The sequence below is a fragment of the Monodelphis domestica genome, chromosome 3 (genome assembly GCF_027887165.1).
Source record: "Monodelphis domestica isolate mMonDom1 chromosome 3, mMonDom1.pri, whole genome shotgun sequence".
In the NCBI taxonomy this organism is placed as follows: domain Eukaryota; kingdom Metazoa; phylum Chordata; class Mammalia; order Didelphimorphia; family Didelphidae; genus Monodelphis; species Monodelphis domestica.
In genome coordinates, this window is record NC_077229.1 from 274,493,203 (window position 1) to 274,740,873 (window position 247,671).

Sequence of the window (247,671 nt, forward strand, 5' to 3'; positions counted from 1 at the left end):
TCTATAGACCCATTCCTTCCACTACCTCACCATCCACTCTCTCCTCAGCCCCTTATCATTTAGCTTATGTAGCTACCACTCTACTGTAACTTGTTAAAGCTTCGTTATTTCTCCCTAGCATCAATCCCCTGCCTTTCTCTTCATTTTCATCTTCCCTAAACTTTATGCCTCATTTTGACGCAACCATCCCCTGCTCCCAGATACACCCTCTCTCTTGAGCTCTATGACACTACTCTTCTTGGTTCTCTTACTGATAGATTATTCCTTCTTAGTCCCTTTTGGTGAACTAGCATCCATCTCTCATTCCTCAATAATGGATACCTACCACGTCTCTGCCCTTGACCCTGTGCTCTTCTCAGCCTACATTCTTTGATGATGATCTTTTCTATTTAATTATCACTTATAGGTCTGATTCTATAATCTACATATCCAGCCTTAATCTCTCTCTGATTTCCACCAACCTGTTGGACATTTCTATCTGGATGTCCCATTGGCACCACAAATACCACTCATAAAAAAAATATATAGCATCAGGGACAACTATCTAGCGCAGTAGATGTACCTGGTCTGGATTCAGGAGAACTTAGGTTCTATTTTAGCCTCAGACACTTCCTTGTCATGTGACAAGTTACTTAATCCCAATTACCTAACCCTTACCACCCTTCTGTATCAATTCTAAGAAGGTAAAGTTTTGTTTTGTTTTTAAAGAGAGGAACAGAGAGACAGAGAGACAAAGACAGACAGACACAGAGGCAGAGACAGAGAGACAAAGACAGACAGGCAGACAGACACAGAGACAGCCAGAGAGAGGGAGACAAAGAGAGACACAGAGAGTCCGAGAGAAGCAGAGACAAAGACAGAGAGACAGACAGACACAGGGGCAGAGACAGAGACAGACAGAGAGAGGCAGACAGAGACACAGAGAGAACTCCTAATCAAGTCTAACCTGTATAACTTCTTTGATTTCTGTTTACTATTTCATTTTACTCCTTATTAGCTATTCGTACTTGTGTTGTGTATAAGCAGCTACAGAGGGAGCTAAGCTGGTGAGAGTAATTTTGTTGTCCTGCTCGTGAGAGCAATCAAGGAAAAGGCCTTTTATTATAAGCCTAATATAGCCCTAGACTGCCGATACCGGATGTGTGCTAAGCTGACGTAGCTTCTGGCCTAATACTTTCTTGGAGATTGAAGGAGCGATTGTCCAGCTCTTTCTACTGTTCCAGACCCTGCCTGCCCCTCCTTATCTAGGCTGCTGGCTGTGCCAACACTGCCTTCTTCCTAGTCTCCACACAGAAGGGCATTGCAAACTCCCTCGAACCAGATCCTGGATCCAATATCTATCCCTGCCAAACAGGGCCAGCAGGACCTTTACATATCTATTTCTTCATATATATATAAATAGTACACTTACATGGCATATACTGTCTCCCAAAGTAATATAAACTACTTATGTGTAGGAATTGTTTCATTCTTTTGATTTATAAACCAAAGGCTCTACATAGTGCTTAGTCCCTAATACACACTTAGTAATTGGTTTTTTTTTGTTTGTTTTTTCATTTAATTAATTAACATAGAATATTTGATTCATGTTCTTTCCCTCCCCTCCAGTAACTGATTTTTTTGAAACTTAAATTTAACTTTTTAGATCCTTGCTTTCCTTCTTAGAATTAATACTGTGTATTAGTTTCAAAGTAGAAGAGAGGTAAGGGCTAGGCAGTGGAAATTAAGTGACTTGCCCAAGGTCACACAGCTAGGAAATGTCTGAGATCAGATTTGAACCCAAGACCTCCTGCTTCTAGGCCTGGCTTTCAATCCATTGAGCCCCCTTAGTAATTAATTATTGATTGACCCCCCCCAAAGCATTCTCTCCCACCTCAAATCCCCTTAAATTACCTGTCTGAGCAGCATCTTTGCTTCCTTTTCTACTTCCCCCTGAATTATACTTCCTTGTATAATGTCAGACTCCAGTTTATTTGATTATAAGCTCTTTAAGGGCAGAGGAATGTATTCTTTTTCATCTTTTTCCACCAGCAACTCATAGCACAGTGTGCTGCATACTTGATTGGAGATAGCCTATATTATTTATCTTTTTCCAAATAGGGAAAGAAGCATCCTTGGTCTGGCTACTGCTTCTAGAAACTCCATTTAGGAGTTTTTATCATTGTCATAACATGACAAAAGATTTGAACCCAAGTCCTTCCAACTCCAGGTCTGACTCTCTCCACCGAGTCATCCCCTAGCTGCTCTCTCTGTTTGACTTTTAAAGCACTTCATAACCTAGACTCTTCCTGTCTTTTTAGTCTTTCTCTATTTCAGCTTCCCCCAAGAACTCTATCATCCAGTGACACTGTTTGTTGTTCAATCATTCAGCCTTGTCTGACTCTTCATGACTCCATGAATCCTAGCTCTCCCTGGGGTTTTCTTATTGAGGATACAGGATCATTTTGTCATTTCCTTCTCCAGTTGGTCATTTTGTCAATCAGAGGTTAAGTGACTCACCCAGGGTCACACAGCTAGGAAGACTCTAAAGTCATATTTACACTCAGTTCTTCCTGACTTCACTGAGTTACACACCTTTCTCTTCCAGTGATGATAATTTCTTTGCTATTCCTCACACAATCTCCATCTCACTCTTCACTGGCCATCTTCCCAGGCCTAAAATGTTCTCCCTCCCTACTTCTCTGGTTTCCTTCAAGTCTTAGCTAAAATTCTACCTTTGCAAGAAGCCTTTCCAAGTCCCTTTTAATGCTGGTGACTTCTTTCCAATTTAGCCTCTACATATCTTTTTTCCCCTTCTTCCCCCCAAACCCTTACCTTTCATCTTAGATTCAATACTGCATATGGGTTCCAAGGCAGAAGAGCAGTAAGGGTGAGGCAATTGGTGGTTAAGTGAGTTGCCCCTGAGTCACACTCAGCTGGGAAGTATCTGGGGCCAGATTTTTTTCCCTATTTCCATATTATTCATTTTTGTAATAGAGCAATTTTTAATGACAAAACCCCACATCCTCTACCCATATAAACAAGTGATGAATCATGTTTTCTTCTGTGTTTCTACTCCCACAGTTCTTTCTCTTGATGTGGATAGCATTCTTTCTCATAAGTCCTTCAGAGTTGTCCTAGAGCATTGTGTTGCTATTAGTAGCAAAGTCTATCACATTTGATTGTCCCACAATGTTTCAGGTTCTGTGTATAATGCTCTCCTGGTTCTGCTTATTTCACTCTGCATCAGTTCATGGAGGTCTTTCCAGTTCTTATAGAAATCAAACAGTTCATCATTTCTTTCTAGTACTTTATTATTCCATCACCAGCATATATCATAATTTATTCAGCCGTTCTCCAATCAAGGGACACTCCCTCGTTTTCCAATTTTTAACACCACAATAAGCACAGCTATAAATATTTTTGTACAAACAGGTATTTTCCTTTTTTTTTTTCATCTCTTTGGGATACAAACCCAGTAGTGGTATTGCTAAATCAAAGGACATGCATTCTTTTAAAGCCCTTTGAGTATAATTCCAAATTGCCTTCCAGAATGGTTGGAATTCACAACTCCACCAGCAATGTATATGTCTCAATTTTGTGGAGCCATATTTGAACCCAGGACCTGATTCTAGGCTTGGCTCTCAATCTTGCTGAGTGATTACCTGCTCCCAACCTATACATATCTTGTTTGTACATAGTTCTTTGCATATTGTTTCCCCCACTGGACAGTGAGGTCTTTGAGGGCTGGGAATATTTTTGCTTTTCTTTGAAACCTTTGTACCCTTAGTGCTTAGTTCAGTGCCTGGTATTTAGAAGGTGCTTAACAAATGCTTAATACATGGTTGAAAACTTCCCACTAAACCATATTATTTCTCACCTAGTTGCAAAATTCACAATTCCTTCTTGCAACTATCACTTGCTGGGTAATATAAAATCCCCCTCCCTCCTACAAAGATTTGGTATAGACATGATCTCAGATGGTGCCTTCTTGTTAGATGATATGTTTATGTCAGAAACCACTGTGTTCTCTATGAAATGAAGTTTCATGATCCCTCACATGCCTGCTCTATTTATAGAAGTTTTATAAAATGTCTGGTCCAGTAGTTGAAAAAGGATTAGAGGCTAGGCTTGGTCTGAAGTGTTGGAGAATCTTTTACGTCACCCACAGTCCTTATGGGGCTTTATAAACATTTCTAGAAGGGACATTGAAAGCCTTGCCTTCTCAGGGTCCCCTGATTCCAAACTGCCTCAAGAAGAAGGAATGGCTTCAGATATGTCAGCTCAGGAAGAGTGAAACTAAGTCTGTGTCAAGTGCCTGGCATGGATCTATTCAGTTCCCTTGTCCCTAGATGACCAGCAGCCTTGAAAGGCAGAGCTATAGGCACATCAGAGAATGCACACCCTGCTTGCTTTATCATTCTGCAGAAAAGAATTTCCTGCAGGGATTCTTAATGATTGCAGATGAACATCCTACTGAGATCTCCTCCCTCTCATTCTCTGATACTCTGTGGCTACAGTAACTTAAGGAAGGGTTGAAACTTTAACATCAGCCCCGCTTCCTCTGTGCTTGAACATGCTAGCTGGAAATGACCTCTGAGGGGCAAAGACGTCATTGCTTTCTCCCAGACAAAACAGCCACATTTACTCCTTTTCCATGCTGGGGAAATGGATGCTTTCCTCCTTTGGGGAATAAACTACTTCAAGAAAAAAAATTTGTTTTTATTTTTTCCACTTAAAAATGTTTTTGAACCTAACAAACATCATCTAAGATGAGCAATTTTGTAATTCAAGAGAACAGAGAGTTGTGCATGAGGCTGCATTTAAGGGATTTTAAAATGAATATTTCATGGCAGTTGTTTTTTTAACATTGCTGTCACCCCCCAGTAATAGCTGGCATTTATGTAGTAGTTTAAGACTTGCAACATATTTTAAAGTTTGCAAAGCCTTTTAAAAACATCGCCTCATTTTATCTTCACAACAACCCTGCTGCTGCCTGTACAGTATAAAATTGGTTTCTGCTCTCCCCTGCTGAGACGAGACTGATCTGGGCTGCACTCCCCACCACCACCACCACTTGTGCTGGATTGCACCCAGCATGCTGAACCATGTTCTCCCCTCCTATCGGAGCCTCCTTGCTGTCCATATGTTCTGGGTGGAGCACTGGCTCCCCTTGTCTTCTGTCAGTTCTACTGCTCCAGGATTCTGGAGTAGAATATAAACTCATGTCTTTCTGATCCCAAGTCTAACACTCTAACCACTACACTATCTAGATGTCAGAAATAACACCACCCCAAAAGGAAAAAAAAAACTTTTAACCCTCCTTCTTAATAAAGAAATGAATAAGCAAAACAAACTTTACATCCTCCACTACACACACCTGGATTCCACTAATACTGTGTGGAGAGGAGAGTGGTGTGGCTCATTATTAGTCCTCTGAAGTCAAGCTCAGACATTGCTTATTTCAGAATTCTGATGGCCTTCTGCTTTGTTTTCCCTTACGTTATCGTAGTCATTGTGTCAATTATTCTCTTGGTTCTGCTGATTACCATTTTGTTTAAATCTTTCTAAGTTTCTCTGGATTTTTTTGAGAGAAAAAGAAACTCAAGCAAACAAATCTACCATTAATTCAAAATTCTTTCCAAGAGAAGAAAATTAAAACTGGAAGTTTTCCTTTGGGTTTTTTTTTCTTCTTAAAGGATTGGCTCAGATTATGAAAATGTTTTCAAATGTGCCAAAAGGCAAAATAGCTTCCAACTTGGAAGCCTTGGCTTTGGGATTAGTAGAAAAGTTCATTTTCAAAAGTGACACGATTGGAGGAGACACCCACCCTCTCTGTAAGAGAATAACCTTATTGAACATCTAGGCACTGAGATTTAACTCAAACTCAAAATGAAATTTTAACATCTAAATTTAGTAAAAAATGTTAAAGTCAATATTTCAAATTGCTAGAATATTTTTGAAAATTATGGCTGTGTTTACATAACACTCCAGCAGTTTGGCAGAGTCATTAGGGAAACTCTGGGTTCCAATTCCATCTCTGCCACTTACTGACTGTTTGAATACAGGCAAGTCTCAGCTTTCTGAGACTTTCTGAGTCTCAGGCAATTCTGGAAAACTATAAGTTATGAGTAAAAGAGTTCCTACACAATGAGACCATAGGTTTTTGATATGCTGGCATTATATGACACCAGGATGAAGGAAAGAGATGAAGGTGATAAAGAAACTACATCTGTGGTTTTAACCACATGAACTCGAGAGACAACCCAAATAGGGGCAAGTAGGTAACACAATGGACAATGTAACACTAGGCTTAGAGTTGGGAGGACCTGGGTTCAAATTTGGCTGCAAACACTTCCTGGGTTTATGACCCTGGCAAGTCATTTAACCCTGATTGCCTAGCCTTTGCTGCTCTTCTGTCTCAGAATTGACACTGATAGAAAGTAAGAATTTTGTTTGTTTGTTTTTTTAAAGTCCAACAGAGGATTTCTATTTGACCCTGAAAGGAATAAAGACCCACCAGAATTTATTGAATAGATTCAGATATTGAATAGGCTCATATCTTGGTCCTTGCCACTCTTCTATCTTAGAATGAATACTATGAAGGTTAAAAAAAGAAAAAAAAGACAATCCAAATAAATGATTGAAAAATTAGTAAATTAAATCACAAAACTGGGTTTTGTCTATGCAGAGTCAAGTAACTAGATTGATTTTTTTCCCATTAAATTGACTCATTTTGGAGTTGTGCAGACATGGCACATATTTGAGAAAACATCTTGGCTTGTTCAAGATTTATCTTGGCAGATGTAGGATTTCATTGACTTTGGTACAGACTGAACTGTACCACGATTCAACAAGTTAGGCTAGCAGGTGATGGAGCAAGAACAGATTTGCTTGTCCTGGTGGGTCATACAGAGCACATATAGATCTTCTTTTCCTGCTCACAGTGAACAGGGAAAAACTTTGGGGGTCCTGTTTCCATGTATTTTTTCTTCTTTTTTAACCTCACCTTCTTTCTTTTTTTAATTTGTAATTTTAACTATAATTTTAATTTATATTAATTTTTTAAACCCTTACCTTCCATCTTGGAATCAATACTGTGTATTGGTTCTAAGGTAGAAGAATGGTAAGAACTAGGCAATGGGGGTTAAGTGACTTGCCCAGGGTCATACAGCTGGAAGTATGTGAGGCCATATTTGAACCTAGGACTTCCCCTCTCTAAACCCACTCTCAATCCACTGAAGCACTCAGAAGCCACCCCCACCCTTGCCTTCTTTCTTAAAATCAATACTGTGCTTTGGTTCCAAGGTAGAAGAGTGGTGAGGTAGGCAGTCCCAGGACCTCCCATCTCAAGACCTGCCTCTCAATCTACTAAAGCCACTTAAAGACCCCCATTCATATATTTCTATCTATCACTGAGGCACAGGTAAAGGATGATGATGAAGAATTCCATTATTGGCTCCTGAGTCAAAACTCAGTGAATATACAAAAAGGGCGACCTACCCCTCTGCCTCTCTCTTTCTTTCTACCTTTGAAATGAAAAACTACTCCGAGCTATATCTGCAGAGATGTATGGGAAAAGGGTGGCTGCCTTATCTTTCAGCCACTCTCATATGGCCATTGAACACATCCTATCTTGGCAAACCTATTCTGGATGAGACCAATTAGATTAATCACTAATTATTGGTTTAAAAGGTCTGCTCAGTAAATTGTGGGCCAGGAGATCCTGGGTTCAACTCTAGCCTCAGACACTTCCTAGCTGTGTGACCCTGGGCAAGTCACTTAACTCCCATTGCCTAGCCCTTACTGCTCTTCTGCCTTAGAACCAGGACTGATTCCAAGATGGAAGGTGAGGGCTTAAAAAAAAGATCTGGAATTCAGCATGTCATTTTTCATTTTATTTTTCTTTATGAGTTCTTGTTGTATATATGATAATAAGTCTTCTTTCCTAGCATAAGAAGTATGGAAATACATATTGCACAACAGTACTAGTAGAACCTATATCAGACCATTTCCCTCCTCAGGGAAGGAGTGGGAGAGGGAGACAAGAGGGACTCTGAATTGTAAGATGTCAGATAACAATTGTTTAAAATTATCTCTATGTATAATTGAAAATGATTTTTTAAAGTAAAAAAACAGTTTTGAAGTCCGTACTTACAATGGTAGCATTGATGTCCACTGGGGTAGCAACAGGTGAAGGCAGCATGAAGGTCTGCATCAAAGAGAAAGTCATTGGAAAGGAAGGACTGGCCAAATGTGACCTCTTTGTCAGCAGGCTTTCACGTAAGCAATGCAGCGAAGACGTGAAATGTGAAAAATACCTAATTAGCAGCCTTGCAAACTTTATTATGTCTCAACGGGGCTTTAAAATCAGCTTCCTAGCCAATTAATTTTCTGAACCCTGCTTAATCAATCATTCTACTGATATAAACTATTAATGATTCTTTCTATGGTTATCACTGATTTCTATGGAGGAATGAATAACCTGCCCTCTATTTGATTCATATTTCACTTTGAAGTATCTTTTTTCCTACATTCTTTTTTAGGGGAGATGCTCGACTTGACCTCAGACTCTTACTAGCCATGTGACCCTAGCCAAGTCACTTAATTTTCTGTTTACTTCAGTTTCTTCATCTGTAAAATGAGCTGGAGAAGGAAATGGCCAAAAACAACCCAAATGGCGTCACAAAGTGTCAGACACAACCTAAGAGGACTAAACGGTAACATAGACTTGAGTCAAAAAGTCTTTGGGATATCAGGGTAGGTTTTCATGAACTAGTGATTATGAGATCAGAGAACCTCATCCCTCTAATTAGAGGAAAGCTACTCTAGCAACGTACTGAATGCATAATCATGAGCTAGACACAGAGAAGGAAAGAGGAACCACTCCATCCCCCTGTTGTACCCAAACAATCTCTACGTTAGATTTGTATGTTAAAGAAAACTACCAAATCCTTCTAAAATATACAATTACAATGGCAAGGGCATTGGATTTAGAGTGGAGAGCTGTGTTCAAATCTTATCCACAAGCCACAAACAGTTTGCCGTTTGCTTGAGCTTTGATATGACAAATGTGTGACCTTGGGACAGTAGCTAGTTTCTATGTTATCTCTCTAAAATAAGAAGATCAGAATGGATTAGATTTAAATCACTCAAATCCTATGATGTGTCTATATATGAACATTCAAGATCAGACTGGTTGAAGCTAAAGAATCTAAGGGAAAGGTGGCAGCCACAGACCAAATGCCCAACCCTACTTGTAAATGTAAAGAATGATCTCAGTCACCCTTGAAAAGAACTGCTTGCAGACTTTGTGAGGATATGAGTTGTTTGTTATTTGCAAAACCTAACCCTCTATTTGCAGCCTAAGATGTAACCTCAAGTTGTCTCGTCAGCATTCATGAAATCCACTATCCACTACCCAGAGGAGATCAAAGGAAGAGGACATAATAAGCGAGAATACCTGATTTTTCTAGAATGAACTGAGGTGGGCATTAAAGGAGGCTGAGGTTCACTTTATACAAAGAATATGATTGGAGTCTCAGCTACAGAATGACTCCGAGAATCAGAATCTTTTCCCTATTATCATGGTCATTCTTTCTTAAATCTTAGGAAATCTGTAATCATGAACTCCTTGAGATTTCCCTTAATTTTATTAATCTATTCAATTTGATTCAATAAATATTTTTTCTCTCACAGATCCATTCTTCACCTCAGATCGTCCTCAACCCAAGTCCTGTATAACAGGAGATGGAGCCTGGGAATATGACCTTTGTCTCCACAGAGAATGTAAACTACCTTGAGTAGATGTAAACAGCAAAAGTATTTCCCACTATCTCATGGGAGAGAGCCATCTCTAGTTCTATGCCCTTTTTGTTCTGTTTCTATATCATACCTGGACTGATCTGGGGTTGGTGTAGGAATACACCATTTTCTCCTGCTGCCAGGATGACTGGTTTCTTATAAGTAAATTCCCTCAAATTAACCTAATTATCCTTAATAAAGCCTATTAATAACCAAGCTGGCATGGACTCTTCTTTCTTCAGTACCTCAGTATCCTCTCAGAGGGTAGACTACCATACAACTGGCATAATCAGTGCAGAACAGATCTGCTCCCCTGGCAGATCTTGTGTCATCAGAGGACCATCTCCAGTTCCCCAACATCCTCTGGGGACAAGACCTAGTCTTCCAGCAAATCACCCTGTCCTCCTGACCAGGCTCTCTACCTGCTCCTGCCTAGGACCTCACAGGATAAAGCATCACCACCTAAAACCATGTAGAACTTCAAAGGAGAAGCTGTGCAATCTAATTTCATGGCTCCTTCAATGGATCTCTCTTCAACTACTGATACTTTGCCTCAACTTACTTCTCACTGGTTAGCACATTCCCATCCCTTTATACATGCCCCACCCCACTTAACAACTACACACTCTATTACCAATACCAGTCAATTACCACCTCAACCTTATTTCCATGCCCCAAAGTCCCACTGGAGATCTATCCTCCTCTTCCTCTGTCTCCATTGAAATACTCTATCCACAATGAATACAGTTCTGTTACTCTTAAAATTCTTCCTTTCTTATTCTTCCTGTCTTTTGGCCTTCACTGAGACCCGACCCCTTCTTCATGTCACTGCTTCTCTTGACCTCCTTTCCAGTATTGGCTATTTTTCCTCTCATATCCCCTGAGCTGTTGTCCCTTTAACACTTTCTCTACTGCTTTCACTACGTAACCACTCCTACTTTGAAGTTCATTCCATGCAAATTTGCCACACAATCCAGATCCTGGAGGTGGTTATCTATATATCCCACCCTGCCAAGATGTTCTCCCTTTTTCTTCAGTGAATTAAATCCCTGAATTTCATTCATTTATAGTGTTTGTTTATAGTTTTTATAAATATATTTTATTTACATTTAATACAGCTAATATATGATAAATAATAATATTACTATATAATAATTGATAGAATAAAATTAAAAGTTTATCTTTATGAATGTATATTTATAAATATATATTAATAGTTTTTCTCTCCTCCTATTAACTGCTCTCATACTAGAGGACTTCAAAAGACATATCAATGCTCCTTCAAATACCCAAATTTTCTGATTCCTCAATCTACTCAGTTCCTATGAACTGTTCCTCTAATCTAATCAGCTTCACACAGATGACCATATCCTGATCTTGCCATCACTTAAAAGTGTTATTCCTGGTTCATATGATCATATAATTTTATCATTCCATCTTTCCTAATATCTTAAAACCCCCACCGACATGTATCCTCACCATAACATCCATTTCCTCCATTCCTCATTTCTTTTACAAATCATCATTGGTACACACTCTTCCTCTCTTCCAATATCAAAACTGGGTGAACCAACTCAATTCTACACTCTATTCTATTCTCTTGATTCCCTCCCTACCTTTTCCTATTTCTGATCATACATTGCTTACCAATTGCTCCAACTTTGGATTATTATTAATTCAGATTAAATTTCTAAGTCTGTGGGTTCATTTCCATCACTCATCCTCTTTATTTCAATTCACATATTTCTATACAGAGCCAGAAAAAAATCACACACACACACACAACTTGGTCCACTACAAATTTCTTATCTAATCTCAATTGGCTTGTTGTGGTTTTTGACCACAGCCCAGCCCACTGCACTTATATTACAAAGAGTCATTATAGCTAAAACCTGCTACATAGGTATAATACAAACTGGAGTGGAAAGATGCCATATTTCCTTTAACTATTTATAACTTACCTATTGTTTATCTGCTTATATTCATGGTCTTTAAGTGAGTTCTCTACCTTCTGAGATTTTTAATAGTTAAGGGTCTTTTTTTATAGTTTAATAGTTTAAGAGTCTTTTTTCCCCCTTACTTCCTCCTATTGCTCACTTTCTGACTCCTTCCCCTTGATGTGAGTTTCACTGGAAGCTAAATATGAAAGCTTTTCAGCCTCCTCCCATGACAGTCAGTTCAGTCCACTAACTTTGGTCTGCGCCCCAAGTGCCTTCTGGGGGATTAGAATTGGCCCCAGATAGATGCTAAGTGTTTTCCTTCAAGTGTGGTAGAGTATGATATAGCCACATGTATGTTCTATCGTCTTTCCTTCTGTTCTTCCATTCTCTGCTCAAGTTTTTTTGTGACACACAGCATTACCTATTATCTCAGCCTTCACAAATGTCTGCCATTTGTACTCTTCTAGGATCACCTCTGACCCTCAGAGGAGGGTGGGGTTGGAGTAGAAGGTATGTCACAGTCAACTCATATAGATTTGCAAGAGCCAATTGTTAAATTTTCAGTGTGATCATTTACACCTCATACATACTACCAATATATACTAATACATGATTTAGTTATGAGCCCCTATCCCAAATACTCCCAATTAGAACTTGGTTTATCATTTTCCTGATTGTCTAGACTTAAGAAAGTAATAGGAAAATGTTATTTATTCAGATTAAATTTCTAAGTCTGTGGGTTCATTTTTAAAAACAAATGTTAAACACATACAAGTATATTAAAAGAGTTGAATAGTTGAATATTGTTAGAAACTCATGAGTCTATTTGTACAGCATGGCCCTGGAAAACACAGTGGGCCATGAAGTAAGGAGTGTTGAGTGTGTTAGGAGTTAGGGCTTCTTTGTTGACAGTTTATAGAGGGTTTTTTCCTTATTTGGATTCTTGGTGTCCCAAATTATGGAGACAGCTGAAATTACCTTATCTCTCACATATAATTCCTATTTTGGAAAAGACTCAGAGGTCATAAGGAAGGGACAAAATGTCTAGTCCTCCAAGTAGAGAGTAGAAAGTGATTTGAGAATTCAGAACATGGAGGCATCTCCATGGGCTTGCAGAGGGAGATCAGGGAAGGCTTCATGGAAGAGATAGTATTTGGGAATAATAATGTGAATTAAAATTAAGTGAAGATAACAACCACTCATTCCAATTCAATTATTCAGGCCAAGATATTTGGGTTCTCTTGAGAAATTCTCATTATTTGATAAATATGCAACTTTCTCACAACTTGTTTCCATTATAGAATCAGATATGGACAAACCCAGCTGTGCTTTTTGGGTTCATTGAACTTTTTTGAACTGTCTTATACTGGCTGGCTATTTATTGAACCCCTAGAGTAGTGTGGGAATACTTTGGTGTTCCAGAAGTTTCCACAACATTTTTCTTAAGATTTTTCTAACCTCATCTTCTTTAGCAGCAGGAAACTGAGCTTTGTTGACACTAAGGTCAAAAGAGTAGAACATTTGCATCAGTTTTAAAATTTGAAATTTTAGGTGTTCAAATGGGTTCTAAAGGTAACAAAAGTCCATAAGATGATGAGGATTTTTAAAAATCATATTTGTTTGCATTGAGTCTTTGAGACTTTAATATCTCAGACTCACTTTGACTAGTTTTGTTTTGTTTTATTTTCCTGAGAACTTTCATGCTCATCTATACTTGTGGAATATGATAATATCATATCTGCAAAATTGGCTTATTTCTACACCTTGAAGAGATTATGTTTCAGCAAAATCAAATTAAGTTGATAATAAAAGTGTCCCTAGAAACAAAAACCATTTCCAATTCTCCCTGAATCATTCTGTTCCCTTTTCTGACAGACTTAAGTCCTTGCTATTCATTGTCTCCAGATTCCATATCAACCAAAACAATATTGTGCAGTTTTAGATATGACACTTCTCTATGTGATTCCATTTCATCAGTTGTAATTTTTTTCAGCCTAAATTTATTTTTGTCCCGTCCCCTTACTAGAGAAGGCATTGTTTCACCAAAAAAGAAATGTATGCGTCTCTCTGTATATATATCATTATATACATATATACATTTTTTGGTCTGTGCATTTTTTATTTTAATAAAGAATATTTAAATGGCTTGGATTTTGGAATCACAGACATAACTGAGTGACATCTCTAAGTCCAAACTGGACTAATACTATTAATGGTGGCATGAATTCATGCTCCTTGTGCACATTAAAATAACCTACAAAACTCAAATACAAAGAGGCTGTAATATATCTCACAGTTAAAGACAGATTACAGAATTAGGATTCTTAGTGAAAACTATGCAACGTATAAGTATTCCCTTATCCCTAGAACGTAGAAGAGATCAGAACTTAGTCATATCTGGGTAAACTAGGTTACCTCTTGATAGTTTAAGTCCATAAGTTAACATTAAGTCCTAAAGTTAGCATTTAGGCTGATGGCATTCTACACAAAGTTTATTCTATTGAAGAACATAGAATGGTGTCAGAACATCAAAAAGGAGGAACACTGATAGCTGTTATTTCAATTTTAGACATTTTAATAGCTCAAAACAGCAGATGGAATGGATCTAACCTCCTTAGAGTCTTAGTCCAAAAATTTTCTGTTGGCATTAGTACCAAACAAAACTCTGTGTGTTTGCATGATGTGTACACATACATAAATATATATTATATATAATACATACATAAACACATACACATATACATATATATCTACAAAATGTCATACATACATATTTATAAATTTCAGTTTTCTCTGAATGTAGCCATTCCCAGTTGTACAAGAGAGTTGAATTAAATGACCTCTGAGGTCAATTCCAGCTCTATCATTTTATGACCTTGTAAAACTTCAGCCAGAGATGCTCCATGATACAAGGGACCTATCATACTTTATTCAAGGAATGGGACTTGTGGGGGTGGGGAAAGGGATTCACACTTCTCTTGGTTCTAGCTTCTGAGCCTAACTCTAAGCTAGGATATAATTCTGTTATTACACACACACACACACACACACACACACACACACACACAACTTTTTAATTTCCTCTAGCTTCCTGTCCAGAAGCTGTTTGGCATTCATTTTGCTCTGATTTAAATGAATTTCTTAATCTTTCATTCATCAGGCTTGGTTTTTCAGTGCAGCAAGCATGTACGGTTATATTTCTAAGCCAAGTTGTATTGATTTGGTTGGGTTTTCTTAAGAAGGCATAGGTTATTGGAAGTCCATGCCTTCTCTAGTTTGAATCTAAGTTACAAAAAAAGAAATTGAACTTTGTATAGTTGTTGTATAGCATCTTTGATCATCTCTTGAATATTTAATTCCATTCAACTTAAAAGGGAACATTTTCTTTTTCCTATTCTTTTTCCTGCCCCCCCCCAAAAGGGGACAAAACACTATTTAGGCATAACACACTGAAGTAATAGCTAAGCTGATATACACACACACAGCATTTTTCACTTACAACTATAAGAACAGTGTGTAAAAAGATGTGCTGTGATTGCCATTGTGGGACTTTTCTGGTGAGGCTTCGATGCCAACATGGCCCAAATTGTTGGCAAGATAGAAATGACATAAGATGAAGGCATGTGGTGCCAAAGTTGAGTAGAGAAGCAGAAAAAGAAAGATGATATTGATGACTAAGCCAGAATTGTGCCCCTCTCAGCTTCAGCTTGTGAATTTTGAGTGTCTTATTTCTCTCCCTCTTCTGGATTCTGGTGCCCTTATCAAACAATCACTTCTCCCTGTGGGAAGAATTTAGCTATGAGATTCTGTTCTTCAATACCAAAAAGGATCAATCTGGGGCTCAATGGGGAGATGAGACACTATTGTTTCCATAAAGGAGAAAGTATAGTCTTAAGGTTGTGTTTTCTCAATAGCTACACTCTTCAGCATTATTAAAACCCCTGCAATATAATCAAGTCACAAGGATATGAGAACAGGGTCAGCTGTAAGTCAGTGAATAAAGATCCCTTAAGCACCTACTAAGTGCTGGTAAATAGGGAGTAGGGAGGTTTTATGATAGCCCATTTATCGTCTAAGTTTAAGTTTACTCTGCCACAGTTTAGGAGTGGCCAGAGAGTAAAAAGAGAAAGAAATTGGGGGAAGAGGAAGTAGATGAGTTAGAGTTAATGTGAAAATACTAACAAGAGAGTTTATGTGATGATTCCTGTAACACCCAGGCTTTCTCTCCCACTGATCTAACAGAACTGCTTTACTTGCCTATAATCAGAGACCTAAGTGAATTACAACAGCTGCAGAATTTCCTACTGTGTCATACATAACCTGAGAAACAGAAGTAGCTAGAGAAAGCCCTGCTGGGGGACTACAGGGAACTTGCTATATGTTTGGATCTCTCAAACTAGGTGGGGAAAACCGTATACATCTTATAAGGATATTAGAGGGTGAATGAGGTGGTTCTACTTCAAGGGATTCCTCCCTGGATATCCTATCCTATCATATAAATTATAATACATCCATGTTATCTCATCCTTACCTATAACTCCTCCATTGAGGGTCCACCCAACATTGAGGGAATTGTGCTTTTCAGTTCAAAAGTATGTACATTACATGGATATGAGGACAATATCTAAGTTATCCATCAGTTAGTTCTCATTCTTACCACAGCTGACCTCCTTAATTTTTCCAATCATCCTTCTCCTGGATGTGATTTTTTATGCTGCTTATTGTTGCCAATATGGCAGGGCACATTTATGCCCTCCTTGCTCCTGCCCTTTGCTGTTTGGGTTTTGCAGTTTCGCTTCTTTCCTGGCATTCCATCATGTGTAGGAATAAGACTGTGGAGAAAACATAGCACTGTTAAAATGATGACATTTTATTTCAGGGAGCAGCTTAAGGTTATTGAAAGTGCTATACAATTTCCTAAAGTCAATCCAAACCACTGTCTTCCTAATGTTTAGTTCTGAACACAGTTCATTGGCTAGCCATAGTACCTGTCCAAGGTACTAATACCAGAATAACTGCAACAATTCTAGATATATCATCCAATTGAATAGATTAGTTTATAGGTCAATAGTGTTGGTCTCAAATAGAAATGGATCCAACCCATGGTATATTGACCTAGGAAAGCACAAATTAGCATTGTCTATGCTGTAATTTTTAAAATTAAATAATTCCCCATTACATTTTAATCCAGTTCTGGCACCTTTGGGCAAGTTTCACATCTCTGGTTTGTAATTGTTCAGTAATTCCAGTCAACTCTAATTCTTCATGACCTTCTCGGTAAAGATACTAGAGTAGTTTGCTATTTCCTACACCAGCTCATTTTAGGGATGAAGAAACTGAGGCAAACAGGGTTAAGTGACTTGCCCAGGATCACACAGCTAGTAAGTAAGTGTCTGGGGTCAAATTTAAACTCAAGAAGATGATTCTTCCTGACTCCAAGCTCAGCACTCTATCCACTGCACTACCTAGCTGCCACCTCTGATTTAAGCAACAGGTTCATCCAGTTGTTCATTTTTATGTGACTAGTTAGAGTGAATTCTTTTGAGTGATCACAGAACCCATTTAGAGACTTTACTATGTTCTTGGACTTAACACAATTAGCAGAATAAGAAAAAATCAAATAACGAATGTCACCAGTTATTAAAACTATCTCTTTCATATGGAAATTTCACAGGTTATCTTCATTGGTAATAGCCAAGACCTTCCTTCAGCTAGGGTGAGTTTCTCCTTTTCATGTCTCATTTCATATTAATAATCCAAGCACCATTGAACAAAATCCTCTGTTGTTGCTTCCATTAAGGGATTCTGTGTGATTTAAGCATATACATGGGAGACATTTTGTTGGAAGAAAGCCTAGCATTTGCTCTGTGAAATTAGATTTGGTTTAAATCAAGAAACACAGTGAAACCTTGTATTCTCTATTCCTGACAGTCGATTGTATGACTGTGAAGATGTGATCTGCTATACAATGTTGTTTGTGAAAGCCGCCTCATTTTTAAATCAAGTTTTTGCATAGATACCATTTTCCCCTCTCTCACACATGTGCACACACACGTATACATGCTACACTCTTCCACACTCCCCTAATCAGCCAGTCTACTCTAACGACTAAGATTTAAAAGGAAATAAAAAGAGGTGTAGAAAGCCTAATGAACACACCAACTGCACCTGACAGAATCTATCAATTAGCAAGCATTTACTTGGTGCATACTATGTCCATCCAGATTCAGAAGAGATTAGATAAACAATGAATTTGAAGAGCACTTTCCCAGTTTACAGAGAACTTTTAGATTTCAATATCCCTCTGGATCCTTATAATAAATTTATTAGAGAGATTTTGTATGGTAGGTGTTATTATCTCCATTTAACAGGAGGAAATAGCCTCAGTTTCCTCGAGTGACTTCCAAGGTTACACTTAGAGGATATGTTTGAGTCAGGGTTCAAGTACAGTTGTTCAGACTCAAGGCATCATAAAGCTATGAAAAGAGCAGGCAAAGATAAACATACTCTATGTCTTTGATAAACTATATCATTATATGATTTCAAATGGAGACTGCTACTCGCCAATGACATTTACAGAAAAGGATAATGCAACTCTAACGTGTTCCATGTTTTATCTATCCTTGTCAGATTCTCTGGTAAGTGGTTACCAATCATCCCTTAGTTTTGCCTTGGGAGGATATTTCCTTAATGCTCTACTTCTGTCAGTTGGCTCACTTGTCTCAGTTGCAGGCATTTTCATTGGCTGTGCCCACTTCTAGAATATTCTACCTTTTTTCCATCTGCTAACTTCTCTGGTTTTCTTTAAGGCCCAATTAAAACTCCAGTTTCTATAAGAAGCCTTTCCCAACTCCTCTTAATTCTAATACCTTGTCTTTCTTGATTATTTCCTAGTTATCTGGTATATAACTTGTTTTTATGCAGTTGGTTACATGTTATCTCCTCCATTAGATTGTAAACAGCATGCTGTCTTTTGTCCAATCTTTGACTCAGTACTTAGCACAATGCTTGGCACAAAGCAGAATTAATAAATGCCTAGTGACGGACTAATCTTCACATTATCCTGATATTCTTTGGATATTATCCCTAAAATAGTAAGTATCTGAGGTCAAATTTGAACTTGTATCTCCCTGACTTCAAAACCAGTGCTCTATCCACTATTTTTGTTTCAGGTTTAATTTTTTTCCATTTGAAAAAGTTCAAGTATTTTCTTAATAAAAAATTAGTTTTGCTGGGAGTTGGAGGGATTTGAATCTGTTATTTTGTCTGTTATTATACCTTGGTTGGGGATTATTTCAGTAAGCAAATGATTATTTTGCACATAGACTAAGTACGGTGTTTTATATTCATCAGAAGGAGAAAAAAAACCTTTAAAAGCATAACACCAGTGAAACAGAATCTGTATGTGTCTGTAGCCACTTCATGGCTCATTTAGAGGATTGTAGAAATATAGAGTGCTTATTCTGATGACAATTCTTCAAATTCATTGTGGTATTTCTTACCTCATTGCATTGGTGCAGGCTCTCCATGCCCAAGATAAATCCCTCCATTTCTTCCTTTCAAAGTTTTCTCTTTCTTCAAGTCTCAGCTCAAATGCCTTCTCCTCCATGTAATGTTTCTCATCCCACCCACCCTCCAACCCCAATCCTTGCAGTTCAGCTCCATCATTTTAACATTAATACACATTCTTCTGGTGACATTCACATAGCACAAATTGTGGAACACTGTTATCTTATGAGATTCATCCTTACAAATAATCCAAAGGGCAATGGGGAAAGACACATGATGGACACAAGTAGAGTGTAGCATATTATCAACAAAGACTTACACACAAGAACTATCTTAAAATTAAAAATATGTATGACCAAAAATTGAAGATGTGAGAATAAAAGAAAATAGATGAATAAATAGAAGGACAACTTGGTCCCAAAGACATCTTTTTTTAAAAACCCTTGCCTTCTGTCTCAGAATCAATACTGTGTATTGGTTCCAAGGCAGAACAGTAAGGGCTAGGCAATGGGGGTTACATGACTTGCCCAGGGTCACACAGCCAGGAAGTGTCTGAAGCCACATTTGAATCTAGGACCTCCTGTCTCTAGGCCTGACTCTCAATCCACTGAGCCATCCAGCTTAAATGAATTAGAAGATGGTCTCATGTACATTGAGTGGATCCTTTATGAAGGGTTTTTGGAGACACATGAATAGTAGTAGTGAGAAGTTGAGGAGGGGTTGTGACCTGTATCAGTACAGGAATTACCTACCTACCCTGAATGAGAACATGCATCCATGAAAATATGTACTGGTTGGTAGTAGGGGGTATAGACAAGTCAGTAAAATAAAATTCAGTTAAGGTTGCTTAGAGCAAAGAAATATCTTTGATCCTCAAGTGTTTATTACTTAAGGGTTCTTAAAAAATAAATATCAAGTGTTCCTACAATTTAATTGGGAAAATTCTTTTCTTTTAAAAAATTCTTTTCCTTTTTACCTCTGAGCATAGCATGTCTTGCCACATGGCAAGTTGTTTCAAATAAGTTTAAGGGTTTTTTATATATATAAAGTCATGGATCTCAGAAATGTTCCTTTCTTCCAGGCAATAGGTAAAAGAAAGTGAAGTGTTTATTATGTTTCAGGCACTGAATTAAACAGAGGATACAAAAACTAATGGGAAAAAATACCTGCCTTCTGGGAGTTTACAATTTAGCCAAAGAAAATGAGATGTATATATGTTCATGTATCTTTATATACATATATACATACATAGAAAATGCATACAAGACAATATGGGGAAAAGGCATCAGCATATGCACGAATCAGGAAAATCTATGTAGAAGATAGACTTGAGCTCAATTTAGAAGGCAATAGGTAGTTGAAAAAGTGAAGAGACCTTGGAAGTTACGTCCATCCATGGAGGGACAGATAGTAGGCAAAGAGACAGGAGATGGAGTTCCATGTATGAAGAACAATGAGTAGGACAGTTTGACTGGAGTATGGTACACTTGAGGGGCAGTAAAAGTTTAGTAAAAGGTTAAAAGGTAAGAAGTATGTAAGTTGTGAAGTGCTTAAAATATCAAACAGAAGCATATCTATTTGATTCTAGAGGTGATAAAGAATCACTGGAGTTTCCAGATAGGAGGTGATAAGGACCTGGACTGGAGGAGTAACTGAGTAGAGAGAAAGGGATTAATGTGAAAGATGCTGTGAAAATAGAAATGAGATTTGGCAACCGATTGGATGTGTTGGAAAAATAGAAAACAAGGAGTCAAGAATAATCCTAAGGTTAGAAACCTGGTATCTGGAAGATTGATACCCTTGATAAAAATTAGGACACTTCTACAAAGGTTGGATTGGTAGGAAAAGATAACAAGTGATGATTTCAATATGCTGAATTTGAAATGTCTGTGAGACATTTAGTGGAAAATGTCTAATAGGCAGTTTGTGATATGGGGCCAGAGCTGAGGTAAGACATCAGTAGAGAGAGGAATTGAACATCTGGGAGCTGATGGCATCACAAAGAGAGAGTATGTAGAGGAAGAATAGAAAAGGGTTCCAAGCAGAATCTTGGGAAGCATCCACAATTGGGAGGTTAGATGGTTGATAATACAATAAAGGACACCAAGGAGTGGTCAAACAGATGGGGAAACCAATAGAGAACCATGTTGTAAGGAATTGAAATTAAGAGTTTGAATAAAATATATAAAAATTATAAATAATATGGTGGTCACCAATTTAAAATGTTATAGCTCAAGTCAAAGTGACTATTAATAGTTTTTATTTACAAAATAGCTAGAGAGAGTAAAAGTTGAGAAATACAAAAAGAGGGTAGATGAGATATTTAGCCTATCACACTAAATATTGCTCCAGTGCTCAACTCAGCCTGGCACAACTTCAAGATCTTAAGGAAAAGTTAGAGAGGGCTGAAAAAGATTTAAAGCAAAAGGGAATAGAAGAAATTAAAAATATAAACACAGTAAAGACTTAACACAAAACCTGTTTTCCAGAAAAAAAACTAGTTACCAAGCAAGCTCAGTGCAAAAGGAAACTAGAGAGTGTTTCTTTGGTCACCGGAAAGAGCATTTGATTAGAGACTGTTTCTTTTTTTTTTTTTAAACCCTTACCTTCCGTCTTGGAGTCAACAATACTGTGTATTGGCTCCAAGGCAGAAGAGTGGTAAGGGCTAGGCAATGGGGGTCAAGTGACTTGCCCAGGGTCACACAGCTAGGAAGTGGCTGAGGCCAGATTTGAACCTAGGACCTCCCGTCTCTAGGCCTGGCTCTTAATCCACTGAGCTACCCAGCTGCCCCCAAGACTGTTTCTTAAAGAAGAAACAAGATAGTACTAACAGAGACAAGCATAATACAGGTACTAGGTACAAGAAATCAACTTGCTGTTCTCCCTGCAAGTTGAAGTCCTATCAACAAGCTCCTGATCTGGAAGAAATGCAAAAAGCAATTGAAAGTGGAGCCAAACCAAAGTATTCAGAGATTATTAAATGGGAATTATGAATCCAGGCACTTGGAGGTGGAAGAAATAGTAATAATGGGGCTACATATAAAAATAATAGAAAAAAGTTGGGCAATAGTGTAATATTGGTGCAGGAAAGTGATTCTGTGAATGATAGCCATTGCAATAAGGCAAGAGGAAGGCAAAGCCAGATTAAAGGAAATGAAGCAGAAATTAAAGAAATAACATCTCAAATTGCAAATGAGATGAGATAATTTGATAAGACTTATATAGAAACCTCACAGGAAAAGTCTGTAAAGGAAATCAAATCATTCCTTGAAAACTTTTTCCAGTGTAGAGTGGATAATGGGATTGAATTATGCAAAAGAAAGAGGCATAAGAACTCAAGAGAAAGTTAGTGACAGATTCAGAAACCCATAATTTCAATTCCCTAAAGGTTACTGGTGATAAAGATAATAAGGCTCTAAAAACATTCACAGAAGTCCCACCAAACTTAGTTAATTTGGTCAATAACTTTACGACAGAGGTACCCTTTGTAAATGCATCTAGTTTGAATCCAGATGCTAGTACCTTCCATCCAGCAGTGAATGATGTAGATAAGGAAAAACAAATTGATAATGAATCTGACATTGCTTTTGAAAACAAAGATTATCATATTCAAAGTAGTGGAGGTGACATTTCAGTTAAATTGGAATCTGGGGATGGAATGGCACAATGTCTACTATTCTCTATCTGTCTGGCTATGATTAGAGAGGCTGCTACAGGGAACTGAAAGTGCTGAGGGAACCTGAGTCTGCTTAATGATAATGGAGGACAGAGAAATGCTGGGGGATGCTGCCACACACACAGGGATATTGGTACACAGGGGACACTGCTCTGGGGGAATCTGCCTATTGATCCCTAACAATGGCTGATCTATTTCCTAATCTTCTTCCTCCCTCAATCCCTCTTCCAACCCTCTTCCTCCTGCCACCCTTCTCCTCCCAATATTCCCTCCCCCCTGAGTGAATTGTAAAATATTCCAAGTTTCTTTCTCAGGTAAGGGGTTTATTGGGATAACAGGATGGGAAACTGAGGTAAAGGGGATGAGGAAGTCCCTAGTCTAACTGAGGTAAAATTGAGAAAGTAGTCCAGTAACAAACTGTGACTATTAGACAGGGAGATGGAGGACAATGGCTTTTCAAGATCTTCTTTTTTCTTCTTCAGTTAGATTTCTCCTTCTTGTCAATTTCAACTGTCCAAAGTCAGAGAACTTCAAGTAACCAAGTCAGCTCCACCAGAGTCCAAAAGTCAAGTCAGCTTCACAAAAGTCTCTCAGCCAACTTCAAACTCCAGAGAGCAAATGTGTGTCCCCCAGTCAGAGACCCAGAGACCAAAAAGCCCCTCTGGTCAACTCCAACTGCTCAGAGCCAGAAAGCCAGAGACCAAGTTCAAAAGCCCAGTTTCTCTTCTTAGTATGGCCAGCCAAAGTGTCCAGGGAAAAGTATGACTTCCAGTCCCAGACACAGAGACACAAAAACCCCTCCCTCAGCTCCAACTGTCCAGAGCCAGAGAGACAAAGTCCAAAAGCCAAGTTTCTCCTCTCAGAGTGTCCAGCCAAAGCCTCCAGGGAAAAGGTGACTTCCAGTCCCAAACACAGAGACACACCAAAAGCCCCCTCCCCCTGCTCCAACTGCCAACAACCTGGGGACATTCCATAGGAATCCTGGGTTTTGCATTTTAGAGCTAGATGCATCTTGGTCCATAAGTCCTGCAAAATCTTCTCTCTCTCATATCTCTACCACAAATACTAAGTAGGGGTACTTAAGTTAGCATTAACCAAGTGTTAACTCAAAATGGACAAAGAATAAAGAGTTCCCTTTAAAAAGTGTTAACTCAAAATAGACAGAGAATAAAGAATTCCCATTCACAATGTCATGAAAGCCCAGAGAGAAAAATATATTCAGAAGGAAAAGGTAGCCAAAAGTACCAAATATTGCAAAAAAATCAAGAAAGATGTATATTGAGAAAAGGCTACCAGGTTTGATCATTAAATTTAAATATTAAGATATCACCAGAATCTTTGACAAAACAATTTAAGCTAAGTTATATGATCAGAAGCCAAACTGCAAATGACTGACAAGTAAAAGGAGAAGAAATTAAGGAGATTCCTAAGGTTTGGTGGGGAAAGGGAGGGAAGACATAGGATGAGAACAAGAAGGACTGGGGGGCCCGGTGATGGTCTAGTCACAAGAGAGTTAGGAAAGAGAGGGAAGGAAAGAGAGATGCACAAATACACAGAGACAGAGAAGAAGACAAAGAGATGATGATGATCATGGTAGTAGGGATCATTTGCTGAAGAAGACAGGAGGGGATGGGATCAAGGAGCTAAAAATGTGTGATGTGACAGCTATGAACAAAAGGGCAGGGGGGGGGAGATTTGAAGCAAGAAGAGAAGATTCAGAGCAGTTGCTGTGGGAAGTAGAATAAAGAATCAATTAGGATAGAATAAATCAATTGCCTTGCTGCCATGACAACTCAGTTGAGAAAAGGTAACAGACCTTTTGTAATAGACCCAGTCACCACAGTTGGATGACTTTTTCCATTCCATTCCATTGCAGAGCATTGGCAGGAACTGCAGGACAAAATAACAAATGGTAGGAATAACCCATACCTGCTGTTTGTTAAGGCCTAGGTGTCAATAGAACAGGGGGGCAAGGATTAAGGGTAGATCATTTAGAGTTTGGATTAAAATTAGAAAGAGAGGAAAGGAAAAGATTCTGGCCCAGGAAAGTACTGAGGAGCAGTTTCAAAATGGATGAAGGATAAGGTTAGGAGAAGTGAGCCTTAGAGAGAGATGACTTCAACAAAAGAAATTAAGAATTCTAGGGGGCAGCTGGTGGCTCAGTGGATTGAGAGTCAGGCCTGGAGACATCCTAGGTTCAAATATGGCCTCAGACACTTCCTAGCTGTGTGACCCTGGGCAAGTCCCTTAACCCCCATTGCCTAGCCCTTACTGCTCTTCTGCCTTGGAACCAGTACACAGTATTAATTCTAAGGTGGAAGAAAAAGGTTTAAAAAAAAGAAGTTAAGAGTTCTTCATCATGGAAACAGACTCAATGGGTGATATGAAGATCATAGGATAACAGATTTAGAGCTCAATGTTAACTCAAAGGTCTCTAACTCCCTCATTTTTGAGAGAAGGACCCACAGCCCATAATAATTAAATGGCCTGCTCGGAGCCACATAACTAGTTAAATGTCAGAAATAGGATTCAAACTCAAGTCTATGTGACTTCAAATCTAGCACTCTACCCACAAGGCTGCACTGCCTCTTACTCTAACTGTGCTTGCCTGGAGCTGGTGACGCTGACGCTGAGGGGGACCAAACCAGACTTTAGACTGAGGACCTGGGTGGGAGCTTAGACTATTTGTCTGTTTTTCCAGAAACAGAAAGTTCTGTCCACAGTAACCAAAGGTACATCATGAAGTTGAGAGAGGTGCTTGGTCTCTTGCTAAGCTGGCATCCATTTAGGGGCAGAAAATGTTTTCAACATGAGATTCAAAAGAAAAAATTTAAGAGGGTCAGGTGGGCAATTGATTTTGCTTCAGGGTTTGGAACCAAGAGAGTCAAAATTCCTTCTGGTTTGCACAATCCCAAGCCAGGCTCATGTCGTCTCACTCTAAGCAAAGGAACCCGTGTGTGATTATGGAGTCCTCGGGCCAGCTGCCAGTCGGTGCTTGAAAGAGGCATGTTTTTCCTTCAGTCAAAAACTATTGTAGAAAAGTACCAGTCTCAAGAAGCCCACTCTAACTTCAATAGAAGGAAAGCACTAAACTCTGTTGATTGGGAAAGACTGTGGTACAGTGTTAAGACCATTGGAATCAAAGGATCTGAGTTCAAATCCTCACAAGTCATTTAACTGGTCTAGGCTTTGGTATCTGTAAAAAGAGAGGACCCTTCTAGCTGGAAATCTAGGAGCCTCTGAGGCAGAAGTGTCAAACATGCCAACAGTGCTTCAGAGTGCTCCAACCAGGTTAAAATGTAATTTTTAATCTGATTTCCATTTCAAGTGTAATTTTTTATCTGATTCTAGCTTCAGAGAAACATTTAACAAAATAAATGAAAGCAAAACAAAATATTTTCATTGTTGCTATTCAGTAGTATTACTTGTGTTCAACTCTGACTTTCCTGATTCTGTCCCCTCAGCTGCTAATGTTTTTTCTTCCTAAATTACCCTGGATTATGCATATTTATGTATGCATATATATACAAATATACACATATTATTTTTTTTTATTTTCAGTTGTATCCAACTGTTCATGAAGCCATTTGGGGATTTCTTGGCAAAGAGTAGTTTGCCATTTCCTTTTCCAGCTCATTTTACAAATGAGGAAACTGAGGCAAACAAGGTTAAGTGACTTGCCTGGGGTCACATAGCTAGTAAGTGTCTGAGGCCAGATCTGAACAGATTTGAACTCAGATCTTCCTCACTCTAGGCTTGGCATTCTAACCACTGCATTGCTAGCTGCTCCATGTCATAAAACCTAGATAATGTTAGTATGTGGTTTCCTGAGTCAATCTTCTTGTGATGAGATTAGTGTCCACTACCGGCAGCTAAATTTGACATGCCTGCTATGAAGTATTTCCCTGACTCCCTGTCCCACTCTGCCCACCCACACACTCAGCCTGTCCCAACTGTCTATTCTAAAAAGTATTTTCAGCAATGAACCCCAACCTGCCACAGATCTGAGTGTCAGGAGCAAAGGCCTTGTTATCAGGAAGAAAGGAAGGCAACAAGCTTTTTTTAAGGGCTTCCTATATTCCAGGCACTGTGCTAAGAGCTGGAGATTCAAATACAAGCCAAAAGGAAATCAGTCCTTGCTTTGAAGGAGCTTAGATTCTAATGGGGAGAAGAAAACACACACGGGATAGCTTACAGTGGAGTGGTGCGTGTAGGGGTGATAGGATGTTCCAGGCTGTAGCTGCCTGCAGCCACAAATTAATAAATTCATGAGTGGACACCTGAGAAGGGAAGTTAGAAATCGAGGGAAAATGAGTGTAGGGGATAGAGGTGCGGGGAACCCAATAAAGGAAGAAAGACTCGGAGATGAAGAGTTCAACAACATGGGCTCCAGCATGCATGTTCCTCTGATGGTGGAAAAGAGAGAGAGCTACATCCCACATCCACCCCTTGAAGTCCCAAGCCTTGGCACAAGTCTGCAGTGAGGCTCCAAGTCTCTGGCCCTTGGCCCATTTAAGCCTGTGGTGAAGCCCCTGTCCCCAGGGCAAAGTAGCTTACAGTGCTCTGGGCTCTGCCAGCCATCAGTTGTCCAAGAGGAGACTGGCTCCCAGGGCTCTCAGCCCACCACCTTGGAAGAACTGAAAGTGGCAGAAAACCAGAACTAGAGCTGAGGGTAAAAGCAAGGAAAAGCTGAAGTTTCAGAGAGTCCCTTCTCTACCCTGAGAACAGAGCCCATCTTTTAGATCAAAGTCAAAGTCAAAGAATGGCGATTTCCTTGTCCATTTGAGGTTGGAGACTATTGAACCGAAGTCAAAGGCCAAGAACTGGGACAGGAATTCTGCAAAATATTCCTTCCTTCACTTAATCTGTCCTAGAAGAAAGTCCTGAGAGGTAAGACACACTTCACATTTCCTTTCTTCACAGAATAGTATATGGTCTCATTAGTGACAAGAATATGGCAACAGAGCAGAAGGATTCAGCTCTGTCCTGGGGCAGGTCGGTTATCCCTTCTGGACCTTATGTCTATCAACTGAGAAAGAAAAAATACTGTCCTTAGTTTATCCTTTCCCTCCTCCTCTTCTGTCTTTGGTATCATGAAGCTACAGATTTGATATTTTCTTCTAAGGTAATTGGAGTTCTTTTTGTTTTTGTTTCTTATTAACAGAATATATTTACAAGGGTCTCAACCCCTCCCTCCAGACCCCCCACATCATAGAAGGTGTCATCTGGGAGGTAGATTTGTATATGCAAATTATGTCTTTCATGTTTCCATTTTTCAATTCATTCTCTGGAGGAAACACTCACAATTTATTCTTCAGGTATTAAATCTGTAGCTTTGATTGTTCTCTTGATTATGTTCATTTCACTGTTCATTATTCCTCATTATTTAAAAAAAAGTTAGCCAGCTCCTTGTTTCTTATGGTACAGTACTATTCCATAACAATCATATACCACGATTAGTTTGGCCACTCCCCACTTGTTGGGAATTCCCTCAGTTTCCAGTTCTTTGTCACCACAAAGAGAACTGCTATAAGTATCTTGGAATGTACAGGGTTTTTTACCCCTTTTCCCATGATCTCTTTGGGGAAAAGGCCCAGTAATTAAAATTCTCTGTGTGTAATTCCAAATTGCTCTCCATAATGGTTGGAACAGTTGGCAGTTCCACCAACCATGTATTGGTGTCCCCATTTTTCCACATCCCCTCCAACTTTTATAATTTTTCCCTTTTGTCATTTTAGCCCGTCTTATAGGTATGAGATAATTTCACAGAATTGTTTTGGTTTGCATTTTTATTAGTAGTAGTGATTTAGAGCATTTTTCATATACCTATATATGACTTTGATTTCTGCATCTGAAAATTGGCTATTCATATCTTTTCCCAATTTACCAATTGAAGGATAGCTCTTATTCTTATAAATTGGACAAAGTTCTGTGTATATTTTAGATATGAGATTTCTGAGGGGCTGTCTATAACAAAGTTGGAGCTCTTTGAAAAGAAGGAACTGTATTGTTGTCAAATTAATTGTTTCATCCAAGATTCCTTAAGACAGTAACTTGGGCAATACTGCCACTCTAAAATATAAACAAAATCTTGCTCCTTTTCTTGGAAATAACAATAAATTCAATATGATAGGGCAATGCAAATAGGAAAAAATTATAATATTTATTATGTATAACAGTCATTTATATGTAATGATATTTTATCTAGTTATTTATCCTTCACTTTAAAAGAGGGGCCAGTGACATCATGAAGTGATGTCTTATCTTTTACATGAATTGGATTTAAGTGAGGCAGAGTGGCACAAAGTCATCAGCCTCTCTCTGTTGTTCAGTCATCCATGTCCAGAGGTAAGATGAAAGTCAGGATGACTGGTGATGTCCTGGGATACAGTGATACCTTGGTGTCTTTGATGTTTGATTAAGTTCCAAACATTCCACAGCACCTACCTTTATGGTCCTTGGAACCAATTGTTCTCTTCTGCCCATTCTTCTGGGAAGTCTATTTATTGGGGTAGATAGCCCCTCAATTCACCAATGGATATGGGGCCTTTTGGTTACCTTTAACCTGGTTTATCCCATCTGTCCAGAGAGTTTTGCCAGAGTGTGGCTGCTGCCCATGCTATAGCTTCTTGGAACCACAGGTGAGCATTGGGTAAGAGGTGCACCAAAGGTGGGTCAGCAGCCCTAAAAAGACCTCGATAAGTCCTTATCCCAGAGGTGCTTCCCCAAACACCCCAAACACACACACCACCATATATCATAGATATATAATTCTCATGAAAGACCAGAATTAACTGTGTATCTATTTACCAATAATGCTCACCATTCACTGTGGTTGTATTTTATAAAGTCATTGTGAACACTGAATTAGCAAACCCTGAACCACTGCATCTAGGGGAAATGCAGGGTTAGGTTTCTCTTACAGCCTCTGGTCACAACAGTTCCTTTAGCACCTTCTAGATCAGCCTCCCAGAGAGATTGGTGGATTTCCTCTTCCTTTTTCTGGATATACTATACTGTTGGTTCATTAACACTGGACTCATAGCCAACAGCACTATAATTCATGCACGACTGAAGCTTATTTAATACATGTATTTTGTCCATAAGGCACATCACAAGTTTTTTATGCTTAGAAACTCTAGACAAAACCTCAGCTCTATGCTTGGGGGCCATTTTTAAGTAGCAACACCACCACCAACAACAACAACAAAAAAGCACAAAAATGCTAAAAATGTGCCAGAAAGTAGAATGGAAAATGACAGTAGGAAATCTTGTTGACAGTAGGAAATCTGGAACAAGAAGGCAGATAGTCACCGGCTTGGAACATATGTCAGGGTGACTCAAATTGTTCATCACTTTTTGTATATCCTCAGGATGCCCAAAGCACCTTACATTTTGATTTTTGGGGTTACAAATCAATTGTAGTGTGTAGGTGAATTCATAAATACACAATTCACAAATAATGTGGATCAACTATATATATGTATATATATATATGTATAATATTTTTAAAAACCTTGAATTTCACAGTTGAATGTTTTTTAGGGAGATAGGCTAACCAGTCAGGCACAGACTGTCCCCAAATTCTCTGGGCAGTGTTGAACTTTAATAGCTTAAAACTGCACTAAAACTTTGGGGACAGCCAATATTTTCAATGGTACTTTCAAAGGTATCTGAAACTTATTTTCCATTAATAGTATTCCCTCAGATGTGCTGGAGTCCATTACTTTCTTGCAATATTGCCAAGTTATTATTTTTATAGCCCAGCTGTCCATTTTCCAAGTCACAAACCCTCAGAAACTGGAATAACTTGAATTATAGTTTACAACCACCTCATTCTCAGTTACCTGTAATGTAGGAGAGTCTGCTTTTATTAATACTTACAACTTTAAATATCCATCCTAAGCCATTAACTTATTTGGGTTTCAGTTTGTCGTTGCAATGAAATAATTTAATGCACCTGTTAGTGCTGGGTTTCTCTCATAAATCAATTCTTTTTGTGCTTTGCTAAGTTTTTTTTTTCTTTTAACTTTTTCCATATTGATCTCTGGAAGATAAACACCCAACATAAACATATCACATCAAAAAGGCAGTAAAAGCATCCAAGGAAACATTTAACAGCAGATTCTTTCATAGAGGTCCTAAATAGAATTTTAACTGTAAAATCTCCTCACTGAAGCTTCTGCTTTTGCCTTTTGTCTCTGGAGAGGGTGACAATACAAATAAAAACAACTATATCTGCAATAGCAATCAAAAAAGACAAGAGCTGCCACTCCTGAGAGGTTTCATCTGAAGGATGCAGAGTTGGGAATCTGATACTAATGATCATTTTGACTGTGAGTCAGTCACTGGAGTGATTTCCACATCCCTAAAATGGAGTTGAACTGGATGAGCTTGAACTTCCAACTTTAAAATTCCATGACTTTAAGATTCTCTTTGCCACTCTCTAATCCTCCATTTTGGAGGCATCTAGGTGGCTCAGTGAATGAAGTTCAAATACAGTCTAGATACTTACTAGCTATCCTGGACAAATCATTTCATCTGTTTGCCTAGAGGGCAGCTAGGTGGTTCAGTGGATAGAGTGCTGAGCTTGGAGTCAGGAAGGAGTTCAAATAATACTTTCTAGCTGTGTGGCCTTGGTCAAGTCACTTGATCTCTATTTGCCTTAATTCACTGGAGCTCAAGGAAATAACAAAACACTCCAGATTTTTGCCAAGAAAACCTGGATGACATGGTCCACAGTCATGAGGAATCAGCCAGGACTGAACAACAATGAATTTTCCATTGTGATCTCCCAATCCAGCATCTGAGAGTTCCTGGTATATGCTGTGTCCACAAGTGATCTGGAAGTAATGTCAGTAACTGAACTTTTGGATATCTGAGTCAACCAAGACTGAAAGAGGGTTTTGATACCTTTTAGGGGGGAAGTGGCATGATTTACATGGGAGAAGGGTTAGGACATATTGTTTATCACATATTACATGAAAAGAATAAAGAGATGACATTCAAGAAACTTGGTAAGACTTTTACAAACTGATTCAGTTTTACAAACTGATCAACATTATAAAAATGAATAATTTGGAAGGCCTCAAAGGACTTTGATCAGTTCAATGATCAACCACAATTCTTCAGGTTACTGATGATAACGAAGCTACCTCCTTTCTGTCAGAGTGGAGATGGACTAAAAATGTGGAAACAGACTTTTTTTTTTTAAATGACCACTATGGAAATTTGTTTTGCTTGATTATGAATAATTATTACAAGGGCTTTTCTTTTCTTTTTATAGGGGATGGGAAAGTAAGGGTGAAGAGAAACAAATAAATGCTCAATGACTAAAAAAAGTATTAAATAATATAATTGGAAAAATATCAAATACAATAAAAAATAAACAGACTGGCTCTTTTTTTTTGCCTTTCTCTGTATCCCTGGTGGTTATTACAGAGCCTGCCCATACAGCAGACACTTCATAAATATTTTTGATTGATTAATTAGGTTTGCATAAAATGGAGAGATGTGTATGCCAACAGGATTATGGGAAAAGAAGAATGGGCTCTGCTTTTTCAGGGGCACTGAAGAGCAATGAACAGCTAGAGTGACATGATTGCAATGCAGCAGGTGGCTTCAGCAAACTTGTGCTTTGTGATGACTTTTCATGGACCCAAAAGGAAAATAGAACTCAGGGTCTCTTATTTGCTTTAATACCTAGAAGGTTATATAGGCATTGCACATAGTGTAAAAGGCACTGACTATGACTATAAGGCAAAGCCAGCCTGGGCTAAACTGCAAGATCTAAGTTTATTGTTCGTCTCCTCTCACTTGCCTTTTAAATCCTCTTTTTAAAATTGAATTTGGGCTCTTTTCTTCCCTTGGGAAAAAAAAAACCGGAGTCATTAATCTAAAACAGAATCCTAATCTGGGGTCCATGGATAAGAGGTCTGCAAATATATTTCAACAATCCTCCAATTCCCAGAAATATTGATGGAAAGCAGAAGGTACATCTGTAAGTAACAATTCTAAAAACTCCAGGTTCCCCAAAGTTCCTGTATCTCCTGTCCCTTAACCTAGCGATTGGATGTGTAGGTTTTGGAGCAGAATCAATCAACAAGCATTTACCAGTCAAGTCAGGCAGGAAGAATATATAGTGAAAAAGAAGACAGTCCTTGTCCTCAAGGAGCTCACGGTCCATCGACTGGGAGATGCTGAGAGCTCACCTCACACTCCGAGGAGCTGCCCTAACCTGAAGGTACAACTTTTCAAATAATGCTACTTTTGTATGGGGAAGGGGGGTAACCTTTTTTTGGGACAGGGACCTCTTTGACCATCTGGCAAAGATTATGGTCCCCTTCTTGGGAATGTTTTTATGTGGATATAGATATATAGATATCTCAGGTTACTGACATTCCTTCCAGGAACTCTCAGATGCTGGGTTGGGAGATCACAATGGAAAATTCAGGCAGGGAAACAACTTAGGCAAGTGGACTCAACATGCACGCGATGCCTATTCTTGTTGAATATTTCTCGCCTGCTATGGTGAAATACATTTTCCTTTTGTTAACTGATGAACACTCTCCTGATATTTTATTTTCTACTTAGCAAGTTTGGTGCTCCCAAATGGAAAAGTTAGGAAAGAGTGGAAGTAAGCCAAAGCAGTCCTGCTGTTAATAGCGTGGGGCCTCATCACTCTTCAGAATACATCTCAAAGTTCAGTGGCCTTTGGGGAAAACGTCTCCTTTTCTTGAAGTTACTGGAAATATTTGGATAGGTTTTCCTATTCTTGCTTGAAGAGATTCTGAAGATGAATTGCTGAAATGGCCCTCTAGTTTCCCCAAAAGGAACCAATAATAAATATTAACCATACATAGTATGAAATCGTTCCCAAGCAAAATGCTATCATTCTTGTTTAGAAAGAATTGGGGTTTGTGTGCTGATTTCAATGGAAGCACATATTTATACTTGATATTTGCCAAGCACGTTCCAATTTTAACTTCATCCAAATGACCCTATAAAATAAGAGCAGGAGATGCTTTATTCATTGCCATTTATGCATAAGGAACTTAAGAGACTTTTGACTTGCCAAAAGTCTCACACATAGTAAATAACAGATTTGGGGCACAAACCTAAGACATAGGTCTTTTCTCCAACTTACTAAACTACTCTTTCTACTACACTGTAACTATTACTATTTATTTAGTACTAGTTTTACCTAGAACATAGTAATATGGGCCACAGAAAAAAACATAGTCATTTCTTCTCTCAAAATGTTCCCAGATCAGATATGAGGAGAATAAGACAAATACCTAAAAAATAAAAGTAAACAAAATGAACTTGAACTAAGGAAAACAAAGTATATAACTATTCTCTACCTCTCGAGTTTCTTCCATCCCTCCCTCCTCCAACACCTGCCTGTTAAAATTTGGCAATTTTTTAATGCCCCTACTCAGTATTATCTCCTCCATGAAGCCTTCCCTGATCCCCACAGGAGAAAATGTTTCCTTCTTGCTCCAAATATTCATGGTTGTTTGGGTATTTTTATGTACTTATTCTATTCTATTTGCCATTAGAGTTATGTGTATCCATCTTATCTTCACCAACAGATTATAAATTCTTTGAGAACAGATGTTTTGTCCATCTTTGGCTCCTGGTTCCAAAGGATCTTGCACAGAATTACACTCTTAATGGTGACTTTGTTGAACAAATGTTATAGGAATTTACAGGTCTATTATCTATCATGGTTTATTAACCTGGTGTTATGACTTAGTAGGGTAAGAAAAATCTTGACTTCCTTCTCCCTTATCTGCTGCTTTTTAACATTAACAGATTCTATATTATGTACCACCACCCCAGCCCCCAAGTCACACCTGGACCCTCAGAAAAATTATTCCAGATTCAAGGAATTCTGTACTGCTACTCTTACTCAAAACTATAGCTCATGGGAGTCCTCATTAATTAATTTATTTTCATCAGTCAGTTTATTAGAATCAGAGGACAAAATTCACCATCCTCTTCCTGAAAGAAACTTCAAACTAAAAATTATTAACAATGTCATAGCCCAAAGCCAGATCTTCCAAGTTAAAAACAAAACTAAACACTAGCAACATCAGATAGAAAGAATTCAAGTGCCAGGGAGGTGAGAGTTAGAATCGCTTGAAATTTGTCAACTACTAACTTGAAGGAAAAGATATCTTAGAATTCTGCAGTCCAGAAGTTAAAAGATAAAGATTTATATCTGGAAGCATATTAAAAACCTTTTTATTTTAACTGAAAATATAAGAAATAATATTTTTCTCTAGTCTAAAAAATCTCCTTCATGGATTATTTCCTTTAGGAAAATGTGTAAAAGATCAAAAACATGGTCTAAAGTTCAGGGAATAGGGATTTGGGGTGGAAACTAAACTTAGAAAAAAGAGTTCTTCTGCCTTCCTTGTCCATTGAAATGACTGGACTCTCGACTCCTCTAAAGGTAGTTTTCTCTTCACACGTATTCTGAAGGAATTTTAGAGTATTAATCAGAGGAAGGAAACTCCTTTCATTACTTCAGGTCACCTGTGATCAACTTGGGATTCAGCAGCCATTGAGGGAGTGGCCAAAAAAGACAAATAATTTTAGGAGGTAGTTCCCCAGGGATATTCAGAAAGATTAAGGGACTACTATTTTATTACACAAAGTAGAGTGCCAATCCAAAATTGTGTTTCATTGTTTTGCTACATTTACCTTATTTAAGAGTCCCATAAATATTACATGAGATTGTCTTGGGGTAAGAGATGTCAGAAGTTATGAAGGAACTATACTAGTTTGGACATTTCTCTCTCTCTCTGCCAGAAAAGCTTTGATTTATAATAATGTTAAATTAATAAAAATTGTTTATGTTAGACATGTGCATTGGATACAGAATAGAGCAGTAATCATTTTTCTTTCACACATTCACCAACTACTTACTCTGAAAAATTAAGTATAATCTTACATCTTTAATGGAATAAAGGTCTTTCAAGCTGTCCTGGAAAAAAAAAACAACAGACTGAATAGAAACTTTGAATTGCAAATACAAGAATCAGGAGAAACCTGGAAAGATATATATATGTATTTGAAAAAACTAGAAGGAGATAAACAATAATGAAATGTTTGTATTCTGGGAGAAAAGAAACAAGTGTCCTGTCAGAATCCTATTGTTTTCAGGGATCATCCAGGGAATTAAGTAAAACAGAAAGACTTCCGGTAGTTTTGTTCTATTTGAATGATCTTAACAGCAATAAAACAGAGAGAAAAAGATGTACACTTAGGGAAGAAATAAGAAAGAAGGGGGCAAAATTCACGAAGTTTCTTAATTTCAGTAAATGAGAAGAGTATACAAACATGGAAGAAAGAGGAGGGAAGACCAAGTATCACATGAACCTTATTTTTATCTGAACTGGAATAAAAGAAAATTAAATAAACACACATTGAGTTGGAATAGGAATAAAATAAATTCTATAGGGAAATAGGTCAGAGAGAATATAGAGGTGGGGCTTTAAGAGAGAAAGAAGGTGGAGTGGAGAAGGAAGGTGGAGTGGACAAGGAAAACAAATCTCAGTTTCAGAGGGTGGCATGTAAAGGGAAGATTCAAAAGAGGGGAAAAGAACCGATTATGGTTCTGGATGAGGGCGAGAAAGGAGTTTAATGCAATGAAAGCAGATCGTTTCTGTTACAGCATTGTTCACATTCCATCTTGTTCTTTCTCTAGAGAGTGGGGTTAGAATACAAAGAAAGAAAAATTGTGAGAGGATGTGACAGAGAAAAGACATAATTAACGATCACAACCATGAATATGAATGAGATGAACTTGCCCACAGGACAGACAAGGATAGCAGAATGAATTATAGAATTGAAAGCGACAAAATGTTATTTACAAGAAATACACTTGAAACAAAAATCTGAACAGAGTTAAAATAAGGGGTTGAGACAATGTATTATGCCTCAAGCAAACACATAAAAGCAAGTATTGCATGACTTCAGGAAAGGCAACAGTAAAAGTAAAAACTGTTAAAGAAAATAAATAAGGAAATGATATTATCATTAAGTTTACTGAAGAGAATGAAATAGCAGAGCATCAAAGAATGTTTAAAAATCAAATCAAATTACCAGGAGAAAAAGTAAAATTCAAATAGTTGGGGACCTTGCTATATTTCCTTAAAGAAGATTAGCAAAAACGTTATGATCTAAATAGAATTAATAAAATTAGGTATACTATATCCCTGGCAATTACTGAATGTGAATAGAAAGGATTGTACACATTTCTCGGCTATGTATATCACCTTTAAAATTGACCATATTCGGTCATAAAACCCTCATAAAATGCAGTAAAGAAATAGTAAATGTATTCTCATCCTCATCCTTTTTTTTTCTTTTTAAATAAACCCTCACCTTCTGTCTTGGAGTCAATGCTGTGTATTGGCTCCAAGGGAGAAGAGTGGTAAGGGCTAGGCAATGGGGGTTGAGTGACTTGCCCAGGGTCACACAGCTGGAAAGTGTCTGAGGTCAAATTTGAACCCAGGACCTCCCATCTCTAGACCTGGCTCTCAATCTACTGAGCTACCCAGCTACCCCCTAAATGTATTCTTTACTAGTGAAAATGCAATGAAATTATACTTACTCAGTAAAGGATCTTTATCACCAGGGGTCACAGAATTAGTAACTTCAGGCCTGGCATTCTATCTACTGTACCACCTAGCTACCCTTTACTAAAACTAATCATTTAAACAGGGCTCTAAGGTCTTCAAAGTACTTTATAAATCCCTCCTTTAAGCTTTCCTCCCCCAATTCCTCTTTCTCCACTTTTCCTTCCTATTTAGTGAAATGTCTTTTTGTACCTGTCTGTCTGTCTGTCTGCATATATGTATGCATGTACATGTTCTTTGACCAGTTCAAATGAGAGTGAGATTCAAGGTGTAGACACTCCTTCCAACCCTCCTCCTTGTATTGTATAGATGCATAAACATGTCTAATTGTGCACCCTGACTATGAGAGATAATATCCCCTAACCTTCCTTTCCCTCTTCCTCCTCACCACCACCACCAATATATTCTTCTCCTCTTTCCATTTTTATTTTAGGACCACCAAGACCCACCAGAACCATTCCCAGGACTTCTGTCTAATTAAACTCCTTCTCTCATCCCTGATGTTAATAGGGTTTAAGGGGAAAGCATATATCATCTCTCCATATATGACTTTAAAATATTATCATTAATACTATTTGGAGAGAGGAATGACCATCTGATTTTTTAAATTAATTTCTAAGAAACAAATTTGCTCTTTTACTTAACAAAGAGGGTCACTTATTCAATGAGCAACTTTTGTTATTCATATTTCAAATGGTTCCCAGAATTTCTTCCCAGATTAGTTGAGTCCTTTCTTTATCTCAGTTAATATTCCAATACCTCCTAAACTGCTAAACCATAATTTTGCTCTCTTTTATATCAGGAGATTCTCTGAGTTTGGATCTCTGGTAAGTCAAATATTTTACACTTTTTGGTTACTGACAATTTGGATCTATCAGGCAAATTGAAAGACAGATGTGTATTCCAGTACCATCAAATAGTTCCTTCAATGCCCCAAATGCTTTATTTACCCTCAGGTAATCTTGTATTCCACAGGAAGATCTAGAGATCATTGAGTATACTAAAGAGTACTCTAAAACAAAGAAAAGGGCACAGAACACATTTCTTCCTCAGATGAGATAGGATTTAAATTTTTTTTTTTATTTAATTAGATGATTTAGAATATTTTCCCATGGTTACAAGACTCATGTTCTTCCTCTCCCCTCCCCTCACCCCCTTCCCATATCTGATGCTAATTCCACTGGATTTAATATGTATCATTTATCAAGACCCATTTCCATATTATTAATATTTACACTAGGATGATCATTTAGAGTCTATATCCCCAATCATATCCCCATCGAATCATGTGATCAAGCAGTTGTTTTTCTTCTGTGTTTCTTTTCCCACAGTTTTTCCTCTGGATGTGGATAATGTTCCTTCTCATAAGTCCCTCCAAGTTGTCCTGGGTCATTGCATTGCTGCTAGTAGAGAAGTCCATTACATTCAATTGTACCATAGTGTATCAGTCTCTGTGTACAATGTTCTCCTGGTTCTGCTCCTGTCACTCTGCATCAATTCCTGGAGGTCGTTCCAGTTCACATGGAATTCCTCCACTTTATTATTCCTTTTAGAACAATAGTATTCCATCACCAACAGATACCACAATTTGTTCAGCCATTCCCCAGTTGAAGGGCATCCTCTCATTTTCCAATTTTTGGCCACCACAAAGAGAGCAGCTATGAATATTCTTGTACAGGTCTTTTTCCTTATTATCTCTTTGGGGTACAAACCCAGCAGTGCTATGGCTGGATCAACAGGCTCATAGTCTTTTTAATAACCAGTGCAGCTTGTAACTGAGTTGGTATAGTCCTAGCAATAATGGTGATGATGATAATAACTGGCATGTATATTGCTATTGTGTGGGTTACCAATGACTTCCTCTATAAGAAAAATGACTACTATGAATAAGAACTTCTGTTTATGAAGTACTTTATGGTTCATTTCAAACAGATATTTTTTGTTTTGTTATTTTTAATTTAATGTATTATTTATTTATTATAATTATTTTATACTTATTAGGTACTTACTAGGGCATCTTGTGCTTAGGGATGGAGAAAATACAAAATCTAGCTAAGACTGAGTTCTATATTATTTACAACCTTTCCAAATCTGTTACCTAAATTCCAACATTTCAATGGATCTCATCCATGTAGGCATTTCCTCCAAAAATGAAATCGGAAACCCATCTTGCCTATCCTCTGCAACTCTTGTCCTTATCCTACCAAGAATTCACTTCAGGAGATCTATCCAACAGAATGGGGGACTTTCCTCCATTTCTATTGGCATTGGGAAAATACTTAAAGAACATAAAGGCTGCTTAGTCTTATTGTGAATATCTAATTGACCTAATGTAGCTCAGAACTCCCAAACTCAAGCAATCCATTACTTGAAATTTCCCCATGTCCTTCTCCAGTTTATTTGATATATAAAGAAACTGAGACACACAGGGTTAAGTGAATTGTCCAGGGTCACACAACTAATAAGTGTCTGAGGCTGGATTTAAACTCAAGAAGATGAATTTTCCTAATTCCAAGCCCAGTACTTATCTACTATGCCACAACTGTAAGTGGTACCTAATTTGCTCAGTTTAGAGATGAATATTTTTTAATTAATAAGTTTTTACTCAAAGGCACACTACAAGTCACAGGCTTGAAAACTGTCAAGGTCATTGTCAATGAAATGTGTAATTTGGTCATCGACTCCAACAAAACAGGTACATGGAGCCAAAACTGGATCAGAATGCTTAAGATTACATTTAGATGCACTGGCATACTAAAGAATATGCACATTAAAATAAGTACCAAAACATTTAACTTCCCTGTCAGGTTCCTGGGAACTTTGACACAACTATGCCCAAGAAAACAGAGATAGTGCTTTAAGGTGCTGCAAAGGGTACATCTGTCACTAATTTGGGGCTGCAGCTTCATTAGAAAATCTCCCCATTTCTCTGTCTTCAGGACCTCCAGCATCCTGAAGCAAAGTCTAGCACATGGAACTCTTCAAGGAAGACACAGCCTAGGGTTGCACTGGTGAACCTATGGCACATTTGTTGGAGTGGGCTGGAGGCAGATGCTCCCCTCTCCCTTTCCACATGTGCCTGAGGACATTCCTCACTTCCCCCCCCCCCCCCCCCCCCCGGCCCCTCTGCCCAGCAGCCCAGTGGGAGTGCTTCCTCCCTCCCCTGTCTGGGCGAAGGCAGGGGCTCAAATGTATGTATAGAAGGCAGGCTAGTGTGATAATCCCCATTCCCTAGGCAGGGGGGCTATGCCCGTGATCTTATGGCTTAATGATTCTGGCTTCTTTCTAACCTTTTAATTTATGTTTTGTGGGGTAAAATATTATGCTAGTTACTGAGGCAGATACAAAGTTAAAATAAGAAAATGTCCCTGCCTTTGTGGATCTTAAGGAGACAGGGCACATTCACTTTTTTTTTTTTAAACCTTTACCTTCTGAATTAGAATCAATACTAAATATTGGTTCCAAGGCAGAAGATCAATGATTGCCTACAATTAGGGTCACACAACTAGGAAATATCTGAGACTAGATTTGAACTAGGACCTCCTATCTCTAGGTGGGACTCTCTAGCTTCCTTGGCATATTCACTGTTAATGGATATAAAATGATATGTGCTAAGCACATAAGAGAGATGCAAGGTAGGTGAAGGAGTCACACTACCAGATGGGGAAATCAGGGAAGACTTTCTGGAGGGAATCGATTTGCATTGGGCTTTTAAAGAATAATGAGACTTCAGTTATCAGTACTCCAGGACTTCTGGCACAAGGGCATATGATAGAATAGGAAAGGGTTTAGAAAAATGTAATCAAGGACACCAGTCACTGTCCTAACACACATGTCATTGCCAAGACCTTTGATGGATACCATAACTTAAGATCTCAAGCACAGATTCATTGAATAAATCTTTTCCCAAGACACACAATGTAGGAAGACTACCAGGAAAGCTATGCAGGTTTCCAGTCAGGCTTCCCAGAGCTGCATTACTATTTCATAATGAGGTTTCATAAATAGCTAATCTGATTTTCTTTTAAAAAGAAAGGAGAAAACCAAATTGTTCCTATTCCAAATTTAAAAAAGACAACTCAATTGAAAAGGAAATAAAAGAAATCATAAAAACAATTCTGCCCAATTATACTGGTCATTTAAAGGAATTAATATATTCTTACACAAATATAAAATATTCAGAATAACAAAAGAAGAAATAGGCTATTTAAATAATTCAATATATAGGGAAAATAATAAGTCATAAATCAGCCCCCAAAACAAAAACTGTAGAATAAGCCATATTTACAAGTAAATTCTATCAAATATTTGCAATAATAAAAAAAGAAAGTATCCTCTCAATTTCTCCCTAGGATAAAAATAAAGTCATGATAACTAAACCATGGAAAGACAAAAAAGAGAAAGAAAACTTCATACCATAATGAAAATGGATACAAAAAGTTTAAATAAAATATTAGCATTTGCTACATATAACAATATATTAGAAGGACAATGTATCATAACCAGGTTATGAGTATATACCAGGAAAGTAAGGTTAGTTCAACATAAAGAAGATATAAGGATAGTAAACAACATTAATAATATAAATAATAAATACCAAGTGATTATGTCAATAAATACTAAAAAACTTTTGGTGAAATCTATCTCTCATTTCTATTTAAAACTCTGGAAAGTGTTGCAGCTGGGTAGCTCAGTGGATTAAGAGCCAGGCCTAGAGATGGAAGGTCCTAGGTTCAAATCTGGCCTCAGTCACTTCCTAGCTGTGTGACCCTGCACTTACCCGCATTGCCTAGCCCTTACCACTCAATACACAGTATTGATTCCAAGATGGAAGATAAGGGCTTAAAACCAAATAAATAAATGAACAAATAAAAGAATAAAACTCTGGAAAGTAAAGGAATAAATGAAGCTTTCCTTACTGTAATAAATAATATCCATTGAAATTCAAAAACAAACATTATATATAAAAGACAAAAGTTAGAGATCTTCCAAGAAAATAGGGAATAAATCAAGGACACTCATCACCACTGCCATTTAACATAATGCTGGAAATGCTACCTGCAATGCTAAGACAAGAAAAAGAAATCAAGGGAACTAGCAAAGACAAAGAGGAAACACAATTATCACTCTTTACTGATGATACAACTTACGTAAAGAGTCAAGCAAAATATTAATTGAAATAATTAATAAATCCAGCAGTTTCAGAATAGAAAATAAATAAATAAATTGTCAGAATTCTTTTACATTATCAGCAGAAGCCAGCAGTAAGATCTAAAAAGAAATATGCCATTCAAAATAATTTCAATTGCTATAAAATACTCATATGAGCTTACTTGCTAATATACACACAGGAATTACATGAATACAACCACAAAATATTGTTTAAAGCAATAAAAGCAGTTCTAAATAATTTGAGAAAATGAATTACTTGTAGTCATGCTGAGCCAATGTAATAAAAATGACAATACTACTGAAATTAAGTTACTTATTCACTGCCATGCCAATCAAATGACCATAGAACTATCTTGGAGAGCTAGAAAAAATAATGAAATTGATCTAGTGTGAAGATTGGATTTAGCTCTCCCCTGATTGTAACAACGAAGATACTTAGCTCTTCCTTGATTGTGAAAATTAAATTATAATCCCCTGATTGTGACAATGAAGGTACTTAGCTCTTCCTTTATTGGGAAAATTGAATTGTAATCCACAATCTATTTTTATATTTTAATCCCCCAAAAGGTGATAACTCAGTATTTTAAGTAGATCTACCCATTTTAACTACAAAAAGTTAAGTAACTACTAAAGGTGAACTAACCAAAAAAGGTGTTAAGTAACCAAAAAAGGTATAATCTAACCAAAGAAGGTATGAACTAAAGAGTGGGCAGTCCTGGAGAAAAGCATCAGCTGTGATTGGTAGACCTAAAATTTAGGGGAGGTGACACAAGAGAAAAAGATCTTTAAAAAGAGGACCAGAGGTCAGAAGAAGATATATTCGTTTTGAGATTTGAGTTGGATGGAGGATTCTCTGACTTGGAGTTGGACTGTAGGAACTTGACCCTGGAGGAACTCGTGCAGGAGACCTCAGACTGCTTTCTTTTAGATGGTCACTGTTGGTGAGTTAAAGGCTGACTTAGTGACCTCGCCTTTCTGGAGGCATGAAGCCTCCAGGAAAGGCCCATCATCTTGAGACTTTTTTTCCCCTGGCTGGGGCTTAGAAATTCTAACTGATATCAGAAGAAACCATCTCTCTCTCTCTCTCTCTCTCTCTCTCTCTCTCTCTCTCTCTCTCTCTCTCTCTCTCTCTCTCGCTCTCTCTCTCTCTCTCTCTCTCTCTCTCTCTCTCTCTCTCGCTCTCGCTCTCGCTCTCGCTCTCGCTCTCCCATTTTCTCTCTTCCTTAATATCTTCCCTCTATTATAAATAAACTACCATAAATTACATTTACTTTAGTAATTCATTTTGGGATTTTGGAATTAAAATCCCTGGAGACCACCTATATAAATATTCAGAATCCAACCACAATTAAATTTTAACACTAGAAAAACAAAAGATCAAGATCTTTTAAAAGTAGGAAGTAAGGAGACCTAGCAATATCAAATCTCAAACTGTACCACAAGTGAGTAATCTTCAAAATAATTTGCTATTGGTTAAGAAATAGAGAGGTTGATCAGTGGAAGAGATTATATATTCAACCTACAGAAGCAGGGAAAAAAAGGCACATTGTGCTTGATACACTCAAAGACCTCAGTTACTAGGAAACTGACACAATATCTAAGAAAAATTGCTGGGAAAACTAGACAACAGACTGACAGAAATTAGGCATAGACTGACACCTAACACCAAATACCAAGATAAGCATCCAATAGATACATGATCTAGATATAAATGATCACAGAATGAACAAAGAAACAAACAAAAAAAGAAATTACCTTTCAAATCTATGCATAAAGAAAGAGTTCATGATTAAGCAAGGTAGAAAGGAACACAAATGGTAATTGTGGGGTGGCTAGGTGGTTTGATGGATTGAGAACCAGGCCTAGAGGTTGGAGGTTCTGGGTTCAAATCTGGTCTCAGACACTTCCTGGTTGTATGATCCTTGGCAAGTCAATGAATTCCCCATAGCCCAGCCCTTACTGCTCTTCTTCCTTAGAAGCAATATAGAGTATTGATTTTAAGAAGGAAGGGAAGGGTTAAAAATACAAAATGAATAATTTTATTACATGTTTAAAAGATTCTCCACAAACAAATCAATTGCAATTAAAATTAGCATGTAAGTAGGTAATAGAGAAAAATCTTTGCATTAAGTTTCCCTAATAAAAGTCTTATATATGACATTTAAGAAATTGGTTCCAATTTATAAAATTAAGACCCATTCCCTAATAGATAAATGGCTAAAAAGGTATGAAGAGCAATTCCCAGATTGGGGAAAGGAATCCAAACTATCTATATTCCTATGTAAAAAAAAATGCTCTAAATAAGTAATAATTAGAGAAAGGCAAATTAAATCACTCTGAGGTTCTACTTCACAACCACCAGAGTTGTAGTTGACCAAAATAAGAAAATGACAAATGTTAGAGAGCCTGGGAGAAAACCAGCAAGCAAACTGGTACATTGTAGGTCAATTGATCTAGCCATTCTGGAAAGGAATTTGGAACAATACCCCCCAAATTTCAAAATTGTTCATACCCTTTGAACCAGTTATTTGACCATTAGCCCCAAAGAGATTTTTATAAATGAAGAAAATGAGACATTTATACAAAAATATTTAAAACAGCCTTTTTCATAGAAACCAAAAATTGGAAACTAATGAGCTGAACTCTCATTGGAAAATGTCTAAATAAACTGTAGCATATGGATGTAATGGAATACAATTGTGCTACAAAAAATGACAAAATGGACAGTTTCTGGGAAGACTAAAAAGACCTCTATGAATGCAGAATGAGCAGAGCCACATGAATATCTTACACAGTATCATCAATGTAGAGAAAAACATCTTTGAGAAATTTTTTATAAGAACAATCAGTGCAATGATATACCATAAGTCCAAAAGACCAAAAATGGAACACATTGCTTGTCTCCTTCCAGAGAGCTGATAAACTTAAAATTCAGAAAGAAATACACATTTTCCAAACTGCCAATGTGAGGATCTTTGAGCTACGTATATTTACAATGAATTTGTTTTGCCTTTTGTTGTTGTTGCTCATTTGGGAGGGGGAGTTTACTGGGAAGGAGTGACTATTAATGCATGTAAACATTTAAAAGTAAATTTACTTTTAAAAAATGAAATGTCACCCGTCTCTCTTCCTTTTCCCAAACAACTTAGTTTTTTATTGTTTAATCATGTCCAACTCTTCTTGACCTCAGTTGGGATCTTCTTGGCAAAGATACTAAAGAGCTTTGCTAGTTCTTTCTCTAGTTCATTTTACAGATGAGTAATTAAGGCAAACAGAGTTAAATGACTTGTCTAGGGCTACACAGATAGTAAGTGACTGAGTCCAGATATGAATTTATGAAGATGAATATTCCTGATTCCAAGTCTAGAGCTCCATCCATTGCAACACCCAGCTGTCTGAGAAGGGACTTTAGAAAGCATCTAGTCCAACCCTTTCCCTGCCACATGTTTACAGATGAGGAAATGTAAAGCAATTTGCTCAAAACCACACAAATAAGTGATGACCTAGTGAGAGCAGTTTAGATAAGGGAATAATGAAATGAGGGAAATCAGATAGAATTTAGTGATAATTATGTATTAGGAGATGAGAAGGAGAAAATAGAGAATGAGTCTGAGGATCTTGATGTTGTCAACAGGGGTGCCTGGGGAAACGATGGTACTATTTGCAAAAACAGGTAATGCACTAAGAGGAGTCTGTTTGGGAGAGATAGTGAACTTCAGGTAACAACCCAATTAACTTTCAGCAACTTTAAGAATTAATGATTAAGAACAAATAACAGTATCAAAAATGAAAAGAGTGAACTCACAACCAATGAAGAGGAAATTAAAGCAGTGATTAGGCGTTATTTCACCCAATTATATGCCAATATATCTGGCAATTTAAGTGAACTAGATAAATATTTTTTAAAATATAAATTCCCCACATTAACAAAAGGGGGACTAGAATTATTAATAAACTTCATCTGAGAAAAAGAAATTGAAAAACCCATCAATTAATTCCCTAAGAAAAAATTCCCAGGACCAAATGCATTCAAACAAGTAAATTCTATCAAATATTTAAAGAACAATTAATTCCAATATTATATAAACTATTTAGGAAAATAAGTGAAGAAGGATTTCTACCAAATTGAAAGAAAACAAAATTATAGCCCGATCTCCTTAATGAATATTGATATAAAAATTATAAATAAAATACTAGCAAGGAAATTATAGCAATAATAAATAAAAACAAGGATCATAAACTATGACCAAGTGGATTTAACCAAGTATGCAGGATGGTACAATATAGGGGAAACTATCATTGACCACATCAATAATAAAACCAACAGAAATCATATGATTATTCCAACAAATGCAGAGAATGCTTTTTGATAAAATGTAGCATTTATTTCTATAAAAACACCAGAAAGCATTGAAATAAATGGGAGTCTTCCTTAAAACAGTAAATAGTATCTATCTAAAAGCATCAGCAAGTATCATTTTTGTGTGTATATATACATATATATACACACACACATATGTGGGATAAGCTAGAAGCTTTCCCAATAAAGCAAGGATTCCTGTTATCACTATTATTATTTAATATTGTACTAGAGATACTAGCTATAGTTATAAGAGAAAAAAAGAAATCAAAGAAATTAGAATAGGCAACAAAGAAACAAAGTTATCACTCTTTCCAGATAAAATGATAGTATTCTTGAAAAATCCTAGAGAATCCACCAAAAAAACTTGTTGAAATAGTTAACAACTTTAACAAAGTTGCAAGATGTAAAATAAATTTTCAGCATTTCATATACTACCAACAAAGTCCAACAGCAAGAGGTAGAAAGGAAAATCTCATTTAAAATAATTGTAGACAATTTAAAATATCTGGGGATCTACTAGCCAAGAAAAACCTAGGAACTATATGAACACAATTACAAAACACTTTTCATACAAATTGTCTTGCCTAAATAATTGGAAAAACATTAATTACTCATGGATAATAATACAAATGACAATTCTATCTAAATTAATGTACCTATTCAGTGCCATACCAGGTAAACTACCCTGAAAATTATAGAGCTAGAAAAAAATAATAACAAAATTCATCTGGAAAAACAAAAGATATAGAATATCAAGGGAATTAATGAAGGAAAAAATATATTAAGGAAGGAGGTCTAGCTATACCAGATCCCAAACAATATTAGAAAGCAATAATCATCAAAACAATCTGGTACTGGCTGAGAAATAGAGTAGTAGATCAATGAAATAGATTAGGAAATCAACATCGAGTAGTAAATTATCATAGTAACAGTGACAGTTGACAAACACAAAGATTCAAGCCTCTGAGAGAAGAATTCACTATTTGACAGGAACTGCTGGAGAAACTGGAAAACAGTATGGTAGAAACTAGGAATAGACCAATATCTCAGATCATATACCAAGATAAAGACAAATTAAATACATGACTTGGGAGTAAAGAGTAAAAATAGTATATAATGATCAACTGAGAAAGACTAAATTATTATCAGCAAGATAAGTTTCCAAGATATCCACAAGGGACTAATGAAAAATGCTATCCATAGCCAAAGAAGAAACTGTCAAGATCTGATTGGAGATCAAAGCATTCCATCTTCCACTTTATTTCCTTCATGAGCTTTTTTATTGTATACATGTCTTCTGTGATGGCATGAGTAACATGGAAATATGTATTGCATGAAAGCATTGATGTAATCTATATCAGACTATTTTCCACTTCAGGGAGGGAAGAAGAGAGAGAATATGAATCACAAAATATCAGAAAACAATTGTCAAAAATTATTTCTACCTGCAATTGAAAAAGAGAGAAAGAAAGAGTGATCTCATGAGCAAATTAGAGGAGCATGGAATAGTTTTCTTGTCAGACCTGTGGATAAGGGAAGAATTTATGACCAAACAGAGAAAACATTAAGAAATATATATATATATATTTATTACATTAAGTTAAAAAGATTTTGCACAAATAAAACCAATGCAACCAAAATTAAAATGGAAACAAAAACCTGGAAGGAAATTTTTATAAGTGTCTCTGATGAAGGCCTGATTTCTCAAATATATAAAGAACAATTTTTTTAAGAAGGCAAGCCATTCCCCAGTTGATGAATGGTCAAAGGATATGAACAGGAAATTCTCAAATAATGAAACTACCTATAGGCATATGAAAAAATGTTCCAGATCACTAAATTAAATTAAAACAACTCACACTCATCAGATTGGTTAATATGACAAAAAAAAAAGAAAATGAAAAATACTGAAGGGGTTGTGGAAACATTGAGATACTAATATACTGTTGGTGGACTTGTAAACTGGTCCAACCATCCTGGAGAGCAATTTGGAACCAGGACCAGCAGGAAACAGGGCATACCATTTGACCCAGCAATACCACTACTAGGGCCATATCTCAAAGAAATCGAAGAAAGGGGGAAAACCTATTTTTACAAAAAAAATGTTTATAACAGCTCTTTGTGTGGTGGCAAAGAATTGGAAACCAAGGGAATGTCTATTGATTGAGAATGGCTGAACAAGTTGGGCTCTGTGATTGTAATGGAATACTATTGTGCGAAAAAAAATGTAGAACAGGACAATTTCAGAAAAACCTAGAAAGACTTATATGAAGTGATGCAAAATGAAGTGAGCAGAACCAGAACATTGTACACAGTATAGCCATATTGTACAATATGAATAACTTAACTATTATCAGCAACGCATGGATCCAAGACAACTCCAAGAAACTCATTATGAAAAATGTTTTCCATCCCTATAGAAGGAACTGATGGAGTCTGAATGCAGATCAAAGTATACCCTTTTTCACTTCATTTTCTTCATGAGTTTTTTATTGTATGTATAATATGCATCTTCTTTCCCAACATGATAAATTAGGAAATGTGTTTACATGAGAGCACATGTATAACTTATATCAGATTACCCACTATCTCAGAGAGTGAGGAAGGGAAAGAGAGGATTTGGATTGCAAAAAAGCAGGAAAAAAAAGTTTTAAATTATTTCTATATGTAACTGAGGAGAAATAAAATTAAAAAATTATTTTTTAAAGATTTAATGACTAAGTCTCATATTTCCCCATGAGGAAATTCATAAAAACCCAATAGGCAATCAAGAATTTATTTAGATCCTATGGGTACATTTTTTACAGTTTTATGGAGATGGTTGGAAACAATATTTAAAGGAAATGGCACCCCAGGAAGCTTTGGCTAATGGTTTTGGAATAAAGGACTTAAGGAAATACCAGAGAACTGTATCTGCTTCCTAGCACTGAATTCATTAACCAATCCCTTAATTTAAAACCAGCCATACTCAGCCTTGGTCTCTCTGGTGCTGTGGAAAAATAAAGGCAACTGAAATAGCAAAGTCCCTTGAGCTGCATGATATTGTGGAGCACCAGACTTCAAGTCAGAAGATCTTGGTTTGTTCTTGGTCAGCAATAGAAGGGAATCACAGAGACTGGGTTGCTCAAGAATTCTACTCCAGTGCTTTAAAATTTCCACAGCCTTGGATGTAGGTTATCTTATTTGATCCTCACAATGAATGGGGAGGGAGGTGCTATTATGATTCCATTTTACAGATAAGGAATCTGAAGCTAAGAGAAATTAAGTGATTTAAGTGCCTGAGGTGACATTTTAACTCAGGTCTTCCTGATTCCAAGACCAGCCTCCAAATTCAATCCACCACCTCCCTGCCTCACCAAGGAGTGCTGTTCAGTCTCACCTTGAAATCTTCTCCTTGAGAGTAATTGCACTACCATCAGAAGCAGCCCATTCCATTTTATGACAGCTCTAAAGAGTTAGGAGGCTTTGCCTTGCCTGTGCCAAATTCTGCTTTTCTGCAGCTTCTATTTATCATCCATAGTTCTCTATCTACTGGGCTGAGCAAAGCAAATCTAATCTCTCTTCCACATGATATCATTCCAGGCACTAGCAGAAGGCTTTCATCACATTCCCCACTCTCTTCTCTTATCCAGACTAAATATCCTCTATTTTTTCAATTAATCATCATTTGGCACATTTATCGTTCTCTTGCCATCTTGGTTATCATTCAGTGGATACCCTTTGCCATGTCAATAACTTAATCTCCCTAAACCATGATGCCTACAAATGAATGCTGCTGTTGTTCAATCATGTCCGACTCTTTGTAACCCCATCTGGGTTGTTTTTGTTTTGTTTTGTTTTGTTTTTGCAAAGGTGCTAGTGTTGCTTGCCATTTCCTCCTCCAGCTCATTTTACAAATGAGGAAACTGAAGCAAATATGGTTAACTGACTTGCTCAGGGTCACACAGTTAGTGAGTATCTGAGGTAAGATTTGAACTCAGAGTTTCCAATTTAAGGGCTGGCATTCCTAGCTGCCCTTCTTTTCTAAAATAAAAATCTCTAATTCTTTTAACTGATATTCATATGGCACATTCATTATTTTCCTACGACTCAGGTTACCTTTCGGTGGATACTCTTTGCTATGTCAATATTCTTCCCAAATCATAATGCCCGGAAGTGAATATAATACTCCAAATGTGATCTGATCAGTTTAGGGCATAGTGGGATTTTTGTTCTCTTGTTCTGGACACTACAAAAGTTTTTATTGATTCCCAACCCCTTCCCCACCTCACAAGGTGTCAGAGTTTGCTTACTCTCCCCTTGAATGATCATGTATGTAATCACACATTTACTTGGTGTATCTCCTTCTCTAGTAATCTTCCACATGCAGAGATCACTCAGTCCTCGACTCAAAGCCTATCAATGGCTCTCAATTATCTACTAAGTGAACTATAAGTACATTTGCGTAATATTATCAGCTCTTGTTGCCACCTACCTGGAACAACTGCAATAATGTTCTCACTTGTCTTCTCCCTCCTACTATCTCATCTTTCACATGTATTGCACATATCACTGACAAAATAAGAGAGACAGAGACATAGATGGAGACAGAGAGACAGTTTCAGAGAGACAGAGAGAGGAGGGGAGGGAGGGAGGGAGGAAGAAGAAAGAAAGGAAGAAAGAAAGAGAGAGAGAAAGAAAAAGAGAGAAAAAAGAAAAAAAGAAAAAAAAGAAAGAGAAAAAAGAAAGAGGGAGAGAGGTAAGAAGGAATTTTTAAATTAAAAAAGAAAGCTTACTAAAATTGTTATATAAACATGAGATGTAGTAATGTTAACTCAAATTTCTATAACATTTTAAGACATAAAAAACATTTGTTTCCACAACAACCCTGTGAAGCAAGTAGCATAAGTATTAATATACTCATTTTAGAGTTGAAAAAATTGAGGTTTGAGGAAGTCATGCAAGTACAACTATAAAAAATTATTAAAATGTATTTAATTGTATTAAACATTATTAAAACATGTATTAAACTTTAAGGTTCCAGAGCACTATTTACAAACAACACAAGTTTACCCTCAGAACAACCCTTGGAGATAGTTGTTAGTATTATTATTCTCACTTACAGAGGAGGAAACTGAGGCAAGCAGAAGTTAAACAAGATGTCTAGGGTCATACAGCTAATGAATGTCTGAGGTAGGATTTGAAATCAGATCTTCTTGACTGAGTCCAATGCTATATTCCTGGAAACACCCAAGTTCCTGTAAACCTGGGTCTTTGATTCTCTGTCTCTATTCCTTCTACTTACCCATGCTACCATTCAACAATAATGGCAACATCTGTGGGAAAAGCCTATAGGAAATATTAATTTTTCCCTCCCTCTCTGTTTTGACAGAAGCATCAACTTTTCTGGAAATCACAGTGCCAAGCACAATTGAGCAATTCATTAATATGTAGACTGAATGTTGTGATGAAATATTCTTTTTAAACAATATTTACCCAAACATTGATAACAGCATTCTGTAGCAATATGGCATGTAGAATCAATGTGCCACAGTCTCCATCCATCAGCATCTACCTCAAGTCTGTAAATCTCTATGAGTCACAGTCAAAGCAGAGATATAAATAGACCCAAAGTGTAATTCATCTGGATGGCTGGTGGTGCTGTCTCAGTGAGGGGCTGAAGTAAATCACTATATTCTTCTAAGGGTGACTCTTTAAATTTCAAATTTTATGTGTGATCTCCTTATTAAAGTTAATGTAATGCACAGTTCCATGATTTAGAGGCACATCGGCTGGCTGTTTTTTTAAACTAACACTTCTATCGAAATGCCCCAATGGAATCCAGCTTGTCATGAGGACAACATAACAAAAATGTGTTTTCAAAAAGTGAATCCACATCGCTCAGTGTGGCTCGTGTCCATGTGCACAGTCCACTGATCTGGGGAGAACCCACTGAGTTGTCTGCTTTTCTTTGTCGGGTGTTTTTGCCAATACAATGTTTGGATTCTTGAGTTTGTTCTTATCTGAAATCATGTTGACACAGGCATGAATGCTTTGAATTTTTGAGGGATTTTGTCTCTCTGCTTGTTATTGCTGTATTTGCTAGCAAGCATTTCTTTTACTCAATACTGATTTTCCTCAGCACATAAAATTCTTTATAAGTGGAATGTGCCTCCTCCTGGAAAAATCATGGGCAGAACTGGTGACTCAATGCACTTGATACTGACATATCATTGATTAGACAAAGTAAAATCTGAAAAATCTTCTCTGCATATTTTGGTCAAATTGCATAAAAATTAGGAAATTCGAACAGCAATAATTCAGAATGTCATTGGTTGTGAGTACTATTCTCAATAGGAACTGAAACATCAATAATTCAGTTATATTTATTTTATTTATATATTATATCTATAAATACATAGTTATAACTGAATTACTGATATCTCATCAATTATCAAGGGTTTTAATATATTTTAATATCAATTAAATAGATTAATATTTTAATTTATAATTATAATTTAATATATATACACATGTGTATTTTTATATGTGTATGTGTGTATATGTATATGCAGATGTATATATTTATATGTATATATGTGTGCATGTATATTTATTTGTATATGTGTATATATATAGTGTGTATGTATATAAAAAAACCCTTACCTCTGTCTTAGAATCACTACTGTGTCTAGGTTCCAGGGCAGAAGAGTGATAAGGGCTAGGCAATAAGGGTTAAGTGTCTCACCCAAGATCACACAGCTAAAAAGTATCTGTGTTCTGATTTGAACTCAGGACCTTCCATCTCTAAGCCTAGTTCCCAATCCACTGAGTCACCCAGCTGCTCCCAATTCAGTGTTCTATTTATTATGAGAGAAAAGCTCATTTTGCCATAGACTCTTTGGGAAACTTCTATCCTGGTAGTCAAATACCCTGGGTAACTGACTCCTTCATGCCAGGAAGAACAAGTCTCCTTTTCTTCAAAGTCCAGGCTCTTTGGTACCCAATACAATCCTTGGCACATAGTAGGTGATGAAATACTTGGTGGGTGACAGTTAAAGTCTAGGACTAAGAAAATAGTATTGATGTCAAGGCTTACAAAGAGTTCCAAGAAAGTTACCCAAATTTAAACCAAAAGGCTCCCCATCATTGTTCTGAGATACTGCCTCCAATTCATCCCTATTTTCCAGCAGTATCTAAACTGCCTCCAAGAAAGCAGACCTGTCAGAACCCTATACCTTTCCCATCTCCCTTTCATTGGCATCCACAAACTCAACAGGCATTAAGTGTCTGTATATGCAGGATGATGCACTAGGCACTAGGGGAGACTCTGAGTTTGGATAAGACATAGGTCCCTGTGCCCTCATGGAGCTTACAGTCTAATATGGATGATATGATGCATCCACAAATGATGATAGGACAAAATTATGGATGAGGGGGCAGCTAGGTGGCTAGGGTAGAGAGCCAAGCTGGGAGGTAGGAGCTTCAAATGTAGCTTCAGACACTTCCTAGCTGTGTGACCCAGGGTAAGACACTTAATCCCTTTTGCCTTAACGCTCTTCTGCCTTGGAACCAATTCACAATATTGATTCTAAGATGGAAGGTAAGAGTTTTAAAAATATACATGAAAATATATAAATAATAACAGCATCAAAGGGGTATGAACACAGTGAAATCTGTGATCTAAGTAGGGGAGACCATTAATGACTTGGGGGAATAAAGGGAGGCTTCCTGGTGGAGTTGACATTTGAATTGGATTTTAAGTATCTAGGAATTCGGTGAGTAGAAGAGGCTCTTAGGACATTAAAAACAGAATGAATAAAGGCACAGGAGAGAAGTACATACAGGGGCATGGATGGAGAAACAAAAGTAGACTCAGACTTAGAGTATCCTATATGTTGAGTAGAGGAAGTTGATGTCAATATGGAGAGGTAGAATGGTACCTGATTGTGGAGAGATTAAAATCTAGATAAATGTACTTGTAATTGACTTAGTAAGTAATAGGGAGCTGCCATTGATAGGAGTGAGTGAGGAGTGAATGATTTAAGTTTATGGAAGATTATTTTGTCAGTGATGTGAATGATGCATTTGAAAGAGGAGATAGCAAAAGTAAAAGGTCAAGGTAGAATACGCTTACAGTGGTTCCAGATGGTTGGTAATAAAAGCTTATGTCTGTTCCTACTACCACCACGACCACCAATACTCCTCTTCCACCTCCTCCTCCTCCTCCTCCTATTACTACTACAAGTTAAGTTTGAAGTATTGGTGAGACATCTAGATAGAGATGTTGACCTACCTGTAATGAGAGAGTTCAGGACTAGAGATATTGCCCTGGGGATTGTCAACATAGCTAAAGATTTGAGTATCACCCCCTTTGAATAACAGGAGAAACTGAGTTGTGCTAGGGATGAACTAGTGATTAAAAGATGCAGAGAAAATCAACCAGCCTTAAGTAAATAGGGGATGGCATAAGCATAATGGCCTTCAGATATTTACACAGAACCAACCAGTTCAGTGGATAGAAGCCAAAAATCCATAATAGAACCTTCCCCCTCTACTCTAAGCCAACATTCTCTCCCTACCCCCTTCCATTCCCCAACACCTAAACTATTTGCTTCAGGTGAAAAATAGATCTCATTGTCTTTCTTACAAATATTATCTGATTTGATCCTCATAACAACCCTGGGAGATAGGTTCTATTATATTCCCCATTTTACAATTGGGCAACTGAGGCAAACAGAGGTTAAATGACTTTCCCAAGGTCACACAGCTAGTAAACTCAAGAGGCTGAATTTGAACTTGAACCTTTCTAACTCCAGACCTAATGCTCTATCTAATGTGTCACTTTGGCTGCAAGACAATGTGATGGCTCAGAAGTCATTCAAGGAAAGAGTATTCAGAAAAGTGGAGTGCTCAGTAGCGTCAAATATTCTGGAGAAGTCAAGGAAAAAGAAAATTGAAAAACAAAGTGCACTTGATTTAGTGATTAGGAGGTAATTGGTGACTTCTGAGGCAGAAATCTCTGAGCTAGTATAAGCTGAAGAGGACTTTAGGACTTGCTTTTGACAGAATGTTTCTGTTTTGTGACTCAATTTTTCTTATGCTTTGATGAATTGTAAGATTTTAGGATTAAGAGCCAGAAGGGATTTTAGAGATAATTTAATCTAACATCTGTTTTATTTTATTTTTCCACAAGTATCCCAGCTCTTCCCTCCCCTCCCCCTGCATCATAGAAGGCATCATCTGGGTGGAAGGCATGCTCATACAAATTATAACGTCCATTTTAAAGAAAAGGAGACTGAGACACAAAGTGCTTAAAAGTCACATAATTAGTAAATTGTAGAGGCTAAGTCTGAACCTAATCTCAAATCCAATATTCTTTCTACTATACTGTACTATCTCTGGGATTGTTTCTTCCTATGCTTGGATCCCACATCTGTTCCAAATATGTACCCTCATTCCAAAACAGATGGCATCTATAATACTAAATCCCAAGATTTTTGGATCAGAGGCTCCATTACAGATCACATGTTGAAGTTCCATGCATCCCTGCATTGTTTCCTTTACCTAGGTAAACACCTTGATTTGACCTCTTTTTTTTTTTAAATATATTTTATTTGATCATTTCCAAGCATTATTCGTTAAAGACATAGATCATTTTCTTTTCCTCCCCCCCACCCCCCATAGCCAACGCGTAAGTCCACTGGGCATTAGATGTTTTCTTGATTTGAACCCATTGCTTTGTTGATAGTATTTGCATTAGAGTGTTCATTTAGAGTCTATCCTCTGTCATGTCACCTCAACCTCTGTATTCAGGCAGTTGCTTTTTCTCGGTGTTTCCACTCCCATAGTTTATCCTTTGCTTATGAATGGTGTTTTTATCTCCTGGATCCCTGCAAGTTGTTCAGGGACATTACACCGCCACTAATGGAGAAGTCCATTACGTTCGATTATACCACAGTGTATTAGTCTGTGTACAATGTTCTCCTGGTTCTGCTCCTCTCGCTCTGCATCACTTCCTGGAGGTTGTTCCAGTCTCCATGGAACTTCTCCACTTTATTATTCCTTTTAGCACAATAGTATTCCATCACCAACATATACCACAGTTTGTTCAGCCATTCCCCAATTGATGGGCATCCCCTCGTTTTCCAGTTTTGGGCCACCACAAAGAGCGCAGCTATGAATATTTTTGTACACGTCTTTGTGTCCATTGTCTCTCTGGGGTATAGACCCAGCAGTGCTATGGCTGGGTCAAAGGGTAGATATTCTTTTGTCGCCCTTTGGACATAGTTCCAAATTGCCCTCCAGAATGGTTGGATCAGTTCACAGCTCCACCAGCAATGAATTAATGTCCCTACTTTGCCACATCCCCTCCAGCATTCATTACTTTCCTTTGCTGTTATGTTAGCCAATCTGCTAGGTGTGAGGTGATACCTCAGAGTTGTTTTGATTTGCATCTCTCTGATTATAAGAGATTTAGAACACTTCTTCATGTGCTTATTAATAGTTTTGATTTCTTTATCTGAGAACTGCCTATCCGTTTCCCTTGCCCATTTATCAATTGGAGAATGGCTTGATTTTTTGTACAATTGATTTAGCTCATTATAAATATGAGTAATTAAACCTTTGTCAGAGATTTCTATGAAGATTTTTTCCCAATTTGTTGTTTCCCTTCTGATTTTAGTTATATTGGTTTTGTTTGTACAAAAGCTTTTTAGTTTGATGTAGTCAAAATTATTTATTTTACATTTTGTGATTCTTTCTATATCTTGCTTGGTTTTAAAGCCTTTCCCCTCCCAAAGGTCTGACATGTATACTATTCTGTGTTTACCCAATTTACTTATGGTTTCCTTCTTTACTTGATTTGACCTCTTAATGGATGAGAACAGAAGAGCAAACAATGAGCAACCCATTCTCCACAGACTCAAAAGATCCTAGACTATGGAGGGGAAAGTATAAGGCTGAAAAGATAGTTTGGAGAAGGCTTTGCATGTCAAAAGAAGGAGTTAAAGCTTAATTTGGTATCCAATCAGGAGCCATTGAAGATTTTTGAATGGAGCATGTATAACCAGAATGGTAGAATAGAAAGCAGAGGTGAAAGACTAAAGGCAGGAAGATCCATTAAGAGACACGTGCTGTAGTTCAGGTGTGAGGTGAGGAGGTCTTGAATTCAGACGATTGCCACAGGAATAAAAAAGAGGTGGCAAGAGCCATAAGACTGGCGATTGATTGGATGTGGTAGGTAAGGGAAAGGGAAGAGTACTCAATGGTTCTGAATTTAGTGCCTGCTCATAAAGTCTACATATGATACCTATAAAGGTTGTGTTGGTGGTGACCATGGTGTTTGGCAGTGAGTGCCATTTTTAGCTTTGGGAGAGGGGTTGCCTTTCAAATTTAAGTACAACTACCAAATTAATCATCTCCCTTGCTTTGGGAGTATAATCATTGGCTTCTTCCTGTCCAGCTGTATTTCTGTCTTTAATATGTGAAGGCGTCTGGCAATGAAATACTTTACACAATTATTCTATATAGGTTAATGAAGGCAGAAATGACCCAGGGAGCATTCCAGCAGATGGACTGGTGTGGTTGGGAAGTCATCTGTTATGCAGCCAAATGTAAAATTCCCTCCCTAAAAATCTTCAAAGTCTCCTTATTACTTCTAATATAAAATACAAACTCTGTACTTTGACATTTAAGGGTTTCCATAATCTAGTTTTCCATCTACTTTTCTGACCTTTTTCCATAAAGTTTCCCCTCACAAATTCTATATTCTAGCCAAACCAGATTCTTTGCTATTCCCAGAATTCAAAATTTTATCTCCTATCCAATTTGCTTCCTAAACCTAGGACTCACTCTCTTCTCATCTCTACCTCTTAAAACCCTTATTTTCCCTCAGGATCAGGTAAGACACTATCTCTCTATGAAGCTTTCACTGATTTCTCCATAGCTATTAATGCTCTCTCCCTCCTCAAATTGCATTGTTCTTATTTATCTGTATGTATGTTGTTTCCCACCTCAGTAGAATATAAACTCCTTAAGGGCAGAGACTCATGTTTTTGTAACCTTAGAACTAAGCCCAGTGCTTTGCACATTGTATTATAGATGCTCAATGTTATTAAAATAAATTGAACTGTCTTCACATGTGCCTTTATGGCCCTACAGTATTATAAACTGAAAACATGCTCTTGGTCTAGAATCATCTCATTATCTATTTCCTAACTCTGATCCGTTATTGGCTGAAAACTGGCCTTTGCATTCCAAGTTGCACAAAATCCCATTATTGTGAATTTTAAAATTTGATCTTGTGTCTCTCTCTGATATCACCTCTTACCTATGTATCTTTCTGCCTCATTGACCTAGTTCATCACCTGGTTCCTGATACTGATCTTTTGCATTTCTCCATCTGCACAGGAAGCCTTTATCTTCCCTCTTCTGAATTCTCTGGGCACTGGAGACTATCAGCACCAAATATGCCACCCAAGTATGGGCCTCTCCAGACCCCAACCCAAGAACAGTCTATAGACCCATCAGATGGACCAGCACAAAGTCTGCATTGTCAATGTCTTTCCAAAATGTAGCATCCCAAAATAAAAGCAATATTACAGATGTGGTCTGATTAGGGTAGAAGCCAAATGAACTGTGAACTATCACTTGTTTGGGATACTATACTTCTATTAATGCTGCCAAAGTCTCTTATTAGTTTGGTGACTGCCAGGTCACACTTTTGACTCATTTTGAATTTGTAGTTCTTGTAAGCTCCATCTTATATGTGTATGGATTTTTTAAATCCAATGTTGAACTTTACATTTGTCCCTATTAACTTTTATCTTATATTGTATCGGACCCATTTCTCTAATTTCTTCAAGTTCTTTTTGGTTCCAAATTCTGTCATCCAATGTGTTAGACATTTATCCCAGCCTTGTGCCATTCGTACATAAAGCTTTATGCAATCTATACAAGAATTCCCACTACCTCTTTGTACAAAAAATAAAATTGCCATCTATATCAATTTCCAAAAAAAAATCTATGTAAATAATTACTTAAGCTTGTATTTTATTCACATAGATTTAAGGATTAGACTGAATCTGTGATTTCATTCATCTAGGAGACTGGGCCAGTGCAAGCTGGGACCTCTGTAGCTTATTCTCTCTGAGAGCTGCTTAAATGACTTATATAGGGTATGTCTGGTCACTGAACCCATGTCTTCCTGACTACAAGGCCATCTTTCTAGCTACTGCACTATTGTGCTACCACTCGAATAAAACTACAATTTTCTTATAATTTTTTAGCATAAGAACAAAGCAAATATGTAGTGATAAAATCCTTTATAACTTTCATAATTTTGACAATATTCATATGATAGATTAACTTGTTTTTCAGAATAAAGATTCTCAAATTTAATTTTTGAAAATTGCAGCAATTCTTGAGTTTTTCCATTTAAAAAAGTTACAAGGTTTTTTGGGAAACCAGTTTATTCTATTGTCCTTACCAAAATGAATAACATTGAGAAATTTAGTGGATTTATGGTACTTTTAACTTTCACACAGAAATTTCTTAATTTCATGATAACTTGATTCATATTCAATGAAATAATTATCATGAGGCCATAATTCATTTATGTTATGAGTCTGTGCTTAATGATTGCTCCTGAGTCAAGCAGTTCCACAGATGGAAGGGATACTTTGCCTTGAGACTTAAAGGGATTTATAACCTGTAGGGTCATTGGACTCAACCATATAAAATAAATACTATACTGTATTCACTATCGATTAGAGTGAATTCTGGACCAGCATTTATTAAGGTGAATTGAAACTTTTTCTTCACTGGAAAAAAATGGAGGGGTTTATGTGGGAGTTGAACTAAAAAAATATCCAATAATATGAGCTATTGCTTTCTCTACTCTGCCCCAGTCTCAGAGATCCATACTTCTTTGGAAAATTTAAGAGAGTCTAAAACTTTTTATATAGCTCCAGGATGTAGGTTTTTGTTCCTTCCCTGAGTCCCTTCTCCTACCCTGCAACCTCCTGTCATAATCTTTACTTAGTACTGTTCTTTCTCTTCCAGTTCCTTATACTATGTTCTTTTGAAGCATTTCTTCCATTCCTTAAGGAACCCAACCTGTTTATGTTAGAGAACGAGTAGTGAAAGCAGCAGAGAGTACAATTTTATTTAACATTAGCAACAGACCTAAGTTTACTTAACTCTATAGCAGTGCTAGAATATCCCCAAATATACAGACTAAACTGTGGTGAAAGGCAAATATTTATCAGCAATACTGGATAGTTTCAACACAAACAAGCAGCTCAAATATATAAAGGCACATGTTTGAAGGGAGAGAAAACCTTCTTTGTTCATGCTTTACAGAGTAAGAGTGTGAGAAGGAAGTACTCCTCTTCAGGAAAGAGACTAAAGGTCCAGGGAAGCTTTATCCACATTTCCCAAGGTGGGCCAAGTTTGGTCATGCTCAACTGGGCTAAGTCAATAGGATTTACTTGCCAAAGAAGAGAGAAGGCAGTAGCTGTTTTGTTTCATTTTTTTAAAAAGTCTTACCTTCCACCCTAGAATCAATACCACGTATTGATTCCAAGGCAGAAGGAAGGTAAGGGCCAGGCAATTGGGGTTAAGTGACTTGTCCAGGGTCACAGAGGCAGGAAGTATCTGAGACTACATTTGAACCCAGGACCTCCTGTCTCTAGGCCTGGCTCTCTATTCACTGAACCATTTAGCTTTCCCTGGGTTGGGTTTTTTAAATTAGTAATTTCTTTTGTTTTTACATCACCTTCATTTCCAAATACATTTCCACCTTCCTAACTAGGTAATTGTTCCTTGAAGCAAAGAATGAAAAAGAAAATGGTGCAGGGTGAATGGGAAAAGCAGTTCAGCTAAACAAACCAACTCATCAAGCAAGTCTGACTGTATATATAGCTTTCCACATGCATGGTATCCCATCTCTGAAAAGAACTAAAGAAGATATTTTCTCTTCTCTTTTTTCATATCCTACTATTCTAAAGTTCTATTTTTCTCCTTAACTTCTTTCTTATATATATTTTTGATTGGGTGTATCTACTTCTGTAAGGGGAGAGTTGAAGTCTCCTAATAGGAACATTTTACTATCTCTTTCCTCCTATAACTAATGTAGTTTTTTTCATTAGGAATTGGGATGCTGTGCCATTCGATACATATATGTTTAATATTAATATTGTTTCATTGTGGCATCTTTTATCATTAGGTAATTTACTTACTCATCTATTTTGATTAGATCAATTTTTAATTTTGCTTTTTCTGAGATTATGGTTTCACTTTAACTGAGGCATAGTAAATTCTGCTCCAACCTTTTACTTTTACTCTGCGTGTCTCCCTGTTTTAAATGTGTTTCTTATAGACAGTATATTTTAGTATTCTGGTTTTTAATGCACTTAGCTATCCTTTTTTGTTTTCCAGGTGAGTTCATCTCATTGAACTTCACAGTTATGATTACCAGTTATGTGCTTCCTTCCACCTCATTTTCCTCCTGTAACCTTTCCCTAATCACAGATGTTTTGTTTTTGAAAACTGCCTTCCCCCATTCACCCTCCTTTTTGTCCAGCCTCTCCTCCCTTATTCTCCCTAACCTCCTACTTCCTTATAGGATAAGATAGATTTCTATAGCTGGCTGATTGTGGGAGTTATTCCCACTTTGAGCTACTTCCAATGCAAATAAGGTTCAAACACAACCACACACACCCCATCTTTTCCTCCACTGTATTTGATTCTTACGTGCCTTTTACTGAGAGGTAGTTTATCCCCTTCTATCTCTCCTTTTCTCTTTTCCCCATGTGTTCCTCTTTCATATCCCTCTTTTGGAATACAGATATCAGCCCATCTTGTTTAGTTTCCTTCCTTCTTTCTATGTATATTCCTTTTCATTGCTCTGATAGTGACTCTGATAGTTCTTAAATATCTTAGATACTTTTAGGTATCTTGCATACTTTAAGTACCTTATCTTTCTCATGTATCATAGATGTCTAATTATGTCAAGTATTACCTTCACAGGCATAAATGTACACAATTGAACATTATCAAAACTCTTTAGTTTTAACTTTACCTTTTCATGCTTCTCTTGAGTGTCAGATTTACTCATCAAATTTTTGAATTTTTGGTCAGGATGGGAAATTCCTCTTTTTCATTGAATGTCAATTTTTTCCCATGGAATTATGCTCAAGTTTGCTAGGCATGTAATTTTAGGTTGTGGTCCTTTGCCTTTTAAAATATATTTTATGCCTTCCAGTCCTTTAATGTAAAAACTGCTAGGTCCTGACCATAACTCCACAATATTTGAATTGTTTTCTCCTGACTGCTTGTGGTACTTTTTCCTTGGCCTGAGAGTTCTGGAATTTAGCTGTACTGACATCTCTTTCAGGAAGTGATCAGTAGATTCCTTCAATTTCTATTTTCCCCTCTTGTTTAAGGATATCAGTTTTCCCTGATGATTTCTTATAATATAGTGTTCAAGCTCTTTTATTTTTTTTTTTGATCCTGGCTTTCATGTGTGATAAAGGATGAAAGGTTTGCAAAAACTGTTGCAAAAACTGAGAGATGAAACCTTAGAGAATGATTGACAGGAGCATATGACTAAGGATCACATGGGAGCCTGTGTCTTGGGATCTGGAAAAATTCTATTTTCCCAATGGTGCTTCATCTCAGGGACTGCTCTCCTGGAAGGACCTAAGGCTTTAAGAGGATTTTTTTCCTGTGACCAACAGAGGAAAGGGGTTTTCTGGATCTGGCTGCTAGCAGTATCAGTAAGAAAATCTCTGGACCTACTTGTACATCTGCCAACTTAAGATCCTGGCCCTATTTGATTGGATTCCTAGTGTGAGACTTGGATATTGGAAAGTTAATACTTAGTTTAATTAAATAGTTTAGTTAGTTATAGATATTAGCTTTTTTTTAAATTTTAAACATTATTTTATTTGGTCATTTCCAAACATTATTCACTGGAAACAAAGATCATTTTCTTTTCCTCCCTGCCCCCCCTCCCACCACCTTTCCCTCTCCCATAGCTGACGCACGATTCCACTGGTTATCACATGTGTTCTTGACTCGAACCCATTTCCCTGTTGTTGGTATTTGCATTAGAGTATTCATTTAGAGTCTCTCCTCAGTCATATCCCCTCAACCCCTGTAGTCAAGCAGTTGCTTTTCATTGGTGTTTTTACTCCCACAGTTTATCCTCTGCTTGTGGATAGTATTTTTTAGATCCCTGCAGATTGTTCAGGGACATTGCATTCCCACTAATGGAGAAGTCCATTACCTTCAATTGTACCACAATGTATCAGTCTCTGTGTACAATGTTTTCCTGGTTCTGCTCCTTTTGCTCTGCATCACTTCCTGGAGGTTGTTCCAGTCTCCATGGAATTCCTCTACTTTATTATTCCTTTTAGCACAATAGTATTCCATCACCAACATATACCACAATTGTTCAGCCATTCCCCAATTGATGGGCATCCCCTCGTTTTCCAATTTTTGGCCACCACAAAGAGTGCAGCTATGAATATTCTTGTACAAGTCTTTTTCCTTATTATCTCTTTGGGGTACAAACCCAGCAGTGCTATAGCTGGATCAAAGGGCAGACAGTCTTTTATCACCCTTTGGGCATAGTTCCAAATTGCCCTCCACAATGGCTGGATCAATTCACAACTCCACCAGCAATGAATTAATGTCCCCACTTTGCCACATCCCCTCCAGCATTCATTACTTTCCATAGCTGTCATGTTAGCCAATCTGCTAGGTGTGAGGTGATACCTCAGAGTTGTTTTGATTTGCATCTCTCTGATTATAAGAGATGTAGAGCATTTTTTCATGTGTTTATTAATAGTTTTGATTTCTTTGGCTGAGAACTGCCTGTTCATGTCCCTTGCCCGTTTATCAATTGGAGAATGGCTTGATTTTTTGTACAATTGATTTAGTTCCTTGTAAATTTGAGTAATTAAACCTTTGTCAGAGGTTTTTATGAAGATTGTTTCCCAATTTGTTGCTACCCTTCTGATTTTGGTTACATTGGTTTTGTTTGTACAAAAACTTTTTAATTTGATGTATTCCAGATTATTTATTTTGCATTTTGTAACTCTTTCTAATTCTCGCTTGGTTTTGAAGTCTTTCCCTTCCCAAAGTTCTGACATGTATGCTATTCTGTGTTCGCCTAATTTACTTATAGTTTCCTTCTTTATGTTCAAGTCATTCACCCATTTTGAATTTATCTTGGTGTAGGGTGTGAGGTGTTGATCTAAAACTAATATTTCCCACACTGTCCTCCAATTTTCCCAGCAGTTTTTATGAAATAGTGGATTTTTGTCCCAAAATCTGGGATCTTTGGGTTTGTCATATACTGTCTTGCTGAGGTCGCTTGCCCCCACTCTATTCCACTGATCCTCCTTTCTGTCTCTTAGCCAGTACCAGATTGTTTTGGTGACTGCTGCTTTATAATATAGTCTGAGATCTGGGACTGCAAGGCCCCCTTCCTTTGTATTTTTTTTTCATTATTTCCCTGGATATCCTTGATCTTTTGTTCTTCCAAATAAACTTTGTTATGTTTTTTTCTGAATCAGTAAAAAAAAATTTTGGAAGTTCCATGGGTATGGCACTAAATAGATAGATGAGTTTGGGTAGGATGGTAATTTTTATTATATTGGCTCGTCCTACCCATGAGCAGTTAATGTTCTTCCAATTGTTCAAGTCTAGTTTTAGTTGTGTGGAAAGTGTTTTATAGTTGTATTCATATAGTTCCTGTGTTTCTCTCGGGAGATAGATTCCTAAGTATTTTATTTTGTCTAAGGTAATTTTGAATGGGATTTCTCTTTCTAGTTCTTGCTGCTGAGCTGTGTTGGAATTATATAGAAATGCTGAAGACTTATGTGGGTTTATTTTGTATCCTGCAACTTTACTAAAGTTGTTGATTATTTCAATTAGCTTTTTGGTTGAATCTCTAGGATTCTTTAAGTAGACCATCATGTCATCTGCAAAGAGTGATAATTTGGTCTCCTCCTTGCCTATTTTAATGCCTTCAATTTCTTTTTCTTCTCTAATTGCTACTGCTAGTGTTTCTAATACAATGTCAAATACTAGAGGTGATAACGGGCATCCTTGTTTCACTCCTGATCTTAATGGGAATGGATTTAGTTTATCTCCATTGCAGATGACATTAGTTGATGGTTTTAGATACATACTGTTTATTATTTTTAGGAACGACCCTTCTATTCCTATGCTTTCTAGTGTTTTTAGTAGGAATGGGTGTTGTATTTTATCAAAGGCTTTTTCTGCATCTATTGAGATAATCATGTGGTTCTTGTTGGTTTGCTTGTTAATGTGGTCAATTATGTGGATAGTTTTCCTAATATTGAACCAGCCCTGCATCCCTGGTATAAATCCTACTTGATCATGGTGGATGACCCTTCTGATCACTTGCTGGAGTCTTTTTGCTAGTATCCTAGTTAAGATTTTTGCATCTATATTCATTAGGGAGATTGGTCTATAATTTTCTTTCTCTGTTTTTGGCCTGCCTGGCTTTGGAATTAATACCATGTTTGTGTCATAAAAGGAGTTTGGTAGAACTCCCTCTTTGCTTATTATGTCAAATAGTTGGTATAGTATTGGGATTAACTGTTCTCTGAATGTTTGATAGAATTCACTGGTGAATTTGTCAGGCCCCAGGGATTTTTTCTTAGGAAGTTCTTTGATAGCCTGTTGGATTTCTTTTTCTGATATGGGATTATTTAAGAAATCTATTTCTTCTTCTGTTAGTCTAGGCAATTTATATTTTTGTAAATATTCATCCATATCACCTAGGTTGGTATATTTATTGCCATATAGTTGAGCAAAGTAATTTTTAATGATTGCCTTAATTTCCTCCTCATTGGAGGTGAGATCCCCCTTTTCATCCTTGATGCTGTTAATTTGCCTTTCTTCTTTCCTTTTTTTAATTAGATTGACCAGTACTTTGTCTATTTTGTCTGTTTTTTCAAAGTACCAGCTTCTAGTCTTGTTTATTAGCTCAATGGTTCTGTCACTTTCGATTTTATTAATTTCTCCCTTAATTTTTAGGATCTCTAGTTTGGTTTTCTTCTGGGGGGTTTTAATTTGTTCGTTCTCAAGTTTTTTGATTTGTATTTCCAATTCCTTGATCTCTGTCCTCCCTAATTTGTTAATATATGCACTCAGGGATATGAATTTTCCTCTAAGTACTGCCTTGGCTGCATCCCATAAGGTTTGAAAGGATGTCTCGCCGTTGTCATTTTCTTCAATGAAATTATTAATTGTTTCTATGATTTCTTCTCTAACTATCCGATTTTGAAGTATCATATCATTTAATTTCCAATTAATTTTTGATTTGGCTCTCCATGTACCCTTACCGATCAATATTTTTATTGCTTTGTGATCTGAAAAGGCTGCATTTATTATTTCTGCTATTCTGCATTTGAGTGCCATGTTTCTGTGACCTAGTGTATGATCTATTTTTGTGAATGTGCCATGTGGTGCTGAAAAGAAGGTGTATTCCTTTTTGTCCCTATTTATTTTTCTCCATATGTCTATTAACTCTAATTTTTCTAAAATTTCATTCACCTCTTTTACCTCTTTCTTGTTTATTTTTTGGTTTGATTTATCTAAAATTGATAGTGGTTGGTCCAAGTCTCCCACTAATATGGTTTTACTGTCTATTTCCTCCTTGAATTCTCCTAGTTTCTCTATTAAAAATTTGGATGCTATTCCATTTGGTGCATACCTGTTGATTAGTGAGATTTCCTCATTGTCTATACTCCCTTTTAACAGAATATATTTACCTTCCCTATCCCTTTTGATCAGGTCTATTTTTGCTTTGGCTTTGTCAGATATCATGATTGCAACTCCTGCCTTCTTTCTATCAGTTGAGACCCAAAAGGTCTTACTCCAACCTTTAATTCTAACCTTGTGAGTGTCAACCCGCCTCATATGTGTTTCTTGAAGACAACAAATGGTAGGGTTTGGGGTTCTAATCCAATCTGCTATTTGTCTACGTTTTATGGGTGAGTTCATCCCATTCACGTTCAAAGTTATGATTGTCATTTGTGGATTTGCTGGCATTTTGATATCTTCCCCTAGTTCTGACCTTTCTTCTTTAGCTATCTCCTTTTGAACCAGTGATTTACTTTAGGTCAGTCCCCCTAGTCCCCTCCCTTGAGATGCTTCCCTTTCTAGCCCTTCCCTTTTTATGCTCCCTTCCCCTCCCCCCTCTCCTTCCCTCCCTTTTTATACTCCCTTCACCCTCCCCCTCCTTAATTTTCCTTTCTTTCTTGCCCTATTGGATAAGATAGAATTCAGGATCCCACTGGATCTAGATGTTCTTCCCTCTCAGATTTGATTTCACTGAGAGTAAGGTTTAAGTAATTCCACTTCACACTCTCTTCCTCTCCTTCTCATATGAGAGTTCTTCCCCTCCCCTTCCCATGTGTATCTTTATATGGGAAAGATTATTCTATTAAGTCCCCCCCTATTTCTTGAAGTAAATCTTAGTGTTATCGATGGTTCCCCCCTCCCTTTTCCTTTCTTTGCTCCCACTTTCCCCAAATCTTCTTAATTCCCCAATCTTTCCCTATGCATGTTTCTTCTAACTACTCTTATGATGCTACAATTTTTGAGAGTTATACAAAACATTTTCCCCACATATTAATATATATAATTTGATGTAAATGTAGTCCTTATAGAAGAGAGTTTGATAAGATAAGATAAGATTTACTTCCTTTTCCCTTTCTTTCATATTTACCTTTTCATATTTCTCTTGCTTTCTGTGCTTGGATATCAAAATTTCCACTAAGTTCTGGTATTTTCTTAGCAAATGCTTGGAAATCTTCTATTTTGTTGAATGCCCATACTTTCCCCAGGAAGTATATAGTCAGTTTTGCTGGGTAGTTGATTCTTGGTTGGAGACCCAGCTCTCTTGCCTTTCTAAATATCGTGTTCCATGCTTTACAGTCTTTTAGTGTGTTAGCCGCTAAGTCGTGTGTGATCCTTATGGGAGCCCCCCTATATCTGAAGCTCCTCTTCTTGGCTTCTTGTAGGATTTTCTCCTTTTCTTGGAAGCTCTTGAATTTGGCAATTACATTCCTGGGGGTGCCTTTTGGGGATTTAGTATAGAGAATGTTCTATGAACCTTTTCTATTTCTATTTTGCCCCCTTGCTCCAGAACATGTGGACAATTTTCTTTTATAATCTCCTGTAGAACAACATCGAGTTTATTTTTTATCTGTTTTTTTCTGGGAGACCGATAATTCGGAGGTTGTCTCTTCTTCCTCAATTTTCCACGTCTGTGACCTTTTCAGTGAGATATTTTATGTCTTCTTCTAATTCATTAATTTTTTGGCTTTGCTTTATTGATTCTTGCTGTTTTATGATCTCACTTTCTTCGAGTTACTTAATTCTGGTCGTTAGGGACTGGTTTTGCTTTTCAGCTTTGTCTGCCCTTCTTTGGATGCTTCGAACTCTTTTTCCAATTGAGCAGTCTTATCTGTCAGACTGCTGATCTCTTTCTCCCATTTTTCTTTCCAGGTTTCTATCTTTTGGGTAAGCTCCAGTTTGAGATCTTCCAGAGCTTGTTGATAGTTTCCATTTTGGGAGGCATGTTCTGATTTTTTTTTTATTTCATCCTCATTCTCCTCTTTTCCTTGGGTACTTCCACCATAAAAGTTTTCAATAGTCACTTTTTCCCTTTTCTTCCTGGAGGCTTGATTTTGGGCCATGTGAGCCATCTCTTTGGTGGTTTTATTCTACTTTCTTTTTTGGTCTGGGGTCTGGGTGATATGGGCAGGTTTTCTGTGAATTTAGGTTGCCTCAGACTAGTTCTTCCCAGCCTCCGAGGTTTCTTAGAGCGCTGGGCCCCTGATCACAGCCACACTGCACAGGTGTTCAGCTCCACCCAGATAATCAGCACGTGGTCCGCCCCTAGTGTTTAGCTCCACCCAGATGTTCAGTGCAACGGCCCGAGTACAGCTCCCTGGGCCCCCTTTGCTCGGCGCAGGATTCTCCCGTGTTTTTTCCTGGCAGTCCCCAGATCCAAAGGACCCTGGAGTGCCCCCCCCCCAGATAGAGACGTTCCCCACTCACTTGCTGTCGGGGGAAGGGAGGCTCAGTTCACATTTCTGTGCAAGCTTTTCCTCCTTCTTATTATAGTGTGGAAATGTTCAAACCCCATGTACCTTCGCCTCTGTGGGGTACTGGGGAGTACTGGGGAGTCCTTCTGTTCCTCCAAAGGTGATTTTTATGCTCCTTTGATGTAGTCTATTTCGTTCGGTCCCCGGGAGAGGAAGTGTGTGGCATCTAGATTGCAGCCATGATTACCTGGAAGTTCAACATGATTACCCGGAAGTTTGATATTAGCTTTTAAGATAAATATAGGTATAGTTTAATCCCAAAACCTTATTCCTTCCTACCCTTCCCAACCAATAAATTTGATTTCATTTAAATGTTCCCTCTTTTTCATTCCTGACCCCAAATCCCATCATAAGACATGTAACCCAATGACTCTTAGATGATCTCATCTGGAATTATTTTCCAGATTGGTCATACCAGTGAGGTATTTTAATTTCATTCTATTTTTTTTAGTTTTTAGATTTTTTGTTGTTGTTTTTTTGTCTTATGGTTTCATTAGCTTCTATTTGTCCAATTCTCATTTTATGAGTTATTTTCTTCATTTTTTGTTTCCTTTTCATTTGACCAATTTTCTTCTTTAAAGAGTTGTATTCTTCTATTTTAATGGGAAATTCCATTTCCATTTGGTCCATTCTATTCCTGAGGGTCAAAGTTTCTTCAATGTATTTTGTGCCTCCTCTTTCCTTTTGGCCTATTCTAGTTTTTAGGATATTGATTTCTTCAGTGAATTTTTTCCCCACTGCTGAGTTTTTCTGTCAATTCTCTAGTTTGGTTTTTTTAACTTCTTTTCAAGTTCTTCCAGGGATTCTTCTGGGAACTGACACCCTTTTGTGTTTTCCTTTGAGACTTCACAGTTTTCTTTTTTGGCATTGTTGTCCTCTTTTGAATTCATGTTTTGGTCTTCCCTGTCATTAAAGTAATTTTGCTAAGGTCAGGGTTTTTTGTTTGTTTTTTGCTCGTTTTTCTAGTTGTTTTTTTCCCCATTACCTTATATATCTGTTGTACCATATCTATCTGTTCTCTGTTCCTGGTGTAGAGGGTGCACTGTTCCAACCTTGCAGAATACTCTTCTTTGGTACTTGGGTTAGCCCTGGCTGTCTTTGTTTCTCATGGTATGTCTGTCACAGAAATGGCCCTGCAGACTTACTCTGGAAAGGTTTGCAATGGTTTCATCCAGCTATATTTGCACTCTGTGTTAGCTGTTACCCTGTTGTTTTGTGAGCTGAACTGGTCCCTGTTCTGCTGCTTCCCTGTCCTTGCCAAGTGACTAGGGTGAGTAGAACGTCTTCTCTGGGCTCTGCTGCCTTGAGCCCTTGGCTCCAATGTGGGAGTGCAGCATTTCCTGCGGTTCAGCCAGTCTCCCTTTCTCCTTCATTGTGGTCTCAGGGTTCTACTGCCACATGGGAGTGTGGAGTTTCCTGCCTTCTATATCCATGTAGCATGGCTCAGACTAGGCTTCTCCCCATTTTTCACTTTGTTGCCTCTGGCAAAATCACAGCAAGTTCTTGCAGATACTCTGCTACCTGGTACTCTCCTTACCCCAGCTAGATGTGTTCCTTTAGATATCCTTTGTTTTGAGGCAATTTGTGTGTGTGTGTGTGTGTGTGTGTGTGTGTGTGTGTGTGTGTGTGTGTGTTGAAATAGGTGAGTTATTTGACCCTTAGAGATGATAAATGGTCAAGTGCTATTTCTCTGGTAGTATCAGGCTGTAGGCCCTGATAGTAGGCCTCAGACCTAATCCAATGACAAACCTCAATCTGACTGCTATCTTTTCCAAACAAAAAGGGTTTATTTGGTTGTTTTCACACAGAGAAAGGAAGGAGGGCCAAAGGAGGTTTTCCCTAATCTATAATTTTCTTGATTTTCCCCCTCCAAGCTAAGAGATCTTCAAGGATCTGCCTTCTGTTTTTCCAAGCTGCTTTACTCTACTCTGTCTGTCTCTGAACCCCCCAAATCCTATCTAGCTATTGTCCTGCCCCCAAAATTGTAATGGTAGACAAAAGATAGTTCAGGTAGCTCAGTTAGAGTGGTGGTGAATAGCAAAGTTCCCACAGGGTCCAGCCAAGAGGCTGTAGGCTTCAGCTGAGGACAAACAGATCTTTCTGACTCAGGTTGGCTCTTCTTAATAAATCATATAATAAATAGGGAACAGGAACTCAGGAACACAATCAGGAGGAACAGCTGTAACTCCGGCAGATATATCTCTATTTAGAGACTGAATAGAAGATCAGAGAACTCTCGGGTACAGAGCAAATGGCTTCCAACCAAAGTCAGTTATTCACCCTTGCAGGAAATGAAGTCTCCAAGCTCCTCAAGAGAGAGGAACCAAAAAACCCCATCCAGGGCTCTGGTCCTCAGTTTCTATCTTCCTGACATTCTTTGGAACTTAGTCTCTAGCATTCCGTGCATGAGCTCTCCTGGATTGAAAATCAAGCCTATGCCTTTTGCAAACCTTCTTTCTTGCTTTTTCTTATTCCAATAGTGCAATAGTGTGTGTGTGTGTGTGTGTGTGTGTGTGTGTGTGTGTGTGTGTGTGTGTGAGAGAGAGAGAGAGAGAGAGAGAGAGAGAGAGAGAGAGAGAGAGAGAGAGAGAGAGAGAAATCAAGGGAATGGAATGTCCTTACTCCGCCATCTTATCTCCCAGCATGTAACTATCCCTAGCACTTAGCAGCACCTGCCACATCATGGGTTGATTGACTGATTGAACCTGTCACCTATTAGGAATTTAGGCTCAACTATTCAAGTATCTATAGCTTCTCCATTCTAGGGGTTCTCTGACTCATATTCAGGGGAGTAAAATCCCCTCCCACTTGGTTTTCTCCTTGAAGGCAATATTGGAGAATCTTTGAGAATGTGTAAACCTTGGCTCTAACATTAATAATTTCCCACTATCATCAATAAGGAGAGAGGGATAGAGAGGTATGGAGGACACTGTAGGCATAGTGGGAAAAGACTTCCTAGAGTCAGGAAAGATCTGGATTTGATTCCCACTTCTGATACTTGGACTGTGTGACCATGGACAAGGCATTTGATCTTTTTGAGTCTTGGTTTCCTCATTTGTAAAACTCATGGAGTTTGTTCCCTCATGGTATTGTTCTAAAACTACAAAGAGATAATCTGTGTCAATCACTTTGTAGATCTTAAGAGGCTGGATAACCTCAGCTGCCATTATGAATCAAAAAATCACAGAATGGGAGGGACTTCAGAACATCTAGGTCAAACCAGAACCAAACAATAACCCCCTCTATGGTAAACTCCTCAAATGGCTATCTAGTCTTTGCCAAAAGGCCTCTGGTGAGAAGGAATTTACAACCTCCCAAAGCAACTTCTCCTACTTTGGAATAACTCTCATAATCTTCCTTTTTCCTAATATCAATGCAAAATTCAATTTTTACATTTTCCATCTTTTGGTTCTAGTGCTTTCTAGAGCTACATAAAACACATTAATCTCTCTTTCTCATATTGTTGTTCAGTTATTTTCAATTGTGTCCAATTCTGTGACCCCATGTTGAGCTTTTCTTGGCAGAGATGCTGGACTGATTTCCCATTTCTTTCTCCAGCTTTTTTACAGATGAAGAAACTGGAGTAAATAGGTTTAAGTGAGTTGCCCAGGATCACAAAGCTAGGAAGTATGAAGAGTAAACCAAACTCTCTTTGTCTATCAATCATCAACTTTTAAGCTAATCAGTCAAAAACTTAAGTAACCCTACTTACTACCTTACCAGTCACTAAGTAAGAGAGTTCACAAGTCACTTGCTAGAGTAGGTGACAACTCTAGAGGTCACAGCCCTGCCCCTGGGCAGTGCTAGGCAAATTGAAAGACTGCAATTGGTTCTTGTAAAGTGGGGAAGGGACAGGAAGAGACATGGAAAAAGGACTATAAAAAGTCCTGAATTTCCTGTCCAAGGAACTTCTCCTTTGAACTTCTCCTAAGTTTGTCTTTGGAGACTCTGCATTGGTGAGCTGGACTGAAGGAGGAGACTCTTTCCCTGGATCCTGCATTGGCTTGCTGGGTGAGTAACTGGCCTTCATTTCCTGACTTCTGGAAAGTTTGGTTCCAGAGAGACCTTCCTTTCCTGGAGGAGGCTGCATTGGTAGAACCCTTGCTGAAGACATCACAGGGACTCCTGGCTTAAGAGACTACCATGACTCCATATGGAGATTAGTACTTGAGAGCCCTTGCCCCTTGCCAAGTGATGAGCTGGACTTCTTCGGGCAGAAATTATAGGGTATCTAGCTAGGCAGTACTTTCTACTTCCTTCCTACATTTCTCTCTTTTACTATATCTCTATTAAACTAAGTTGTTAAGAGTGGCTAACAGACTCATGACTTAAGAGTTAAATTTTTAAATTGGCAACCATAATATTACTTTAGAACTTTCATATTTAGCATAAAACATAAATTTAAATTTTTATAGAAGTAAGTGTCTTAGACTAGATTTGAACTCAGATCTTCTTAACTCCAAGCCTGGTATATCGTTCACTATACCATCTATCTGCTCATTCTCATAACAGCCCTTTAAATACTTAAACATAGTTACCAACCCTCCCTACTCATCTCCTGGCTAGAAATCCTTATTTCCTTCAACTGATCTTCATGTGGCATCAGCTCACCTCCTGTACACCCTTCATCATCCTCATTGTCTTTCTCTGGATGCTCTACAAGTCATCAGTATTAATCCTTCACAATGTGGAACCCAGAACTGAAAATATGACTCTAGTTACCCCAGAAAGGGTCTGACTAGGGCAGAATACAACAGGGATCTCACCTCATTGTTCCTGGGTATTCTGACTCTCTCCCCCCCACCCCCCACCCCCGCTTAAAACAAATATGCATATCTAAGCAGAAGGAAGTCCCTCATTGGTCATGTTCAAAAAATACATATTTCATTTTGTGTCCTGAATCCATCACCTCTTGAATCAATCAATCAATCAATACTTATTAAGTCCCTACTATGTGCCAGGTACTGTTCCTTTTAGCTTTCAAATTTTGCTTATCTTTACAATGTTGTTAATATATAAATTGTTCTCCTGCTTCAGCTCCTTTCATTTTTAATCTATTTGTGTAAGTCCTCAAAATTGCTCATTTTTATCCTCTATGTTAATATAGTCTACGGTTACACTAGATTATTTGGCTGCCTTATCACTCTGGTGACTCATATTGAACTTAGAGTTTAGTATATATGCCAGACTTTTCTCAGACTAATTGCTTTCTAACCCAGGTTCCCAGTTCTGCACTTATAAAGATGATTATTTGAATTCAAATGTGTGACTTTATAGTCTTCCATGTTAAATTTTGTCAATTAGATGCTACTTCATTTTTGACCTGTTAAGAAATGTATGAATTCTGACTCTGTTCTGCAGTGGTTAGTGATCCCCCAACACCATCAAAACCATCCCCATGCCATCTATACTCTTATCCAAGTCAATGATGGAACCCTCTACTGGAGCCCTTCAAATTGATATCAAACCATTGATGACTACCCTTTGGACACAACCTTCCTGCCAGCTCTGACTCTATCTTAACTATATCATTGACTAGTCCGCATTTCTCCATCCTATGGATGGAGAAAATTCTAAGCAACTTTTTCAAGAACTTTGCTAAAATCTAAGTAAACCCACGACTATAAAATTTCCCAGATATTCCCAGTCTGGTAACTCAGTCAGAAAACTATTTTAGTCTTCCATGGCCTATTCTAAAGGAAGCCAAGTTGGGTCTCTGAGATCACAGCTTCCTTTTATAGGGGTTCATTAACCATTCTTTTACAACATAGAATTTTCAGTTTTCAGACTTAATATTTTTCCCCTTTTGAACATCAGAACATTTTATTTTCTTTAGTTTTGAAATATCTCCCCAATTCTCCATAATCTTTCAAAGGTCTCTGATTATTGCTTAGCAATTATTTTTGTCATTTTTTTTTAGTGTGGGTGAATTAATCTGGATCAGATAACTTGAATTCCTAAAGGGCAGTTAGATACTCTCCTGCTCTCTCCTTACTCAGTCTTCCCTCCAGCTCATTCTCTGGTTTGTCCCACCTACACACTAGCTTCCTTGATCCCCTGAGGATAATTCCACTCTGAGGTTAACTAGATGATTATTAAATTCTATCCCTAAAAGCCATACAATCTGAAGTCTCAAAGAAGCTGCTCATTTCCTTCTGGATCATTTTCTAATATGCCCCACCTACACATTGGCTATCTTTTCTCCACCTAATCATCTTCTTTTTCATCCCCCACCTCCTTCCACTTCCCTCTTAAGTGCCATTAGAGTATAAATTCCCTGAGAGCAGAAATTGTTTTTTTTCTTTTTTTTTTCTATCCCTACCATTTAGCACAGTGTTTGGTACTTGGCAAGTGTTTAAAAATGCTCCATTTCAATCTTAACCATTTTCAATCCTTTCAGTTATGTGTGACTTTTCATGACCACATGGCAAAGATACTAGAGTGGTTTGCCATTTCCTTCTTCTGATCACTTTACAAATGAAGAAACTGAGACAAACATGGTTAAAATTATTTGCCCAGGGTCACATTGTCAGTTAAGTGTCTGAAGCCAGATCTGAACTCAAATTTTCCTGACTCTAGGCCCAGCACTCTATCCACTGGGCTACCTAATTGCCCTTTCTATATATGTGTCTATCTGTCTATCTATCTTTCTTTCTATCTATTTATTGCTCTGTCTACTGCTCTGACTGTATCTCTCTCTATTTCTCTATCTACTGCCCTACCTACCTACCTCTCTCTCTCTCTGTCTCTCAGTCTTTCAGTCTCTCTCTCTCTCTCTGTCTCTCTGTCTCTCTCTCTCTCTCTCACTCTTTCTCTCTCACTCTCTCCCTCCCTCTCCTTCCTTCTGTGTGTTTCTTTCTATCTCCCTCCCTTTCTCCCTCCCTCTTTCTCTTTCCCTTTGTGTGTGTTTCTCTCCCTCCCTTATTCCGTCTCTCTCTCTCTCTCTCTCTCTCTCTCTCTCTTTCTCTCTCTCTCTCTTCACATACTCCAGGTTACAATGCTCATTAGCGAGAAAGGGATGAACAAATGTAAGTCTCCTGCACAATTATGGAAAAATAATAAGTGGACTGTAACAGAAAATGTTCATTTTAAATCAGTACATAACCTAGTAAGTGAACCATGCTGCTGCTACTTGGGGTCTGTAACATTGTATTTAATATCTATAGTTGGCTTACTATGCATTTACATGACATTTGGCAACATTTAATAATCCATTAAATTATAAATTCATGTTTTTAAAACATGTAGTTTGATCTATCTGGGTACTTCCTAGAATTTTTAGTACACTATTAGGTTTTCTTTTGTTGAGACCAAAATGGGATCACAAAGAGTCAGACACAACTGAAATACAACATCATGTGCTAGGCTACAAAGGCAAAAATAAAAAATTCCCTACCCTTAAAGAGTTTTCATTCTATCAAGGAAGCTAACACAGATCTAAATGAGTATAACAGGAAACTAGCCAAGGAAAGTCCATTCCTTTGAAGCATGTTTAATATGAGGCACTAAACTGGGTTAAGGAGAATCAAGAAAGACTTCTTGTAGAAAACTGTTCTGGAGCATAGATTTTAAAGACAGGAAGGCTTCTAAAAAAGGTTAAGATGGCGTGCCTTCCAGATGTAGGGCACATCTAATACAAAGGCATGAGATGGAAAATTAGTCCCATTGGGCTGTAGTGCAGAAAGAGGAGTTAGATGCAATCAAGAGGGAAGTTAGGTTGGGACTAAGATGTTAAGGATTTTAAAACAAGGAGGAGTTATATGTAATCATGGAAGCAATTGAGTTTACTTACTGGAGGGAGGGGGTAGCATGGTTAATCTTATGCCCTAAAAAAACATCACATTTGTTGCTCTTGAAAGAACAGCCTGGAACGGGGAGGGACTTCAGCTAGGAAAACCCATTAAGGGACCATAATAATAGGCTAGACAAGAGGTGATGAGACACTGAACCAGATATTGCTTGGGTGAGTAGAGAAGGGGACTGATTTAAGAGATGTTGCAGAGGGAAGACATGCCAAGCTTTGGCAACTGACGGGGCTTGTGAGGTGGGTAAGTGAGGAGTCAATGGGTCACTCAGATCACAGTGACAACATCCATGAAAACAGGTATTTTTTGTCTTGTTTAGAATTGCATTTTTGAGAAAATATGAGGCTGACTTTCCCTGTAGAATTTTATTTTAGATCATGGGATCCTATCTCCTTCTCTGAAGCCTCTGAAATTTGATCTCTCCTAAAGGAAATCACAGTTTGTCAACAATGTCTGACTTTTTTCTCCTCTATTATAAATTCTAAGATGTATTTCTCCTTAAAGTTCTTATTATTGCCACTCAGCAACCTAGTTTCCCTTTGTTGGAGATAGGCCCAGAATAGAAATTTCCTTCAATGGTTATTCCATGTATTGAAAGATATAATTATTATTATTGAGGGTGGCAAGGGTATCCTATAAAAATTCCTTCGACAAGGTTGACTGCTTGTCAAGGTTACCTTCTTATTAACAAGAGTAACAAGGTTTTTATTCTGGCATTGATGGTATCTCCTTAATGAGGTGTGAACTTGCTTTTGCTAGGCATTCTTTGGCTGATTGATACCAAGTTAAGAATAGCTTACAAAACTGTATCTAGCCATACCCCTGAGCTACGCCCTTGGCTTTGACCTTTAAAAGGAATACTGTAAGGCAAAGCTGGAAGAATTGCAGATAACTAGAGCTATCATAGTCTTTTGGACATAAACAGATTGAGATTCACCAGGGGACCACAACCCAAAAGCCCCATTGGCTTCTCACTAGAGAACCTTGGTGGTGTCATGATTGGGGAGAGCAACACGGTCCTAGGGAATGAGGAGAAATAGGAGCTAACAACAGTGGAGGAGAATTGGAGAAGTTCTTGGATGAAAGAGAGGAATTCCCAGCAGTATAGTACAGAGTCACAAAGAGGAGCAAACCAAGACTAGAGCCTCTCATTAATAGTGGGGGAGGGAACTGGGAAAAGGAGTCTGCTGCTATTCTTCCTATTTTTTACATTTCTGTGGTATCTATCTTGTTGAATATAGCAGTAGTAGTCTTCTCAGTCCCCTTTCTTTTCCCATATAAAGCACATATATACATACATATGTATAGACATACCACACACACATATAATGGCTATAGTGACTCTAGCTATATCCTTTTTAGTCTCTGCAACACCAAAACACATTACCTGAGATCAGAAATCATTTGTCATTTGAACTGACAATACTCCATTCTATCTATCTGTCTGCCTGTCTATCAACCTATTTATCTATGTCTGTCCATCCATCTATCTATCTATCTATCTATCTATCTATCTATCTATCTATCTATCTGATCTATCTATCTATCTATATTTGTCTTTCTTATCTATCTCTCTGTCTACCTTTCTATTAACTGTCTATCTGCATATCTATCTGTCTGTCTATCTACCTATCTTTTATTTATCTATATGTTTGTCTATCTGTCTGTCTTTCTATCTATGTTTCATTCTGTCTGTCTATCTATTTATCTGTCAACTGTCTGTTTGTGTATTTCTACAAAATTCCAGGGAAATATAGTCTTACTAACCTTGGCCAGGAATTTGTCATTCCAATTTTTAGCCATAGTCCTCAGAGACTATCTTCTTTATCAGCCATTCACATATTAATCTGCCTTTTTCATCTTAAGAGTTCTTACCTTCAATCACCTGTACCCCTATAGTCTTCTGTTTCCTGCCCAAGACTCCATTAATGATGCTTTCTAGATTCCTTTTAATGATATCATTTGTACCTACACGAATCATCAGAAGCTTTCTCCATAATTATATCTGATGGGTACCTTTTCTGTAGGAGGCAGTTGCCTAATGGATGTAACATTACATATGGCTACTTGGAAATATATTCATTTGTAAAGAACCTACAGATCAGCTTCTTTTAGTGACTGATTTTGGTGGCTGAAATTGTGGGTACACCAATATTTTCTTGCCAAAGCAGAGGTATTAGAATGGTGATAAGAAAGAAAATAACCTACCTAGAAACTGCGAAACATAGGATTAAATGAAATAGAAAAGTTGACAGACCTGTTTGCCAAATTTTATTTTAGACCAAGGGACCTAAAATGAATGTTACAGTGGTTCTAAAGGTCCTGAATATGTTATTTTGAATTGAAATAAACCACTTTGGGATGTCAGGTGACTATGAAGAGCAATTTGTCTTCAATTGGGGCTTTGCTAACAATTTGGTCAAGAAATTGTCTTGTTTTCTTCAAATTGGGGATAGAGGGAGAGGGCTGAGGGAAATAGACTGGTTTGCTTGAGAGTGAAATAGTTGGAAATTGTTTTACTTAATAAGCCAGTATTGGTGAAGGTTTTCAAGTTTGCATGCCCAAACTGCAACTTGAAACTGCCTGTGAGCCCCCTGCATTACTCCAGAGATTGGAGGGAGGCAGTGCTCACTTTGGGTGGCTGGACAGAGGGGTGGGGCATGCAAAAAATTTCCTCAGGTGCTGGAGAAGAGAGGGAACAGAGCAGCTTTCCCTCTGCAGGCTAGGCATATGTGCCAGTACTTCACCAATTCTGTGATAAGCTATGCCAAGTTAGCATTATACCTGTATTTGCTAGCTCAGTGTAGTTTGGAGCCCAAGAAATTTCACACCATCATAAGGGAGATTTGTTTCTTAAAGAGCTGGCTGAGTGTGAGACATACTGAGGGTCACTGGCATAATGGCCAAAGGAGAAAGCCAATTTTAATTCCTTGTGTGTTGGAAGGCAAACTCACCAGAGGCTTTTTCCCTCTGTTTCCTAGGCAGTAGAGTTCCTTCTTCATGAGGTTTACTTCCACATCTTAACTAGTAGTAAAAGAAAGACTGGTCAGTCTTCCCAGTTAAATGAAGAAAAGTGGCCCTTGTTTATCTTTTTTAGTCTTTGGGACATCAAAACGTATTTTGTAAGGTCGGTAAATCACGTATTTGTGATTCAGACTGACAATATTCTTTCAAGTCATTTATAAGGTTCCCTAGCTCCACTAGTCTATACAAAACAAAGAAACCCAAACCCTTTAATTTGCAAATCTTTCATTAAGACAAGAAGTGGTGTGTTAGAGGGTAGTCAGAGAGCATTAAAATCCTCAAAAGGCCCAGTATGATTTTTTTGTCCAAATGTTATGGACCACGTTTTAAAATTTTCTATTAAAATTCTTCCCTAAAACTTCTCTTTCTTTTTTGCAGAGTTTTGTGTGTGTGATCACTGCACATAACATCTGATATGCTGACTAGTGTTGCTGAATTTTTAAATTATGTATTATATAAGGGATGGCTCTTTGGGAGAAGTTAGGAATGGGGTCCAATAAATAATGTAGATGATATGAAAAAGATATCAATAAAATGTATTTTGAAAAAGTCTGCCCTACCCACTGATTCATTTATTTTGTATCTGGTCGCCATTCTTTCTAAGACCTATACTAACATAACTTTACTATAAACATGAAATATATCTTAGGGGTCTAAAGGGACTAGAAAGGCTGTGAAACTGACTTCCCTAGCTTCCTGTAAATTCTGACTAAAATCCCACCTTCTATAGGGAGCTTCCACCAAACCGTCTTAATCCCAGCACCTGCTCTCTTTCAATTACTTCCTATTTATCCTGTTTATAGCTTGTTTGTATATATTTGTTTGCATGTTGTTCTCCCTATTAGATTATAAGCTTCTTTCAGGGCAAGGACTCTTTTGTATAGTCTAGTGCCTGGCACATAGTAAATAATATTACTAAATAATAATTATTAAATTAATATGCATTTTTAACTTTTTATTACTAAACAATAAATTGATATTGACTGGTTAATAATGGTCAGTAACACTATAGACAGTTTTTTCTCAAATAAGCCATTATTTGAATGTAACTTGAATGAAAATGCTTGTGACCTAAAAGATGATGGAGGTAGACATTTTAGTTCATTCTCTCCACCTATCTACCCCTTTGGAGTTATTACTATAGTTTCGGGATTGGAGTTCATCTGAAGTATTGATCAGTTAGCTTTCTGAGTGTTGGGTTTGTTTTTTGCTTCATTTATTGAAATCTCTAAAAAACTTCCAGTTTAAATGGGTCATCTGAAATAAAAATGGCCAGCATTTGCAGATTTTCAAATAGTCATTGCTTAGTGTTCATTTGTGGTAGGTATCTGCCCCAGTTATAGGGGATTTAGAAAGAAGGCTTGTCCATCCTTCTGGAAACAAGACTGATTTCCTCCTCCTCCTCTTCCTTCTTTTCTTCTTCCTTCTTCTTCTTCTTCTTCTTCTTCTTCTTCTTCTTCTTCTTCTTCTTCTTCTTCTTCTTCTTCTTCTTCCTTCTTCTTCCTTCTTCTTCTTCTTCTTCTTCTTCTTCTTCTTCTTCTTCTTCTTCTTCTTCTTCTTCTTCTTCTTCTTCTTCTTCTTCTTCTTCTTCTTCTTCTTCTTCTTCTTCTTCTCCTTCTCCTTCTCCTCCTCCTCCTCCTCCTCCTCCTCCTCCTCCTCCTCCTCCTCCTCCTCCTCCTCCTCCTCCTCCTCCTCCTCCTTCCCCCCCCTTACCTTCTGTCTTCAAATCAACACTGTGTATTGATTCCAAGGCAGAAGAGTGGTAAGGGCTAAGTAACTGGAGTTAAATGACTTGCCCAGAGTTACAGAGCTGGGAAACCCTGAGGTCACATTTGAACCCAGGTCCTCTCATCTCTAGGCCTGGCTCTCTCTCCACTGAGCCACTTAGCTGCCCCAAGACAAGTGTTAGTGTTTTAGGAGAGTCCATAGCTTGGGTGTGTAATACCCACTGATCTGCAAGGGAGGTTTTATTTCACTCTTCTATATGGCTACCATCTAATCATTACACCAGGCTTGCCCTCTTCATCCCTTTGCTGTTGGAGAAAATCCTTCTCATGTAATGAAATGTGAAACTCTCCTCCTTGGAGAGCATCTTTAACCCCAACTCCACATTCCCAAATAGGCACATAGTGGGGGCTCGTACCTGTGGACTACCATAATGTCATCTTTTACTTTGTTGGGCTTAAGCAATAATTTCTGATGGAAAATACATTTCCTGGTACAGTAATTAATGTCTTGCTGGAGTTGCTAAGGGCCTGAAGGAAAGCCAAGGGCACTTAACCCAGTCAGTCATTAACTGCCAGGAAATATTGGACCCAGAGGGTATTAACGGCTATTATAGACTCTGAAAGTGAAGTGGAGAGGGGAGAAAGAAAGAATATCTAATGTAATTAATTTTTATGCAATGAAAAGTTTAAAAATAGAAGCATCTGTTGCCATGGTCACCTCGCATTCTGATTAGAATCGTTCAGCCCCATTCTAATGGCTGCCCATGTCCAGCACTCATAGACAATAGAAAGCTTAGAGCTGGCTTTCAGCAGAGGTGCAGCTCAGGAAACCAATAACCAGGCTACCCAAATACACCCAGCCCCATGAATGCATTTGTTTCCTCACAAGAAAACCTGAAGTTTTCAGCAGTCAGTATCATTTCTTTGGGAAATGTTTCCAATGACTTCTTCCCTCACTGGCCCCTCCAGACGGAAACCTCTGCTCACACAGATCATAGAGTGAGGGTTGGAAGGGACCTCAGAGACCAACTAGTTCAAATCTCTTGTGTGACAGTTGAGGAAACTGAGGACTGGGGAGGTTAAGTGACTTGCCCAGGGTCACACAGGTAGGAAGTGTCTAAGGCCAAATTTAAACTTGGGTCTTCCTATTTCCAGATCTGGTTCTGTATCCATTGCACCACCTAACTGTTCTACATACAAAAAAGATACAAGATAATTTTTGGGGGTGGTGATGCCTGAGAAGCAAAGGAGATTCAGAAGGCACTTGAGATCTAAAAGAAGGAGGTGATGAGGCTAGGGACAAGCAAGGTGATGACTTGAAGACTGCTTGTTTGTTTGGTTTGTGTATGAAGAGAAATGAAATAGAGCTCAAAAGGTACTGTGGGGAAAGATTCTGAAGGGCTTTAAATACCAACAGAAGAAGTTCTGTTTGAGCCAAGAGGTAGCCAGGAGTCACTCAAGTGACTCAAGTCAGGGAATGACAGGGTCAGAACTGTGTTTTAGGAAAGCCAGTGCTAGAGAGCATGGATTGGAGATGGGGGAGTCTAGATGCTCAACATTGTTGTTTGTCCTTCATTTTTTTTAAACCTTTACCTTCTGTCTTAGAATCAATACTGGGTATTGGTTCCAAGGCAGAAGAAAGGTAAGAGCTAGGCAATGGGGGTCAAGTGACACACAGCTGGAAAGTGTCTGAGGCCAGATTTGAACCTAGGACCTCCCCCTCTGGGCCTGGCTCTCAATCCACTGAGTCACCCAGCTTCCCTCTGTCCTTCATTTTCAAAGAGGACCAAAGACATCATGGGGGAATGTCATGACTTGTAGGTGAGTTAGATTTAAGTGAGGCAGAATTGCAGCCATCAGCCTCACTCTCTCTTCCAGTCATCCAAGTCCAGTGGCAAGATAAAAGTGAAGATGATGGGCAATGGCTCAGGATGCAGTGGATGAGGTTGGCTTCTTCAGTGTCTAAACAAGCTCTAAGCACTCCACAGTGCTTGCTTCAAATGCCTTCGTGGCCAGTGAAACAAATTGCTCTCACCCACCCCTTCTACCAGGGATAGTCTTCCTGTGATAGACCTCCCCCTAACTCACTGACATCAGATTTGAAGCCTATCAGTTTCCCTCAACCTGGCTTAGCCTTCCTGCCATAATGGCTTACTGGGGGGTGCCCATGCTACAGCTTCTCCGAGGCACAGGAGAGAGCTGGGTGGCAGATGGACTCCAAAGAAGGAAAGCAGCCTGGAAAATGGCTTGGCAAAACCTCAAGCCAGAGGTACTAGTCTCTGAACACCCCATACACCCCAAGGGGACTAACAAGTGCTTGTTGATCTGATGTATTCTTTTTATCATCAGTACTCTCTTTGTCATCATGACTTTGCTCCTTCTTTCACTTCAGCTCTTTCCACAATGTCTTTAATTATAGCAGCCTCAGGTTTTATATAAGTTGTAGAGGGGACCTTTTATGTAAGTTCCTTTTACAAAAGTGTCCTGTATTAAGAGCAATACACGTCTAGAGCTTATAGTGTCTATGTTTGGATTAGTGGTGGGAACGGTCCTGTTCTTTTAGTTGCTTTAGCTCTTCCCCACATACTCCTATACATCAGGAGGTACATGTTCCTTTGGAATCTCATTCCTACCTTCCCAATTCCTTGTATCCTTCCTTCTGAAGTTTCCCCTCAAGCACAAGAGAGTAGGTGAAGGGAATATGGTCAGGGTTAGGGATAGTTTCTTTTCGCCCCTCCTTTAAGGCCACAGTTCATTCAAATTTAAATATAACTAAAATGATGTAGAACACCCCCCCCTCCCCTTGAGATTTGCTGCCACAAAGTCAGCTAATTTTGCTAAGTAGTTATCTATCTGCCTGTTCATGAAGAACAATTCCTATCATGCACTCACACTCTCATATATATATACACACACACAGACTGGTAAATTATTTTGTACTCTACCACCAAGCTCAGAACAGAATACTAGGGTTTTTCTTCTTTAAGGAAAAGGAGGAAAGAGGAGAAGCAATTTTTAAATCTATTTTTTAATTCAGAGATATTTTTATTTTCCCAATTATATATAGTAATAATTTTCAATGTTTTCCAAAATTATAAGATGGAAACCCTCTCCCTCCCTCACTTCCCTCTCTCCACTAGAGATGGTCAGCAATTTGATCTGGGCCATACATGAATTATCATGCAAAATCCACTTCCATACTGGTCATTCTTATAAGAGCATACTCATACAAAAACCAAATTCCAAAATAAAACTGTAAATAAACTGGTGTGAAAGATAGTATGCCTTGATCTGCATCTGACTCCAATAATTCTTTCTCTGCTGGTGGATAGCATTCCTCATCATAAGTCCTTTGGAATTGTCCCAGATCATTGCATTGCTGACAATAGCTAAGTCTTTTACATTTGATCATCAGACCATCCTGCTATTACTGTGTACAACAGTTATGTATGAATGAACCAACATATTTATCTTATTTTGGGACAGTTGTTCCCACTCTTTCACTCTTCATCTCTCCTTTCCTACTGCTGCCTACATTTTCACATCTCTTCCATTCTCAAAAGACCCTCATTTGATCTGTCAATCCTTTCTAGCTATTGTCTTATATTTCTCTTCCCTTTTATAGCTAAACTATTTTTTCATTAAATTTGCTACATTAAAATACCCAAGTAATTCCTTCTCCCCCTGCCATTAGAGAAGGTATCATTTGACAAAAAAAAAAAAGATATATGTATATATAAAACCATGTCTTATTTATTTCAATTTATCAGTTCTTTCTCTGGAAGTAGACACACATGAGTCATTCTTCAAACAATATTCTGCTGCTATATATAATATTTTCTTGGTTTTTCTTGTTTCACTCTTCCTAATTTCATGTAGGTCTTTCCATGATTTTTTTTTCATTAACCCGCTCATTACTTTTTTTAGCAATTAGTTCATTTTATTCATTAAAATTATGCTTATATTCCATTGAAATAAGACTATTACTTTTTTTTTCAAGTTCTAATGATTTTTAAATTTATTTATTTAGTCAAATTGTAACCTTATTCCTTGGTTACAAGAATCATATTATTTCCCTCTCTCCCCTCCCTCTGCCCTTCCCGTAGCGGATGGGCAATTCCACTGGGTATTACACGTGTCCTTGATCAGAACCTCTTTCCATGCTGTTGATGTTTGCACTAAGATGTTCATTTAGAGTCTACATCCCCAGCACTATCCCCTGGACCCATGTATTCAAGCAGTTGTTTTTCTTTGGTGTTTTTACTCTCACAGTTTTTCCTCTGAATGTGGATAATGTTTTTTCTCATAGATTTCTCCAAGTTGTTCAGGATCACTGCATTGCAACTAATGGAGAAGTTCATTACATTCGATTGTACCACAGTGTATCAGTCTCTGTGTATAATCTCTTGGTTCTGCTCCTTTCACTCTGCATCACTTCCTGGAGGTTTTTTCAGTTCCCATGGAATTCCTCCAGTTCATTATTCCTTTGAGCACAATAGTATCCCATCACCAACATATACAATTTGTTCAGCCAATCCCCAATTGAAGGGCATCCCCTCATTTTCCAATTTTTTGCCACCACAAAGTCACTCTACTTTTTATGGTACAGTATTATTCTTTCAGTCATATGCCATAAACTGTTTAGTCATTCCCCTTCAATTTCCAATTCTTAGAGCTGCTATAAATATTCTAGAACATATAGTGTTTTTTTCCTTTCTCCCCATCACCTTAGGAAACAAACCAAAGAGTGGTATTGCTGGGTCAAAAGGTATACACATTTGTTTAAGTCTTTGGGTATAATTCCAGATTATGTAGCTAAACTTCTTGAGAAGCCCATCTAGAACTGATGCCTCTATTTCTTTGTATCTCTCTTTCTTCTTAACTCTCTATAGTCTTGCTTAGGACCTCATTATTCAACTTAATAGCTTTCTACAAAGTTACAAATGATGTTTAAATTGTTAAATCAAATGCTTTCAAGTTACCTAGCAACTCCAGTCCATCCTCCCTTTAACTGGCAAACTGATCTTAAAGCACAGATCTGACCCAGTCCACCACTAAGGTCCCATCAGCCCAGCCTACCACCCTCTAAATCTCTGATGAAAAGTGAAACCAAGAGCTCCCAAATCTTCATTTTAGGGGGGGAGCTCAGCTCACATCTCTTTTCTCACCTGGTTCCACTACTCTGGAATAATTTCTGACCTTGCTACAGTGTTGGGTCCCTTCTCTGCACCCCTTTCACCCCTCCCTTTATATCTCTTCCTCTTTATTGTTAAAATACTTTTCCATATTGACATGATTCATTTTCTTTCCCTCCCCTCTCCCCCACCCATCCCAGAGAAGACAAGCAATTCCACTGATTGTATAAATGTCATCACTTGATACCTATTTTCATATTATTCATTTTTGCTATAGAGCGATCTTTTAAAGCTAAAACCCCAATTCATATACTCAAATATACAAGTGATAAGTGATCGATCATATGTTTTTCTTCTGCATTTCTGCTCCCATAGTTCTTCCTCTGGATGTGGATAGTGCTCTTTCTCATAAGTCCCTCAGGAGTGTCCTGGATCATTGCATTGCTGCTAGTAGAGAAGTCCATTACATTCGATTTTACCATAATGTATTGATCTCTGTGTACATTGTTTTCCTGGTTCTGCTCCTTTCACTCTGCATCAGTTCCTGGAGGTTCTCCAAATTCATACAGAAATCCTCCACTTCATCATTCCTTACAGCACAATAATATTCTATCACCATCAGATACCACAATTTGTTCAGCCATTCCCCAATCGAGGGGCATTCCCTCATTTTCCAATTTTTTGCCACCTCAGAGAGCGTGGCTAGAAAGGTTTTCATACAGACATTTTTATTATTATCTCTTTGGGGTTCCAACCCAGTCACCTCCTCCTTTTGGGTACTGCCTGCCCCCTAAATATTGTAAGCTCCCTGAGAGCAGAGATCATCTTTCCCTTTTTCTTATTTATATCCCATTGCTTAGCACTGTGCCTGGCACTCCAGAGACAATAAATGTTTATTAACTATTAATTAATCTCTAAAAGAGTTTGGTGGAAACAATATATGAATATATGAAACATGAATACATAAAATGAGTTTTGTGAATATGATAAATATAGGAAATGAGTTTTGTGAGTCAAGGATATAACAATGATTAAAAAAATATTTTTTAACCTTCCATCTTAGAATCAATGTTGTATATTGGTTCTAAGGCAGAAGAGCGGTGGTAAAGGCTAGACCATGGGTGTTAAGTGACTTGCCCAAGGAAGTGTCTTAAGTCAGATTTGAACCCAGAATCTTCCATTTTGAGACCTTGCTCTCTATCCACAAAGTCACCCAGCTATTCCTAAAAATAATTTTCTAACCTAGATTCAGGTAGTTATCTGGGTCTCTCTGTACCTCCAAATTTATAGACAGTTTCAAGGAGATGCTATGGGAGAAAAAAAGTATCACCTCATGGCTAGTTTGTAAAACCATAGACATAGAGCAAACATTCAACCGTTATGAAGTCTTCTGCTTGTATTACCATATAAAACTCCCTGTCAGCCTCCCCCATGGCTCTCTAGAGGCCATTAAAAGCAATGAACCTTAAGGCCCAGAAGCTACAGTCCACCAAAGAGGGGAGGAATTCTTGGAAAAACCACGTGTAACTGTGGCCCTCAACAGCCAGCTCTCTCCTTCCCCGAAGGCAGAGCTTCATCTGCTCTACAGATTTCATAGCAGGTTGAGGGGGAAGGGGGGAGGGGAGGGGAGGGGAGGGGAGGGGCTTAACGTGGATTCCGCTGCAAGACGGGGTTTTAACAGTTTTTGAAAGCTTACTATTTGACGTGACTCAAAAGATCAGGAAACATGATTTTAAAATGCATGAGGGGGTGAGCTGACTTTTCCTAAGGTTTCCTCGGGTTTCTCTTGGCTCTTAACGGTACAAATGTGCTTCATAAAAATCTGTTTTACAGGACTGTGTTGTGATGGTTGCCCTCCCAAATTCTTCCTGGCCAGGCTTAGCGAGGGTGCGAATGGGGTCCTTCTGGGAGTCCCTCTCCCTTCTTCCGGCCACTCGTTAGCACTGCCGCCAGAGGGCGCCAAAGGGCCAGAAGAGCAGAAGAAACCATTTAAATTGGGAGGATTTCGGACCTGGAAAGCCCCCTGAGTTCAACAAGTCCAACCTTTTCCATTTTTCAGATTAGGAAACAAGAAACGAATATTCCAGTTTACACAGCTAATAAGGGCCAAAGTCGGGACTCCAACTCCGGTCTCTGGACCGCCGCTACCTTCCCTGCCCCTTTTGGGTCAATTCACACTCCACTTGTACTCAGGTGTCAGAAATCATTGCTAGATGATTCAACAGAAAGGAAAACACCATTCAAAAGAAAAATTTGGGGCGAGAATGACAGCACGGTGTGAAGAGGGCTGGATGAGGAGGCAGAGAATTGGGGCTCTGTGAATTATTGAATTTTTCTGGGTCTTCCTCATTTGTAAAAAATAAAGGGAGGGGTCTAGATGAGAAGATCTCTACTGAAGATCTTTTTCGCACAAAAACGTGATTCTATGACACTTAACAGAATACCCTCTCAAGATTCTCTTTTCATGGTAATGCATGGAACATATTTCTGGAAATCATGGATAATGAATAACAATATAAAATAATATAGAATAATAATCATTAAAATACACCATGACATAAAAAGTCATTTCATTTTTCCTCAAAATTTCAGTTTGCTGAAAAATTCTGCAGATGAACTCCAGGTGGATTTGGGAAGGCACAGGAGAAATCTTATTACATGGCTGACAACTCATAGAAGGCTTTGAAATAGGTTAAGTACAATTCTAATGTTCTGGTTCTTCCCCAGGTATTTAATATCCTTGGTAGTGAAAGAGGACACTTGTTGCTTCCGAGTTCCTCAGGGGCATCTTGGTTTTTTAGGACTTAAAACAAATAACATACAGAGAGTAGCATTCTCCCTTGCTTTCTCATACCCACTGTACAAAAGAAAACATCAGTCAGAAGACCATTGCTGTCTCAGTGGATAGAGAGGCAGATCTGGAGAAAAAAGGGGGTGCTGAGTTCAAATTTGACCTCAGACACTTCCTAGCTAGGTGAACCTGCCCATGTCACTTAATCCCAATGCCTAGTCCTTGCCTGCTCTTCTGCCTTGCAACTAAGACTTCATTTGGATTCTAAGACGGAAGATAAGGGTTTAAAAAAATAAAGTCATTCATTGACCACTTGCATTGTTCCCCCTGGAGCAGCAGATAATACAGTGGATATAGTGCCCTGTCTGCAGTTAGGAAGACTTTAAGTTCAAATCTGGGCTTTGGGGTTTAGTGGTAGCTATGCAAACCTTGAGCAAATCACTTTAACCCTGTTTGCCTCAGTTTTGTCATCTGCAAAATGAGCCCGAGAGGGAAATGCCAAGCCACTTCAGTATCTTGCCAAGAAAACCTCTTGCTCAGAGTCACTTAGTAAGTGTTGGAGCCTAAATTTGAACTCTGTAAGATGGGTCTTCTCAATTCCAGACTAGGTGCTCTGTCCACTTTACACTAGCTGCCCTACTTTGTAATAGCCAACTAAAATACTGCTCAGTCACCAAATATACCACTGCTTATTTCCTTTTTCCCATGGAACTTATAAACCTGAAGGATTGTCTCCTTAGATAGGGTGTATGTCTCCTTAGACAAGATGAATGACAGGAGGCACTATATGAACCTACCGGAAAGCAGATTGAATAGAAATCAGAAGATATCAACATACAGGGCCTTGGTCTTGTCATCTATAAAATGCGGATGGGGGATGGCAATTGGATCAGATGCCTTCTAGCCCTACATTCCATGACTAGATTGACTTATGCTAAACTTTCTGCTCCCTATTTCTTTTCGTTTATTTAATTGAAAAAATTTAATTTAATTAAGAATATTTTTCCATGGTTACATAATTCATGTTCTTCCCCCCGACCCCCCTCCCCCTCCTGACACGAAATTCCACTGGGTTTAAATGGGTCATTGATCAAGACCTATTTCCCTGTTATTGATGATTGCACTAGGATGATCGTTTAGAGTCTACATCCCCAGTCATATCCCCATTGACCCATGTGACTAAGCAGTTGTTTTTCTTCTGTTTCTACTCCCCCAGTTCTTTCTCTGGATGTGGATAGCATTCTTTCTCATAAGTCCCTCAGAATTGTCCTGGATCATTGCATTGCTGCTAGTAGAGAAGTCCATTACATTTGAATTTACCACAGTATATCCGTCTCTGTGTACAATTTTTCCTGGTTCTGCTCCTTTCACTCTGCATCAGTTCCTGGAGGTCGTTCCAGTTCACATGGAATTCCTCCAGTTCATTATTTCTTTGAGCACAATAGTATTCCATCATTAACAAATATCTGTTGGTGATGGAATACTATTGTGCTCCCTATTTCTTTTGATATGAATGCCACTGGCCTACCAACAGCAGCCAAAGTACCTGTCTAGTGTAACCCAAATGAAAATAATTTTCTAATTTGAGCCAATGCTGACAATTCCTTTTCTTAGTGCTTTTAAAAGAAGCCTTTCTCAATCCCCTTCAATGATAGTGCTCTTTTTTTTCTGCTGATTACCTCCAATTTGTACACATGTAGCTCTTTGCATGTTGCCTCCTCCATTAGACTGTGAGTTCCTTGAGAGCAAGGACTTTTTTTTTTTTGCTTTTCTTTGTATTCTCAGAGCTTAACATGGTACCTAATAACACTAACAAATATTTATTGACTGATTGGCTCCTGCCCATGTAAAGTATAATTGTGTGTGTGTGTGTGTTTTAAAGATGATGTGTTTTCATTTTGCTGTTAATATGTGTTAGCCTCTTACCTCAAAAGGTTTTCTTAGGTTTTCTGAGTTTGATCCCTGGATTTTAGCCTGTCAAGTCAGTTATTACTCAAAAAAAAAAAAAAGCCAATCAGTTTTGTACATTTTCTCCCTCCTGATTTAGCCAGACTAGAGAGTCAAAATCACCAAATTGTTTTGTTTGGATGGAAATGATCTCCTAGCATGGCACAGAAAACAAGCTTGTAGTTTAAAAAAAAAAAAGCCAGAGAGAAAGATCTATAGAGAAGTTTCATTTTCCTTTGCTAATGACCAAACAGGAATGTTATTTGATTTTCCTAAAATGTCTTTTCCCTTCCTTTGAATCAGAATTTTCTTAACTAAGAATCTGTAAACCTGTTTTCTAAAATATTTTGACAACTCCAGGAAGGAGGAAGAAAGAGAGAAAGAAGATAACAAGAATCATGTAGCCATGGAAAAAGCTTTAAAAATAAAATTTAAAAATATATATATTTTGATATAATAATTTCCTTTGTAATAGTCTGTATTTTTTACATTTTTTTAAAAGCATTATTCTGAGGAGTCCATAGACCACCAGACTAACAAAGGTTTCCATGACCCAAAAAAGGTTGAATCTATACATATTCAAATCCTATTTAACTTCTTAACTCAAGCTCCACTAACTCTCTACAGCCTTTTCCTATGATTCTAGCTACTCCTGAAAGTTTCTCTTTTCTGTACTCCTCATAATCTTCATCTCTATTGATAATTTGAGCATCTAATCAGATCTAGTCTTGTATGATAATGGTTTCATTTGTGTCCTATTTGGCCCTTCCTACTATACCATAAAGATTACAAGGTCCATCCACCCTCTTATACTTTTTCTTTTTTTAAGGCTGTTTAATTACAAATTCCCACTGAATGAAAAATCATTTTTTATATCTCTGGAGTCAAAAGCCCAGGACAGAGTTTTACTTGGGGCCTCCAGCCCTGAGGCCCAGGACAGTGGTGTTACATATAAAATAGCTACTCAACTAATTATTTGTTGAATGAATCAATATGGAAAAAACCCTCAGATTTGAAATAAGTCAAAGTGAGATATAAATGAATTTAAATTAGGACAAATACAGTGGTGTATTTAAATATTCCACCCCCAACCATCTTTCCTTAACCAAAAGAGCCTCTTCCCCTATCCAGTTACCCTCAGAAACACCCTTGGAGGCTGCTTAAGTGTCTACCAGTGTAGACAAATGTGTCCAATGTTTGGTGTTAAATAAAAATGGAAATTGACAAACAGACAATAAGCAGTTAAACTCATTCACTTAGCACTTCTGTGGCCTTGCATTTGATTGTTAGGGGTCATGTAAATTAAGTTAACTATAATAGCACCTTTGAAAATTTCAAGGTAGTTTCCTCAAGTAGAGGAATTGAATGTCTGACTAAACTGCATAGATCCTGGTCACCAGAGTATGAGATTAGGCTGCCAAAACAGTGCTTAGGCAAGGGAAAAAGACTTAACTTTCCATATTTTTTTAAAGCATAAAATGGGGCAGCAAGGTGGCTCGGTGGATTGAGAGCTAGGCTTAAACACTGGTTCTGGGTTCAAACTGGACCTCAGTCATTTCCTGGGCAAGTCACATAACCCCCTTTGCCCAGTTCTTACCACTCTTCTGTTTTAGAATCAGTATTGATTCTAAGGTAGAAAGTAAGTGGAAGGTTAGGGTTACTTAAAAAAAAAAGATAAAAGAAAATGTTGGCAATTTTTTTTAAAAGCAATTGTCTTTTATTTGCTCTTATTTGTCTGCAACCTGTGAGCCTGGATGTGCCATGTGGAATGTACTGTTTGTCTTTGGCAAATGTAACATGAAGCCACACTCCTTGTTGGCTGCTGGTTACAAGACTGGTGGTGTATTCCTTTCTCCATTACTCAGTTTACTTTCTTGAACCTGAAATGGAGTGGAATTTCAATGTAAAGTGATCGATTAATGGCAAGGCTCAATTTAAGCATTGCATTAAATTTAATCCCTTATCTCAAAACATTCTGTTTCTAGGAAAAGTATTATGAGGTTTCTTGGATGTCACAAAGCTCAACCCAGTGAGCCAAAGAAAGCTGCCAGCTGATGGCCTTTTTTAAGTGATCCATGGCAAGCCAAAATAGGACTATACATCTTCAGGGGACTAGCTTCTGAAAGAGAGTCTTGCAACCAGACCAATGGAGAAAGTGGAATTTACTGCCTTAGACAGGTTACTCAAGATTTAATAAGAAAACTCCAAGAGGCTGAGAACTGGATTCTGTCCCACTTGTATTCCTCCACTGGTGTTTATGATTAGCATAGTATCTTATAATTGGGAAGCACAAAATAATAAACTGAATGAGCGAATCTCATTTCAGTGACAAAAAGTAGCCTTATGGCTCTTGTCTCTGACACCAGCACAGAGAATCTGTTTCTTCCTCTTTCAGTTGGGGCTGATAATACTTAAGTTTGCCTACTTAATTTATGTCTCACAGAATTGTTTTGGGGAAAGCAGTGATGTAAAAGTGAGCTTTGGGGGGAAAGTCAGCATGGTAGCATGGTGAAGGGATAAGGATTTGGTGTTAAAAGACAGATTCCAGTCCAAGCTCTGATCTATCCAGAATTTCCATAACCATAAGCAGTCACTTAACTTGAGAGAGGTGACCGTTTCCAGAAAGGTAGCAGTATTTTGTGTCAGTCTCTAAAGAAAGAAGGGACCATTAGAAGGCTTAAAGAGGTTCCAAATAGAATTCTGTCCTGGTCTTGGCTCTAGAGATATGAAAAATGCCCATTTTTCACTCAGTGGGAATTTGTAAATGAACTCAGCCTTTCAAACACAGGGTATTTTCATGTGGTTTGACTTATTATACACTCCTAAGATATGCACTTATCTAACAGCTCCATCCACCAAGGCCTTGATGAGTCAGTCTATTATCCAATTCTACATAAAGTCAGGGAAAACTGGTCTCAAGAAGAAAAAAAAGGATGGGAGTAGTTGTGATTCAATTGTCTAAATGAGGGAAGGGGATGCTTAGCTGCCACATGTACATTAGAGGCGCACACTTTTTAGAGCTGGAAGAAACTTTAGGGACCAACCCCTTCATTTTATAGGCAAGGAAGGCTAAAGGTTAGGAAATAACTTTCCAAGTCACACAGGTACAACAGTCAAGGCAGAATTTGAAGCTGAACACCAAATCCAGTGCTCTTTCCATTCCAGTGCTCTTTCCATCATTCTGTCAAAGTTCACAGATTTAAGGTTTTTTTTTTAAATGTATTTGGGAGCAGATAAGTGGCTCAGTGGATTGAGAGCCAGGGCTAGAGCCAGGAGGTCCTGGGTCCAAATTTGGCCTCAACCATTGTGTGACCCTGGCTGGGCAAGTCACTTAACCCCCATGGCCTAGCCCTTACCTCTCCTCTACCTTGGAACCAATAAATACACAGTACTAATTCTAAGACAGAGGTAAGGATTTTTTAAAAAGCATTTTCCCCCCTTTGATGAACTATAAAAATGGAGCATCAATGAATCTTTGACAGTTAATTCTATCACTCACCAATTCTCAACCCAACACCTCTTATATCACTGGAAGCGATTTTTACTTACATGTACACTTACTTGCTCCACAGAACTCTAAGACTCCAGCTTAGACAACCTGGATCATGTTTGTGAATCGACCTAATGTTCTTTCTCACCTGAGGGAAGAGACAAGAGGAAACAGATAGGTAGAGGGAGAAGAGAAGGGGGAGGAAGGTGGGAGAGAGAGAATGATAGAAGGTAGGGAGAGAGGAGAGAGAGAGAGAGAGAGAGAGAGAGAGAGAGAGAGAGAGAGAGAGAGAGAGAGAGAGAGAGAGAGAGAGAGAGAGAGAGAGAGAGAGAGAGAGAGAGAGAGAGAGAGAGAGAGAGAGAGAGAGAGAGAGAGAGAGAGAGAGAGAGAGAGAGAGAGGAGAGAGAGAGAGAGAGAGAGAGAGAGAGAGAGAGAGAGAGAGAGAGAGAGAGAGAGAGAGAGAGAGATTCTCTGAGAGGCAGAGGGAGGAGAGAGGAGCTATTTCCAAACCTCCCGCCCCCTGTGCAGACAAGCCTCCCCCCCACCCTCTCTCCTCCTCTTCCTCCTCCCCCCCTCCGGCCGGTCGCTGGCTGCAGCTTTGTTTTCCTCCCAGGTTTCATTTCCCACACGTGATACAGTGTTATTGCAAAGAGCGCTTCGTAGCGTTAGCGCAGGGCGAGTGCACCTATAAATACTAATAACAGCGGCCAAGAAGAGAAGAGAGGCGAGGCGGCAGAAAGAGGAGAGGAAGAGAAGAAGGGGAGGAAAATTAAGACAGAGAGAACAAGCGTACTCGCAAGTTCTCCGGCGGAGGCCCCCCACCCGCCCCTCGGTGCACCCAGGGCCAGAGCGGGGCAGAGGGAGGCTCGCATGCCATGCCACGCGGGGGGCCGGAGCGCGGTAGCTGCGGCCGCGCACGCTGCTACTGCTGCTGCAGCCGCCGCCGCCGCTGCTGCCGCCGGCCCCCGTCTCCCTTCCCTAGCTTAGCCCTCCCGCGCCTCCTCGTTATATCGGGGCATCGCTGAAAACGGAGACAATGGCGGGCGGCAGCGGCTGCAGCGGCCACCACCACCACCGCCACCAGCTGCAGCAGCAGCAGCAGCAAGAGCACCAGCAGCGGCGGCGGCGGAGGCGCTCCACCGACGCCAGTCCCCGAGGAAGCGGCACCGGTGCGGGGCAGCAGCAGCAACAGCAACAGCAGCAGCAGCAGCAGCTGCTGCAGACGGAGCCCCTCAGGAAGCAGCGCATGGACCCACGGCGCCGACAGGCTGCCCTCTCCTCCTCACCAACATCTCTCTGGACGGGCGGCCCACGCTGCAGAGCGAGGACTGGGGCAGTGGCGAGGAGAGCGGCGCGGCCAAGTCCGGGACAGGCGGCGCCGCGGGCGGCGGCGGCGGCGTCCGGGCTCGGCTCAGCCTGCTCTCGGCGGCCGACAAGGGCAGCTTCTACCCGCCCGCGGCGGCAGCAGCAGCTGGAGGGACTGCCTGTGTGCTGCAGCAGCAGCAGCAGCTGGGCACTTATCCCACTGCGGCAGTGCCCCACTACGGGGGTGTCCGGGGGCTGATGAGCCCCCTGAATATAGACCGGGCACCAGGGGAACAGTCTCCAGCAAGCCGGCAGCCACCTCCCCCTCCGCTCCACCAGCCTCAGCAGCTACTGCAGCAGCGTGACGGACCGGGGGAGGGAGGGGAGGAGGAGTTGGAGGAAGACGATGCCTTTGCCCCGGTACAGGTGCCGGCGGCCACTTTCTTGGGCTCCGGGACACCAGGGGGTGGGAGCGGCAGCCGGAGCCGCCTCAACTCCTTCACTCAGGGAATCCTGCCCATCTCCTTCTCCAGACAGACCTCGCAGAACTATTGCTGTCTTGAGCAGTCGGGGCAGGTGGGCGCCTTCGAGCAGCTGCAGAGGTCCCGGTGAGTAGGGGGGAATCACACACTTTACACCCACCTCTTTCGTCTTCTGACCCTCCCGGCTGGAGGCCTCGGCCGCCTCCCATTCCTTGTGGGATCCTTGCACATTTTAACATCCTCCGCTCCCCTGCACCTAGAGCACAGAGCCCCTGCTGACTCTCAGGGCTGGAGCTCAGGGTCTCCTTCCAATTCCCTGTGGGGTCCTGGCTTTTTTGTTTTGGTTGGCCCAAATGCTGAAACTCTATGTGCACGTGGAAAAATAAGGAGGAGGGGTGTGCATAAAACATGTATATAACAGGAGCACCAAATACATAGAACATGAGCACTCATGCAACATGGATGGAGTGGTTGGATGATCTCATTAAAAAAAAAAAGCTTACACTAAAATCTTCCATCACAAGAGGGAGATCACTAACTTCCTGAAATCCCATCCAGAATGTGAGAGGCACCCTCCCCACTTTCTCAGACTTGGCAGGGCTGGAAGTGGAACAGACAAAAGTTGGCTTCTTAAAACCTCCCTGCCTTCACCCCCACCCTCCTGGCTTTGTGCATGTGTATGAGGAAATTTAAAACTTGTTGCAAAAATACTTTGAAATGCTCCCAAGAGGTCCCTGGCTAAGGAAGCTTTCACATGTCACGTTCAGACTCTTAGGGCTCTTCCCTCTATTTGTCCATATTTGTTTTTGCTTTTTCTAAGAAATTGTCCTCAGAAAGTAGACTTCATATGGCCCCTGGGTGGTGGGAAAACACTTGAGGGCTTTACTTTACCTAGAAATTTTGCTGCAGAAGTAGTTGGGCAAGTACAGGTTCAGGTGGAAAGGTATTCCTAGAAGCCCATTAGAGTTTACAGTGAAAACATAAAGTACTGGGCATGGCGGTACCTTTGTTTATTACCAAGGTAACAACTGAAGCATGTCAGAGGCATGTAGAGCCTTGCGTATTCTGTTTTGGGCACATGGTGGTGGGAAGTGAGGAGATGAAATGGGAAAGGAATACTGGCGAGAGACAAGGATCTGGAACGAGCTGCCACCTTTTATGAGCAAGGAGTTGGCAAGGCTGCCAATCCTACCCAAAGCTCTCCTCACCTGTGTCTGTAGAATAATGGGGTTCCTGTACCAACCATTGCCATGTACAGAATCACAAGCCATGGAAGGAGAAATGTTACTTTGCCAAAACTCTACTTGAGTTGAATGTCCAAATACAGCCTTTTACTCGGACTCCCCCTAAGGGATCTGAAAGGCAGTCCTTTTACCCACCAGAAAATTAATTCATCTGTCCCAGCCTGCAAAATGGGAAAAAAGAACAGAGCTTGTGGAGAATTTTTTTTTTCATATTCTGGTTTATTCTCAGATGGATGAGATCAGTTAGGAGGGGTCATTCTAATACTAGAGGGCTCAAATTTGGCTGAAATGTCCATTTTACCTAGACAGCTTTGGCGATGCATTATTGAATTAGCGAGAGAGCTCTAAGTGTGACAGCCCTGAACAGAAAACTGTTGTTAGAGCACACATCTCCCCATTAGCTGGATGAGTGCAATCTGAGTTGAACGTGTTCATTTATGAGAGAGAAGTGCACACTCAGCAGTTTCTTGGCAGCTCAGACGTCACCACTTGACCTGACTGAGCTGCCTGATAATGACTGCCAACTCTGGGAGGCGAGAGGGTAATGACAGGAGTTCTAAAGACCCTGCCGTCCCAAACAAATTGTGTCAGGCCATGGGGGTTATCTTGTTACTCTTGATAGAAGCAGATGGATTTCAAGTGCCCAGAGCTCCAAGGGAAAGGAAAGAGCCACAGTTCTTCACAAGAAATGATTTGCCTCCTGTTTTTCCTCTTGCAAACTTTAATCTGGAAGTACCAATGATCTTTTTTTTTTTGCACATTAATCCTCATAACCCAAAGTAAAGTTTCCGTAGGACCGAGTCACTGGTCTTATATTTTTATATGTCCCAAAATAGTGGCCTCCAGTCCCCCCCCCCCCCCCGACGTATTTTTCAAGATAAGATGAACAAGTTGAATGTAAGGTGGTTTGGTTATCTCAGAGGTCACATGAAGCTGCCTCCCTATGCTTTTACACAACCCACATGGAGTATGTTCTGAGATCTCCTAATAACTGGCACAAAAGAGATCAGGTAGGGACCAGGGAAGAGTAAGGACCAACGATTTTGCTTGGTGGGGGAAACTCATTGGTGAGAAACTTATTTGACCGTTGGTTACACATGAGCATTTCCTCTGCTCACCATCTTACAGAGAGATACCTAAGTTCTAAGAGGTGACTTGACTTTTCCTGGGGTGAGAATCAGTATGTGTCTTGGATGGGACTTGAATTATCTGTTATGCTAGTTTGTCTATCTGTCTGTCTTTGACAGAATGCAATTAAATTGAATGGGGCAGGGGACTTTTGTTGGATAGAGTCCTGTGATTCAAGAATGTATTCCCCTAGGAAATAGATGAGCAGAATTACTATAAACCTATAAACTTGAACAGTCCCAGGAGGTTTGCATGAGTCTCTTTGGGGGCAGAGAACCAGAAGGATGCTCCAATAAAGGAATACCCTGACAGAACTTTGTTAGACTTTTGTCTCTTATGAACAGCATCTTCATAACACTTGTCATCAGCCTGAATAAATAAAGTACTGGCTGATAAATCTGCTTGCCCCACAGTCCAAGGCTGGCAATCTGTCAGACTTAAAGAATATTGATCTTTGTTTCCCCCCAGGGTATCCCATTTTAAGAAAAACACACTGTTCTACTTGATAGTTGTGATTCTGAAAAGTTATTTAAAATTTTTTAAGTAATTGTAATTTTATTTTTTTTTAAGACTAAGAGAACTTGCTATTAAGGCAGGGCAAAAAGCATTTACTAAGTGGGTACTATGTGCCAGTCACTCTGCTATGCACTTAGGATACAAATACAACCAAAAGAGAAAAACAACCCATGCAATCAAGGAGCTTATATTCTAATGGGGAAGATAACATACCAGAGGGAACTGAAGGGGGTGGAAAGGAGAAGCACCCTTAAAAGAACGTGGTATTGAAGTCCAGAAAGTCAGAAGCAGAGCAGGAAGGGAAAGAAAGGTTGGCCTGCCCTTCTCCCTCCCCAAAACGAAGATCCCAGGGAGAAAGGGGCCAGCAGAGTGGGTGGACGTTTCAGGGTGAGGAGGGCTTGGGGGGCAGATGGATGGTCCAGGGTGAAATGGCTGTGTATCTATGTATTATTTTTGCTGAGGGGTGTTTCTTGATCTCCTAACACCCATCCTAATTATTATTAGGCCTCCTGGATTGGGAAATATCATGGGAAGATGGGATTGATAGTGGAGTGTCCATGCTAAAGATGGTACTCTATGGGTTTTTCAGGTGAACCTTCAGTGCAATAAGACCTAGTAAGTGACCAGTTAGAAAAATAGTATTTTCTTCCTACTGACTCTTCAAGAATCTTTTCCATTTTTAATGGCCCTGCAAGAATCTTTTCATTCTTTCCCTTCACATATAAAATGAAATCAAGGGTTTGGCAATTATAGCAATTTGGGGGACTTCTAGTACACATTTTACTCTTTTTATCTGATATGATTAGAAAATCTAAAGTGAAAACACTTTTTCTTCATTTTTAGTATATTAATCTTACCTTTCTACTTTGTGATAAGTTATTTATTGTCTCGCCTAGGGGGAGAGACAGTCAGATTATTTACAAGCTTCTTTTTTCTTTTTTTCCTAACTCAGAGGATCCTGTTAAATTTCAATTTTCTAAATCAGTTTCTAAAACAGGACTACTAAATCTTAACATAAGGATTCTTGCAACCTCACATTAATTTAGAAAACCACATACTGGGGCAGCTAGGTGACTCGGTGCTTAGAGAGCCAGGCCTGATTGAGTGACTCTGAGTGAATCACTTAACACTTAGCCCTTACCATTCTTCTGCCTCAGAACCTATAATCTATACTTACTATAAACCCTAAGGCAGAAAGTAAGGGTTAAAAAAATCTATTATCATTAGCTGTGTTTTATTGTATTTTTATTTAGTTTGCTAAATGCCCAATTACATGTGCCAGCTGACCATGTGTGGTTGACACCTCAGAAAGCACCACTGCACCTGTGTTGTTAGCAGTGGGCCATGATTAGAGCAGACATCCCATGAGGCATGTCGTGTACATCCCTTGCTAGAGGACAGGGACTTCTTCTTGTCAAGGCAATGGAACTAGCCTTATGTCTTGGACATAAGATGTACTCAAATGTTTCTTGATTGTTTGTAAATGCTTTGTTAAAGCTAGGTTTCTTCCTTGCTGATGCAGTTGCAGTTATCCTTTCTCTGTTCCTCTGGTTCTTTCTACGTTTTTAAACCACCCTATGAAATTCGGGGTGGAGGGGTAAGAGATGGAGGGGTGAAGGTAAGCAGGGAAGGGAAATTTAGCAAGCCCCTCCAACATGACTCCCCTTTGCCCGTCTCCACTTTGTTCTAGCTTGTTTACAAGTCTCTGTGGTATCCAGTTAGTTTTAGTGATCCAGAAGGCTGGCTAGTGATTGGATTTTAAGCCTGCCCTAGGCTTAGATTTTGTGATTCCCTTTGTAGGCTAGAAAAACCAAAATAGAAAACCAGAATGGATGTATTCTTCTAACCTGGAGTGTCTGGTTAGAAAGTGCATGCATGCCTTTCATATTTGTAGGGTTGTTAGAAGAGAAAGACAGAGACAGAGATAGAATATGTTTGTGGTTTAAATATGGGTAGTAGTAACAGCTGGTGACACAATAGATAAAGCCCTGGGCTTGGAGTCAGGAAAACTTGAATTCAAATCCAGCCTCAGATACTTACTAGCTGGGTAACCTTGGGCAAGTCTTTTTACCCAATTTGCTTCAGTTTCTTCATCTGTCAAATGAGTTGGAGAAGGAAATGGCAAACTATTTGAATATCAGAAAACTCCAGATGGATCACCAAAAGTCAGACATGACTAAAATGACTTGAACTACAAAGGAACATCTGTGGTTGCTCTTGGTTACTCAAAGTACCTACAGCTTACATGGGACCCACTGCCCCTGTTCAAGCCAATGCAGGTCAGGTCACCTGTCATGTTGTCGAGCCAGAGTAGGGCAGGGAAAGAATCTTCATTCAATTCTAGAGGATACCGCCATGCTTAGAAAAATAATACAAAGACACATTTTTAGCGATGTTCCCAGTACTTTTTAAAAATATAAAAATATTATTTATATATATTATAGACACATATAAAGATTCCCTTCTAGTTCACCATTAATGTTTCAGCTATTTGTGCTGTGGTTTATTCTTCAGTTAAAGATCTCATTGGATGGGTGGAAACTTGTTCTAGGGAATAGAAAGGATTTTGGATTAGGAATCTGAAGATTTGGATTCTCATTCTGGCTTTGCTGTGTGACCCTAGGGCAAATGACCTAACTTCTTGGAGTCTTAACTTATTCATTTATAAAATGTGGTGGTTGAGCCACACAACTTTAAAACCCCTTCTGTCTCCAAAATGTAATAATATTTCTCATTTTAGATTCTCTAAGTGGAACTATTTGGGGCATCCTGCAGGTTGCAGTTACATTTTGTTATACAATCATCCCTCACTATATCACAGTTCACTTATTGTGGCTTCACTGTATCACAAGTTTTAAAAAATATATATGTTTAATTCTGTATCGCGGAGTTTTCGCCGTATCATGGGATTTTGACAATGAATACTATACTATAACAATGGAAATGCAGTACACCACTACTGCTTGCACAAGTTTGCCAACATGAGATTGTACATGACACTCTATTGACCACAAGGCAGACACCCACAGTGCTGTGTTCTGTATCTTGGGTGCTGATTGGCTCAGGGTTTATAAGAGTGTGGAAAAGGTTTATAGGAGAGTGGGAAGAGTTTATACAGCCTTAAATATATATATATATATATATATATATATATATAAATAATAAAATAAACATAACACCGTGGGGGTCTCTGGAACGTAACTCTCACAATAGGTGAGGGATCACTGTATCTTTATGGTATATTAAATTTTGTGGACAGTTTATCTGATTAATCCATTCCCCTACTTGTCAGGGAGCACAGTGTAGGGTTCTGAGAGAATGATAAAAAAGAATTGGTACCCAGGAAAAACCATCCCTGAGTAAGGGATGCTGTAGAATGGGGGCAGGGGTCCAGATTTGCAATAGAAAATGGTCATATGAATCAGAAGAATTGGTTTTCTTTTCTAACTTTTTGTTGTTCTTCAGTCATTTTTCCTTCATGCCAGACTTTCTGTGACCCCATTTGGGTTTTCTTGGCAAAGTTATTGGAGTGGTTTGCCAGTTCCTCCTTTAGCTCATTTTTTACAGATAAGGAAACTGAGGCAAACAAAGTTAACTGATTTTGCCCAGGAAGTATCTGAGGCCAGGTTTGAACTCAGGCTGGTACTCTGACCACTGTACCACCTAGGTGCCCCTATTCTAATCTTGCTAATTTCCTTAATGTGTGACAATGGCCAAGTAGCCAAGCCTCATTGGGTATCCGCTGTAAATAAAAATAGTTGACTCTAAAGTAACACTTAACATTCGGTGACAGTGGGAAGAGGGCTGGCTCTAGAGGCAGAAGATAGGAGTTCAGCTCCTATCTGTGATCCTTCTGCACCTCTCAGTGCCTCTCTGGCTCATAGGTTCTTCATCCATAAAATGAGGGTTGGACTGTGTGAGAATCTTAGGTCCCTTCCAAGTCTAGACCTTTGATTCTTATAACAAAGCTTTGAAGCTGTTTCTATAAGTGTTATCTCTGTTTTACAGATGATTAAACTGAGGCTCAGAAGGAAAAATGATTTGCTCTTGGTCACATAAAGGCAGGCACTGGACCCAGGGTTTCCTGATTTGTGATTCCACCCCTCATTCTGCCTGTCTCTTTTTGGATCTCAAAAGGATGTGAGACCTATAAGGGACTTTGAGCTCTTCAGACACTAGGTAAAGAAGCTATTATTTAGCCATTTAAGTCACTTTGAACAAAAGAAACTAACAGGGTAATTCTGTTTTCAAAGAGCTGTAAAACCAAATAAGTAAAACCAAAATAAAACCTTTTCAGGATATTCAAAAATTGGTTTTCCTCTCTCTACCTCATAAATATTTCAACCTCATATTTATCATTTTAGCATTCCTTTCACAGAACCCCTGTGGGTCCTAATCTTATAAGAATCTCCAGGGGGAAATACATCAGAAGCTTATATATTCCTGGCAAATGCCCAGTGACTTCCAATTCAGGTGTGACATTTTGCCCTTTTCTTCCTGGGGAGGAGGTAGTGCTGATTTCTGTTTTTACCCCTGTTTCCTCTAAGAACACCATAACAGTTCTCTTTTTTTAAACCCTTACCTTCTATCTTGGAATTAATATAAAATATTAGTTCCAAGGCAGAAGAGTAGCAAGGGCTAGGCAATGGGGGTTAAGTGACTTGCCCAGGGTCAGACAACTAGGAAGCGTCTGAGGCCACATTTGAACCCAGGACCTCCCCTCTCCACCATCACAATTGAAGGAGAGACGTTTGCTCCATAGATGGTATCCTCACTCTCTCTTCCAAAGTCATCCAAGTCCAGTGGCAGGACAGAAGTTAGGATGATGGGTCATGGCCCAGGATGCAGGGAAGGACCCTGGCGTCCTCTGTGTCCAACCAAGCTCTTTGGCTGCCTTCAGGGCTGTTGGAAATACTGCAGGGAGCAGGTTCTCTGCCTCATTTCCTCCCGACCAGTCTGCACTGTCTAGGAAGCCCAGCCGGGCTGCATTTGTGCTTTGATGAGTACTTTGTTGTGATTTGTTTAGAATGTAAACTCCTTGAAGACAAAGATCTTTTTTTCCTTTTGCTTTTGTAGCCTCAGCCCTTGGCACTGCGCCTCACACATATTGAAAGCTCATTGTACCAGGTGAACCATGGGGGCTGGGGATCTATCTAGAATCATACATTTAGAGCTGGAGATAGATATTGAGAGGTGGCAAGGAGCAAAGCTGGTCTTCTAATCAGCTACTCTTTTTTTTTTTCTTTAAAAAAAAAATTCTTACTTTCTATCTCAGAATCAATTCTGTGTATTGGTTCCAATCCAGAAGAGCCGTCAGGGCTAGGCAATGGAGGACAAGTGACTTGCCCAGGGTCACCCAGCTGGGAAGTGTCACATTTGAACCTGGGATCCTCCTGTCTCCAAGCCTGGTTCTCTACCCACTGAGCCGCCTCACTATCCCACTAGCCAATCATTTTGCTTTCAAATCCAGGGATCTTTCCACCGTATTGGTGACACTTACATTTTGTGACTTGCTCAGTGAGTCTGAAGCAGGAAACATGGAAAGCCAGCTGGGATTCCACCGAGCAGAACTCCGTTTGCTAGACAAGCTTGGGAGCCAGAGTTGTTCTCTTCTCAAACTCCATAAGCCACATCCGATCAGATATTACCAAAAGATTCTTTTGTTTAGGCTTCTTATTTGCCTTCCAAATGTCCAACTGAGACCTTGGACCACTGGCGGACGAATCAGAAAGGTAGAGCCAAAAGGGGCCATCTGGGGCCATTTTCCTGGGCTGTAGAGACTCCAGGCTAACCTCCTAACCTATCACAGCCATGATGAAGGTTATGCAACGGTGGATTGAGCACTGGACTTGGAAGTCAGGGATCCTGCTTTCAACTCTGTTTTATAGCTGTGTGACCATGGGACAGCGAGGTGGCTCACCAGCCCGGGAGTCAGGGAGACCCGAGTTCAAATTCAGCCTGGCCCTACCTGGGTGACCCTGGGAAAATCACTTATCCCTATTTGTCTCAGCTTCCTCATCTATAAAAATGAACTGGAGAAGGAAATGGCAAGCCATGCCAGTATCTTTGCCAAGAAAACCCCAAATGGAGACACAAAGAGTTGGATACAACTGAAAAAACAACTGAACAATGAAGACCTTGGACAAGTTATTTAACCGGTCTCAGCCTCAGTTTCTTCATCTGTAAAATGGGCGTAATAAGAGTACCTATCTCATAGAGTTGTTGTGAGCATCAAATCAGAAAACATGCAAAGTATCTGGAAAATACATGCAAGCTATGTGTCAGAGGAGATCTGAATGGAGTTTGGAATGTAGAAAGAAAACTTCCAAAAATCTGCCTCCTCTCTCCACCTTTTAACTGGTTCTTTAACACAGTGACACCCTTATTCATTGTACCACTGACCCCTCTTATTTATTTTAAGCCTCTCTGGAAACGGAACTTAGAAATCCTTGCTTAGTATAGAGCCTGGCACATCATAGGCACTTAATAAATGTTTATTGATTGGATCTGTATGTAGTGATGTGCTAACATGCAGTCCTTTCTAAATCTTTTATTTCCACCCCACCCCCCATCCCAGCTCTGCATAGGGTTCTATTTCTGTGTTTGTTGGGGGTTTTGAAGCCCTCTTGAACATGGAAGTTTTCTGTGTTTTCAGCTAGAGTAATTGCAGACTGGTTTATATTGAACAAGGTTATCATTAGTGTGGCTTGGGGTTGACTACTTCTCATTTAAGCACCAAAGAGACAAGAGTATTTGTCTTGCCCCACGTGCAAAGGGCAACAGTTTAGGTTTTAAGACATAATTATGTGAGCATATGGAAAGGCTCGCCTGACCCCTCATTTAAGGCCTAGGGTATACTTAGAGCACAGTGACGTTTTATGTTACATCAACCAAGAACGATGAATACAATTCACCCCGATGCTGAGGAGTTAGAGAATTGGACCAAGTGGTGAAGTGCCCTGTACTTATTTATTCAGGATAATGAATATCTTGAGAGTGGAAGGGAAAAGGGGAGGAGTGAAGGAAGGATGCTAGCAAATGCTTGTTTTTATAGGATTTTTAATGGAATTTTAAAAGTTACTTATAAAAGGCAAAGAAAGGCTCAAGCAGCTTTGTTCGGGGACAGAGATACATCTTTCAGGCCAAGGGGTTGATAATTTGTTATTAATATTTAATGTGTATTAAAACATATATTTAATAATAATAATATTAATAATTGAGAATAAGTTCTCATCATTTTCTGGCCTCCCTGGGTTGAGGCCCCCCCTTATTTTTCAGTCCTTACCTTCTGCCTTAGAATCAATCAGTTCCAGGGAAAAGGCTAAGATCACTTCCAAGGCAGGGGCTAGGTCAATGATGGTGAATCTTTTAGAGCCCAAGTGCCCAAATTGCAACCTTCACACCCATGTGATGGGGGCAGGGGAAAGAGCTCCCATTGGGCTGCGGGGCAGAGGGGCGGTGATGAGGGTGATGAGAGAAATGTCCTCAGGTGCATGGAGAGGGGGAGGGGAATAGCCCCCTCTAGTACATGGGCCATAGATTCTCCAACACAGGGCTAGGCAAATAGGGTTAAATTACTTGCCCAAAGGTCACACAGCTAGGAAATGTCTGAGGCTAGATTTGAACTCAGGTCCTCTTGACTCCAGACTTGGCTTTGTTTCCATGGAGACACCTAGCTGCCAACACCACCCCTTTAAAAAAACAACAACAACAAAAACCCTTACCTTCTATCTTAGAATCGGTTCCAAGCCAGAAGAGTGGTAAGGACTAGGCACACTAGGACCACTTTTTGAATCAATGGTTCAGTTAAGGTAGGCAGGATACAAAGAAATGGGCAGGATCTCTTTGCCTGTGAATGTCAGATGGCTCTTCTCACTCTCAAGTTTTGCCACCTAGAGTGAAGCTGCTGCCTTCTCCTCCCCCAAAAAAGGGAAGTGGCAAAATTGGCCAAAATAAAGGGGTGGGTACCATTTCCCCCCTACACTTTAGCCTAACTTGAGCAGTGGATCACAGATGTTACAGCCAGAAGAGAGCTTTTTTGTTGGTCAGTGGTTTCAGCCATGTCCAACTCTTTGTCGCCCCTTTGGGGGTGAGTGGGTTGTTGGCAAAGACACTGGAATGGTTTTCCTTTTCATTCTCTAGTTCATTTAGCAGATGAGGAAACTGAGGCTAACAAGGTTAAGCGACTTGTCCAACTAATAAGTGCCTTGACATAGCTAGCAAGTGTCTGAGGCCAGATTTGAACTCAGAAAGATGAATCTTCCTGATTCCAGACCCACCACTCTATCCACTGGGCTACCTGACTGCCCCAGAAAAGAGCTTAGGAACTCTCTAATCAACTCAGGACCCAGGGATACTGTGAATTGCTCTCATTAGTTGGGAGCAGTTAGAACTAGAACCAAGTATCAAGTTAAAGGAAGAGAGCTGCAAAAATATAAAGAAGAGTTTGAATGGGAGCCCTCTAATGCCTTGTGTCCTATCATCTGCACAGCCTGCTATACTGTCTTTGGTTAAAATGAATGCCATATTGGCAGCGGAGCATCAACCTGTTTGTGCCTGTGCATCTTGGGGTGGGTCCTGATCAGTGCAAATGATGGATCCCCTGAAGTGTTTGCATGATTTGAATTCATACTGCCAATTTCCATTGGACTGCAACCAATTACCCTATTTTACATATAATTATAACTTCAAATAGTACAAAGCGGAGTGTACCCCACCACTTCAGGGAATTAATTATTCTCATTCATTGTTCCTGCTAATGAGGACACAGCTGGGGCTTTAGTTAAATGTAAGTGAACAGAGGAAGTGACCACCTGTAAGTGTTGACTATTATGCCTTCATGTCTTAATTCACCAATTAAATTCATTCAATTCTATATTCTGCCAACAATACATTAAAGGACCTGCCTTCCCACCCATCAGCTGGCTTTGGCTATTTCCATCTTTTATCACCTTTGCTAAATTGGTGAAAGGGAAGAAAAACTTGCAAGTTGTTTTAATTTGCATTTTTTTGATTAGTGGTTTGGGACATTTTTTTCATGGGGGTGTGCTGGTAGCTTGCAATTCTTTTGAAAACTCTTCATATCCTTTGATCAATTGAGATAGTAGATATGAAATGTTTTACAAACCTCAAAGCAAGTTCTATGTAAATGTCGACTACTATTTATTGGGCAATGGACTTTGGTCTTTTATATCAATTTTATATATATCTTGAAAAGAGACAGAGACAGAGAGATGGAGGGATAGATGGATAGATTAGATAGACTGTCAGCAGGTAGATAAACAGGCAGACAGATGGATAGATATATAGACAGAGAGAGAGAGAGAGAGAGAGAGAGAGAGAGAGAGAGAGAGAGAGAGAGAGACAGGCAGACAGACAGACTGACTGACTGACAGATAGATAGATAGATACATAGATAGGTAGACAGGCAGATAGACAGATAGATGATAAATAGAAAGCTAGATGGATAGATTGATTATATAAATAAACTGATAGACAGATGAGATAGATGATAGATAAATAAAAAGATAGATTAGATAGACTGATTGATTAGACTGTCAGACAGATAGATAGATAAGTCTATTGAGAACTAGATAGATAGATAGATAGATAGATAGATAGATAGATAGATAGATAGATCTATATCCTCTGTATCTATATGGCTGTATAGCAGACTCTTAGCAGATATTTGATACAAATTTTTTTTCCTATTTAGTCAATCACCAAACATTTATTAAGTGCCCACTTGTGTGGCAGGCATTGTTCTTGCCTGCTAGGTTCTGAGGATAGGCTCAAGCTTGCAATGAGGCACAGTTCCAGAACTTTGCCATATATATAATACAAGTGCCTTGTCCAGGTTTTGTTTAAACCTGGGTCTCTGGACTCATCATTCAGTATACTCTGCACTCCATTATGATTCTTCCCAGGTAGAAGTGAATATTCTGTAATGGAGAATGAGATGACCAAATGCATAAAGACTGGAAAATTTAAGTCATGTGGTACAAATACAGGGGGACAAGTAATATAGACTTTGCCAAGGGAAGTCATGTGAAATAAAGCTGAAAAGGTAGGATGCTGTGAGGTTGTGGGAGGCCATGAAAGCTGGACTAAAGAGTTTAGATTGTGTTCTATAAGAAATTGAAAGTTTTTTGAGCAGAGGATAACATTTATATATTTTTTAAATTAAGGATGGTATTAACAAAAAAAATACCAAGAGGCAGTGTCATTGACTCTATAGCTTTCCATCTTTTGAAGATAGGTACTATAATGAGAGCAGCAGCTTAATGGACCGATGGATTAAACCCTGGGCCTTGAGTCAGGAAGACCAGAGTCAGTTCAGAAACTTACTAGTTGTGTGACCCTGGGCAAGTCACCTAACCTGTTTGCTTAATCCAATGGAGAAGGAAATGTCTCTTTCACAACATGATGAATGTGGAAATATGCATTGAATGATATAGTACCTGTACAATCTATATTGAGTTACCTGTTGTCTTGGGGAGAAGAGAGGGAGAGAACATGAATTGCAAAATGTCAGAAAAGGATTATTAAAAATTGTATCAACACATAATCTGGAAAAAATAAAATTTAAGAAGAAGAAAAAATGGCAAGCAATTTTAGTACCTTTGCCAAGAAAACCTCATGTGTAGTCCTGGCATACTGTGGTCCAAAGGGGCACAAACAGTCATACTCTACCAAACAACAAAACTAATTAGAAGATTTGTAGTTGATATACATTATTTAAAGTGTTTCCTTTTCCAGAGATAATTGAATTCAGGAATCACTTACAGATCAGAGAATCTCAGAGTTGGAAAGAACCTACTGTGTGTAAGACATGAGATATGAAACCTAAAACAATCCCTGTCCTCAGGGAACGTATGTTCTGCTGGAACATGGGAAGCCAGGGAAGAATTACATTTTCCCAGATAAGTAAAGACAACAAATAGAGGAGAGAGGATGAAGTATTAACAACTGAGCGGAGACAGGAGTGAAGTCTTCTGAAAGAGGAAGCTAACAATAGATAATATTTTTATACTCTGTATCATCTCTGTAAAGAAATAACTATTTTGTATCCATTTTACAAAGTCGGCTGGGCCCTGTGTGCCTCCCCTTTCTTCCAAACCTTGCCCTCTGTTGCCTGTCCAGCTTCTTGGAAGGCTGGGCAAATCGAACCCTCTACGCTAATGTGCCCCATTGCTAGCACATGGAGAAACATCCATGACACCTGCTTGTTTCGATGTATGGTAATCACCGCACATACAACTATTGGCTTCCGTGGAATTGCTGCTAGGGAACCCTGAATGGATAATAGCGTCACACCTTCCATTTCATAAATGGTAATAAAGTAAAATGTTAGCACTGGAGAAATATCACTCAGCCTACCAAGAGGGCTTCAGTTTTGTTTCTCAGTATTTCATAGCATTTGCCAAATGTTTCAAATGAGAGAATTCAAGAAAGGGAACATCTGTAAAGATTCATTCTTGTCCAGTAGTTATTTGGAGAAAACTCATGTAGCGCAATAAGTCCCATGAACAAAGAAGAGTGGCCTGCCGGGGAGCTGGTGGCTCCCTGGAGCCCTCGTGCTGGCTCAGGATGGTCACTTGTCGAGGATATTGGAGAGGGGGTGATAGCTTAGCGCAGGGTGGCTCTGAGCAACTAGTTGGCTGGTGGGCAGTGACAGAACTGGAGTTCATATCTGATCTCTGACACTTACTGTGTGATGTTGGGTGAGTCGTTTAACCTTTGCCTACCTTGGTTTCCTTATCTGAAAAATGGGGATAATAATAGCATCCATTCCCCAAGGTTATTGCTAGGATCAAATGCTAGATTTCCTTATTGGAAAAATGGGGATAATAATAGCATCTATTCCCCAGGGTTATTGCTAGGATCAAATGCTAGATTTCCTTATTGGAAAAATGGGGATAATAATAGCATCTATTCCCCAGGGTTATTGCTAGGATCAAATGCTAGATTTCCTTATTGGAAAAATGGGGATAATAATAGCATCTATTCCCCAGGGTTATTGCTAGGATCAAATGCTAGATTTTCTTATCTGAAAAATGGGGATAAGTGAGGGCAGCTGCGTGCTCAGTGGATAGACCTAGAGATGGAAGGTCCTGGGTTCAAATTCGTCCTCAGATACTTCCAGCTGGGTGACCCCCATTGCCTAGCCCTTACCGCTCTTCTGCCTTGGAACCCATACATAGTAATGATTCTAAGACAGAAGGTAAGGGTTGTTTTTTTTTTTTAATAGGGGAAATGATATCATCTACCCCCCCCCCAGGGTTATTGCTAGGATCAAATGAGGTGATATTTATAAAATGCTTTTTTTTATCTTATATATAATCTTGCATATTATCTCTATACATTATATAATCTTACATATAATCTTCTTATAAAGTGCTTATATTTATAAAGTGCTGTCTTTGTAAGCCATAAAGCTCTATATTAGCTATTGTAAGTGGACAGTATAGTGCAAAAACTTTTCCGTGTGTGTCAGAACTGTGTACCAAACCTGTCCATTTTCTTCCATTTGTCCTATAAGTCTTTCTTCAATCCATGTCTGACCAGTGGTATGCTGGTAAATGTTTAACAGCCCATTTTCCAGAAGAAAAACAAGACATTCTTTTAAGTTTCATTGGTATTATTAACATCTCCACTTTCCTGAGTATTGATAATCAACAAAATAATAAACCAAGCTCTGATTTGTAGTGTTTGTCTATTTCTGAGGAGTGAAGGCTCACAATGAAAATCTAGCAGGCCCCACTCTATTTTTCTAGCCTTAATACACCCTGCTCTGCCAGAAGCAGAGTACACTTGAGCCAGTATTGTTCCCCGACACTTGCTTTTCACTAAACATGCTCTATAGTTTGCTGCCCCTGAGCTTCTGTTTATGTTGGGATATTATAAAGAATGATTTGGGAGGTGTCTAGGTGGTTCAGTGGATGGAGAGCCAGGCCTAGAGACAGGTGGTCCTGGGTTCAAATCTGGCCTCAGACACATCCTGGCTGTGTGACCCTGAGCAAGTCACTTGACCCCCATTGTCTAGCCCTTACTGCTCTTCTGTCTTGGAACCAATATATAGTATTGATTCTAAGGTGGAAGCTAAAGCAATTTTTTTCCTTTGAAATTTTTTCTTTAAATTTAGAATATTTTTCCATAGTTACATGATTCATAATTCCCCCCTGCTCTTTCCTCCCCTCTCCCAAACCTGACAAGCAATTCCACTGGCTTATACATATATCATTGTTCAAAACCTATTTCTGTGTTATTTCTATCTTTTAACAAGGCAATTTATGTTTTAAAAAATTTTTTACAAGGTGACTTGTAGAGGGGATAGATTGGAGTTTGGAGAGACTAATTAAGAGGATATTGTGATTGCCTAGACGAAAGGGAAGGAGGGACTAAATTAGGGAGGTAGAAGGAAAAAAGGAATTTATTATTAAGTTCACTTATCAATAAAGCCACACTTGAGGGCTTGTGCATTCCTAGATTTTGCCTGCCCCCCACCTCCTCTCCATTCCTGGGTTTTCATGATACTGGTTTTTTCCTGGCCCTCCTGCATGGATTTGTCTGGCTGTCGATGCCTTCTTGGGTTCATTTTCTGAATCTTCATCCATGTCATGGCCACCACCTGTGGGTATTCCCTTAAGGCTTTTCTGCCCTTGGTCTTTTTTCTCTCAGTATTCTCATGGTAACTTCATGGCTGATGGCTCTCATGGGCTTCCTCAGCATCTCTCCGCAGATGATTCCCAGATCCAGCCCTGATGTCTTTCCCAAGGTCCACCCTGGTACCACATAAACTATCTATTGTAGGTTTCAAATTGAATATCTCCTGGGTATCTCAAACTTAACATAGCCATAGTCACTTCTCCATAGTTCCAGCCTTCCAGAGTGTGAAGGTTCCTGAGGTTCGAAATCTCAGAATTGCCATTGACTCTTATCTCCCCTTCTTCCCACAGGTTCAAAAAATTGACAAACTTTTGTTCATCTACCTACTTATCTCTTGTTTTTATTTGTCTGTTTCTTTTTTTTAATCTACTTCTGTAGATTTTAATCTGTAGTTTTTTAATTCTGTAGTTTTTAATCTACTTCTGTATCATCTCTTGTTTTTAATTGTTTGTTTTGTTTTTAATCTATGTATCATCTCTTGTTTTTATTTGTCTGCTTTGTTTTTAATCTACTTATGTAACATCTCTTGTTTTTATTTGTTTTGTTTTTAATCTATGTATCATCTCTTGTTTTTATTTGCTTTGTTTTTAATCTACTTATGTATCATCTCTTATTTTTATTTGTTTTGTTTTTAATCTATGTATCATCTCTTGTTTTTATTTGTCTGCTTTGTTTTTAATCTACTTATGTATCATCTCTTGTTTTTATTTGTTTTGTTTTTAATCTGCCTCTGTTTCATCTCTTATTTTTATTTGTCTGTTTTGTTTTTAACTCTTACCTTTTGTTTTAGAATCAATACTAAGTATCAGTTCCAAGTTAGAAGAGCAGTAAGGGTTAGGCAAGTGGAGTTGTGACTTGCCCAGGGTCACCCAGCTAAGAAGCTAGATTTGAATCGGTGGCTTTTTATCCACTGAGTCACCTAACTACCTCCTGTTTAAAATCTTATATCTGTCCCTTTTCTCTTCATTAACAAGTATATTACTCCAATGTAGGCTCTCATCTCTTCTTGCTAGGACTATTGTAATAACCCCCAAATTGGTCTCTCTGCCTCGTCTCTCCCTTTTCCATCTATCTTCCACAGTTACCAAAGGTATTCCTAAAAGATAAATCTAACTAGATCATTCTCCTTTTCAGGAAACTACAGCGGCTCCCTATTACCTCCTAGCTCATTTACAGATTCCTCAGTTGAACATTTAAAGACCTTCACAGCGTTGTCCCTATCTACTATAAATCCATGTTTTTTGTGTATTCCTTCCCTTCCTGCATTCTGTGGCTCTTCTGCTTTCCTCCCACAAATGAGACTCAGTCTCCCCTCTCTAAAGTGCTTTGTCAACAGTAGTGCACCACGGACATGTAAGCCATCATTACTTCGGGTCCTTCATCCCCGGAGATGGCTGGCCATAATCATGATGGCAGAGGTGCCTTCTTTCTCTTTTCCTTTTGAACCAGGAAGGTTGTTATTGGGGATCTAGGATGGAGTTACCATTTGAACATACCAGCACAAACTGACTCATCTGCCTTCATAACAGAAAATTCTTTTTTCCAAGGCAGTAAAATGCCACTTTTGTGCTCTAGAAAATCCCATGTAGAAAAAAGTCGTTTCATTGACCCCCATCACATGTTAATTTAGTTGTGGAGTAACTCCACCATACTCTGTTCTCCTCGTGCATGGCAAAATGCGTTCTCGAAGGCTCCCAAACAACCTTCCTCTGGGATATTGTGCACTGTAGTCATTCCTATTGTCAGACCACCCTCCCAGGCAAGCAAGAACTGTGTTTTATCCTCGCTCTTATGTATTCCAGTGCACTGCACAGCACCTTGCACACAGTAGGCACTTAAGTACTTATCACTGCTGCAAAGACAGCCTACAACTTTCGGGGTTTGGGTTCATTGTGCATTCCAAGGCAATGAGAAACAAATATCCTTCCCGGGGAAATTTGGTCCTTTTGCCTTGAACAGTTCACAGTGAGTATAAGCAGATCCACCATCATGAAGATAAATGATAACTCGGGCAACAACATTATTGTGGAAGTTTAAGCAATAGAGAAATTCCATGAAGAACTCGACAAGATTCCAAAAACGAAGGCAGTGTATGTTTTGAAACTTGGTGACTTCATTGCTAAGGAGGGCCTAGCAAAGGATAATGAAAAATATGTTGGAAAATAGGGTTGAAGATTAAGAAATGAATAATTACTAACGTTTACATAGCTCTTTAAGGTTTGCAGAGTTTTGCAAATGTTGTCTCTCATTTTGTCTTCATAACAACCCTGGGAAAGGGATGCTATTATTTTCCCCATTTTACAGAAACCGAAGCAGGCAGAGATTAATTTGTCTAATGTGCGATTATTATCTTTATTTTTACAGTTGAGGAAACAGAAGCCCAGAGCAGTTAGTGACTTGCCAGTTATCACACAGCTAGGAGATGTCTGAGGTTGTATTTGAACTCCGGCGTTCCTCACTCAAGTTCAATTCTTCATCCACTGGGCCACCCTAGCTGCCTGTGACCTGAAAGAAACCAAAGACTTATAGGCCCACCAGCCTTCATCCCTGAATCTCATAAAATACTTTGTTCAAGAATTCTATAGACTAGGACCTCACTAAGCATCACCAAAAAACTAAAATTGCCTATTTTAAAAGAGAAAATAACTTTACCAAATACCTAATTGGCATAGTGGATAGAGTGATGTACCTAGAGTCAGGAAGATCTGGGTTCAGATCAAGCTACAGATACCTATTGGTTGTATGACCTTGGACACATAATTTAATCTCTGCCTCAATTCCTCATCTGTAAAATGGGAATGATAATAGCAGCTACCTCTCAGGTTTGTTGTGGGACTAAAATGCAATAATATTTGTAAAGAGCATTTTGAAAACCTTAAAGCAGTATAAAAATGCTAGCTGTTATTATTTTAGAATGAGATATCTACGTGCAGTTCAATCATCAGCTTGTTACAAACTTGGTACTAAATTAGAAGGATGAGATGACGCCTTGTGCAATTATGGTAACTTCAGCCTGACCTTTTTCACTTTTAAAAAAAATTAGAAATGGATAAAAGCAAAGTTATTGACTCTTAACTATCAAGTTTGACCACTATAAAACATTTGGTACCACAAGAAACGAGAAAATCCATCATCTACCTTAGCTGGCAAACACTTGGCCGCCTTGCCAAATGGAGAAGCATGATAGTGTCCAAGGCAGTGTCATTGTCGTGGCCAAGCTCATTTTCAGAATATAATGGAGAAGGTGGTAGAAAGTTACTAATGGAAGTTCCTCTCAAAATAGGAGACAGAAAAAAAAATCGTTGAAGGGAAAATAAGCCTGTGTGAGCTTGGTTTGAAACCCAACTTAGCCAAATGATCCTTGGAGCAATGATGCATATTTAATCACAATGTCTAGCATTTATATAGTGTTTTATGGTTAGCAAAGCATTTTGCATTTGTTATTTTTAGAGAGAGAGAAAGAGAAAGAGAGAGAGAGAAAGAGAGAGAGAAGAGAGAGAGAGAGAGAGAGAGAGAGAGAGAGAGAGAGAGAGAGAGGAGTTGGAGGAAAAAAACCACTTTTCTATTTGCCTCTTGGATTATGCTTTACGAATTTCTTTTTGCTTTGAAAGGGAAAATAGAGACCTGGAAAACATAACTTTTATAAATAGCAATTAAAAGAGGTTGCCCAACAGAGGAAATCTTCAGTTTCTCTTTATAGCCCTGGCAAAGGTAATGAAGATGCTCTTTTATTAGCATTGACATCCTCTGTTTTCGGTGGGAATATGTATAGCCTTTTAAAACGTGTCCAGAGCAAGTGGTTTGGTTTCTACTTCCTTTTTCAATTTCACAGCTCATGTTTGTGTAGGGTGGGTAGATGTATGTGGTACAGATTACAGGTGGCTGAAATAGAGAGTCATGAGATTAGTGTGAAAAAGTTGATAAATAGATTTTAACAGAAATACCTTTTTTGTCTTGAACCTTAGGTTTGGATCCAGTCATAGCCCTAATACAAAATCTTTCTTTTCCCATTGACACCTTTGCAGATTCACAGCTCTGAAGTTCTTCAAAAATAATGTTGCTGGGGCAGCTAGGTGAGAGGTTCTGGGTTCAAATTTGGCTTCAGACAGATACTTCCTAACTGTGTGACCCTGGGAAAATCACTTGAGATCTCCAAATTTAGAGACATCACCATCCTAAATGTCCACACAGGCTATTTGTGCCCAACCTATGGTAGAGCCTTCTGAGCTCATATCTCTCTGATCAGTCACAATTGGATACACCATACATTGCCCCAACATAGTGTTGCCATTTTGGTCCAAGTACAAAGGAGAAAAGGCAATGGGGTCTGAAGTTCTATCATGGTAACACCGATAAAGCCTAGGCTAGGCTTAGAAAAAGTTATAGACTCTGAGCTCCTAAATATAGTAGTAGCTTGTAAAATTAGAGTCAGGTGCTTCCCATTAATTTTTAGAATGCTTTTCATGGACTCAGCAGAGTCTTGGGGAAAAAGCAAAGAAATAATACAGTGTGGTTATATCTATATTGCACAAAGCTAAGTAAAGACATGACAGTTGTTTGACATATTTGATCAGCATGGTCTTTGTAAGTATTTATCAAACTTTTAGGTCCCAGTAATTCTACATGCTTAAATATTATTGAGGATCTCAAGAAGCTTTTGTTTATGTAGATTAAATCCACTGCTATTGACCATATTAGGAATTAAAACGCCTCAGTAGTATTATGAAAATAGTTTTGACTCCAAAGCTCCAATCCTCCCCGCCGCCACCCCTGGAAGAGAGTTGAGGGCCCCTAGGTATCCTCAGAGACATTTTGAGAATCACTAAACGAGATAGTTCATATGCCTCCCCACCCAATTCACTTTGAAGCCCCAGTTACTCATTCAACTGCTTGCAATTAAGAGATTAAACAGAAGTGTGCCAATTTACCACCTCATTTTTTTTTCCAAATTAACTTTTTTTCCTCAAGCAGATGTGATTGGCTCATCAGATGAAGAAATTTTTATTCAATATATTCAAAACACAGTGCTTGGTACTGAGGGGAATAGACAAGACAGTTATGACATAATTCCTACTCTCCTAGAAGCCTGGTGTTAAGTTAGAGGCAATCAGAAAAGTGTTAAATAACCTGGGATAAGAATTATCATCATATAATGCTATGTGATCAATCCATCCTTGCCTTCATGGATAAATAAATAATGTAAGTAAATATATATTTAAACATATATGTTTATTTACATTATATGTGTGTGTATACACACAGACACACACACGCATATATGAACAAATACTAGTAGACGATGTCAGTTACTGCATCTCATAAAAGTCTATTCCATTGGTGATAGATTTCAATGGCAACAGAAAATAATAACTGTCATTTATTTAGCTCTTTTATGTTTGCAGAGTACTTTATATCCATAATGTGATTTAAGTCATTTATTAACCCTTTGAGGTACTATCTCGAGGTATTATTATTTATATTTTATGAATGAGGAAACAAACCTCAGAGAGTTTACAATCACATAGCTAATAATAGTCAAATGTAGAATTTGAACCCAGTTCATCCTGACTCCAAGTCTAGCCCTCTGTTCATAACACTTAGTTTCTCCTCCTCCTCCTCCTCCTCCTCCTCCTTCTCTTCTTTCTGATTCTGCTTCTGCTGCTTCTCAACGACAGAGGGTATTTTTAGTTAGTTTTCCAAACTACCAGTTAATTTTGGAATGGATTTTTTAAAAGCTTTGATCACCTCTACAGTAAAATGATTGGTTCACAGTCTTCTTTCCCCATGTTCTTTATTCTCTTATTGATGATCTCTACTGGAACTGAATAGCACAAAGACTGTTTTATTGGGCTATTCAGGCTCCTTTGAGGAAAGGGAAAGATTGGTTTAGGTGCAAGTGATAGAATAGCAATTGACTGTAAAAGACGTCTAGTATAAAATGTGTACATGTGTATAGGATAAATACACATGTTATATAACCAGAGCCTGCAAGGTTTTTGTATACATGAATTTAATTATTTTCTTGATGTCCTACGCAGATTATTAGTCTTTAATAAGACTTATAAATTCTATGCAGCCATCCATTATATGTTTATACAAAATGGCATAATTGGTGCTTGGGCAAAACCCAAACTCATATTTGCCTTAGTGACCCAGTATTAAAACACTGCTACCCTTGAGCTGTCTGAACTCATCAGATAATCCTCTTAAGCTCTTTTACTTCCTTAAGAAAAAAGCTCTCCTGTCTGTATTGAATGCTCTTGTGTCTGTGGGGAAGTGTTTTGTGACACATTTTAAATAGACCTTTGGCCCCTATACAGTTTCTTTTTATCGTGCATTAAACTTTACCAGGGAACAAGTGTCTCTTTCTTCTGGGTCTGTGTTTATTCAGCTTGTGTCTGGGGTGCCCCGTACACTGCTAAATAAATTCACGTCCTGACTGTGATGTTATAGAAGACATCTGATTAAGTTTAAACAGAAATAATTAAAATACAAACAGACATACACCCCTCCTCCCAAGGATTGTTGCTAATGTGTGGCCTGGATCATTAGCATGCATTAAAAGTTCTTCAGGCTTTTCCAAAAAATCAATTAATTAAAAGCTGACATCCTCTGTTTTATTTGACCAACTAGCAGCTTACTATTTCAGTTACCTTTATAATATTTTATACAGGGTTAAAGTCAAAAAACCTAGGAAATTGATTTTCTTTTTCAAAAAATTTGGTAACTATTGCAACATAATTAATTTCCTTTGTAATATCCATTTTGTTTTACATATTTTTAAAATATTATTCTGAGAAGGGATGCAGAGACTTCAAAGAGGCTGCCAGGGGGGTCCATGACACAAAAATGTAAAAACCTTTGCTTTAAATCTTTGTATAATTATAGTAAAGTTATTTCTTCAGCTACTTTAAAATTATCTAAATTAAGGCAGAATCTTTTATGTTAGAGTCAATAAAGCAATATATCCAGGCTAAGATATAAGTCTTGACAAATGGCAGACTAAATTAAAAGTTAATATACAGATGAATGTTTATTTATTTTAGAGAAAAAGGGAAAAAACAATAAAGCACCAGGTCTTCCTGACTGACTTTTATATCACCAGACACATAGCAAAGGGCCCAGCACACTCTAGACTAGAAGCGGCAAACTACAGCTGCCAATACTCCCAAATTCACCCTATTAAAATATAATTGGGAGATATTTTAAAATTATACAGTAAAACAGAGATAACTTTACATTTTAAAACCAAGTCAATATACAGCCTGTAGGTATCCCTCTATATGAATTAAGACCCCCATTTTTATTTGAATTTGACACCACTGCTATAGACTATTGAAAGCCTTTTTCCGTAATTGAATTGGTATTTCAAAATTATTTTCAAAAAATATTCTGGAGATGGATGCATATTTTCATGACTTTCTCTATTATTTTTCTTGTTGTTCTTAAAATGTTAGAGCTTGGAGAGCTGTTAACCATGGCGTAGTCCAACCCTGTTAGTGACTAGAATCTGATCTCTTGACTTCTATAATGTCTGGATGATTTTTTCCCCATTACACGAGGCTTTGATGTCTTCCATTAAGAGCATACTCCTCTGCCACAGCTTTTAAAAATCAACACTTAGATGTAACTGCTGTAGAAGACATTTGAAGTGGGGAAAAGATTTCTAGTATTTCACAGAGATTATCACCTAAATAGTAAGACTCTTCTAGTCTCTGCTCCTTTGATGGACTTCTTCCTGTGACAAAGCCCCTTTCAAATCACAATTTAGGTGAAAACCATGATGACTTTTACATAATGCATTTGGGAATTCTTGCCTAATGCATTCTACCTTGGATAGATATGATGACTGGATTTGCTGATATTTCAGGGTTTCTAGTTTGAAAATTTCGTGATTCTCTCAAATGGTGCCCCTCCTTCATCTTTATGCCTTATTTTCATAGACTTCAAGTGTTTTACAGATCTGACCGTGTCACCTCCCACCAACCCAAACTCAGAAGTCTTCCATGTTTCCTTAAATAATTCCCTGTGAATAATCATTTCCTTGCTTTTCCTAGAATAAAATACTTAGGCTGACAATTTTAGATCTGTCCCCTAAGTACCTTATTTCCTATTTCTCTCCTTCACATATACTCCATCTCCTCCAGACTGACCTGCTGGCTGTTCCTATACATAGCAACCCATTTTCCATCTTAGTACCTTTGCACAGATGGACTCTCTCTATCTGGATGGTACTTCCTTCTCATCTTTACTTTGTAGATTCCTTCCCAGCCTACATACTGCCTCTCAGAGACAGCCTTTCCCAACCCCAAGCCTTACCCCTTGCAATTACTTTGTATTATTTTGTAAATACTTTGTGCAGTAGGATTCAGTATCCACTTTCAAGACCTACTGTGCACAGCTGTCACAGGGATATAAGGGAACACCTACAGTTAGCTACTAAATTAGCAGGTTGTTGTATCAGTGGCTACATGGGCACAAATGCACCACCAGGACCACTATTCTTGCATTTGGGGGAAATTACTGTATAAATAAGGATTTTCTTCAACAAAGGCACTGCAGTAAGACTGTAACAAATGCTATCAGTGAGGATGTTAGAGGCAGACTGGAGGAAAGTTTTATTATAGGAACAAAGGGAGAAAAGTCATGTACTGGACTGAGGGATTTCATTGTGTTACAACCTACCTAGGGATCTTTTTTTTTCTGGAATTTTCAGAATTTCCCCCCACCCCACCCCATTGTTCACGGTGGGTAACAGAATCAATGGATACCAAATCGGCAGATGCAAGGACACAACTCTATTTTGTCCCCTGCAAGCACGTTATATCATTTCCAGTAGAATGGAAGCTCATATATATTCATTTCATGCCATGTGGATGAGGAGGAAATCACCAACGTAATAACCTTGAGGACAGGGATTTTTGTCACTGCGGTTAGCTGTGACTTGAGGGAAAAGTGCAGACACTTACATTTTTTAATTCACTAGAACTTCACACTCTGGACATGTTTCTGAAAAGTTGTTCTTAAATTAGGCCCCCTCAAAAGGGAATTCTAGTCCCAGTTAGCTATCAGGCCAGTTTACATTCTATTTTAAATGCCCAAAGAGAGCTACATGAAAGACCACTGCTTTAGTAAAAGGAAGACTTTTCTGAAAATTTATCCAATTCTGAAAATTGCACTTTTTTTTAAAAGAAGATTATCTTAAGACAAAGTAAGAACAATTCCACCATTTTCAAGAGATGGGCATGTTGGAATTCTTTTCTAACAGTCAACCAGAGCGATACCATCTAAATTGGCTCAGCAGATCTGTTGGCCTGAGATCGCACCTTTGGGTTAGATAGAGTTTTAAGGAATCCAGGTGATTTGAGAAACATTTGGAGGCTAAGATCAGAAAAGTATTTGTCCTGAAACCTGAATATTTTAAGAGAAGCTCTTTGGGCTGGCATGACCTGGGCCAATTGTCAGTCATTTCACTAAGTATGGATTCAGATTCACCAATATTCTAATTGCCACCAAAAAAGGAAGAAAGATTACTAATCCAGCCACACAGTTTGGTTAACCCTTGTGCAGGGAGACTTCCTTCATGATTGCCACAGATTCAGCAGTCATCAAAATGGCCAGCAATACCCTGTGCTGACAGTTGTTTTTTTTCACTACTTAGTCCTTTATTTTTTGGCCTCACAAAAACACAGCCATCATACAAATATGTGGTTTTTTTTTTTAATAATTATCAAGAACACCCACAAGTAGATCATAAATGTTGTGGCAGAACACAAACCCACTTGGAATTTTCTGTCTGCCTCACCCCTCTTTTTTTGAGTTTCTGGGCCCAAATGAACAATTTTAGGCTTAGAAAATGAAATTGCCCTTTTTGGTGCCAGAATTAGCCGAAGGTCTGGCTCGTGCAGAATGAGAGTCATGGTGTGAGGAAAATGGGAATTTATGTGTTGCCAGAAATTGTTTGTGCCGAGAGAGTTAGCAAATCAAATTGGGTGCGTGGTGCCTGCCAACCCATGTCAGGCTGAATGATTCACTCCTTTTGGGCTGCTTCTCTTGAAGCCCTCTCTAATAAAAGGCAAGGAGGAAGGTGAGAGGAGATATTTTACAATGAAAAGGGGGAAATTGGCATGATTTGTACCAGCTCTTTCATTCAGCTTCATTGCTTGAAAATTCACATGAATTCAAGGGAAACGGGTAATTTCCTGTCTGCTAGAAAGAAGTAATTGAGGATTTCTTTTTTTGGGGGGGAGCATATAAACACCTAGCGACCAAGTTATCTAACCACAAAAAGAAGTATTATCAATCATTTATTCTACTTCTTGCTTTTCTTCCACTCATGCTCAGATTGTCCATCAGATCCTTTAAGGATAACCAAAATAGGACAAGAGTCCATCCTGTTTTTATCCAAGCAATCCCATAGGTTCTGTAGTTTCTGTTGTTTATCCCCAGACTGATTGCATAGAATGAGGCTACATTACCTCCATTTTTGAGAAAAAACAGGCCTTAAAGCCACAAATGGGTGGAGTTAGAAATATAAATGAGCTCCCCTGTCTCCCAGTATACTTCCAAAGGATTCAATTCATTTGACAAGACTAATCTCAAGAACTTTGGAACTCTGTCTCTCTGGTCTCCTAGGTATGTGTTCTATTATTTCTATGCCCACTTTTTGATCATTGTTATGATTAAAATCCCCTGTAGTCTGTATCTTAATTTATAATTATTTATTAAATAATAAAAAGTGGGCGGGAGAAAGAAAAGGCCCCAGCCATATGTATGAGGCCAGCAGACCCCATACTTCCTCACTCTGGACTCCCAGGAAAAAAGCTCCTAGTTCCTCCCAGTATTCCAATTTATACTTTTCTGTGGCATCTTTTTCCCAAGCTTCTTTGTTTGGAGGACTCTGACCTCACTCTGGATAAGAAGTTGGGTCTTCTAGACGTCCAAAGTCACCATATCTTTAGACTGGCTGCATAGTGTATTTTGCATGTCACTTTTCTCTACTACACTATCTTTATTTGCAGATAAACCAAAAGCTGTCTCTACTTTTATTCAGTGAGGGGAAAAGCACGTGGTAGCTTCAATCTTAAGATTAAGCTTTTTTTCTTCTCTAATGTAGAGATTGTCTTGGGGTGCCCAAAATGGGTAAATTTCCACATCATTACAGTTCTTTTCTTATTTTTATAATGGTCCATATTTCATGAAAAAATCTAGGAAGACAAGCAGAGGAATCTCTTTCTGGGATGTTTCATTCCCTTTTGGAGTATTAGTAGAGAGCTCCCTCTGCTCCACCTGTAGGCAAATTGTTTCATAAACTTTTTTTTGGAAAATCACTGGGTTAGATTTAATAGAGGCTGCCTTGACTGGTTCAAAATGAACTGCAAAAGGCTAGTAAGAGAGCCCACCCTTATGGAATGTGTGTTGGTTAGGCTGCCAACCACAAATGTTTTTTGTTGACTGTGATGAATGAGTCTTCTTAATTATTGGGGTTGGTGATTTTATTTCACACTGTCTGTGGTCCAGAACCATAGTCAAAGAGAGGGTTACAGAACAAGCAGATCTTTTTTTAACTGGCATCGCCTCTTTCAGGTAGAAGGCAGGTAGGGGTCTTGGGACCCCAAACCTAAGTCAAGTCCCAAACGTCTTAGGCCTCTTCAATTCAACAAACAAATGTCAAGCACCTACTATTTGTCAAAACACTATATGCTAGGGGGCAGCTGGGTGGCTCAGTGAATTGAGAGCCAGGCCTGGAGATGGGAGGTCTTAGGTTCAAATCTGGCCTCAGACACTTCCCAGCTGTGTGACCCTGGGCAAGTCACTTAACCCCCCCATTGCCTAGCCCTTACTGCTCTTCTGCCTTGGAGCCAACACACAGTAAGGGTTTAAAAAAACAACAACACTATGCTAGACCCTATGAGAGAAATCAAACTTAAATAAGATTGTGTCCCTGCCTGCTTGGAATGTCATTTAATATATTCATTGGAAGCTAGTTTTCTGCACTCAAGAAAGAAATGGATCAGAAGAAAGTCAGCTTGTGAGGCTGAAGCCATTCTGTACCATTGGGAGCTCTGGAATCAGAGATTGGTGAGAGTGGCAGGGGTCAAGGACTTTAGACCCTAGAACCTGAGGACCTTAGAACAAGGGTCAAGGACCTTCCTTCCTTCACTTAATCTAATCTCCAGGCAGTGAAAGATTCTGTGAGGTGATTTAACTTTGACCACAAGTGTTGAAGTTTGCAATATTTTCCCTCCTGGTGGATCCTTTAGCAAACAAGCAGTCTGGTTCAAAGGAAAGTGCTTATTATGATAAAAAAAAATATTCAAAGAACCGTGTAAGACTGAAGGCAGCTAGCTGGTTCAGTAGATACAATAGTGGGCCTGGGATCAGGAATACTTGGGTTCAAATCCAACACTTCCTAGCTAGATGACCTTGAGCACGTTAGTTAATTCTGTGTGCTTGAGAAGGAAATGGCAAAGCGCTCCACTGTCTTTGCCAAGAAAGCCCCATGGTCCACAGGGTCAGCAAAGCATCGGCACCACTGAACAAGTACAATTGAAGACTTTTTCCTGACAGGTGTTTTTGGTTGGGGGTGGGGTTGAATGGAGAGGCACCCTTAATACCATTGTGCCTATTAAGTTCCAAATACAAACAAAACACTGTCCAAAGAAACTCCACACTAGAAACAAAAACTGCAAAGAAGCCTTCTGGTTTTTGATTAAACCAATGTTGTTTGCAAACATAATCTTCAGGAACTGTGTAGTGGAGCTCTGATCTGGCACAGAATAAAGGTAAAACAATTAGATGCTGCTTGCTGCGAATAACTGGAAAACTCGCTCTTACAAGGTTCCAAGATTCATGACAAAAACTTGAGTTGTTCCTGTTATAGACAGAATCCCATAGTAAGGAGATGCTTTGTTTATAAAATGAACTTTACATTTGCCTAAAGAGCTTTCTCTGAGTCCTTGTAGAAACTTGGAGGGGGAGGAAACTGGTGTCCTAAAACAGACTTCTGGAAAGTCATTGGAAAGGCCTGTGATAGGTGGGGTAGGACAGAGCTGGAGCAGCTCCTCTGAGACTAGGGGGGCTCCCATCAGAGCAGGCAAGGGTTCTTGCTCATTTTTGTGTGTGTCATGGACCTTTTTAGTAGTAAGAGTGATAATAGTGCTCATTTTTATCTAGTGTGCCAGACACTGTGCTAAGTACTTTACAAACATTTTCTCATTTGATTCTCACAGCAACTCTGGAGGTTTGGGTATTATCCCCATATTACGGATGAAGAAACTAAAGCAAATAGGTTAAGTGGCTTGCCCAGGGTCACATAGCTAGTAAGCGTCTGAGGCTAGATTTGAACTCAAGCCTTCTTGACCCCGGCACCACCTAGCTGCCTAGAGACCCCTTTTCAGGGCGTCTTTCCCCTCAACCTTCTAGTCCATACCCCCCAGGAGAAAAACTCCTCATCTGTGGCCTTATCCAGCCCTTCAGAAGGAAATCCACTGTCCACTGCCCTCAGATCCTCAGGTCCATCCCCCTTCCCAGGGCTTGTAGATTAGACTTGTCTGTCTTCCAACCCATCTCTTGTTTTTAGGGTACTGGATTCTAATTTCACACACCCTAATAAAAGATTGGAAACTCCTTAAGGACTGAGTCCTTGTGCCATTGACATCTAATGAATTACCTGCAGGACCTAGCATAATATAGTCATACCTCGGTTTTTGTTGCTATTGGTTATCGTTTTCAGTTTTCAGTGATTTTTCCCATGAAAAATTTGTCTCAGTTTTCATCAGTTGCCTCAGATTTTGTTGGGCCCACATGACCTCCCTGCTAATTTTGCGAAAACAAAAGGCGACCCCCGCATCCTCCTGCTAAGTGTGACATTGTTTCTCATTGTGTGAGCATCGCCCAGCTCCCTTGTCTAGCCAAACAATTCCATTGCTTTCCAGTGTTCTTGTGCTTTTTTTATGGATTGTGAGTGCTAATACTACAGTTACCTGTAAGTGATTGCTGTGTATATAGTATTTGGTTTAATGCGTTTATTTTGCGTTTTTCAGTTTCAAAATGTACTTAACACACCTAAGATAAAATCACATGTGCTCAATCTCATTGTCCCTATTAAGTGTTTCCCTTGCTAATAAGCAAACTCTTTCCTTTTAACTCCATCATGGAACCAAGGAAAGTTTCCAGATAGTGCTTATGGAGGGGGGAATTCCCCTACCAAACAATAACCTCTCTCTCCTCTCCTAGCCATCTTCCCTATGCCAAGAAGAGTCTTCAGAAAGGTGAATGCCTTGTTGAATGTTCATTTATTCTTTACATTAGTCTTTTACATTCATTTTATATCAATTTCTTATTGTTTTTAGTATTAAACACTATATTCTCTATAAAATGTGTTTTTGGTATGTATGTTGGAGTGTCTAGAACAAATTAATTGGATTTACATTGATTCATATGGGAACAATTGCCTTGGTTTTCATCGGTTTTGGATTTCTCAGATTGCTTTCAGACAGATTATTGACGAAAACTGAGGTATCTGTCCTCTGTATGTAGCAAGTGCTACTGAAGTATTTGTGGAATGAATGTCCATGCATTCCTTTTGGTGTCAGATTGGATAAAGTTCCATTGTCCTTGATTGTGACGGTATCTGAGATTTGTGCACATTTTTCCCAATAATTAATTTTCTTTCTTTTGGCCTGAGCACTATCATTTGGTCAATGTGCATAAGGCTGATTTATGCCATTTTGTGACACTTTATCAGCCCCAGAGTGAGAGTCAGCCCTATCAAATTTGATGAGGCCAGGATATGCTTGGATGGATCTGTGATCTCATCAGTATCCCTTCCCAGTCTTTTGTGTACTCTTCAGTCCAGTGACACTGGCCTGTTTAATTTTCCTTACATACCATACTTCATCAATGATTCCATGAATTTTCGTTGGCTGTCAACCCCTGCCTGAAACTCTTTTTCTCTTCCTGACATCCTTTGAGTCTCAACTGAAGCCCCATCTTTATATTAGATTATTATTTTTATTATTAGATTAATATATTAGATATTAAATTAGAATATTTTCCCATGATTACATGATTCCTGTTCTTTCCCTTCCCTACTTCCTCCCCACTCCCAGAGCCAACTAGCAATTCCACTGGGTTTTACAATTTCCGTCTTAATGAGAAGCCTTTTTGGATCTTCCTTTAGTGCCTTCTCTCTGAGACTACTCTTAATTGATTTGTTTGTTCATAGTTGTTTGCATGTTGTTTCCCCCATCAGCTTGTGAGATTCTTGTGAGCAGGGACTATTTTTTGCATTTATTTGTATCTTAATTCTTAGAAGAGTGCCTGGAACCTAATAGACATTTATAACATGTTTGAGCCTGAACCATATTCAGATCCAACCATATTCTTGACCTGTAACCCTGAGCAATTTTTGCCCCTGTCCATCCTGTGAATGGGATCTATCCATTGTGTAGGACCTTCTGCTCATTTTGTTTTTATTTGACGTCTTGTGGATTTAATTGCCATGTAATCAGTCTACCTTTTTTTTTCTCTCCTTCCATCTCTCAAAAAATTTGCTTTATATCTATATCTTGCATAATAGTAGTAGTAGTCTCTCGGTAACCGAGGATGACTATTGTCTTTGTGCGTTTTTGTGCACAAAGACACTTGTGCATGAAGATTTAAGTGGAAAAGCCGATGCACAGAGACAGTCCCACTCTCTTGGCATTGGAAGCCTGGGTCCAGTGGTAGGAAAAGTCGTTACACCTGGAGACTTCCTCAGCTGCATTGGATGGCCGTGTTGTCCTTTGTGCTCCAACACGCCCTGAGCACTCCACAGTGCTTTGCTGTGTCGCCATCTCAGCCGTTGAACCTTCTTGTTGGTTTCTTCAGCCTGTTCCGCCAAAACAGGGAGAAAGTGCTTGCTTTGGGCAGCTGGACAGAGGGAGTGGGGCATGCAAAAAATGCCCTCTGACACTGGGAAGAGGGAAAATGGAGCAGCTCCCCTCGTGCTTGCTCTGCACATGTGCCAGAGCTTTGCCCGTGCAGGTCTAGAGCTTGCTCAGTCTTGGAAATTGCCACAGTCATCCACCATGTCCTGGGCCATCAGCAATTGTCCTAGCTTTTGTCTTGCCATTGGATTTCTAGGATTCTGGAAGAAAGAGTGAGGCTGATGACGTTGTGCAATTCTTCTGCCTCTTAAATCCAGTTCATGCACAAGTCAAGACATCACCCTATAAAACAGAAAATGAACAACAATTAGTAATCAGAGGATTACTGGTGTTACCTGTTAAATCTTTCAAGGAATCTTCAAAGGAAATGGATCTTAAGAATTTTAATATAGGAACTCTGCTGTCATTGACTATTTTTAAAATAGTGTTATAAAAATCTTTATGAATCTTCCATTTTTCATATCCTTATGCCCCTTTCAAGTTTCTCCCTTAAGTTCATCATTTTGTGATGACTTTAGTTGTGAGGAAAATTAATTTAATGTATATTTGATTTTTAATATTAATCTATAATATTCCCTTTTCTGTAGCCACCACCACCACCACCACCTAGCTGAGCTCAAAAGAAGCCTCTCTCATTAACCAAGAATGTTATCACATTCCTGCACCTCTCTTTACCTTGTAAACAAAAGCTAACTTGGACTAGTCCTGGCTACCAAAAATGACTTGGATTCCCTTTTCCCCCTCATTAAGGTTGGGAGTGACTTGGCTTATTAAGGAGACACCTAATGAGTTAGAAATGATTTTTCTTGCCCAGACTGCTGGAGGTGATCAGGCTTCTACTCCTCATATAACTACCACAACCCCTATTCCCCATGAAGTCACCAGGAGGAGTTGAGGGCTCTCAACCCACCCCCTCATCTACCATTTACCAATTAGATATGCTTTTCTCTTGTGAGGGAAGTTCTCAGTAATTTGCTGTCAAGGAAACAGACCTAGACTTATCTTAGCTTATGATACCACTTAGTGTCTTCTGACACTGAGAAAGAATATTTAAATTTATTGATTATTGCTAGCCTAACTAATACATTTATTTTTAATACCTGGAATATTGTCTCTCAGGATTTTATTTGCCACAAGTAGGGCTCTGGGCAAGTTTTCTTTTCATCTATTTTTGTCTTCCACTACTTCTCACTGTTTTATGAAGTATTAATGATCATAATCTTTTACCATCCTTCTTTGTAAGATCATAAAATCAGTTTACATTCTAAATAGATGTTGTTCTTTTCTGTTTGGCAAAGAATACAGGTGTTTGCTTGCTGAAGTAGTTTCTAGGCTTCTGTGGTGTCTGGGGTAACTAATTGAGTTATATTGGTTACATTTCCTTAGGATATGGCCATTGTCTATGTTAGAATCTGTTCTTTTATCTCTTTCTCTCTTTTGGTACCAACAAACTGTCTAAATAGATCAAATCTAAGTTTCTATATTTACATGCCTATTTCCTCATTTTAATTTTTTTCTAGTTTGATATTGATTTCAGTTCTTTGCTCTAATAAGTTCCTGCTTTGACTTCACACAGACTGGCTAACAGAAATGATTCACATCTTTCACTCCAAAGAATGGGGCTCATACCAGTGGCAATTTGATAGTCAACAAAAAATCAGAATAATTCTAATATAATTAATAGTTTCTTCTTCATGAAAATACCAGAATCTCTTACAGAGAGCATATTATAATCAGATCAATATTAGCATAGTATTTATAATGAGAGCCTTAAAGCAATCTTTGGGTTGAACCAGGGGCCAACTCATTGACTTTGAGATTGGAAGCTCATGCCATCTTTTCCTAAACCCACTGATTTGTCACAGTTGTTAAGAGATGAATGTCGGCTCACTTAAAGCATTCTAGTGGAAAGAGTTCGGGGGCCTGGTTCAGATCTGTCCTCTGATGCTTGCTACTCGGCACTTGGACAAATTACAGCTTTTCTGGACCTCCGTTTCTTCATTTGGAAAAGGAGAAGGTAGAACTAGAAGGCCAACACTTTTATCTGGGAACTTGTGAACTCTTCAAAGGAAGGTGAGAAACCATCTTTTCTCCTTTCAGATTAATGAGTCCTATAAAAAAGTAGCTGAATGTTGAAACATTGATGTGTGACCTCACCTTTCTAAGCCTCGGTTTTCTCACCTGTTAACAAAGCGGTTAGAGTAAATGGAAATGTCCCATACATTTTAAAAATCCTGTATTTCTCTGATATGATAGAGTATTTTCCCAAGAAGAATGTCTCTGTATGCTTTCTTAATATACTTGGATGGTTGTTTGAAAATAAAGTAAAATTTAATTTTAAAGAAAAGCAAAGAAGGGAAGATTTAAAAAATGCAAATTCGAAGAATCTGTATTTTATCCTTCGTAGAATAGGGAGGTGATGTACTTGAGGAAGATTATTTGGGCTGGAGGATGAATTGTAGAGGAAAGAAATGGAAGCAGGGGAACCAATTAAGAAGCTATTGCAGTAGTCCAGGGCAAAAGTCATGAAGGCTTCAGCTTGGTTGTGTGAGTGGAGTGAAGGGGACAGATTGGAGAGACATCTCCAAACCTTGGCAACTGACTGGGTGTCATGGGTAAAGTAGAGTAAAAATTCAAGAGAGCAGGCCTTGGTGAACAGAAGGATAGTGGTGATCTCAACAGAAATCGAGATAGATGAGAATGAATGGTTTTAGGGAGGAGACTAAGACTAATCACCAGGGTTGTTCCAAATGCCTGAGTCCCCTCACAGAGGGGATTAAGCCGACAGCTTCCCTAACCTCTAACCAGAAAGTCATGAGAAACACAAGAGTTCGAATGAATATTTTAAAATTTGCACTTTGAAAGCTACCTCAATGTGTCTGAGACAAATTTAAGATGCTTAGAGGATAGGAAAAGGAATTATAGCTCGAAGCTAAAAAGAAGTAGGAAAGCATCAGTCTTTTCCCACATGTGCTATGTTTCAGGCTGAGTCATAGCCTTGAAAGGAAAATAGTTTGCTAGGTACGACAAACACTGAAGTTAATGTTAATGTCTGAGAAAATTATAGTGATTTGTTTTTTAAAAATCAAGCCAAGAATTTGCAGCAAATAATCATAGCCTGCATCTGAGCTATCAAAATCTATTTCACTTATAGACCCTTCAAAACCAGGAAAGGTCAAAAACAAATGGAGGGAGAATCTCTGGGGAACATTTATGTTCGTGCCTTTACTAGAAAAACAGTCCATAAAGTCACCGTTAAATAAAGACTTTGAAGTTAACTAACCTCACCTGACTCCCTGCTGTTCCTAATTAAATTAACTTTCATTGACATCTCAGTTCTTCAGGAGTCCCACTAGAGCCAGCCTTTAGCCTTGTTCTTTGAACATGAATTGGTCTTCTCTGGTTTATTATTCTGCAGTCCCATGCTCCACTGAGGTCCTTTCTCTTTGAACCATACTTTGTAGAGTTGGCCTTTATTGTTGTTGTTGTTGTTTCAGTTGTGTCTGACTGTTTGTGACCTCATTCAGAGTTTTCTTGGCAAACATACTGGAGTAGCTTGCCATTTCTTCTCCAGTTTTTTGGACAGATGAGGAAACAGAGGCAAAGAGGGTTGAGTGACTTGTCCAGGGCTACTCAGCTAATGAGTATCTGAGGCTGGATTTGAACTCAGGAAGAGGAGTCTCTCTGGCTTGAGGCTGGGCACTCTGTCTACAGCACCACTTAGCTGCCCATAATTGGCCTAGGTGTGTTCTTTGAATGGGTTGACCTTTGAACTAAGCACCAACCTGCCAGCCATTCACCAAGTCAACCATTTAGAACCAGGTTCCTGCCCTTTCTTTGTGTCATAGACATCTATGTCAGTTTGATGGAGACTCAGGATTCCTCAGAATAATGTTTTTAATTTTATAAAACAAAATAGAAAGGAAACAAATTATACTGAGGTCCACTTATCTAGGTATCTGTCTGTCTCCCCATCCATCCATCCATCCATCCATCCATCCATCCATTTATCTATCTATCTGTATGTATGTATGTCCATCTATCCATCCATCCATCTATCTATATGTCTGTCTGTATGTATGTCCATCCATCCATCTATCTGTCTATCTCTCTCTCTATCTATCTATCTATCTGTCTATCTATCTGTCTGTCTGTCTGTCTGTCTGTATGTCCGTCCATCCATCCATCTGTCCATCCGTCCATCTGTATGTATGTCCATCCGTCTATCTATCTATCTATCTATCTATCTATCTATCTATCTATCTATCCATCTATCCATCTATCCATCCATCCATCGATATCTATCTTTAAAAATTCACAGACCCCAGTTTGAACTTCTGATCTAGAGAAATGCAATGCAAAAGTATAGAATTAGGTGGCTGCTTGATGATTAGGTCTTTTGGTGGCATTGGGGAAGTTTCGAAGATCTTGTATTAGCTCTAGTTCCAGAACCTTCCCCTAGCTTATCCTGAGCCACATTCCCAAATTACCTTGTATTCATTTTTTGATCATACTTACTATATATATCCATGCTATACTGCTTGATGCAGGATCTGTTTAACTTTTTTTCTTTCTAGATCACAGTACCTGGAACACAGTAAGCGTCTCTAAATGTTGATTGGGTGTTAGAGGGGATAAAGATAGGCGCTAAGATTCTTTATTGAATCATAGAGCTGGAATGGACCTTAAAAAATCATCTAAGCTAACTAGGTTAGATGAGTTAAGTGAAGATCATGGGGTGACAATTCCTTGTCCAAGATCACAAGCTCATATTTCTATTTTGCTTTAAGGTTTACAAATTTGTGACAGAAGCAGAACTAACACCCAGACCGACCAAAGGATGATTCAGAATCATTAGATGCATACTTTATATACTCTGCAAGGAGAGATTTGTGACTGGGGTAAAAACTGTGTGTAGTAGTAACAAGCAGAATGAACAGTGTCTGGCAAATGCTAGTTGCTAACTTACAATTTTTATTTTCTTTAATTACATATAGAAGCAATGTTTAACAATTGTTTTCTGACATTTTTCAACTCATTCGTTTTGAGGATGAAGATGAAGGGATTGATTGAAGTGATCTTAGATTCCATTTGTTTGGGGGGTAGGTGAAGTGTTAAAGGGCAGTGGTAGAACCCTCCACCAACTCAGGGCAGGGAGAAATGAAGAACTATTCTTCTCCTAGACCTGTTACTATTGGGCAGATATCTGCCCTCAAGGAGCTTAAAGATTTGCAAGTATGAACAAATTAGCATGGTAGGATGTGATAAAATACCAGAATATATGAACAGAGACACAGAGGGGAAATAACTATGATGGATTAGAAATGAACAACCAAAAATAATAGAATACCAGAAATGAGTGGAACCTTAGAGATCGCCTAATCCAACACTTTCATGAAATAAGAAGATGGAAACTTGGAGAAATACACCAAAAAAAACAAAACAAAACAGTAAGAAATTGGGTTGAGCAGGTCAGGTGGGGCCAAATTAAGGAAGCTCCTAGCTAGATAGAAAGGAAAGAACTTGATCTCTATATATAAACTATATATGTATATATATAATAATTTATATGTACGTATATAAAAAATCATATATTTCATATTTAAACCCATATTTACTTCTACTTTTCAATCTGTTTGCTCCAACTAAACTGGCCCCAAAGAAGGCTTTAAAAGGCTCCTCATACCCTTGGTTAGAATTTCTAAATCTAACAAACAAAAAGCACAGCAAACTCCTCTTTGTGTGCCATAAAGCATTAGGGGGTCACTTAACTAGAACATAAGAGTGTAGAAACAGACCCCACGTGTACGAGTTGGTGGGAAAGTCCCAACATATTGATGTCTAGCTGTTGTCTCATTGTACTCCCCCCCCCAAGTAATTCTGCTTTCCTTTGTACACAGAGGGGACCACAGTGACCCCCCATGAACCTAAAGTCTCAGATCTGACCCCTTTCCCCATTTGATGTTGCGGACTTACTTAACTATCTGAATTCTCTCATTTTGGGGGTGGGGTAATATTGGCAAATATAATTAGAATTCCTTGCACACGGTGGTCTGAATATAGGTATACTCTGATGTGGCACTTTTCACCTTCCTTGGGCCGTGGCTATCTAGTATATCGTTTAGTTCCCTCACCAAGCTGGATGCTTCTCAAATTCCTGGCACTGTACCTTGCCCCTCACAGGTACTCACAAAGTATTTATTGAATGAACAGACAGGAATTAGGTCTACGTGCTGTCTGTGTCCATAGAACAGGATTTTTTTTCTCTCTGTGAAGCTAATTGCCCCCCCCCAACATCTGCTTCCCCCAGAAGACCCATCAATGCCAATTATTAACTTTCAGACAAAAAAAAATGAGGCAGCTGGGTGGCACAGTGGATAGAACCTTGGGTCTGGTGGTGTCAGGAAGACCTGAGTTCAAATCCAGTTATTCTCAGATGTCACTAGCTGTGTGACCCCTGGAAAGCCACTTATTCTCTGCCTCAGCTTCTCCAAAAGGAAAATGAGGCTTATAATAGCATCTATCTCCCATGGTAGTTATGAGGACCAACTAAGATCATATTAGTAAAGTGCTTAGCAAAAACATACTAACTGCTTAATGCCCCCCCCTTTTAAATTTAGAATATTTTTCCATGGTTACATGATTTGCTTAATGCTTTTTAAAAAGGTAATCTGCCAGAATTTTGGAGAAAAAAAATATAGCCAATCTGCCAAGCTAAGTAATGGTAAGCAATGGTAGGTAGGTGGAGGAATCACCTTTAAAAGGCTCTCTTTTTCCTGCCAGAGGATTGGTGCTCTTGGTTCTAGGGAAATGTCAGTTATTCTGTTTTAGGAGACCAAGGGGCAGCCACCATGAGCAGTGAAACAGGGGCGGCTAAGGTGGTGCATTTCAAGGTTGCCCCCCACCCCCCGGATCATTCTTAAAACAACCCTGTGAAGTTGTTGCTATTATAATACCCATTTTGCAGATGAGGAAACTAATTCTAAAAGGGGTCATGAGGCAGGGGTCTATAGAAAGCTCAGTGGATAGAGCCAGTCCCAGAGTCCTGGGTTCAATCTGGCCTCAGATACTTCCTAGCTGTGTGACCCTGGGCAAGTCCCTTAGCCCCCTTTGCCTAGCCCTTGCAGCATTTCTTTTAGAACTGTTAGTAAGACAGCAGGGAAGGGTTGGATTTTTTTTTTAAGAAATCATGTGACTTGCCTAACCTCACCTAGCTAGTATGTGAGACAGGATTGGGAATTTCCAAATTGGATTTTATGAGATCCCAGAATTAGGTGTGAAAGATAACTTTAAAAGCCACCAATTTTGCTACATGAAAAACCTAGTGGAATTTCCTAGAGGAAAAACCTCCTTGACTACAGGAATGGGGAGTGGGGAAGGGAGGGAAAGAGCATGAATCATGTAACCATGGAATAATATTCTCAATTTAATTAATTAATTAAAAACAAAGAAGTTGCTGATTATAATGCTCTTCCCTTTGACAAATGGAGAAACTGAGGTCCCAGGAGGTGAATTGATTTGCTCAGGACTAGAACTGGGATTTGAACATGAAGCCTGACTCCAGATCCCTCCTTCTTTTGCACCCCTGGGTTAGGGTCTCTCCTTGCCATTTTTTATCTGGGTGATGAGGGGCAAATTCACTCCTTGATTTTGTGCCTTGGGTCCTCATTCCTATAAAATAGAGATAATACTTGTACCATCTATATCTCAAAGACTTATTACAAGAATCAAATGAGACAGTGTATGTAAAATACTTTGTAAACCAACAATTACTCTAAAAATATCAGCTCTTATTTATACACTGCGACCTGCTAGGGCCAGGCATCCTTCTTCCTACCCCCTGTGCCCCACATTCTCCCGGTAGCCAGCAGGCTGCGTTTTGATACCAAGGGACTGTGGTGGGATTAATTTACGATAACAATTTTATCTGGAGAACCAGGAGGAATTCTTTCACTGTCTCATCCCATAGCAAAAAAGGGATGGGCTAGCTCATTTATCAAATAGAAACAATTCTCATGGGTGCCAGCTTCGTAGAACAGTCACTCTGAACATCTTGTTATCGTGCTTAATTACCCTTCTTCTCAATGCCCTTTGTTACTTAGCTCTACTTTTCTTCCTGGCAAAAAGATTAGCTTGCTTTCTGAGAGGTGGGCTCTGGGTGCCAGCCCAAGGAGGAGCAGACTGGGCACTGCCCCAGGAGAGCTCAGGGAAGCTGCCTGGCACCACCTCAGCCACCCCTGTTTCACTGCTCGTGGTGGCTGCCCCTTGGTCTCCTAAGATAGAATAACTGGCATTTTCCTAGAACCAAGAGCACCAGTCCTCTGGCAGGAAAAAGAGAGCCTTTTATTTCTTTTTTTTTAAGAGGCTTTTAAAGGTGATTCCTCCACCTACCTACCACTGCTTACCATTACTTAGCTTGGCAGATTGGCTATATTTTCTTCTCCAAAATTCTGGCAGATTACTTTTTTTAAAAGCATTAAGCAAATCATGTAACCATGGAAAAATATTCTAAATTTAAAAAAGGGGGGGCATGAAGCAGTTACTATGTGGCAAACACTGTGCTAAGCACTTTACAAATATGATCTTAGTTGGTCCTCATAACTACCATGGGAGATAGATGCTATTATAAGCCTCATTTTCCTTTTGGAGAAGCTGAGGCAGAGGATAAGTGGCTTTCCAGGGGTCACACAGCTAGTAGACATCTGAGAATAACTGGATTTGAACTCAGGTCTTCCTGACACCATAAAGACCCAAGGTTCTATCCACTGTGCCACCTAGCTGCCTCATTTTTTTTTTTTTTTGGTCATAAAGGGATGTTCAGAAATACCAACCCCGAATCTTATCTCTTCCCAGCCTTTTTCCTCCCAGTCCAGTTTTCCCTCGTTTTGGTTTCCCTTTTTCCTTCTCCTAACACCTTTATGTGGTGATGACACCTACCTCACAGGGTTGTTGTGAGGCCAAATTGGATATAGAGTGATTTACAAACCTTAAAGTTGTTATAGAAACATTAGCAGTTAGCATCATTATCATCATCTTTTTTTGTCTTGAACGGGATTCTATTCTAAATGATTGTATTTAGGTTTGCATTCCAGAAGCATTAAATGGTTTGTCACTCCAGGGAGAAGATGAGGTCCTAATAATGTCTCATTATATGGTAGAATGCATCACAGCACTTTGCTCATACAGGCCTAGTGAATAGAGGGAGTTTGAAGAACCCCATTTGAGTGTTCAGGAAATGGAGGCTCAGCCAGGTTGTGACTTGGTCAGGGTTAACCCAGGAAGTCTCTCTTTATCAGTGTCTCACACTGCTTCTGACACTTGGGTCCACCGAGTCATGGATAGGTTGCTGTCATGGTAAAGAAAAAAAAATTCAATGACTTAACCCCATTTGCCTAGCCCTCGCCCTTCTGTCAGAATTGTTACTAAGACAGAAAAAAGAGAGAGAACAAACATTTACTACCATGGTTCAGATGAAAACTTCTTATGTTTAAAAATCCTGCGGGCAGCTGGGTAGCTCAGTGGATGGAGAGCCAGGCCTAGAGAAGGGAGGTCCTAGGTTCAAATCTGGCCTCAGACACTTCCCAGCTGTGTGACCCTGGGCAAGTCACTTGACCCCCATTGCCTAACCCTTACTGCTCTTCTGCCTTGGAACCAATACCCAGTATTGATTCCAAGAGGGAAGGGAAGGGTCTTGTTTTGTTTTTTAATCCTTAACATCTCAAGGAAGAAGAGATGAGTGGGACCCAAAATGCTTCTGCTCTTGGTTTCATCAGCTTACTTGGTGAGAAAGTGGGCCGCAGAACCATCCTTCTGAAATGTGTACGTTTTCCCATCCTGATTAATGGCAATGACCCTCTGGGCCCCAGGCACGCTGGCTTGTTGGGGATTTGACTGACTTTGAGACACGTTTTCTTTTTCATAGTCTGCGGGTCCTTTGTGGGAAAGCGCAGACTGTAGCAGCCCCATGACATGGGGAATGTTGGGAGTGAATCCAGTTGGTGAACTGGCATGCCAACCCCTATTCCTTCATGTCACATAGAATGTATCTGCTGACCCCTGCTCAAGGCCAGCTTGGTGAAAGCATCAGTGAGGTGATAAGACCAAAGAGTTTAATTTTTTTATTTTTAGTTTAGAGATAGGGAAGTTGCTGGGATAAGGCAACTTGCAAACTATCTGTTTGAGTAAGTTTGCAAACTATTTGCTTGAGTAGCAAGACAGAGATTATTTGGCAAACTGCAAGATGACCACAAATGTCTTATTAGGACTAAGAGCCTCTCCATTCTACTCAGCAATACGCAGTTTCAACAAATGTGCTTTCCTTCTCTTGTAGACTTTCTGAATGTGGAAAGAGATGGGAGAGAGGAATATCAGCCATTTATTAATAATTACTAACATTTCTAAAATGCATTAAAGTTTGTAAAACATTTTACGTTATCTTATTTGATCCTCACAACAACCCAGTGGGGTGGATGCTATTTTTAGACCCATTTTACAGAGGAGGAACTGAGGCTAACACAGGTTAATTGACTTACCCAGGATAGCTTAGCTACTAAATATTTGAGATGGGATTTGAACTGAAGTCTTCCTGACTTACAAGACTAACATTATCCACCATGTTCGCCAGGTTCACACATCTCAAAGTCAGGCAAGCCAGTGGGGATGAATAAGAATCCATCTCTTATTGCTGGGGAAAATACTCCAAGGAACATTCCTAGGCTTTGTGAACTAGGAGCATTGTTTTCCTTTAGGCAGCAGCAAAGGGGACACTTTTCTTTAAATGGGGCATTCGATTTATTGACACTAAGACTTTTTCTGATGTTTTGCACGTTAGTCCCTTAATAAATGTTGAATTGAATGAAGACAACATGATCTCAATGTTTCTTCCAGCTCGGGCTCCTATGATTCTATGATTAATGTTATTCATAAAGCTGGTCCAGAGCTCAGAATTGATTAAGGAAGATAGCTATCTGGATTGCATTAGTTTGGAGTGATCATTTAATGACCTCCAAGCTTCTTCCTGAAGCAGAGACCTGTCTTTTGAACTCCAGTATGTTTTCAGTGGCACAATTTGGCTGCAAATTCTATTATGCCAGGGTCTCTGAAGAATCTAGGTTGTGAGTTTCTTAGGAAACAGTGGAGAGATATTTTTTAGGTTATAAATAAGCTAGAGTAAGGGGAAGCTAGGTGACTGAGTGGATAGAGAGCCAAGCCTAGAGACAAGAGATGCTGAGTTCAAATAGGACCACAACATACTTTCTAACTCTGTAACCTTGGGCAAATCATTCTCCAATTATCCAGCCCTTTCCACACTTCTGCCTTGGAACCAATACTTAGTATCAATTCTAATTCTAAGGGTTAAAAAAAAATAAACTATGGCAGATTACCAAGGAAGAATCATGCCCCCTAAGACATGTCAAAGTTATCAAAAAGACACATAAATGGAAAATTGTGGGGCTTATCTTATAGTAAGAACAAAGGGGATAACTGAGCCAATGCATTCTCCAGGTATCCACAAAACATCAAGCTATCTAGAAGAAGGTTTCCAGCATGGTATTTAGACCTCCCCTTTTCATCTCTGTGGAGGAGTTATGGGAGAACATTTATACACTGTATAAATTGCAAGGACAAACTGTGATCTGTGGGGTGAGAGTCTGTATGTACATAGATGAGGTCGCAGATCTAGCCAAGTTGACACCTCCTTCCCCCACCCACCCTTTTTGTCCTGACCTGAGAATTCATCAGAATGGGGAATTTCTGTTGCAAAAACAACTTCCATTGATAAGCATCTCTTTCTTTCCTTCCTTCCTTCCTTCCTTCCTTCCTTCCTTCCTTCCTTCCTTCCTTCCTTCCTTCCTTCCTTCCTTCCTTCCTTCCTTCCTTCCTTCCCTCCCTCCCTCCCTCCCTCCCTTCTTCTTCTTTCTTTCTTTCTTTCTTTCTTTCTTTCTTTCTTTCTTTCTTTCTTTCTTTCTTTCTTTCTTTCTTTCTTTCTTTCTTTCTTTCTTTCTTTCTTTCTTTCTTTCTTTCTTTCTTTCTTTCTTTCTTTCTTTCTTTCTCTCTTTCTTTCTTTCTCTCTCTCTTTCTTTCTCTCTATTTCTTTCTTTCTCTCTCTCTCTTTCTTTCTTTCTTTCTTTCTTTCTTTCTTTCTTTCTTTCTTTCTTTCTTTCTCTTCCTTCCTTCCTTCCTTCCTTCCTTATTTATAATTACTGTTCTATTTTCCTGGGAGACTGAAACTTAAAGCATCAAAACATTAAACTTTTATAGTACTGATAAATAGCTATTTCACATTCATATCTCATCATTATCTCCTTCAAGGTCTGTAACCTCTGGCAAGCCAGGCCAGTTGTTGTTCTCCTTTTCTTGCTAGTGGTTTTCTTCTCTTTAAAATTTTTTAAAATTATTAATAGAATTAAATGAATACATAAGTGTCCTAACCCTTCTTCTCCTGCCTTTATCACAGAAAGCATCATCCAGGAGACAAATATGTTCAAACAAATTATGTCTTTCACGCTTCTACCTTTCAGTTCACTCTCTGGAGGTAACTAACAATTTATTCTTCAAGAATCAAATCTATAGTGGTGTATGATGCTCTCTTGGTTCTGCTCATCCTGTTAGTCTGTGTATATTTTCTATTTCACTATTCATTATCTCATGTAGCTCTTTCCAAGTGTTATTAAAATTAGCCTATGAGCATCTTTTCTATAATTTATAATCTTAGGCAGTGACTGGGCACCCTAGAGGTGAAGTGATTTATCCATGGCCACACAGGTATTGTGTGTCAGAGGGAGGGTTTAACCTCAGGTCTTCCCAAACCTATGGTCAGACCTCTATACTCTGTCACATGACACTTCTTCGGATTACCCTTCATCCTATGTGAAATCAACATTTTATTTGCTGGTTTCCTAAGACATTACTTTTTCAGCACAGAAACAAAAAAAAAATACCGTTTGGGTCTGGAGAATTGTCCAATATGGGGTTGCTGCTTATTTTTATAAACTTATTTTTCTTAGCTGAGCTTCCCAACCAGTGGGAGCAATGGCGTCTGTTAGACTCCTCATTCCCCATCAGGGACCTGCTGACTTCGTCCTGGGATTCTCCTGACCTTTTAAGTGAGTGTGCTCTAAAAGCCAGGCTCCTTTTTAGTGTGCAAGGGTCGTCCAGAATGCCTGAATTCACTGAAAAGACTGTGGGGTTATTTGTGGCACTCTGTCCAGGCTTCTTTCCATGGTTTGGCCTTTCCCACTGACTAGAACTTGGGCTATGTTGAGACCTGCTGGGCTTGGGCAGATTGATTCAATGTTAGGTTTTTATTGTGATTTTGGAAAGGGAACTAGAAATAGCAACAGGACCTGTGATTTCATTGGTCTAAGGAACTCTTGCCAATATTCCCAAATTCCATAAGGAACTTTGGAAATTCCCTGTTGTCAGTGCAAGCCAGCTCTTTCTCTGTATATTCTGTCACGTCACGTCATGTCATGTCATGTCATGCTGTCATATCATCTGTTACATCTAAGTAAACATTAAGCTTTGAAGGGACTACACCATTAAGACCATTAAAAGAAAATCTTCCTGAGTTCAGATCCAGCCTCACACACTTCCCAGCCATGTGACCCCAGGCATATCACTTAACCCTTTTGCCTCTGTTTCCTAAACCACTTCAATATCTTTTTTTTTCAACCCTTACCTTCCGTCTTGGAATCAATACTGTGTATTGGTTCCAAGGCAGAAGAGTGGTAAGGGCTAGGCAATGGGGGTTAAGTGACTTCCCCAGGGTCACACAGCTAGGAAGTGTCTGAGGCCAGATTTGAACCTAGGACCTCCCATCTCTAGGTCTGGATCTCAATCCACTGAACCACCCAGCTGCCTCCAACCACTTCAGTATCTTTGCCAAGAAAACCTCAAGTGGGGTCACAACATGACTGAAACAACTCAAGAATAATAACAAGTATATTACAAAGAATTGTACTAAATGCTGGAGTAGATTTAGAAAATGATTAAGATAAGGGGCAACTAGGTAACACATGGATAGAGTGCTAGTCCTGGAGTCAGGAGGACCTGCGTTCAAATCTGGCCTCAGACAGTTCCCCGCTGTATGACCCTGGACAAGTCACTTAACTCCAATTGTCTCATCCTTACTGCTTTTCTGCCTTGGAGCCAATAATTAGTAATGATTCTAAAACAGAAAGTAAGGGTTAAAAAAAATTAAGATAGGGTCCCTGCCTTAATAGAAGGTCCCAGTCTAGTGGAGGAGGTGGAGATAGGACAAATATACCCACCTCCAAATGACTGTGAAACAGAATAGAACCCAAGTATATAAGAGGTAGAATTAATGTGTTTACAAAAAAGTCTAAGGGGGGGGGGGGGGGGAAATTGCCCTCTGAGGGGAACAGGGGAGTTCAGAGGAGAGAGATGACAATTAAATTCTATCTTGAAGTATGAGTAGGATTTTAGTGGATACTTATCAAGAGTGGTATTCTAGGGATACAGATAAATGGTGAGCAAAGGGACAGAGGAAAGGAAGTGCGAGCTGTGTGTGGGAGCCCACAGAAGTCCAAATGTGTGTGAAATGCAGGGAGGGAGGGGTACGGAGATGGGGCTGGTAAGAGAAGGCAGCATTACTTGTCATTAGCCGTATTTCATGGCTTAAGGAGCCACTGTAGATAGAACTGTCTACATGTTGCAGGAATTGTAGTTTCATTTGTATATTTTAATTGCTAATTTATTTTATTATTTTTATATTATTACATTTAATATTTAAATTATATATTTATAGACCTAAAGAGTATCCCATATATACATGTATGTGTATACATATGCATGCATGTATATACTTCTAATAATATATACACATTATATAATCTCTATATATCTATATACATGTGAGTATACAGTGTATGTATGTATATGAACATATATATATATATATACATATATATATTGTTGTTTAGTATCTGATTGTGGTCCCATTTGGGGTTTTCTTGGCAAAGATATTGGAGAAGTTTGTCATTTCCTTTTCCAGTGCATTTTACAGATGAGGAAACTGAGACTGATAAGATTTAAGTGACCTGCCCAGGGTCGCACAGCTAGTGTCTGAGGCCAGATTTGAGTTCATATCCTCCTGGCCCCAGGGTTGGCACTCTTTCCACCGCACAATATCCCCATGTACATATGTAATTTGTCTGCATTTAAAGCTTCCCGCCAGCGAGAAGCTTTATGGTAGGAAAATAGAAAAGGGATAGAAGTTTTGGATCCCACGAAGGGCGTGAAGGAGCCAAGCTTTTGAGATGTCAATAATGAGTCAGTAATCAATTATTATTAATATTTGGGAGCCGCAGCCATGCTCCGATCAATGGACGTCACTGAAAGGCTATTTTCCGCCCAGAGATCCCGTTTAACACTACACTGGTCAGAGGATGATATAGCTCAGCTGGGAGAATAGAGACTAATAGAATTAGAGAATGCTAGGTATTAGCATTGGAAAAGAAAGAGAGAGACACCTGGCTGAAGGCCAGGCCTCAGGTAAAGATAGAGAGGAGAGAGAAAGGTGGTGATAGCAAACCTGTAGCTCGTCCAAGAAGAAAGAGGAGCTGAAGAAGGAGAGGGAGAAGAGAAGAAGAGGGAGAAGAGGAGGAGCTGGCCACGGCTTTCCAATTTATTGTCTACGGAAATGAACTCAATACATATTGATAAGTTACATGATGCCTCAATACATATAGATGAGTTACCTAGTGTATTGCCATTGGATAATTGCAAATGGCGACAAGGTGAAGGGTGGAGTTTTTATCCTCAGGTGAGTGAGACAAAAGGAAGCAGGGTTTTCGTGCCCTAACTTCAGCCACTCTGGGAAAGAGTTCATTGCCATGCGCAGAATGGCCATGTGCCCATTCACAAACCTTGTCTCTTTATAATACCTATGGGCTGGACTGCTACAGCATTGGTCACCCTTGCAGTAGATAATGCCTAGCATAGCTCCTCATGCTAGAGGGTCCTGAGTTCCCCTAGTCCTGTGTTTCTCAAACATCTTCCCCACACCAAGTCACCCTCCTGTCCCCCAGGACTCAGCCTATTTGCTCAGCTTTAGAGTTATGGCTGTTCTAAAGAGGATTCTTCTTCCAGAGTCATCTGGACCAGATAACCTGTGAGGTCCCGCACGGCCCTCCCACCCCCAATTCTCTGGTTCTTTAGTGGCAGACAGATAGTCAGACAGAACAAGCATCTCCCCTTTGCCATTTGTTTTGGTCTCTGCCTTAAGCCCTGGTACCTCGGGGGAGGAGACAGAGCTCAGGGAACAGTGGCTGCATGCCCTGTGGTCATGGGTGCCCAGGAAGCTGCTCTCATCCTCATGCTCAAATGCCTATTTTCATAAAAGTTGCTGCGGAACCCTGGGATCTGTTCCAGTTTCAAGAGGCATCCAGCCCCTGGGACAGCAGCAGCACTGTGGTTGCTATCTGTCCCCTTTTGTCCCTGAGGCCCTGCTTTGTCCTGATATTTTGCTGGCCCGATCCCAGAGATGTGGTATGTAGAAGGAAAGAAAAAGTGGAAGTCAAAAAAGGAACTACCCTTACTTCCTCCTTTTCCAGCTAGGGATGCCTCGTACTTTGGTGTTTAAATCTGGAAAGGAAAGTTGGAGACTGAATCAGAAGCACACTGACAATGGAGCAATTTTAATAAAAAAAAGAATAATAATAATAAGGGGCAGCGAGGTGCTCGGTGAATTGAGAGCCAGGTCTAGAGATTGGAAGCCACTTCAAATCTGGCCTCAGACATTTCCTCGCTGGGTGACCCTGGGCAAATCACTTAACCCCCAGTGACTAGCCTTGACCACCCTTCTGCCTTAGAATTAATACACAGTGTTGAACTAAGACAGATGGTAAGGATTTTAAAAGTAATAATGATAGTTAACATTTACATAACTCCTTCTGTGAGCCAGGCACAATGCTAAGCATTTTACAGATATCTCCTTTGAGCCTGACAATGACCCTAGAGGGGAGGTGTTGTTATCCTTATTTTACAGTTAAGGAAACTGAGTTTGGATGTTAGTTGAAAAGTTTTTGTTTTTGTGGTTTCTTTTGGGCTATCTTTTTCTTTGGGGCAACTTTCTATTCTGGTTTACAAGCAAGTTTTTTTTACTTTTCATTAGGCATCATCTCCATCAAGTATGGGTTGATTTGAAGTTATGGGATGTTAAGGGATTTGCCTTGAACTCATCCTATATGTATAACTCTGGGCAAGTCACTTAACCCCCATTGCCTAGCCCTTTACCACTCTTCTACCTATTGGTTCCAAGGTAGAAGAGTGGTAAATAATTTTTTTTTAACTCTCATTTTTGTCTTAGAATTAATATTGAATATTGGTTCCAAGACAGAAGAGCAATAAGAACAAGAGCTAGGCAGTGGGGGTTAAGAGATTTGCCCAACATCACACAGCTAGGAAGACTCTGAGGCCAGATTTGAACCCAGAACTTCCCATCTCTAAGCCTAGCCTAGAGCCATCCACTGAACAACCTAGCTGCCCTAAAAGAACCTTTTTTGTTCAGTATTTAATAGTCCTATCTTTAAAAAATTTATTCATTTGAACTTCCCTTGAGCTACCCTAGATAATCATTTAAAATGTGAGATACATTCTTGAGCCAAAGAACCTGATGAAATCATGCAAGTTAGGCAATTCAAATCTCTGGGTCCATTTCAAGGACACCAGTAAAAAAGGCCAAACTATAAATGGCATGCCCATCCAAAAAGCTACCAAGTATTCAAAAGGTGTCATGTTGAAGAAACAATGTGTTCCCTTCCATCACTATAATGGTAGAGTTGGCAGGTATGCCCAGCCTAAGCAGAGAGACCATACATGGAGTTGCTGGCCCCCAAAGAGTGTTGAGTTCTGACTGCATTTGCTGAAAAGTGCAGATAAGGATCTGGATGTGAATTCTCTTGACTTTGTGCCCCCCAAATGCCAAGGTATATTACAGGGCTAATGGTCGAATCAACCCATACCTGAGTTCTCCCTGCCATATTTAGATGATACTTAATGAAAAGTAAAAAGTCTTGCTCGTAAACCAGAATAGAAAGTTACCCAAAAGAAAAAGATATCCCAAAAGAAAACACAAAAACAAAAATTTATAATGAGAATAAATGTGATATTAGCATGCAAATAAAAGTGAAATTAAAATATTTGTTACATTTTTTAAAAATCATGTATTGTTTGGCAACATTAGTACTGTTTATTTAAAAGGAATTTTAAAATCTTTTTTTGAAAGGTTCCTCCAAAGTTTTACTTGAATTTCTGAGTTCTGCCATTAGAAGTCTAAAACACTTTGGGACTCTAAAGAATTAACTCCATTAAGCAACTTCAATATTCAATACCTAATGTCTCTATAGCTTTATATCCTCTGCATGTAATTCCAGTAGATATTCAGTATTTTAGCAATAAATTGTAAATTATAATCCCAGTTATTGATTGAATAAATATGTATGAAAATTAGTAGCCAATAATCATAAAGTCATAAGGAAAATTCCCTGTAGTCCTTGGCAATATTTCCCTGCAAAGGGGAGTTTACACATGCCTTCAGCATCCTGAAATGTGGCCAAATGTTCTTGAAATATTGGATTTATAATATCTCAGTTCGCTTTGAAACTACAGAATAACACTGGTCATCTTTATTCTCAACATATATGGAGCAGGCTATATAATCTGCCCCTCATAGAAAGAAAATTTTTTTAAAATTCTTCCTTAGGGGGCAGCTGGGTAGCTCAGTAGACTGAGAGCCAGGCCTAGAGATGGGAGATTCTAGGTTCAAATCTGGCCTCAGACACTTCCTAGCTGTGTGACCCTGGACAAGTCACTTGACCCCCATTGCCTAGCCCTTACCACTCTTCTGCCTTGGAACCAATACACAGTATTGATTCCAAGACAGAAGGTAAGGGTTTAAAAACAATTCCTCCTTAAAAAAGATTTAGCTGTTAGACTCTTTTCAGTGGGAACTAGGGCCTCTTGACCTTGAGGAAAACAAAATTGTGGTTGCCCTTCTTTCAAGAAAGAAAGATGTGGTTGACCAATTCCCTCCTCCCCCTTCCTGGGGAGTTTGTGTGATTTGCCTCTTTTTCATAAAGTATAAATACTTGTTAGCTGATAAAGCTCAGGATCAGACAATGAATGTTGGGTATGTCTGAAGACCACTGATTTATGTGACTTGTACATTAACACTTACTTTTGCTCAGAAGATTGTTCCTAGGATTTTTCTTTTACAACTCTTAAGTATTTCAGATTACTTTCTTGGAAATGTCTTAATTAGAAGGTCATGCTAACCAGCTCCTTCATTTTACACTTGGGGATCAGAAAGTCACCAATTTTGAATTAGAAGGAGCCTTAATGATCATCTGGGTGCTGTGCTAAATGCCTGAGAATCAAAGAAAGACAACATAATTCCTGCCCTTAAGTAGTCTAATGGGGGGGATAGCATGTCCAGACAAGTTATATCCTGAATAAATTTTAGATCATCACAATGGGAAGACACCACCATTCATGGAGAATCAGAAAAGGGTTCTTATCAAAAGTGTCTTGTCCCAACTAATCAGCTGTTGGTCAAAATGGAGACAAAGGGTCTCAAGGGACTTGCCCAGTTATCATTTTAAAGAAAGATCTCATCATTCCATAAAATACTCAAGATACAGTAAAATAAGATAGGTTGAGTCGGAGAACCTCAGGGTCATCTGTCTCATGCAGAAATATTTTTAAAATAACTTTTATCAGATCGGTTTTTAATAGAAATTATAATGTTAAATCATTTCTCTTTGTATATAGACGTCGTCTGATCTCCCAGAGATCTTCCTTGGAGACCCTGGAGGATATTGAAGAGAATGCTCCACTGCGAAGGTAATTTATCTTTCCACTATACAGAGATAACTTATATGAAAACTTTATGATCCTGGGTAAAAGGTGAAACGTGATTTCTTGCTTTAGAAATTTTAACAGAATAATAAAAATACAGATTAGGAAACCATGAAAAGGCTTAGCCTGACAGCTCAGGAGCCCATAAAAGATGAAAAACAATTAAATTCTAATTATTTATGAGACAACAATAGTTTGGGGGGGGTTGTTCAATTTGTGCTTTATTTGTTGTTTTCTCTTTTTTGAAAGCAACTAATTAAAGAAATAGAAGCATAAGATTCTTCATTGTGCTCAGGCTGTCAGGCTCTATAGCATCTAGCTGTCTTGGGCCTTATTTTGATTTGCTTTTCTTTTTTGAAAGTAAGTAATTTTTTTTAGGGTTTTTTTTTCATTTTTTTCTGGGTTGTATCACCATGCAAAATATATTTCCATGTTATTAATTTTTGTGAGTAATCTTACAAAACCAAAACTCCCAAACACACAAGTGAAAAGTCATATTTTCATCTGCATTCTAACATCTTTTTCTGGAGGTAGGTAGCATTCTTTGTCCTAAGTCCCTCAGAATTTTCCTGGATCATTGTATTGCTGAGTAGCCAAGTCCATCACATTTGATCATTCCAAAATATTGCTGTTTCCTGTGTATAATGTTCTCCTGGTTCTGCTTATTTCACTCTGCATCAGTTCATGGAGGTCTTTTAGCTCTTTCTGTTCATCATTCCTTACAGCTCAATAATATTCCATCACCATCAAATACCACAATTTGTTCCTCCACCTTATTATGACCAGAAGTCATAGCTGCAGCCGTAACTCTTCTTAAGATGATTGAAATGTCACTTAATGACATTTCAGAACTCTCAGTAGGAGTAACAGTGTCTGATGCCCTTGGCTAAGAGAAATTCTAGTTTCCCTACTTTAAGATCAAGAGATGCTAATTTAGACCACAGAGAAATGATGGTGTTGATGTTGTTGTTGTTGTTGTTGTTGTAGGAAGCATATATGTAGTGGTTTCCTTTTTTATTTAACATTATGTATTTTATTAATTCATGTTATATATAATATATTATTATAAATTATATTGCATGTTATACCTATATTATATATTATGAATTATATGTAATATGTTTCTATTATATAATATAATAATATTAATAAAATAATATTTAATTCCTGCCTTCCATTTTAGAGTCAATGCTACTTAAGCAACTCACCCAGGGTCACACAGCTAGGAAGTGTCTGAGCCTAGAGTTGCATCCAAGACCTGGCTCTCTCCATCCACTGAGCCACCTAGTTGCCCCTAGAACCCTTTTAAAATATCATCTCATTTTATTTTCACAGTCACCTAGGAGGTAGGTGTTCTTTTCATCCCCATTTTACTGTTAAGGAAACTGAGATTGACAGAAGTCAAGTTACTAACTTTTTAAGACTCCTGTGTGTAAAGCCAAATCTGAACTCAGATGATCCTGACTTCAGATCAAACATTCTATCTTCTATACCTTTTCCCAGCTTCTAGCCATCCAGTCGGATAGAGAGATAGCTACTTAGACCACTGTGGAGCTATTTTCTAGGCACTATCTCTTGGAGGGGAGCGGAGGGGACGGGAAAGAAGCATTTGCCCTTGGACCTACGTGACTCTTAGCCAGCCAGATCTCTTTCCACCATCCCTGCTTGGAGCTCCTCTCCTCAGTTAAGAAGCTGCTTGAAAAACAATTCAGCCAAACAGGGACAGGGGACTAATGAGATTACTTTGTTCCTAAAATCTTTATGTCTTCCATTGTTTCTGATAGAGCCTAATTGCCAGAAGGTTCAGCTTCCACTTGGGACATCCCAGTACTTCACAAATCCTCTAGTTTTCCTGTCTCCTTGGAGACCATCAGAAAGTGAACTGGGTAGGTTTTAAATGGCTCGGAAGATGCTGTGATAACAGTTGACTTTGCTGCAGTTCTTCCTCTGTCATTGCTCCTTCAGGACAGACATAGAGGGCTTTTTCTGGACTTTACCAGTACGTTTATGGAGCTCACACAAAAAAGTGACATTCAGAATAAAATGAGGGAGCTAGAATCAGTCCAGAGGAGTCCGCTGGCACACAGGCTGAGCCTCCATTCTGAGCTTACCCTGTGTTACAGCCCAAGTTGAGAGCCCTTAGGAGAACCAAATGGGAAAAGGGAAGCACAAAGACATCGAAATCTGCCTCTCTGCCCCTATTTGACAGAACAAGAAACAGTCCCAGGAAGGAGAGTGATGTGCTCAGTCACACAATGAATAAGTAGCAGGACTCCCATTTGGATCCAATTCCTCTATAGTAAATTCTGCCTCTCTACTCTGGGTAAAATAAAATCACAGCTTCAGGGGTCTCAACAGCATGAATAACAAGCTATACCTGACAAATTTTTTTTTTTAATTCAGTGTACAGACTAGGACAAACTACTTCCTACCTTCCTGATCCTAAATCCACAGCAGGTGTCAATAAAGTAAGAAAGGGGAGAGGGGGCTGACTGTGCATGTCTGGCTGACTCCTAAGTGCCAGGTTTGGGTTCCCTTTTGGTTCCCATACAGAAAAAGCTGCTCCTAAATTGCCCCGCATCATGGCACCCATGTCACAGCTTCTTACTAACAATCCTTGAGTGACCCAGATTTTTGGGTGGCACATTTCTTGAGACCCACCTTTTCTGGTTTGGTATCTAGGTGTGAGTTGTATGTGTATCTCTGACACTGAGGTCATTCTGGCCTAAATCCTGTGGAACTCAATCATTGCTCTTCTCCTCCTGGGACCTCTGACCAGAGAGGCCAGAGGGAAGTAAGGAGATTGTCCTGTGGCTGGAGTGTTTCTGCCTTGGGACGATTTCCTTTATCCTCTTTGTGGGCACTCACACAGGCTTCCTTCTTTACTTTATGAACCTTGCACTAGTTCTATTAGATGGAATAAAAACAGAGCATTTGCTTTCACAGATAGGGATGATAAATGAAACATTTGATATATATTTTAATATTAGTTATATGTTAGATTTTAGTTATATATTTTATAATATATAATTATATTATCAAATATATACTTTTATATTACATGATTGTTTTATTGAACATATAATTTTATATTATGTGATTGTATTAAAAACATTAGAATATTCTCATTGTATAACATGTGACAATATTATTTATAAATATTTCTGATTTATAATGTATTATTTAATATGTTTTTATATTGTGTGATCATAGTATAGAACCTAATTTTAATTATGATATTAATATATAATTTTAGAATAGTATGACATTATTAAATATACAACATTATATAATACTGTGTGATATTATTTAGCATAATATTTTATAGTATAGTATTATATCATTGAATATGTAATTCACATTACATTATTGAATATGTATTTTATAACATGGTGTGACATTAATTATATACTAGTGTATAATATATAATGTTATTTAATATATAACATTTTCTAATATATGACATCTGCTACATTTTTATTTTAGATAGCATTAAATATTATATGTATCATGGGCAGTGTAGTGGTACAGTGAATAAAGCATCAAGTCTGGAATCAGGAAGACTCATCTTCCTGAGTTCAAATCTGACCTCAAATACTTACTAGCTGTGTGACCCTGAACAAGTCAATTAACTCTGTTTGTCTCAGTTTCTGCTTCTGTCAAACTAGGTGGAGAAGGAATTGGCTAACCACTCTACTATTTTGTCATGAAAACCTCAAATGAGGTCACTGAGAATTGGACATGACTGAAAAGACAGCACAACACATATAATACATTTAAAATTATGCATCTAATTTTAGTTAGTTATAAGGACAGGTCCTGTGATTTCACTGTTATAAGGAACTCCCAGAGGAGGAAACTGTCTCTAATAGTGCAGGTTGACCCCTTCTCTGCCACTTAGTCTTAGGTTGTTGTTGCCTTGAGAATGGAGAGGTTGAGCCACAGACCCAGTATTACAAAGGAGATCTTCCTGGCTTTGAGGACTGCTTGATGTCCACTAGGCATTTTTAATTGTCCATTTAAAAATATGGGGAAAAAACAAAAATGCCAGAAATAAATGAAAACTTGTACAATTTTAAGATGCTTATCCTTTGCCAAAATGACCTTTTTTCCCCCATCCAACACTTCTCAGCACTAATAACTCAAAACACTTCAGGCCTTGAGCTGCTTTGGGAACTGTGGGGGTGGGAGAATATTTGCCAAACTGTATTTTTTTTTAAACTTAGTAGTTTCTTTAATGACTCAAAGGGAGCTATTAAAAACCTTTTGTATAATTAAGTGCATCATATAATCAGTGTTAACAAGGAATAACTGATCTGTCATTAAATTAGTTTTAATTTAATTTATTCCTAATTTAATTGTAGATTACTTGCAGTGTTTATTTTTTAAGAAAGAAGCTTCCATGTTAAAGCCAGTAGCTTTAAAGTGTGCTCATCCATCACTTAACCTGCCATAACCTGAGCTAACCAGAATTCCAGTTTCCTTGGCAATGGTTGCTAACACTGTAATTCCCTTGAAGCATTTCTCCAAATCCCCAGTGATCTACTTTGAATTTTTTTAAAACAAATAAACAATATACTTACTTGAAAGCCAAGACTTGTAGCTTATGGATTTAGATATTAGCAAAGAAATAATGGCCTCTCTCTGGTCATTTAAATTTTCTTTCCCCTTCTCCCTTCCAATATTTCTCTTGGATACATTTTTTTTCCCTATGCATCACTCAGAGCTGCTACAAGAAGAGAACATTTCCAGCAATAATACTTTGATAAAGGGCCACCCCACCGTTTTGGTACTGACTTGATTAGCCTGGAAGTGGGTCTCCCAGGAAGTAACCAGGGAGATAGCCCAGGAAGCCCAAGAACACAGCAGCCCCAGCTTTCTGAGAGCTCTGAGTCTGTCTGGGTGTTGCCAGCAGCAGCTGTTAAACGGATTGCCACCTCCATATCTTCTGCTCCTGCTGGCCTCATAGCCATCTGTGGCCCTCTGCCCTGCTTCTGGTTTCACCAGAAGGTAGAAGGAAACTGGTGTTTGCTGCCAGACGGGCTGTATAGAGGAGAGAGGAAGGGAGACAGACAGACAGACAGACACTGAGAGAGACTGAGATAGAGAGACAGAGAGAGGAGAGACAGAGAGAAAGAGAGAGGGAGTGAGTGTAGGAGGAACAGCCCAGGGGCCTCCTGATCTATCTCCATTAAGTAGGTGTTCATTCTAAGTGTTTGTTTGCCAAGTATGGCAACCTGTTCCAGCTTCATGGGAAGGAATAGCATCTGTAGAAATAGGCAAGTAAGGGCCTGAGAACAGATAACCGACCCATGAATTTGGAATTCATCAGTATTGAAATACATACCTGGGGATTTCAGTCCCCTAGGTCACCCTTGACTCAACTCCCTGCATTCCCTGGGCTTTTAGCCCCAAATTCTGAGGGAGGGGAATCAGGGGTGGAGGAAGAGGAGCTAAACTGATTAGAACAAGAAGGGGCAGAGGAAAAGGGAGTAAGAATAAGAGGGAGGGGGCAGCTGGGTAGCTCAGTGGATTGAGAATCAGGCCTAGAAACAGAGATCCTGGACTCAGATCTAGCCTCAGACACTTCCTAGCTGTGTGACCCTGGGCAAGTCACTTAACCTCCATTGCCTAGCCCTTACCACTCTTCTTCCCTGGAACTGATACTTAATATTGAAAGAGTAGGAGGGAGTTAATGAAACTCCTTCTCCCTAAAGCTGCCTTATGGATCATGAACAGACACATATCTATAGTAGACCCTGAGTGGTCAAACACAGAATGGAGTACTTTAGTGACTTTAGAGGTCACCAAGTCCAACTCCTTCCTTTTACAAATTGAGGAAGTTAAGGCCTAGAGAAGTTAAGTAACTTTCCCAAGGATACTTAGCCAGCAAATATCCAAGTCCAGATTTTAACCCAGGTCTTCTTGCCTCCAGATCAAAAACTCTATTCACTACATTTCAGTGCCATAGGGACTTAAAATTCTTTTTGAAAATCATAAGACATTTTGAAAACTATTTTAAGAATTTTGGAACCTTGAGCAAGTGGTAAAGGTTTATACCATATATATCTTTAAACATATTAGATCATATGTATTATGTTATAATATATGACATCATAATATATATAATACATCATTTCATTCATTAAGCACCTACTATGTGCCAGGCACTGTGCTAAGCACTAGGATACAAATAAGAAGTCAAAAGGCAATCTTTGTCCTATAGAAACTTGTTCTGTGCAGTTGAAACCAGGAAGAACTACAGATGCAAAGTAGAGAGAGCTGGAAGTCCAATTTCTGCCTTCTATAAAGGCTGGCATCAGGAGGAGTTTGGGACTCCATTTCCCAGCCCTCTAATCAGAGGGGAGAGGAGGCTGAGGGAGGTGGTATCTGTTAAGGCTTGGGTTAGAAGCATAGTGACAAGATTAGAAGTGATGAGTGGGAAGCCCAATGGGGAAAGCACTAGGCACAGAGTCAGAAGGACCTGGGTTCAAATACTTTCTAGCTGTGTGACCCTAGGCAAGTTACTTAACCTGCATTGCCTGGCCCTTACCACTCTTCTGTCTCAGAATCAGTACTTAGTAAAAGTTTTAAAAGGAAAAAAATAGAAGTCATGAGTTTATTGATATATTGTAATATGAAGTGATGTAGTCATATTTCTTATAACTATCCACAAGAACCACCATGGAAAAGTTTTGTCTGTCCCTAAAAACATTTATGTTAGCTTGATTGACTTCTTACAGTTTGAGAATTCAAACAACCAAAGCATTTGGTGAACACTATCATTTTTAAAGGTTTTTTTTCCAGATGCTATTTATATTGATTTTTAGTGCTAATAGTCACCCAGCTGGGGAATAATAAAGTATAGCATAAAGAGCCATGGACTAGAAGTTAAGAGACCTGGATTTTATTTCTGGCCCTGCCAGGAAAATTACTTATAATACTAAATGTTCTTAGTATCTTATTTTTTCAACTATGAATTAAAAAAGAATTTTTGTTACTATTTATTTTTATCTTTCACATATATAATATAATATGTAACAATGATAATATAACTTACTTATAAATATGTAATAAATTATAATTTTTATTTAGTTAAATAATAAATAATATATAAATTTAGTGAATAAATATTTCATTAAATAAAATTATAAACAGATTTACCAGGAGGAAGAAGTTCTCAAATTAGCTACATCCAAAATCAGTGTCTCATTCTTTTTAGAAAACTCCTAGAAAAAGCCAGTGTGGTATATATGAAAGATCACTGGGGCAAGGTCACAGGTAATAACGTGAAAGGATTGGAGAATATTTCTTTACTCCTCCATTAACTTGAACCTCCACTGGCTATGTTATTCCTATTGTTAGGAGTTAGTCCAGGAGTTGGACTTGAAATCTGATTCCCTATTTTTTTTTTAATCCTTCCTTTCTGACCTAGTGACACCTCTAGGACAGAAGGGCACAGACTAAACTAATGAAGTCAAGTGACTCAAAAGTGTCTTAAGTCAAATTTGAACCCAGGTCCTGCTGACTCCAGGCCTGGCTCTCTCTCCACAGAGCCACCTAGTGGCCTCTGATTTCCTTTTACAAAGATGTTTACTTAGCAGATAAAGTAAGAAAAAAGGCCAACATTTCTTTGAGTCCTTCTGGGAAAGTAGCCTATAGCACTCCTCTCACCGGACGGACAAAGCCGGATGAATCCATTCCCACTCCCAGATTTCCTGCTGCTCCCTCTTCCCACTCAGTCCAGAAACTCCAAGTGCCTTCCCCTGGAAGAAGCCCAAGCCCAGGCCTATTTCTTGAGGTCAGACAGCCTCCAAGGAGATGTCCCCAAGGTCTTTCTCCTCCTATGATCTTCTCTTACCAGAGCCAGCAAGCAAAGGAAGAAAAAAGTCAGAAGCGAATGGCCTTTAAACAAACATATCTGAAGCCAACCCATGCCAATGACAGTGTGTCTGTGCAGGCTCTGTAGTTCCACTAGGCAGGGCGCTCCCCTTCCGGGATGATCATCCCCGTTGTCCTGCGGGCAGACCTCCCAGCATCCTTTGGGGAGACCTCCCAGCATCCTCTGGGGAGCAAGCCGAGGAGAGCTGGGCTCTTACTTTCCTCATTCCCCTCAGGATGGATGTGCAGAGTCAGAGGGAGAAGGATCCATGGGGACATTCGAGGGATACTATATAGGAATGCATGTGGCATATGCGAATGAAGGAACCGTTGTTCAGAAGTGGAGCCTGGGACCTGGCCCTCTGCGCTCCATTTTAGGAAGCATGGCCGGCGGAGGTAGTCCACAAGGTTTTATTAAGCACTTACTGTCAACCCGGTGGTGTTTTAAGAACTAGGCAAAAGCTGCGTCCCTGGCCTCAGGGAGTTCCCCTTCTAATGAGATCCCATGCAAACAAATATGGACATCAGAGTCTGGCCTCAGACGTTTCCTAGGCGTGTGACCCTGGACGAATCACTTATCCCCTTTGCCTAGCCCTTACGGATCTTGCGCCTTGGAACCAATATTTAGTATCAATTCTAAGACAAAAGGTAAATGTTTTTAAAAAATGAATAAATTCATTAGTATGGGATTTCCTGCTGCCGGGGCATTTACATCTTAGTAAATGATTTCATGCAATGACCAAAACGACTTAACTAGGTATTCCCTTCACCAGGGCTCTGTTCCTTAATAGAAAGATGGTCTTTGGCGTCAAGATCACTGCAGAACTCCTCCTTTTGGTGGTGACTAGGTGATTACTTTTTCCAGGCTCCGCCTCTGTAGTCCTCTGATAGGAGGAAACTCAAAATCCCTCACCCAGCTGCCGATGAGAAGATTTTTCCAATTTGGAAGGATCTGCCTCTCACTGAATTGGCTTCCCAGAGGGAGGCTGCCTCCATCTCCTCCCTAGGATTCCAGGAAATCCTCTGAAGGGTGGCAGTGATTCTCTAATGCCCCAGGCTGAATCTCCTCCAGCATGCCTCCTCTTCATCTCCACTCTCATCAAGCTTTTCAACGGAGAAGAAATAGTCATACATCTTTAAGAAGCGCCCCCCCCCCCAAGTCTTTGATACCCTCTCCCACTAGAGACAGAATCCAGGGGAAAATGGACCCAAGCTTAGAGAGCTCATGCAGGAAAGGGGTAGCAATAACCCAGGGGCCAGGAAGTCTTTTCTTCCACTCACTCCATCCTTAAGAAGCTTATTTTAAGCATGGCCAATCTGGCCAGTGCCTGGTTCCTTATGGAGAGAATGTTGCCATCTGCTCTAGGAACACTAAGACCTGAAGATGATTTCTTACTTACTACTACTACTACTACTACTACTACTACTACTACTACTAACTACTTACTACTACTATTAACTACTTCCTACTACTACTACTAACTACTTCCTACTACTACTACTTCCTACTACTACTACTACTACTACTACTACTACTACTACTACTACTACTACTACTACTTACTTACTTACTTACTACTACTACTTACTACTTACTTCTGCTTCTACTTCAACAGCCATCAGACCTTTTGTACCCAGAGGACCTCCTCAGCTCAAAACTTTTCACATTTAGTCTAAGGTCTTTTTTTTTTTTTGAGTTACGATTTATCTTAATATTATAACATAATACAATATGTAATGACAATAATTTAATACAATTTGCTATAAATACACAAGTTAAAATAAATATGCTTATCCAAGAGAAATATATTCTCACATTAGCTATGCCCCCAAATCTCATTCTTTTTTTTCCCTTCCCCCAATTTCCTCCTCCCTTCCTATCCTCCCCCTTCCTCAAGAAGGCAGGTAATACATTATAGGCTATACATATATTATTATATAATGCATAATAATTATTATTGTACCTAATCTTTTGATTGAATGAAATGTGTTCTCACCTACTTAAAATAACAGCTAAAATGGGATAGAAGTAGTTTAGAAATACAAATATATGTATACAATGGAAAATATGTGATTATATAGAGCACTGGGCCTAGAATCAGGAAGACCTAAATTCAAATCTGGCCTTGCACAGTGTCTGAGGAGGCCTTTTCATTTTCTTCTTTCTTTTTTCTCTTTCTCCCATCTTTCCTTTCTTTCATTCTTTTTTGTTCTTTTTTCTTCTTCCCTTATTCTTTTTATTTCTTTCATTTTCCTTTCTCCCTTCCTTCCATTTTCTTTTCATTTCCTTCCTTTTCCTTCTTTCTTTTTTCTTTCTTTCTCCCTTCTTTCCTTTCTTTATTTTTTCCTTTCTTTCCTTTTCCTTTCTTTTTTCTCTTTCCTCCTTCCTGAGCAAGTTGTTTAACCCCCTTGGCCTCAGTTTCTTCATCTGTAAAATGAACTGGAGAAGAAAATGGCAAACCACTTTGGTATCTTTGCCAAGAAAACTACAAATGGGTCATTAAGAGTCAGACACTACTTAAATGACTAAGGAACAAAACATATATATAATATATATACTGCAACTTCTACATATGTTATCACATATATACAGTATATGCATGTTACATAGTATATAAACATATGTCTGTATTTACATACACACCTGCACTGTGACATATAAGTATCTCCACACATACCATTTATGGTCATAAAAGATTTATACAGGGGGTTTAGGTAGTGTGATCTGTAAAACCTGTTCCCTTCTAAGAAAGATGATTAGAGGGGAAGAGCATCTCCTGAAATAATAATAAATAGCAACCAGTGTTGAAAAATTATAAAGATCAAACAAGACTTGAGAGAAGAGATAGGAGAGAATACTCCCAGCCCACCTCTTCCCAGAGGAGAGGGGTCCACAGTTGTGGCCTATTGCCCATGTTGTCCAGCTTCTTCAAAGTGGTGGTTGGTTTTGCTGATTTTTTCCCCTCTTCTTTTTCTTTCCTTTTGTCCTAAAAAGTACAGTTTGTTCAATGGAATGACTCTGGAAAAAGGAAAGAGGAGGGAATTATGATGATGTAAAAAGAAGTGCTATAAATAAAAACTTAATTGAAAATAATAATAATTACAGTCAGTAAATATTAAGCTTACCCAGTTGGAGTGAAAGGCAATTTTCCCACTAAGGGATTCCTGCAGGGCCACAGGACACAAAATAGCTCCATGTACAATTTCTGCCTCTCCACACACATCTATGAAGATAGAGGACTGTGGGAGGGGAAACAGAAAGGAGACAGAAGTTTGCCTTCATTGCTTCCAACTTCTCTTCCCCCTCCACTCCCTGTCCCAGTGGTAACCCCCCACCCCTTTCACCGGCGAGCAGCTGGACTTATGACGTGCTTAGTGTAAAGGGCAGGCAGAGTGGACCGAGATCATGGGACGGGCACTCCTGTTGGAGCTCAGAGAGTCTCAGTGCCTGGGGTGTGGTAGACACGGCCAAAGGGCTATGGACAAGAAAGATCAGTTTAAAGAAATGGGCTTTCTAAGCCACATCCTTAAATGAATTTTATTCTTTCATAGCCCAGCCTCATAAGGCCAATCCTTATCCCTGCATCATAATTTTTTACTTCATAGCTTGAAAAAAATTTGAGAGAACATGATGGAATGGGGTGAAGTCTAATAACATTATTTTCCTTTTCCTGGCATTCTCCATTAAGATCATGTAGACCGGAAGCACCAAACTCAGGACTTGAAAAATTCCTAAATGCAACCCAAACCAGATTAAAATGTAATTGGGAAATGGTAACCAAATAAAAATACAATACAACCTAGGTAATGTTAATTTGTGGTTTTCTAAGTTAATGTGCAGCCCACAGGGATTCCTTTCTATTTGAGTTTGACACCAATGATTCAGATTACTGTAAAAAGAATAGAAAACATTGCTTGGCATCTGGCAGCAGCACTTTCACTCTTCACCTCCCAGGATCCTCAGTGACATTTAGGAATAAATACACCATCATAAGAAGAAGATGAGTATAATGTGGAGGTAGGAGAAAAGAGAGGTGTGGATTTAGAAACATTATCTTTACATAATTTTTTTTCTTCAGTCATTTCATTTGTCACCCCAATTGAGGTTTTCTTGGCAAAGATACTAGAGTGGTTTGTCATTTCTTTCTCCAGTTTATTTTACAGAAGCAAAGTGTTAAGCAGGTTTCCTAGGGTCACACACCTAATATTTGAACTCAGGAAGATGAATTTTCCTGACTCCAGTTTCAGCACTCTATCCACTATACCACCTAACTGTGGTGCAAACTTAGTTTGTGGTAATTTATTAATTTCACAGAAACCCCTAAAGCCTAACTCTATTTAGGAAATTGCTTCCAGATCTTTCCATGACTCCCTATTGCCTCCTCAAATCAATTTCAAATTCTTTATCCTGGCATTTAAGAACTTCCTTAAACACATTACACCTTACTATGTACATAATATGTATATGCTATCATTTTCAAAACTACTTTATTCCACATATGTAATCTATGATCCATGCCTCCCCAACACATCCCTTATTTTCTTGAGAGGAAGGAAAGAAAATGAAAGGAAGGAAGAGAGAAGAAAATAAAGAAAAGAAGGGGGGAAAGGAAGGAAAGGAAAGAAGTGAGAGAGAAAAAGAAGGAAAGGGAAGGAAATGAAAAGAAAAAGGAAGGAAGAGAGGGAGGAAGAAGGAAAATGAAAGAAGAAATAAAAAGAATAAGGGAGGAAATGGAAAGAAGGAAGGAAGGATGGAAGAAAGGAGAGAAAAAAGAAAGAAGGAAAGGAAGGAAAAAGAAAGAAAGGAAGAAGAAAAGAAGGGAGGGAGAAAGAAAAAGGAGGAAAGAAAGACAAGAAGCACATTTTCATTAAATGCCCACTATGTGCACTTTACAGATGTTATCTCATTTGATGCTCACAATAACTTTGGGAATCTCTGCTTTACAATTGAGGAAACCAACAGGAGAAGGACAGACTGCTTATTTATCTTTGTGGAGTTGTTGGCTTTTGGAGGTAGCTTTAGGAGAAATGTGACCACAGGATCATAGAGGGAAATAAGATACTCTTAGGGTAGAGATCTGACATGCCAGGCCTTGTATGAAAGGGAATAAATGATATATATTTCAGGAAAACAAGATTAATTTCTTGGAAACCTATCTTCTGTGTCTCTGAGTTTCATTCATATGATTATAGGGCTAATACACTCTTAATTTCTAGATGAGGAAACCAAGACCTATGGAGGGTAAGGGACTTCTCCAAGATCACACAGGCACCAGACATCAGACAAGGGATTTAAATCTAGGTCCTTAAATCCAAGAGTTGGAAAGAGAGTTCAGAGATCTAGGCCAACTCCTTCATCTACTGTGAACATCCAGCCTCTGCTTGAGGATCTCCAGGGTGCTTGAGATGGAGAATTAATTACTTACGAGTTAGTAAGCCCATTTCACTTGTATACTATTTTAATTTCTTAGTTCCTCCTCCCACTCAAGCCCAAATCTGCCCCACTGCACAGGTAGTCCTCCTAGTTCTTTCTACTGGGGCCAAACAAAATAAATTTAATCTTTCTTCTGCATTTCAGCTACTTGATCACAGTGATAATAAAAATGAATAACAGTGTGGTCTATCCAGTAATGTGGAGAGTAATAGAGGTAACCAAATCTTAAGCCCCTATTATTTGAGAAAACAGTAATAGATGATTTGGATTTTGTCAGAATTGTCCAGTTGTCTGTGTACTACAAATATGCCAAATGAATAATTTGACCAGCAAGCATTTATTCAAAGCCTGTTACTAGAGATAAAAAGATGAAAGTAGGGGCAACTGAACAGAGAAGAACAGAGAAAGGCCTTTTTGTATAAATATCAGTGTGCAGGGGACAGGGGTGGGGATGTTTAGAAACAGGTTGTCATGGTTTTAAAAGCTAAAGAGGTGAGTTTATGTCTTGTCCTAAAGGCAAGTGGGAGCCACTGGAATGTGACTACTTCAGCTCTGCACCCCCTCTAGCCTGTGTAGACACAGGATTGTTTTTCCCAAAAATCCTTTATTTTTTTCCACAAAACCTTCCCCCAGTGCCTTTTGGCCTGCAGCATTTTTGCAAACTACCTTTGTGGAGCACAAATTCTGACCCAGTCCTTGCTCAAAGGCCTTGAGTAGCATCCTCCTGATGGACTTGTCTGACATCCCAGGACTAGCCTAAGGAACCTGAAAGAGGCCTATCACAGAGAATTATCCAACTGATTATCTTTTTTTTTTTTTGCACCACCATAATTCTTGAAGACCATCTGCATAATGGAGAGGGTCATACTCATATCATTGAAATCATCACTTTTTTAAAACTTAATTTAAAAAAACCCAACCCTTCCCTTCTGTCTTAGAATCGATGTTAAGTATCAGTTCCGGGGCAGAAGAGCAGTAAGGGCTAGGCAAATGGAGTTAAGTGACTTGTCCAGGATCATATAACTAGGAAATATCTGAGGCCAAATGTGAACTCAGGACTTCCTGACTCCAGGCTATACCCACTGAGCCACTTAGTGACCCCACAATCACCAATCTTTTGAAGGACTTTTTAGGAGACTGCAAAACTATCCCATATTTTTTAACTTGTGCATCTTGCTAGAATTGAGCTATTAAAGATAAATGGTCTGCATATGTCAGATATGCCCAAGCATACCTCGGTGTCTCCCCCAAAATTATTATTCTGTGTCTCATGTTTTAAGGCTATGTTTTGAAGTAAACTTTAGCTGCTCTTCTGAAATTTAATTAGATTTTAATTTCTTCAGTTTGGGGGGGGGACTTCCTCTATAACTGACCATTCAACAAATATTCACCTTGAAAAAAATAAAATTCTCTTGATATATGCCTGAATGAAATGTTGCCTCTGTTTGAGATATTAGAGGGGGGGAAAGAGTGTTTGCTTGTTTGTTTTTTAATCAATAAGATATAGGGTGTTAGAGATGGAAGAGAATTTAGAAATAATTGGATTCAGTGCAGCTAGGTGGTTCGGTGATGGAGTCTAGAAATGGGAGGTCCTGAGTTCAAGTGTCTTAACTCCAATTTCCTAGCTCTTACCACTCTTCTGCCTTGGAAAGAGACAGAGAGACAGGGATGGAGAGAGAGGGAGGGAGGGAGAGAGACAGACAGACAGAAGCAGAGAGGGAAAGAGAAAGACAAAGGAGAGAGAAGGAGAGACAGAGAGAGAAAAGAGAGGGAGAGACAGAGAGAGAAAAGAGAGGGAGAGAGAGACAGAGAGGGAGAGAGAGAAGAGAGACAGGCAGACAGACCGACAGGAGAAAGGGGGAAGGAGGAAGAGGGGAGGAGAGAGAGAGAGAAGGAGGGAGAGAGACTGAGAGAGAAATCCTTCTTGCCCTGAACTTACTGTCCTCAGTATTGCTGCTCTGGCTTCTGTTTTAGGGTGACTCAAATCATTTGTCTGGTCTTTCCTTCCTGTCTTTGTGTAGTGACCGTCTGGCTGTCCAGCAAGGAACTAACTCTGTTTTTATTTTTAATTGCTTTATTTTTCAGATGTCGGACCCTGTCAGGTTCACCCAGACCAAAGAACTTTAAGAAGGTTCATTTTATCAAGAACATGAGGCAGCATGATACGAGGAATGGCAGGTACTACGCAATCAAAAGTCTCCGGGTCAGCTTTCCTGTTTGAACTAGAGGGGATGGTGTGATTTGGCCTGGCCTGGGGTGGTGTGGGAAGAGGGGGCATTTCCTTGGCCTGGACTCACAGGAGTGAAACCCTTCCCTTTAAGGGAAAAAAAGAGAGAGAGAGAGAGAGAGAGAGAGAGAGAGAGAGAGAGAGAGAGAGAGAGAGAGAGAGAGAGAGAGAGAGAGAGAGAGCCAGCCCAGCCTATCCACAGAAAACAAAAAGCCCCTGGCAGGCCAGAAATTCTAAAAAGCCAATCCCTGTTAAACAAAGAGCCCTATCTGTATCTGAAAGTTGGCAGGCATTAGGATCAACAACCTGCATTTTTAATAAGATTCAACTAGTTTTGTTTTGTTTAGAAATCCTTGTTTGAATTTTTAAAAAAGGGTTGTTTAAAACATTTTTTCTTCTACCTTCCAAACCACCCCCCCACCAAGCATTCCACTCTCATAAGTCAGTAGCCCCAGATGGCTCGCTGCTCTGTATGTTGGCTTTGGTACCTGGAGAGGATTCTCCGTCTTTGCTAAGAGATGCCTTCTCCTGCCCTGATTCCAGTTCCTGTGCACCCTGGAAGCTGGGCTAGATGACCTCCTACAAAGCTTGTTGAGAAAACTGAGATACAGTGGCACAGAATTCTAATCAATTGCTTTGAGCAATTCATTGCCGTCTTCAAAAATGAACAGACCCGATTCTCTCCTTTAGTGCTGACCCTTTAAGGTCCTCTGAATCGCTAGGATTCTCCAATTCCCTAATTCTTAAGGGCAGCTTCTCTCCCGCTAATCTGTAGTCTAGATCTGGGTCTCTCTCTTAAGTGTCCCACTTGAAAGGGGGCGGGTTCAACTTCAACTTAGAAAACAGTTCCCGGGAGTCAGTCTGTGGCAAATAACTATTTTGTTTGATCTCTCTTTGATTTACAATAGACCATATGGTCTCCACTCACACTCTTCCCTTCAGCATAAAAAAAATATAAATAGCCGAAAAGTCTTTTAGTCAGACTCACAGAATGACTAAACCCTAGAAGTGCTGTCATTTGGTGTTATAAAATACAGCTTATAATAAAAAGTTGGGTTCTGGCTTTGTAGCACTAAAAATTATGGTTCTTTTAAGACTTATTTTCTCAGAAATCACACTTGAGCCTATTCATAGAAAAATAGTATGTTTTCATAGGTACGGTTATGGCGTCTCATGAACAATTTTTTCTTCTCAAAGATTTTTAGGGCTTGTTCAGTCACATTTACTTCCAATCTGTGCATTTATAGGACAACCATAGCCGTTTTTAATTTTTTAAGAGATGTGTATCTCTTAAAGATATCTATCTTATCAGTGGTTCCGATTTATTTTGTTTTTTTGTTGAGTTGATTTTTGTTTCTGTTTTCCCCAGTAAGCCTGGGAATCATGGGATTCTTTAATAAAGATAGAAGTCCAGGGGGCAGCTGGGTAGCTCAGTGGATTGAGAGCCAGGCCTAGAGATGGAACAGTATTGGTTCCAAGGCAGAAGGTAAGGGTTTTAAATAAAAAAAAAAAGATAGAAGTCCACCTTAAGTCATTGCCCTCCCTCAAAGAGGAAAGAAACTGAGGCCCATAAAGGTTAAGTTGATTAGTCCAAGCAGGTACGGTAGAGTTAAGACTAGAATGCAGGCCTTCCAATGAACCATCTAGTAACAGTTTTTCCAATTAACCCCAAGGTTTGATTCAAGTATATTCCTTCTCAATTCTCTTAGAGTTAGGTTTTTGTTTCATTCCTACGTAGCAATTCTGCTATTGAATCGAAACCTTCCGTATGTAGCTTGAAAGACCGTTGCCCAAAATTTATTTGAATTTATGCATCTGCCTTGTAAAACCTGTTAAACTATAAAACATACATATAAGCTACAAAAATACTCAAACCTTTTTTAGAACATAAATTTCACTCAAAAGACAACTTTGTGACGCCGCTTTCCAGATTGCCAGGATTCCTAGATACTGTTTAGTAGCAGGAACCGGCCCTATTTTCCCCATCTTACAGGCCAGTCAGATATTCTGATTGGTAGAGCATTATCGAAATAAATACCTAAGCAGCCTACCCAGGAGCAAGCGCTGGTGACTGGGAAACCCCACGAACAAGTAGGAAACCAGTTGTTTCCTCGGCAGCTTCCGAGGGAAGCTATAAGATATTGCTCATTCATCTCCAGATCCAAGAGGCTGGGGCATCGTGCTCCCTAGAGCAGTGACCCAAGGGGAATGAGCTGTTTTTGCAAACCATTCTGGGGTGCTCATCGGTGAGGACAGCTTCCCTTACGGTCCTGTCCTTTCCCCAAAGCACGCGGGGAAAGGCTTTGATCTTTCTGTTCTAGATTCTTTCTTTAAGACCTGCCATCTCAGAATCAGAAGGTCCCGGGCCTGACGTATTCCATCCTCTATCATCGGGATCCCTTTTTAAAAATCTAGATACATCTTAGGGGTGCCACGGGAAAGACCTGAATTCAGATAGGAAAGCTACTTAACCTCTGTCAGTGTCATCATCTGTAGGACCAGATAAGATACCCTTTGCAAAGTGCTCTGCAAACCTTCCAAAGAGAGCTAAAATGCTCTCTCCCTGGAGAGCTAGGTGAATCATTTATCTAGAAAGCTGCATAAGGGTTACTCCTTATTACCGTTCAGTCCTTCCCCCTCTGTTTGAAGACTTCCAATAACGGCAGAATCGAATTACACCTCCTGAGGCAGCCTGTCCCAGTTTGGGGCAATTCTAATTGTGAAGAAGTTTCCCTTTTATTAAGTAGAATGATTGATGAGACTCCTCATCTTGCCCTAATTCCAGTTCTCTTGCAGGCTGAAAAAATTTGAGCCAGGTGACCTCTTACTAAGCTTATTGGGAAAAATGTGAGATGAAATTTGCTTTTTTACAGTTATGATAAATTGCTTTGAAGATCTGTTCATCTGAGCCTCCTTAGTATGTTCTTAAGATGAAATAAATGGGATAAACTGGAAAGAAAATAATTCTGAAGGGGTAGAGAAAATGTATGGTGCCTGGCACATAGTAGGTGCTTCTGTGGATTGATTGATCAAAGAGGATAAAAAAGGGGAAGAAAATGGTACGGCAGTGAAATAAGTAAAGAAAATAGAAGTTTCATGAGGGAAGGGATCACTTCTAATCTCAATATTTTATTTCAGTCAATGCCACACACTGGCTTATGGAGTCAGAGGCCCTGGGTTCAAATCCTGCCTTTAACACATTCTACCTGTGTGGCACCCAGTGAGACAGTTGAAGTAAGCTGGCCTCTGAGCTCCATGCCAGAGAGTGCTCCACACAGAATAGATTAAATTGAATTCAGTTTCCCACCACCATCCTCATGGTTCTGTCAATATTCACCCCTAGTCATCCCTGGCCCAACCCACCCTGCTCTATCATCCCCTGCTTCCATGCTTTCAGTGAGTTTAGATATCTGGACCCAGCATGTCTGGAAAACAAACACGCCTCAGAGCCTGGATCTGAAAGCCATTTTAAACTATCTTCAAGAAATCGTAGAGAATAGGAGCTACCAGAAAAAAAAAAATAGAGGTCAGTTCTGCAGCCATTCTTTATTTCTTTCTTTCTTTTTTAAACCCTTACCTGCCATTTTAGAATCAATACTATGTGGTTCCAAGGCAGAAGAGTGGTAAGGGCTAGGCAATGAGGGTTAAGTGACTTGCCCAGGGTCACACAGCTAGGAAGTGTCTGAGGCCAGATTTGAACCTAAGACCTCCTGTCTCTAGGCCTGGCTCTCAGTCCACTGAGCTACCCAGCTGCCCCCTCTGCAGCCATTCTTAAAGAGTTGGAATAGGGTTGATTCCATCAACAACAGACTGGTAAACCTTATGTTGGTACCTTGCAAAATCCCAGACTAGATGGCCCAGTAGAGTTTACAGGGATTTTGAAAAGAGCTCTGTGGTCACTAAGAGCCCACACAGTCCTCATAAGAATAAAACACATAAAAGCACCCATTTAAAATAACATCAGCGAGTTCTCCAGGGTTTACAAGTCTCCCCATCATCCCATTTGTTCTTCACAACAGCCACGAGAGGTAGGAGCTGTAATAACAATGACATCAATAATAACATTCCTAATGGCTTGCCTTCCTAAAGCCGTCTCCAGCTCAGAGAGTCCTTGGCATACATTGACTTATTCGAGACAACAATTTTTGTGGTTGTTCAGATGTTTTTCAGTTGTGTCTGACTCTAAAAAAAACCAACCCTTACCTTCTGACTTAGAATCAATACGGTATAGGGGTTCCAAGGCAGAAGAGTGGGAAGGGCTAGGCCATGGGGGTTATGTGACTTGCCCAGGGTCACACAGCTGGGAAGAGGCCGAGGCTATTTGAACCCAGCACTTCCCATCTCTAGACCCGACTCTCAATCCATGGAACCACTTAGCAGCCCTATGTCTGACTCTTTATGACTCCATTTGGGGTTTTCTTGGCAAAGATACTAGAGTCATTTGCATTTCCTTCTCCTGCTCATTTTACAGATAAGAAAACTGAGGCAAACAGGGTGAAATGACTTGCCCAGAGTGACAGTTAGTAAATGTCTGAGACAAGATTTGCACTGAGGAAGAAGAACATTCCTGACTCTAAGCTCAGTACTCTATCCACTGTACCATTAGCTGGCCTTGATACAACAATACTATGAGATAATTTTACTACTATTATGTTTACTTGTTATTAATTATTATTTAGTATATTATTTATTTATTAGTAATATATTATTATTTATTATTATTGTCCTTGTTTCACGGATGAAGGGAAAATGTTAGAAAGTAGGAGGAAGCTGAGGTTCAGAAAGAAAAAGGATTCCCCCAGAGTCACACAGCTATTGATTACCCTGAATTTGCCCCGTTTGTATGTAGTTGTTTGCATGTCCCCTCTCCTTTATCCCCAGGGCTTCGTCCTGGCACGAGGTAGATGCCTAATAAATGCTTGTTGACTTGAACAGTGAAGTTCTGAAGTGAGGCTCAAACATGGGCCATCCTTTAAGCAATGCTGCGAGTAGACTGAAATCACACCAGGTGAGGCTAGAATAGGCGTTAAGGAGAAGAATAGGGCTGGCTTTGAGTGCCGCGTGAAGGAGTTCTTCCTTTAGCCTCAGTTGTCGAGGAGCCACCTCACCCTGTTTGCCTCAGTTTTCTCTTCTATAAAATGAACTGGAGAAGGAAATGACAAACCACTCCAGTATCCCTGCCAAGAAAATCCCCAGAAGAGTCAGACATGACTGAAATGACTCAACAACAAAGCATGCAGACCATGATGCGAGGCCCTGGAGTTTGATAGTGACAAAAATGAAATTCCTTGCCTTCAAAGGCAGAAATAAAGAGGGAATAAATAGAAGGAGGAAAGGCACAAGCCATTGGGGAGCTCAGGAAAGAGTTTGTGCTTGAGGTGAGCCCTAAAAGAAGTAAGGGATGCTGTGAGGCAGAGACAAAGAGGGAGGGGTGTCCCAGGCATGTGGGATGGCCAATGCAGAGGAGTGGAAATGGAAGATGGAATAGCAAGAAAGCCAGTCTGGAAACTACATAATGGGAGAAAGAAGACATCATGGAAGGACCTGAGGAGGTTTAACTGGGAAAAGAAAAAACTGAGGGGAAATAAAATTGTTCTTCCCAATAAAATGATCCGTATTTCTACAACCAGAAACATGCTTGATAGAACATGGAAAGTGTCCAAATTTTACTTCCTTTTCTCCATCATCTAATCTTTTAACCTTTACTTTTTTTTCTCACTTGATTTCATCCTTTCTTGCATCCTCAACTCAACCCTCAGATTGGACATTTTTATAAATGAAAAGTGAGATCTTTTTGCTTTCTCTCCCGGCTGTTTCAGCTCCTCCATAATACATACATATATACAGGTCTAACATATTTATTGAAAGACTATTACATAAATGTTACCATATTATCATTCTTCTTTAGCAACTTCCTTTAGCATCTCCTAATCTCATCCCTGAACTCCTAGCCCTGTCATATTATTTCTATATATAGAAAACATTTAGAATTTTCAGCCAGTTAAGGCATGGCAATAATTTTTTTCTCTTCTTTAATATCTTATTTTTCCCTAGTTACATATGAAAACAAATTTTAACATTTATTTATTTGTTTGTTAGTTTATTAATTTATTTTGTTTAAGCCCTTACCTTCTGTCTTAGAATCAATATCAGGTATTGGTTCCAAGTTAGAAGAATGGTAAAGACTAGGTCATGGGGGTTAAGTGACTTGTTCATTAACATTTATTTTTTAAAATTCTTAATTCCAATTCCCTGCTTTGAGAAGGCATCCAATTTGCTATAGGTTATACATAAGCAGTCATGCAAAACATATTTTCAAATGAGTAATGTTGTGAAAGCAAACAGACTAAAAAAACCCACAAGAAAGATAAAGGAAAACATAGTATGCTTCTCTCTGCATTCAGACTCCATCCGTTCTTTCTCTGGAGGTGGAGAGCATTTTTGTCTTTAAGTGCCTTAGAGCTGTCTTGGATCATTTTATTGCTGAGGATAGCTAAGGCATTCACAGTTGATCATTGTACTATATTGCTGTTCCTGTAGGCAGTGTTCTCCAGCTTCCACTCACTTCACTTTGCATCAGTTCATTTGTCTTTCCATATTTTTCTGAAATCACCTTACTTATTATTTCTTATAGCCTAATAGTATTCCAGCATAATCATATGCTGCAGCTTGTTCAGCCATTCCCCACTTGCTGGGCATCCCCTCAATTTCCAGTTCTCTGCCATGACAAAAAGAGCTGCTATAAATATTTTTGTACATGAATCCTTTTCCATTATTTTTTTAAATCTCTTTAGGACCCAAGACTGGTAGTGTTATTGCTGGGCCAAAAAAAAGGCAATTTTTTTTTAATTTGCCATGCCCCCCAAAAGATTTTTTGATGTTTTATTCTTTTTTTTGCTTTTTTTTAAAAAACAAGATTGTTGTGTCTTAACAAAAATAAAAATGAACCAGAAGTCTTGAAATCCTGGTTCTGTTTCAAATTTATCTACTAAATGAATGGCTTTAGGAAAGTCACCAGACCTGACCTATATTTGTCAAATGGAGGGCTTAGGTTAAAAGATCTCAAAGGATCCTATTAATTCTATTATTTTCTGTATTCATTATCTTCACAGTGGATACTTAGGAAATCTCACCTCTCATTTGGCATAAATTCTCCTCTGTCATGTTGACTTGCTTTAATGCCACTCTGAGGAAGCATGGTAGGGAATGAAGAGCAGTGGTAGCGTGCCAGGCTTGGAGTCAGGAGGATCTGTGCTCAATTCTGACCTCAGACCATTTCCTAGCTGTGTGACTAGACAATACACTTTACCCCAGTGGCCTAGCCCTTTCCCTGCTGTCTTAGAATTGATACTGGACAGAAGGGAAACAAAAACACAAAAGAATGGGATCTATAGTCGGGACACCTGGGTTTGAATCCCAGTTCTTATTTTTACAAGCTGAATGACTCTAGGAAAGTCACTTAACTTTACCAGGTTTTCTCACATACAAAAAACGAGGACAGTAACAATTGATTCACAAAATTGTCAGAAAAGTACTTATATGAATGTGAATTGGTTATATGATTACTAGTCCAGATTTACCTAGCTTTCAAAAAACCAAAAGATAATCATATAACTTATTAAATTATATATCAGCTAAAGGGTCATTATTTGCATTACAAAAGACTTGACCAGGGACTGACCACTTGACCATTTGGTAAAGGGAATTGTCTTGGGCAAGGGAAAGAGAAGAAAAACTTGAAACAGCAACTATCAGTTGAAGCTCAATCAGAAATGAAGATATTAATTAATGTTCACAGTGCTTGGCACACAGTAATCATTTAATAAATACTTTCTGTTATTTTCCATGATGAATTTCTGAAATCCTAATGTAAATCACTGGGAAAGCGTGATTTGATCTTTGAAAACTTACTAGCTTTTTAAAAGCATACCTATTATAGAAAGCAAGGCACACCCATCTTTTTTTTTTCTGAGAGACTTTTATTGAACACTCTCATGGTCTAGGTTTCTATGGTTGCAGCAAATTCCTATGTGACTGAAAAAAAAAACTGACTTGGCTCAATTTCCATAAAGACAGTCCACTCCGCAGGAAATCAAGAATTTTCCAAGTCTCTACAGCTTGTGGGGTGTGATAAATGAACCAGGTTGAATTGGAGCAGACACATCTTTCCAGCATGTTCCCAGCCAAGCACTTATGCATAGTCATCGCCAATAATGGTAATCAACAGGCATTTACCAAGCAAATACTATATGCACTAGGAACTGAGGATGCAATGACAAAAAGACAAAGAGCTCAGCATAGTGCCTGGTCCTTCCTAGGCTCTTACCAAATGCTTGATTGACTTGATTTGCATTTTCTTGGGAGAAATAAACGTTAACAGAAGTATATGCAGTAAAGTCCAGATTCCTTAGGCTGACATTCAAGATCCTCTGCAGCATGGTGTGGATCCTCCCTTTCCAATTTTATCCTATCACACCCTCACACAAACTATGTTTTCCCTAAAACGGACTCCTCTTTGGTACTGATTTATGTCTCACACTCTCCCATCTCTTTGCCTTTGTTATTGTTGTTCTGTCATTTCAGCCCTGTTCACTCTTCATGACTCCATTTGAGGGTTATTTGGGGGGGGGGGTTTGGGGTGTGTTTTTTTGGCAAAGATACGGCAGTGGTTGGCCATTTCCTTCTCCAGGTCATAGCCACACAGCTAGTATATGTTAGAGACCAGATTTGAATTCCAGAAGATGAGTCTTCCCAACTCCAAGCCAGTGCTCTATCTACTGTGCCACCCAGCTTCTCCTCTTTGCCTTGTTCATTCTATTCTTAGGCTTGGAATGCTCCCTCTCTTTCTCTGCTTGTTAGATTTCTATCTCTTTTTAATGCCCAGCTTGAATGCAAAACTGCTCTGTGAAAGTTTTTCTAATCCCCACTCAGCAAAGACTTTCCATCCTGGATTAACGGCAGCATTATGTTTGGTACTTCTTTAACCTAGTTATCATAATGTTATTGTTCAGTCGTTTCAATTGTGTCCGACTTTTCATGGTGCCATTTGCAATTTTCTTAGCAAAGGTACTGAGTCGTGTGCCATTTCCTTCTCCGGCTCATTTTACAGATGATGAAACTGAGGCAAACAGCATTAAATGACTTGTCCAGAGTTATAGCACTAGTAAATGTCTGAGGCTGGATTTGAACTCATGAAGATGACTTCTTGATTCCAAACCCAATGCTCTAATCCACTGGTATTTTATGTTATTGTATTATCTATGTTTGTTACTTATTCTTCCTTTATTCAGACTATAGTCATAGATTACTTCTCATTTAAACTTTATATTTCAGAGATGCCTTGATATCTCTAAAATTCGTTGTACCTATTAGGTCTTGAACAGTTCTTATTAATTAAATAAATGAATTAATGGCTAAGTTCTGAGCTTGAACTTCTACAGAAAAGTGCTGTTGTCGTTTCCAGTGCTCTTTGGTCTTTTGTACTTTTCCTCTCAGTCTTTATTCATGAACCATTTGCCTTTCAAAGTGTTGGAATTGGAGGGCCTCATTCCACACACGCAGCACACTCCCATGGCTATTTCATTTAATATTATTTTCACACCATGTGCCTGAGAGAGAAGCCATCTGCTTAGTGTTGGCCCTGCTTAGCGTATAGAGATGAAGATGCCTGCCTGGCGTTGTTCTAGGTGCCTCTCTGAGGTGTGGCCCGTTAGGATGGTCACCTCATTCAAATCAGACAGAAAAAAAGTACCTTAAAAGAGGACATGATTGTCTCTAGATCATTTAAATTTTTCTTGGGTCCACTTGCTTAAAAGCATTTTAAAGGGTTTTGAGATGGGTTTGATTGAAGCAGTGAAGAGATAGAAAACACACATGAAGTGTGATCTCGTTGGGGAAAGTCAAACCTTGAAAAGAAAGAAGGGGAGGCGAACAGCCAGACCTACAGAGGGGTGTTCCTCGGTTCAAATGTGGCCTCAGGACTGACAATTCCTAGCTGGGAGACCCTTACAAGTCACTTAACTCCCATTGCTTATCCCATACCACCTTTGTGACTTGAAACCAACGCACAGTATTGATTCTAAGATAGAAGGAAAGGGCTTAAAAATAAATTTAATGTAATATAATATTTTAAAAATAAAAACAAAGCTGAATTTTCGGTGCTCCCACATAAGACCCCATAGAGCTGTTATTTCAAGCTTTTCTTTTCTACACAAAGAGCTTTACTGCTTTTATTTTATTTTGTGGTTGTTGTTTATTTGAGACCAAGTCTTCCTGTCTCACCTAGGCTCAAGGTATAGCCTCCACTCACGGGCCCTCTCCCATTATCAGTTAGTGTGGGAGCTTTGATCTCTGCTCCATTTCTAACCTGGGCCCCTTCTCTAGCAGCCTGCTGGCCTGAGCTCCCCAATAGAGGGGCTCACCCTATGGATACCAAACTTAGTGTAGGTACCACCCCTATCCCTCCCCCATAACCCTGTTGCTGCTGAGAACTCCCAAACACCCCCAGTCCACTAGCCCCAGGCTCCCCAAGAGCAGGGATTACAGGGATGTCCTGTCATGCCCAGCTTCTACAGGCTTTTAAAAAAGAAAGATGTGGTTAAACAATCTGTCCGTCTAACTTAGTTTTTAAAATGTGTTACAGGAAATGGTATATTTCAAAGAAAAATGTAGCAGCTAGAAAGTAGCACCAAATGACCCATTTTACTCAGAAAAATGACATTGAATGTTTTACAAATGGGGGTAGAATTGCTTATTGCTATGATTTTCAGCTTTCTTCTATACTATCTTTCTCCTGCCATGAGGCTTTTCTGTATTTTGGTAAGAAAAAGGACTCATTTTCCATCCCACAAATCAGCCAGAGGCTCATCAGCAAAGCATTTTCTTCAGGGTTATTTATTGGTTTATGGCCAATTCTCTGCAAAGCCTTAGTACCAAGGGACAGTACTAGAAGAGATAAATCCATGGATAATTCTCAAATATCATTTAAGCTCCCAGGTACATACGACCTCATCTCCCAGGATACTTTAAGTAGTTGCTAAGGAGTACTATTGATTCCTTGGAGTTGCCTATGCTTTCCTCCCGAGGGATTGGGGCAAAGAAGAGAAAAGGGAGGCATGAGAGTGCTAATGGGCAATGAAGTGATAGGAAGCAAAACTAAGGGGATGGATATTCCACAAAGTTGATAAGCAGCAGCTGGATAATTAAGAGTGAACTCTACTTTCTCTATTTGGTTTCATTAAGATGGCTTCATGGAATTCATTTTTTTTTAATCAATGATTTTTTTAAAAAAATTTTTTACAAAAAAAGTTAATTGATACAGATCCTTTGGCCACCATCACATACAAAAACATTTATGCCTTCTTATCCTATATTAGTTTTACAAAATATGTTCCTCAATAATTTATGAGAGAGAGAGAGAAGGAAGGAAGGAAGGAAGGAAGGAAGGAAGGAAGGAAGGAAGGAAGGAAGGAAGGAAGGAAGGAAGGAAGGAAGGAAGGAAGGAAGGAAGGAAGGAAGGAAGGAAGGAAGGAAGGAAGGAAGGAAGGAAGAGAGAAAGAGAGAAAGAGAGAAAGAGAGAAAGAGAGAAAGAGAGAAAAAGGAAGAGAAAGAAAGAAAGTCCATTGGATCTGAGACTGGAGACCTCAGTAAAGTGTGGAATAAGAAACTGGAACAAATCACTGAACTTCTCTTGGCCTCCATAAAATTAGAGGGTTGGACTAGATTGCCTCTGAGATTCCTTCCAACCTTTACATACCAATGGGAACTTGGGTGGCAATGTCTCTTAATTTTCTTATAGAAGAGCTCCAAGGTTATTGTTGTAGCAAAATAGTTTAAAAGGGTTTTAGAAGTCAAAATGGTAAATAATTTTAAAAGTTGAGTCTTAGACCTAGAAGAAAGCCAGGTCATCAGGTCCAGCCTTCCTGTTTTACATATGAGAAAATTGAGGCTCACAGAGATTAAATGACTTGCCTAAGACTATATAAGTCAACAAGTCTTAAATGGGTATTTTTCAGTGATGGACTGAAAAGATGAGAAAAAAAGGGGAGCAGACTGTTAGTTAAAGAAAGTAATTCAGTACAGTTACATATTTTAACGCAGACTAAGCCAACATTTGAACTATGCTGACAATATCTGCCTTGGTTTCCCTCACTGGACCCCATCTTCCCTTCCCCTTTTTCTATATCACCCTCAGATTTTTCTGACTTAATTCTAAATAACACCTTTCCTTCTCTTCCCCTTTTCTCAATCCTCAGTAATCCCTTTATTTTTCTCAGCAAGAGTATAAGATAGAGAGCCAAATGAGAATTTAGAGGTCATCTGCTGCTATCCCCTCATTTAAATGTGAGAAAACTGAGAGATGGGTGAATAAAGTACCTTAACCCAAGCTCAACATAATTCTGTTCAGTTCACATAGTTAATAAACCACAGTAGCCCAGAGAGAGATGTTTTTGTTTGTTTTTGTCAAATTGACACAGTCCTTAGGCCAGTAAACAGTTTCAGCATAAGCACTGCAGCATTTCTTAAAATAATCTTCAGAGAGAATGCCAAACCTCACTAGCTCAGGTGAGTCTCATGAGAACTGTGGCAAGCACAATTGCACATCTTCCCGGTGCTTGGGATCACAAAGACATAACTCAAGGATCATTTGTGGGCCAAAGAAATAATTATAGCTATTACCAAAGCTAACTTGATAGAGCCCTTTAAGGTGTGAAAAGCATTTTACATGGATCATCTCCTTTGACAGACAAGCAACATGAATTTATTAAATGCTTACTGTGTCCTGGGCACTGTACTAAGCACTGGGGGATACCAAAACCAGCAAATAAAGTCTGCCCTCAAGGAATCATCATTCTAGTGGGGGAAAGCAACTCATAAAAGGCAACTGAAGGTGGTGAGTAGAGGGTGAAGAATGTACCCCTAAGGGAAAACATAGTGGCTAAGTCCAGAAAACTGGAAATATAGCTGGGAAGGGAATGAAGCAAAGCCAACTTGGCACCATCCCTAAAATGGAAGGCCCTGGTAGGAACTTACCAGTGGGACAAGGCAGCCCATATGACAGGGATGATCTAGGATGAGAAGACAGCTTAGTCTTGTGGCTAAGCCCAAAGTCAGAAGCCCAACTGGGAGAGGAATGAGGCATGCCCAGCCTAAGCCTGTTCCCCAAATGGAAGCTCCCAAATGGAACTTGCCAGTATGAGAAGGGAACTAACATGGTAGAGGGATGATCTAGGGCAAGAGGGCAGCATCCCCTTAGATTATGTGCTATTATTATCCCCATTTATAGGTGAGGAAATGGAGGCCCAAAGATATAGATATAGGCAGATAAACAGACAGACAGACCAATAGATGGATGGGTGGACAGACAGATGGATAGATAGATAGATAGATAGATAGATAGATAGATAGATAGATAGATAGATAGATGGATGGATGGATGGATGGATGGATGGATGGATGGATGGATGGATGGATAGATAGATAGATAGATGGATGGATGGATGGATGGATGGATGGATGGATGGATGGATGGATGGATGGATAGATAGATAGATAGATAGATAGATAGATAGATAGATAGATAGATGCATGCATAGATAGATAGACAGACAGATAGATAGATAGATGAATGGATTGGTAGATACATGGATGCATGGATAGATAGGTAGATGGATGGATGGATGCATAGATAGAGAGAGAGAGAGACAGAGAGAGAGAGATGGATGGATGGATGGATGGACGGACGGATGCATAGATAGACAGACAGACAATTAGACATAAATTTACATATAACCTATTATGTGCCAGGCACTATGCTAAGCATTTTACAAATATTATCTCATTTGATCCTCGTAACAACCCAGCAACATAAGTACTATTATTATCCCCATTTTTACAATTGAGGAAACTGAGGCAAACAGGTCAAGTGACTTGCCCAGGATTCCGTAGCTAGGAAGTGTCTGACTTCTTCCTGACTCCAGAACCAGTGCTCTGTCCTCTGTGCCATCTTGCTGGCTCACATATGATTGTTGAGCTAGTGAGGCAGGGTTCAAACTCAGCTATTATAGTATAGTGAATTAAAGCTTGGAATTGAAGTCAAGAAGATAAGGGTCTTATATAAACCTTTCTCCAGTATATACCATGTGAGAGTCACTCAACCTCTCAATCAGAAAATAAGTTTTATTAATCCCTTAGTTTGTGCCAGGCCCTATGCCAAGTGATGGAGCTACAAAGAAAGGCAAGAACTAGACGCAAGGAATTCACATTTGAAAGGGGGAAGACAATAATGTGCTTCTAACTGTGTATGTAAAAGATAGCTACCGTGCAAAGGTGAGTAATCTCAGATGGAAGGCGTAGTGGTTGGGGAAACTGGGAAATGACTTGTAGAAGGTGGGATTTGAACGGTGTCTTATAGAAAGCTACAAGGCAGAAGTGAGGAGAGAGAACTTTCCAAGCCTAGGGGTGAACCAGTGAAAAGTCACTAAGTAAAGAGGTGGTGTATTGGGTTCAAGGAACAACAAAAATACCAGTCCTTGTTGATGGAAGTTACAGAGTGTGTGGAGGGGAATTAAGCGATAGCACACTAGAAAGGTAGAAGAGCCAGGTTGGGAAGGAAGGGCTTTAAATACTAGACGGCGGATTTTATTTTATTTTATTTTATTTTATTTTATTTTAATTTGTAGGTTTTGAATAAAGCTTACCTTCTCTCAGGATCAATTCTTTTTTGGACTTTTGTTAGTTGAAGTTTTAAGTTTTTAAAGCAAATGTTACATTTTGTTGTCACTCAGTCATTTCAGTCATGCCGAACTCTTCATGACTCTCAGGTCATAGTCTAGTCTAGTTATTGCTTTTTGGTGACTTACATCCCCCTGCCAAGATTCCTCTGAAACGATGGGATTTCTACAAAACCTGTCTGTTTGGAAAAGATTCTAGTCTGCTTTAGAAATGCAAAAATAGCTCATGACCATTTTCACAGTTATATTATGTTAAGCATATTATACATTAGTAACATATTAGTATATCAACTTTTACCTGAAGTGTTAATGGGGCCAAAAAAATTGCTTAAAATATATGTTCTGGACTTTCCACAGGCATGTTTAAGGTGTTTTCAGGGAAAATAAAGATATTGGCAAGCATTTTAAAAATGGAGTTTTTTTAGCAAAGGTCCTGGAGTGGTTTCCCATTTCCTTTTCCAACTTATTTTCCAGATGACAAAACTGAGGCAAATGGGGAAAGTGACTTGCCCAAGGTCACACAGATAGGAAGTGTCTGAGGCCAGATTTGAACCTAGGACCTCCCACTTATACAGTAGATTTTATACAGGGTGTCCCAAAAGTCTTGGTATCATTTGAAGTTTGGATAATTTATCATTGCTCTAAGACTTTTGGAACACCTTGTATATTATCCTGGGAGTATCAGGAAGCCGGTGGTGTTTATTAAGTGTGGCTAGAAAGGGGCTAATGTGATCAAACCTGAGCTTTGGGAGGATCACTTTGATATCTGAGTGAAGGGTGAGTTAAAGAGGGGAGACACTTCAGACAGAGAACTGTTAAAAGGCAGTTGGTACAGCCCACGTGTGAGTGGAGAGAAAAGGGCCTAAGTGAGGGCTGTGATGAAAGTAGGAGGGACGAGACTGGGAAACAGATTGGATATGTGGGGTGAGTGCAAGGGAGGAGGGAAGAGTCAAGGAAGACACTAAAGCTGAGGGGCTGGGGTTTGCAAGATATGGTCAACAATAGAACTGGGAGCAAAGGAGTATAAGAGTTGAACTGATGTCACCAAGGGAAGGGAGGGCAGTGCAGTGCAAATTACAGAAGCAAAAGAAATCATAATTGGTACTGATTTACATTGGGGAAAGAAGTTTCCCCATAGGGTGCTCTCTACGCCAATGGAATTTTTTGTCTGCCTTCTGGAGAGACAGAGAGATAGAGAGACATGGGCAGAGAGAGAGACAGAGACAAGGAGGATGAGGGAGGGAAAGAGAAAAAGTGAAAAAGGGGGGAGACGAGGGGAGAAGAGAGGAGAGGAGAGAAAAGATAGAGACAGAATGAGGAGAGAAGGGGGTGAGACAAGAAGCGAGAGGAGAGAGAAGAAAGGAGAAAAGGAAAGACAGAAAGAGAAGAAGGAAGAGAGAAAAAGAGAAAGGGGGAGAGAGAAGAGAAAGCAAAAAGAGACAGAGAGCTGGAGAGAGAGAAGAGAAAGGGAGAGAGAGAGAACAAAAAGCAAAAACAGTGCTAAATAGAGAGAGCTAGAAAGAGAGGAGTGTGAGAGAGAGAAAAGAGTAAGCAAAGAGACAGAGGAAGAGAGAGAGAGAGAGAGAGAGAGAGAGAGAGAGAGAGAGAGAGAGAGAGAGAGAGAGAGAGAGAGAGAGAGAGAGAGAGGAGGAGGAGGGAGAGAGAGGGAGGTAACTCAAAAAAACTGAATGTGGCTTTGCTTTACAGGCAGGCTTTCTACATTTTCCTTTATTTACACAAGAGTGTTTCTTGATAAGAAGTCAGAGTAGGCATTAGCCTGAGTAGAATGCCAGATGTGGCATAGCTAGCTGATGCCAAACCAGACTTCAACATTCTTTAGGTATTCTTTTGCTATTGACTTCTCTTGGCACTAAAGGCTTCAGAATGGGGCTATACTTGGTCTCATTTCTTTGCCAGCGTCCCTATCTTCAGCCCATCCCCATCACTTTCCTGTTCTCCTTGTTCCTGTCCCTTCTCTTAGTTCTTTTTCTTCTTCCCATTGTTGAGCAACAATATTGGCTTTTTCCTCTGCCCAGAGGGATAGTTTTTTGAGTTGAAGAACCTTCAGCACCAAGTTTCTCTCTCTTTTCATCCTGCCCATGTAACAGGAGTATCTTGGTCCTAGAGGATGATTGCTAGGGAGGAAGGGAGGGGGGGAACCCACTGCATCTGATAGATTTATAAATACAGACCCAGAGGACATTTGGTTTTTCCTAATAACATTTTTATTGTGCTATTGCCAGCCTTTTGAGAGGACACAAAAGGAGCCAACCTCCTACCCTTTTAACAGCTTGTCTTTTAACGAGAAAAGGGGATTGAGGATAATAGTGAGAAATGTGTTTTAAAGCAGCGGTTGGAGAAGAGCTAGAAGAGGAATGATTCTGGCAGGTACTGGAAACTTCAGATTCTAAATAAGCATCCTGATGTAACATGATGATCATAGCTTTTTCATTTTTTTAAGTCCTGTGTCTAGCCACCAGCAACTATAACTTGAAATAACATGTCTTCTGAATGAGGAAACTGTGGAACTGAGCATCATTAAAAAGAAAATTGACCAGCCGCCAACTTTTTCTAGTTGTTTTGTTTCTTCATTTCCTAGAAATCTAGGATTTGTACAGTTGAGCATTAAGAAAACATTTATTTTTGAGTAACCAGCTGTCATGAACACTCAGACACCCCAAAAGAAAACACCGGAGATCACTTCTAGACCATGTTCTTGGAGTGCTGTCCATTGTTATTTTACACATGCCTCTTGTTATGGTAGATTTTATGTTCCTTTCCTCTTTTGAAAGAGTTAGATTAGGAGTATAAATTGTTATTTTTCAAAGAACATTTCTGTGATGGGATGTTCCACCTGGAAATCAAACTGTCTTGGCCTGCAGAGATTCCCCAGTTGTGGTAGTACAATCAGAAATCATTTTTGGCAAAAAGAGTCCTTTGGAATCCTGGGGTAGGGATTCTTTTCCTTTTATGCATCATGGACCTGTCTAACAGTTTGGGAAGCCTATAATATCCCTTCTCAGAATGACATTCTTAAGATCATAAAATTAAATCCATAGAATTACAAAAGAAACCAATGAAATGCATTTATTAAGGGTAACAAGAAGACACAGTGGATAGAATTCTTGGCCTAGAGTCAAGAACAGTTTAAATTCAGCCTCTGACACATTAACTATATGACCCTAAGTGAGTCACATAAATCTACCTCAATTTCCAAATCTGTAAAATGAGCTGGAGAAGAAAATGGCAAACCTCTCCAGTATCTTTGCCAAGAAAATCCCAAAAGGGGTCATGAAGAGTCAAAGACAGCTGAAAACAACTAAATAACAACAGTAATCAAAATTAAAAAAAGAAAAGAAAACCAAGATCACAGATCACCCCCCAGGTTATGAAACCTTGACCTATAAGATCTTGAACTGGATCTGGTCCTCCCAGCACATTTATAAGTGCCAAACCTTCCTCATTCTAAGTTCCATTGGATCACAGAGTCTTGGATTTTAAAGTGGAAGGTCATCAAATCCATCCTAGCAAGAGTTCTTGCTCCAGGCTGAAAAGCTAGACCATGGGTTTGAAACCCTTGAGAATAAAACTGGTCCCTGATGCTCTACCAGCTCATTCATTTTCTTTAAACCTTTACCTTTTGTCTAAGAATCAATAGATGTATCAGTTCCAAGGCAGAAGAGCAGGAAGGTTTAGACAATGGGGATTAAGTGACTTGCCCAGGGTCACACAGCTAAGATGTGTTGGAGGTCACATTTGAACCCAGGACCTCCTGACTCCAGGCCTGCCACAGCATCCACTGAGCCGCCTAGCTGCCCTCAGCTCATACATTTGGGATGTCATTGGTTTTCAGAACTAGACCCCCAACCATCCTTTCAGTAGTTCAAACACAAATCCTACTCTTGTGCTTTGGCTGTGAGGTGGAAGGGGCTTTGGACCTCAGGATCCTTCAAAGCTAGACACACAATTTTTTTAAGAAAACAAATAATGTAACTACACCAAGAAGAGAGCTAGAAGCATCCATCAGCAGGAGGCAGAAGTCCTTTCCAAAACAGTTCAGAGTATACTCCCTGCCCATTTCTAAAAACTTCTGCCCATGTTCCCTCCAGCCTTGTTTCTCATCTCATTTTTCCTATGGCTGATGTTTGCCTGGAAATTTGATCTTTGAATTCTTTAAAGGCCCTTTTCCTTGCTGGTAATCCTTCCTTGATGGGGATAATCCTTTGTTTAAAGCCTTCTGCCATCAAGCAAAATGTTATGTCACAGATGGGCCATTATGTATTTTTTAAAAATTCATCTGGATAATGGGGACAAGATGACAACAGTTATTAGTTGGTGAGATAGGCAGGTAGCCTGTGCCTGAAGCCTGTAGCTACAGGAATTAAATTTGGTAAGCAAATATATTTCTTGACAGACGGCATCTGGTTTGATTTTCTTTTTTAAATATGGAAGCACTTTGAGGAGGCAAGCAATTCTGTTTTTTTTATTTTTAGCCAACTTGGTAAGCACAGAGATTTTTCTTGATGCTTGTAAGAAAAGAACCGTACATTTGCATCAACAGTTCGGGCTCTGGGCAGAGCAGTTGGTAAGCCAGGATAATGTTTTCAGATTACTTTTGCACATGTTTGCTCATGTAGAGGTGGAAAAGGATCCATGCTGTCAAAACTGGCCTCTGTTCTTTGATTTGCCATGGTCTCCTTCCTTTGGCTCTGGAGAGGCCCGAGGAGAAGTCTGGAAAATGTTAGGGGTGGTAACATTGGCTGTCATCGGGTCCCCAGAGTTTGAACAGCGAAGTGGGCTTCAGTGTCAGCCTCTGGTGCATCACGGCTCCTAGAGCCTCCTAGTCCCAGCAAACACTGGAATGTTGGGTCCAAGTAGGAGCAATGGGCAAAGAAGATGCCTCCCTTCTCTTCCTTCTGGCTCACGCACTTTGCCTTCCCCCTCACCCATGGGTGGTGCGATGAAAAGAACACTCAGCATGGAATAAAGTAAGCATTTATTAATTATCTGCTGTGTACTAAAGCTAAGCATATTCCCAATATTTTCTCATTCAATCCTGGAGGAGTGATGAGGTAGGAAACACGGGTTTGGGTTCTGCCACTGGCCATGTCACTTCTCTCTGACCTCTGTTTTCTCTTCTGTAAGACAGAGGACTGGATTTGATCTTCTCCAAGATTCCTTTTCAGCCTTTTTCATTTTCATCTTTTCATTCTGAAAGAAGGGCCAAGCAGACAGGTGGTGCTCCTCATCCTGCTGTATCTGAGAACCATTCCCATTTTGTAACCATAAGTTTTACATATGCATTAGATTTTGTACTTTTCTATTTTTAAAGCCCAGGCAAGTGAATTTATTTTTTGCTAAAATAAATTATCAGCCTCTTTTCCGTACCAGAAAGTAATTGTACTTTATAGTAACCACACGGTACATTTTGGTTAAAAACTCGCGAAGTCTTACTTATTTTCTCTAATCTCTTTTTCCATCAAAAACAGGCAAATCCAATGGTAGCGTATATGTAGGAACATGAAGCACAAGGAATATTAGTTCCTTGGACTCTAGGCTCAGGATGACCCTCTACCTTCTCCCTTTTATTTTTTACACCCTTCAAGGCTCAGTTCTGATACCATTTCCTACTTGAAGGCTGTTTCTATCCCTGGGCCCCAAGTTACTTTCTATTTACTTTGTAGACAGTTCAGATAGACTTTTCTGTTAAGATGTTGCACCCCACCACCCTACCACCCCCCTGCCCACCAGAATAGGTTGTTGTTTAGTCATGTCCAGCTCTTCATGATCTCATTTGGGAATTTTCCTGGCAAAGATACTGGAGTGGTTTGCCATTTCCTTCTCCAGCTCATTTTACAGATGAAGAAACGGAGGCAAACAGGGTTAAGTGACTTGCCCACAGTCACACAACTGGTTTGCTGTTTTCTTCTCCAGCTCATTTTACAAATGAAGAAACTGAAGCAAACAGGGTTAAGTGACTTGCCAAAGGCCACACAGCTGTTTTGCCATTTCCTTCCCCAGCACATTTTACAGATGAAAAAATTGAGGCAAACAGGGTTAAGTGACCTGCCCAGGGTCACACAGCTAGTAAATGTTTGAGTCTGGATTTGATTTTTTTTCCCCCTGACTCCAGGCCTGGTGCTCTATCCATTGTGCCGCCTCACTTCCCTAGTAGCATATAAGTTCCTCCAAAAAGTCTGATTATTTTTTCATTTTTCTTTTTAGCCTAAAACTACCAGGCATTTAATAAATGTTTGCTGAATTGAATAATGAACCCTCCATAAAAATTGTCAGTTGCTTGTTCAACATACTTCTTCATGATGTGAGATCAGTTGCCTCTTGCTCCTTCTGCATGAAAGCCATACATGAATAACTGCTCATCTCTACCTAGAATTTTTACATATAATACTTAACTCCAGTTGCCTAGCCTTCCCTCTCTAATACTAATACAAATACTAAGGTACTTAGTAGTCCAATAGTATATAAATACTTAGTATCTATTCTAAGGCAGAAGGTAAATAAATATATAGATAAATAAATGATTGAAATAAAATAAACATTAAGTGCCTACTATGTATGGGCACTGCTTTCTGGAAAAGAAAAGGGAAATCACTTGCCCAGGGTCCTACAGGACCTGAGGCAGGATTTGAACTCACTCTGCCAGACTTACTGTCTAACATTCTGTAAGCTAAAAGTGGGGTAAAAACCTCAAATAGAGGATTTATTCAGTTCCTATGTTGATTGAGAAAACCACAAATAAGCATTATCTACATTGTATCATACTTTTATTTATTTTGTTAAACATTTACCAGTTACAGTTTAACTTACTTTAAGCAAAAGTAATTTACTTTATTTACTTTAAATTACTTCTGACCTCCCTGGAGAATTTTGGGGGCTTTTAGCTAGAAGTCTGACACAAAAAGAATAGATTGCATGAATCAGATGTATCCAATTAACCTGGATCATTCCATCCAAGAAAGTCTGTGGGTCAATCAGGACTAAAGCCAGGGAAAAGTAAGGCTATCAGATACTTCGTTTGTAACAGTTCTTACCACCAGGGCTTACCTGGTCTTCCCTTCCTGCTGAGCCTGCAGACTCTGGTTTAGCAGAGAGAATTCTTGAGTGGGGAGGAGAGGGTGGGTGGCCCCCTTCTGGGCTTGGAAAGGTGGAGAATGAGTCTATTAGAGCTGACTCCAGTGTTAGTACTGTCAGCATTGGTATCCATCCCATCCAGCAAATTAGTGCATTACAGGTCCAATAAAGTTGCCACCTGTTTCCCATTAGCCCAGATAGATGAGACGCCCTGGCAGTCTATTGGGTAACAGTGTACAGTGTAATCGTGCCTAGAACACCAACATGACGAGTTATTTTGATCCTTGGTCCTTCTTCTGGCTTGACGTCTAGGTTCAAGCAAATCACTGCCCTTCTCAGTATTTCTGTCATCATCTATAATGAGAAAATTTGGGTCACTGGCTCTACCTCATCTAGTTTTTTTCCATCACTTTCTCCTTGTAAGTTTGTCCTTTTATCTATCCTTGTCTTTCTTCACATTCATTCTCTGATTGTGGATTTGTCTTCCCCTCCTTCCTGAATCTCTGTTCTCTTCCTTTTCTTCTTCCCCCCCCCCATCTTCACTTTCTCCCCTGACCCCCTTCTCGCTCCCTCTCTTTCAGTCTCACAAACCAAGGTTCACCATATCCTTTGATTGCCTGTATTCATTTCTAACCCCTCCCTTCTTCCCTGTACTGCCATCAGCTGTTAAGTTTAATGCCCTTCCTTCTTTATACCACTTTTCATTCTGCCGCCCCTTGCCTCCCTCCTCCTGATCTTTGACCTTCTTGTCTTTCCTCATCCTTTGTTTCTCCTCACTTCCCATCCTTACTTAGAGGTACCAGGTTTATCCTTTTTTATAATTTTTTATAAATTGCACACGCTACTTAATGAGAAGTTTGATTTCTGATACTGAATCATTTCTATTGACGCTCAAGGTTCCCCCCCCCCATGAGATTGTGAATTCTATCCTTCCTCGTAAACAAAATCCAGCTTAGGCCAGGTATATCTGTGGGCCTCAAGAACGAGGTCCATGAGTCTCACATTGAAAAGTAATGAACAAAGTCACTCTTAACTGGGTCTGACCTGATTTCTTCTTCTAGATATTGGAATCCTAGTATTGGGTACACGCAATTTTCCATCATCATCTAGGCATTGGGGAGGGATTGTAAAAAAAAAAAAGTATTCTTCCTCCTTGTTATGTATTCACCAATTAGAGATATCTAAGGGACGACCAAATAATGAATTTCCAGTATTGTTTTTAATTACCCAAGTCATCAAGATCTCTGACCAGTTAATTTATTGATTATTGCTAATCTGATCAATAAATTTATTTTCTTACCCACAACCCAGTCTTTCAGGATTTTTAAATTGTCATGCTATTGAATGTCAAAAGTGGTATTATATGTGGGCAGCCCTGTGAAAGAAATAAAATATGCCTTTGGGACCAAAGAAGCACAGGATTTTTACAGTTGAAAGAAATTATAGGAAATATTACTAATGCATAATCTAGCCTTAAGTCAAATGTTTCACCAATTTCACCAATACAATTATTTTTATCATTTTTTTCCACAATTTTTTTTCAAGATCTTCTATTTTGTTGTCTTTTTCCCCATGCCAGGTAGAAATAATTTTTAATATTTATTTTCTGACTTTTGGTGATCCAAATCCCATAATATTTTACTGATGAAATTATTTCATTCAGGTTTTGCATCACTTGATCCTGGAAGTAATAGGCAGCTACCTAAGTTTATTGAGAGTTAGGAAAATCACTTTGTTGCTAGCTGTGTGGTGGATGGATTGAAACAGGAAAAACTGTTTCATTTGTTCAAATCCTAAACTCAATGAGGGCAAAGATTGTGTCTTCTCTAAACTTTGTTTGCCCCCTGCCCCAGTGCTTAGCAATGTTCTGACTGTAGTTAAATGCTTCATAAATGTCTGTTTAATTCATTCCAGATTGAATCCCTGTTTCCCAGATGAGGAAACTAAGTCTCAAAGCAGTTAGGATCTGTCCAATGTTATGTCGCTAACAAACAAGAGAGCCTGCTGTTCAATTCGAATGCTCTCATTTCAAGTCCGATATTCTTACCGCCGTGCCGTACCCTGGATGTCCAAGCCTTGTGCTCTGAGGGGTGCTTGGGAGACGCTGCATTTTAAAAAGGCCCCCCATCTGCCTGCCTGATATCTGAAATGCCTCTGTTAAAATCACATTCCTTTGAGTGAAGAGATAGACTCTCCCCATAATGAGCCACCCCTGGGAAGAGCACTCATTTACTGAATGATCTCCCTGACAAGATGGGGACAGACATTGGAGAAAGGAGAGGGAGAGAGAGAGGCCAGGGTCTGAAGGGAGAAAAGGTTTGAGGAAAAGTAGGGAGGAAGGCCATAGAGACAAATTTAGGCTGCTTTGGTTTCGTAGAGGACAGGGGCTCTGTGGAAGTGTGAAAAGGGCTGTGTCAACAGATGATTTCATTCATTATACATGTGTCCCCTGTGCTTGGCATACAGAAGGTGCTTAATCAATGCTTGTTGGTTGAGCACCAACATCACGGCTAGGAAGAAGCAGAGGACCATTGGAACCTAGGTCTTTCCCACTTCAAGTCTAACATTCTGTTTACTTCACCATACTGTGTGATCCATCTTTCAGCTCTTCCCCTGTTTTCATCCTGGTAACCCAGGAGAACCCTACGTGAGTCCTGAATCCTAAAAAGAAGCCACTATGGTTTTCTTGGTCTCAAACGGTGGTTGCCAGAAAGGGGCAGTCTGTATCCTCTCCTGTCACCCCTGCCCACGGCCCCATGATCCCTGGTGCCTTAGAGAAACCTCTATAGTACAGCCTTCTCTGACTTTGAGTACAAGCCCTCTACTCAGGGTTCTGAGTATTCTACACTTCCATCTGGTGACTGTGGGGGAAGGGAGGGGACTGATAGTGGGTAGTGGTCACTGTTCTGCTTATTCTCTGCCTTGTTCTCCAGCAATTTCCTGTCCACTCCCTCCCCAAATATTTTCAGATGAATACAAATTGTTGGCGTTGCCCTTCTCCTCCTTTTTTTTTATCTTCTTCCTCCTCTTCCTCTTTTTCTTCTTTCTCCTCCTTTTTCTCCTCCTCCTCCCCCTTCTCTTCCTTCTTCCTCTTCTTCCTCCCCTTCTTCTCTTCCTTCTTCTTCATCTCTTCCTCCTTCCTCTTCTTCTTCATCTCCTCCTTCTTCCTCTTCTTCTTCCCCTCTCCTCCTTCCTCCTCTTCCACCTCTTCTTCCTCCTTCTCCTCTCCTTTTTTCTCTGATGGAGCAAGAGGCAGGAGTTTGGTGCTTGACTTGGCATCAAAATACTCCTGAATCTGAATCTTGCCTCAGATACTTACCAGCCGCATACTCTTTGCCAAGTCGCTTGACTTGAGTAAGCCTCATTTTTCTTATCTATAAACTAGGGCAAACAATCACACTTACTACACAGAGGTAGTGTGCAGATCAAATGAGATCATGCGTGTCAGACACTATGTAAATATGAGCTCTTATTACATGGGAGCAAAACTTTAAAAAATTAATCTTAAATGAGATAAACTGAATATATAAAAACAGGCCAATAGTATTTGTGGATGCCATAGAGGCAAAAACAGAATGCTTTGAGCATATAATATGGAGTCTAAGTGGTACCGTGGACAGAGCCCTGGCTCAGGAGCCAGAGGAGCTGGGTTCAAATCCTGCCTGCATATTCTCTGGCTTCTTGGGACTGGGATGGGGGAGCAAGCAATCCAATAAATTGGAAACTCCCCCCCAGGTTGGTGGTAGAGGAATCAATTTTAGCACTACTGCAAGTCTCCAAGAGTGTCTGCTAAGGCCCCATGGGAATGGGGGTAGGGGGGCTGCCTTGGAGTGGGGAATACCAATCTTGATCAGCTCTCAGGTCCTTGCACGAGTGGACAGCGGCCAATCCCACTTACCAAAGAAAGCACTGAGTCCGTGTTCCTTAGAGGACTTTGTGGCCTAGCCTGTTAATATCTGGGTGGTGGGAGACAGCCGACTTCTTTATTGTAAGGAATGTCTTTGCCTTTTTATCCCAAGGAACTGGGCGCCATCTGCCCCAAGAGGAGGGGGAAATCGATAGCTACTTCTGTGAACTCCATGAATGCTCAAGTCCTGATTTTGATGTGGGATTCTTTTTCTTTTTTTTCCCTTTTTTTCCTTTTAGCCTTTGCATTTAGTTTGTGTGTTTGTTTGTTTGTTCTTGTTTGTTTGTTTTTTATTTTAGAATAGTCCTTATCAGCGGCAGGAGGTCCTTCTGTAGCATCTTTTCAGTGTTGCCTTACCGAGACTGCGCCCAGGCTGGGTACGTATGCGCATGCGTATTCTGCGGCTTCTTGGGGGTGTCTTGAAAGGGCCCCAGAGATGCCAACTCTCTGGCCGGAGCTGCCCTTCCAAAATACTTGTCATCCCACTTGACTGGAAAGCCAATGTTTAGAGGTGGGGGATGGGGAGAAGCCTTACCCTGCTTGTCCCACATTCTTTTGAGCCAAAGAGGTTTTCTGTTCATGCCATTTCGTGTTTTTCCACCATTGATTCTGCTGTTCTAATGCATATTTATTTTTTCAACCATGCCAAAGCAATAAAGCAAAAGCAATTCAGAGAAACCTATAAATCCTGCTGGGTGGCATTCAAATATGGGACAAGGTCTTTTATTAAATAGGATAAATGGATATAGCCAGGCAATGGGAGAGTAATCCTGGGGCGCCTTATCCAGCCCAATTCCCCAAATATCAGAAAAATCCAGCAGTCCCAACAGGCAAGGGTAGGGAGGCTTCCTACTCTGCCTCTAGCCCAACTTTGACTTTAGAAGAGCTAGGGGAAACAGGATTGCATTTGCAAAGTAACTTTCATTCCATATCACCCCTGAATGTGCCAGGATATTCCCACTTCCCCCATTTTTGTTTTTGCCTTTGTTCTGACCCATGATGCCTTCTTCCCTCCTCTCTACACATCTAATTCTGCCCATCCTTTAAGGAAGCCCAAGTTTTGCCTCCCCCATGAAGTCTACCCTGATTACTTAGATCAAGGCTTCCCCACCTTTTGAGGTCCCTGTTCGCACTGACTTCTCAGTGACCTTTCAAATACCTTCCTATTTATATAAAAGGAAGTACATTCTTGAGTTATAATGCACATAAGAAATAAAATCAAGATATTCAATTTTCTTCTTCAAGGGTCCAACAAAAATTTTATAACTTTATTGATTAGAAAACAATTTGGAATTTCTGGAGTATTTCCAAAGGATAAGAAAGTTATTTTTCCAATATTCTCCATACCTCCCAGACATGCGTTTTGCATCCCCAAAGTCAGGCAATTTCTCAACTTGGAAACTAGTGACTTAGAAAAGAAGGGTCTTCTCCTTCCCCGTCTCATTTAGGGTCCTCTGTGTGCATTTTGGAACTGACTCCTGTACTTGACCGTGAGCTGCTTGAGGGCAAGAGTCAGGATTTACTCCTCTTTAGCTCTTATTAAAGGCAGTTAGGAGGATAGAGCACTGATCCTGGAGTCAAGGAGACATGAGTTCAAGTCCAGCCTCAGACGGGCTGTGTGACTGAGCAAATCTTTTAACCTCTGTTTGTCTTGGTTACCTCAATTGTAAAATGGAATAACAGCACCACCTACCTTGAAGGATTGTTGTCGGGAACAAGTAGATAGTTAATGCCTGGCACAGATTATTGTTGTGATTCAGGGTTCTCCACTGTGCCCACCTCTTTGAGGTGGGTTTTCTTGGCAGGGATACTGGAGTGGTCTGTCATTTCCTTCTCCAGCTCATTTGACAGATGAAGAAACTGAGACCAACAGAGTTAACTAAGCTTGGTGCTCTATCCACTCTGCCACCTGGACAGAGTCCCATCAGAACTGTGTTGGGGAGAAAGAATTTAGTGTATCAGATTGTAGTACATAGGATTCTGGTTCCGTAAGGGACCTTTGAGGTCATCCGGTCTAAATCTCATTGAAAAAATTTCAGTGGGGAAAAAACCAGGGTTCAGAGGGGTTGCGTGACTTGTCTGTCAGAAGTCATCTAGTACCAGCATCCTCCATTCTGCCTTGTGAAGAGTATGAAAGAGTGATTTTTCTGCAACATATTTTGCCATAAATATTTTCATCAATGTCTTGAGAAAATCAAGAATGTAATTCATCCAGATATAATAGCGTGGCAGAAGGATTGGAACATGCTACACAGAAATCCAATCTTTGGGGAGGGATGGGGGGAACATATCTTTGGTTACTGATAATGACTGTACCATTGAACATTAGATTTTTCTGTTAAGTATGGAGAAATAAATATTCTCACAAAAATTAAAATAGTCATGGCAATAAAAATGGAATAACTAATGAGAGTCTCAGATAAAACAATGTTACCACTGGGAAGTTCTCTGTTCCTTTAAAGCTAGAATTTTTTTTGTGGTGGGACATAGGACTAACCTTCCTTATTGGGTAACAAAGATCCAGAGAGACTAGGTGATAGATATATTTTATTTATTTATTTATTTTTTTTTAGTCAGTGGAAAAGCGAGGACTAGAATGCCTAAAAGTCCAAATCCCCAGGTCAGTACTCAGGACACCTTTCCTCTCACAGTTTTTGCTGCTCTAATTACACATAAGTTATTGCATCTGTGTGTGATTCATACCAAACCAACCTAGAAATCCCTGGATGGAATTGTAATTAGTGGAAAGTATACAACTCTAACTTCTGAGAAGAAAAATCTATGAGTAGGAAAATGAAAAGTACAGTGAATTTATTGCAGTGTTAAGAGTGGAATCATTTCCAATATTTTAATCTCTCTACCTGTATTTTTTATTTTTGAATTTGGCATCAGAGCTTCCAAAATCTTAAGTCGTATGAACTATTCCTCCTTTCCATGTTCATAGTCTATTGGAAGCTGGCAGAATGGCTAAGACATCCTCTGGAAGATCTTTGGTCTCCTGGCCACAAGTGAGCCTAAGCAAACATACCAGTCTAGAGAGGAGAGATCTTTTTTGTTTTTGTTGTTCAGTCATTTCAGTAGTATCTAACTCTTTGTGATCTCATTTGGGGTTTTATCAGCAGAGATACTGGAGTCATTTGTCATTTCCTTCTCCAGCTAATTTACAGATGAGGAAACTGAGTCAAACAAGGTTAAATGACTTGCCCAGAGTCACGTTGCTAATAAGTATCTGAGGACAGATTTTAAGTCAGGGCTTCCTGACTCCACGTCCAGTGTTATATCTCCTGCACCACCTATCTGCCCCATTAGTTCATGTTAACCCTTGAAATACAGATACCTATATTTTGGAGACTATGACTGAACCTGCAATAAAATACTTTAAGGAAGGATAGTCTGGTGATCCAGCTAGCTAGGAATCATCTCTTTTTTTTCCCAGTGGAGAACCCCTAGAAGGGCATACAGGATATTATAATAATAACTGACATGTAAGTCACAATAGCCTCAGGAAGTAGATACTATCATGATCCTTTATTTTTCAAATAAGGAAACTGAGGCTCACAAGAAGACTTGCCCAAGGTCATATGAGTATCAAGTATCTGAGGCAGAATTTGAGCCCAGGTTTTCTTGTGTAGGGCTCTGTGCTATGTTTTCATAGGATCTATAACAAGAAGAGACCTTAGAAATTATCTAGATAGGCCAGTCTGTCTAGAAATAGGTAAATGGTGTCACATATAGAGTCCTGAGCTCAAAACCAAGCTCAAAATCCTCTAACACCACCAGGTCTTTTTCATACAAATTACCATCTATCCCTGCCTCTTCCATGTTGTGCTTATACCATTGACTTTTAAAATCCAAAGTAGACTCTACATTTATTCTTTTTACATGTCATTTGATTAAAGCAAATTGTTCAAGCCTGTTGAGATCCTTTTGGAATAAACCAAATAGCCTTTGTCATCCTCAGAGCTAGAGTTAGAAGTGACTGAATAAGTGATCTCTCCTAAAGAGTAATGACCTACTTTAATCTGGAGGGACATTTGTAATAGAAAGAGGTTAACCAATTTGCCCATTGTCTCATAGCAAACAGAATCAAAGATACCAAGGTAGCTGTGTCTTCTCTGTTTTGACCCGGTTATATAGGGAACTCTTTAAAACAATGTGCCTACAAAGTTAAGCAATACCATTTTTGTAAATAAAATGATATTCTATGTGTCAGGATAGGGAGGAATACAAACTATTTAAGGAGTACGAGAGTAAAATTTCCTATAAAGTGAAGAATTATGTCATAAAGTGATTAGCATTCCCCATCCATTTTCCGTGTGGACTAAAGTCTGGATTCTATTCTTTCATATTCTGAAACTCTGTCACTGTTGCTTAGCTTTACAACAGGGCACCTTTTTGTCCCCTGAGTTCAGGAGATCATGTACCTGCCACCTAAGTGGCATTCTTTGAGCCCTCGCTTACACTGGGAGTTTGTTTCTTTTCTGGTGAAAAGGGTTTAGAGGATTTCTTAAGTTGTTTTTTTAATTGATTTGTTTGTTGGGTACCTTACAATTCCTCTCCCTCCTTCCCGAGCTCTCCACACTAGAGAAGGTATCACTTGGCCAAAAAAAATACGTATATATGAACTATGTCTTTTGCATTTCTATTTATCAAGTCTTTCTTTGGAGGTAGACATTCACAAGTTATTCTTCCAACAGTAATTCTACAAGAGTTTTATGTAATGTTCTCTTGGTTCTACTCAGAAGTTGGATCAATTGACGTATTTCTTATCTATAAAATAAAGAAAACAGAGATAGTAGCAGTAGGTCGAACATTTTATTTCAAAGAAATCCATAATACCTGCTTATAATCTGCATTTATATAGCTAGGAGAAATTACAGTATAGTAAAATTCTTTTTTTTAATGTGTATCAATTGATCTTCCTGGCTCTTTTAGTGTTTAAGGTTAATTTTTGGGTAGCTCAGTCATTTTTTCAACACAATCAATTATTATTTGCCATAAGAACTCAGATCAGCAGCCGAAGCAGAGCAACAAACTGCTTACCTTAACTTTGGGTGTCTCTCTGAAACTGAATGCTGCTAAGAGCCTGATTGGGCCCTACGTCTTTGTCCCCTGATTTCCCTATTCTTTTTAGGAGACTGGGACACAGCTCAAAAACATGTGATGTCTCATGTTCTAGCTGTTTCTACACCTAACTATTTGTCTTCCTTTATGTGACTCTGAATCATTTAATTCAAAATTCAGTGGCACCTGACTTTGGCAGATGTACTATGATTTCAGTTTGTTTAGCCTGCCTTGTATCTCATACTCAATCTATCAGAATTTTTCCAAGTCTTTTTTTCAGATCTAAAACAAAAATATGGTTTTTTCTGCACATGTATAGACCCCTCCTTCCCAGTAGCTTTTCTGCTCACCCCTATTTAACACTCTTCCAAGTTCTAGAACCAACAACCAGAAAATACTCTTTACCAATTGCCCTCCCCCTTTTAAATTTAAATATTTTGAGAGTGTTGATGATGGTGGAATTCAGATTTCCCTGGAAAATATCACCCAGTTTGGGGGCAAGCTTTGGGTTAGTATCCCTTCAAAGCCACAGCTAAAAACCTCAATCTGATTCAGTGTTTTGCCAAACCAGAGAATACATTAACTCAAAGTAAAGACATTTAATTAAGGAGAATAACAACATAAACAACACGGGAAAATCCTCCCCCTCCACAGAGGAAAAATTCTCCCACAGATTCCCATGCTACTCATAGTAAAGAGAACTACTCATAAGGAACATGCATAGCCCAAACAACTCACATTCCTAAGGCTTCATCCCAGCTAGAATACTTCCGTGCTTCTGAACCTACCACTTACTACTACCCCACAGAGAGGCTGTTCTGCTGATATCTAGTGTGGTAAAATGGGAAGGCTGTTGCCTTTAGAGATTGAGAATCTGGGTTCAAGTCCCGATTTTGTTACTGACCCCCTGTGTGGTCTTTGATAAGTCCCATCATTTCACCTGACTCCTCTAGGTAGAATTTACTCAGCTTTAAACGAGAGTTAGACCAGATTGTCTCTGAGATCCCTTTCATACCTAAATCCGAGAGCCTATAATGTTCTCTGATCTCCTGGGCTACTTCCGTTACTCAGCAATGAGCTGCTGGCATCATAGACTGGCCAGATTTCTCTGATGTGCTGCTACCTGCCAAGCTTTGTCTCCTGAATGCTACAATTGCCTTTTTCCTTTTTTTAAGGAGTGATTGCAGCTCTTTGTGTAATAGCATATTCCCTCAGGGCTCTTTCAGCTCCTCAGTGAGTCAGTCCCACAGTTACATCTAGCCAGTGCTAGGGACAGGTTATCAAGTGAAATCTCTCTTTTATTCTTTAGTGCCTCTTCAGCAGCAACTCCCCTAAGTTATGCTTCTTGTTTGATTTGGAATGAGTAAATTCCTTTCTACTCCCATCATGCCCCTGGAAGCTAATGTCATGGTCAGGAAGAGGTACATTATCCTGAGAAAGACTAAAGGAGGTGGAGGTGGAGCTGCTGACATTTGTCCCAAACTCCTTTAGCTGACTGCATTCAGGAAACTGCATACTCTACACATTATCATGGATTTATTTAAAGCAAAGTCCATTTATAAATTAAAGGAAGCATACAAAGGAAAGGTGGCACATTGCCCAAGTTCTATGTCCTCAGAAGTGGCATAAAGTAGAGGTGTCAAATACAATGTCCACAAAACTCCAATGTGGCCAGAACTGGGTTAAAATTAATTGGAAAATCTTTAACAAAATAAATAAAAATACAATACAAAATAGATAATGTTAATTTATAGTCATTAAAGTAGTATACTACCTGCAGAGATCCATTTCTATTTGAGTTTGCCACCACTGGTATAAAGCATAGCTTTCCTAGACCATCTCAGTCCTTTGGGAATGGGGTAGAGCCCTGTATTCTGGCTACGATCACTTTTCCTTTCTACATTCCTGTACTATTAGCCCTTAATTCAGTCCAGAACTCTTTGGTTCCTTTCTTCTTTGGGTAGGTATGTTTTTTAAAAAAAGGCAAGATAAGTAACTTGCATATTATTTGGATGCTCAGAATGAATGCTAGCTCTAAGGGGATATCACTCAATTGAATACCATTTAACTCAGACCCTCTTAGTTATACTCACAAGATGAACTGCATTTCATGGAAGTATCAGTGTAGATTAATTAAGAAAGCAAAAATACCTACAAAAGGAATGCCAACCCTTTCTGGAAGGGAGGGTATTTCTTCTAGGCTCATGGACAAATAATCTCCAAAAAATATTATTATATTTTTATATATAATTTTATTTTATATATAATATTAAAATATTAAAAAGGTAATGTGGGTGGTAATATAGAACCAAAGGAATTAAATCCAGGAAAGAATACTCAGAATTACAAAATTATATTTCAGAGTAGGAAAGGACTTCAGGAATCATGTAGTCTATCTTCCTTATATTACACATGATTCAAAGAGGGGAAGGAATCTGCTGAGAAGATTTCCAGCCTTAAATTTTCTTTCTCTCAACTGGACTCGTTATTGCTGTGCCAAATCATTTCCCAAAAGCTATGATTTCAGCTCATACCTCCCTGATTCCAGACCGTAAGCCCTCTTGGAGAATATTCCCCAGGTCTGGAATGCACTCCCTCTTCAACTCCTCTTAGAATCCCTGGTTCCTTGCAGGGTTCAGCTTAGGAATCCCATCCCACAAGCCTTTCCTGATCCCCTTATTTGTTGATGCCTTCCTCATGCTCAAATATTTATGTATTTGTGTGCCCGTTTATATGTTGTACCCCCTCAGGAAAATGCCAAACTGTTTCCATTTTGTCTTTTATCTCCAGTTCTTTGCACAGTTTTTTTTTTCCTTTTTAAAGTTTGGATCTGGGGTTTCATTAATATAGGGAATTCCTGGCAAAGGAACCTCCTCCACCACCAGTGCAGACTCTGTGGCAACTCATACCCCTAAGGAGTTCTTTGGGGTATTGAGAGATTCAATGATTTACCCAGAGTTACAAAGCTGGTGTGTTTCAGAGGTAGAAGAGGAACTCGGGTCTTTCTGAGACCAGCTTCCAATTTATTTGGTCACATGCTTCTCAGTATAATCATGAGAAGTGCTTTTATTTAATAAGCATGTGTTGAATTAGATTCAATTGGGTGGTTTCATGAGTGATGAAGCTCTTTGAATTTAGATAAACCCTAGAAAGGAGCATTGTGACATTCAAGAACTCTATGGAGGGGAAGTGTGAGAATGCCAAGGATAGACCTTACCATATCAAAATTTTGCATCAGTCTGCTCTATGCTGATGGGGAAAATGAGATGAAATTTCTCTACATCTTCCTCAGCTCCCCGCTTCCTTTTTTTTTTTTATCATCTCCTGTGAAACAACACAGAATTTAGGCTAGTTCTGTAAGTGAGCTCTTGAAGTCTAGCCTGGAAACCTAATCCTGGTTAGTTTACACTAACATTGTTTCCATCAACAACTGACTTACAAATTAGGGGTTTGGAAAATAAACAGAGTAAATTGAAAATTGCCTGCATGGGGGAGGAGAAAAGAGGGGAGAGTTGTGCTCATTCACCTTTATAGACATGGCCACCCTCCCTGCCTTTGGTATGAAATGAAATGCTTGTTAATGCTTGCTCTCAAATTATTTTGTTTGGAGCGCATGTCTTAGAAGACCGGTGGGAACAGAACGAGAAGCAAGAATTATGGAGAAAGCCATTATGGATGATTCTGGAAGTGAGGAGGGGGACCAGAAACTGAAGAGCTTTTGGAGATAGGACATTTGAGGCAAGGAGTGCGGGAGGAAAGGGGCGTTACAAGAGCCATCCAGATGAGTTGTTTGCCCCGCTACTAATTCACTGGTTTATAGCAATTAGTTTATTCTTTTTCATCTCTAGCAATAAACATAATAGACCCAGCCATCAATCAGTAAATATTTATGAAGTGCCTGTTAAATGCTAAGTGCGAAGGGTGCAAAGATAAATGAAAGCTTCTGTCCTCAAGAAATTTACATTCTATTTATATTGGGGGAGATGACATTTTATGTATTACATATATTATTATTTATCTAGAGAGATTATACTATATAATATGACATATGATGTAAATATATTATACATATATTTTAAACCCTTACTTTCTATCTTAAAATCAATACTATGTATTGGTTCCAAGGCAGAAGAGTAGTAAGGACTGCAGTGAGGGTTAAATGACTTGCCCAGGGTCACATAGCTAGGAAGTATCGGGCCAAATTTGATCCCAGGTCCTCCTGATTCCAGGCCTAGCTCTCCATCCATTGAGCCACATACATACATACATACATACATACATACATACATACACACATACACACATACATATGTACACATATATACTATATTATATATAAATTTTTATATTACATTTTAATTTATATTATATTTTATGATATATTTATTGATTTATAATAAACACATATATATTTTTAACCCATACCTTCCATCTTAGAATCAATACTGGTTATTGGTTGTAAAGCAGACGAGCAGTAAGGGCTAGGCAATGGGGGTTAAGTGACTTGCCCAGGGTCATACAGCTGGGAAGTGTCTGAGGCCAGATTTGAACCTAGACTTGTCTCTAGACCTCTAGACCTGGCTCTCAATCCACTGAACTATCCCCTTGCCCCCAATTTACATTACATGTAATTTTATAATAAAATATATATGTATTGATCTCTATTATATATAAATTTATAATATATTTATTGATTTATGTTATATATAAATTTGTATTATATATTACATGTAATTTATCTATTGATTTAGATTATATATTTTAATAATATATTTATTGATTTATATTATATAAATTCATTAATTTATATCCTATATCATTTATAACATATTTATTGTTTTGTATTAATTATATAATAGTTATAATTATACATAATGTATATTTAAAAAACGAAGATGATAACCCAAGATGGCTCGTCCCTAGAACAAAGTGTTCCTTGGAATTGTTTTAACAACTTCCATGCAATACTGTGTCCTGAGCCTGTGGTCCCCAAACATCAAGTTGGGTCTGTTTCCTGGATGTTTATCACTCTGGGACACAGGGAACAGCGACTTCTATTCTTAGAAAGTCCCCGAGCCCGAATGCTCCCTGCCCGGCCTGTAGCAGGCCCAGACAACCCCACCCACTTCCCCCAGAAAAATCTTTCACGGTGGTGGAAAATGACCCATTGGCCCAATGTGTGTCTTTTCTCCCAGCGAGTTCGTTCCCACACGGAGGCAGATTCTCGGCGTGACCTCATGTGTGAATCATGCCGCTCGGCTCTTTCTGGGAGCTCGCTTTAGAACAGCTGCCTTTAGACAGTCTTCATTGTTTCCCAGTTGCCCTCGGGTGAGGCACGGCTTTAAGATGAAATCTGACGGGGAGAGAAGAAAGATCCCCGCCAAAAGGGACTTGGATGCCACTGATTTCCTAATAGAATAAATGTCCGCCTTGAGTTTTGGTCCATTGCCTCTGAACTGTGGCTAACGCATCTTACATGCCTCGGTCCCATGGAGTGCGCAAGGCCAGGCCAAGATGTCAGACGCCCCCGCCCGGGGAGTAATTGCCCCTGACATTTCCTGAAGAGGCAATAAGGGAGACCCGTTAGCTGTGCCAAATGAGGACGAGGAGGAGACGGCCCGAGTGCCTGTGAACGTGGGATCTCTTCATTAAAATGAGCCCCAAAGCCGGCTTTCATTTTCTAATCCAGTTTCGTGGCTGGGCAGCAAATCTTTCTTTCTTTGAAGGTTTCAGAAAATCTGCTTAATATTTAATTGGCTTTTAAATTATTCACAAATCTCCGTGATTTGGCCATTGTCCTCTAAAGAGCAGTGGCCCAGCAGAGGCCCGTGCTGAGACCTGCGGCTCTTGTGTCCGGCATTATTGGAGACAATCGCTGCAGGAGGCAGTTCATGCCCAGCTGACCAAAGGGAAGTTCCCAATTTCCATTTTATTGGATAACAAATGTTTTGGGTTGGATTTGGTTTTTTCCTCCTATAACATTCCCAGGTGTGTGAGAGGACAAGGAATAAGTGCATTATCTTAGAAGATCTAGGTGGTATTTCATAGCCTCTCTGGAATCTTTGGGATGTCGTTTAGGCAAATTCCATGAATTTGTCATCTCTATTTTGATTTTGTCATTGTATCTCTATCACCTTTGGCACATAGAAAGTGCTTGATTTTTATTATTTTTATTATTATCAATAGCTAGGTAGCTCAGTGGATAGCGATCCAGGCCTGAAGGTGAGAAGTCCTGGGTTCAAATGTGACCTCAGACCCTTCCTGGCTGTGTGACCCTGGGCAAGTCACTTAACCCCCATTGCTCAGCCCTTACCACTCTTCTGCCTTGGGACCAATACACAGTATTGATTCTAAGATGGAAAAAACAAAAAAGATGATTGGCAAAGTAAACAGTGGGACAGGATATTGGGAGCTTTGAATACAAAACAGGATTTCCTGCTGGATTCTTTGGGCCATAGGGAGCCTCTGGAGTTGAAGAGGTTTAGAGAGACTGGAGAGTAGGTGTGGCTGACAAAAAAAATGGGAAAATGTTATGGGTGAGGGACTGTAAGAAGGACAAGGAAGACATGGAGAGAAGGTGGCATCTGGAGACCATTCCTGGAAAAGAGGGGAGGGTAGACGCGTAAAGACTGGAGCGGGCAAGACAAATTAAGGGATCTGGATTATAGGAATCCTTGATGACTTTGTGCTCTACAGATAGTGGGGCTGACTCAGGGGGCCCAGGGCCTTGCCATCAGAGCTTTTCCAAATGAATTTTTGGGCCACCCATCCTTCATGAAGTTTCATTTTAGAACCCCAGGAAGGGATTTGTTTTCCCTCATCTGGCTTCACATTATACTGTTATTTGGAATGCCCCCACCCCAAGCCCCATCTTCTTACATAGTCAGATAATTCCATCCTACATCATTTGTTGGTGGTGCCCTCTCCCCAGTAGGGACCCATACAAAAGTCAGCTCTTTGCAAAAGATAGGCTTCCTAAAATGGACTTGTAGCCTTCGGGTCTCGGGAGATATTAGCCAGCCAGAATAGAATGACACATGTGCTCCTGTAGCTAAGTAACTCCGGAGCAGTGGCATCCTCCCCTTCCAAGTTAGGGAGGCCCTTTCGAATGCAAACCCCAGCCCCAAGTTCCTGGGCTGTGCCCAAGAGGAATCCGCATCAGTTCCAAGTTCCTGAGGACCCGTGTCCTTCTCTAAAAGTACAAGAAGACATGTAGAAAGTATGCATGTCTAATATTGGCGTTTCCAATGGGCGCAGAATGAAAATTGTCTTGCATTTTTATAGGGACATTTCATAGACCCTGAAGCAAAGTCCAATTTTGAGGGATGGTCTAAGTCTCCTAAATGAATCCCAGATGCAGTTCCCCATTCCTTTTGATCACAACTCTTTCTACCCTCCCTTTAACTTGACCTCCCGACACTGGGGGATCCATGCTGTTCTTCTGGCCGACAGACTTGTTTTATTTTTATACCCCTTTTTAGGGAGAGAGCAGAACAATGGCCTTAGAAAGAAAAATGTCAAGATTTTATCACTGCCCCCCTGGGAATTCCACTGAAATCTGTCTCGCTGGAGTTGTCTGAGTGTCTCTTCTGGGTCAGCTAAGTGTATGGCACAAAGTTCACATCAGGGAGTGGCGCAGGGCGCACCGTCCGACTGCCAGCAGTTTGAAGTCTCTGGCTGGCTCTGCTGCCCACTGGCTGTGTGACCCTGGGCAGGTGCTTTAACTCCCAGCTATCTCTTCAGTAATATGAGAAGAATACACAAACATTTATCAAAGCACTCGGGTGTCACAGTGAAAGGTTACCTTAATTTACACCTAGAGAAGCAAAGAAAGTTTTTGTTCTAAAGGCAGGCCAGACTTGGTCTTGGTTTTTGCTTTTTGGTTTTTGTTCTTGTTGTTTTTCCCCAAAAAAAAAATATTCTTAGGACTCACAGGAAAAAAAAACTCTTGTCCTGCCCTCCTAGTTATGGAACAGTTAAATTAGTTTCTCTACTAAAAGTATTATATTTTTAGAGGTTTATTAAAGATTATTAGAAATCAAGGAAATAAAAAAATACAAAATAAAAGCACCGTGTCTAGGCCTGAATAGCCCGTTCACAGCCACTTACTCTACATCTTGAGAGATGCGTGTGCTTAGAAGCAGAAGCAGAGAGAGCAAAGTAGACGGAGAGCCCCTTTAAATAATAGTTTGTGATCTCGCACTCAGGTGAGGACTCAGGTGAGATGATAGGGAATTCTGGGAACTCCCAAGGACTTCTGAGGATTGAAGTCTGGGGTTCAAATATCCATTTTTACAGTTAGTAAGTACTTTGTCCTTCCACAAATGAACTTGTATTTTATCATCTATATCTATGTTGTAGACCACTACCCACACCAATCTCATCCAGTGACTAAACTCCTTGAAGCCAAGGATTGCTGTTTTTTTTTCTTTTAATCTTCTTATTCCCAAGGCCTGGCACAGTGCCTTGCCAAGAGCAGGCAGTTAATAAGTATTTTTTGAGCTAAGAAAACCTTATTGTAGAGGGCAGGTGGCCCAGTGGATTGAGAGCCTGGCCTAGAAAGAAAAGACACTTCCCAGCTGTGTGACCCTGGGCAAGTCACTTAACCCCCATTGCCCAGCCCTTACTGCTCTTCTGCCTTAGAACCAGTACGCAGTATTGATTATAAGATGGGAGGTGGTAAGGGTTTTTTAAATAAAATAAAATGGGATTTATAATACCACCTCCTTCATGGGTTATTGTGAGGGCCAAAGGAGAAAATCTTACAAAGTACTGTATTTTGCAAACCTTAAAAGGCCATTCATTAATGTTGGCTATTAATATTCTAAGTATCTAAGAGAAAGGAAGGACCTCTCTTCTGAATTCACCAGCCAGAGACTGTTATGTTTTCTTTAAATAACTTATAAGTGGCCACCCCTTAACCCACCTAACTCTTTGAAACTAAAGTTGCTCCCCCAAAACTCCAGAGCATAGGGATGATCACACCTGGAGAACTAGATGAGGCTTCTGGTTACAGTCATGTGAAATGTTACAGTTTCTTCAGATCTAATCAAATGTAAGTTAGCTTGGAGGGGAAGATGTGGCTATTTCTAAAATGAACCTTATATCCCGACAGCGTTTGGGTTTTTGGTCCCTCTATGTTTTCAAATGATATTGAGCTGGAGGGGAAAATGTTCCATGACATGGCCCAAGAATTGGCCCTGAGTGGCGAACCTCTCTGGCCTTAGCAAGATCCATCTTTGTAAAGCAGGTGCAATCAGTAAATACTCAAAGCCTTTCCAGCATTGTAGGAGCTACCAGAACTTGGGTTCAGCGGACCATACTCTGAGAGCTCTAGGTTATCTCTCCGAGGAAGCATTGAGCAAGCCCTTGATCCCGGCCCTCCTTTTTACCAAAAGGAAAAGGCTTTTTAGAGCCAAAAAGACTTGGCCCGGGAACAGCAGAGGCGAGATTTGAACCTAGTCCTTCTAACTTCGAATATAACGTGCCCTTTATTTCATAACTCCCAGTCCTTATAGCGCTGCTTCTTTTCTGAATAGCTATACCACTTTGTGATGTTGTGCAGTTGTTTTGGTCACGTCTGGCTCTTTGTGACCCAGTTTGGGGTTTTCTTGGCAAAGACACTGGAGTGCTTGGCCATTTCCTTCTCCAGTTCGTTTTACAGATGAGGAGTTGAGGCAAAAAGGTTTAAATGATTTGCCCAGGATCGCATAGTTAATTTTTGAAGCCAGAGTTGAACTCCAGGAGATGAGTCTTCCTGACGGTGGGCCTGGCATTCTCATTTTAATTTCTCTGAAAGGGAAAACTAGCAAATTATAAACACCATGAAAGCAAAGACTCATGAGTGCCTTGCTTGGAATAATCAATACATTTTTTAAAATTATTTGAACAATTTAAACTTTTTACATTATTGTTCAAACATTATAGTGTCTGAGACAATATATAGTATTATTTTAGTGTCCAAATAAATTTAGAATGAGCTTAATTTTCCAATTCATGGGTGAAAAACTGAACTTGGAAGGAAGTCTACTGAGGATGTATGTATGACTCAAAATTGAGAAGAATATTTAGGACAGATGAAAAGATCCAGAATGACTTGTCAAATTCTTCTCCTAGAAGATTGGGGTCAGACACATTCCCACTTTCCTGACAATAACATTTATGGATGCCTGGCCTGACATGCCTTTTAGGAAATAGTGTAACATGTAGACAGGGTAATGGATTTGGCATCTTCTGGTTCAAATCCAGTCTTTGACATTTTCACACTATGTGACCAATCTCTCTGATATTCAGTCTCTTCCTCTTTAAATGGGGGACATCCTACCTATCCTACAAGGTTGTCACACTCAAATAAGACAATGCAAAAGGATGTCCTCACAAGCTTTCTAAAGTTGGACTCATCAGTTAATATCTGTGTTGTTTCCAGCTCGACCCCTAACTGTGGGACTGTAGGCAAGTCACCTACACTATTCAAGCTTCCGTTTTTATCATCTCTAAAGTGAGGAAATTCTATTAAATGATTCTATGGTCTCTTCCAGCTCTAGGAAATTAAATCCACTTTCCTATGGCAATATGTCCAAGTTTTTTAATGCCAAAGCACTAGTATGGCCTCAATAGAGCCTTTGGCAAGCTTATTTCCAAATGGAGTTGAAAAAAAAGGGGGGACAAGAAACATTCACCCTATTCTCATCATGAAACATTTACAACTCTTTAACAGGCTGCTAAAAGCCCACAGATCCAATGCAGCACCCTTAAAAACTTGATGTGCCAATAAAGTTTTTAAAATGGGAAGTTACAGATGTTGTTGTCTGCTTGTTTCTGTTGTGTACAACTCTTTGTGACTCCATTTGGAGTTTTCTTGGCAGAGACACTGAAGCAGGTTGCCCTTTATTTTGCTAGTTTATTTTATAGATGAGGAAACTAAGGCAAACAAGGTGAAGTGACTTGCCCAAGGTCACCTAGCTAGAAAGTATCTGAGTCCAGATTTGAACCCAAGAAGATGAGTCTTCTGGACTCGAAGCCTGGCACTCTCTCCACTGCACCCCCAGCTGCCAAGTTATGAATAGATAATATTGAAAGAGCAGAAGTGCAGGCACTGAGACAGTTATCTAAGAAATGCTCTCAGCAGGTCCATGACTGATCAGATCCCAATAGGGACAAGAGCTATGATTTCACTGGGATGACACTCCCTCCACGAATGCAGGTAGCACCTTCTCTACAACTTAAAGTCATAGAGTCATCTAAAAGAGGGGTGAATGCATATAAAACCCAGTGGAATTGCTCATTGGTTACAGGAGGGGGGTGGGAAAGAATATGAATCATGTAACCATGGAAAAATATTCTAAATCAATTAATTAAATAAAAATTTTCTTATAATAAATAAATAGATAAATGAACAAATAAATAAAAGAGGAGTGAATGAAGTAACAGCCAGTATGGGACAGGCAGAACTTGAACTCAGGTCTTTTGGGTACCAAGACCAGTTCTTTATCCACTGTGCTGCTGCTGTGGATGGAATGGAGTTGATAAATTACCTGTATAGTTATTTTCATGTATCATCATTATTACACATATGTTTATATACAATAATGTAAAAGCTACACACATGGTCTAGTGTAGAGGCTTGGCAGGTTGGAGGCTTGGGTTTGAGCTTTAGCTGAAAAACATACCAGTTGCATTACCTAGGCAAGTCATTCACCCCTCTGCACCTGAGTTTTCTTGTTGGTCAAACAAGGATGGGAATGGGAATGGTTTGTTGTTGTCTAGTCATGTCCAACTTCAAGACCCCATTGGGGATTTTCTTGGCAAAGATACCAGAGCAGTTTGTCATTCCTTCTCCAGCTCATTTTACAGATGAAGAAACTGAGGCAGAATTAAGTGATGACTTGCCCAGGGTCACACAACTAATGCAAGAGTCTGAGGTCAGGTTTGAACTTAGGAAGAGACATCTTCCTGATGCCAGGACTGGCCACCTGGTTGCCCCCGATGATTGATTATAATAGTTCATCATTTAAATGGCTCTTAAGGCTTACAGAGTATTTTTAAAACACTAGTTCATTTGCACCCTACAAGCACTCCATGAGGAAGGTGCTGATTTTAAAAATAATTTCTAAAATTATATTTAAATTTTAAATTTTAAAATAATATAAATATATATGTATATATTTAATTTAAATTAAAAAAAAGATTTAGGGGCAGCTAGGTGGCTCAGTGGATAGAAAGCCAGACCTCAAGATAGGAGGACCTGGGTTCAAATTTGGTCTCAGATACTTCCTAGTTGGGTCACCCTGGGCAAGTCACCTAGCCCAAGCTTTTGCCCAACTTTTACTCATTTGCCTTAGAGTTGTGACTAAGACAGAAAATAAGAGTTTAACCAAGAGTCAAAAATGAATAAATGGAAAATTCCCGCTTTGGTAGATTCTCTCTAGTCTGAAGACACTTGATTCTTGTAAGCAGACACCACCATTTATTTCTCCATCACATCTATATGTAATAGAAAACACCAATTAGGGCATTTTAGAAACTGGTCAGAACTCAGAATTCATCTTTCCCCAAGCGAATGTTTCTCGCCATGCAAGTTTCCTTCTTAGTACTTCACTGGATTGTATGTAGAAAGACAGCATCAAGTTGAATTTTTGGTGATTGCCTATTTTGTTTATTTTGTGGGAGAGAAAGAGAGAAAGGGAAATGCAAAAGGCACGATTTCCAGTTTGGACTTTGTTAATGATTCTCTAGCTCTTTGAGTGGTGAGGTGACCACAAGGCTGTACACAAGGCTGTACCTGGAGGAGACCACCACGTTAGCTGGAAATTAAAGACAGATGAGAACAAATGAGTTGGAAAATGCCCACCTCCCTCATTACGGTTGACATAAAATGCCCCAGATAGGAGAGACAATAGTGATGTAGGCTGGGGACCCATGTCACCTCTGCTTATTTGGCATAGAGGACAGACAGTCCTCCTGGAGACCTATAAGTTGTGTGCTGGTCTATATCGGAAGTCAGAATTTCTTCACCAGTGATGTTCCTTACACTTGTGAAGTCCCAGATCCAGTTCCTCTCCTCTTCCCCAGTCCTCTTATTCTCCCAGCCCCTTTGATTATATGTCCTAGGCACGTGTTGCCTCTACCACAAAAGCCCCATATACTCTACATGGCGAAGCAAAAACTATCATTTCAGAGATAAGGAAAGGAATTAGAATTTATCATTTTATAGTTGTGTTCTGGTTGTTTCTGATGTATTTGGAAATACCTCAGTGGTTGTTGTCCATACTTGAAAAGAACCAAAAGGACATGTTGTTGGGGATTTTTTTAAAGGTATTTGGAATCCACATATCTTGAATTTTATGTGGAAAAGCCAAACATGTAGGAATAAGCTTTGAAATTTGATTTATAGATATTAGTAGTATAGGATAGGAATGTCTAGGTACCCCAGTGTCAGACTTGGAGCCAGGAGGACCCTGAATTCCAATCTGGCCTCAGCCCTGGACAAACCACTTAACCCCTCTTGCCTAGCCCTTGTCTCTCTGTCTTAGAATTGATACTAAGAAAGGTGAGGATTTAAATATAACATTGTGATCCGCTATTAAGAATCGGTCTCTTTGCTTTCTTTATTAGTTCCACTGGTTTTCATCAATTGAAGATATTTTTGCATCCTTGGGATCTTCTTTACTTCTGTGGGTGCATTTCTCATTGTCAATGTGTGGCTGGATGTGCCCATCCATGCTCTTTTCACTTAATACCGGTGATGTCAAGGGAGGATGAGAAAGGCTCCGGAGGATGCCATTCTCCCTGGCTCTGCAAAATTCTCTCTTTGCCCCTTATTCAATCCTGTGGCCTCCTTGCAGTTCCACAAACAAGGCAGCACATTTCTCCAATCTAGGGATTTTCTCTGCCTCTAATACCTGGAATTCCCTCCTTACTCAATTCCATCAACCAGCTTCCTGTAGGTTCCAAAGAAAATCTCATCTTTTACAGGAAGCCTTTTCCAACCCTTCTCAATTCTAGTATCTTCTCTCCATTATTTCCTATTTATTGCATGTTTGTATATATTTCTTTTTCTTTTAACCCTTATTTTTTAGTTCTAGTAGCAACTCTAAGATAGAAGAATGGTAAGGGCTAGGCAGTGGGGGTTAAGTCACTTGCCCAGGGTCACCCAGCAAGGAAGTGTCTGAGGCCAGATTTGAACCTAGGACCTCCTATCTCCAGGTTTAGCACTCAATCCACTGAGCCACCTTGTACCCATTTATATAGCACTTGGCTTTAAGCTGGGTGTAGTGTATTCTGCATTTTACAGATGAGGAAACTGAAACAAAGACAGAGGAAAGGGCTTGTTGAGAATTGCACAGCTATAAGCATCAGGGCTGGGATTCAGTCCCAAGTCTCTAGATTGCCATTTTGTGACTTGCCCAAAGCACAAGACTAAGTGGGTGAGGCCATGCTTGCTATTGTTCAGTCCTTTGCAGTTGTGTCCGACTCTCTGTGACCCCATTGGGGTTTTCATGGCAAAGGTCCTGGAGCTGCTTTGCCGTTTCCTTCTTCAGCTCATTTGACTGGTGAGGAACTGAAGCAGAGTTAAGTACTTGCCCAGGGTCACACACAGCTAGTTTCAGAAGCTGGATTTGAACTCATGAAGATGAGTCTTCCAGGTTCCAAACCCGGCGCTCCATCCACTGCACCAGCTAGCTGCCCCCAGGTGGGGCTTTGACTGGAACCCAAATTCTGTCTTTGCTACATTCTTACCTTCATGGTTTTGGGCAAATCACTTCTTAGGCAATTCCACCCCACCAGGACCTCAGTTTCCTCATTCATAAAATGAAGGGGCAAGACAAGATGAGCACGAAGTTCCCTTTCACCTCTAAATCCTCTGATGATTTGAAAAAAAAATAAAATAAAAAATAAACTACCAAGAACGGAAGTTCACAATTTAAGTACCATCATTTGTTATTCTTGTTTATGTATTTGAATGTTTGTTATCATTAAAGATTACTAAGTTTATGATAATTTTAAAATAAATAAATCCTCACACAGACCCTACATTTGACTGATTTTTCACTCTATCACCCAACTCCTCTGTTCAAGTTTCAAGAAATAGAAAATGATTGGGAAAGTTAAATTATGAAGAGGCCACATTTGAATGAAGCAGGGGGATATGTCTTATGGTTGGTTGGTTTTGTTTTTTAAAAATTCCAACATTAGCAAGCATCTACTAAAACAAGCACTTTCCTAGAGAGAGTAAAACAAAATGAGAACTGTGAAGTTCTATTTTATAGAGCTTGTTTTTAAAATTTATAACTTTTTAATTTTAAGTGAATAATAAATTCCTCTTTTAAAGTTATCCTGCTTGACTGTGACGCCTTCTGGCCTTTCTGTTCTCTTCTGTTCCTCCTTTTAAAAAAACACTTTCTTTTTTTCTTTCAATAACTGTCCTTAGCAAGTCTTTTAACCCTGCTTGCCTCAGTTTCTTCATCTATCAAATGAGCTGGGGCAGGAAATGGCAAACTAATTGCAGTATCTTTTCCCTCTCCAACTATACTTCTCATTGGGGGGAAAAAAAAAGAAAGCCTTTATAACAAAGATATATAATCAAAGAAATAGATTCCTACATTGGCTAAGCCCAGAAATATATTTTTCCTTCTGTACTTTGAGCTCATCACCTCTTGGTCCGTATATTAACATTATCTATAACCTGTTGTATTTTCAGGGCAATTAGGTGGCACAGTGGATAAAGCCCCAGGCCTAGAGTCAGGAATAGTTGAGTTCAAATCCAGCCTCAGACACTTACTAGTTGTGTGACCTTGGGCAAGTCATTTAATCCTGCTTGCTTCCTTTTCCTCATCTGTCAAATAAGCTGGAGAAAAAAGGGCAAACCACTCCAGTATCTTGCCAAGAAAACCCCAAATGGGTTCACTAAGAGTCAGACATAGCTAAAACAATTCTATTTTCACCTCAATTGTTAAATATTTCCCAATTATATTTTAATCTGGTTCAGGTTCAATTAACATTTGACCCTCCTCTGTCTTATAACCTCATGGCTTTAGATCTTTAAGAAACCTTAAAAGCTACTAGTTCATTCTCCTCATTTTACAGATAAGAAAACTGGAACCCAGAGTAGTTAAATAATTTGCTCATGGTTACATAAGTAGTAACAAAAGCAGTATTTGAACCCAAATACTTGGACTATAAAAGCCAGTGTTCTTTCCACTATACATTCTCTCTCTCTCTCTCTCTCTCTCTCTTTCTCTCTCTCTCTCTCTCTCTCTCTCTCTCTCGTTCTCTCTCTCCCCTCTTTCTCTTTCTCTCACCTTCTCTCTCTTTCTCTCCCCCCCCTTTCTCCCTCCTCTTCCCTCCCTTTCTCTTTTTTCTTTTCCTTATTTCTCCTTCCCACCATCCCCTTTCAGTCTTCCTCTTTTCCTCCTTCTTAACTTCCCCCCTCTCTCCACAGCTCATTTCATTTTGGTATCCTATTTTCTACAAATGCTCTGAATGGTGGATATATGGCTTTCTTCTGTCATAGAAGCCTCCCTATACTTCTCATGAAGTAAAATGGCAACTTGAATTATTTTTCACTAACAAATATTTTTGAGATAGTGTTTTCATGAAGGAACCTTTAGCTGATAATTTGATTAATCCTTTGTGAAAAGAACCAATAGAAAGCTAACTCTGAGTGGCGAGTCTAGAAATGAAATTCACTTGTACAGCCCAACTCTTTGTGGTCTCTTTTTGGTGTTTTCCTGGCAAAGGGACTGGAGTGGTTTGTCATTTCCTTCTCCAGATCATTTCATACATGAGGAAACTGAAGCCAACGAAGTTAAGTGACTTGCCCAGAGCTAGTAAGTGTCTGAGGTGAGATTTTTACTCAAGTTTCCTGACTCCAGACCTGAGGCTCTCTCCACTGAGCCACCTACCTTTCCTATTGTCTATATTTGGGTACTTGTTTTAGGAATAAGTCTAGTAAGATGTGTCTGAATGGGAATTATTTTTATCCTCCCTACTAATAACACTAGAAAGAACAGTTTATCTACAAAATGAGGAAGATAGAACAAAATGGCTTCCAAATGGTCTTTTAAAAATCAATCCTGCCTTCCTTCCTTCTTCCCTCTTATCCTTCCCTCCCTTCCTCCCTCCCTTTCCTTCTTTCTTTCTCCTTACCTTCCATCTTAGAATCAATACTGTGTTTTGATTCTAAAGCAGAAGAACAATGAGGGTTAGGCAGTGGGGGTTAAGTGACTTGCCCAGAGTCACACAGCTAGGAAGTTTCTGCAGCCAGATTTGAATTCAGGATCTCCCATCTTTAGACCTGGCTCTCAAGCCACTGAACCACCTACCTACTCCCATGTCTGGTGCCAAAGAACAAGAAGAAAATTGATAGAAAGGATAGGTTGACTTGGTTGGTCCCAGAGGGATCCTTTTCCAGTGGCAGAGAAATAATCTTCCTTATTTCTTATTATTTAATCAGTTTGTTCCTACCAGTCAGTCTCTAAGCATTAATTAATTAACTGATTAATTAATGTGTCACTATGCCAAATTCTGGAGATACAACAAGAGTCCAAAGCAGTCCCTAGAGCTTACAGTCTAAAAAGATCTTGTTGAAGTGAAAAGGGACACTCATATTTTCAGGATGATTTCCTTTTCTAGACTTTTAGGTCTAGTTGGTTTATTTTGGCATGGCTAAAATGTGGGCATGTGGAACTCATATAGCCTAGTGTTGCAAGAGGGAGAAAAATGACATCCTGTTCCCTAGGGTACATGTCTTTGCTTTCTTGGTGATACGTGACGGGGAGCACGGCAGCTCCATTGGGGGCAGACAAAAGCATTTTCTTTGTCTTGTCCTCTCCAGGGATATGAAATTGGATGGAGGAAGACAATCTACTGGAGCTGTGAGCTTGAAAGAGATCATTGGCCTGGAAGGTGTAGAACTGGGAGCAGACGGCAAGGTGAGAAAGCTCGGCCTTCAGTGATACGTTAACCACTAGATAGAGAGAGACCCATAGCTTACGCCGTTCTCTAAGGTGAGATCAGAATGGATACATGGCCTAGACATAAAAGGAGCTAGCATAAGTAAATTAGAAGAACCGGGAACGTACCACCTATGATAGGAGAAGAATTTTTGACTCAACAAAAGATGGAAAGTGTTGTGAGATATAAAATGGATCATTTTGAATATGTTTGAGTATGTTAATTTTTATTATTTACATTTTAATTACATAAATTTGAGTACATTAAATTGAAATTGAAAAGGTTTTGTACAAATAAAACAAATGCTACCAAGATTAGGAGAAAAGCAGAAAATTACCAGGGGAGGGGGGATTTATAGACAACCTCTCAGATATAGGTCTCCTACCTAAACTGTAGAGAGAACTCGGTCAGATGTATAAAAACAAGAGCCATTCCCCAATTGATACATGAGCAAAAGATACAAACATGCAATTTTCCGATGAAAAAATCAAAGCCATATATAGGGATAGGAAAAAATGTTCTAAGTCACTACTGATTAGAGAATTGCAAACCAGAACAACTCTGAAATATCATCTCACACCCATCAGACTGGCTAAAATGACCAACAGGCAAAGTGACAGATGTTGGAGGGGATGTGGAAAAATGGGTATACTAATCCCCATTGGTGAACTAATCCAACCATTTTGGGGAGCAATTTGGAATTATACCCAGAGATTTCTAAAACAGTGTATTCCTTGGACTCAAGAAATACCATTGCTATTTCCCAAGGAGATCAGGGAAAGAGGGAAAAAAAACCATATGTTCCAAAATATTTATAGGTGCTCTCTTTGTGGTAGCAAAAAAACTGGAAATTTAAGGGAATGTCCATCATTTAGGGAATGGCTAAACAAATTGTGCAATATGGTAGTGATAGAATATACTACTAAAGAAAGAACTACATGAGATAATCAACAATAAAAGGAATAGAACCAGGAGAACATTATACACAGCCACAGAACTGATCCTGGAAGAATAAATTGTGAATGTTAACCTCCAGTCAGTCAACTGAAAAATGAAACATGAAAGACTTATTTATATGTACATGTTGTCTCCCTGATAGCTGTGATAGGGGTGGGAGGATTAGATCACTTGTGGACAGGACTTATTATGTAGAGAATATGAAGAAAAGTAAGCTAAATACAGGAGACTTCATTTGTGTACCATCTTTTTCTTTGTATATGGAAATGCTTCTTTTGTTTGGTTTTGTAAAATTTGGGATAAGTACATAAAATAAATATTATGTTAATTGAGGCTCATCCTGAAACCAGTAGAGGTGACATGGAGACAAGGTAGACAGGAAAAGTGTCTGGGATGCCTAGAGAGAAGCAAGGAGGGAGAGAGGGAGAAAGGAGGGACAGATGCCTGAGGTTTCTGCCATAGGACCTCCCAGCCCCACCCACAGTTTTACAGAACACCAAAAATTTCATAGCAATACAGTTTGAATTCCCAGAGTAAATTCTTTCTCTTCCCACTGCTGTTTTCATCTGTGTTTAAGGCATCCCAGGAGCACACCCCTCCCCCTTGACATGCTGCACTCGAGAATGTAGTGATTAGTGGTACGAAGACATTCATTAGGTGTTAATGCAAGCAAGCGGCATTCCAGCTGCCTTCTTAATGTCAGCTCAGGAAATGTGATAGTCAGGCTCTTTTTTGGCATCCTAAACCATGTCCCTGAGAGGCTTAGCAATACCTCTGACTTCATGCAATAACAAGCACCGTGTTGAAGGGCAGCCGAATTCTTCCATCACTGCTGAATCAGAATGTGTTGGTTGGGACTGCCAGATGGAAGCCAGAAAGGAGGGGGGTGGGGTGGAGGGAAAAGATGAGAGAGACAGAGACAGAGACAGAGACAGACAGAGAGACAGAGAGAGAGAAGAGAGAGACAGAGAGAGAGAGAGAGAAGAGAGAGAGACAGAGAGAGGGAGGGAGGGAGAGGGATAGAAGGAGAGACTGACTATTTGGACCACGTTTAATTCTCCTTTACTGAATCCTGTCTAGTAGCTGTCAATTCTTTCATAAAGCCACAATCTGAGGTTGATACAGGTGTTTTTTCAGGGGGGACCATTTGCCATGAAAGGGTAGCTTCCATTTATGTGCCCACTCCAGAGAGTCAGAGACCTGGAAAATGAACTCTCTGGGTAGCTGGTCAGAAATGTTCTGGGCAATATGGAAATACGTTTTGCATGATAATACATGTATAACCCAGATCAAATTGCTTGCCATCTCCAGGAGGGGGGAGGTAAGGGAGGAAAAAACACAGTTGGGATCTTAAAACTTCTGAAAACACGTGGAAAATTGTTATCACATGTAATTGGGAAAATAAAATATCTTTTAAAAAAACAAACAAAAAATGTTCTTGGTATCCCCAAACAAATGTTTTGGCATTCCATCACATTTAAAACAGAGCTCATGTGGTACATACAAGATTTTCCCTTCCTGAATCCTTTAAAAAGAAATACATTTGATTTACTTTAATTCATGAATGCTTAATTTCTGTGTCTGGATGGAAGGAAGATATTAAGGAACATAAAAGAAGCATCATGCCATGGTTAATAGTGATGGAGTTGGAATGACTTGAATTCATATCCTTCCCTGATCCTAGTTAAATCATATGGGCAAATCATTCACCAAATGTGTGCCTTGAGACAACTTCCTGGTCCTGAACTATCAAGTCATAGATGGGCTCAATTCTGTGTGAGTGGAAGGAGTTCCCACACTGGGAGTCCCCTGTGCTGAAGAAATCTCAGCTCCTTAAAGTGTTGGAGGCGTCTATTAAGTAGCATGCAACAGACACCGCTAAATGGTGATTTGGCTTAAAAAAAATTTTAAATCCTACCATCTTCTTTTTTGTCTATTCCATCTTTATCTCTTTAGACTGTTTCTTACACCCAGTTTCTGTTGCCCACCAATGCCTTTGGAGCCCGGAGAAACACCATAGACTCCACCTCTTCCTTCTCCCAGTTTCGAAATGCCAGCCATCGTAGCCTCTCCATAGGAAGGGCGAGCAGCAGTACCCAAGGGAGCCTTGACACAGGTAAGTCTGGAGCTCTGGCGAGGCCCTCAGCTGGTCCCTCTCAGCCCTTTTGGCAGTGTGACTGCCCCTCAGTTCACTAGAACAGCATAAAAGCACAAACAAGGTCAAGTGGGACCGACGCCTAATGTGGGCTATTCCCAGGTGTGGGAGCAACTGGACTGACTTCCTGAAGGAAATCTTGGTTACTTTCAGCTTAGTATGAGCCATTGGGGGGAAACTGATTTATGAGGATAGAGCTCATTGAAAAGAGATATTATGGAAATGGGTCTTGATCAATGACACATGTTAAACCCAGTGGAATTGCACATCAGATATGGGAAGGGGGTGGGTGGAGGGGAGGGAAAGAACATGAGTCTTGTAACCATAGAAGAATATTCTAAAACATCTAATTAAATACGATTAAAAAAAAGAAAAGAAGATATTACAGGAGCAGCTAGGTAGCACAATGGATAGAGCACCAGACCTGGAGTCAGGAGAACCCAGGTTCAAATCTGGCCTCAGTTATTTCCTAGCACTGTGATCCTGAGCAAGGAGGGAGAGAGAGGGAGAGGGAGAAAGAGAAGGAGAGAGACAGAGGGAGGGGGAAGAGAGAGAGGAGGAGGAGGACAAAGAAAAGAAGAAGAAAAAGGGAGAAGAAATAATAGAAATATGACTTCCATCCCTGCCCATGGAAGGATAGCAAGAAAATGGATTAATCAACATCATCCCCTTAGGTCCAGATCTGAAGCACTGATGTTGTGTTTTGATTTTTGTCAGTGCCTTTTTACTTTTATATTAGGGATCATGTCTCATGACGTGTCACGTGGGCCGTGTCATGTCACACGACCCATCCCTGACACTCGTATCGTCCGTGACGTGTGTGTCGTTCCTGACATATGTGTCCTTTTGGCCATGCTTGTCAATCCTGCCATACGTGTCCTTCCTGACACACGTGGTGGGAACAGCACGGGCGACACACGTGGCAGGACACGACCCACGTGACACGACATGAGGCATGATGAGCCCATTCAGCCTTAGATATCTTCAGACATAGAAACTGTTCCCTACCTTGTTAAGGTTTGTTGAATTAATGTAACATATTACTGTCAATGAAAGAGGTTATTTTGATATTGACCTATCAGTATTAATATTTGATATTGATCAGACCACCTTCCCCAGAATAGTCAATCCATAGGATCCACAAGGAATTGTGAGTCCTTAGATTAGGTACATGGTTGATGCAATTTGGTACTTAGGAACAGAAACCGAACTTTTCCTATTTGGCAGATATTTACCATATCTGGGAGAACTTACATACAGTTTTCATGAACTAAGGGTCTCGGTAGTCTCTTGTCCCCGAGAGATAACTACACGGTATTTTAAATGGAAAAATAATAGTGTAAAGAATGGCTAATCCCATTTTCAGAGGAGACAAGTCCCGCTGTTATGTACAGATCTATCAGCGTATGAAGTAGGCGCTATAATTGGGAGCTAATTGACATGAGCCCAGCATCTGGTCAGGTTTCATTCTGTTACTTCCCTGAACTCTTACTTGCTTTTCTCTCAGAGACTTCCCAGCATGATTAATGACTCCTCTGTGTTTCTGTCCGTGTGTATGACCCTTAGGTAGTGACCTGGGAGATTTCATTGATTATGACCCAAATCTTTTGGATGATCCCCAGTGGCCCTGTGGCAAGCACAAGAGAGTTTTAATCTTTCCTTCATACATGGTGAGTAGCATCTGTTGGAGTGTCCAATTGGGCATTTCTGTGTCTCTTTGAGCCTCAACCCCTTCAACAATATGGGCCTTGCTAAAACTTATTGTTGGGGCAAGGGAGGAGTCAGTGGTAGATCCATCATCTCCCTGCTTGGACTCTCAGGGGAATCCTACAGAAATTCGTGCCCCTGTTATACTTGTTTATTCATTTCAATCATGTTCAACTCTTCTTGACCCCATTTGATGTTTTCTTGGCAAAGATACCAGAGTGGTAAGCCATTGCTTTTTACAGCTTATTTTACAGATGAGGAAACTGAGGCAAACAGGGTTAAGTGATTCGCCAAGGGTCACTCAGCTAGGAAGTATCTGAAGCAAGATTTGAAATTGGGAAGTAAGTCTTCTAGACTTCAGGCCTGGCACTCTATTCATTCTGCTATCTAGCCGTCCTTGTGTTTCTGCTTTATGACAAATTAAGAAAACAGCATCAGAAGAGATAGTGGGGGCCTCCAGCTTGAGACCCATAAATCTCACCTTAAACTCAAGGAGAGAGTCTAAGGGGAAAATTCAGTTCAATTCAACTCAGCTGAGGTTAAGCACCTCCTAGATATGGGCCAAGCACTGAACTGGATGCTGGGGATACAAAGACAGAACTGGAAAGCAGTTCCTGGCCTCAGGAAGTTTACATTTTATTAGGGGAAGAGAAATGGATGGGGGAGATACAAAATGTAAATAGGTAAAAACATCAGGAAGTAAGACACTAATATGATGGCAGAGGGGAGTTAAGAGGAATCAGGAAAGGCTTCTTATAGACTATGGTACCCAAGCTGAGCCTTGAAGTGTATTAGGCAAATAAATAAAAAGAAGTTATTCTCCCTTTATCCTTTGGGCATGATACTTGTCTGCTTACAGAAACAAAGGGTACCACGCTGAATGTTTGGTGTTTTGATAGCAAACTGACTGTACAGTTCCATTTGCTTTAGAGGACCTGGAGTCATTTTCTGTAATGAGTGATTGTAGACATTTTTCCTTTCAAAAAAAAGAGCTCCTTTTTAGGGGTGGGCTATGCCATGACTGTTTGGGTTTTTATTTTAGTCTAGGCCTCTGTGTTCACTGAAAGGTCAGAACCTCTTTAGAACCCAATAGCTCCAGGCAATAGAAATGTGTCTTGAGCAAATGACTGTCATGAAAGAGAAAATCCTTCACTGATGTCTGCATTCCTTGAGCAGTTGCCATTTATTGTAACTTCTACTTCTTCTTGGGGGTTATATTTGTCATTTTCCACCCTTGATGTTTTCTCCTGTAGAGACATGCACAGGGCAGATGAGGTCTGTCATTTGCCCAGTCTCGAGGATGGCCTTGAGGGGCTTCCCACTTTTACTCAGGAAGAATTGCCCTGGATGTAAAATGAGCCAACAAACCACCACTCTTAGTTTTATCTTGAGGATGGGGAGAGGGTTGGGGTATTAGGAGGAACACAAGGCGCCCGTCTTCCTCTTTACCGCGCAGTGAGCTAATCACGTCAGCTCTATAGAGAGTTGACAGAGCAGTCATTCCTCCCTGTCCTCAGCTCCTAGAGCCAGAGAATGAATGAACTCGATGAGAGAGCCTTTCCCTACTGTCAGCACCTGGAGCTTCAGAAGCTGGCTCTGGGACTGAGGGCCCACCGCTTGACTGCTGCCACTGTTGGGGAGAGGGGTAGGAATTTTTGTTTTTGTTTTTGTGATCCTAGAATGTAGAACACCACTTGGCAAATAATGAGAACTTAACAAATTCTTACTGTGTGGAATTGGGTAATTAGAGATCAGAAGACCATAGTCCTTTTCATTGTGTTTATAACAGTTAACAGAGAGCCCATCATCCAACTTCTCTAGAGAGATAATCTAGAGAGGCATCGCCCTTGCATCCAATTAGTGGGGAGTGGGATTTGGTAATTGAATCCAAAATCTTTCCAAGTGTAAAACATTTTAAGTAGGAATGCTTTTTCCAACCATAAAGGCAGCATTGGTTTACTCCCACCTCAAAGACAAATCATAACCATACACAAAATTTCATCGTCTACATATAGTATTTTTTTCTTCTAAATTTCCTGCCCTCTCAACTCTACTTGGCCCCTTGACTCTATTTTCTATATTCGTATTTCCTCCTTCCTTCAAACTCTGTTGCCCACACCATTGTGGCACAATGTAGTAGAAAGTACTGTGGATTTAAAATCAGGGAATAGTGTGGCCTATACATCCCAACCCTGCCTTTATAAAGCACTTAGAAAAAGCCATTTGACTTGTCTAGGCTTTTCATAAGAAAGAAAAGAGAGGAGAAAAGAGAGGGCTATTCACAGCAGGCTCACTTTCCTTGAACCATTCTAATCCTTTAGCCCCTATCATAGTATCCAGCCTTGCAGGAAGCCCTCTGAGGAAGCCTGAGATCCTAAGAACAATTGTGTGGGCTAGGGTAGACTACATGCTACAACCCCATTCTCTCCCATTCTCCAGCACCTTTCTATTCCTAGAATCAGAATAACATGAGCATTAAGTCTATCCTTGAAGGGAAAAGAAAGACAACTTGAAGCCCAAGAGGTATGGAGAAGTGGGAATGTGTAATTCCACTCAAAAGTCTTACATTAATAGCGGTGGAAGAAATTTGGACTAGTTATAAGTCCATGAGTCTTATCTTTGAGTGATAGAACCAACAGTTCAAAAGACCCCTTAAAATGTGGAGCTAGAAACAATCACCCCAATTTGCCTGGTCATAGTGATTAGAAACAATGAAAAGATCCAGTTGTTTTGATTTCCCTTAGTCATTGAGAGATGCTCCAACCTCTTGAATCTGCCATCTTTCTCAACCATCCCTGTGCTGTCTGCAGATCCATGCCTTAGCCAATGTTGAGCCTAGAGTTCTGGTTACTGAATTGCTTAGCATCCCTCCAAGATCAGCCCACCCCAGCTCTGTTTGGGGGCACTTAGTAGTCAGCTCCCAAAAATGGTAGCCACTCTTCTATTCCCCCCAAGAGCTCAGAGCCCAACGCCAAGAGCTGGCGTGGTTGCCTGGCATATGGTAGGCTGGCCGATCTCTGTGGACTGTTAAAATGTGAAGCGACCAATGCTCCCACTTGGAGCTTTTGCTATGGGCAGTTCTTGGGGATGCCCACATGACCATCAGATGAGACCAAAAGACAACCATGTCATATTTACCAAGTTGATTCCAGTCCCTTGAATTGACCATATCGAATCTTATTCCAGAGAAGAGAGATCCAGGTTTCTGCCACCTCATGTCCCCACCCCTCGCCCTTCCTTTTTTAGCCCCAAACTGTCATTTCATCAGTGTATTCCAGCTTCCTCCAAGCAGGAAGGTTTGAGTTCAAATCTGGTCTCGATACTAGCTGTGTGACTTTGGGCAAGTCACTTAACCCTGTTTGCCTCAGTTTCCTCATTTATAAAGTGAGCTGGAGAGCAAATGGCAAATCACTCCAATATCTTTGCCAAGAAAACCCCAAACAGGGGCACCAGGAATTGGGCATGTTAAAACAAAAGAAGTTTCTCCTGTGGAGGTACCAGACAACTCATCTGAAACTGAAAATTGTCGCTGGGGTGCCACTGACTGTATATGGCATAGGTAAGACTTGAACTCCAATCTGAGACCATTTCTCAGCCCTCCTTCAACCAAATGTTTATTTCAGTTGTGTTTGTTCTTCTAAAGGGGAAGTAAAAAAGTCCTCCATGCCTTCCTCCGCCCATCACTGCCACAGTGCCTGAGAAGGAAGCCTGTAATTTTCTGAAGATAGGTGGCTTCCCCACATTTGGACTTCTGTTTGAAATTTGCTGGACTCACACAAATAGCACCTATCCTGACCTCCTGTGAAAGAGCAGCGGGGAGATTTGGAATGGGCAGCATCATTGGGGTGGCTTTCATGGGCCCAGCGATGGGGCCCCCAGAGTCCCAGGAGACTGACTGGAGAGGGTGTGCAGCATTCATTATTGTGTTTCTCAAGTACTGCAGGGGGAGGGGACTGAGTGCCGCGTGCCTCGTGTCTGTCCTGGACATTTTGTTCTTTGTGCCCAGCTTTGGTTTATAATTAAAGTTTCATTAACAAGTCAGCATACATCATTAGAGCATGCCAGCTGAAAGTCCTTAGATTTTTTTTTTCTCTTTCTGGGTGTGGAGAGCAATTAAGAGGAGAAAGTGAGTGAGAGGTGAGATAATGCTAACAGACTTAAAACTCATTTATTCCCAAAGATTTCTGGGTCCTTGATATTTCTGGGCAGAAATCCCACTTGTGCTGTTTTGACACGAGGGAGAAAACAGCCTCGCTTGATTTAAAGGGTCTCAAGGGATCACAGATTTTGGAGTGATGGGTGTTTTTGTTTTGTTTTTTTACTTGAAATCTCAAAGAAGCCTGCATGTTTTCTACAGCACATATTGCCTATAGGTTTATTTTCCTAATCCTAGACTCCTAAGGGCCTTCCTCTCCCCTAACCCCACCCCCAACCCTACATACACAAAGGGATGTGGGAATTGACCTTAAGTACAGTCTACAGTCGTGTCCAACTCCTCATGGCCCTATTTGGGGTTTTCTTGGCAGAAACACTGGAGCAGTTTGCCATTTCCTTCCCCAGTTCATTTTACAGTCAGGAAACTGAGGCAAACAGAATGATGTGACTTGCCCAGGGTCACACAGTAAATCAGCATCTGCAACCAGATTTGCACTCAGGAAGACACGTCTTCCTGACTCCAGGCCAAGGACTCTGTCCATCGATCCACTTAGCTGCCCACTCCTAGGTAAATCACTTCATTTATTGGCTCCTCAGTTTCCTCGTGTATAAAAAAATGATTCTAATGATCCCATCTGGCTCTGAAATTCCATACAAAGCTAACATCACTTTGCTTCACTTGCAATTGTCTGATTTCCACGGAAATGGCAGAAACCTCCACCTCTATTAAATTTAAATCTCTATGAACTGCAGAATACAGCAGGAGTTAATTTTTCCATGACAAACACATCGATGTAGGCTCATTGGCTCAACCAAATCTCCTTGTCATGGGAGGCTGAAGACCCCCTCTCTAGAGAGCCTGAAAAATAAGACCGATGACCGTGTAGCCGGGTGGCTGAACTGAAGGACTTCTTGAGGGCTTCTGGCTTTTCCATCTGTACCAAAATGATTGGTGTACTTTTATGGACTATATTTTCTGTTACTTAAAAAAGATATTCTTCTAAAAAGGAATGCAATAATTTATTCTTTTTCATTTATTTTTTTTTTACTCATGACATGTAATAACAAATTTCCACATAAGATTTAGGAATGCAATAATTTAAAAATTAACTTAAGACCAAAGACCTTTATGACCCCTGCAATCTTTGTGTATTTGCCACAGATATTTTTGAAATTCATTTTATAATTCATATAACATTGGAACCATCTAAATGACGTTCCAGCCATAGTTTGTGGCATAAATATTTTAGCCAGCATGCATTTTTAAGTGTGTGCAGATGTTATGAATGTAAGGCGTCTCTCTCAGTTCCACATTCATTCCAGGAAATTAAGTGAATGAAGACACTATAGGAGAGCAGTAGCTTTGGTTAATCGAAAGTATAGTCTTTCTAGGGGTAGCTGGGTGACTCAGTGGATTGAAAGAAAAGTCTAAAGACTGGAGGTCCTGAGTGCAAATATGGCCCCAGACACTTCCTAGCTGTGTGACCCTGGGCAAGTCACTTAATTAACCCCCCCATTGCCTAACCTTTACTATTCTTCTACTTTGGAACCAATATACAGTATTGATTCTAAGTTGGAAGTTAAGGATATAAATAAATAAAAATAAAATAAAAAGACCTGGTATTTCTGTGACACAAATCAGAGACTAAACTGCCCATTAATTATAGATGGCATGACGAAGCCTTCTCTTCCTTTGATTCTGTTTCTCAGACTCGAAATTATTTCAATGATAGAAACCGAGTATTCATTCCTTTAGGGGAAAAGAGATGAAAGGAGAGGGGCACGTGTGTATTCATACTAAATCCAGAATTATGTATTTGGAATCTAGGTTCAGATAGCAAATACTCTGCAATCAAGAGAAAATAGATGAGTCATTCTTCCACTTTGTCTAGTGATTTACCGTCCTCTTAAGGAAATTGATTAAATGCTTAGAACAACTGAACTATCCATCTGTTCATTGCTAACTAGATTTAGTAAAGGGCTACTGCTCCCCTTAATTACCCTCGCTAGCATGCAGCATCTGTTTTCTCAGCGCCTTACGGAGCCTGCCATTTAGATGGAAATCGGACAATTGCAGGTGAAGCGAAGTGATATCTAGCTTTTTGTGGAATTTTAGAGCTAGAAGAAACCATTGGACTCATCCAGTCCAAAGCCCTCTTTTTATACGTAAGGAAATTATGTATAAATTTTAAAATTTTAATTTCAAATTTTAATTTAAAAATACATAAATAAAATATGGAAAATACATATAAATCATATATATATATAAAATGCCAATTTTGGAGGTATAAATGCTCACAATGAAAATTTAACAATTGAATCTCATGTGCCAGCTCGAATCAGCTCAAATAATAGGTATATATATATATATATATATATATATATTATATATTGTAGGTATATAATATAGGTATATATATAATATAGGTATATATAAAATAATAATATATATATAATATAATATAATAAATTAAGTGATTTGTCTAAGATTGGGCAATAAGGTAGACAGTGGCTAGAATACCAGGCCTGGAGGCAGGAAGACTCATCTTCTTGGGTTCAAATCTGGCCTCAAGCACTTCCTCACTCTGACTCTGAGTGAGTCACAAACCTTTTTTTGCCTCAGTTTCCTCATCTGTAAAATGAATTGGAGAAGGAAATGGAAAACCACTTCAGGATCTTTGCCAAGAAAACTGAAAGGGGTCACAAAGAGTCAAAATGACTGAAATAACATCAACATACACAGCTAGTGACATGTGCTGGTCCATAATCTCAGTCTTCTAACTCCTGGTCCACAGTCTTATAGCACACATCTTTGAGTTAGTCCATCAATCTGACCCTGGTAATGGAGAGGATGAAGTTTATTGATGATAATAACCAAGGATATACAAGTACATATTTAACAACCAGCTTTCTAGGGTGAGGAATGTATGTGTAACACAGTGTTATTGATATTTTCTCCATGACTTTTTTTTTTTAGTTAAAAAACCATTACCTTCTGTCTTAGAATCAATAGAGTACCAGATCCAAGGCAGAAGATTAGTAAAGGCCAGGCAATTAGGGTTAAGTGCCTTGACAGGAATCACACAACTAAGGAAGTATCTGAGGTCAGATTTGAATCCAGGAACTCCCATCTCCAGAACTGACACTATCCCCTGAGCCACCTTGTGGCCCCTCTCCCATCAATCCTTTCAGTCTAGACAACCAACAAATCAAGAAATCTGGCCCTGATTTGTAGTATTTCCCAATTTTGGAGATATAAATGCTCACAATGAAAATTTAACAATTGAATCTCACATGCCAGTTTGAATCGGCTCAAGATACCCTTGAAAATAGCTCACATTTATATTGAATTGTGACTTTCTTGCCTTTCTGTGTAATATGCCCTGCTGCCTCTCATCCCCATTTGACTGATGAGAAAAACTAAGCCCCAGAAGGAAAGGAAACGAAAGATAACTCAGGAGGGGTAGAACCCTGGCCTGCTGCATCCAGATTGGGTGTAAAGATAACCAGATACTCAGAGAGGATGCCAGCGTGGTTGATGATTTTTTTTTTTAAAGAATAAAAAATAGGGGCAGCTGAGTAGCTCAGTGGATTGAGAACCAGGCCTAGAGATGGGAGGTCCTGGGTTCAAATCTGGCCTCAGCCACTTCCTAGCTGTGTGACCCTGGGCAAGTCACTTGACCCCCATTGCCTAGCCCTTACCACTCTTCTGCCTTGGAGCCAATACACAGTATTGACTCCAAGGCGGAAGGTAAGGGTTTAAAAAAAAAAAGAATAAAAAATAGGGGAGAAGGCAAGTTTTTTGGGGGGGGCTTTTTACGGAGACTCCCCAAGTATCTTGAGTATTCTTCATGCCAACTTTATGGAATCAAAACAGAACTATTGATCATGTGCTGCCAGGATTTCCTGACTCACCCGGTCTTATTACATTGCTAACACCCACTAGAAATGGAAGGACAGGTAGCTCCCTCCCCTCTGGCCCAGAGCTCCCCAGAAGTCGCCATCCCGCTGCCCCCACCGCCATCACCCACACTAGTACAGCTCATGATATGGGCTTCCATAGAGTTCTTGGAGTTCACAGGGTCATAGATTTAAAGCCAGAAAGGACCTTGGACATCATTGAGTCCAGCCCTTGGGCAGAAGGCACTGAGCCCAGAGAGGTTAAATGGCTTGCCTGGTGTCACAGAATTTGCTGTTGTCCAGTTGGGTTCCACTCTTTGGGACCCCATTTAGGCAAAGATACTGGAGTGGTCTGAGATTTCCTTCCCTGACTCATTTTACAGATGGGGAAACCGAGGCCAAAAGAGGTAAGGGACTTGCTCAGAGTCACCCAGCTAGTCAACCTCTAAGGCCATTTTGGAATTCATGTCTTCCTTCTTCTAGGAAGTCCAGGACTCTAATCCACCCCACCAGGCTGCCTCCTGAACTTGCCTTTAGGCTTTAAGAAGGGAGAAGCTGTGTCACACTGTATAGCTTTGGGGGGTGGGGGTGGGGGGGCTTCTTTGGGTGTGATTAAGAATTTTGTTTGTTTTCAAAGAAATTTTTGGTGCTTTATCGTCTCTGTGATAGGTGTGGTATAATCTCTCAGTTAAATAAACAGGTTGTGTTCACTTTTATCCAAAAAGGTAATGCCACCCATGCACACCCATCGCAGAAAGCACATACACCCAGGGCTAGGCACACCTCTTTGGAATGGTGTCTATCTGCTCCTTTTCTGTTTGGGAAGGTCCCCTCCTCCCAGCTGACCTTCTCCCTCTTCCCCCTCATGCAGCTGTGTACACACAGCTTCCTTGAAGCCAGCCAGCTGCTGGAGAGTGCTTTGAGGCGACCTCTCACCCCTGAGAGCAGAAATGCCACCTCTGCAAAAACGGCAGGCTTGCCTTGGCCAGAGCCAGCCCCATTCATCACCCCACCCAGCTGGCCGCCGCCAATGAGCCGTTCTTTCTTCGGGGATTTCTTTTCATTTAGGGGCTGCCAGTCAGAAGGGAGTTATAGACAGCTGAAAACGGGTTATTCAGAAAGCAAATTATTTCATTAACTATCTGGCTTGGGGCAAAATCGGGGTGCTGCAAAAGTGTCTAAGCAGTGGGCGTGTAAGGAGAAATTGGCCTGACCCTCCTTTCTTCAGACATGTGTAATCTTCGGGAAATAAACATTAAGCCAGGCGTTATAAGGAATGTTGGGGATACAGCACAAGGGAAATGACAGCCCTTCAGGGAGCTCATCATCTAATGGGGGAGATAAAACAAAGACAGACAAATATATTTTTGAACAAATAAGAAAAATTTTTTTCTAATGCACAGAAGGCACTAGATGAGGGACTGGGCAGCCTTTCCAAATAAAAATAGACTTTGAGTTGGGACTTAGAGGAAGTTGGATTTTAAGGGGCTCATTTGAATCAGAGCTTTGCAGCTTTCTATACTTCAGCCCTCTGTGAGCCAGTTTTTCCCTTATGCTTTCCCAGGGGCCCTCCCAAATGGCTTAGGCCACCATTTTAAATGTATCCCTCCTCCTCCCTCTAGAAGAGAGGTTCCAGATAGGGTCTTTTTGGTTGGATATAGAGGAGGCAGTTTTAGAGAGAATTATTTTGTTAGCTAATAGAAGTTGTCCCAGGAATTTTTTCACCATCTCGCTGAATATTTCTTTTTTTAAATTTTATTGATTAATTAAGAAAAATTTTCCGTGGTTACAAGATTCATGTTCTTTCCCTTCCCTCCTCCCTCCCGTAGCTAAGGAGCAATTCCACTGGGTTTTACATGTGTCATTGATCTAGACCTATTTCCATGTTGTTGATATTTGCACTCATCATTGAGAGTCAACATCCCCAATCATATCCCCATTGAACCATGTGATCAAGCAGTTGTTTTTCTTCTGTGTTTCTGCTCCCACAGTTCTTCCTCTGCATGTGGATAACTTTCTTTCTCATAAGTCCCTCTGATAGTTCTGGATCATTTCATTGCTATTAGAAGAGAAGTCCGTTACATTTGATTGAATCACAGTATATCAGTCTCTGTGTACAATGTTCTCCTGGTTCTGCTCCTCTCACTCTGCATCAATTCCTGGAGGTTATCCCAGTTCACATGGAATTCCTCCAGTTCATTATTCCTTTCAGCACAATAGTACTCCATCACCAACATATAACACATTTTGTTCAGCCATTCCCCAATCAAAGGGCATCCCCTCATTTTCCAATTTTTTGCCACCACAAAGAGCACAGCTATAAATTCCCTGAATATTTCTGCTTGGGTCTTTTTTTTCTCCTGGTGATTATTGTTTCCTAACTGATCTCTTGTCAACTGGAGGAAAGGAGCTTGTCATCTCTTGAGTTCTTTTTCTTTTTAAACCCTTATCTTCAATCTTAGATCAATACTGTGTATTGGTTTCAAGACAGAAGAACAGTAAGGACTAGGCAATGGGGCTTAAGTGACTTGCCCAGGGTCACACAGCTAGGAAGAATCTGAGGCCAGATTTGAAACAGGCCATTAGATTTAGAATTGAAAGGGATCTTAGGATCATCAGATTCCATCTCCTCATTTTACAGAGGAGGAAATTGAGGTCCAAAGAGGTCCCTTAGATTTGCCCAGGATCACAGAGTAAGTGCCCAAGGTAGGATTTGAACCCAGAGCTTCCTAACTCCTCATCCACTGTTCATTACCTGATAGCTGTATTGTTTCTCCTTTGTCCACTCTTAGATCAGCTAGTGATTAGCCACCTCAACTTTTCTGTGAATAGAGTCCTGGGTGCAGAATCAGAAAGACTCAAGTTCAAATCCAGCCTCTGAAACAGACTGTCTGTGTGTTCAAGTCCCGTTTGCCTCCATTTCCAACTGTAAAATGGGAATAATAATAGTACCTTCCTTGCAGGGTTGCCATGAGACTCAAATGAGATAATATTTGTAAGAATGCCCTGCACCTGGTAGGCACTATATTCCCTTCCCTTCCCCAAAGAATCCTTCACTTACATAACTGCCTTTTCTTTTCTTTTTTTTTTGTCCAATGCTAAAACAGAAGAGAAAAGAAAAGATGAGCTTTGCTAGGGAGGCTATTTGGCACTAACGTGTATCCCACCCCTGAGAAATGGCCTGTCATCATCTGGCCTCAGCCACAGGCTTCTCAGCCCTGCCTTCTGGGCCACAAGGTAGAAATGGCAGGGCTGCGTCCGGCCCCCAAGGAAGGCGCTCCACATTCATGTTGCTGTTCAAGAAGAGCACTTTTTATTTCAGGAAACAGCAGACTTAGATTTACAGTGAATCAGTAGCAAGATGGTCTTGTGGCTTTCAGCCAAGCTGAGCCATCACTCTACCAGGAACAACTTGTGAGGAGCCAGTCAGATGTGGGTCTTGTTTTACTGCCTGTTTCCTAAATGAAAATCTCATATCCTGTCTAACCCAGAACCTATTTGTCAAAGATAAAAGAAGGAACATTTTTAGAAGGCACGAAACCACCCTGAGTGCCCATTGCATTCTGCCCCAAAGGGAAGGACATGCTTTTTAAGCACTGAATTTACCTAAGAATCACTTGGACAGACCTATTTAGAAAACATTATGCTTTGATCTCCTAAGGGCCAAAATCTGTGTTCCAGCTGCCTGGGTGAACATTGTTCTCCCTTGCCTTAGGCCCCTGTGGGAGCAAAGCATTTGCTATGCCTCTTGTCTGTTTTTTCCCATTATTTTACTAATTTAGCATGTTTTAAATTTTGGTTTTCCTAATTAACTCATTTCAAACTCATTTCCCTAATTAACTACATGTTAGAATGTAATTTTTCCTAATTAACACATCAACAATTGCATCATTAGTATGATATTTTCCCCGATAGAAGGTAAGCCCCCGGGCAAGGTCCCATTCCCAGGGCCTGGCACATAGTAGGTACTTAATGAATATTTGTCATTAACCGGTTCATACAAATGTTGAGTGACCCTTGTTCTCTGCTCTGTTGCAGACCACAGTCATTGACTATGTGAAGCCTTCAGATCTCAAGAAAGACATGAATGAAACCTTCAAGGAGAAGTTTCCTCATATTAAATTAACTCTCAGCAAAATACGAAGGTACCATGGAGCCTGGCATCCATCTGTATTACACTTTCTGTGACAGCCCCTAAAATCAGGCAGATCTTTGGTGGGCTGATAACTTTATTATATGGTAGGGGATTTAGGAAAATGTCATTTAAGTGAATGAGTTATTCAGTGTTAGCTCTGATCCTAGAGACCAGATTAGTTTGCAGGGAAGCTTGTATCCCTCAAAAATGAGCTTTTTGCTTTCCTCAATACAACCTGAGCAATATAGCCATAAGAAAATTGGGGTTGGAAGTAAAGGATTGGCAATAAATGTCGCCATCTAGAAAACTGTTGATAGTTCTAGAAAAGATAGACCAAAACAAACAAAAAACAAAAAAAACTGGACCTATAATTTCCTTGGTTAGTGATAATGCTGGAGGAGAAATTTCTTCTAGTGATCCAGATCAATACTTAAGTGTCTTGGGCAATGGCCTAGAGCCCATAGAATAGAATAAAATGACACGTGGTCAGTATGTATCAGGTGGGATGGTCCAAAGGTGAAAGTAAAAAGATAAAAAAATGGAACTATACAGACACTGTCAGCCATAATTTGGTCACTTATATGTGGCCACATATATGGTGGTCACATGGTCACATGTATGTGGCCATGTTTTAGAGGTTAATTTTCATAAAATCATTTGGTCCCACAGTATAGTCATCTAAATCAGCTAAAGGAGCTGGGCTTAAGTCTTAGCAATGTCAATATATTTTTATTCATTTTCTTTTCTTTTTTGTTGGTTTTGGTTTGCCATTTACAATGATGCATATTCACACACACATGCACACAGAGCAAATTGATTCTTATTATGTGTGTATTCATCTGGATTTCTGGAATAGATCATCATTTTGTTCTCCTATGTGATATTTTTTGTTTTTAAAAACCCCTGCCTTCCATTTTAGAATCCATCCTGTGTCATTGGTTCTAAAGCAGAAGAGTGACAGGGATAACTTCAAAAAACTTATGTGAAAATTTATTATAATAAAAATATTTTTTAAAAATCAAAGTAGAAGAGCAGTAAGTTAGACAATGGGGATTAAACAGCTTGCCCATGATCACGCAGTTAGGACATGTCTGAGGTCAGATTTGAACCCAGGATCTCCTGCCTGTAGGCCTGGCTTTCAATCCACTGAGCCACTTAGCTGCTCTCCACCCTCCCCCTCCCCCATGTGATTTGTAAGTAATCATGTGCTTGCATTCTATTCTGATAATTAATCCAGCACAGGTTTAATCCTGGCATCTCTACCTAAATCATAAGGGTAAGCCAAAACAAACATTAATAATACCTTCTACTTGGACCAAGGAGTTTTTGTAAATACAAAAGATTCATTTTTAAAATGATAAAGTCTTAGCGCTGGCTAATAACTCAGATAGCCATTGAGCAAAACTTCCTTTTAGGTTTATTTTCTGACTTGGTTTGAAGGTTTCTGGCTTCTCCAATGCTTTCTTTTCCCTCTACTCTTTGATCTAGTTCCTTCCTTGATTCCAAAGTGTCTGCCATTGTTAGGTCTGAGGGCTCAGACCGTGTCCTGCCTCTTGCCCCAGTCTGTTTTCCTCTTCATACATGATGCGATGGCATTGGGCTGTTGCGTCTTGTAAAAGTCACATCATCTCCCATTTCCCTATTTTAAGCAGGAAGAGGAAATGTGTCTATTTTCCACCTGTCACTTTAGCATTTCCTCTAGAAGAACAGAGGAGCCCTGGGAGTTTCTGGTAGTTGTGCCCATTGAGTTCATGCCCCTCTGAAAGGACTCTAAGACGGGGTATTTCTGGGTCTGGCTCTCTATCCACTGATCCACCTATCTGACCCCAACAGAGGATTCTTCTCTGTCATCAATGGTTGTTGCCATAATATTACCTGTATTTCAACCTCAAGTAATAGCTAAAGGTGCTAGATTTTAATATCCTTGAACCTACACCTTCTTTTAAAAAGAAACATGCTTTAATTGCACAAAATTTATAGTATTGAAATTAAGTCTTCTGCTTTTATCGAGTCATGTCTGTGCCCTGATTTTATATAGTTATATTTCTCAATAAACATTCAATCATAACAAAAATACTATTGAATTCTGATATTCAGCTAGTACTATAAGGTAGCATATAACATATATCCTCAAGTAGTGGGAAAGAATCCTGACTTTGAAATCAGAGGACCTGGGTTCCAACCCACTTCTGACGCCTACTACCACCTGTGTGGCCTTCGGGAACCTGCAGGTCTTGATTTTCTCTCATATAAGAAGGAGGTGAATGAAATGGCCTCTGAAGTCCTTCCAGGTTTAGACCCATGAAACTCACCACAGTGCATAAAGGATCCAGTAGAAGAGTGGTTATATCAATTTTAGGAATGCATTCTTCACTCAGCAGGGAAAGAATTCTCAAAGATGTCCTTCATTGAATGGTGTCTTTGGAGACAAGCTGCGGACAGCTTTCAGAAATCAGGATTTGGGGGCAGCCAAGCAGCTCAGTGGATTGAGAGCCAAGCCTGGAGACAGGAAGTCCTGGGTTCAAATTTGGCCTCAGACCTGGGGCTTTTGAGACCCTGGGGCAAATCACTTAACTTCCATTGCTAGCCCTTATCATTCCTCTCTCTTGTAACAAAACACAGTAATGATTCTAAGATATGTGAGAGAAAGAAAAGGAAGGAAGGAGGAGAGAGAGAGAGAGAGAGAGAGAGAGAGAGAGAGAGAGAGAGAGAGAGAGAGAGAGAGAGTAGGATTTAAATTAATGTCCAGTACTCCAAGTACTAATTTTTATAAAATTTATTAATAATTACTTGAAGTAGAAGGAATAAAAATCTTAAGTTCTCTCAACATTCACCTTTCACCTCCACAAAACATGATTGGGAAGAGCCAAGGTCAAATGTCCAAGGTTGAAGGTGAAGTCAAAGGTCCAAGGTCCCCCAACAGGAAGTTCAGAACCTTTTATAGTCCTTTTTCCACATCACTTCCTGTCCCTCCCTCCACTTAATGGGAACCAATTGCAGTCTTTCAATTTGCCTAACACTACCCAGGGGCAGGGCAGTCACCTCTGGAGTTGTCACCCACTTTAGTAAGTGACTTGGGAACTCTTTTACTTAGTGTTAAGTAGGGGTGTTTAAGTTTTTGACTGATTAGTTTTTAAATTGCTGATTGATAGACAAAGAAAGTTTGAGGAAGGAAGGAAGAGAGAGAGAGAGAGAGAGAGAGAGAGAGAGAGAGAGAGAGAGAGAGAGAGAGAGAGAGAGAGAGAGAGAGAGAGAGAGAGAGAGAGAGAAAGAAAGAAAGAAAGAAAGAAAGAAAGAAAGAAAGAAAGAAAGAAAGAAAGAAAGAAAGAAAGAAAGAAAGAAAGAAAGAAAGAAAGAAAGAAAGAAAGAAAGAAAGAAAGAAAGAAAGAAAGAAAGAAAGAAAGAAAGAAAGAAAGAAAGAAAGAAAGAAAGAAAGAAAGAAAGAAAAGAAAAGAAAAGAAACCAGGGTTTGCTTGTCTTTCCTCTGCCATTTACTCAAGTTCTAGGCTGCTGATAAATCATGTTTCCTCTTTCCTTTCTTTCTCTAGTCTGAAGCGAGAGATGAGGAAACTTGCTCTAGAAGAATGTGGCTTCGAGGAGCCTACCGTGGCCATGGCCTTTGTCTACTTTGAGAAGCTGGCCCTCAAGGGGAAGCTAAACAAACAGAACCGGAAGCTTTGTGCCGGGGCGTGTGTGCTGCTAGCTGCCAAAATTGGAAGTGACCTCAAAAAACATGAAGTCAAGCACTTAATTGACGTAAGTGGACTGGGGAGACCCTGGCTGATGCGGGGCCTATTTTCAGTTTGGTGAGCATCTGTCCCAAGGTTTATGAAATCATCTTAGATATGTGTAGAAACCAGAGCAACCTGTCCAATAGGTTGTCTGGCCTCAGGAATTAATAGGCCAGGAACCTTTTTCTTTCTCTCTGCAGTGACAAGCATTTATTGAGTACCTACAATGTTTCTAGATAAGCGAGGGTGATAGGAGACAGAAATAAACAGTCTCTGCCTTTGAGGAGTTTCTAATCATGTCACAGAGAAGATGAGGAAAAACAATTGGGAGAAGTTAGTCAGGAATAAAGAAAAAAATCCAGCCTTTACTTTTGCCATGAAATTTGTGGGGTAAAACCATGCTAGAAGCTGTGGTCCCCAGAACAGGGAGCCTGCCAGGCCCCACAGGGACCTATGAAGAAGAATGTGGACCATATAGTGGTTGTCATCGAGAGACCAAGAGAACTTGGTGAATTTCCTGCACGACTGATTGCCCATCATTGGGGAAAGGTTTAGGGTTCAGGGATCTAGTTACCCTCATAAAGGAAGCAAAAGAAATGAGATCTCCTCTGAAGCCCATCAGTGATTGCCCCCTAAACCATGTGTATCCCTCACGTTCAGAGGCAGTGATACAGCAGAAAATAAGGGCAGAGGACCTGCGTTTGAATTCTGGCTCTATTCCATACTCTCTGTCCTTGTGATGTGGGAGGTGAGATCGGGGTCTTGTCCGAAGGATCAATGACTTGGGCAGTCTCCACGGGCAGGGCACAAGATGTATGGAGAGGGCGGAAGATGGTGAGATGGCTTGGTGGAAAGGGAAAGGGAAAGGGAAAGGGCTGGCAGTGGGAAGGCTCTCGGGGGGTTTCAGGAATGCTTTTCATCGTGCTTAGTTACTAAGGAAAGGGTCGTTTGTTTGGGCATCTCTTGCCCTGTGACTCCGAGGAACGGCTGTCCCTTTAGCCACGGTCCCCTTTGGTCCGGTGGCTTTCCCCATGGTCTGCTCTGTTTGCCTACTGCAGAGGAGCAAGCTGCAGTGTAAATGAGGGGCTCCTGATAGGTTTAACCCCCTGGGGCCACTTCAGGTCAAAGGTTGCTCTTTTCTGCCAGATTCTAAGGAAGGCATTGACTGGAAATGGAGCACTATTTGAACCTGGTCCTGTGTGTCTGGGAAACTGAACCGCCTGTATTTTCTGTCCAGAGACCCCCAGCCAGGATATGTCTAAAGATGGAGGGGAGGCGTTTTCTCCTCATTGTGAACCCAAGCAACTCCTACATCTTACCCGAAACTCAACGAGTTACTGCTTCCATGTTCTTCTGATTGTTTATTGCCGTGTGGCAGGCTTTGTGGGACATCTCAGCCCATATCACTTGGGCAAGTTGCAGTTGGACTAGATGATCACGGAATGGCCCCTGCTCGCTTTAAATTTGTGATTCTAATCTGAAGAAATGTAAATAATGATCAGAGTACTGTTTCTAATATTTTGTTGTTAAGCCAGTTCCGTCGCGGCTGACTCTCTGTGACCCCATTTGGTTTTCTTGGCAAATTTACTAGGGCGGTTTGCCATTTCCTTCTCCAGCTCATTTTACAGATGAAGAAACTGAGGCAAACAGGGTAAAGTGACTTGCTCAGGATCACAACCTTAGGAAGTGTCTGAGACCAGCTTTGAACTAAAAAAAAGAAAATGAGTGTTCCTGGTTCCTGACTCTAGCCCCGGTGCTCTCTCCATGGCACCATCTCAATGCCTGTTTGTGATGTACTCAAGCCTTACTCACTTATTCATCACATAGAAAGATTCTGAAGTGACCTGCTCTGCACCCAATTACGAGGATCCCAAGGTTATGCTTACATCCCTGTTGTGAGCTCAGCATCGAGATCTCTGTAGATCTTTCTAGAATGATGTGTTAGAAGAAATAAATATTTTAAAATGCAAAGTGAGGGACAGGTAGGTGGCTGAGTAGAGAGTCAGACCTAGAAATAGGAGGTCCTGGGTTCAAATCTGGCCTCAGACACTTCCTAGTTGTGTGACCCTGGGCAAGTCACTTAACCCCCATTGTCTAGCCCTTACCACTTGGAACTAATACACAGTCTCCATTCTAAGACAAAAGATTAGAACCAATACTGAGTATTCATTCTAGACAGAAGACTGGAAAGGCTTTAAAAAAAGAAAAACGCCAAGTGGCCAAAGGCCTACTTAGTAATAACATGGTAACAGCCCGCTGGATGTACAGCTGATGTGATCCCTGTCAGAGCGGCTGGCTTCAGCATTTGGCCTAATGAAGCGCAATCCCAGCGATAATGTGACTTGGCCAGCCGAGTGCCCAGTGGGACAAGCTTCCTGAATATATCACACGGGCCAGCAGAAGGATGCTGGAGCAGAAGGAGCAGAACGCAGTCTAATTAGCATTTTTAAATATTTTCACCCGAAAATCCAGGGGTGCACAAGTCAGTGTTCAACAACTGGCTTTCCTAAAGCAGGACACATTTTTTAAGGTTTAACCCGCATGATGAGCATTTTCTCCAGTCTTTTCTTAGGTCTGTACAATGAACAAAGCAATAAATCAAGCCCTGATTTATAGGGTTTGCCAACTTCACCCTGAAAATTTAACAGTCTGCTCTCCAGGACCTGAACCAACTCATATCTGAGAAAGTCTTCCATGATGACTCATCACTGTGGCTTTCTCCCCCGTGGGCTGTGGCACTCTCCACACCATGAAATCATAGACTCCCCGAATTCGGGAAAACCTCATGACGTAGCAGCCTGGAGCTTGAGGGCAAGGACCTTCTTTTGTCTCATTTTTGACCCCTGGATCTTAGCACAGATCTGGGACACAAGAGACACTTAATAAATGCGGACTATTTGATTATTAATGGATTATTCCTTCAATTTTGTTTTAAATCCTCACCTTCTGCTTTAGAATCAATACTAAGTATCCATTCCAGGGCAGTAGCGGGGTAAGGGCCAGGCCATGGGGTCAAGTGCCCTGTCCATAGTCACACAGCTATTCCTAGTGTCAGGCCAGATTTGAACCCCTGAACCACCCAACTGCCCCCTTGTTCCTTATATGTTAGCCTCAACTTCTTTCCTGGACTGTAAGCTCCCTAAAGGTAGGGACAGTGCCCTAAGCGTACATAAAATCCTCTCTTTGAATAAAGTCGTGCCTTGCATAAAGAAAATTCATAGTTTGTCACTTCTGAGTGACTTAAATGTCATACTTGGAGAAACCTGAGCTCAGTGACCCTAGTCAAGTCACTTAATCCTATCTGCCTCCATTTCTTCAGCAGATTGTTAAATTTTCAGGGTGAGCATTTCACCTCAGAAGTCGGCAAACTCTACAAACCAGGGCTTGATTTATTGTTTTGTCCATTGTCCGGTCTTAAGAAGGGGATGGAGGGCAGCTGGGTAGCTCAGTGGATGGAGAGCCAGGCTTAGAGATGGGAGGTCCTGGGTTCAAATCTGGCCTCAGACACTTACCAGCTGTGTGACCCTGGGCAAGTCACTTGACCCCCATTGCCTAGCCCTTACTGCTCTTCTGCCTTGGAGCCAATACACAGTTTTGATTCTAAGACAGAAGGTAAGGGTTAAAAAAAAAGAAGGGAATGGAGAAAATGTTAATAATACTGATTAAACCTTAAAAAGACAGATTTTAACAGTGTAATACTAGTCAAGTGACTTAACCGTTTGCCTCACTCCAGGATCTTCACCAAGAAAACCCCAGATGGGGTGATGAAGAGTCGGACAGGGATGAAACGACTGAACGGCAGCAGAGAAACGTAAGATGCTCACCCCAAGGCTAAAGTGCTTCTTTTTTTTTGTTTTCTCTCATCCTGTTTCAGAAACTGGAAGAGAAGTTCCGGCTGAACCGACGAGAGCTGATTGCCTTTGAATTCCCAGTCTTAGTGGCCTTGGAATTTGCTCTCCATCTGCCCGAGCACGAAGTCATGCCCCACTACAGACGGCTGATCCAGAGCTCCTAGCACAGGCTACCCTCCTGGGGCCGGGGAAAGACTGCTTCCTTTGAGGTCTGCGGGGCAGCCATTGCAACTGGAAATGCAAACACAGAACTCCAAATATACCAAATTGTTTTTTCATCGCCCGTCGTTTTCTTCTGTAGTAGACGCCGTTCTCCGTGCACAGAGACATTTCAGGGACTCTTCCCTCGTGTTCAGCCTCCGTGAACTCACGGTAGCTCCGGACTGCCCGGAGCCAAGCCGGGGGAACGGGCTTCCGGGGGACCAGGCAAGGAATATTCCGTTGCCCATCTCAGCTGTTGAAACACAAGAGTCTTCTGCAGTCTCCATTCCAGTCTTCCTTTCTGGTCATTTGCCCTTCTTGCAGCCCTAGTCCCGGTCCTTCTGTCCTTTCCCGCCTCTCTTAGGGGGCTGTTCCAACGCAGGGATGGGGCCGCGGAAGGGAACCGGAAAGAGGACTTCTAGAAGTGGGGGGAAGCTTTTAAAAGATACCTTCACTGTGTCAAAAAGTGTGCCAATCTATTTTTGTATCTGCTCTTGGAAGTGCACTTTCCGGGGGAAGGGGAGGGCGGGGCAGGGGGAGGGCACGTGCCCACGCACATGGACGTGGGTGTTTCTGTTTCTGTGTGCGCGTGGCTGGACCGACATTCCTGCTCTCCGAACAGTCCAGTAGTTTACAGAGCGGCGAGCGGGTGACCAGCCTGTCTTTCTCGGAGGATTTCTTAACGTAACCGTGGGCAAAAGTGAACAGCGAGGTAGATTGCCCTTCACCGTTCGGTCTCCCATGGCAGCGTGTTCGGCCCTCTCTGCCTTTTCTGAGATGGCACTTTAGGCTTCTTTGCCCGTAAGAGACGAGTCAGTGGCGGACCATCCACTCTAGGAGCGTAGCTTTGTCGCCCCGTCATTTTTCAGACACGGTCCACTTTGGGGACCCCCACTGGGAGTTTCCCTGCAACGATACTGAAGCGGCTCGCCATTTCTTAACCCAGCTCATTGTGCAGATGGGGAAACTGAGGCAAACTGGGGTAAGCTAGTGCCACCTCCTTTCATTGTTTGCAGGAAAGCTAAAGTAGCCTACGGCGATCAGGGCTTTCCCTTTGTTCCCGGCCCGGCGCCTGTGTAGGCTCCACCCATAAACGTCTTGCCCAGGGAGATGGTCAGAATGGCGCTCTCTGTGTTCTGTTAGTGTGCTCCCTGAAGCTGTTTTACAGGGATGCGGAGGATGGTTGAGTCAGCGTATAAAGCCCAGACCGTCGGGAGAGGAAGCTTAAGACTGAGTCGGTGGAAGCAGGCATTTGTCTTGGTTTTTGTTTTGGGTTTTTTTTGTTTTTAATTTATTACCACGTGATCCAGGAGCTATTTTTTTTCAGGCTGAATCTTCACAGTTCCATTCCAGCCACAAAAGCCATTTGTCCGGAGAGCTTGGGGGAATGAAGCAGAGGTCCGCAGCCGTTCCATGCTCCATCGCGCATTGCGGGCAGCCTTCGGGTGCTGGAAGATCAAAGAAAGCTTTCCAGGGGTGCAAGGAAAGAATCTTCAAATACAGATCACCGTACGTGGGTGGGTCTAGAGGCACTATGTCCAGCCAGCCCCTCTTCCCAAGGCATTGCAGATCCGGCTGTCCTTTGGGCCCAACACCTTGGGAATGGGGGTTCCGGTTAGGCTAGACAGAAGCTCGGATGGGAGGCGGTGGGGCGTGCAAGGGCAGGTGGGATCGATGATGACATCCTAGGAGGAGTCCCCGAGTCACAGCCCAGGTGGTGGGGAGGCAGATGGTGGGCTTCCTTGTAGGTGTTGGCTTCCCAGGTGGGGTCATTTCCCCTCTCACAAGAGTCCCGAGCAGGAAGCAGGGAGGACGATCCTCCCGTCTGACCATCAGATCTTTGTGGAGCTGAGCTGATCCCAGCTAGTTTAAGGGCACAGAATGCCTCAAGAGCCATCGGTGGTTCCTGGAGGACAGACTTTGTACCTTAGTTATCCTGGCCCAAAGAGAAGGCGCCTCAGCATTTCTTGTGTTAAGCTTGGAGGGCAGAGTAGTCCCTCCTTCGGCCATGAGAATCTCTCTCCTGGAGGTCCGGCTCTTGGAAATAGCCCAGGCGGGCTGAGCTGTTTCCCCTGTGAGCAGGAAGGGCCCGGCACCTAGAGGCCATCCTGCATTCATGCTCTTCCCAGCTCCTGAGCTCCAGAGGCAGACAGCAGGACACCCCTGAACCCAGCCACCCGAGCCCAACTGGGAAAGCGGGGCCGACCCCTTATTAACCCAGCCTACACGCTTTCCCTTCAACAACCTACTCCTCCATCGGACATTTGCACGGTTCATTTGCTTTTTGACATTTGAACGATGGGGAAGAATGGAGTCTCTTAAAGAAAAATTGGATATCGGAAGTCTTTAGTGTATTCTGCCTTACTGTTTGGTTTCATTTCAATTGGGGGATGATTTTTTTTAAAGCAGAGGAAGGAGGGAATTGGGCTGGGAAGGAAAACCTTTTTAATACCCTCAATTAAATGAAAGCTTCTCACTACTTTTTTTTTTTTAAACCCTTACCTTCCGTATTACAATCAATACTGTGTATTGGCTCCAAGGCAGAAGAGTGGTAAGGGCTAGGCAATGGGGGTCAAGTGACTTGGCCAGGGTCACACAGCTGGGAAGTATCTGAGGCCTCTCACTACTTTTATAGATCTCCTTGGAGAGGAGTCTTGGTGGGGCGCAAGGAGGAGGAGATGAAGGAAATGGAACGTGCTGCCAGAGCCATCCCGAGCATAATGGCTGGGATTTGGGGGAGCTGGGCTGCAGGGGACTGGTTTCACTCAGGAAGGAGGCCTGGTAGGTGGGAAAGAGGAGAGAAGAAAACTTGTGTCTTCTGGTGGGTGCTAAAAAAAGACTTGAGGCTCCTACGCAGATGAAAAGTCTCCCATCAACCCGGCAAGTTACATGATTAAGACAAAGCTGTCCCACACCCTCAAGCCGCCCCAGGTATAGATTTTAGCCTAGGTGTGGCGGTCTAAAATACAATGAAATTGGTTCCTGCCTTGGCCTTATCCTCCAGGGATGGACCTGCTGTCATACCGCTGCAGGGTTGGCTCTCTCTCCCCGAGTGACCAAAATGATCCAGTAGAGAACCCTCAGCTTGGAGTCAAGAAGCAACTTCATTCATGGCCCAAATAACAAAGTGACTTGTTGGCTGATGGGAAAATTTGTTCGGTTCACATAGGAAGCTAAGCCATAGGCACACGTGAGGGAGCCGCCATTTTCAGGGCTTGGGTTGCAGGGGACAGGGCTCGGGAAGGTCCTGTCTTTGACATTCTTGCCTTACGCTTTGGCGGCGTTATCCCTGGGCTTTGTCATCGAGCTTCTGTGGAGGGTCGCGGGACAGCGAGTCCCTGGGGGGGAGGGGGGGGTTAAATCCCCATGTGGTGGCCTCTCCAGAATCGGCTTCACTGTCAGAGCACAAAGCTTGTCCAGTCCAGGGATGCTGGGGCCACGCTTCCCTCCTCTCACCATCCCATGACATCCTATGCTAAAAGCAACAGGAAATCCTGTTCCCAAATGGAAGAGATGATTGTTTTCCTTGACCTTTTACAGTCAAAGAGTACATATACCCTGGGTTTTGTTTCATTCCCCACAAGACAGTCTAGGGACAGTCCCCAGATTGGGAAACATTGCTGTGTACCATAAGCTGTACCTTACCACGTTTTGGTTTTGCAGGGTGGGAGGGAGGGAGGGTGAAGCTGCTTTCCCTCTTGTAACAATAAATAAAACTGTTCAATACTAAACTTTGTTCCTGAGTTCTCTTTTTTTAACCTTTAAATTAAATTTTTTTCATTTTATTTAATTGATTAATTAAGAAAATTTTTCCATAGTTACAAGATTCATGTTCTTTACCTCCCCTCCCTCCCCTGAAGCCGACACACAATTCCTCTGGGGTTTACATGTGTCATTGATCCAGACCTATTTCCAAATTATTGATATTTGCACCAGGGTAATCATTTGGAGTCAACATCCCCAATCATATCCCCATCCGCCCATGTGATCAAGCAGTTGTTTTTCTTCTGTGTTTCTACTCCCACAGTTCTTCCTCTGGATCAAGCAGTTGTTTTTCTTCTGTGTTTCTACTCCCACAGTTCTTCCTCTGGATATGGATAGTGCTCTTTCTCATAAGTTCCTCTGGATTGTCCTGTGTCATTGCATTGCTACTAGTAGAGAAGTCCATTACATTTGACTGTACCACAGTGTATCAGTCTCTGTGTACAATGTTCTCCTGGTTCTGCTCCTCTCGCTCTGCATCACTTCCTGGAGGTTGTTCCAGTTTCCATGGAATTCCTTCACTTTATTATTCCTTTGAGCACAATAGTATGCCATCACCAACAGATACCACAATTTGTTCAACCATCCCCTCATTTTCCAATTTTTTTTTGCCACCACAAAAAGCGCAACTATGAATATTTTTGTACAAGTCTTTTTGTTCATTATCTCTTTGGGGTACAGACCCAGCAGTGCTATGGCTGGATCAAAGGGCAGACTTTTATCACCCTTTGGGCATAGTTCCAAATTGCCCTCCAGAATGGCCGGATCAGTTCATAACTGAGTTCTCTATTGTGACTGAGTTCTTTTCTCTTTCTCCAAAATGGTTACAGTTTGATGCACAAAAAGTTCTTCAGGTAACACTGGCCATGGGGAGCCATTTTCATTTTTCTTCTGCTATTGGCCAGTAGGGCAAGAGACCCTGAGAGACTACCTCACACACTTACCAGCCATAGGACCCTGGGCAAGTCATTGAACCTCTGTCTATGTTTCCTCATCTGCAAAAGGGGGAGAATAATAGCGTGATCTTCCAGAGTTGTTGTGAGGTTAAAAAGAGAAACTATTTGTAAAATGCTTTGCAAACATTACAGTGCTATTTAGAAGCTAACTTTTCATCTGTGTAATAGCACATTAAGGCATGCAAAGCACTTTTCATGTGTCAGTCTTATTTGATCTCCACAGTGACCTGCAAAGTGTTATTATCACCATTTACACATGGAGAAACTGAGACAGAGTGGGGGGGGGGAACAATCAGGGTAACACAAGTTGTGAGTATTTGAAGCAGGATTTGAAATTGGGGTTCTCCTGGCTCCAAATCCAGTGCTTTATGCTACCCAGCTGACTTTGAGGGTGGCCATAGAAACATTTTCAAAAGAAAATATTAGAGGAAGCCCCAGAAAACACATCTCTCGACAGTGCCAGGGAAGAGCTTTCTTAGGGAAAAATCTGGCTTGGTTAAATGGATGGATGGATAGACAGACAGACAGACAGACAGACAGACAGACAGACAGACAGATAGATAGATAGATAGATAGATAGATAGATAGATAGATAGATAGATAGATAGATAGATAGCAAGGTCAGTGCCTAATGAGAGATCAAATGTACATTAGAAGACTAAGTTATAAAACCTCTTCCTATTCATAAAGGTGTGAGAAGCATAGTACATATCACTGTTCCCATTTTATAAGAGAAACTAAAGTTTAAAAAATGGGGTGCAGCTGGGTGGCTCAGGATTGTGAGCCAGGCCCAGAGATAGGAGGTCCTGGGTTCAAATCTGGCCTCAGTTACTTCCTCACTGTGTGACTGGGCAAATACTTAACCCCCATTGCCTAGCCCTTACCATTCTTCTGCCTTAGAACAAATATATGGTATTGTTGATTCTAGGACAGGAGGTATGGGTTTAAAAAAAAAGTTGAATTTTTTTTTTTATTCTACCATATTGTGGCTATGTGACTCAGTGAATAGAGCACCAAGCATAGAATCTGGAGGTCCTGGGTTCAAATGTGGCCTCAGACACTTCCCAGCTATGTGACCCTAAACAAGTCACTTAACCCCCATTGCCTAGTCGTCACCTAGATTTCTGTCCTAGAATTATTTCTAAGATAGAAAGGCAAGGTTAAAAAAACAAAACAAAACAACTAAACCCAGACCCTATTACCTCTCCAGAAGTGCAGTCCTGGTACCATGCTATTGGCTAATGCTGACTTTTAGAAGCAAAAGAGAGATTTCTGTGGATATTTCTGTAACTGAAAGGCAGGACTCAGGAGGACAGAAAGAGAAGCCTGGAAAATTGGTAAGAACGGACTTCTTTCATCAATGATTCTTGTTCCATAGAGCAGACCTGAAAGAACAAACCCAAAATGAACGTGAATCCAATTCAATAAACGTTGATGAAGCACCTACTGTGTGCCAGGACTTGTGCTAAGTCCTGGGTATGCAAAAAAGGGACAGAAAACTGTCCCTGCCTTCAAGGGACTTAGGCTAATGGTACAGGATGGGGGGAAGCAACATGCCAACAAATATATATCAAAAATAAGTTCTAGGGGGCAGCTGGGTAGCTCAGTGGCTTGAGAACCAGGCCTAGAGACAGGAGGTCCTAGGTTCAAATCTGGCCTCAGACACTTTCCAGCTGTGTGACCCTGGGCAAGTCACTTGACCCCCATTGCCTAGCCCTTACCACTCTTCTGCCTTGGAGCCAATACACAGTATTGATTCCAAGACGGAAGGTAAAGGTTTAAAAAAAATGTTCTATCCAGAAGAAGCAGGAAATAATTGAGAGATGATTTGCAAATGCTCTAGAGTGAAGAGGAGTTGGGGAAGGCTAAATTTAGGAGGTAGGATTTTAGATGGACTTAAAGGAAGCCAGGGATGTTGGTAGTTCGAGCAGAGAGAGGAAATCATTTCCAGGAATGGGGAGCCATCAGAGAAAATGCCCCCCCCCAAGGATCATGTTTGTGGAATAGCCATGAGGCCAGGGTTCCTGGAACAAGGGGGAGATTTGGGGGCATGAGATGGAAGAGGATTAGGAAATAGGAGGGTGTAGGTTAGGAAGGGCTTTGAATGCCAAACAGAGCAGTAGGGTCAATAGGGAGTCTCTGCAGATATTTAACTAGGAGGGCGGCAGGATCAGACCTGTGTTTTAGGAAAGGCCCTTTAGTAGTGACTAAAGTGTGAGGAAACAGTGGAAGCAGGCAGACCCACCTACCAGCAGGCTCCTGCAATAATGCAGGTGTGAGGCAATGAGGACCAGTGCCAGGGAGGTGGCAGTGCCAGAGGAAAGAAGTGGGAGATGTTACAGAGGTGCCAGACTTTGGTACCAGATTCAATATGGCGGGTGAGATCGAGTGAGGAACTCAGGAGGACTTCTGGGTCTCAGGCTTAGGGGACGGAGAGGATGGGGGGAGTCCTCTGCAGGAAGAGGGAAGGCAGAAGGTGGCGGGGATCTAGGAAGAAAGATAATGAATTCTGTTTGGGACATCCTGAGTTTAAGATGTCTCCTGGACACGCAGTTCAAGATGCTTGAAAGGCCATTGGAGAGGTGAGACGGGAGCTCAGTGGAGAGATTGGAGCAAGAAAAGCAGATTGGAGGATAACCAGCCTAGAGTTGTTCCATGTTAGACTCACCCCCCAAAGCAATAGTCAGATGACGGGTAGTTTTCTATAAATGTTCCAGTTGTTTCGTGGCCTTGTAGCTGTTTAATCTATTTTTTTAAAATCACACCCGGCTGGTCTTGTTCTGTTCACACAATCTTCCTCTTTGCTACCTAAGCATGATTTATTTTAGAAGTATTTATCATTCGGTAAGAGGGTCCTAAATCCAGGTGTGGAGAGAAGTGAACGAAAGAAATCCAATTACAAGAGGTAGATGATTATGTTCTGAAAATGGGCCCTGGGGCATCGAGGTGGCTCAGAGGAGAGAGAGCCAGATTCTGGGTTCTAATAGGTGTAATGGAGGGGGGAAAGGGATGGAGTCCCCACCACTGATTTCAGGACCAGAGTGTGGTGGAGAGGAAATGGAACTAAAGGGTGGAGAGAGAGGATAGAGTTTCTCCCCTCTCCTACCACACTAGCGGTCTTCAGGGCTATTGACTGCCTTTCTTCAGAGGCAGGGCTGAAGTAGACCCAGGACTAAATAGCTGCTTCTTCCTTGGGGAGGAAATATAGTTCTCCTCCCCAAAACTTCTGGTCCCTCTCCCTGAATAGCATGAGCAAGCACTAGATCTATAGAAATATCTATTTATTCTGAGGAACACACAAAGGATAAGGTAAATGTGATTGAGGGGTGAGGTACTGGGAAAGTGGAAAAATAGGAAGTCCCTAAAAACCTAACCATTGAATCCCTTCTCCCCAAATCCTACAGGGTAAAGCCTGACCCTCCGGGGTCAATTGTGAGAGCTGTCCTGACTTCTAACTGTCCTAGTTATGAGTTGAAGTTCAAGAACGGCTTTGGAGGGATGGAAAGGAAATCTTCTTGAGGTGGATAGCTTTATATCAAACGTACTATCCACTCCTTTTTGT

The 247,671-nt window shown here is 39.9% G+C and overlaps 1 protein-coding gene, 1 long non-coding RNA gene and 1 pseudogene across 2 annotated transcripts; 2 read left to right on the plus strand and 1 right to left on the minus strand.

Annotated features, from left to right (window-relative positions):
* Positions 1–86,519: 86,519 nt before the first annotated feature.
* LOC103094266 (uncharacterized) lies at positions 86,520–97,542 on the minus strand. The gene is made up of 3 exons (XR_001628855.2): positions 97,438–97,542; positions 96,211–96,299; positions 86,520–94,541 (listed from the first exon to the last, which is right to left on the minus strand). It is a non-coding gene; the product is annotated as an uncharacterized LOC103094266 (long non-coding RNA).
* On the plus strand, positions 96,761–243,122 carry CABLES1 (Cdk5 and Abl enzyme substrate 1). The gene is given in 11 exon segments (XM_007487622.3): positions 96,761–97,428; positions 97,431–98,064; positions 150,221–150,292; positions 165,708–165,800; positions 191,880–191,957; positions 214,481–214,577; positions 217,513–217,672; positions 219,278–219,381; positions 231,512–231,618; positions 235,157–235,364; positions 239,214–243,122. Coding segments are annotated over 11 exon segments (1,935 nt in total). The 5' UTR covers positions 96,761–97,187; the 3' UTR covers positions 239,355–243,122.
* Positions 147,398–148,574, plus strand: LOC130457942 (60S ribosomal protein L17-like; annotated as a pseudogene).
* Positions 243,123–247,671: the final 4,549 nt, after the last annotated feature.